General features: G+C 44.6%; 2 protein-coding genes across 13 annotated transcripts; one reads left to right on the top strand and one right to left on the bottom strand.

Annotated features, from left to right (window-relative positions):
• Nucleotides 1-71,108: 71,108 nt before the first annotated feature.
• On the bottom strand, nucleotides 71,109-120,885 carry LOC142761724 (THAP domain-containing protein 11-like). 5 transcript variants are annotated; one of them, XR_012887651.1, is made up of 5 exons: nucleotides 120,571-120,853; nucleotides 120,220-120,313; nucleotides 107,055-107,320; nucleotides 77,074-77,280; nucleotides 71,109-75,488 (listed from the first exon to the last, which is right to left on the bottom strand). XR_012887651.1 is itself a non-coding variant. In XM_075880496.1 (3 exons), the coding sequence occupies exons 1-2, from the start codon at nucleotides 120,721-120,723 to the stop codon at nucleotides 120,266-120,268; spliced, it is 201 nt and encodes a 66-aa protein (XP_075736611.1). In that variant the 5' UTR covers nucleotides 120,724-120,855; the 3' UTR covers nucleotides 116,646-119,485; nucleotides 120,220-120,265. The 5 variants fall into 5 exon arrangements, 2 of the variants coding, with proteins under 2 accessions (XP_075736611.1, XP_075736610.1); XR_012887653.1 differs by lacking the exon at nucleotides 120,220-120,313 and having other exon boundaries at nucleotides 120,571-120,885; XR_012887652.1 differs by lacking the exons at nucleotides 107,055-107,320; nucleotides 120,220-120,313; nucleotides 120,571-120,853 and adding an exon at nucleotides 93,792-94,471.
• An 84-nt stretch (nucleotides 120,886-120,969) lies between these two features.
• Nucleotides 120,970-248,363, top strand: LOC119186620 (uncharacterized). 8 transcript variants are annotated; one of them, XM_075880490.1, is made up of 10 exons: nucleotides 121,048-121,164; nucleotides 167,626-168,183; nucleotides 181,156-181,248; nucleotides 225,375-225,456; nucleotides 229,664-232,865; nucleotides 243,709-243,774; nucleotides 245,010-245,081; nucleotides 246,322-247,014; nucleotides 247,946-248,049; nucleotides 248,179-248,363. In XM_075880490.1, exons 2-5 carry the CDS (start codon nucleotides 167,872-167,874, stop codon nucleotides 229,681-229,683), a joined length of 507 nt encoding a protein of 168 aa, XP_075736605.1. In that variant the 5' UTR covers nucleotides 121,048-121,164; nucleotides 167,626-167,871; the 3' UTR covers nucleotides 229,684-232,865; nucleotides 243,709-243,774; nucleotides 245,010-245,081; nucleotides 246,322-247,014; nucleotides 247,946-248,049; nucleotides 248,179-248,363. The 8 variants fall into 8 exon arrangements, with proteins under 8 accessions (XP_075736603.1, XP_075736605.1, XP_075736608.1 ...); XM_075880488.1 differs by lacking the exons at nucleotides 167,626-168,183; nucleotides 181,156-181,248; nucleotides 225,375-225,456; ... (4 more) ...; nucleotides 247,946-248,049; nucleotides 248,179-248,363 and adding exons at nucleotides 135,103-135,418; nucleotides 135,580-135,720; nucleotides 153,352-153,700; nucleotides 154,422-155,854 and having other exon boundaries at nucleotides 120,970-121,164; XM_075880487.1 differs by lacking the exons at nucleotides 121,048-121,164; nucleotides 167,626-168,183; nucleotides 181,156-181,248; ... (5 more) ...; nucleotides 247,946-248,049; nucleotides 248,179-248,363 and adding exons at nucleotides 122,213-122,384; nucleotides 135,103-135,418; nucleotides 135,580-135,720; nucleotides 153,352-153,700; nucleotides 154,422-155,854.
• The last annotated feature ends 39,995 nt before the right edge of the window (nucleotides 248,364-288,358 follow it).

Here is a 288,358-nt window from a genome sequence, read left to right as displayed (position 1 = left end):
TCAATCCCAACACGAAAACAACTACAGGTACGTTGTCTATTTCCAGGAATGACTGCAGGATACATACAAGTTGGCCCATAAAGAACTTCTCAAGGCCAAGATCACGCAGTATAGATATTACGGTAGAAAAGCAAGTACTTGTCAGCTATCGCCCGGAGATAAGCTAATCCTACTATTACAATTAGATAAAAACAAGTTGATATTGCCATTAAAAGTACCCTTGACAGTCGTGGAAAAACGCAGTGAAAATTACTATGGGGTAGATTTCTGAGAAGCTTATTTCACATTAACCAATTCAAAAAATACGAGGAAATTGAGCCCCAGAATGGAATACAACACGCTGTTGTTACTGTAGAGTCAGACACTACGGACATCCAAGAGATTCATTTGTTGTTCTGCATCAATCGGAAACATAGAGACCTGTGTTTGCGGCGATAAACTTGAACAGGTTCTACAGACCACTTTAATGAACTTCTGAGAGAGTTCCATCACAAGTTTTCTAATGTACCGAGTAAGAGGGACCTTGTCGACTGCAAGTTACGCCTTACCACTGTAACACCGGTCATACCCTATACCTTTGGCCATCGCTGAAGCTGTCGAAAAAGAAGTGTAGTTTATGCTAACACAAGGCACCATTGATCTCTCAGAGTCAACATATTAGGCTCTAATCGTCGTCGTCAAGAAGAAAGACTGGAACATCCTACTTTGTAATAGCTTTAGACAGTTCGATCAAACCATATATATAGTAACTGGCAATGAAATGATTCCTCGGGGTGACATGATGTTTACCAAACTCGGTCAGTGTCGCTACTTTTCAAAGTTTGATTTCATGAAAGGCTATTGGCAGGTGCCAATGCACGAAGCATCGAAGGCTCTCAGTGCTTTTCAGTTTTAGTTTGGCCTTTACCAATTTATATTCATGCCATTCAGCTTCAAAGCAGCACTTGCTGGGTTTACTTGGGACGTTAAACCCCACATATCTTTCTATCTATTGCTGGGTTTACCCGAGCTATGAGCTAGTGGTAATTGGAATACCGAACACTTATCCCCAATTTAACGATGTGTTTATACGCACTCAAACTTGAGACGAGCGCATCAAGACTCTCTCCGAATTTCGGCAACATGTCAGTGAAGGTCATCTGATGATAGATCTCTCGAAATTTGAAGTGGCTTTTGCTGAAATAAAATTTTGGGACATATTGTTTGACACAAGTTTTGCAGCCGCAAATTGAGACATTGGAGAAGATTCAGGAGCCAAAGAGACCACAGACGAAGAAAGAAGTTCGCTTCTTAGTTTAACCAGATATTACTAGGATTTTGTCCTCAATTACTTCACTGTGGTCGCGCCTCTAAATAAACTCACTAGAGAGCGAGGTCTTCATAAGATTATCTGGAACATTTAAGAAAGCCACGTACAAGCCTTTCTAAAACTAGAGCATCTACTATCATCTGGTCTGGTATTTCGGTCACCGGACTTGCGAGAGCCGTTCATTCTGCGCATTGATGTATCTTCATCCAGTCTTGGAGTCGTTCTAATGCAGTGTCATGACGGGATGTCACATTCAGTCGCCTACGCAAGACATAAACTCTTCAATGGAAAGGCTCGCTACTCAACTACTTGAAAAGAGGCGCTACCTCTTGTGTGGGCCATTCAAAAGCTTTATGTGTACTTCTTTGGGAGCCGGTTCATGTTTAAAACTGACCACCAGCTCCTCGCGTGCATAAAATGCTGCTTACCAAGCACGATTATACAGAGGAGTACATTAAGGCGCCGACAATATAGGTTCCCACTATTTCAGCAGTGTTTAAACCCTTCACTGAGCAGCGTTTAGCAGTAGTATTATTTATTTCTCATGCTAAGCGCTACCTCCTGATCTACTAAAATTAACATCTGTTGCTGCGGACGTTCATAGCCATCATAACAGTTTTTCTGCGTAACGACGACAGCCGCTGTCAGTAGTAAAGTGAATGTACAGAAGCTTTAGCCACATTTGTGTGGCAACATCTTCAGTCATATCATAAAGAACTGTGGAGGCAAAACTACACTAACAACTATGGTCCAAAGTGGCGTTCATTGTGTTACGTGTGCTAATCTAAAAAAGGTAAACAGACAGATACCTGTTTGTAGCACGGAGCCACAAGAAAATCCGTATAGAATTCACAGAAAGAAAAGTTTCATCCCTTTCTTTACCCTTCCGCCACTTTGCAGAATTGCGAAGAACTCATTTGCATTACCTGTGTTAATGTGTTGTGTGTCTGTGGTGATGGTGACCGGCTGACACCGTGTGTCTGTGCATTCTCTTTCTGAGAACTTTAACCTCCATCGTTGTGCAGTGTATGGCATGGTGAATGAGACCTTTAGTCTATAGATTAGCCTTTCCACGGTTCTAACACCATCGTTCATCTGTGAGAGAGGAATTGAATGATCAGCCAGTATAGGCGTCATGTACAAATCGTTTAGTTACATAAATCTAGTTCCAAATAAGACGGGTCCAGGCAGTATATAGATGATGTTCGTAAGCTCTGACATAGGATGTAAGTCAAACACATGGATATAGTTGTTCCATCATCGTTATCAAATTTCTATCAATTTATCGTTATTACTCGGTATTATGCATTTTGATGTCTTTGTCGTCATGACGCCGACACAACATTCTGTCGTCAGACAGTCATCACATGGAGTGTCATTTCCAGTCGTCACTCCATTGTCGTCATTCTATGAACATCATACAGTGTGCGCCACAACGAAGTCCTTATCCAGTATCGCTATCAAGAAAAAACTGAGGAAAGGCCTTAACGTACATCCGCTTTCTTAAATTGTAAATACAATCCGCACAAATAAAAAAGACCATTTTCAATTTAGAGAAGTGACCTGGGAACCATATATTTTTCTTGCACAACCCTTAGCTTATTCTGAAAGACAACCGCCTCTAACTGTACAAACGCCCGCTTTTAGAACTAGCCCTCGAACATCGCCTTAATCTTCCTAGGCGGTCAAAAGACTAGTGGCGAATTATTTTAATAAGGTATGCAACCCTCCCAGGTGTGCGAATTTAGTGCACGTTTCCTTCATGTATCTCTTTTATCAGTTATATGGACACTCTCGGCTGGATTTGGCTGCCGCGTCGGCCGTCGACGTGGGCGTCGATGTCATGCACCGTATACGTATCTATAAACATATGAAAACGCGAGGAAGAAAAATCCAGAAAAAAATCCTCCGGTGTGCAGAATTGAACGTGGGACTTCTGCGTCATGAAAGCGAGGCGTTAACGACTGAGCCACCCCGTAGAACAACCTTGACCGTTCAAACGGAAAGCTACTTGTATCTGCCACTTACCGCTGCTCACTTGTATCTGGGAGGGGGGGGGGTTGTTTTCACCATTACCAAAAAGATAGCACAAAGAGCGCGCAGCGCCCGCTCTGATCTCCTACGCATACTTTGCCCGGCGAGGAGGGAAAGGCCGTACACCTTGGCTGGCTTCGGCCTTTATCTGGAACGATTATGCTGTAGTTATCTGGTGCACAAAGGTCACTGCAATCATTGTGGTCTCCGTTTGAGAAAAGCGCGCGCATTTCAGACACAGCAAAGTAACAAACGAGACCATATTCCTGTGCATCCGTACCTATGAGTACGTTTTGTGCGTCATTCGTGTGTGAGAAACGCGGGGCATGTTTTGATATGGTTTGAATTATGTATGTGACCTCTCACTTATCTGCTATCGCATTCATTTTTCGGCTTTCCGGCAAAGCTGTGACTTTTTTGTTTTCCCTTCCCCTTTGCCTAACGTACGAATACCAACCAGAAGTTTTTCCGCTGAGTTTTCTGCGTTCTTCCTTTCTTCTTGCACTTCCCTTGTGAACATATTTCTTTTCGGAGCATATATCTAACAAACAAATATCCAAACATCATTGCCTTGTAGCCCAACTCGTGGAAGGCTTTCACAGATTATTGTGCGGGAGTTTTACATTCCCCTATCGACAATGGGTTTTCACAGGGAGATGTCAAATAGCCACTTGCCTTCCTCAATCCAGACGAGCACTTGCCCCCCACCGAAGCCTCACCTGTGCTTTCCCTCTCCCCTAATGGCAATGTAACACATGTTTGCAATCCCCAAGACAAAGACAACGTTCGTCCAAGACTCATGAACAAAACTTTCTTTTAACCGTAGAAAGGTGATCTCAAGAACATCGGAGAGCTGATAGATGAATTCCTTGGATTTCTTGAACTCTGCCTCCCCTCGACGTGTACTCAGAAAGCAATCAGGGCCATCAGAGCTGGAGGTACATACTCGTTTAGTAACTTGAAAAACAAAAGACACAAAATTTATAAAGTTGACATATGGTCCTAAGTGAGAATCATTTTCAAAATTGCGTTTCAGAGAATTCGTGTAGTTCAGTTGAGTTTCAGTTGAACAACCTTTATTTGCCCAATGATTGTTGCTGCACCCGGGGCTAGGTTGCCAGGGGCCCGTCATTTCAGGAACACCTTCTGAGATCTTCGGTGACGGCCCTACCCCGCTTAAGCAACATTGCTTACTAGTCACGGCTGGCCTCTAAAAAAGAAAACAAAGAACAGTTAGTACAAAATAAATCAGTTTGAACCACTTTTAACCACGGATAAAAATAGTTGTAAAACAGTAGGATCGAACGATGAGAACCATTTCATTACACCGAGCGGGAACACAGTGTTTCGAGGTTACGTGGCATTAAACAGTGACGAACATCAATGTTATACAGACTCACAGACTCTGCACAGGCTCACAGACTCTGCACATCTTTTACGCAGGCATTGGTGATACCGTGCCCAGCATTCTGGCTGTGGTAGCTGTACTACCGTTTTAACTTGCAACGCCGCGGATGGGAAAGCTGTGTTTCCGAAGCTAGCATCACCTTTCAAGCTACGTAAAGTTCACTGTGACACTGCTCCTCCTGCCCCGTGGGATCGTCATCTGTTCGGACAGTAAAAAAAGCACCGAGCACACCGTCTCCTCCTTCACTTGGTAGCATGGGCGGCAACAGGATTCACGTGTGCTCACAGACTCTGCGCATCTTTTACGCAGGTTGGGAATCAGCCTATTTTTTACTTTTACTGCTCTTGCCGCTGCTGTCATTGATGCCATTTGTATAATTTGTATCATTTCTATTTTTGGCAATGCTGTTTCATTAGAGGATATCGAAGGAGATCAGAGCACTTTTTGATGAGCTGAAAGGTGAACTTAAGACGGAGTTCAAAGATTTCAATGAAACAATAGAGCGAGACTTTCGCAAGGAACTGAGAGATGTTAAAACATTTCTGGCTACGGCAAACACAGGATATGAAGAAATTAGAAATGAAAACCAAGCCCTGAGAGCCTCAAATGCTGAATTAAAGGTAAGTGCTCTGATCTCGCATGGCCGATAAATGACCGTGAGAACAGATTGCTTCGGGCCGAACAGTATTCCCGGAGGGCAAATGTCGAAATTAAGGGCATTCCGTACGAATTCTCTGAAGACCTAGTTGAAATGGTCATGAAAATCAGAAAAAAGGGGGGCGTGCCACTTGTTGCGACTGATATCGGACGAGCACGCAGAGTTCCAAAGGCACAAAACCCAAGCAAAAAAAAAAATGTGGTTGTGCAGCTCGAGCAGAGACGAAGGCGGGATAACTATTTGATGAATGCCCGCGCAGCAAGCCTGAAGTGTTCTGATCTCAGCATTGACTCTCGGTCAGCGGTGTTCGTAAATCAACATCTGTGTCCAGAACTGATTCGACTTCTTAGTCAGGCTACCGCACGCAAGCATGAGACTGGTTGGAAACATGTATGGGTTCGCGATGGAAAAAACTTTGCGTGGCAGACTGCAAACGCACCCAAGATCAAAATCGAAAGCAGTGACGACGTAAACAAAATGAACAGTTCTTCGTGAAAGCTGTGCAGCGAAAAAGGCGGTTTTTGTTGTGGGCACAGATATTGCGGCGCCGCTGTAAACGAGAATTTCGGTTGTTTGATTCACGTTTATTTTTTCTTTCTAAGTGGGTCAAGTACCATGCATGCTCATGAAGTTTGGTTTATGTTTGTTCATGAAATATATGCTTCACGATATCACAAAAAAATTTGGGCGTGTGAGTTGTTATTCGAGAGAATACATTTCACTCCCTCTTATTGCCATGGGATGCGCCAGAGCTCTTGCAGTAGCTCGTTTTCGTTACTATTTTTCATTGATGCTACCTGTCCAGTTTGTGGCTATAAAATTTGTTCGATAAGAATAGTTGTCGCAAATTTCGTCGTTGACCTGTCGTTCCTACGCACGGTTCATGTCGCAATGAATATAAACTTTACAATGCACGATTTCCTGTTGACCCATCAGCATCTGAAATAAACACTTCTAGTGTTACTCTCTCAGAGTTAAAGCATGATACGGTCGAGAAATGCGATTCGCCTCTTACTTTTATTCATTTAAATATGCAGTGAGCACGAGGGAAACAGGATTGATTCTGTGTATTTCTGAGTGATTTCAGCTTCTCGTTTTCTGTAAATATGTTGACAGAAATGTGGTTTTCGGCTGATGATGACATGCACCTAGAAGATTATAATGCAGTTTTCTTGAACAGACCCATTAGAGTAGGTGGAGGCGTAAGTATGTTTATTAAACAAGGTATTAATTATGAGCTGCTTGATGACCTGTCTTTATGTACGTCAGATATTGAGGTAATATGTTGGAAGTGTGGGAAGTTTCTTTTTGCGGTGGTGTACCGTTCACCTGATGGCAATTTAGGTGAGTTCTTCGAGCAGCTCGACGCGATATTCTCTCATGTTAATATAAATCAGTATAAATTAGTCCTAGGTGGCGACCTAAACATTGACAGGCTTTCAAATACATCAAAGCAGTTCGAATTTCGTATGTTTCTTGATTCATATTTGTTATCAAATGTGATACTACAACCAACTCGCATTTTAGCATTTAGCGCAACGTTACTGGACCTTTTTATTACCAACTTACCCCGTGAAGGTCTGTTTTCTGGGACAGCCAACATTACACTTAGTGATCATTTGCCGATATATTTAGTTACTGATGAAAGCCGTGTCGTATCAAACCCAACCTACAAATTCCGGTGCCAGAATATAACTGAAAAGTCTCTTTCGCAGTTTAGAGATGAAATTTCTTGAACAAATTGGGCAGCAGTGCTCTCGTGCTCATCAGGAAACGCAGCATACGACAGTTTAATGGAGATAATTTTTCATATTTACAAGCGATGTTTTCCCTGCAAGGCAATTAAGAAAGTTTAAACGTTCGCGGAAACCATGGGTCACAAAAAACCTGATAAAAGTGATAAATGTGAAAAATAGCATGTATCAACTATTCTTGAAGATTCGCGATCCAGATCCATAGGATTCATTTCGGAAATATAGAAATAGTTTAACTAAAGTTATGAAAAAAGTGAAACGCAGTTAATATTCTTCTATGTTCGAGGGCGTCTCAGGGGTCAAGGAGATGTGGAGATGGTAAATTCAAATACTGCATTACATAAAGGTAATTTTAGTGTAGAAGAGATAACTGAAGGCGATCGAACATACAAGGGCAAAGCATTGGCTGAGAAATTCAATAATCACCTTACTTCCTTAGCAGGCAGTGTCAGTGACACTACCCCACTACATTACGTGTCCGCACAGACAGTAGCTTCGTGGATTTATCTTTCCCCAACAGATGAATACGAGGTTATGGGTATTTTCAAAAAACTAAAGAAAAGAAAATCGGAAAATATTTATGGGTTAAAGATGGCCCCAGTCTATTCTTTCATATATATATATATTGGTCATACTCCTAACATACATTTATAACCTAATTTTAGGCACAGGTATTTTCCCAGAACGTATGAAGCATGCAATAGTTACAGTGCTGTTTAAAGGAGGAGACAAAAATGATTTGAAGAACTACAGGCCCATATCTGTTCTACCATTGTTTTCAAAGCCCATGAAAAAGGTAATATTTATAAGACTGTCCAACTTCTTTGCAAAACAGTCGGTAATTACTCCAGCCCAGTATGGTTTTAGGTCAGGGCTGTCAACAGAGGTAGCATTGTTACGTCAAAAGGACATTATATTAGGTAATATAGAGGACAGGAAAATTATGCTAGCCATATTTGTTGACGTCTACAAAGCCTTTGACTGAATAAATCACAATACCCTCTTACAAAAATTGCCCTAATATGGCATTAGAGGAAATGCGCTAAACAATCACCAGTTATTTGAGCAATAGAATACAGTGTGTTAGCATTAACACAGAACAATCATCTTTGCAAAAACTTGCTTGAGGTGTACCCCAAGGTAGTATATTGGGGCCGTTACTTTTTATCACTTATGTCAACGACATTATAAGCATAAATCACACAATCAAATATGTCATATATGCGGATGACATTTCCTTGTTTTTCACAGGCGTGGATGTAAATGACCTAATTTCAGCAGCAAACATGACACTAGATGACTTGTATGCATGAGCGACTGCTAACTCCCTACTAATCAACTGTTCAAAAACTAAAGCCGTCCTATTTCGTTCAAAAGGAACAACGTACGAAGCTACTTTGAAACTACACCTGCACGATTCTGTAATTGATTTTTCTTCGACCGCTAAAGCATTGGGAATTGTTTTTCGTGAGCATATGTTATGGGATTCACAAACCGAAATGGTAAGAAACAAGTTAAGTAAGGTATAGGCATGCTTAGGAGATGTTAGTCATTTTTACCGACTACTCAGATGCTAATGACATACAACACGCTTTTTTCTTCCCAGTTACGCTACGGTCTTTTGGTGTGGGGTAATGGCACCTTGCACTCTCAGCAGAAATTACTCACACTACAAGAAAAAATGCATTACGGTCTATTGAAAATGGCGAATATAATGCACATACCTTGTCTTTATTCAACAATTTCAGAATCGTAAGATTTGGCAACATGTATGAATATTATTTACTAGCGTCTTTAAAAATTGAAATTAACAAAGGAAGCAACAATCTTATCTCCATAGCATGCTTAGAGCGCAGCACCTTGTCTCGACCTACTAGCCAGAGTGATTCATGGAAGGTTCCTCGATGCCGAAAAAACTATGGTCTACAAATGCTGAAACATTCACTCCGCCACATACTAAATAAATTAAATTTTTCATTAAAGCAATTGCGCCTTCTTTCACGACAAATTATGTCAAATATTTTTTACCGTCATGACGCAAGAGAGATTTAGGCAGTTCCACATATTTGTTTTTATGTTCCGCCTATTTCTATTTTTTCGTATTTCCTCAAAGAGTGCAATCCTATCAACATTTTTTAAAATTTTATGTATGCAATGTTTCTTATTGGTGCCACTTTAAACTATGTATTTGTTTCCGTTTAGTTGTTTCGAGGACTTTATGAATGCTGTCACTTTTTCTGCCTTGTAATGATGGGATGTGGGGCTCGTCAAGCTGCGTTTTTTATCGCATCTTTTTTTCCGCATTTCACACAAAACATTCTATGGTGTAACGCTGTCGTGAAATAAACTTCAAACTTCAAAGTGTGGAGAGAAAGAATAAAGGACTAACACCCATAAACAACATTACAGACCGAGCGCACGTTGCACTCAAGCATATTTTGAAGAATAACACGGCGATAAACACACGCGATACTACGCACGCGCACATGCACGGAATGGCAGATGTCGATTTCTGAATGTTTTTTGGTTGCTGAGTGTGTTATCAAAATGGTATGACGTGGAGATTACTTGAGCGTTATTATGCATATAGCTCAAATCGCCAGCGGGTGTCTGAGCATCACTGTCCTTAGATGTTTCCCGCGTGCTCGTGCCTCAACACTTTCCCTCCAAGTGTGCAAACCCATTAACTACGAAAATGCCTCGGTCCCGGGTTTGAACCCCAGACCATGACAAATATTCGATAACTAAGCCAATTTCCTTATAGAAAAATTCTCACGAATTTTCTTCTGTCCCCGTGCTACAAACGGGTGTTTTTTTCCGTTTTTTAACCTTTTCGCCAGGTTTCCACAGGACTCATTTGCAACGCTAGCTCATAACTAAGTTGAAAATATCTTTCCCGGTTGTTTCATTCTCAATACCATGTATCTCTCTTCTTTTCAGTTATGTTTAACGTTTCGCAACTGGACATGAAAGCACTCGATGTGAAAATGGGCACGGAGTTTGCAGGATGCATAACAAAGGAAAAGCTCCTCTACAATGCTTGCGGCATCGGAAGTTGATTGATTGATATGTGGGGTTTAACGTCCCAAAACCACCATTTGATTATGAGAGACGCCGTAGTGGATGGCTCCGGAAATTTCGACCACCTGGGGTTCTTTAACGTGCACCCAAATCTAAGCACACGGGCCTACAACATTTCCGCCTCCACGGGAAATGCAGCCGCCGCAGCCGGGATTTGAACCCGCGACCTGCGGGTCAGCAGCCGAGTACCATAGCCACTAGACCACCGCGGCGGGGCGCATCGGAAGTTTTGTATGCAGTATAATCCCTCAACTCAATATTAGCGAAGTGAGGTCTTTTTTACACGCTCATTGGTTATAATATGCCACAATACGACATAACTACAAGATGACTCGGAGTATACTTCTCAAAACAAAATTGTTTTACAACTGCTCATCATCTCACAGTGAGCTTTGTACGTGAGTTGGCGCTAAGGACTCGTGCATTCCCATTCTAACAATCGTAAACATATTAAGGCGCGTTTAAGTTAGAGAGACACGAGACTGACATGACCCCGACGAAGATACGAGGCAGACGCAAACCATCAGCCGATGAGTCGCCCACCGACGAAGTCGCCAGACCCCATGATCACACTCGCCCGACGTCGACGAAGACGCCTCAAAAGAGCGCATTCAATCGTAGTTTAACATGATGGCAGACCGAAAACATCAGAAATACGCACCCGCAGACCTGTCATCAGCGTGTCTTCGGAAAATCTGTGGCTCTGCTAAAATTTGCCCCATGTCTTTGCTGCAAATGACCACGAAGCGTGCAATCTTTTTTAGCTCCGCGGCGGTGGTCTAGTGGCTGCTGACCCGCAGGTCGCGGGATCCAATCCCGGCTGCGGCGGCTGCATTTCCGATGGAGTCGGAAATGTTGTAGGCCCGTGTGCTCAGATTTGGGCGCACGTGAAAGAACCCCAGGTGGTCGAAATTTCCGGAGCCCTCCACTTCGGCGTCTCTTATAATCATATGGTGGTTTTGGGACAGTAAACTCCACATATCAATCAATTTTGGGAGTTAACAATGCCCTCTCGAAGGCTTACACGGCGCCTGAGTAGGCAGCTCGAGGACCTAGCAGAAGTATGTTTTTCTTCACTTTCCTATTGTGTCCAGCACCTCGTTCCTGATTACCACGGATTATGCCAAGAGCTGCCTCGCATAGCTGTAGAGGGACAATGGCAGAACAGGAAGCATGGCTGAAAATGAGGTGCAAGTGTGCATGTTTAGTGTGTGTCGCTATGTGGGCCTCCATTGTGACTACATATTTGGCCAACGAAAGGGTGTGAGCACGACAAGGCGCAGGCTGGGTCTCCCAGAGACCACCGGCGGACTTTTTTGTCTTCTCAGTGTACGCTGAGAAAGTGTTGTCTAATTACGCATGTGCGACAAAAAAAAAGTATTGGACGTGTTCTCTGCCAAACTTGTCGCTCTCTGTCTTAACCTGCAAAAAGAACAGGATCCATTTTATTGCAGGAATTCTTAAAGAACACGTCCATTTGGGAGAATAATTTTATTGGAGAACAAAGAACTAAACACGGATGCTTCTCTGACACAAGAGAGGCAAAACGTTAACATTCATTTTAGCAAAAAAACTTTAAAAATTGCATTGCGACACGTTTCACTATATAGTGTTACCGTTAGCAAACCTTCAATGAAAAAAAATAAACATTTCGTCTGGCCGAAGAGAGTGGTTTACACGACAATTTTGGTGCGTTGTGGTTTCTTCATAAACACAGCGATAACTTCGTCTAGACTGACATATCCGGTGAATGGACATTATTGCCAGACCATTAGGCCACTTTTCAACTGTTCGGTTCCTTAAATATGGTTTCACTTTTTTCAGTGTCGAGAAGCTGCCTTCTGCAGTAGCTGTACTTACTGCGATATTCAACCACATTTGGGCGTCTGAACCACGTTGTCAATAACTTGAGGAGTGTGTGAATGTTCAAGAATAGGGCTTTGTCGCATTTAGCTAAAGCGTCCGTTGCAAAGCGGGGAAACTTGTGCTGCTGCATGGCTTGATATTCAGTTCTCTACATTGCCCATTCACCTTGAAGTGTAGGGATACGAGCCGTTGTCATATCTCGCGGGTAAAAATCAGAGGCTGGCTGCACAGATTCAAATTTGCCGTTGAAGTCGTGCTTTAGCAACACAAACTACGAACTTCGCAGTGTTTTGTGGTGGTTCGCAAAGCGACGTTTTAGGAAAGCTTTCAGGTCATCTATGTACGGAATGAACAAGGCTTGCCTGTACTGCTCTTTCACTGAACTACAATCGTGGTTTGCCCGATGTCTTTGAGTTCCTACCACACCTAAAATCTCGCTCTTCACTCTGAAATCCGCTGCTCTGTCTTCACAAAGAAAAATATTTTTAAAAATACTGCCTCTCCGTTAGTTCACATCTCTTACTGCTTTGTGAGCACCAAGTCAACCTGCTCCACGACGACACTCATGTCTACAGATGGGCCCTCCAGATACAGAGACAAGTGTTGTGTGAGACTTAGGATATTATATGCCTCGCTGTCTCAATGACAGCGAGGCATATAATAAAGTTGCGTGAACAAGTTCGCTGATGGAGGCAATGAGCGGTAGATGCTTTTGTTGTGTCACGGAAGATGTCAATGAACTCTTCAGTGAGCGAACAATTTCATAAAGCGCTTTTCCGAACAGTGCAACTGAATCGTAACGTTATATCCACCTTGTTTCACAATTTGGCGCAGCTGGCCGAATTACTTTGTAGACGCTTCTAGATGTTTTTTTTTTCAAGACTGCTGCCATTTTGGTTGACACGCGAAAGAAATTACACACTTAAATAGTTGTGCCAAAGGCCCGTCGAGTGTTTTGAACTACTGAGACACACTGAAAAAAAATGTTGAGGGAGTGCCATGAGCAATGCTTAAGTACGGACGCCATAGGGATGTCGTTCCGGATGAGCGCCTATGCACTGTTGAAAGCCGCACTCATAGCTGCTGCTCCATTGTATCTTTGGCCTCTATTCATGTTCATGTGCAGGCCTAGATTTAGCAGCTTCCTTTTCAGTGAGTCCGAAAGGCTAGACGCACTGACTTCACCAACAGCTACGAAGGAGAAAAAATCTTCCTGAATGCTCGAAGTAGTGGGATTGGCGTAGCGTACGCACAACGAAAATTGCTCGGTTTCGGACACTTCCGTTGTTTCACCAGCCAGCACCGAAAAAAATCTAGCCTCGTTTACCAGTTTGACAATTTCATCTTGTATATGTTTGCAAATTATCAAAATAGTTTTATTTGAAAGAGCGGGCTGCAGTAAGGAGCGTTGCTACCTGTTGTGCGTATGTAAATAGCGAAATTGGTGCCTCCTTCGTTCGCTCTATAACGTAGAAGTGCCGTAAAGTAGCCGTCATTCTGTAAAGGTTCCTCGAGAGAAAGACGCCCCGAATTTTTATTACCTATCAGCGCGAGATTTCGACGGCCACACAGTACAACTGTCTCGACAATCGCACGCAATTTTGCCTTGTTGTCCTCAAGCTCGTCCTTTGCTTGCTGATTAAGCTGTATACGTGAACGCTGCCTGATTTTCTTCTGTTGACACTGAGAAAAAATTGTGCATCAACCGTTGCTGTTTTGTGGAATTCAGTTCGTGCATTATTCTCAAATGTCTCAGTGGCGTCCTTCCCCTACGTGAACGGAACTGTTACGAGGTTCCTACATGACCGGTGCGAGCCTTTACGTGCTTCGCGCTTACAACAGAGAAGTACGCAGGTTTCACAAAAAAACTCTTCTCTGCACGTGAAAAAATGCAAGCCACCCACATCGCTGAAGCCAGCGAAACTGAAACGTGCGCCTTTTACCGTTCTTGGCCGCCGAGACTTCTAACTTGGAGCCCGGTGGTGGTATCTCTACTTCACAGTATACCCGTTCTGTAGTGTCAGTGCCAATATCAGTGTCATTGACAAACATTCCGATATTATAAAGACAAGGAGGGCTGACAGTTTTCAAATTATCTGCAAAGTCATACGTTCTTGTGGCATTCAAATATGCAGGCGTTGTGACGGTTCCGGAGAGAGAGCCACCTTCTGTTTGTACAAGGCTTCCTTCCTAGAAGAAAGATATGAATGAAATGCATAAGTTTTCTAATATTTTGTTACTTCATGTTCTCCCAATATAAGAACACTAAATAAAAATGCACTCTTTGGCCATATAGAACCACATTCATCGGTTCTAAGTGTTGTCTCAGAAAGAGAAATTTATGGCGAAAACAGTTTGTAGTATTGCTCAAAGCTCACAAGCGGGAAATTATGAAGTGCCCTTTTCAGAGCAGACGTAAGAAGCAAAGACAATAGGAAAAATATGACTCACCTTTTGAATTAGTGATGAAGCATGTCAATTTCATCGTCGACACTGGTCGCTATCTGGCTCTTTAGGTTGAAACCTAGCTGGAATAATTTTTCTCCCTGGTGTAGCGACTGAGGGAATTCGCCCTCAAACTGGGATGGCCCCGGTCCGGACAAGGACGAGCTCAAGAGCCGAAGCTGATATAAGAAACAATATTTGACAGTATTTTACGTGTTGAAGGTAGCGGGATTGTGCCGTACATTCATGATGGCAGCATTCTTTCAGCATGTTGGCACTCGTGTTTTAAAGGCTGGGTCTTCCTAAGATCCTCTGCAGGGGAAAATATTGAGTCCAAGGCAGCCCAGTGAAAAAAGTAGTCTTATCTCCACTCCCAAATAGGAAGGTCAAACACCCCTCATTCCTAACCCGGAAAAAAAGAAGAGGTGCTCCTAGTTCATCCAATGGCCAGGGAAAAGCGCAACACCAGGCACAAAGTGAATATACGGCACGACAAAGTACCGTGAAATGACTTAGTATGTTGTCTCACGTGCAGTGCTTACTCATCAATGTATCTGTGGTGACGAGCAGGATGCGGTGTAAGGAAATCGAGGACATGATGGCGCCATGAAAGATGAAAAACGTCCCTGAATACACGTTCCAGACGCTCGGCTCAAATGCTCAAATGGTCGGCTCAAATGCTTTCTGGACATAAGAAAGCGCCCGATGAGGTCGTTCCTTCCAGCCTTGAAGTCAGAATGCCTCATCTAAAACAGTTTCCGTCGGCTAGAACTTCTCAATTGCTAAATGATAATGTGCGATAAGAGTTGTCTGCCCGTGTGTTGATGACTGTGGCAGAACATCCAAATTCCGATAATTTCGGGCTCAATGCTTTCAATGAAATCCTCTAATTTTCCAGCTAGAACTTCGCTTCACTACACTATATCATGCTGGCATGCAACGTAAGTTAAAATTGTAAGTCTTGCTTATTCGGATTGTGGTAATATATTAGTGGTTAGGAATTAGCCTCTCAGAACCACCATATAATTATGAGATACGCCATAGTGGAGGGCTTCGCAATTTTCGACCACTTCGGAATCTTGAATGTGCGTCTATATCTAAGCACACGTTCCTCCAGTATTTTTGCTTCCATTGAAAACGCGATTGCCTCGGCCGTGATTCAATCCCGCGACCTGCGAGTCAACAGCCGAGTGCCATGGCTACTAGACCACCACGGCGGGCCATTTATCTAAACACTCGGACGATCACTGCAAAATATGATTCTTTGAATTCTACAAGCTTCAGACTTAGGTTATTAAAAATTATACAACCCAATGTTATGATTACAGTGTTATAAATACAAATATTGTTAAAGAATATTTGTAATGGCTATTATTGCACTTATTCTGGTATTCAGTAACTTTGTGACGCTACGTTAGTGACCATTACCTTGTTCTAGCATTACAGTCTTAAGAGTCCGCTTCGCGGAAATTGCTGTGTTGGCGTCATTGCATCTGAGTTAAAAATTGAGATAGAAAATATAAACAAATCAAGTATAAAAAATTTTGATTCAAGTTCAATCAGACCCACTCCTCGCACATACGTCGCTCTGAAATGTTTCAGCCCATAGCCATGCCAGTGCTCGAAACTGCCCAACAGAGGCCAGGTGAGCAGGCAAAGTTTTTTCTATGGGAGGGGGGCACATTTTAAAATTTTGGTGGGTTAGGACAGGCAGATGTGGCCGAGTGCCATTTTGTGCTGTACATGCCAAAACAAAGAAATCAAACATATGTGGCAAAAAGAGTGCCTTTAACACATGTTGGGTGGCACAAGCGCAAATTCGCACGAGGCACCATGCCATGTGAATTGCGCAAAGAGCGTTATAGGCCCACTCACTACAAAAAGCTAAGACATCAATAATAATCAGCAGCACGAACACCAATATAAAATTGTGCAGCTAAGCATATGACCTTCTGTCGTCTGGTAGATGCTTTGGTGATTCGTAATATGGCGTAGTAAGTCATAGTGCGCAGTTTCACTTGCAGTATGCATGTAGTTTCACATGTTGTATGCACATAGTTTCAAGCGGCGAATGCGATGCGCGAACAGGTTCCGTTACTCGCAGCACGGTTGAGGTTCTCACTGAGAAGAGAATTCTCGTAACCGAATGCTAAGTTGATAAGACAGGGGCTTAATCTTTTTATTTACTTGCACCTAATTACAAATTGCGCATATCTACTAGTACAATTACTTCGTTTCCAAAATCATGGTCTCTCGAAAACATTCACTGTGGTACATGTGGGTTGGTAAGTGGCATGTATAACGAATAAATAATTATAATTGATGGTAATAATTTTCTTTCTATTTTTCTATAATATTTCTAATATATACCCTATTTTTACTGTTGACTGACAATACTCACCTCAAAATTTTGGTTATGTTGAATTGATCGTAGCCATTCATAGTAATACTCTGTATGCCAGGTCAAAATGTAATAAAGAATACTGAGTGAACTCTGCTTCACATTAAGAAGCAACGTTCACCGTAAGAATAAGTATTCTCGCTGTGAACTTTGATAGGATACTACAATTTAAAAAATGTAACTAGTTTGCACTAATGGGGTAAGGCTTGAGCAAAAAGTGCAGCTTGTGATCCTCCGGCTAAAACGAAACTGTTACTAGATTTTAGCAATTAAGAGGAGAGGCTACTCCAAGACACTTTTTTTAATATGCACCCCAGAGAAATGAAACTTGAGCTGTTTATGGAACTTTTTATGCTGATTTCAAATGCATAAATAGTTTTCTTACAAGTTGCGTACTTTTAGCTCTGGAACATGACGAAGTGAAAACCTTAAACTTTTTGCCCCCCTCCCCTCTTTCATTCCTGAACTTCCGTATTTTTTCCCCTCATAGTTCATAATGTTTGAAATAATGTGTGGAATGCAAATAACTAATTAGGAAGCACAAACAACATGTGTATAGGTTTGAAAAATAATAGACGTAAAAAGTCCATATTTCACCTACCCTAGTGAAGGTTTACACACAATTCTGTATTACAAAACCTAATATTGAAATTTAAACTAGATAATTGCATTTCTCATACTTCAGAAAAAATTTGGGCAAGCTTTCATGCAGATCCGAGCACTGGAAGTGCCCGAAAAACGAGGAGCGCATTGAAAAAAAAGGCAGAATTCGTGTTTTGAGAAAAACGTGTTTTAAAGTTAAAATTGAGTTTTATTTATGAAAGATATCATTGAATCTCATAAAATTTGACAAACAAAAAGAACAATCTTTCTTGGAGTGGCCACTGCTACTAAAATACGACAGCACCATAAATTTGTCCCTCTCGGCTTTTTCGAGCCGAATCCTCACAGACATTTTGCTCACATGCAGGGCCATGAAATTTTTGCCAAACTTCCGCTCCATCTGGCAGAGCCATGTGCCAGCTGTAAGCTAGGAAGAAGTTTGACAGGACTGCGAAATCTAAACTAAGTCCAGTGTCATGCCACTTTATTGCCATGTCTGTGCCACATACTGTCGTACATAATGGCAATGTCGTCCCTGCTAAGTTCTCTCACTGCGAGCTCTTTCGACCTCACAAGATTGGCGCTGACGTCATCCATTGCCGCATCACGAACCTTCCGGCTGAGGGGTGTGAATGACTTTTGAGGCATTGGCTTTTGCAAGCCAACAACTGCCGCGAATTGGACCAGCTGCTCGTAGCCTATTTCTACAGAACGCGCCACACAACTGCTTTCACTTGTGAGCAATGACTTTTTTTCATTTAAAACGGGGATAATAACACAGGAAGAACATCGGTCAGCTGCGCTTCTTGACAAGACATGAACGCCGCAAATAGGCTTCCCAGCACATACAGGCGCGAAGCGGCCAATGGTGGCCCCCGATCCGTGCCACGTGATAAGCCAGTCGAGGCGCTCGAAAAACCCGCAGACGCCTGCTTTTTTTTAATATCTCTTGCGCTGCATCAGCGAGCTAAACTGTGGTTATTTGAAGAGTTAAGCTCGACTCTTTGGCTCATGCGATCAACAATGGCGAGTGGTGGCGCATAATCAGTGGCAAGATGCTCGAAGACTGCACACTCGGGACTTTTAACAGGCAACTTGTGCTCTTTAGATGCAACTCTAAAGCATTTCTAGTTAAGTCTTGACCTGTATTTTTTTCATAACAGTAGAGTTACTAATCTTATCAAAACAGGCAAAAATAAAAAATCGGTAATTTTGAAAAAAAGAACTCGCGTTTTTGGACCCGCATCTCCCCTTAATTCATCAACGAGGTACCGCGCGACAAGTTAAGGGGCATGCTTAGGGCTCTTGGACAGTGTTCAGGCTTTGTTATAATCAGAATCGGCAGAAATTTAGCCCAGCTTACTAGGGCAAGGTGTAATTAGTTATTGACTATGATTTATTTGCTTGATATGTGGGGTTAACGTCCCCAAAACACCATATGATTATGACAGACGTGTCATAATCACTCCGTGTTGGAGGGCTTCGGAAAGGTTCAAGAGATGAATGTGGTAGCAACAATATTGTACTAATAAAAGAAGTGAGGCTATCGACGAACTTTATGGAATATGATCTCACGCAACTCTAAAGAACGCCGGCGTAAAATAATATGGCTACTACAGGGACACGTTTTGCAGACTACTCGCGTCATCAATAATTGCTGGTCAAAGGGTTTAACATCCCAAAACAATGATGTCGTGGAGAAACGCTGTAGTGGAGGGCTCTGGGAATTTCCACCACTTGAAATTTTAAACCTGCGCCTAAACCTAAGCACACGGGCCTAAAATATTTTAGCCTACATTGAAAATACGGCCGCCATCGCCGGGATTCGATCCTGGCATTTTCAAGTCAGTGGTCGAGCGCCATCACCATTAGACCACCGTGGTTGGGTCAGCCTCTTCCCATTGAGAGTGCAGCACGTGGAAGAGTACTGAGCGCCACGCTGAAGGCTGCTGAGATAGCGACCACGTGCATAAATTATAAGTTTACCGTTCCTTCACATGTATGAAGCTCCTCGAACACTGAGGCGCGATTTGCATCGAGTATTGCACACAGACTTCGTGCGTTTAAAACCGAGTCCATCAAAATAACACGCGTGACAATATTGCATCTGAGAAAAACATGTTATGTCCAATTCCTTGGCCAACACTTAGAAAGACGGCATCTGACCGGTTTCCCAGATGAGCTGCCAAACGATTTCCGCGTAACCCTTGACTCTTGCTCTGTGCGTGGCGGAGTAGGTCTCTAACCACTCTCTCTACGTTGTCTTCGAGAATATTTTGCTGCCTTTTGAAGGAGGTGATGATACCAAATAGCATGAATTAGCATGAAGATACAAACAGCACGAATGAAAGCAAGGTCGGTAATATCTCTGCGTTTTATTCTCCTTGCATCTGACACCTTCAATAGCGTTTTGAACCAACTTTCCTGTCCTACACATAACCATAACCGTCTGTGCAGATAACGTCAGTATCAATGTGACAGCGTAAAGAGCTCGTTTTGGTGAAATCCCAGTGTCACCGGCGGTGTCGGCATCGTTGGTAGTGGCGAAAAAACATAATTTTGTGCGTGATTGAAAATCTAGAGATTGCCGGCAAGTGTTCTACCACAGAGCCGCGCAACTGCCCGACAATACAGTAAAATTAACATTCTCTGCTTAGAAAATGCAGTGAAAGTAATTTACTTGCTTTACTAAGACACGCGTCGTGTATACATGGTCTGCAATGCAGCACGGAATGTCACAGTGACAATGCGTGGTACAGGCGTACGTTGCAATTGGGCGCCAGAACCTTCTATTGCGGTGAATTTATGGTTTAAAGCGGGCCATTTACTACAAAAGACGCAACTTAACACGCCTCCTCTCTATAACCTCGTATACTGGGTGCATACCAACTTCGAAAAAATTTCACGCGCACAATTGCCCGTCGTTTAAAGCATACTGCCCTTTGCTCAGAATGCAGCCGTATGCAAAAGCTTCTCTGACAAGCCATTTTGAGCTCAGTACGCACTAGGGACGAAACATCGCTATCGTCTTGAACTGTTATAGCTTAAGAATCCCTATACTTTTTCCCTTCTGGGAGCACACCACACTGAGTCCTCGCCATTTTTATCCTGAAAAGATAACATTATTTTGGTTTTGAACGTAATTCAAGTGGTTTTTAATGTTTTGTCCGTAGGGGATTTTGATTTTTTGGCCTTTGTTTTTTAGGCAGTTCAATTCTGTGGCATTTCAATTTGTCGCCATTTTGAAGTACGGCTGTTCCGTAATGCCGCCCCTTACTTTTCGGCGTTTGGATAGGAACCCACCAAAAATAGAGAGAATAAAAAAGTTTTCAGCAATTTTTAAAACGGTGAGAGCCAGGAGTATACATGTTTACCCATCAGCTCTGCTGTCTCTTTTGCATTGCGCCGTGGAGTCTGTGTTCCTGAATGCTCCGGCCCTTGTAGATCCCTGCATGTGCGTCACGCTGAGTGGCGATGTTGCCTTGGTGGCCGTCTTGCTCGACTCTGTCGCCTAAAACGGCTGCAGGTGCACACGGCTCGCTGGCCTCTTAAGCGCGAGACAGACGTGCGATTTTCCGTGCAATGTGGTGTGCGGTGTCGCATAGTGCGGCGTGCCGCATGCGACGTTTTGGGACACACGGGGGCGAAGGAGCTATCGGCGGCTGGCTGCTCCGCCCCCATGCGGTGCTTCGGCATACGTGGTCGAACAACTTTGTATCTTCCTAATGAAGCTCAAAACAAACAACATTGCACAGCCATGCTTAGTTACCTAAAAAATAGTGAATTAAAAGCACGTTGCAACAGCGGAAAGAGCTTGTAGCGCCTCAATGGTCGACCTTCATCCAGGTTCCAGATACACAGTCGCTCCTCGACGCCCCCCTTTTCTCCGGAACTTCGGCCACCCGACGCGCCGCGGGACGTTTCATCCTCGACCGTGTGCTGGTACCACCGCCGATTCGGTGCCTCGGCTCGCAAGTGCACTCGCCCGTGCTCCTGGTCGGAAAATGCGACGACCGGCCACTGACGGCGGCAAGTGGTACTGGTCGAAAGTCATACCGCATTTCTATGTTTCTGATAAGATCACTGGCGCTTGCTTCCTAGTCGACACAGGAGCGCAGGTTAGCGTCATCCCGACCTCGTGTGCAGGTTGCCGTCGCAACGAACAGACCTGCCCACTCCAAGCGATCAACAATGCCGCCATTCGCACATACGGCCAATGCTCTCTTACACTTGACCTTGGACTACGCCGTATGTTCCGCTGGATTTTCATCCTTCCTGACGTCTCGCAAGCTGTTCTTGGAGCTGACTTCCTCAGTTTTTCAACCTTGCTGTGGACATGCATGCTCATCGCCTCATTGATCTCAACACCCGCCTCTCCATCAACGGTGTACTCTGTACTTCCTCGCCAACGGGACTGCGAGCTCTCACACCTGCTTCGCCGTATGGAAAAATACTTGACGACTTTCCCAGCATCACGAAGCCGCACACCAGAGAGTCACCGGTGAAGCATTCTATCACTCACCACATTGTGACCACTGGACCTCCCGTTTTTACACGACCCCGTCGACTATCTGGAGAACGCCTCGCCATTGCCCGCCGTGAGTTTGAACACATGCTTGAACTCGGCATTGTGCGGCCTTCCTCCAGAAACTGGGCGTCGCCACTCCACATGGTGCCGAAGAAAGATCCTGGCGACTGGAGACCATGTGGGGATTAACGCGCTCTCAATGCCCACACCTTACCAGACCGCTATCCACTTCCTCACGTACAGGATTTCACATCAAATTTGGCTGGGTGCACAATCTTTTCTAAGATTGACTAAGTGAAGGCTATTCAAGACTTTCCACCCCCGACTTCACTGAAGAGACACCGAGAATTTCTGGGCCTACTAAACTTTCATCACCGCTTTCTTCCAAAGTGCGCCACATTCCTAAAGCCCTTGAACGACCTATTGGCTAAAAAGAAAGACCCGGCTGCGCCACTGGAGTGGCCCAAGGACGCTGCATCTGCCTTTGGCACTGCCAAGAAGGCTCTGGCAGACGCTACCATGCTCATACATCCCGTCCCTGATGCCCCAATTCGTCTCATCACCGATGCATCAAGCGTGGCAGTTGGCACCGTTCTCGAGCAGCACGTATCTGGTTGGCAGCCCCTTGGGTTTTTCTCGCAAAAACTGAAGCCTCCAGAGACAAAATACAGTACATTTGCCCGAGAACTTCTCGCGGTATACCTCGCCATCAAACATTTTCGTCATTTATTGGAGGGCCAGGACTTCTACGTCGTTACAGACCACAAGCCCCGGACGTTTGCCCTCCATCGCAATCACAGCAATTATACTGCACGGGAGAACCGTCAACTATGCTTTATTTCCGAGTTCACTGTGGATCTCAGACACGTACATGGGCCGGAAAATGCTGCTGCTGATGAACTATCCCGCATCGATGCCTTGTCGACCCAGCCACCACTAGACATGGAAGAGCTAGCAGCTGCCCAAAGCAACGATACTGAGCTGCATCATCTTCGCTCTTCATCCACGTCTCTATCGTTCACGGAGTGCCCGCTTCCATTTTCTACCTCATTAATAACGTGCGAAACGTCTACTGGTGTCCCTTGGCCCTTCGTGCCTTCAGCTTTTCGTCGTGCAATTTTTGATCAATTGCACAGCATGAGCCATCCTGGTATTCGTGCGACCCAGAAACTAGTCACATCTCGTTTCCTTTCGCCAAGCATCAATGGTGATGTCCGACGCTGGGCGCGGACCTGCCTTGATTGACAGCGCGTTAAAGTTGACCGTCACACTGTCTCGGCAACATCCCTGTTTCGGCCTCCCGACGCAAGGTTTTCTCACGTCCATCTCGACATCGTCGGTCCTCTTCCGTCATCGCAAGGAGCCTGTTACCTGCTGACATGTGTGGATCGCTTCACCAGATGGCCGGAAGCGTTTCATATTTCCGACAATACAGCACCAACAGTTGCCAAGGCTTTCACAAACGGCTGGGTGTCGCGCTTTGGATGCCCTTCTGTCGTCACCACTGATCGCGGTCGTCAGTTTCAATCAGCCCTTTTCACCGCACTTGCCAATATCCTGGGCATTCAACACACCCACACATGCCTACCATCCTTCCGCCAATGGCATGGTCGAACGGCTTCATCGACAACTGAAAGCTGCCCTCACTGCTCACCAGTCAAAGAAACGTTGGCTCGACCACCTCCCTTTCGTACTTCTGGGCATCCGATCAGCATTGAAAGTGGATCTCGGCTGCTCATCAGCCGAACCAGTCTATGGCGTTTCCCTGCGTCTGCAAGGAGAATTCTTCGAGCCATCATCGCTAACTTCCACTCAAGATGCCTCCGCGTACATTCGAGAGCTGCGCACCACGTTTCGGGACCTTTCTCCTGTGATTCCTGCCGACCGACACCCCAGTCTGTCTTCGTCAGTCAGGATCTGCATGACTGCAGTTACGTCCTCGTTCGGCGTGACCAAATACGGCCACCATTAACACCAGCCTATGATGGCCCATTCCGCGTACTCCATCGTACACCTAAGACGTTCACGCTGGACATCAATGGCCGTGAAGACGTCGTGGCTGCTGATTGACTGAAACCTGCGTATATTGCCGCTCTCGCGGCCACGGGGTTTCAATCTGAAGTATGGATGCCAAGATCCAAGCATGTCCACTGGGCGACTCCTCTGGTGATTCCTACGGCTCTCGCTCTACGGGGGGGGGGGGAGCCCTGTAGCGCCTCAATGCGCCACTCGTCAAGGAAGAAGAAGTTGGCATTTGGGCCGCGTGGCGGGTGCAGAGCGAAATAAAAAAATCAGTTCGAAAACTGAACGTTGTCAGGGCTGGATCTTTCCCATGTTAGCTCCGACAAGCTGATTATTGACGACTCCGACAGGTAGGCCTAGCATGGTGGGCGCCGGTAGTCACCTGCGCCATTCACACGCAAGCTCGTCATCAAGCGCCTATTTTTACAACACTTTTAAGCTTAGTTACAACACTATTACTCGTATGTAATGCGTTCGCATACGCTATAACTTTCTCGATGCCATCAATGTGAAGAGCAAAGGTGGAAGCAAAGCGGGCCAGCACAAAAACGCTGGTAGCTGTGTTTACCTGCCAAATAATGACCTTGCATCGCTGATCACAATCTCCGCTCTCGATAACAGTTTCAAAACGGGCGTGGTCGTGCAGAAATGGCACGCTTCAAACATCAATTTATTGAATCTGGAATAATATGACGTCCCCGAGGAAATGTACTCGATGTTTGTTACTTCACAGTCGGCAATGTCAGCAAATCCACATTCGCACTGCTCCATCGACTCGCTTTAACTGGCCTAGATCACGGTTAATGAGAGCGACTACGGGGAGATGGCGCCACTAGTGGCGTGACGTCAATCATCTGCTCGCGTTCTGATTGGCTGCTACAATACAGCGGCGCGATGTGGCGACGAAAATATCTGGCAGGTTTGATGCTCGCCGCACTGGCTATGCGGTGGTGCGACGCGATGATACGTCTAGAAACGTCACCACTCCGGTTGTCGGATCGTTGCACCACACGCCTAATCACATTGAAAATCGCACGTCTGTCTCGGGCTCTATTCTGATTACGCGGGACCATCCTGTATACCGCTCCACCACCGGTGGCACCTATGGCGACAGCCGCTGCGGCTGCCGTGGCCAACTGCTCACAGCTCCCTGAACCGCCTTCTGACCTATCCGGAGGTAGCAGTCCCGGCGTCCACAGCGGCTTTGGGGCTCTCGTGGGTAAGACTTGCTACTGCTTCCTTCGGTGGCTCGGGGGTGTGACGTCCCCTGGCACCACTCGAATGTCGGTCTGGCAACGAGGTCGTATGGGTGGCGGACCTGGGGTCAAGTGGGTGCCGATGACTCCCTTCGTCCTTGCGTGTATGTACCGGTAGAATGTGCAGCCATCACACTTGCACCGCATGATTTTTGCCTAGCAATTCTTCGCGGTCTTTGCGCACGGTTGCAGGCATGCACCCATTACCTCAGGCGGACTGCCTCCAAGGAAAGGCACAAAGCAAGGTGAGCATAAAGGCGTATATCTGGGTGGCCACATGCAGCAGGCCCTCCGGCGTCAATTTTATAGGCGACAAGGATAAATTGTGGCTAGGACCTGGCCATTGATGTCGCCTCAAAGGCCAACAGTGGCATTTCTTGGCTGTGGCACTGTGCCAAAAGGGATGAGCAGCGTCAGGGACTGACCGTCTGCGGTTGTGTCGTGCATAAATATGTTTGTATGCTTGTTTCCTTTGATAAATGGCACGTACCCACATTGAGGATTTGGCGAAGAATGCGACGTCAAGATTGGTAAATGTATTCGACGTAAGATACGTGAAATAAAATAAAAATATATAACTGAGATGACAATGAACGTAAAAATTCAATTTCAACTACAAGGAATATGCTCTTGAGTTTGTATTTCAGACTGCCGTATTAAACTGATGTGAACAATTTCAATAACTTCGGTTTTACATTATTGAAATGACAAAGAATTTTAAATACGAGAATAAAATTGCACTCGTTGAGTAGTTATAATGAAATTACACACGGCATCGAAGGAATCCCTGTGGCAGTATCCCAAGCCGGAGGCACCGAAGCACAAAATATTTTCCTCCGGCAAGGTGAACCCTACTTTTGCAGGAGGAGTAATGAAAAGTCGAGTTCTAATACGAGAATATGTTGAACATGACAAAAGGTAATATGCAATACTTTCCAGTTCTCTGCAGAATTGGCAGAGGGGTGATATTGTGACACCAGCCCTGTACAAGAAAAAAATTTAATGGGGGGGCACGACGTCGAAATCTCGTGATCGTCACTTCTGATTGTCGAGATGGGCTCCACTGCGACTTCCATGAATATTTTAGGTGATTTTGTACCGTCTACATGGTTATTGCTTCCATCCTATCAATGTGAATGGCTAATCTTATATAACTGATTACGGTGAAGTATTATACCACCGAGAAAACCTGTCAGCCATTTCACTTAATGTTAACCCACGGTGACCTGGGACCCATACTAACTAAGGGACTTCAGCCGAGACAGAGCAAATGAGCGTAACGTCGTGATGGCGCAGTGGGTATGAGAAGCTGTAAGAGCTGTGCATACCGAAATCAAATCAGAAAATATTACTGCTCTGTTCTCACCAATCAGAGGTTTCCGCAGTGTCAAGATGACTGCCAAGAGCTCCGCTTCAAAACCCGGAGTGAAATCGGTTAGTCTCACGGCAAATGACCCGCCAAAAGATTGGGAGACTATTCCTACACCTGCCGTTTTCTCATTCACAGAAGCATTTGTAGCTATTATGTTACGTGTCTGTGTATGCATGAGGTAATCTGCTAACCTGTTCTCTACAAATTTGCGGTATTGCAATCTAGATTGTGGAAAAACAATCTCATCAGATTCTATGATAAGAACCTTGTTTGAGTTATCAGATGGAATTACCTCTCTAATGTTTACATTTACACTTGCAAGTTTTTTGTGCATAGATTACCTGTGGTGTATGAAAACATAGCCAATGAGCTGGAAACAAGAATTCTTGGTGACTGATGAAAACATATTCAGCTCTTCCAACTGGCAAGCTGTAAAGCTTTAGAAATGTTGGTACTATTAACAAACGGAATCGACATTAAAGGTTATTCTTCATCTTCTCCTCTACTTATGGCACACACCCATTGGAGTGGATTGGCCCGAGTAAAAGATGGATTCTCTCAATTTTTATAGTATTATTTCATTGTTAGGTCACCTAGTTATAATTGTAATTAGTTGGTGATCTGAAGGGACAATTACTAGAACTGAAAAATTTTATAGCTGCCGAATTCAGCAGAAGAATATTTTAGCAGAAGTGATATAGTCGTGGGGTTATTGTGAATTTCGGACTTCCGCCATTTGTCCTCCAACTAAAAAATTATTTACGAATGACCGCACAATGCTCAGCGGACGATAGCTCCTGCAGGCCTAGCCCGGGCCAGTGATTTCTTGTTGGATCCTAATAAAGTTTATTACTTACCTACCTGGATAATCTATCACAATGCATTTTCTTTAGGTAAGAAACGGTTAGCGTAAAAGTGTGGCGGAACGCTGGCCTTCATTAGGCAAGGCGACGCCAGGAAGAGGGAGCCGGGAGACACATCCAGGAAATGCTTTTAAAGGCGTGAATGGATTACTGAATGTTCATGATGATGACGATAGTTCAGCACGCACTCTTTGGCGCTAGCTGCGGATACAGCAGCCCATCATCACTTTTTCTTCATTGTCTTCTGATCTCCGACATCCTCCGGGATCTCAGATACGGTGACATCCAGTTCTAGATGATGTAGCTTCTGCACGAGCCGTTCGCAGATCTCGCCTCCCTGCATACGAAGTGAGCAAGCACGTACAGCTCCGTCATAGCCTAGGTACACCTTATTTGCAAGGTGTTTCAGCGCGCGAACAAAGGAAAAAAGGACAGCGCTCTTTCTGTCTACGCTGTCCTTTTTTCCTTTGTTCGCGCGCTGAAACACCTTGCAAATATGAATACGCACCAACTAGCCCAAGCTTCCACTCTTGCTAGGTACACCTCTTGAACCTGGGCTAGTAGCCATAATAACTTCGGTGTTTTAGGAAAGCCTGTAATCATGGTGTGACCAACCTTTAAATTGCTTGATTGATGCGTAGGTCAGTGATGAGCAGCTGGTAGTTGTCGCTAATATTCATGCTTCCATCGCTTCCAAAAGTCATTGACCTTTTTTTTGTCGATGTAGCAAACCGCACTGGTAGTCTTTTGCAGTGTGGCTTGTAACTCAGTGAAGTTTTCTACTCTTTGCAATCTTTTTCTGGAAAACTGGCAAGGTGCATTCGGGGCCGTGCGTTCTTTTATTCGGTTTAATTTCCTCGACATACAACATCGAAAATTACTCTAGTCTATCTTGGTCTAAACCTTTGGCTTCTTTAGTTTGCAATTGCAGGACGCAGGTCATCACCCCGCATGTTTAACTTGTGACGCAGATTAAGCAGTTCGCCTGAATGACGCCACATAGCGTATCAACCTTAAAAAATTCAAAAGTCCTACCATGACGCATGCAGTGATGTAGCACTAAATAAAATTTAACCTAAATAAACGGTGCAAGCACCCTTGAATCTTGACTTCACCTCAGTGCTCAGATAAGAGCATGGTGTGTTGTTACCTTGACAGAGAGGAATGGCAATGGATTGGTTTTTCTAGACAACCCGTGCCAGACAATTCGCCGAATTTCGCACGAAATGTGTGGCCTTCGTAGACACACCCTTAGTGTATCAAAAGAAGCGTGTTTGTTTTTTGTTTGTTTGTTTCTGCATTGCCGTATCGGTGTGGATATTCAGACATGTGCGCAACTTGAACAGGGCCGACGATACAAGCATAAGTGATTACTTGTCGTTTTCTTTGGATGCGTTCAATGAGGAAAGTGACGTCAATAAGATGTGGATAAGGTTTAAAGAAATTGTCACGCTATGTATAAACAAATTTGTGCCCTTGCAAAAAAAAGAAAGAAAATAAACAGAATCCTTGAATTAATAGGAAGAAAATACATTTGAAGTGCACCATTAACCGCTAGAGGCAAAAAGTAAACAAAGATCAATTCAAGATACGCAATTTATCAAGGCTTCTGCGTGCTGAAATCAAAGAAACAAAAACAAAGTATTAGGAAGAAATATTGCTGACATTAATGAAATCTTCCTCCCATCGTTTTTGGCGTCGCCTGTCTCAGAAGGAAGACCACTCAAGACGCGTGCATTCTCTTGTTGTCAATGATGAATTGGTGACCGACTGCTGTTCCATCGCTTAGCTACACAACAGATTTTCCAGTAAGTGTTTACTGCTTGTCTTTATGACGGTGATGCATCCACGACACTTCCTTCTCATTCGTCAGTAATGTCTGACGTTCAGATCACTTATGAAGGCATCGCGTCATTAATACTGGACATTAACGTGAAACAGTTGATCGGACCAGATGGCATACCAAATGATTTACTGCGAAGGTATGCGGAATGGGTTGCGCACTATTTATACATAATATATAATGCCTCAATAGAACAAAAGCGAGTCCCAGACGACTGGCTTGTGGCGAAGGTTGTGCCAACGCATAAGGCTGGAGACCAACAAAAGATGGATAATTACCGTCTAATTTCTCTTACCTCTGTATGCTGCAAGCTTTTAGAGCATATTATATTCAAAGCTATGTATACGTATCTTGAGGGCAGAAAAACATTTTTTCCTAATCAGTATGGTTTCCGGCAGAATTTATCCACTGTAACCCAACTAATGGAAACTGTTGATGACCTCACGCGTGCCTTAAATAATAGTGTTCATATTGACGCTATATGCCTCGACTTCTCCAAAGCTTTTGACAAGGTTTCTTACAGGGAGTTAATAAGTTAGCGCACCTAGGCATAAATTATAACATAATACAGTGGATAAGTGCGTACCTAACAGGCAGAACATGATATGTAGAAATAAACGGCTTCAACTATGAGTGATTAATTGTTACCTCCTGGGTACCACAAAGTTCAGTCTTAGGACCAATATTACTCTTAACTTACATAAATGACATATCATGCGGCACAGATAGAAGTACTACAGTGCGAACTTTTGCAGACGAGTGCCTAATTTATAAAGAAATACGCAGTGGAGCTGACCAAAAAACGCTTGATGATATTCTCGATGCTGTCAGTAATTAGTGCAATGAATCTAAAATGGAAATAAATCAAACTAAAACAGCTGCTTTGCACGTCACGAACAAAAGTAAGTGTGTCTTTCATTTCAATTACATTCTATGTTCTACCCGCCTGTCTACCGTCAATGAAATAAAATATTTAGATGTAACAATATCCAGTCTTCTAAATTGGGCGGCCCATTTGAAAAACATTTGTGCGGTGGCGGAGAGAAAACTATGGTACTTGCGAAGAAAATTAGGACTTGCTATGACTCCTGTTAAGCTAGCAGAAACTCTTACGTATATTCGGCCAACATTGGAATATTCCAGCATTGCGTGGGATCTCTCAAAAATTGGCCTCATTATTATGCTATAAAGAGTACAAAGGCGAGCTGCCAGGTTTATTCTTTCAAAGTACTCCCCGCCTGAGTAACAGAAATGCTACGCTCTCTTCAACTGCCCACGCTGCCCACTTAAGCCGAACGACGGCAGTTTGGCAAGGATGAAGTTCTTGTTTTTATTGTCAAAAATAAATTAAACATAAACACAACAAAATACTTAACGCCACGCCGTGGAAGAAACCTAATAAGTGTAAACGATTACACATACGAAGTGCCACAACAGCGTGTGAATGTAAATGGGAATTCGTTTTTCCAAAAACAATTCGTCGGCCCCGCCGCGGTGGTCTAGTGGCTAAGGTACTCGGCTGCTGACCCGCAGGTCACGGGCCCGAATCCCGGCGGCGGCGGCTGCATTTCCGATGGAGGCGGAAATGTTGTAGGCCCGTGTGCTCAGATTTGGGTGCACGTTGAAGAACCGCAGGTGGTCGAAATTTCCGGAACCCTCCACTACGGCGTCCCTCATAATCATATGGTGGTTTTTGGACGTTATACCCCACATATCAATCAATCAAAAACATTTCGTCAGTGTAATGCTTTACAATTAGCACTGGTTCATTGTGATTCACTGGAAAAATTTGAGGAAGGGCTGAAAAATATTTTTTGTAAGCATGGTCTATTATGGTATATATTGCAATTTATTTGTAGGCTTACTACGAATTCACTGTTTTTACTTTAGCCTCAATGGTGGCGTTTCCAATGTATGTCATGTAACATTTTCAAGTTCAAATGTTGCTGTTTAAATTGCTGCATGATTTGAATATATTGATGTTTGTCATTCTTAGTATGTCCCACCACTGTAACAGCCGAAAGGCTAACAGTATTTGGAAAATAAATAAATAAATAAATATTAAAAAGCGTGCTGTTTCTCAGGCTTCATGTTTACTGAGCGTCAAGAATTATGATTGGGTACAAACAGGAGATTGTGGTTGTATAATAACCAATTTTTAGGGGTGAAGCTCTTTAAAGCGGCACCCGTTCATCTCTCGTCGTAGTACGTAACATAACTTAGGCTTTCATCTGCAAGGCGGTGCCGGCGGGAGATTTCTCCTGTGCGTAGTTGAACAACGAAAAAATTCGCAGCGTGCACGTTAACTAAAAGCCGAATTCTTCTTTCTATGATTCCCCACTAGCAGCCATTGGTATGTACATTGAGCACTATCTGACAACAGAGGATTGCTCCATTATACTCACTGGGTGTAGCCTCCTTGGTTTTAGAAAAGTTTAGCGAGCGTTGGGCCGCAGTACCATGAATGTAGTGAACTAGTATATACCATAAACTCGATGTGGTTAGAGGTGGGAAATAGACACGAAGCGCAAGCCGTAAGAAAGTGTGCATGTGCCACCTCTCGTTTAGTCCTTGAAATGTCCACTAAATGGCGGTGCTTCGATATGTGGAATATATGAGGAAAAGATGCGAGATGGTGGTACTTGGAGTGTTGATAGATGAATGAACGGACACACAGAGAGATGCATGAACGGACGCACGGATGGCTGCACGGACGGATGGACGCATGGACGGACGCAGGGGCAGATGCATGGACTGACGCATGGATGGACGAGCGCACGCATGAACAGACGCACGCACAAACGGGCAGATGGACGCATGGATGGTCACACAGACATGTGCTTAGATGGACGGATGCTTCGCCCCACTCTCCATCATTCACCCCGTGGATATGCTGCCATTTTTTTTTGTGTGTGTCTACGCTACTAAGGAGAAGCTTGCTTGCTTCTTGCGTTACGTTGAAGTAAAATTGAATAACTTTGAGAACGCTGAAAATGAGAGTATGAAAAGGAATGTAAGAATATGTTTTTTTTTTGTTTTCATACAGTTGTAGAATGTGGCTGCCACTTACAGCTTGGTGCCGTCGAAGCGGCGGTGGCTCGAACCTGCGCACGCAGTCACGCTTGATTTCACACTGCACCATGCATAATCTCGGTGTCGCGTGGACAATTTTGCTCGGGATCAAGGCCGGCAAGGTTCGATTTGGTACTCAAGGCTGGTACGGTTCGAGGCTAGACACTTCTTTCTTAATAACATTTCGGCGTGCACACAGTTCATTGTGTGTGAGCCGAAATGTTACCATGATGTCAAACCAACTGGCCCAGTTTTCCACATCTGTTAATGCCACATTTATAGGCACATTAAAATACCCCCGGTGATTTCCGAAGCCCTGCGCATACAGAACCGTTATAACCATGCTGTTATTTCGAGGCGTTAAACCCCAAGTGTTAATATTACTGTACGGGCAGCCACAGCACGTGGCAGGGTCAATCGACACTGTCACGTGAGAGTGAAATGGGCGTTTTAATGACGTTTTGGCTGTGGGGTTAGCCCTCGTGAGCGTGGATGTACAACATGCTACCGCCTCTATATATGGGTAAGTAGGTGTACACTAAGCGCACCGCACCTCAATCGGAACATATGAGCATCAAGAACAAATTAGCGGCGCATGGTGCACAGAACACTCCAGGGGGAATCCAAACAGTAATAAGCATATAGCGTTAAACCAGAAACCTTGTACTCGCGCATAGTGCATCCGCGCCCAATGTCAGCAATTCTGGAGAAACATTTGTAGTGGGGATTTCGCAAGGCACTGACTAGTGGGACCTTCTCTGAGTGCGAAGCGCGAGCGTGGGCACCAGCTGTAGACGCTGCCTGCTCGTGCATTTCTGTCCGTACCGGCTGCCTGCCTACTACCTGACGTCGCTATTTAACTCCTTTGCAAAGGAGTTTAATAGTGACGTCAGGTAGTACGCATGCAGCCGGTACGGACAGAAATGCTCGAGCAGGCAGCGTCTACAGCTTGTGCCCACACTCGTGCTTCGCACTGTGAGATGGTCCCACTAAAGTCAGTGTCTTGCAAATTCCCCACTACACATTACATGTGTACGTAAAGCGAACGTTCAAAAAAGTTTTTTCAGAGCCACTCCGTGCCATCTGTGGGCGTTCTATGTGTTTGCAGGTCACTTTTACTTCCTCCAAAGTTCATACTAATAATTATATTTCATCCGCTGGTTGCCATTATTGTTGCAATCTTTAACACAAGGCATGCAATCAGATGACTACCACTGTGGCTAAAAGCACTGCCCATGACATCAGCTTGAAAATTCGTTGTGGGTTTTCTGGTGAGATTTGTCCTCTACGTTTTATGCTTGAGTGCTCCATTTGCATGTTTCTGCAGATAAGTGAAACTAACAATACGTTTTCATACCGGCTCAGTAATCACAACGCGCACGCACACTCTATGCTTCAGCCACTATCTATAACCATCATGGGCATACCTTCGAATCATTTAGGGAGACAATATTGAAACTGGAATTCAATTCTAAAGCAGGAACTGCGCGAGTAACTTTTTTTCAGCAGTTCAAAGTGGCTTCTAGGAGCCCTAACGAAAACGTTAGTAAATTGTCCAGCTGGATTGCACAATATAGCAACCATTTTTATAGATTCTGTCACAAAAGTGTTCTTTTTTGTTGACGTTAATTGTGTAATTTTGTTCACAGAGTGCAATCTTTTGCTATGTACGTTGGCACGGTCTCGATAAATCTCATGAGTGCAATGTCTCAAAATATCTCATTGCACAACGGTATGGTTTCTGTGTGTCCAATACGTACCTACAACTTCTTTTAGATGCGCATAGAGTCTAATTGCGGTGCACTGCGCCCTATAGTTTACATCTTCCCACATCTATGGGTTCTTGACCTGAAATCGCCAAGTGATGAAAAAAAATATACATGAGGACAACACGTTTTCAATTAGCCCAGTATGCTTCTGAACCATATAGAGCAGGTCAGAATATTTCTGCAGTCTTCCAAGCTACGCAATTAAAAAAATACCTAAGGAACATTGTAAGAGTGACTCTAGAGAAAAATCTGCAATCCAAAATTTGTGGTGCTGAAACAGAAATAACGAAATTTCCGTTCTGAGGTAAGACAACTGCACTGCCTAATTTTTGCCAGTCTCGGTTTAAGTTCACGAAATCGAAACATTATCATATTACTGCCTACAAACGCGCCGCGTTTTTAGTGTCTTCAAATGTAGGTTCAACGCATCATCAAAGACTGTTCACGAAAGCAGGTCGCTTGAGCAGGCAATCGCTGACTATTAGTGACGTGTAGCAAATGGATAATTGTTTTATATAAAACAACATGGACGAAAAGCTGCCGCCCCGAGCGAATGTGATGTGAAACCGCATGCAGTGTTCGACGCAGCACCGACATTTTTTTTTTCATTTTTTCCCAACGATCTGCGAGCATCGAAACATTGGTTGAAAACTTGCGGCAAACAAGCGATCCGTGCTTTATTTGATCATTAGTTTCATGAACCATCATTGAGATTGGCTCACAAACACTGTGCGCAAGACAGTCTATACAGTGAGCTTAGAACAGTCGGCTCATTGAAAGTATAGGCAAAACTTTATAGCAAAGAGCGCTTGTTGATTTTGAAGTTTTTTCTCGTCTTTTTTCATTCACTTTGTTGTATAGTGCTGACAAGGTTACCTAATCCGGGTAAGTTCGCAGTAAAGACAACTTGCATGTGTTCGTGCCTGAACTTAGCCTCTTAGGTATTGCTCTATGAACGGCGTTAAGTGGCATTGCGGTAACGAAGATAGTGTGTCATTGGTTAATATTCCCGATAAAAATATGCTGATCAGGAGATTGCCGCAGTGAAGAAGTGGTTATAGATGTCGGCTGCTGACCCAAAGGTTGCGGGTTTGATCCCGGCTGGGGCAGTCGCATTTCGAAGAAGGGAGAAATGTTAGCGGGCCGTTAACTGTGCGGTGTCAGCGCAGGTTAATAAACACGATATGGTCAAACCTTCCGGAGCCCGCCACTGTGACATTTATCATAATCAACTCATGATTTTGGACCCTTAAAACCCAGATGTCATGCTTATAAGGAAAGCAGATTATACTGAATAAAGAACGTGTTCAAAAGGTGTCGTTTTGCTTCACAAAAATAGTCCTGAAAACTCGCATGTCTCTCGATTGTATTAACAACGCGCTCCCGCCACTTCCACTCAAGAATGGCAAGAATGTTATCAGCCTAAGATATCCTTTTGATTGCTTCGTAGGAAAGTGGCGAGCACCGAGATTTCAAAGACCGAAAAGCAAGCCAGCAGCAAAGTAGCCGATGAAAAATATCTCTGTCGTTGCTACGGCAACTACGTGCCGCCGCGCTTTGTCGTGTTTCCGCGTCTGCTTGGCTGTATACCGTTTCGCCGTCTGTTCCGCGCACATCGGTCCGCGCCGCCGTCACGGGGGACCTTCGCCGCAGTCACCGAGCGAAAGGGCGAGGGTATTCATACATATCCTATGTATGCTTGTGCGTTCATTTTCATATGTGCATGTATATACATACAAAGCTTAAAAATTATCAAACAAGTTCAAACACCCCTGCTCCGCCTACGCGATTCCTGGCTAGGGAGTACATCACAGCAGCGCACCATTTCTGACGCCTCAAAGCGGCAAATCTACGTTTGTGTGAACCTTTACTGACACTGTTTCTTAGCAGTAAACATCGCCATAATTCGTTCACTTTTGTCACTAAATTTATCAAGTGTTCTCAGTCATACGTTCGCATATGCAACTGCCTTCTTTGGTACTTTCGCCCTGCACAGGGAAGGTGGAAGTGAAGTGAGCCTGTTCGCCGAGGGAGCTGGTATCGCAGTGAACCTATGAAATACCCCAGCTTCACATCCCTTATTGTAGCGAATTGGTTTTAACTAGGCTCTACTTAGCAGAAATGGTGCTTTTATAACTCCGGGTAATCTTTTTCATTCCATCATAGGCGTGCTTACAGGGAAATAAAAGTATTAGTTTAACTCCCTCCAGAGAAATCACAGGGGTGATGAATTTTGACAATGCTTCAGTGGTGCTCGCTTTTTTTCCCGCTTGTGCAACGGTGTGACAGGATATGTTGACACTGGCGCGACCACATATCCAATCACACAACAGAGAGGCACGGAGTAGATCTTTATTAAAAGTAATTTTTTGTAGTGCGCATTTGAGCAGGAATACTGAGGACAACAAGAGCGTTCGGCTTTGATGTGTCCTATGTTATAAGTAGGGCTCCGTGCCTCTGGATGAATAAAAAAATCGTTAAACTCTCTCCTGTAATATGTCTCACCATTATAGTTTATCCATCAACTCTCATTTTAACGCGATAGCGTTAAAGCACTCCTTTCGCTGAAATTCTGGCGTGGGCCTCGGCTCCGACAACGTTGGTTGGGAGCGAAAAATCATCACCTTATGTCGCACTAAAAAATTGAGAAAGGCGCAAATAAAAAAATAACAAAAAACTGGCTTAGAGTGGAGATGGCAAGCGGATGTTCTACCACACGACTAAGCGTCTGCTTAGGAATACATTGAGAATAACTTTCTCTGTTTGGAAATTCAGTGAAAATGACATGCTTCAGAAACATTCACGTCCTGTGTACATGCCTGCTTCACCATGCAACATGAAATATTGCAGTACTAATTTGTGGTACAGTGTGGTGCAATGTTAAAGGGAACACTCAAATGCACACCATCAATAGTCCTGGCCCTCTAAGAGCAAGTGGACTAAGAAAAAATTTCATGCAATGCAGTGTTCTGTGAAAAGAAGTCAAAACTTTTAACCACCTGTAGTCTTATTCATATCTAATCCGCTACTATTCCGTAAGATAGCGAAATCTAAACGTGCTGGTGACGCAGGTCTTCCCTTTAACAGTGGACCCATCTGTACAAGCACCCATGGCAATCGGGCTTCAAAACTTGGGATTATTTCAATTTTTTCGCGGTTTAAAGCCGGTAATCTGCTACAAAATGCACACACGCTATGGCGCTGTTTTCTTCAAACGGTTTATAGGGTGCACAGCTGATTCGAAAAGCTTTCATGCCATAACTGTTTGAAGTACGCACTAAAAAAGATCAATGCCGCGTTGAACTCCTAAAGGCGAAGCTTAAGGGTCCCCCAATTTTTTAACGACCAATATGACGTTGATGCAATTTTATCAAATGAGCATGCTCTAAGCCATCATTCACACATCAGTAGAAAGGGCGTAGGTAGATTAAACCAGCGAGATCAAACGTTTTAAAGAAGCTATAGTCGTTCTGCTATTCTGTGGCAACGAATCATTCGATGCACAAAAAAAAAATGCTGTCCGACTGCACCAGACAATCTGAAAAGGCAGCCAAACGTAAACTTTTTTCCTTCTTGTGAATGCCAGCAGTTTCTCGTGACGTATAGAAGAAACCATGATTATGCTGGCACGCCAATTTCGTCAAGCAAAATTAAAAGCCGCTGTGCCTGTCTAAAGCAATGTAACCATAGTTAGGCTAATGAAGCATAGTTCTCTTAAAAACCGGTTAGCTACGCATTACTAAGCTAATAAAGCTATACTGTAATAAACCCTAATTAGGCCGAGCTGAGATTCTTGTATGCCAATAGTCATGCTCAGCAAAATAAGGTAAAATGTGTGGAGCTTATTCTTACACTAATTAGGAGTCAGTCTAACTAACACTAACTTGGTTAGCTAGCGCATTGCTTAGGTTAACTTAAAGTGCAACGTAATCTAGACCAAGCTTTTATGGAGATTAGGCCAGTTGCTTATTTACAAAAAAAGGGTACTTGGTGTTGCGATTTTGAAGTGATTCTCAATAGAACCAGATCGATGCCTCGCTAGTCCTGGTGAATTGCAATGTGATCACGTGAAAATTTTGTGCATGAGCGTGTGAGTGAAGGTGTGCTAGATCGAGCCTGCAGACAAGCCAGTGTTGACTACCCTTGCTAGGCTCCAGCCTTGAATGACTCGGTGAAACCTTAGCAAATTTTTTACCATGTTGAAAGGCTCAACCGATGGCAGATCTTGAAACATTTATGATTGAACAGGTCAATGGTAGCATTTTCGCAATTTTCAGATCTAGGTTACTTTCAACTTTTAGCATAGGCTAACTTGTGACCCTCGTGGTTTACGAGATTTTTCTACTACTTGGCCTTTTCTGGCTCCACAGAAAGCGTTTATACTTCTAATATTAATTATCGGGGGTTTGCCATCCAAAAAACCTATATGAATATGAGAAATACCGTAGTGGAGGGCTTGAAAGTTTGACGCTGCAAGGTTAACGTGCTCCTAAATCTGAGCACACGGGATTCTAGCAGATTGCGTCAGTCGAATGTGGCCGCCGCGTCTGCGAAGCGGTCCCGCGAACTATTTTGGTGGTTTTTTAACATGTGGCTCAATGTATAAAGTACGGCTGCAGCGGTCACATTTTCGATCAACGTGAGAACGCTTGAGGCTCGTTTGCTTAGTTTTAGGTGCACGTTCAAGAACCTCAGGTGGTTAAATAATCCAAGCACTTCACTACGGTCTCTCGCATAATCATATTGTTGTTTTGCGACGTTACACTCCTCCTATATTATTATTATTATTATTATTATTATTATTATTATTATTATTATTATTATATGTTCTCTCTCATTTCACACGAGGTCATCCTACAGTTTAGCGCACTACGCGAGGTGCTCATCGACGGAACGAGGTGTATTTCTGTCGGAGGTGGTCAAGCAATTCAAGTGAAATCCTAGATCCTTCACCGGGCCAGCACATCTTGACATCATGAAATGAATGGTTTCACAGAAATGTTTATTCGAACATCAGGGGATTTGCTGCAAACTACGTCATTTCCAATTACTAAGACTGGTCGTGTGATTCTGTTCGTGATGTATTCTGCCAAAGTACCACTACGCATACCAGGAGTAGACTCTCCCCTGTCTTCTACCGATAAATACTTGAGGCCTCCAGTACGTAACGCTTAATGCATCCTTTTCACGCTATTGTGAGTGAGTCGACAGCAATTTCCCAAGCTGATAAGCGTTCAAGAAGGTCGCCAGAGAGCAAGTTATTACACAACAACTGCTAGCAGCTTCAACAAAACCATCTATAGGTGTCTCGAAGCTTTTTAGCGTTGTATGGCCTTGACTGGGTTTTCATAAGCTTTCAGGTTTTCGTTTGTGAACTGGTTTTTTTTTTGCTGTGGCCCTCATGCTGTAGATTACTTTGGATTACAGACTAGTCAAGTCGCTTCTCAGCAGCTTTTTTTTGTTGTCCTCCCTGTGTATATTGTGCATAGTAGAAATAAAATTTGATTTGATTTGATTTCAGTTCGACTTTGTAGCTCCGTGAGCTTTAGGCCCGGTCGTCAAGCCACTTTGAGCTTTCTTCTAATGTCTTGTTGAACAAAGTCGACGCATAAAACTGCGCATATGGAACTTCTAAACTCTTGCTATCACTGTACTGTGGTGTTTTGTCCACGATTCACAAGGATGGCTCTACTTCTGAAGAGAAGTAGAGAGATCGCCTGCTATTTTGATCACTCACTAGAGGTTATCGTACGATGCATGTGCAGTGGCGAGCAGCGCTAACTCAAAGGTTTGCACACGTTATCCCAATACTGCCTATTGTAACGACCAAAAGCCCCACTGCTTTTCGAAGCAGAAAACAATGTCCATGAAGAAAAAAAACAAATGAAAAGAAAACGTCGAGTTGGCAACACAAGTTTGGGGCTGGTTCTGTCATTGGTCGTGAGATTGTAAAAATATAGTGCGTATTGAACACGCTAAATAAACTGCTAATAGCTTCCCTGATGCCTTCTTTGAATTCAAAACAAACTGCCATTATGGTGCTTCAGTTGACTGAAATAAACCCCTGGTTCTCCTTGTGTTGTGAGAAAAATGTGTTTCGTAGTAAGCAATAATAAAATATCTGAAGATTACTTCGTTCATTTCCAGAAGAGAAAGCAGCGCTGCAGCGAAGATTCTAGGTGCACCGCTTTATTCAAAAAACAAGCAACTAAATCTTCAGCAATGAACAAAATATTGACTACGCACTCCACATAGACGGAACAAAAACTGACTTTATTGGGAAAAAAACTCCTTTTTATATGCGTGTGTGCGCAGTTAGAAATGTGCAGGACATGACGCACTAGTAAAAATAATTGCTGGGAATTTACGTGCCGAAACTACAATACGTTAAATAGGTGCGCCGTTTAGAAGGACTGGAGTGAAAAAACTTTGCCCCTTAGGCAAGTGCTGAAGCCTGTGGGGATTATGTTGAATTCCAATGGCGGAGTCGGTGCAGCCGACCGACTTCGCGAGCGAGCACTCGACTCTGGCGTAGAGCAAATCCTCCAAATCCACCATCGGAACACAACCCGCCCTGCTGGAGCAAGGCGGAAGCTGCCGCGTTACCCAGGATACCTTGCGCGTGGTCTTTTCCGCTGTCTGTTTCCCACGTGGTTTACCAGCATCGCCGCATCGTTCGTTTGCTTGTTCAGCGCTATTCACCTGTGTGGAATGGATATCACGCCAAGCGTGCAACAGGCATTGTCCACGATGTCTGCTGTCGCTATCGAGTAGCAGAAGCATTTCCGCACGCTTTGCCGAGGTAGTCGAGCCATCCATGCGGTCTGCCATTATCAACACAACTCGCGCCGCGCCAGCCGCGCCCCCAAGCAGGCAAACGTGTTAAAGGAAATACGTCACGCTGAGTTCCGGTCCACTCCATCGATTTCGTCGGAGCAGTGTTTCCTGCTCCTCTGAGGGACTCCCGCTCTGAATACCCTCCAGCTCTCTCATTGGAACCTTTGACTCTCGCTCTCGCTCTGTCATTGAAACACACTTGCTCTGAAAGGAGCAGAAAAACTTGCTCCGACTCCGCCATTGGAATTCAACATTAGTTTTTCGCTCTGTTCCGGCAGAAGAGGGTGCCTGTACTTTCGATCTTCTCGGGTTATTTCTCGTCAATGTACACCTATGTACACTCAGTGGCGTAACTAGATGGGCTGGCACCCGTGGCTAATATATTTCCACGTCACTTATGATTGTAATGACAGTTATTCTTTTTCTTGTCATTATTGTTGCTTTATTTGCAAAAAACCATCTGGCTCTTCTGGGCTAGCGAATGAGCGATGTCTTAATTGATTGATTGATTGATTGTTCACTACAGTAGACTAAAGCCGCCTTCAACGTCCACGCATCGTACGACACACCAAAAGTCCACTATGCTAGAAAAATGTGTTAGAAGAAATGAACGTAGTCAGCCACTTGTCGTCTCCCTTTACACGAAACATGCCGAGTTTGTAAATTACACGCATCCACATGAAAGAGAACGATGAAGTAGGCAAGTAAACGGCTCTTATTGTTTTTGGATACATCGCCAGAAAAAGTATTTTTAAATTATTTATTACAAAAACTTCACCTGCATACTATGGTTACTAATTTTCATTTTATGTTAACAATGCATCCACAAGTTCATTCCGGCCAATCCTGTTGTCGCATATATTATGCATTTTGCGACACCAGTGCGAATTTTGGCAGAGAAGAATGATTGTAAAGAAAACACGTTCTTTATATTTGACATATAGGATGGCACAGGTGCACTACGAAAGGAGCTGTCCTCTCGGGTCACGCATTTCTGAACTCGGCTGCCCTGTATAGACCAGGGGTCTCAAACACGTCGCCCGCATCCTCTCGGCGATGAACCGCGGCTCGCACATGCCTGCCTTTATCAGTTTTCATCTTCGTTTTTTTTCTTATTAGGTGTGGTCATGAGCTACACAGCTATGACTCGCCTAGAGCAGTTTTTTGTTTTTGATTGGACGGCTGCAGTCAGCATGTGTTGATAAATAAGCACAAAACAAAACTCTAATTCAAGGACACATCGTCCAGATATTAGACATTTATACTTTACCGGGCTTAGCGGGATTGCGGGCTTACCGGGATTGCAGCATCGAAATTCGCATGTGCAGTAACATACGTGACTTCTTCCCCTCACCGTTTGCACGCTGTCTTTCAGATTTACCGTGTTAGCGTTGTGTACGTAGTGTACTTAGAACATGGTGGCGGTTTTGTACGCATGCTTCGAAATTATTTGGCGTAGTTGTGTAACGATCCACTTCATTTGCACCAAACGACTGTTTCAAATGGCTTAGCTTGAATTCCGTTATATTCGAAGACCGAGTATTACAAATGAGATAGCGTGAGTTTTTCGGCAGCTTCCCATTTCGAATGTTTCTATGCCTAACTAGAAGATCGATGTAAACAAATTGGCAACACCAATGTTTTCAAGTTTTGAGTGTGGTTCATATTTATTTATTTTTATTATTACAAAGAATTGTAACACTGCTTCGTGCAGTGACACAGGCACACATTTTTTTTTATTTTCACAGTTCTTCAAGTTATTCACAGGTAGCAACATCGTCAAAGCTGAAGCACGTAAACCCTATCCCGCTAAACTACAATGTGCTCTCCGCAACGAACTTTTGCGGCACGATAAGGCTATTCTTTAAACCCCCTCTCTCACACTAACGGTGAACTATACCTGTATAGATTCGTTATTTTGGAGGTATGTATATTTATATGATGCCTATATTGGACATTCGCAGAAGATGCGTGCAACAATTTGCTTTCGTAAAAGCCGCCACACAAGTAGCAAGAAAGCCACGCCATGGAACGCCGTCCTGCACGCACCACGATGCTACGCCATGGGACCCGCACGAGACTCGAGGGGTGAAGAATAAGAGACCAACAAAGTTGGAGCAGCGAGCAAGGGACCTTTTGGCTGACCAATTAGTTTTCAGTTTACGGGCACAGGTTTGCCCTGAATGAATGATTTTTATAGTACCAGTTGTTATATTTATTGGCACCATTCTGGAAATTTTCAACCGCAGTGATCTAATTCGGGTCTGGGCAGACACTGTGAAAACTGACAATGTGCCTGAGGAACCAAGCCTCACGGAATCCAAAATGGCACTTTTCGGGTTTGATCGTAAATGGAGCCACGCGAATGGCGTCCATTGCAATTCTCAATCTCTGTACGTGTGGCTCGAACGTAGTGAAATTACGACGTCATCAAGATGGACGAGGTATGACTGCTATTTGAGCGTGAAGAGCACAGTGTCAATCTTTCTCTGGAAGGTAGAGGGAGCAGAACACAAACCAAATGGGAGTGCTTTGAACTCATCTAGTCCATCAGGTGCCACAAATTCGGTCTTCTCACGATCGCGTTCGTCGACTTCTATATGTCAGTACCCGCTCTTTAAGTATAACGACAAAAAAACTGAGCATTGCGCAATTTATCTAATGTGTCTACGAGTCGTGAGAGAGGGTACACGTCTCGCTTCGTGACGAGGTTCAGTTTTCTGTAGTCTACACAGAACCGCATGGTGTTGTGCTTTTTCTTCACAACTACTACCGGCGATGCCCACGGGCTTTTGGATCGCTGTATGACATCGTCGTCGAGCATCTCCTGTACTTGCTTTTTTTACCGCCTCCCTTTCTTGGGGAGCTGCACGGTATGAATGCTAACATACTGGTCTAACATGTCCTTCGATTACAATGCGATGCTTTGCTACGGGAGTACGTCCGACTTTCGATGAAGAGGAAAAACACTCCGCGAATGCTTTGATCAACTCCACAATCTGGTCTCTCTGCAGAGATGAAAGCTCTCGGTCAATATCAATTTTTCGGAGGACACTGTCCACTGTTGAGGAGGAAGTTGTTGGTGCTTTTCCTATGGTACAAAGATCTGACACTTGTACGTAGTCATGTAGTGATGCTATGGCTGTTCTCTTTGCCACATGCTGTACCTCGTTGGTAAAGTTGGTCAATAGCACATCAGTATATCCGTGCCGCCGGTTCACTAGACCTCTCGCCATGCATGTCTCCTTTTCGAGTAGCAGTCCGATATTTCCATCAGCTAGTCTGGCACATTTATCGCTAAACATCGCTTTTCACAGCAACTGTCACGCTGCTGCGGGGCTGCACTGTCACACCTTCATCCACAATACGAAGAGGCGAAACGATTGGTTGTTCCGCATGACACAAAGCGACAGCGTTCTCTGTAGAGAAAGAAACTTGGGATTTCTGCAAGGCGATTACGGAGCTGTTTGCATGCAAGATATCCATACCCAGAATTGCCTCACGGGAACCTTCGGGGAGATCCATAAAACTGCTGATGTACACATGGCCTTCTATTCCCACTCTCGCTGTGCACAATTCTAAGTGCCACCCGGCGGTGCGTATTTGCATCCGGTCCAATGAGTGAGCACTTCCTTCGGCTTCTTTACGAGCATGCTACTTCTTGCTGAGTAGTCTGCATCAATGTCTATTAACGCTATAGTCTCGACGTCGTCCATACTGACTTGTAGTTTGGATTTAACGTCCCCATTACTGAACTTGTCTGTCTTATTTGTTATTGTGTCAGTGACGTCATCTGATATGGTTAACGATGGAGGGTTTTCAGTTTTCCGTAAATCAGCGGCACTGCCTCTGCAGGTAACTGGTTTATAGTATTCCCGTCCTGGGCTAGGTGAATGACGCCTCGGGAAAATAGATGACGGGCGTGGACTCGGCGACCTATTGCGCCTTGGTGCAATCGACCGCGATTCACGTAGCTGAGTGTTTGGAGAGGCGTAGCCTGAAGATAAGAATTCTTCGATCTCCTAAGGGCACTCGCCGTTACGAGCACAGGGTGCATTTACTGGGAAGCCACGGGGCCCAACCCGACGATATTAGCATGTGCGATAAAGATGACCTGCTTCCCCACAGTAGTAGCAGAGGGTCCGCCGGTCTGCAATGCCCCATACATCACTTTTATGAAGTCTTGCTTCTGGCATTGGTGCTGGCATACTGCACGGAAACGTCAGTGGCATAACGGCAGCTTGTGCAAAGTTCGTGCGTCTCAGGTCCTGTCGTACGACTTGCGCGTACGGCAGCTCTGGCGGAGGTTCCCGTTGTGCGTGGTGGGGCACGTGGGGCTGTGGTTGAAGAATTTCTTGCCGCACTTCTTCGCGTACAACGTCCACAATCGAGGGCATCACTGGGGGACTTTGGGAGAGTTGTAGTTTCTGGAGCTTCTTTTTAACGATAGCCCTCACCATTTTCCTGAAGACATCAACGTTGGCGGGGAGGGTTGTTGACACCGCCCTAACTGAAGAGACGCCGAAGTCTTTGTTGTACAGTCATGCACGTTGCTGCAGTGTCCTTTACATGGTCGCTGCCTCGGACCGAAACTTCGCCAAAGTTCGCAATGAATTATACACCAGACCTGCAAAAATCTCGTCTTTTACTCCGCGCAATACGTGTTGCAACTTTTTCTCCGCCATGTTTCGGTCAGATCAGCGGAAAAGCGGTGACATGTCTTCTATATACATGGCCACGTTCTCGTTATTCCGTTGGTTCCTCGCCTGAAGAGCAGCCTCTACCTTTTCTTTGCTGTCCGTGTTCAGATAGATAGCGATGAGGTCTTGTTGGAAGTCGTCCACGACAGCAGGGACGCATCATGGTTCTCAAACCACGTACGTGCCGAATCTTGCAGGGCTGCGTAAACGTAACGAAGTTTCCGGGCTTCGTCCCAACAGACGGGCAACGCGCTCGAAACCTTCGAGCCAGCCCTCGGCATCTTCAAAGGTGTCACTGTGGAAGACCTCTGGTGTACGTTGTGAATCCACGATGAGGAGGGATGGAGATGGAATCGACTGTGTGGCCATCGCAGTGACGCTTGTGCATGAGGTCTCGACAAGTCTTGATGGATCGATTGAGCGGCCAAACTCAGGCTGCCCACTACGTAGTTGGCGACTCTTGCGTTGGAGGACAGACGTTAACTCTGCTGAATCCAATCTTCGGAGATCTGGGCTTCTGTCCACAGCCTGTGGTGGGCTTTGAATCATACCCCGCACCCCCATCAAAATGTGACGATTAAACATAACACCTGGTACTATAAAAACGATTTATGTAGGGCGAACGTATGACCGTAAACTCCAATTTAAATGGTCAGCCAAAATTTCCCTTGCACACTGTTTTCGACTTCATAAGTTTCTTCTTTTTCACCCCTCGAGCCTCGTGCCACTCCCGTGGCGTAGCATCGTGGCGCGTGCATGACGACATTCCTTGGCGCGGCTTTCTTGCTACTTGTGTGGCGGCTTTTACGAACGCAAATTGTTGCACGCGTCTTTTGCGAATGTCGAACTGTGGCAATGTATATATATATATATATATATATATATATATATATATATATATATATATATATATATATATATATATATATATATATACCAAAAACAATAGTGATGCTGGGTCCAGGTAAGATTATCCGTATAGAGGAGAAGACGCACGTACGAAGTGATCTTATTGACGTTTCGGCCCCGGGTCCGGCCTTCCGATGAAGGCCGGACCCGCGGTCGAAACGTCAATAAAATCACTTCGTACGTGCGCCTTCTTCCCTATACGGATATATATATATATATATATATATATATATATATAGGCGAGAGATAAATCCAATGGTTCCGGTAGGAAATGCAGTCGAAAAAAGGAAGACGACAAACGTACGAAACGCAGTTTTTACTAACGTTTCGGCAGGTGGGCCTGCCTTCGTCGGAGTAAATGATGAGAGGCCGCGCAGGGCCTATTTGGGCGGCTGGCTCCAGTATCACGAGCATGCGTAATTTTTCGATTTTCATGCTAAGTTGCAGATCAAGAATACAAGTGAATCGATAGATGTGATTGTATGAAATACACGTGACATTTCACAATAGTCATATGGCATATCTTACATACATGGTAAATTGTGTGCATCGAAGCAGGTTTATAAGACAGCACTAAAAAATAAAAAATAAAATAAAATTGGATGAATAGAAACACGCGCTGCGCAGATTCATACAGGGTACCAAAGGACACATAATTCTTACATGAGAACACAAATCTCTAAGGATAATCTATGAAATGAGCAAAATAAGAAGTGAATAAACAGAAAATTGAAAAGGCAAAGTTGATAAAAAATATATATAATAACTCAATACAAGAATTTTCAAAGGTATGCATGACATAGAAAGGAGACAATGTGTACGCAATAATACGAAAATAGCTGAACAAGCACGGCAGACATCCACCAGTCATTGTTAAGTGTATTAACGAACTAAGGCAACATGCTAGTAAGTGTTCCCGGGCTTTCGTTCATTCCGTTTGAGAGAGTTTGGAATTTATGAATAAGGAATGACTCTCTAATTTCGCGATCATGGTGTGTCTTGAAACCAGATTCAATTATTGTGGCTTGGATGTTACTGAAGGAATGACCTGTGTCGGTGACATGTCTTGAAATTGGTAAGTGAGGAAGGGCATGTACATGAGCTCTATGATTGTTGAATCGGTACCTAAAAGCAGTTTCAGTCTGACCGAGATACTGTAGATGACAAATTGAGCACTCCAGCAGATAAATGGCGTTCTGTGTGTCACAATCGAAATTGCCTCTGATATTTATTTTGAAATCAGTCGCTGTGCTGGTGACACAGGTTGTCGTAGTCATGTGAGCGCACACTTTGCAGCGAGGTTTTTTACAAGGATGGCAACCAACCAGTTGAGTGTTGTCATCACATTTGGTTTTAGACGAAGTTAACAAATCGCGTAGATTTTTGCCTCGTCTGTATACAACTCGTGGTGGTTGTGGAAAGGCTCTTGTAAGGCGTTCACTCTGCTGAAGGATGTTGTGGTGTTTTCGGAGAATACTTGTGACATTAGGCGCCGATGCATTGTGTGTTAAAACTAGGTTTACTTCTGAATGACTATTAAGATTTTTCTTGGTTTTGCAGAGCGCTGTGCGTTCTAATGCGTCGGCCCGCCTCACCGCATCATCGATTAACATAGCTGGATATTTCTGTTTAAGTAGAGCACTGCGTAGTTCTGTACAGTTGGCGTTAAAGTCGGACTGTTCGGAGCAAATTCGCTTAAAGCGTAACGCCTGGCTATATGGTATGCTCAATTTGCAATCCCTCTTGTGGCTACTTTCAAAATGTAAGTACCGGTGCCTGTCAGTGGGCTTGCGGTACAGTTTTGTGGTCAATTGCGTACCATGGATACATACTGTAACATCGAGGAAGTCAATGGTGCTTGGTGAGTATGAGTGTGAAAAGGATATGGAGGGATGAACATTGTTAAAAGCGGAAATAAAAGACAAAAGTGTCGCTTCTCCGTGTGGCCAAATTATGAAAATGTCGTCAATGAATCTCTTGTAGTAAAAGGGCTTCAACGAACGACTCGACAGGAAGTTGTTCTCGAGGATTCCCATGAAAATATTTGCGTAATTGGGCCCTATTTTTGTACCCATAGACGTACCGCTGACTTGGACATAATGCACTCCATTAAACTCAAAGTTATTGTATTGTAAAATCATTTGCAACAGTATAGCCAAAGTGGAGCTATCAATTGGCTTATCAAGAGTGGAGTGATCATAAGCCTCAGTCACGGCGCGTATCCCATCCAGGTGAGGTATGTTCGTGTAAAGAGATGCAACATCAAGAGTAACAAGAAGAGCGTTGATAGGTACAGTAAGGTTGTTGATGTCTGACAGAAAGTGGGTCGTATCACGTAAAAATGACTGGAACGTGGGAGGTATCTGGCTGATCAGGCTATCAACGTAACGCGATAAGCTTTCTGTTACGGTGCCTATGCCGGAAACAATTGGGCGACCAGGGTTATTTTGTTTATGAATTTTTGGTAACAGGTAGAATCTACCCGCGACTGGATCAAGAGGAATCAGGGAAGTTGCCTTATCACTTATTCTTTTATCCTTTATCAGTGCTTTGATTGTGCTACCTAACGTTTCTTTATATTGCGCAGTCGGATCAGCATCGAGTCGTTTGTAAAACGAACTGTTATTTAACTGGTTGTCAGCTTCAGCGATATATTTAATTGTGTCCATAACCACGACGGCGCCACCCTTGTCCGCAGGTTTGATTGTGATATCAATCCGTTCACATAGATCTGCCATAGCTTTCAGTTCTAGATTCGATAGGTTTTTCCGAAAAGAACGTCGCTTGTTATAAGCTTCAATGATATCTCGCGTGACCGCTTTAATAAATATGTCAAGGTGTTTGTCTCGTTGAGACGCAGGTGTCCAGCGTTTAAGCGACGGTAAAGCTGTTGGATCATCGGCCGGAGTCACTTGATCGAAGAAGTATTCATGCAATCTCATATTCCGTGCGAAGTTATCTAAATCTTTATACAACTGGAATTCATTGTAGCTGCCACTTGCAGGACAGAAACTTAAACCACGAGATAAAAGGCTTACTTGTTCTTTGGATAAAGTGGCGCTTGAAATATTGACAATGACATATTGACAATATTGACAATATTCATTGTCAATATTTCAAGCGCCACTTTATCCAAAGAACAAGTAAGCCTTTTATCTCGTGGTTTAAGTTTCTGTCCTGCAAGTGGCAGCTACAATGAATTCCAGTTGTATAAAGATTTAGATAACTTCGCACGGAATATGAGATTGCATGAATACTTCTTCGATCAAGTGACTCCGGCCGATGATCCAACAGCTTTACCGTCGCTTAAACGCTGGACACCTGCGTCTCAACGAGACAAACACCTTGACATATTTATTAAAGCGGTCACGCGAGATATCATTGAAGCTTATAACAAGCGACGTTCTTTTCGGAAAAACCTATCGAATCTAGAACTGAAAGCTATGGCAGATCTATGTGAACGGATTGATATCACAATCAAACCTGCGGACAAGGGTGGCGCCGTCGTGGTTATGGACACAATTAAATATATCGCTGAAGCTGACAACCAGTTAAATAACAGTTCGTTTTACAAACGACTCGATGCTGATCCGACTGCGCAATATAAAGAAACGTTAGGTAGCACAATCAAAGCACTGATAAAGGATAAAAGAATAAGTGATAAGGCAACTTCCCTGATTCCTCTTGATCCAGTCGCGGGTAGATTCTACCTGTTACCAAAAATTCATAAACAAAATAACCCTGGTCGCCCAATTGTTTCCGGCATAGGCACCGTAACAGAAAGCTTATCGCGTTACGTTGATAGCCTGATCAGCCAGATACCTCCCACGTTCCAGTCATTTTTACGTGATACGACCCACTTTCTGTCAGACATCAACAACCTTACTGTACCTATCAACGCTCTTCTTGTTACTCTTGATGTTGCATCTCTTTACACGAACATACCTCACCTGGATGGGATACGCGCCGTGACTGAGGCTTATGATCACTCCACTCTTGATAAGCCAATTGATAGCTCCACTTTGGCTATACTGTTGCAAATGATTTTACAATACAATAACTTTGAGTTTAATGGAGTGCATTATGTCCAAGTCAGCGGTACGTCTATGGGTACAAAAATAGGGCCCAATTACGCAAATATTTTCATGGGAATCCTCGAGAACAACTTCCTGTCGAGTCGTTCGTTGAAGCCCTTTTACTACAAGAGATTCATTGACGACATTTTCATAATTTGGCCACACGGAGAAGCGACACTTTTGTCTTTTATTTCCGCTTTTAACAATGTTCATCCCTCCATATCCTTTTCACACTCATACTCACCAAGCACCATTGACTTCCTCGATGTTACAGTATGTATCCATGGTACGCAATTGACCACAAAACTGTACCGCAAGCCCACTGACAGGCACCGGTACTTACATTTTGAAAGTAGCCACAAGAGGGATTGCAAATTGAGCATACCATATAGCCAGGCGTTACGCTTTAAGCGAATTTGCTCCGAACAGTCCGACTTTAACGCCAACTGTACAGAACTACGCAGTGCTCTACTTAAACAGAAATATCCAGCTATGTTAATCGATGATGCGGTGAGGCGGGCCGACGCATTAGAACGCACAGCGCTCTGCAAAACCAAGAAAAATCTTAATAGTCATTCAGAAGTAAACCTAGTTTTAACACACAATGCATCGGCGCCTAATGTCACAAGTATTCTCCGAAAACACCACAACATCCTTCAGCAGAGTGAACGCCTTACAAGAGCCTTTCCACAACCACCACGAGTTGTATACAGACGAGGCAAAAATCTACGCGATTTGTTAACTTCGTCTAAAACCAAATGTGATGACAACACTCAACTGGTTGGTTGCCATCCTTGTAAAAAACCTCGCTGCAAAGTGTGCGCTCACATGACTACGACAACCTGTGTCACCAGCACAGCGACTGATTTCAAAATAAATATCAGAGGCAATTTCGATTGTGACACACAGAACGCCATTTATCTGCTGGAGTGCTCAATTTGTCATCTACAGTATCTCGGTCAGACTGAAACTGCTTTTAGGTACCGATTCAACAATCATAGAGCTCATGTACATGCCCTTCCTCACTTACCAATTTCAAGACATGTCACCGACACAGGTCATTCCTTCAGTAACATCCAAGCCACAATAATTGAATCTGGTTTCAAGACACACCATGATCGCGAAATTAGAGAGTCATTCCTTATTCATAAATTCCAAACTCTCTCAAACGGAATGAACGAAAGCCCGGGAACACTTACTAGCATGTTGCCTTAGTTCGTTAATACACTTAACAATGACTGGTGGATGTCTGCCGTGCTTGTTCAGCTATTTTCGTATTATTGCGTACACATTGTCTCCTTTCTATGTCATGCATACCTTTGAAAATTCTTGTATTGAGTTATTATATATATTTTTTATCAACTTTGCCTTTTCAATTTTCTGTTTATTCACTTCTTATTTTGCTCATTTCATAGATTATCCTTAGAGATTTGTGTTCTCATGTAAGAATTATGTGTCCTTTGGTACCCTGTATGAATCTGCGCAGCGCGTGTTTCTATTCATCCAATTTTATTTTATTTTTTATTTTTTAGTGCTGTCTTATAAACCTGCTTCGATGCACACAATTTACCATGTATGTAAGATATGCCATATGACTATTGTGAAATGTCACGTGTATTTCATACAATCACATCTATCGATTCACTTGTATTCTTGATCTGCAACTTAGCATGAAAATCGAAAAATTACGCATGCTCGTGATACTGGAGCCAGCCGCCCAAATAGGCCCTGCGCGGCCTCTCATCATTTACTCCGACGAAGGCAGGCCCACCTGCCGAAACGTTAGTAAAAACTGCGTTTCGTACGTTTGTCGTCTTCCTTTTTTCGACTGCATTTCCTACCGGAACCATTGGATTTATCTCTCGCCTATTTCCCTGCTATGGAAATCCGGCAGACAACGTCGAAACGCACTATCTGGAAATATCCGAAGGTCCCAATATCTACAACGGTGTTGGGCGATTCACAGACCAAGTACTTGTTCCAGTACTTCGACCCTCTGCTGCAAGGAACTCCGGCATTCGTAACACAGCCGGGTGCATTTATAAGTGATGTTGAGTCTCTGCTCGACCTAGTTCCTTCCTCGACAAGAACTCTGGTTCTTCATGTCGGGAGCAACGACCTGACAAGAAAAAGTGGGCTAGCAACGTTCCGTTGTTATCGACACCTCCTTGACGTAATTCACGAAGAGCGTCCAGAAATAAGCCATGTATACGCCACGCTTGTCCTGCCACGAGCCACGAATCGACGTCGAAGAAACAACAACACAGTGTTCGTTCACTGTTTCAACCGAGAGGCAAGCCACTTCAACAGCCTATTGCGGAGTTTCTGCAAAGGCTTTAGTCATTTGTCTATTTTGGACCACATGTTCGAGTGGCTACCACCCGGGCGTGTACTGGCCGCTGATGGACTGCACGTGAGCTTTGAGGGCGTCGCGTTGATGTCAAGTCACATCAGGCAGCTGTGCTTCGACTCCCCGGGTGAGGCGAGCTCAACGAGTTGGAGTGACTGTGTTTCTTCGCCCGAGTGCGTTCATGGGCAGACTACGCGAATCAGCCACCAGACCACATCAAAGGCCGTGAATACACGAAAAACGCAACGTGACACAAGGCAATCAAAGAATAACAATCTGAGTACCAATACTCGCTCTTCTGGCATCAAGCCGTCTATGGCAGAGTCAAGAACCAGCACCATGCTCGCCGATTTGAAGTCTACAACTTCTACCAAGCAGCAAGCTTCTGGTCGTGCTTGCGCGTCCCGCAACAAGAAAGACCACTCCTCCGCTGCCCAAAAAAACACGGCGCCAGCTGAGTCTACCCTGCAAGCCCCAGGAAAAGCGGCCACTCCTTCTACGGGATTCAGGTACCCTCTTCGAAAGCAATACTCGGACGTTTTAAAGAGAAAACCTAATAATTGACTACAGCGCTCGTTGTCCAACGATGCGCCTTGGAAGTGTTCTAAAGAATTTCAAAAAATTAGAAAATCTGTAGAAAAACGTATACGTTATGAGCTACATGTGTCCACTCTAGAAGCGTATTTAGTGGCGTCTATTCCACCTAGGGGTTTAAGTCTCTGTCTGCAGCCTGCCACATCAGAGTTATCTGAGTGCAATGCAAAGAAGTGGCGTGAAACACTAAAGAATGCTTCACTTCAGCTAGTAGGCATTGTGCTAAACCACTACCGGTCTTCACTGAAATCCTTGATAAACAGGGAGCAACAATTGCTCAATCAGTATAGCCTATCTCCCGAGGAATCATCGTCTTTAAACACGTATGAACAAAAGAAACGCTGCGTACTCGATACACATAAAAGCAAGAAGTTGCTTAGAGACGGTGTAATACGCCCCATTTCAACGCCCCTACCCCCAATCCGGGAAATCACGCGCACCCCTGTTCCCGATAACATTGTCAATATTTCAAGCGCCACTTTATCCAAAGAACAAGTAAGCCTTTTATCTCGTGGTTTAAGTTTCTGTCCTGCAAGTGGCAGCTACAATGAATTCCAGTTGTATAAAGATTTAGATAACTTCGCACGGAATATGAGATTGCATGAATACTTCTTCGATCAAGTGACTCCGGCCGATGATCCAACAGCTTTACCGTCGCTTAAACGCTGGACACCTGCGTCTCAACGAGACAAACACCTTGACATATTTATTAAAGCGGTCACGCGAGATATCATTGAAGCTTATAACAAGCGACGTTCTTTTCGGAAAAACCTATCGAATCTAGAACTGAAAGCTATGGCAGATCTATGTGAACGGATTGATATCACAATCAAACCTGCGGACAAGGGTGGCGCCGTCGTGGTTATGGACACAATTAAATATATCGCTGAAGCTGACAACCAGTTAAATAACAGTTCGTTTTACAAACGACTCGATGCTGATCCGACTGCGCAATATAAAGAAACGTTAGGTAGCACAATCAAAGCACTGATAAAGGATAAAAGAATAAGTGATAAGGCAACTTCCCTGATTCCTCTTGATCCAGTCGCGGGTAGATTCTACCTGTTACCAAAAATTCATAAACAAAATAACCCTGGTCGCCCAATTGTTTCCGGCATAGGCACCGTAACAGAAAGCTTATCGCGTTACGTTGATAGCCTGATCAGCCAGATACCTCCCACGTTCCAGTCATTTTTACGTGATACGACCCACTTTCTGTCAGACATCAACAACCTTACTGTACCTATCAACGCTCTTCTTGTTACTCTTGATGTTGCATCTCTTTACACGAACATACCTCACCTGGATGGGATACGCGCCGTGACTGAGGCTTATGATCACTCCACTCTTGATAAGCCAATTGATAGCTCCACTTTGGCTATACTGTTGCAAATGATTTTACAATACAATAACTTTGAGTTTAATGGAGTGCATTATGTCCAAGTCAGCGGTACGTCTATGGGTACAAAAATAGGGCCCAATTACGCAAATATTTTCATGGGAATCCTCGAGAACAACTTCCTGTCGAGTCGTTCGTTGAAGCCCTTTTACTACAAGAGATTCATTGACGACATTTTCATAATTTGGCCACACGGAGAAGCGACACTTTTGTCTTTTATTTCCGCTTTTAACAATGTTCATCCCTCCATATCCTTTTCACACTCATACTCACCAAGCACCATTGACTTCCTCGATGTTACAGTATGTATCCATGGTACGCAATTGACCACAAAACTGTACCGCAAGCCCACTGACAGGCACCGGTACTTACATTTTGAAAGTAGCCACAAGAGGGATTGCAAATTGAGCATACCATATAGCCAGGCGTTACGCTTTAAGCGAATTTGCTCCGAACAGTCCGACTTTAACGCCAACTGTACAGAACTACGCAGTGCTCTACTTAAACAGAAATATCCAGCTATGTTAATCGATGATGCGGTGAGGCGGGCCGACGCATTAGAACGCACAGCGCTCTGCAAAACCAAGAAAAATCTTAATAGTCATTCAGAAGTAAACCTAGTTTTAACACACAATGCATCGGCGCCTAATGTCACAAGTATTCTCCGAAAACACCACAACATCCTTCAGCAGAGTGAACGCCTTACAAGAGCCTTTCCACAACCACCACGAGTTGTATACAGACGAGGCAAAAATCTACGCGATTTGTTAACTTCGTCTAAAACCAAATGTGATGACAACACTCAACTGGTTGGTTGCCATCCTTGTAAAAAACCTCGCTGCAAAGTGTGCGCTCACATGACTACGACAACCTGTGTCACCAGCACAGCGACTGATTTCAAAATAAATATCAGAGGCAATTTCGATTGTGACACACAGAACGCCATTTATCTGCTGGAGTGCTCAATTTGTCATCTACAGTATCTCGGTCAGACTGAAACTGCTTTTAGGTACCGATTCAACAATCATAGAGCTCATGTACATGCCCTTCCTCACTTACCAATTTCAAGACATGTCACCGACACAGGTCATTCCTTCAGTAACATCCAAGCCACAATAATTGAATCTGGTTTCAAGACACACCATGATCGCGAAATTAGAGAGTCATTCCTTATTCATAAATTCCAAACTCTCTCAAACGGAATGAACGAAAGCCCGGGAACACTTACTAGCATGTTGCCTTAGTTCGTTAATACACTTAACAATGACTGGTGGATGTCTGCCGTGCTTGTTCAGCTATTTTCGTATTATTGCGTACACATTGTCTCCTTTCTATGTCATGCATACCTTTGAAAATTCTTGTATTGAGTTATTATATATATTTTTTATCAACTTTGCCTTTTCAATTTTCTGTTTATTCACTTCTTATTTTGCTCATTTCATAGATTATCCTTAGAGATTTGTGTTCTCATGTAAGAATTATGTGTCCTTTGGTACCCTGTATGAATCTGCGCAGCGCGTGTTTCTATTCATCCAATTTTATTTTATTTTTTATTTTTTAGTGCTGTCTTATAAACCTGCTTCGATGCACACAATTTACCATGTATGTAAGATATGCCATATGACTATTGTGAAATGTCACGTGTATTTCATACAATCACATCTATCGATTCACTTGTATTCTTGATCTGCAACTTAGCATGAAAATCGAAAAATTACGCATGCTCGTGATACTGGAGCCAGCCGCCCAAATAGGCCCTGCGCGGCCTCTCATCATTTACTCCGACGAAGGCAGGCCCACCTGCCGAAACGTTAGTAAAAACTGCGTTTCGTACGTTTGTCGTCTTCCTTTTTTCGACTGTATATATATATATATATATATATAAATATATATATATATATATATATATATATATATATATATATATATATATATATATATTGTTAGAAACCTGGTGCTCAATTGCCTTCAGAATCGACTCTTATTTGAGATAGGGAAATGTAGTTCACATGGCAATGTTAGTAATTGAAAACGTTGCCTTTTATGTGCCCTTTATGTGTGTGTTTTCTGCCCTGTGCAGACTGAATATCGATCATATGAAGCCCATGCCATATCACGTAACCAACCACCATAACCATATTCAGTGGGACATCACACAGAAAACATTGAGCTGCATTAGCAGTAAATAAAATGTCATTGTAGCTTGCCGCTTCACTGAAACCGCTAGTGAAGTCCACGTTCGAGGCTGCGTTGTTTCGCGAGTTAGTGGGTAAAACATGAGCGTATAGATCTTCTCTAGTGTAACTCTCCTGGTAAGGTATTCGACACGCCCAGTCAGGGATCTTAAAGTACACTAACGAGAAACGCCAAGTTTGCTTGAAATGAGCAGGAGCATTGGAATGAGCAGGGGCATACGCGAGGTGTCCGATGGCCGAATACTGTTTATGTTCACGCGTATTTAAATTTTCGTTTTGATCAATGCCGTTTTCGTTTTATAGAACTCGAGCAGAGACGCCTTGTTGTGAAAAGAATCGTGGCCGAGCAGTGAGAGCAGAGCCATGCGGAACTGTTCAATCTGCCCCTGAATTGCAGCGCACATCCGAAAAGCAGGTGGGAGAGTACCCTCTAAGGCAAAAGGGTGTTAAACGAGTGTGTGGTTTGTTCTTTTGGGGACTAATGGGGCTCCCACAACCATTTATCCCTGCAAGGACTGACAGCACCTGGTTAAACAGTGAGTTCCTACAGAGGAGGTCAAGGGACTAACATTTAGTCCTGCCCCACCATGGTGGTCTAGTGGCTAAGAAACTCGGCTGCTGACCCGCAGGTCGCGGGTTGGAATCGAGGCTGCGGCGGCTGTATTTCCGATGGAGACCCGCAGGTGGCAGGTTGGATTCCCGGCTGCGGCGGCTGCATTTCCGATGCAGGTGGAAATGTTGCAGGCCCGTGTGCTCAGATTTGGGTGCACGTTAAAGAACCCCAGGTGGTCGAAATTTCCGGAGCCATCCACTACGGCGTCTCTCATAATCATATGGTGGTTTTGGGACGTTAAACCCCATATAACAATTAATCAACATTAAGTCCTCACATTTACATTTTAGTGAGTAACTGTTAGTCCCACAATTCACCTCAAAGGAGTAAAATTTAGTCCTCATATTTGCCCCTTATAGGGCAACTGTTAATCCCCACATTTAAACCTTACCGGGCAACCATTAGTCCTCACAGTTGCACCTTGCCGGACAAATGGTTGATCCACTCAAGTACTCCAATCGAATGAACTTTTTTCCCCAGTTCAAACATCGTTTTTTTTATTTTCCGCGGGCCTAATACTTTTTTCGCCCGTTTTTCTGCGCAGTGAGCAAAAATTGCGCAGAAAAAAACACGCGAAAAAATAGTTAGCCAGCTATGTGCAACTGCTTTCGCAGTCACGGCAACAACAAAAGACAAAAGTGAGACATTGAAATCTTTTAGTTTTCTACACACAAATGAAGATTCTCCATTCTTTTAAGTGAATTCATGGTGAAATGTACAAGTCCGGTCTCGTTGTCAAATCTGGTTCACTCCTTGGGGAGCTCCTCCGACAGAAGCGATAGATAACAGGCATTGCAGACGCCAGCGCACACAGCCTTCTGCCCGTGGTGTTCTCACGGGCAGACGTCAACGCCGTAGGGATGTAGAGTGATGCAAAATACGACTGATTCGCACCCATTTATGTTGGTGACTGGAGGGCTTGCTGTATACGAACTTTAATACCGCTGTTCACACTTATTTTGACGTCAATAATGCATATTCTTTAATTCATCGCAATTCGCTCTTTCGTTAAGGCCAAGTTCGCTGCAATAATGTAATGGATGTGATCCCAACAGGGTAATTTGCCACTGCAGTTCCACTTCGTGTGTTTCTTTAGTGCTGTAATGTGCGAGGCCGACCACTGGAGACATGATGCGGCAGTCGACGTATGCCCCGACATAATGATCACGTGCTGCAAGCATTTCAGGGAAGGCAACTCTGCCAGTGGACTAGGAACGCAAATAATAATTTGGGGAGCGACAATCAGTTCACACGTTACACCTCTTAATTTAAATTATTATGCAAACACCTCAAAGCTTTCTCAAAAACTACTCGGGTACGTCATTTCCCATAGTCAACCCCCATCTATGCATGCTGATCGGGATTAGTGCCTAGTAAAAGTACTAGTAAACAGAGGAAAATGAGGAGAGGTGACACAGTTTGATGAAAAAAGCAGTATGCGAAAGCCTCGCCGCAGTGATGCACTGGTTATGGCACTCGACTGCTCACCCGCAGGTTGCGGGATCAAATCCTGACTGCGGTGGTCGCATTTTCGATGGAGACAAATTGTTTGAAACACGTGTACTATGATTCAGGTGCTCGTTAAAGAAATCCAGGTGGCCTGAATTTCCGGAGCCCTCCACTACGGCATCTCTCATAATCATATCTTGATTTTGGGATGTTAAACCACAGTCAGTATTATTAGTATGTGAAGAAGTTTCTGGTTTCAGAAAAAATAAACAATGAAAGTTTGAAGAAAAGTCTATACTGATCTTTTTCATTTCATCCTTTCCTCCCCACGCTGGTCCACGAAAGCTAACCAAGCATAGAGACTCATGTGTCTGATGAGTTGGTAAAGAACTTCTCGATCGCAACTACTCAGCAACAAGACCGTGGACAGCGCTTTTGCTTTTCAATTTTCACTAAAGTTATATACGTATTTAGGAACTGAAGTGGTTTGTGCCGAACCAGAAGAAAACGAACATTTTAAGGGGTAAGTTCAGTGGAGGACCTAGAAGAATAGGCTAGGGAGGTTCAATCTTTCACAGCGCCGTTGTCATTACATTTGTGCATGTGTATATATGCGCACACAAACAGATGCTGGACCACAAATAAAGCGAAGACAGAACCCAACAAGGAAGATTTTGTCCACGATCCTGGACGCGTATGCGTTCATGATAAAATCATGCCTAGGTGGCAACAGGCTTACATCTACCTAGTTATCTTATTATTTTCATGGGCCCAAATTTGAGCAAGGAGCTACAGGCTCTTTGCTTGTATGAGCCACAGGTTTCTAGGAGCCTGTAAAGAATGACAAGATGAAGAAAAGAAAAAAAAGAAGGAAGTTGTCTTGAATAGGTAATTCAAAATGCTCGAATGAGGGAGAAGAAGAGGAAAAGGAAGAGGGCGCGGGGCGAGTGAGGAACGTAGGAGCCGGGACATGGCGTTCGAGGGGCCAAGAGCTGCGGAAGTTCGGACTGGGTCTCGCCCCAGGCTCCCGCCTGAACACCTGACTCGGCGAGCAGCGCACAGAGCGACCGCTGATACTGGGCTGCAGTTTCTCGCCCGAGTACCGACCTCAGCGAGCAGCCCCGGAACCACCGCTGACCCTGGTCTGCAGTGTATCCCGCCCGAGCTTCTGCCGCGGCGAGAAACCACTGGAGCTACCGCTGTAGTGGTTCTTCAACATCGTCGCCACGGTCGAGCATCGATATGGCGTGTCATCACGCTTGAGAGAGACTCCCAGTGGACCGTAAGCCACGCCACAACTGTAAGCGCGAGTACTAGAGAACGCAAACGGAATCGGACGTTGAAACGCGCGTCATTAATACATCTCCTTATCTATGTTTTTCAACGTGTGCGTGTTTTTGTTGTTTCGTTTTGTGAGTTTCATGGTAATGAAGTGATAGTTTTCGTTTTCTACCACCAGTCTCTATGGTTCAATTCGCAACGCCCGACGAGCGAACCAGGTCTCAGCACATATACACGTGACAATGGCGAGCCTGCCAGGATCTATGTAACTTGATCACACGCCTAGGTCTGTTGGGAGCCGCGAAATGGATCTGGAACACTTGATTGCAGCCGGTAGTGCTGTGGGATTATTGGCTGACCCGATAACGACGCTCTATCATGAGGAACAGAAAAGATTACATGAAGAGCGTGCAGAGGCACGAGAAGTCGCGAAAGAAGATGAAGAGCGAGCGAAAGCCGCTGAAGAGAAAGCGAAAGCCGCAGACGAGCGAACCTATAAAAACTTATAGCTGGAAAAGGAGCTCAGTGAAAAAAAAAATTGCAGTTGCGCGCAACCACTAGTGTGGAAGTACCATATACGTCAGAGGTGGTACCCCAGCCACCAAAAGTGAGCCCGCGTAAGTTAATCGCACCTTTTGACGAAAGGCGAGATGACTTCGACGCTTATATACAGCGGTTCGAGAGAATAGCAATAGGACAAGGCTGGCAGAGGAGTGATTGGGCGACTGGATTGAGCATGTGCCTTGCGGGAGAGGCATTGGCTGTTTTTAGGCGGATTCCAGCAGCGGATGCGCTAGATTAGCACAAGGTCAAAAGTGTTCTGCTCCAACGCTTCAGATTAACTGCCAAGGGCTTCCGAGAGAAATTCCGGAGCTCGAAACCAGAAGAAAATGAGACAGGCCAGCAGTTCGCTGCTCGAATCTTCTGTTACTTCGACCGGTGGTTGGAGATGGCTAACATAGAGAGATCATTCGAGGATCTAAGAGATAGCTTGATTGCGGAACAATTCCTCGCATCGCGTCACAAGGGAGTGGCAATATTCTTGAAGGAGCGGAACTTGAAGACGGTGGCTGAGCTGTCCGAACACGTCGATCGTTATTTGGAAGCTCAAGGTGAAAGGAAGCTAGGGAAAGCCCAAGATGAGAAAGGTTTGGAGACGAAAGAGCGAACCCGGAGTGCAATCAAATGCTACCTCTGTGACAAGATTCGGAAGAGCAGCAAATTGTGTCGTGGGTCGCACTCATAGTTCATCGTCGAAATGCGATCGGTGCGGAAAGCGTGGGCACACAACAGAAACCTGTCGTGATCGGTCAGGAAATAAAACGGCTTGCATGGTTGCAGATGAAAGCTCTGCTGATGCTGACAGAGAAAAACAACGGGAGGAGGAGGACAAGGATAAGACAAGTGCTGTTACGACTTCTGTCAAGGCGGGAGAAGCCGAAGATGCTATGCCAGTGGTCGTGGGGATGTTGCACGGACGTAAAGTTTTGGTACACCGAGACACGGGCTCCAACATTGTACTTGTAAGAGAATCCATGGTGCCAGAAACGGATATCACGGGTACAGAAAAGCCGGTTCGGTTGGCTGATGGAATAGTACGGTGGATGCCAGTTGCTAGGGTACTGATTTTGTCGCCGTAATACTGCGGTTTGATTGAAGCTCGATGTGTCAAAGACCCTCTTTATGACGTAATTCTCGGTAATATGCCAGGGGTTAAAAGAGTTGACGATCCAGATCCCCTCTGGAGATTGCCTACTGCAACGCGTGCTGAGGGTGCGGAGTTCCAACGTCATAAGGTTATGAATGAAGGTGAAGAGAGATGTGATCAACATACCAGGGAAAATTCCGCCTATGCCGTGGAGAAAGTTACGAGTAACAAGAGTGAAAAGGAAAAGGAGGGCATCAAAGAGAACAACTCAGTAGCAGCCATGGACATAACTGCAGCAGAAATGGGTAGATTGCAGGAAGCGGACTGTATGCTGCGACGGTGTTTTGAGATTCAGGGCAAATAGATCTATTGTAAGAGGAGTCGGGTCATGCATAAGTTTGAGAAGCTTTCAGGGCTGCTGTAAAGAATGGTCAAGACCTATGAGGGAGGGAAAAACAGACAGGTAGCAGTGCCGGTGAGTTTCCGAAGGGCTGTTCTAGACTTGGCACATGAAACTATTATGGCTGGCCATCAGGGGGTAAGAAAGACAACTAAGAGAGTCGCTGAAGAGTTTTTTGGCCGTGCATGCAAAGCGACAATAAAAGATTTGTGCGATCTTGTGACACATGTCAGAAAACCACACCAAAAGGTTTGGTCACGAAGGTATCTTTGACAACTATGCTTAATATTGAGCAACCTTTTCGAAGAGTCGCAGTGGACATTGTAGGACCTATAAAACCAGTATCCAGCAGAGGAAACAAGTACATACTCACAATGGTGGATGTGGCTACTCGTTACACGGATGCGGTTCCAATGGAAAACACTGATACGGTAACAATAGCGGAGGCCTTGGTGGAAACGTTTACGAGGTATGGGGTTCTGAGAGAGATACTAACAGGTAGAGGAACCTATTTCACCTCGGAATTGATGAGGGAGGTTTGTAGACTGCTGTCTATGCGACACCTCTTGACGACACCATATCACCCCATGTGCACGGGCTTGGTTGAAAGGTTCAATGGCACACTCAAGAATATGTTGCGCAAGGTTTGCCAGAAGAAACCCAAAGAATGGGATCGATACCTACCGGCACTCTTGTTTCCACATAGGGAAATGCCGCAGGCAAGCACTGGCTTTTCGCCGTTCGAGTTGTTTTATGGAAAAGCGATTAGAGGACCACTATTGGTTCTGAGGGAAGTCTGGTCGAACATTGATTTGAAAGAAGAGCAAAAGTCTTCGTATGTGTATTTATTAGAAATTCGGGACAAGCTTGAAGAAACTTGTCGCATCGCACGGGAAAGCCTCACCGAGGACCAGACATCATACAAGAAGTATTATGATAGAAGAAGCCGAAAAAGTGTCTTGCAGGTTGGGGAAAAGGCATTGGTACTCCTACCAAGTGACAACAACAAGCTCACAATGACTTAGTTGGAAGCGACCATTTCAGGTGAAGAAGAAAATGCCCGATGTCGACTATGAGCTTGAAATTGGAGAAAGGCGAAAGGTACTGCATGTGAACACGCTGAAAAGATACGAGGACAGGCAACCCAACAAAGCAGAGGACGTCGCAGGCATGGTTGTTACGGAGACGGAGTTGGGAGATCCATACGAGGAAGAAATACCCACATACAGCATAACCAAAACAATGGGTCGAGAGAAGGTGGTTGTAAACCCTGATCTCAATGAATTGCAGAGGAAAGAAGTGGCAAATGTGTTACAAGAGTTCGACGAAATCTTCTCAGACCTCCCAGGCAAGACGACGTTGCTCAAGTGCAGTATGCGATCAACCACGGAGAGGCCAGTTCATGTGAAACAGTATCATCTGCCACTAGCTGTACAGAAAGACATAGATATGGAAATCAAACAGATGTTGGACCTGGGGAATATTGAGCGTTCCACATCTGCGTACAACTCACCTCTTTTGGTGGTAAAGAAGTCTGACGGGTCTAACAGAGTCTGTGTAGATTTTCGGCATCTAAATAAGGTACTGGTTGATGACGCAGAGACCATATTACGAGTTGACGCAGTATTTGCGAAGGTCGCGGGAAGAAAGTATTTTTCAAAGCTGGATCTAACTAAAGGGTACTGGCAGATACCCTTGGATGAATCATCAAAGGCAAAAATGGCCTTCTCATGTGCACGAGGGTTATTTCAATTCAGATTCATGCCCTTCGGACCGAAAACTGCGGCGCAGACTTTCACTAAACTTATGGATATAGTGCTGCATGGACTCCAATACGTAGAGCATTATATCGATGATATCCTAGTGGCGACAAATTCTTGGCCGGAACATGTGAAGAAATTACAGGAAGTGTTTCGTAGGCTCCAAGGTGCGGCAATCACAGTGAAACCGACAAAATGCCAAATTGGGTTTCGATTGATTACCTTCCTTGGACACACCCTGAGAATGGGACAGATCGCATCTCATCCTGACACAATTGAGAAGATACAGTTGGCCCCGAGGCCATTGAAGAAGAAGCAGTTGAGATCATTCTTGGGCCTTACAGGCTACTATAGAGTATTTATCCCTCATTACGTGCATATAGTGAGTCTCCTTACCGATCTCACCAAACAGAACGCGCCTAACAGATTGCCTTGGTCGGAATATCATGAGCAGGCATTTTAGCAACTCAAGAGGTGTATGGCCGAACCCCCGGTAATTATGGCACCAAATCTCAGTAGGACGTTTGTTTTGCGAACGGATTCACCAGAAAGGGGTGTAGGAGCGGTACTGTTGCAGGAATCTGATGGTATCTTGCATCCAGTCTTTTACGCAAGTCGGAAGCTGAATGACCGGGAAAGAAACTACGCTATAGTGGAGAAGGAATGTTATGCTTTAATATGGGCTGTTAAACGATTTCACATTTATTTGTATAGAACCCAGTTTGTGGTGCAAACGGATCACCAGCCGCTGGAGTACCTCAACCGGGTGAAGCATAATAACGCTAAAGTCACGCAGTGGAGCCTTATCTTACTGGAGTACAGTTTCTCGGTTCAGTACATAAAAGGAAGAGACAATGTTGGCGCAGATTTTGTCAGTATAATGATGAAGTAGAAAACTTCGTGCGGACAAATACCTAGTATCGTTGTTTCATTGCTGACGTGGGATGACATTGAAGTGTGACTGTGACCCACGAAGATGGATGTGCGTGTTAGTGTAGGCAAGTCTAGTGGTGCCACAGTGGATTTAAGTATGCCGTGCAGTGACGTGATGTGCCGTGAAGTGAAGTGTTGTGCGGTGAAGGGAAGGGCCGATATGTGCCATGAAGTGAAGTGCTGTGTTGTGCAGGGAAGTGTTGTGTGGGACAGTGAAGTGTATGGTGCTAGTGGAGACGGCAGTTTTCGTGGAGCGAAAGCTCAAAAAATTGGGGGCCATTATCAAGAATGACAAGATGAAGAAATAAAGAAGAGAAATAAGTTGTCTTGAATAGGTAATTTAAAATGCTCGAACGAGGAAGAAGAAGAGGAAAAAAAAAGAGGGCGCGGGGCGAGTGAGGAACATGAGAGCCGGGACATGGCGTTCGAGGGGCCAAGAGCTGCAGAAGTTCAGAGTGGGTCTCGCCCCGGGCTCCCGCCTGAGCTCCTGACTCGACAAGTAGCGTACAGAGCAACCACTGATCCTGGGCTGCAGTTTCCCGCTCGAGCAACGACCTCGGCGAGCAGCCCCGGAACCACCGCCGACCCTGGTCTGGAGTGTTTCCCGCCCGAGCACCTGCCTCAGCGAGAAACCACTGGAGCTACCGCTGTAGTGGTTCTTCAACATCGTCGCCAATGTTGAGCATCGATATGGCGTGTCATCACGCCTGAGAGGGACTCCCAGTGGACCGGAGGCCACGCCACAACTGTAAGCGCGAGAACTAGAGAACGCAAACGGATTCGGACGTTAAAACGGGCGTCATTAAGACATCTCCTTTTCTGTGTTTTTCAATGTGTGCGTGTTTTTGTTGTTTCGTTTTATGAGTTTCATGGTAATGAAGTGGTAGTTTTCGTTTGCTACCATCAGCCTCTATGGTTCCTTTCGCAACGCTTGACGAGCGAACCAGGCCTCAGCACACATACATATGACAGAGCCCCAGGCTATCAGAAGATTGTTGTATTAGCTGAAGGAAAGCATGAGTATTTAATCAGTAAAAGGACTATCTAGCCTCACGGATCCTACTAGGGGAGAAACAAAGTGAAGAAAGGAGTGTTGAAAAAGTGTGGTGGCATGCCTCCACTGCTTTCGTACCTGTAAGCACAGGCTTTTCTCTGAACGTGGGGCACTATATTATTCCGCTTGTGTCCTCAGGAAGCCCCCGAGCACATGTTGGGTGGGCTCAGCTCGGCGCCCCCGCCCAAGCTGCACCTGGGGCACTTAGTTCCCAACTGACCCACCCTTGTTATGCCACTGTATACACGCATCGAAATCTCAGTGGTCCGAAATTCTTGCCTACTTCGAATCGCTAGAGCCGCTGTCATGATCAAACCCGTTTCGTTCAGATCGGCAGCCTAGCACAGTAACCACTGACAAATTCTGTAAAAAAAGGAAATTGAAAAAAATAAGTAGAATTACTTTTTCAAGGATTCGAACACACACCGCGCCGAATCGCCCGCGCACGATCTACCAGCTTGTTCACTCAACCAATGCAGCCATAACACCAGTCGGGTGGGTGGCTATAAGATTTGTCTTATAAATATACTATGGTCCTGGACTCGAGTAAGTTATGCGACTGTGTTGTGGAAAACTGAATTTTAGAACAAATTTTTCGTCACGCATGAACATGATTGTGGGCTCAAATCAAAGCTTATTCTTCGTGCTACTTATATCTCCGAGGAATTTGCAGGTTTCTGCCTAGTTTTTATACGGCATTTTTGGCCCAAAAACAAGCTGTGATTTTGGTGGCTTCCCTATGGCCCCATTGTGTAAACTTCATTCGTTGTGAGAACAGAATTCGAAGCTCCGGCGTTAACAATGCTGCACTTGTGAAGTGCAGTACAGCTCCTAAAACTTGTCCCTTTAAGAACTTTTGGATCTTCCGCCTCAATGATTTTTTATCATCGAAAAATGACCCTAATCTATTGAAAATGCGTGAGCTTCCAGCCGTGGCCGCAAGAAGCACATCGATCAGTGTCCCTGAAAACTGTATATGCCTTGCAGTGTCCATCCGAGAGCGGTCTTGACCGCAACTGATATTTGTACTTCCCTGCTTCGTGTGATGTTGCTGTTTACAACCTTCTACATTTGGTCAGACCCGGTGGTAGGCTAATGCCTTTCTCTCCGCACTGTCGAGGCGCGGTTTGATCGTCTGCCAGCCGGTAATGTTGCTTGTGTAAGTGGGGTGCAAAGGAGCATTTTGTATCCGTAACTGGGATGTCATGGTGAATTACCGGCATAACTATGGCTTCAATGAGGCGCTCATCGTCATCGAACTGGCTCCGCAAGCGAACCTTCACGATATTGCAAGTTTTCACACATGTAGGGGTGTCAGAACCAAATGGGTTTACCGATAGACAAGTCTGTCTAATGATATTCAGCCCCATGCACCTCACGAAATCTTTAATGTCCATGTGTTGACTGCCTCCATCGATGATACCTTTGATGTGAGATGCCTCATCGGAACCGACATTCCAATAACGGAAGGCCTGCAAGCTGACGGCTTCATCCAGTTGACAACTTGTCACGGCAGCCACCCGTGGACCATCCACGTCCTGAGCCTTGGTGGCATTAGAGACGTCGTAGGGTGACTTGTCACCTCTTTTCTCGCAATAATTGGAATTGCACATTGTTGAATCATACCTATTTTTGCATGTTGCCCACACCAACCTCCGCCTGCACTCGTTCGCACAGTGGCTCTTTTTAGTGCACCGATAGCACCGTATAAATTTAGCCAGGTGGTTCTTTTTCTCTGATATGGGCACATTACCACTGCATGCTTCGGTTTCGTGTTCTGCAGACTTGCAAAGGAAGCATTCGTGGCGTACTTGCTTCAATTCTCCCGATGCGTGTAGGACCAATGCCGATGGCACATGTTTCACGTGGTTGTCGCCTGGTTTGATAGAGGGCGTCGATGGAGCCCACTGCGCTCTTGTTCCGAGCTCTATCTGTGTGTACCACACAAGCTGTTCTAATTTCTTGCTAGGTGTCGTGGTTGCCTCCCCTGATGAAGATGTTTCCAAGCCTTGTGATTCATCCTCGGGACGTCTATGATGCTTGAACGTGACGACGATTTCTTGTGGCAGGGATTGCAGCATCACGCGTAGAGCATCGCCGAAAGACTAGTAGTTGGGACATCTATCGGGAGTTGGTGCATTGGACGTTCAGTTGTAATGTGTCGTAGAGCATGCGCCCATCCCTAGTATCTCATGGAGATGTCACGTGCTTTATTTCACGAAGAGCTCTGAAGTGCCGGTGTATAATCGTGCTTTTGTCCCCGAACCTCTGCCTCAGCAGATGGATGGCACTCTTATAGCATCTTTCAGTCCTGGGTAGTCCGGCGATTGCAGCTGCTGCGTCCGCTACCAAATATGCGGAGGTAGTGAAATCTGTCCGTGGTGCCATAGCCGGATTCGTGTAGACGGCTCCATCAAATTGCTCTCAGATTGACGTCAACTGGTGCACGTCCCTATGGAACGACTTGATGGCTAGTGTTGGGAGACGAGGCCCGAGGCTCTGGGATGTCGCTGTCATTTGAGCAGGTAGCATGTGTGGCGTCATGGAAACAGAAGTTTGTCTCGTGTTATCGACGATGTAGGCACGTCAGGGTTTCAAGTGCCTGGTGGTCGTAATACGCCACAGACTTGTACTCAGTCCCAAGTTCCTAAACAAGAATCCCGTCCTCGAGCTCGGCATTAATCTTCCAAAGGTCGTTTTGGCTTGCCACGAGCTTTTCAATAACCATGTTAATTGTGGTTCGGTCGTTGCAATCATTTTGCGACATTGTCATCCCCTCGTTTACCCTCGTTCACCACTCTCGTTAATCGGGCATGTCTAGCAGCAGGCTTGGCCTAAAGGCGATCCATGCTCGTTAATCGGGCATGTCTAGCAGCAGGCTTGGCATAAAGGCGATCCATGTTTCGTTAAGATAATGGCTTACTTGCTCGTAATGTAGCCGATTCCACCCGCTGCTTCCCTAGGTGCGGTTCCAATGAGGACCAGGTTGCGTGGGTTGCTGTGTCTAGTAGAAATTCAACTCTGCCGTCGCTTGTTGTCCACGTCGTGTGGAGCCACTCCTTGTTCTTTGGGTTTAGGTACCAATTAGTCGCAGAACACCAGCCTTCGATAAGTATATGGCATCACAAGAAAGAAGGAGCCGCGAGACACACCCAACCAATGCTTTCAATGACTAGAATGGATTACTAAACGTTCTCCATCATGATGCTAGTCCAGCACGCACTTCTGGGCGCTAGCTGCGGAGACAGCAGGCCACTAAAGCTTCTTCTTCGTTGTCTGCTGGTGTCCAACAAACGAGTTCTAAAACGGAAAAGTTTGCGCCTTTTAAGCGCAACTAGTCCCTCAGAAATACCTTTCTTGCATGTGCAAAAAGGTGATTGGTTTTAAGAAGCACACGCAATCATGTGAAATCATGCACTGTATCCCTACGTGTCATGCTTGGAAGAAGAGCTGATCTCCAAGATACCTTTGACCTGTAACCAGGTCTACATTGGTAAACCTGGTAGGCGCCTAAACACACTATTAACAGAACACAACCATAACGTGTCGGCTAAAGAAGCTCGACACTTGGTTTTCCATTTTCGGGATTGGGGCCGTGCTCCCATTTTAAAGAAGTTTGTACTGTTGCGCGCAGGAAACCCAACAAAGAGAGAAAGAATCAAAGTAATTGAAATTGACAAGTGCAAAAAGATGATTGTGTGAGTTGCCCTTCGATCTCATACTCTAAATATCCCCACCAATATATCATATATACCCATATATAATTTCTTTTGCAACATCTTATCACAAAACGTGTTTTTGTGGCTCTTATTTGAGTGTGTTTCGTTGTTTTTGTAGTCTTAATAGTTGTCACTGCTGTCAATGCGCATATATGTGTTCTCGTATATAAAACAGGTCATTTGCGAATAAATCTTCTGTTGCAGTACGGCGCTTTTGTTTGCGTCTTTGTAGTAGTAGTAGTCTTAGTAGTCTTAGTAGTCTTAGTTGTAGTAGACGTAGCAACAGTACTCTGGTAGTAGTTGAAAAAAAAAGAAAGATAACAGAAGCAAGAGACATCTCATATACGCCTGCCAAAATCCTCTCTGCATCTGTAGTTTGTCACAGATACACTATTTAACGTGATAGGGTTTAAGAGCTTGTTTCGCATAAATGTCGAAGTCTTTCGTCGTGGGCAAAAAATAACATTCGCGTGACTGAAAAATTTAGATAATGCAAATAAATTAAATAAATTATTCTTTATCTAAGTGAAGCATCAAACCCACGTCGTTTTCATTGCAAGCGGGTGTTCTACCACACAGCCACGTGTTTCTTGCAAATACAGTGAAAGTAATTTGATGTAAAATAAATGCAGCGAAAGTAAATTTCATGCTTTAGAAACGCACGCGACCAGTGTACATGCTTCAAAATGCATGAAAAATTGCCCTAATAATGCGTGGTAGAAGCGTACATTGCTATTCAGGATCAGAATCTAGGATTACCGTAAGGTCTTCATAGTTTGAAGCCAGTCACCCACTAAAAAGGCACACACGTTACTGCGCCCTTAAGGCCACGTAGTGGGTATTTAGCAAGTTTGAAGAAATTTCATACACTTGGTGTTTGAAATACGCAGTAAGAACAGACTACCGCTATCACTTACAGCTTTTATTTGTGAAGCTTAATGGTCCCTCAAAGTTTTTTTCAGATACAACAAGTGACGCAATTTTGACAAGTCATGTACCGCATGCGGACTAAGAAAGGAATACTCTAATTGAAAGCAAGCATTGTGTGACCTTCGAATGATGAGTCCAATCCTCTACCACAGAGCTATGGCATTTGTCATCTCTTCTATCACTTTGTACGGTAGGGGTGGGAGCATCATTCAGCGCCCCAGATGCCATTATGGCAAAGGAACACTTGTTTTTCGTCTGTTGGCATCACGTAGTAAGTGCAAGCTGGCAGCTGAACAAAAAGCAAGTGGAAAGTTATTTTTCAAGATAGCCTGGTGTGCGCTGATGGAAGATAATGACACAGAAAATATTGGACAGGGACAAGCGCGATCTTTCAAATGAATTTTGATATGTGGCGTTTAAGGTCTAAAAACCACCTTACGGTTATTATTGACGGCGAAGTGGAGGGCTTCGGAAATTATGACCACCTAGAATTCTTTAACGTCCACCCCAATCTGAGTGCAAAGGCCTAAAACAGTTTCGTCTCAATCGAAAATGCAGCCGCCGCAACCGGGATTCAATCCCACGACCTGCGTGTCATGCCGAGTACCTTAGCCACTAGACCATTGCGGCGGGGCCTTTGAATTGAGCTTTATTATTCGTTAACTTTCAAATATATACTTCCGAAAAAACGTAGTCACATGCACATGGTCACAGAGTCAATTATCAAACAGCTTACAAAAACCACGGAGAAACTTACGCTCACTTGATAAGAAAATCAAAGGGCCGCTAACACAAGCATTGCCTCTTGCAGAAAATTAAAAAGTTTCAACCAGTTCACGTGCTCCTACCAGTAATCTTAATCTCCTTGAAAGTCGGGGAGCACGTGCAAGCTTGACAATGCACCGGCAAGTGTGTATTCCCGTTATTTCTATGCGGAAGCTCATGTTTCATTGCTTGGTCATTCACTGAACGGCCCGTATGGGCTACATGAGAATTCCATCAAGACAGCAATATTTTATAGAGGCCGCCACGTGTTCTTCATAGACTCCATGACCTGGTCTGTGTAATCCTGGCTCTGGCGGCAGTCTGGTGGTAAAGTATTCCATAGACAATGACCTTTGATTGCCTTCTCCAAGCAGATAAATTGGGAGTGTTTGTTGTTTTAGGCACGAGGGAATATGCTGAGAAGGCAGAAAAGGCAATTTCTTATATTTTTACTTCTGAAAAAAGCAGTGCCGTTCACTTGAAAACTAAAGCGGGTAACACGTGCAAAAACCTTGAACTGCTTCGGTTGGCAATATATATTAGTACATGCAAAGGTAATCACGCAAACCATTTCTCACAGCAAAGACACACAAGCCTGAAGTTTCTTTGAGAACAATAGTTAATGAGCAGGGTTCTCGGCAGCATTCAGTTAGCCAGTTTTTTCTCAAAGAACTGAATGGGCTGTCAGTATTGGATCTCTTTTCAACCAAGAGTTTGGAAGATTTTGTGCGTATTTTGGTGATAGAAAATTCTAGAGAGTTCCTCATGCACAATATTTTGCTACTCTTTGCGACTGAAGTGAAACTAATTTAGTCATCGTTTTTCAGAATGTTGTTGGCTTGTCGGTTGATAATTATATGGTTTTAGTGAAACATTATTTTTTCCACCTTTTACAGCGAAAGCTGCTACGAGATCACAAGGACACAGTTGGGCTCAAACCCGGGTCCACTGCACGCCAGCCCAGTATTCCACCACTGAGCCACGCCGGTGCTTAGGACTTGTTCGCAGACTTGCCTTAAGCAGGCTTAATATTGGAAAAAGAATCACGTCAGTACGAGTCATAAAGCTTTTTATAATTCAACAAAAAAAACAGCCAGGCGTCACACAATGCGAATAGCGTAACGTGTGGGTTGTCCGACTCCCCAACTCATTACAAAAGCTTGTTTTAAGCGCCTAATTACCCTGGTCGCAACAATGCCTAATGTTAGACAGTTGTGCACTACTCTGTTCCTAACATACTGTTATGTGCGGAGAGAAGGGATGACACAGGAGCTGATCTCACCAAGGTCAATGATGAAGAAGATGCCTTAAAGCGAAGCACAGCAGCCAATAAAGGCTACCGTAGCCATTGGTGTCTAGCGGCTCGAGTATTTGTCATATCAGGCCACCTCTCAGAGATCAGGCTATAGGAACCAGCACCGCACCCGCGCAAGTGTGAATAGGCGTTCAGTGGTTAATATACACATACTCAGCAGCCACGCTTCGTTCAGGAACTCAGGGGCTGACACTATACTGTATTTACCACATGTACGCACATGTTCTCGCACCAGTAAAAATATAGAAATCTTATATAAGAGTTCAGCAGAAAGCTATCATCGATAGATTTCGTGCACGACAGTGCTACAACAAAAGCCTGAATAATGAGACAAGCATATTTTTTTCAGACAAAAACTACCACTGCCTACAGTCAGTCACTAACAATGCCACATAAACGCTGAAGACAATGTAACAAAGATAAAATTTTTAGTTAAGCTACACGGCTATATATATTAGGCATGTCGTCTGCATTGTTTCCAAGGTCTGGCTTCCTTAAAGCGTTCCTAAACTTAAGCACACGGTTGCACGCGGTAACTCTGTTTTTATTACAGTTTAAGTACCGATGTGTCATTGTTTATGTGGTAGTACTATTCCTATGTAGCGGTACCACGGCCAGATAAACACAACTAAAGGTCCTAGCACGATCAATAAACTACAGTGCTGTAGCTGTACACCTACCAACTGCCCCCAAAAGTATGGCCTAGAGCCTGTTTTTTTTTTTTGCTACCGAGTCTGTAGAGAACGCTGTACATATACACTATTTAATAGTCCTCATGTTTGGGAGGATGCCCAGACCATTTTGCAATATGCTTGAAATAGAAAGCGAAACCCACTCTGAAAGTATTCTGGTGATTGGAGGCTACAACGACAATAAACGGCACTTTGGAAAGTTGCAATCGCTGATCTTATTACAACGCATTAGCATCCGAAAGACCAAATGCTCTCGTACGTCATTATAGGCGTATGTACAAACAGTTACACTCCCGCTGACATGACTGGAAAAACCACACTTTGGAAATGTGCAAGACGTACGCGCACATAGAAGCATGACGTGTCTAGCAGACGACGCACGGAGCAATCCACCAGGCGACGACTTTGCTCGATCTCATGGCTAATAGGTTTCTGTTGGAATTCAGCAGAATCTTAGCTCTGGCACAGAGCCCGACTGCTTACACTTGTCCAAGGGTACATGAACATTTTTTCAGCAGCAGCCGCACACCAGCAACCCACAGCCAAGAACAACAGGTGCTCAGGTCTCTGGTAGACTGCGATAGACGCCTTGGCTCATGTCAGAAAACCCAATAACTGAGACGCATGGCCTGTCTATCTTGCTGCTTCCCTACCTCAAGTTCTTCTTTTTTCAGTTTAATTTGTTTGTTCTCTTCTCATGCTTCAGAACTATAGCCATGGTTTTCTCCAGGTAGATTTCATTTATTAATTCTTTTTGCTTCTACACGCAAGTGCCAGTTTTTCCTTCACTGTCCTCCACTGTCATATCACGCCCCGCCGTGGTGGTCTAGTGACTAAGGTACTCGACTGCTGAGCCGCAAATCGTGGATCGAGACCCGGCCACGGCGGCTGCATTTCCGATGAAGGCGGAAATGTTGTAGGCCCGAGTGCTTAGATTTGGTTGCTCGTTAAAGAATCCCAGGTGGTCGAAATTTCCGGATCCCTCCACTACGGCGTCTCTCATATTTATATGGTGGTTTTGGGACGTGAAACCCGACATATCAATATATCATTGTCATATCACGGCACACACTTGAATACAAAACCATAACATCATTTGACACTAGACTTTCTGCATAAATCAAATGTTCTTGTAAATAAAGAAAATATTAATACAGTAAATTAAAAGAAATAAAAAGAAAGCATAAGATTGCTTCATATAAATGAAAATAGATAGTCATTTAGTGAGGATGGCTCAAGGCCGAAGTACTTAGACACCTGGCTGTCGTACCGGCAGCTGCGGCAGTTGGTGAGAAGTGTAGCAACCTTATACATCCTTCCCACTCTCTTATACGTCTCTTTCAAGTTCTTGTGAAAGTCTACAATGCGAAGTCTGCAGCCACTTTGCCAATGCCCAACTCAACAGCCTGCCGTACAGTGCTCATGCACTTGTTGAAGTGTGTCTGGTGGAGCTGCAAGCGGGCGCCTCCATAAGGCTTCAGGAGCAGAGGCTTTAATGGGTAAACCGGGTCTCCATGAATCACATATTTGTTACCTCTGGCAACCTTGACAATATTTTCGTAGAACCTGGTGTCTTTCAGGATGCCTGCAACAAAACAAAAGGTGTCACACGTTTTCTCATGCCAGAACTGGGCGATGCATGAGTGTCAGTGCACAGCATTAGCACAAGGTTCAGTGTCAACAGTAGTTTTTGTGGCCATTTGTTGCAACATGGTTATAAAGAATGGCAGAGAATGCCATGCCGGCTCTACACCGTGTCTTCTTCCCAGACATGCTGCATACCTGCAATTGACACTCTATGCCATTTAAGCTAATCTGACAACTTTCTTGCAAAACAATTAATATTTCAGCTAAAAACGTGAAAAGTTGGGAAGTTCATTACACATGGCTGCAAGTGACAAAGTTTGCTAGAAGCCAGCTCTAAGAAAGGAGAAAAGTTTTCACATTGTAGGATCTTGAAGCAATTTGGGAAGTTGAATTTACCAGATCGAAATTATTGTGTTTAACTTGCATTTAAGAAACAGTATACACTGCAATTGATTAGATTATTGTGTGGCAGGAGTGAAATTACTACGTGGGACTATTTGCATGGCATGTAACAAAGAAATGTTTAGCTTGCACTGTAATCATCAGAATATTTAACTGCACTACCGTAAACCGTATAAGAAAATAATGCGAAAGAACTTTTTGAGTGCCAAACAGTGGTTTCACAGTATTAAGCGCAAGTGGAGTGAACAATGTTGATGCTAACATAGTACCTGTATGTGGCCTGTTTTGTTGAGTTAATGTTGAAATCACAACATTCACCTCCCGACTGTATTCCACATTGGAGAAGTCTGTTTTCACACTATTGCTAAATTTGGTGTACGGTGAAACAAAAACTTTGGTGACCGGAATGACATCCTCGCTTATATTGTTGGTAGTCACTGTATTTAAAGATCAATAGGTTGAAAAAGATCTTGGTATTCACTATATATACAGATTATTTGGTTGAAAAAGATTATGCAAGATTAAGTAGCTTTCCTTCTCAGCAAGTTTTACTTCATGCAACTGTGTGCATGAACACTCTTTGGAATGTCACTGACCAATCGGCATCACGTGTTTTTGCATGAATGCAATTATTTTAAGGTGACTGTGAAGCAGTGGTCACACACGTACACTAAGAAATTACGGAGTTGCACTCAGCCTTACGGTCAAACATTAAGATGGCTTTTAGATGAGGCGACTTATTTATCGATATTGTTGAAAAAGATTTCTCAGAACTAAGTCAAGTGAGTGGTATATTATTAGTAATTTATTCTCAATGCATGGGGAGTGGTGGCAATCGCAACTACCTACCTACTGCGGTTGCTTCCTTCAGCGACTGTCCTAAAACTGAAACTGTGTTCTATGTGCTTGTGGACAGAGGCTTCCTTATGCACTAACAGTGATCTTAGCAATATCTATTCACAGGATAGCTGCCTGCACTCTGCAAGTCAAAAATATGATCTCACTATGCTGACATTATACTGCCCTGGACAAATAACAATAACACTACACCAAAAGCTCACTGTTCAGCTAGGATCTTAGCACGTGAGCTGTGACCTAGGTAAGTTTGTGACACGACAATTTGCCATTTACCAGCTACAAGCAGAGTTTCTGTAAAGGCAAATCTTACTCGCAGCACTTACCAGCATCATGACGCCGTTCCCTGATTGGGCTATCTAGCTAGCAAATAATGTTATTGGCGCACATAACAGCCTGATCTTCTGGCAATGGAAGCGCTTGTGCCCAGAGTAGTGCTCCTGCTGGAGCTTAGATGGCCGACAAATTTGTCGTCTCGCGTCTTCTATGAAGCCCCAGCGATTCTTCAGTGGAGCACCTTTGTAGTGCATGGCCTAAAAAATAACAAAAGAACAGATGAAGCAGCTGTTAATGGCATTTATGCGTAAGTACAGTTTTCAGATATGATCTTAGTAAAAAACATTGTGCTTTCTCTTTTCTTTGGCATGGACAGCCGAGACACATGAATAAACAACAAGCGTGACAAAAAGAAACATTCTCACTTGCCTTCTAGCTGTTCTGGCACTGGATTACGCTACTGTCTGCATCACCCGCAGTGGAGGGCACTTTGCTTTTTACTCGTACCATAACAGGAAGCAGAGTTACTCACTGTGTCTTTCAAAACTCTAAAAAAGTTGAATCATTTTATGCCAGGCGGGGAATAAGCTAACTCAAAATAACAAATGACGTTCTTAGCAGTCTAGGAGTGCACGTCACAGTGGCAGTTACAGTGACGAGTGATTGATACATAAACATGGACATTTCTCTTTCTGGACCAGGCTCTATTCCAAAACGGTGAACAGTGCCAAATATAACAAAGAGGTATTCATATTTTAGCAGTAACCATAAGTGAGAAAGCAGTAGCCATTCTTTTTTACGATGCTTGCTGCTTTTGCGAGGCACACTTATGAGTTTACTAGAAGTATTCATGTTCATAGCTTACTTAATGATAAAAGCAGACACAGCATAAGGCAACAGCCAGCTCGGTGCTGAAGAACAAGCTGTACCCAGTGCGTCATTGTTGAATTCATTACTGACAAATATTTTTACTTAACATTTCACAAATACGCACTGCAATATGCAATATAATTGAAGGGTGAATTATGCTTGCCTCTCTTAACCTACAGTTAGACTTGTGCTCCTTGAAATAAAAGGACACTAAATGCAAAAAATGTTTCATGTCACATTAGAAGGTCAACGTTTAGGAGTACTTAAAGCATAAACAAAATGCACAGCAGCAATTTAGCAACAAATATACAGATAAACGTAGAATGAGAAGCCAGCCAGAGTATTGGAGCTTGCTTAGACTCGCTCGAAAGATATATTTTGCTCTGGGCACTTGCTCCGATTCAGACTCGCCAAAAATTTTTCCTCGAACTTGAAGTGACAACGTTTTTTTCTCCAGGGCATTCACTTGAAATCAAACTCGCCAACTTATTGCTGAGACCAACCAACACAGATGCACAGCTTGACCAGAGTCTCGATGAGCCTCAGTGTGTTGCCACATGTGTCTGCTAGCATAATATTACCTTTCTCAGTCATGGTGTCACAGCTGTTTGATGCCAATATCTCACATATTGGGTGCTCTACTTTCAATCTTGTTCTTGAAACACGTGTTACCAGTGCCTTTAACCCGGTAATATCTGCATGACATACATGACTCACACGAAATAGCGTTATGGATGGATCCGAACAACTTTATCAAGGATTTCCGGTGAAAGAATTCGCACGAGAGGTCATTGCACCGCATTCTTGTTGTCTCATTGACCTGTTTTTTTTGTTGTTTTTTCATGCGTAATTTTCTTCTTGCACAGTAGAAACGGAGTTCTAAAAGAATAAACAGGCTGCAAAAACAACACAAGCTGGCACATTTACATGTAATGTAATCGCTGGAGTGTGCCCATGTTTGTCTGAGCTTAAACATGAAGTACACATGTATTCTCTCAGCGTGTGCGAATATGTCTTTGAACTCGCTTCAACGTGAACTGAACATTTTAAACGTCGAGGAACGAACACACGCATTCCAATGCATTTAACCAGCCTGAACCAAGGATTTTACTACAGTGTCCGGCTGCGCTGCTATGCCGTAAAATCGCCAATTTAGTAGACTCGAAATGAAACGAAATCGAAATGAGTAATTGAATGAAACGTGGCGTATATTGCCATTTCATCTCTCACACCTGCTACTACTAAGAGAGTATGAAACGCTAAAAGAAATAGTCAAAATTAATAACGATATGTTTTACAAATATAAAAAGGACAAGTAGTGCTCAAGAGAATTAGTTGGATGAAATTCACTTATGAAGCACGTTAAAATGGTCATCCATCGGTCAATTTCGTTGTCGGGAGGGGTCAATGATGCACCAGATGGTCCAGCACTTCAACCATTGAAGGAGGAATCAGACGATGACAACAGTCCTACGCCTTATTCGGGTTGTTGGTAGATTGGACCCTGAGGGCCCACCTCTTTGATCACAGACCCAAGCTGTCACCTTACAAATAAGCGGGGTTGATGGTCAATCTGGGACTTTCAGTCCACATAGTGGATCCCAGCCCTACGCAATATCGAAATAAAGGTTAACACCTACCAGAAAAACGCCATAACAAGGCAAGTTCTGAAACATGTACGTCAATCCACAACCGATGCTACCAGAAGAATGGCCCGGCGAGACGGAGTTTTCTCCTGTGTCAACGCATTCCTGATTCCTACTTAAGCCTAGAATATCCACCTTGCTACCATTGGGTAGCAGTGCGCAGTCACCCCCCGGTGGCATAATTTAAGAACGGATCAAGGAAGTCCTATAGATTGGATTGAGGGAGAGTGGAGGAAAAGCAAACCCCCTCCCCCTCCGACCATCTTTTTTTTTCTTTTTTTTTTCACTCAATACCCCTCTCGCATATCTTCTCTAAGAGCACCATATTTCAAAGTCCACACTATTTGATCTCTCATGCAGAAGCGGGAACGAGGAAACTGAAAATTTGAAATAGGTTCCTTAACCATTTCATATTATAAAGAAAACAAAAGACCCAGGAAAGTCTCTGCAGTTTGATAACATTGCCTTGACTCTTGCCGCCTAAAATCCGCAGTTTGGGTGTACATATGAGGAATAATCAATTTAATTCAAGGAAATAAACCCGAGCAATAGGAGGATACCCAACCATGTTCCTAAAAGTTTCAACACACAGTTATATCCTTTGAACATCAATAAGAAAACGAATACATTAAGACAGAAGCAAGGATATCTGGGAAAAGTATCATGGCAAAACAATGAGAACCCAACAACAAGAGGGGGGCAAGAAAGGGAGGGAAAAAGACGAGGGGAGAGAGAAAAGAGAAACTCGAGGAGGGGGGCCGGAGGCGATTTTCTACCGCCTCTGCTCGAGAGTTTAATGCATTCTTTTAGTCAACAGGGCCACTTAGCAGACCAGTAAGAGAGATCGAATTGGCATGAAGACTCCGCAGCAAGGAGCGAGAAAAGAGAAAATCAAGCTGCAGTAGCCAGGACTGCCAAACCACGACAGAACCAGTTCCTGGAGCACTGATGAAGAGCAAAAGGGCATGGAGCGCCCTTGGTGGAGCAAGAACTACAAAAAAATCAACCTGTGTCAGTCAAGAGCGTCGTAAATGCTTGTAACAGTTCAAGGAATAAATCCGCGCTGGCTGGCTCCGTTTCCGTGGCTGGGGTGGCGCTAGTCAGTAAGATTTTTTTCCACTTTTTTCACATCAACAAAATTGTTTATTGGCCTACAATATATTCATTTCCTTTTAATTCTTGTAGGCCTGTTATACTTCGATAGTAGAAGCAGAGGCACTTAATTCATTTTTTATGTTGCCTCACCATGATGTTTGTCTCTAACACAAGGTTAAGAATGTGGTGCATTTAAACAATACCGTGTAAGAAGCTTTTTGTGCACTTTACTGAAGCTTTTAGGCTACGTTGCCTGCTTGCGATCAATCTCTGAGAGGCCAATTGAAGGTAAAATCCTTTAATGCAAACAAAGGTGACTGAACTATTGAGCGTAAAAATGCCTGCCTTTGCATTCGACCGTTGTCCAAAGCAAGAATAATCCTCATTAGGCAAGACACGTCAATAACAATGTAGTAACCAATAGTAGAGGAATACTGTTAACAGGTATATAGTATGCTTGCAAAACAGCTTAGCAACATTTATTTATCCTTCTTTGAGCGTCTCTTGAACGCTAATAAAAAGATTTCTTTTGATTATCGGTGATGCATAGTCGACAGACTGTTGGGTAAATGGTTTGTGGATGGTCCAAACAGCGGTGGGAAACCTTATTTTATGGTGTCTTAGTTACGTTCATTTATTGTATATTGAACGCTATTAAGGAAATCTTTAGTGGTTATTGGTGCGCGATGGTCGATAGATTGTTGGCCAATCTGTTCGAAGATGGCCGATACAGCGCTAGAAAGCCTTTCTTATACCGTCTTCAGCAAGTTGATTCAATGTCTATGGAGCATTATTTTTGAAATCTCTAAAGGTTATCGGTAGCCATTATTCGATAATATTGTTGGTAAACAGTATAAACGAAGGTCCAACGTCTTTCAATACACCGTTGGTCAGTTCCATGGAGTATTTCTAATAACACGTTTATTGATGGTTGCTACAATATCTTGTAAGCGGTGGCTGCAGGTCGCCACTTGGGCGCTGTCAACGCATTGGCGCAGTAGACCGTTGCACCACCTGTAGATACCACTCGTTTTCATACCTTGCATTCCCTAACACGCGAAAGTGAAAAGTGCCCTCTTCACGATAAAATGTGATGCCCACCCATTGACTTTTAACAGAGGAGCTGTTTAAGCGACGCGTTACTACTTTGAAAAGGGAAAACTATCATCGTCATGAGCCGGCATGTGCTCTTTTCACATTAATTTTGTCGTATCCGTCTGCTTCGCTCCTGGAACCCGTACGCTGAATTTTCTAGCGCAGAATGGAGAAAAATTGATGGGTGAGACATCGATTGCCGAGACAGAGTAAGAAAAACTAGAAGTAGAGGGCGACATGAATTCCAGAGGGAAAAGATTTTGCGAGACGGTATTCGATTCCGCGTAGCCCTTATCTGAAGGCGATTATTTCAACCACTCGGCTATACAGGCACGTCGCATAGCCTAGCATATGGATTCTTCGGTGGCGGTACCGGAGGCACTTTTTTGCACTCTTCCGGGGTCGTACGTTTGTGAGGCCGCAGCCGTACGGTGCCGCACGTTTGGCTTGGGCCGACCACAACACCAGTACACGCCACCGCGACGTCTTGGAGATTGGCTATGGAGCATGGTGCTGTCCCATGGTTCCGCGTGTGCTAGCAGACGACGTGGCCACTTTCCATCAGGGCAGAAGTAAATGACAGCTGTCGCTGTCGCAACACGGCCGGACAGTAAGGAAAACGTGCATTAGCTGTACATCGTCCAGCTGTGCTCGCACAAGGCTACGTTTGCTACCGGGATTTTATTTCGCATCGAAGGAAATTCAAAAAGTACCGCAACTCTCATGGAGTTCGGCCAGAGCTGACGCATCACGACTGTTTGAAGACCTAACGCACACACATCGGACACGTAGCGCCTCGCAAGCGTCTCTCATTGTCTGGTTTTCCTTCGTTTGCGCTCTCATTCTCAGTACAGATTGTCTTTGAAATGTGTCGCCTGCAAAATGACGTATCTGGCATACGGTGCTGCTCTCGCGAATTCAGGTTCGGTGCTTCACACGTTCTTCTGTCTCAAAGCGCAGCCACGATTTGACGTAACTTCCCTTTCACAACCATGGTGCCAGTGTGGCTAAGCCTTAGCCACACTGGCACCATGGTTGTGAGATGTCTATGCTCGTAGCATAGACATCCATAGAATATTGTGACAAAACGGTGATCATAAAGGAAAAAAGCAAAAGCTTCACATAGAAAGGCGGAATGAAAACCACAGAATGAGAGGCTGAAAACAGGAGAAAAAAGGCAAAACAAAAAAGAGAGAAAGAAGAAGATATGTAGTAAGGGCAGTAGATAGGAAGAGAAAAAAAGAAGCGAAAAGTACGAAGGAAGAGAGAAGGAAATGAAATATACACAAACAAATACAAGAACCGATAAAGAGAAATGTATAGAGAGCGAGAAACAAACAAAAATGAACAGAAACGAGAAAGATATGCATCCGAAACGGGGGCATTGATGATTGATTGATATGTGGGGTTTAACCTTCCAGAACCACCATATGTATATGAGAGACGCCGTAGTGGAGGGCTCCGGAAACTTCGACCACCAGGGGTTCTTTAGCGTACACCCAAATCTGAGCACATGGGTCTAACACATTTCCGCCTCCATAATGGGGGCAATAAACACGCTCAAAATAAAAATGCTGAGCTATAATAATGCCGAAATTTCAAGCTTCGAGAATTCAGAAGGCTGAAATGACAAAAAATATTTTGAATGCCGGAGATGAAAACAATGAAACATCGAAATACCGAAACACCAAAATGCTTGAATTGGCATAGCTATAGTGGAGAAGATAGTCTTGATGAGATGAATGTTCCTCCGGTCTTGGACAATTAGCACATACTTTAGCCTGTTTCACATGCGAGCGACCGAGCGGCGGTGGTCGCGGCGATGATGATGATGATGATGATAAAAAACATTTATTATAAAAGAGAGAAGAGAGAGGTACGGGGCCAAAGCATGACCCTGCTACATGGTCGGCGTCCTTAGTCCGGGACACAGCATGACGAGGCCCCTACTCGCGCCCGTCTCACTAGAGCCCGTTGAGGCTCTAGTGATGAGCAGTTGAGGAGGGCAGTCTCCCATGCCTCTCAGGAAGGGGTAGGGGAAGGGGGTAGGTGGGGATTTTTCGGACATGCCCATACCATGTGGAAGATATCACACGTCTCCCCACAGTATGGGCACCGCCCGTCTGTGTTCACATCGAAATGCTTTAGGATTGCAGGACAGAGTAGAGTACCTGTCTGCAGGCGCCTTAGAGTTCGCTCTTCCGCCTTGCTCAACCCCTTTGCAGGAGCCGGGTAAAGGCGGTGAGTGTCATGATAATAGGTCAGAATTTCTTTGAACCGCAGCAGCGGTGTATCGGCCTCCGAGTCATAAGAGCCAAGGTGAGGAGCCCGGTGGGTAAGCGCTCGGGCGGCCGCGTCAGCGGCCTCATTACCTCGTAAGCCCTGATGGCCAGGAGTCCATACGATGCGTTTCGGGGCTGGATCAGCGAGAGCCCGTTTTAGAATTTGGCTGGCTAGGGGGGATATCTCTCCTACCAAGTAATGAGCACATGCTTTCCGGGAGTCCGTGATGATAACTTTCGAGTTGGGGTCCGCAGCAGCAAGCGCTATCGCGACTTCCTCAGCACGCTCTGGATTTTGTGCTCGGAACGAGAGCCCATTGACATGCTTTTCCCGGTGAACTACAGAGGCCGTGTAAAATCCCGTGGGCGAAGGCCCTGCTATATCTACGTAGAATACACCAGGTCGGGAGCCGTGTTGCCTCTCAAGCGTGCGAGCCCGCGCCTGTCTTCTGCTTTCGTGCGTGTGCTTAGGCGATGAGCGGCGGGAGGACGCGCGTTCGTTTCGCATGCGCCGCTGCTACTGCTGCTGTTGCGCAACGCCCGCTGCTCTGGTTGGCAGTGTTGTTAACGGAAGGCACCGGTTAACCGCTGTATTCAGTAGTATTTATAAGCCGCGCTATCCTCCAAGGGTCCTTCCTTTCGCACCCGTGTGCTGCGACGTTCATCATCAATAGCCGCTCAAATTTTCCGCGTCTGTATACCGATTGAACTAAGCCTAACATGAATCCTATAACAAATAAGCAACGTATGCAGTTGCTTTTTTGTTTTGTCCTGGCTTTTTAACGTGTGGTTTTTGTTGCGCGCTCATATAACTGACCATGGAGAAGCAAACGAAAGAGTTTGCTGGTATGGCTTTATTAGACAGCTGTTCCAGCTAGGTGACTGCTGAAGAACTGGAAGCGTTTTTTGCGCAGCATTTTCTATGTTTCTCCGATTCATTGCTCTTGCTTTCAGCGATTTAACTTTGGGACGCCGAACGAGGTTTCTCTAAGCCCAGTACCAGTTCGCTTGAGTCAAAATAAAATTTTATATAGAAACTCTCAGTGGTAAGCTTCGGCCGTGTTTGTGGTCACCCTGTGGCACATGTGAACACCCTCTTTGTATGGATTTTCCGAATGGTCTACATTTTTTCGGTCGCCCGAATTTGCATGCTTCAACCATAAATAGTAAGCCTCTTAGGTTTTTCAACGATTCAGTAAAGCACCCCGGGATGAGTTTCATCAACGGCAGGTAGCATGGCATACGTGATACGCTCGTTGTCCCGCTTTTGGCTGCTGTATATACACTTAAGCGCGGCCCAGGTCAGGGACTGCGCAGCTAGAATTGCTTTAGCGGAAATTTGCGTCCATTAATGCTGTGGTGGTGAGGAGGAAAGCCAAAGTGTCACGTCATTTCACGCAACACACTTTTGCTTCGCGCCCCCTCTTTGTTGAGTCACATCACGAAATTCCTTTTCAGTGACCTGTGTGAAATGCTACTTCTAAAGTCGACTGTCGTAGCACCCGCCCTTGCTCTCTCATTCATGTGGATCCTTTCATATAAGCACCATCACCAAAATTCATCGTTCGTTAAACCAGCAACATTTACTGCGACACGGAAGTACGGCGTGTCATGCGGCTCCTCTACGTAGGGTAACATTCGATGAATATGCAAAACAAAAAAAAGAAAGTAGCAATTATAATATTCAAAGAAAAAAAGTACCGCACCCAATTGTCACTCCATTGGAAGCATCGTCAAGAGCAACAAAATGAAAACTCTCCAGTGAACACTTTTACTTTACACAAATATGCAAATTCCTAAAGAGTTCGGCAATTTTTTTCCAAAGAATGCTCTTCTTATGCTTTTTGCAGAAATCTTACATCTTGACGTCGCAAAGAAGAGGTTGTTTCACAAGTTATGCAATGAGCAACTCGTTGAAAGCAGCACGAGACATTTGTGAGCCGGGGAGAGGACGGATGTCGTAGCTAGTCAGTCGGGGCGAGTTTAGTGAAGCAAGTTCCCCGCAGCGCGCGCGTTCACTCCTCGACTCGGCCACTGGCATCACGTGTCAAACGACGTCACTAGTCGCTCTGCCTCTTGTTCGAGCGAATTTTCGCAACTCTGGCGAATTTCAGTAGAGCGAACAGTAGTCGCGGTAGAAACCTGTTTTGGCCTCGCGCGGCCGCTGCCGCTCCGCTCTTGGAGAAAAATCGCTTGCATGTGAAACAGGCTTTCCGCCTTTTTTCACCAACAGCCTTTTTGACGTCGCATAAAGTTCATGACTTGAAAAAAAAAAGTTACAGCTTTGCGCCAAGGCGAAGCAATGAACGCCATAGCAACAATTTGGAAGGTCATTCACAGAATGAAAAGCAGATTAAAACGTGCCAAGAGTTTAGCACGCACAAATGACACAACAAACGTACCCACAGGTACAGATCACCGTAAATAGGCGTCTCAGTTGTTACTTCACTGTGTCTGATAAGTGCGCCCTTTTCGCAAATGGAGACTGTGCAACGATTGCACTGACCTTTGTGCACCCGGTAGCTAGAGCAAATCGTTCCGGCGAAACCGCTAGGCTAGTCAAAACGTACGATCCTCCCCATTGCAAGACAAGGGCGCATGATCGAGCGTACACCCCCTTATTCTCTACGCGAGCCAAAGTATGCGTGAGAGAAAAGAGCCGCCGCCCGTTCAATGTGCCATCTTTCTGATAATGCTGAAAATGTGATGGTCCCCCCCCCCCCCAGCTGCCTGCCGACAACGTCAAGTGGTAGATATAAATTGCTTGCCGTTTAAACGTTCAAGAAAGAAACCTTTGGTGGCTCAGTGGTTAACACCTCGCATTCACGAGGCGGAGGTCACACGTTTGGTTCTGCACGCCGCAGTCTTTTTGGCTGGATTTTTTTTTCTTTTTCCTGCGTTTTCATGAATATAGATACGTTGTGATGGGGTCCCCCGACGCCTGTAAGACTACAACGGAGTGTCGGCAAAACGCACCATCTCGTGCGTCCATCTTCAGCGTTGATGATGATGATGATGATGAACCTTCAGCTTTGCTGGCATTCGCCCCCAAAGGGGGATCCCTCACTGCACATGTCCGCGTGGCACGCGAAAAAGAAAAGAACTGGCCACATAAGCATTCCTTAGCTAAGTCGTCAATCAGCGAACCAATTCTACCGCTCTGTTCATTATCCGCTTATGTAACTGCTGCTCGATTCCGCAGACGTACGCTTATGCAAGTATTTAAAGGTTTAGCACTAACAAACTCAACAGAATATCACCATTTATTATATCTCTGGCGAAGAGTCTTTTGCCGCACTCGAAAACAAGATGTAGCTATGACAAGGCTGCGTTGCCGGGTGCCAAATATTGTTTTCTATAAACACAGGTCTTCTCAGGCACCTTCGCCACTGTGCGCATTCTTTGATGAACTGGAACAATAGACCATTTCTTTTTGACCTGTAGGCAGTTTAATACGTTACGAAAATTGCTATTAGAAATACTTTTACGTGGTATTGGTATGGACTAATTTCTGCCTGTCATTTTGTCTTTTGGAGCTTCCATTTTGGTTTCTCTAATGCGACAGTATGCGCGGCCGTCCAGGACTATATTGATTAAATAATAGGTTGACTAATCAACCAGTTTCATTATCCTAACATGTCCACATAATCATATACGTATAAAATCAGATTATATCTCTATTCTAAGAATAAATTCGTTTATGTAAATATTTGTATGCATTACATTAAGCACCACGCTTTCCTAGGCTATCCGTAATCTTTCTGTTATACCTCCATCATTCCAAATCTGAACAGCAAATTTTAAAACCACTGGATTCTTGGCCAATCCCCCACAGTGGGTATGCGCCACTAACAATAGGAGAACAACAACAACAACAACAACATAAGCCGATCAGACGGAGCCAGAAGCTCGAGAAAAGAAGGCACGTTGTCCTGGCTGGACGTCAACGTTGGTAAGGGCAACGTTTCTGGAGGTACCTTGTCGGACGTGAACGCCCTAAGGACTCCGCACATGGCACGTCGTCTCCTCCAGCGCCCAGCGGACGCAGCACCTGTGACAACCTACCTGGCCCATCTCGCCTCACAGTGTCCACAATCAGTGATGCAGCCACGACCATGAAGTCTAGGCTCATAGCGTGAGCGTGGCAATTCTTTGAGCAGTCTTCAAAGACGCTTCTCGTGTTCATTGTAGTACGGTGCTTTTGCATATGTCTCATGTGTGCTCCTTTGTGTTAAAATATATGTTTGTTTGCCGTGCCACTTGTGTCCTCTTTCTTGCTGCCCTAGCCAATGCATCTCGCACGAGTTTCAAAGCCTGCTCCCTGAACCTTTATTATATAACAATGGCGTCCGCGACGGAGGCTTTTGTTGTTGTCTACTAAACACCACAAGGTCGGAGCAGCGCAGTCAGAGAGCCTAGCTGATGGCTGCACGGAAAATAGACATAATATAACTGATCGAGGCAAGCCAAACACTCGGCTTACAAGGCACCCAGCTTAAGGTATGGGCAGAACCGCTAGCGGAAAGAGCACATCAATATCGATGCAATGGATGACATACAACTTTACCGCTGAGCCCAACCATATCATTGTCAAGTTGTGCACGCTCTCGCTCATCTATGACCCAAGGCATTTTTCAAACAACCTGAATCATTGAAGCAGTGTACGGTACAATGAAAAAAATTAATAATGAACATTTGCTTTTTAGCCGACCGCTGTGTAGGCATGTGCGCATTCTTGCCACTTCTTTGTTCTTGTCATTTTTTCCTCTGTGGTCGTTACAGGTTTTACGTGACGTTGTTTTCTTTGTGATCGGCGTATGTTATTGACGGTAGTGTCACCTGCAGTACCTTGTGTGTTTTCTATATTCTATTAGCTCCGAGATGTTGGAGGGGCACCACTTGCCGGGAGGCATCGGCGACGTCACGGCAAGGAATCAACGCCCGCCGTTGCGCGCCTATATAACAAAGCTCACTCGTTGCTCGGCTCTGTTCTTTGCACTTGATTTTAGCCTAAGCAGTATCGATAATAACCCTGGTAAAACAATAAAATCTACGTTTGCTTCAGCCAACAGTGCTTGGTCGTACAAAAATTGAATAAAATTTCTTTCCTGCTGCACAGAATAGGTTTCATTCCCGGCCTCGGAAGCCTTTGGGGGCGGAAAGCAAGAACGTGCTTTTGCGTAGACACAGCAAAATTACTGTCGAATAATCCCGTCATGGTTTTTACTGGCAATACACCATATCTGAATTATTAGGTGAAGTGTTTCAGGAATAGTATTAAGAGATAGGAAGATTTTGCCAGCAGTGGGGTTATTTCTATCAGACGCATCCGCGTATCTCTGGGCAGCGTTATTGGCAGTGTGCTCATGCTGCGCACGCGCGCAATATAAATTCTCGCATAATATCGAATGCACTCACCCTAGTATACCACCGCAGCTTTTGTGCCAGTTTTTCTCGCGTATTTGCGGAGTCACCACGTTGATTATTTTCATGCTCTTCTCCCCACCTTGGTGCTTCGTTTTCCTTAAATAATTGAGTTTAGGTGAGCTTGAATAAAGTGCGGAAACTCTTATTGCTGTCAGATTGTGTCATCGTGCAGCATCGTTGTTGCTGTACACTCGTGAGCACCGCTTTAGATAGCCACATTGTAAATGGGGTTTTCTTTCAGTTGATTAGCCTTGAGTAATAACCTAAATATAGTTAGGACGTGCGAGATCAGTCGGCGCCTAATTGAGGTGAATTATATTTGTTTATTACGTGGGCCACGTCGGTAGCTGACTGCACCATTAAATAGTTCATTAGGAGCGTGGGGCTTGTTTTGCAAACGTTCATATCTGCGGACTCGGCACTCTTGGTTAACATTGCCCATTGTGACGGGGCAGTAGATCAAAGCAGCATAACGCGAAGTAAAGTTTACGACTACACAATGCCCGGTGGCTGTTGAGCAGAAATCTTTGCATAGGTTACGAGCAAACGGAAATCAGCAATTCCGGAAGTTGGTTTGTGCAGTGGTATTATTTTATCTAATTTTCCTGAAATTTGAAGTCATTGTTTATGACAGTTAGATTCAAGTGAATGCTCCTGCCTTAAAAAGCGTCATTCTTTATATCACGTAAATTTGTACAGTGGCAAACATAGCTTGTATGGTGAACAAGCTATGTTCACCATACAAGCTATGGTGAACATAGCTTGTATGTTTTTAGCCATGCATATAATGGCTAAAAACATCCTAATTTCGTTTGGGATACTTAAGCACACATGTTTTGTTCCCACAGCATATGCGTAGTTCTATTTTAGTTAAAACTTCTTGGCGTATTTTTATAGCACCAATTTTTTAGAGTACTTGGTGAAAGCAGCAAATCTGCTGCTGTCCAGCATCGCGATATACTCAGCGAATCTCCCGTTCGGGTGGGAGTGGGCCTCTCCAAGGCTACAATAACAATGCTTTCCAGAGCTTAACGAACTTTTTCTAGTCATGGAATCATCCACGTGGTACCTTAAAAGGTATGCATTGCGAAATTGAGGAGTAAGCACCACGGCATCGCTCAAGAGCAGACAGGCAACGGGGGCAGAAAAGGGTGGCAAGCGGTGGCAGAACAAATGAATCCTCCGTGACCTCACATTGTCGCGACAGCAGCAACGCCAGGCTTTCTTTTTGGGGCTAATGGTTTCTAGTGTTTCACATTTTATGCGAGCTGATTACACGAATTTATTATTTGTTCAACATTTAAAAAATTTTTTTTTGAAGTGCATTCGCAGTTTATTTCAACATGCCTCGTTTCTGCAATCCACTCCTGCTTATTGCTTGTGAAGCAAGCTGGCAGTATGAAATGGATGAATAAATAAATAATAACAGTAGGCTATAGTCCACACGTTTCATTCGCCAGCAATCTGCTCACACCGCTAACAAAAGAATCGTTGCTGCATAAAAATGTATGCACACCGCCGGCTCGATATAAACACTATATAGCGGGGTGACGGGGCTACCACCTATAGCCCGATATCGGGGCGAACACTTGTTCCTAAGACGCAGCGCTCACTCATGCTTGCTTTATAATAACCCTACTACTATAAGAAAGCCGGCTGCTTAACAATTGCAGCGATGGAGAGAATGAAACATTGTCAATTGATATGGGGGGTTCAACGTCCCAAAAACATCATATGATCATGAGAGACGCCGTAGTGGAGAGCTCCCGAAATTTCGATCACCTGGGGTTCTTTAACGTGCACCCAAATCTGAGCACACGGGCCTACAACATTTCCGCCTCCATTGGAAATGCAGCCGCCACAGCCGGGATTGGAACCCGCAACCTGAGGGTCAGCAGCCGAGTACCTAAGCCACTATACCACCACATCGGGGCGAGAATGAAACATATTAAATAAAAACATGTAATGTACAAATAAATGAACTTTATATGAAAACGTTTGTTTCGGTGTAAAGACAATCCTGATGTTAGTCAATCTTTTCGCAAACAGATACGCACTATATTTGCGTGAATAAATGAATTTATACATATAAAGAGGTAACCCTTATAACGTTACACTTGCATTTAGCTTTTTTCCTAATCCTTCCTTACACTCTCTTCAATGGAGTATTTTATAAAAAATATAACAATACGGAAATTGCGTGGTGCGAGGACAGCCTATAGCTGTTTGTCCGGAGGTTTTGTACCTTGTCTTGCGAAATTATTAAAACACAATTGCACTCTGAGATACACGGAAGAAGCAAAATTATATGCTGCGATAAGAAAAAAAATTCGCAAGCGTAGCTCACCTTCTGCGTCTCAATTACCGTAACAATAGTAGAAGATCACGCTGCTTCAAAATCTGAAACACAGATACTAGAACTGTGGTATGTTATTTTAGTGCACGTTAAAGAACGACAGATGGTCAACAATTCCGAAGCCCTCCGCTACGACAACTCATGTCGTAGTTTTGAGGCGTAAAACCATCCAAAATATTATTATGTGATACGTGATTTCGCTTTTTCGTGACAGTGTGCACGTGGCTTTTGATGCATTCTCAGAGTTAATCTGTCACATGATTGCTTTTTAGGCGTACCACGTAGCAGTCTTTCTAGGAACATATTTAGTTTTAATCGTGCACTGAAGAAGCCTTGCCTCCTGCACGAGTGTCTAATACAGCCTGGGAGCCAGGGAACGCAGTGGAACACGGTGGTTTTAGAGCAGCTTCCAGTACGCTCGTAGGAAGGTCCGAAAATTATCAGGCAAGTGTATACACCGATTATCCCATGCTTTCCAATCGACGTCGAATAGAGTGTTCTTTTGACTCAGCATTCCCATCGCTATTCTGTGAATCTCCTGCATGATTTTCATTATTCTTACTTGGGCTGTTGTTATTGTTATCATTTCGTTTTAAGTTAACCTTACATCGAAGCGAACAATAAAAATAGCTTTCCTTTGCCCAGCACGCCCGTGAGGCGACGTCGAGGCAGGCTCTTGACGTCCCCTCATGGAAGGCCTAGGCCCAGTCACCTAACCCTGCGGGTTTCTTAAAGTAAAGATTATTCCTCCTCCACCTCGTTTGCGTTCATCGTCAAACGACTAAAGAATATAGGCCCTATATTGGTGTTAGGCCAATACGGCTTGACAAACATGTATGCTATCAGAGCAGACTTTTCAGCCACACCACTTGCGTAATTTGTAGCAAGGCTTTCCAAGTCGCCTAGTCAAAATGAAATGTCGGATAAGGTGGCAATGAGCGTAGTGTATTTTGCAGCACGCACAAGGAATACATGTGAGTTGTTTTTCTGTGCTTATTTGGACACATAAGTTTAAATAAATTGTTTAAATAAATCGTTCCTCGAAAGTGTTGACCTACCATAACTTGACGCATTAAACTTACATCTGGGGCATCTACACTGACAGGCATACATGCATAGTTACGAGACAGTTATGTTGCTTTGCGGCGTCAGTGATAACATGCAAGCGCTAGATTGCACTCCGTCTCCAAGGACGGTATCCCAGACCTTCTTCACGACTGATTGACACGAGAGCTGAATAGACCCATTCCATGTTTGTAAACACAGGTAAGCCGATGTCGACATTGGGGGTAAAATTATAGTGACATCTGCACGAAACTTCCACCATAAGCGCTGAGGGCTGCGATGTGCGCAAACTAAACGACGTTGTGAGGCGCCATAAGCGTTGTGAAAGCCATAAGCGCTGAGGGGTGCGATGTGCGCCAACAAATAAATGTTGTGAGACTCGACTCACATCCAATGGCGGCGCAGCTCATCGGCATACCTTTTTTTCTTCTCGTTGCTTGACCGAAAACACCACATGCACCACTAAAAACGCAGCAGAAACTGCCGTAGGCAGAACGTCTTTTGCCTACCAAGACAGCGCCACCACATATTCGTGACGTAACCCCGCAGGGGCGCCTGTGAAACCAGGCGTTTGGTGTGTAGCGACACCACGGACCCGAGCTAACGGGGGAGTTTCTACTCCCTCCCACGCCTAGCCGTGCGTGGCTTTGCCGTGTCCGGGGAAAAGGGGATCCTGGGGGTTGAGCTGACGCTGGGTGATTGGACCTTTAAGGCCCCCCGGAAGAGGCAACACACCCCTTTGGCCCCGGCTTCACGTAGACGGCACCCCTGGGCTGACCCACCCAGGGAAAATCGGCAGTCGCCTTTTCCTATCTCTCTCTCCCTACATCTTCGTCTTTATCTCTCACTATTTATCTGTCCTGTCTTCTACTCTCTTCCGTTTACTTCCAAACTTCCTGGCGGCTAGGGTTAACCCTGTGCAAATAGCCTACCTTGGTCTAGGCGCATTGGGTTATAGTGGCGTTGTACGGCTGGCGTCTGCAGTTTTCAGCATCTGTAAACTTGTAGCGTCCCCTCGTTGGGCTCCGTGGTGGGTGGCCGCCAACGCTGCTGAACAAAAATAAGAAAGGCATGCATGGAGCATTCCCCCTAATGTCTGATCGTACCGGCTTAAAGCGGGTACGCACCGATGCTATAAATTTTTTCAACCAGCCAAAAGAAACATATCCTCACTTTCATGTTATCCACTGTGAAAAAACTGAAAAGCAAGCCAGGACCGTCTCTCCTTTCCTAGTTTCTAGATGTCTCACTGAAACTCTTGGCACAGGATACAAGGTGACCAAAATGGCTAGTGGAGACCTTCTCCTCGAAATCCGCGACAAAGAGCAATTTGAAAAGCTAGACCGTCTTTCAGATTTCGGTGGCATACCAATAACCATTACACCACATAGGTCAATGAACACAACTCGCGGAGTGGTATCTGACATGGACTTAATTGACTTGACTGAGACTGAACTTTTGGAGGGGTGGAAGAGCCAAAATGTCACTAATGTACAGAGAATAATCATCAGAAGAGATAATAAGGAAACACCGACAAAACACTTAATACTCACGTTTGCATCCAGTAAACTACCGGAATCTATTCAAACCGGGTACACGAAGACATCTATCAGGCCGTACATACCAAACCCTCGTCGTTGCTTCCAATGCCAGAGGTATGGCCATGGCTCTAAAACCTGTCGTGGTCGCCAGACTTGTGCACAATGTGGAGTCCTCGGCCACGTGTCTGAGAACTGCAAACAACCGCCACACTGTGTAAACTGCGAAGGAAACCATGCCGCATATTCACGCTCCTGCACATACTGGAAAAAAGAAAAGAAATAATTACGTTGAAGGTGAAGGAGAATATTACATTTAAGGAAGCGCGGCGAAGAGTCGCTCCATTCTATGGACCTACATACGCTGATGCGGCGCGTCAGGGGGCACCACCGCACCAGCCCCCGCCACCCCTCCGGCCCGCGCATTCCGAGCCGGCGGTTGTGGCACCTGCCCCCAAGGCGGCTGTAGCCCAGGCTACACCGCCTACTCCCACACAGAGACCGGAGACTCCAGAGTCTTCGGGTCTCAAGGCCTCCCCTCACCAGGCGAGGCCCAAAATTCGAACTAACAGCCCGCATGTGCGGGCATCCAGTGCCTCCGAGGAGGCAATGGATACATCGGCACCCTTGGTGCCGAAAGAGCGGCGTGGCTTCTTGGAGCGCGCCAAGAAAACAAAAAAGCAAATAACAGGGCCTAGTGATGGCCCTGTTAAGTGAACTCAAACTCCCCGTCTAAGCAGCCACTCGCTTTTCGTACACACAGCACTATTTCACATTCACCATGAACACTCAAATTATACAATGGAACGTCAGGGGCCTTCTCAGAAACCTTGACGACATCCAAGAACTCTTACATGAACACTCGCCAAAAGTGCTGTGCGTACAAGAAACACACCTTAATTTAAAACACACAAGTTTTCTTCGTAAATATGTTATTTTCCGAAAAGACCGTGTTGATGCTATGACATCATCCGGAGGTGTTGCCATCATAGTGAATCAAGGAATAGCATGCACACACTTACAACTCCAAACACCCCTTGAGGCAGTGGCTGTTCGAGCGGTTCTTTTTGATAAACTGATCACAATCTGCAGTATTTACATTCCTCCTAGCTATCAGCTCCAAAAACGCGATTTACACTCTCTAATTGATGAACTTCCGGAGCCTTATGTTCTCCTTGGAGACTTTAATGCGCATAGCAGGTTATGGGGTGACTCTCGGTATGACGCGCGAGGTCGACTGATCGAACAGTTCCTTATCTCGTCGAGCGCGTGTCTCCTAAATCGAAAAGAACCAACCTATTATAACCTTGCTAATAACACCTACTCCTCCATAGACCTGAGCATAGTATCTCCATCTCTTGTGCCTCTACTCCAGTGGAAAGTCGTCAGTAATCTGTACGGAAGTGACCACTTCCCCGTAGTTTTGAGCACAACGACAGTAACTGAGTGTCCACCACGTGTTCCCAAGTGGCTCATAAACAGAGCCGACTGAGAACAGTTTCATACTATCGCTTGTCTAGGTTGGAATGACATCTGTACTTTGAACATTGATGTTGCTGTGAACTACTTCACAACGTTTTTGATTGATGCTGCAACAAAATGCATCCCACAAACAAATGGACACCTTGGAAAACGATGTGTGCCATGGTGGAATTCTGAATGCCGAAACGCGCGCAAACAGCAAAACAGAGCTTGGAGGCTGCTTCGGAACTCACCGACAGCCGAAAATCTTGAAACCTTCAAGAAAATAAAGTCTCAAGGCAGGAGAACGCGTCGGCAGGCCAGAAGAGAAAGCTGGCAGAAGTTTTTATCAGGGGTTAATTCATACACACAGGAGGCTAAAGTCTGGAACATGGTCGGTAGGATAGCAGGAAAACAAGTATACACACTTCCACTCGTAAACACTCAGGGTGATACCTTGGAAGATCAGGCAAACTTCCTCGGTGCACACTTCCAACAGGTATCCAGCTCGTCCCACTATACTGACACTTTCAAAAAATACAGAACAAGAATAGAAAAGCAGAAACTCGAACACAAATTCACTAGATACGAGGCATATAACCAAGCTTTCAATCTAGCTGAGCTCCAAACATCTCTAAACTCCTGCAGTACTTCTGCCCCAGGTTCTGACCGTGTGATGTATGAAATGTTAAAAAACCTACCAAACGAAACCCGAAAAACCTTACTTTGTTTGTACAATGCTATTTGGTCTTCTGGCACTATTCCTACTTCCTGGAAGAGGCTATTGTTATTCCCATTTTGAAAGAGGGCAAGGACCCTTCTTTACCCTCGAGTTATAGGCCTATAGCACTTACAAGCTGCTTGTGCAAAGTCTTCGAAAAAATGATAAACTGCCGACTTGTACATTTTCTTGAAACAAATAATTTGCTCGACCTATTTCAGTGCGGGTTTCGAGAAAGTAGATCTACCACAGACCACCTTATTCGTATCGAGGCACAGATCAGAGACGCGTTCGTCCATAAACAATATTTCCTCTCTGTGTTCCTCGATATCGAAAAGGCTTATGATACTACATGGCGTTACGGAATTCTAAGAGACCTGTCCCACGTTGGTGTGCGCGGAAGAATGTTTCATATAATCGAAAGTTACCTGTCAAACCGGACATTCCGTGTCCGTCTGGGCAGTGTGCTCTCCCAAACATTTGTCCAGGAAACAGGCGTGCCACAGGGTGGTGTGCTTAGTTGCACACTTTTTATTATTAAAATGAATTCTTTGCACTTGTCCATTCCCCGCAATATGTTCTATTGTACATATGTCGACGACGTTCAGCTTGGCTTCAAGTCATGCAACTTGGCCATGTGTGAGCGACAGGTTCAGTTAGGTTTAAACAAGGTCTCCAAATGGGCAGAGGAAAACGGATTCCGACTGAACCCACTAAAGAGCACGTGTGTCTTGTTCTCCCGAAAGAGAGGCATGCACTCAGAACCTGACATTGAATTGAACAGTCAACGTCTGTCTGTCAATGTGGAGCATAAATTCTTAGGATTAATCTTGGACAACAAGTTGACCTTTGTACCGCACATCAAGTATCTAAAAACAAAATGTTTAAAAACCATGAATGTTTTAAAAGTGTTGTCACGTACTACGTGGGGTAGTGACAGGCAATGTCTCATGAATCTGTATCGAAGCCTCATTCGCACCCGCTTAGATTATGGGGCCATTGTTTATCAGTCTGCAACACAAAGTGCTTTGAAGATGCTGGACCCCGTGCACCATTTGGGCATCCGCCTTTCTACGGGTGCTTTTCGCACCAGCCCCGTGGAGAGCCTTTATGTTGAGTCGAATGAGTGGTCGCTTCATCTGCAGAGAACTTACATGTCCTTTGTTTATTTCCTTAAGGTGAAAGCAGATAAGAAGCATCCCTCATACTCCACTATTATTGATTTGTCGAGCTCCATTCTGTTTCAAAACAGGCCTTCGATGAGGCAGCCCTTCTCAGTTCGCCTGAAAAGTCTAGCTGAGGAAACTGGAGTCTTACTTGAACATAGTTTAATGACTCCTGTAGCATATCTGCCACCGTGGCAGTGGCAGACTGTAGACTGTGATGTGTCCTTTCTTGAAGTTACAAAACATGCGCCTATTGCCCATATCCGAACATACTTCCTGGAACTTCAACACAAATACACACGTCCTGAGTTCTTTACAGATGCCTCCAAGTCAAACTCCTCTGTGTCCTACGCTGCTGTCGGCCCATCCTTTTCGGATGCTGGCCCTCTACATCCAGACACAAGTATCTTCACAGCGGAAGCCTACGCGATACTTGTGGCGGCTAAACACATCAAGCAATTACAACTACAAAAAGCAGTAATTTATACAGACTCCCTCAGTGTAGTAACGGCTCTGCACACTCTTAAAAAACACAAAAACCCAGTCCTTGTCTCACTTTACTCCATTTTATGCACACTATACACACTCAAACAACATGTTGTAGTGTGCTGGGTGCCAGGGCACCGTGAGATTCAAGGCAACGTGAGGGCGGATCAGCTTGCTGCATCCGCCCACGAAAGCACCGCCATTACACCTTTATCGATCCCGGCCCTTGATCTAAAGCCGTCTCTCAAACGAAATCTCAGGGACTACTGGCAGAGCAAGTGGGATACACACACACAAAACAAACTACACATTGTTAAGCCACACCTTGGTCATTGGCTGCCTGTATCGAAATCGCGTCATACAGAGGTAATACTTACAAGACTCAGGATAGGACACACATACACGACACACACACATCTTCTGTCGGGTGGGGATCCACCATTGTGTGACAGATGTGGTGAAGGATTAACAGTCCTTCACATTTTAATTCAGTGCAAACAATTGGACGCTCTAAGAAAACAACACTTTCCATTACCCTACCGACAACATATACCTTTACACCCTGCAATGTTCGTCGGTAGGGAACCACTTTTTAGTCATAAGTCATTATTCGCGTTTTTAAGAGAAATTCATAGTTTTCATATCATATTCCCCGGCATTCCGTAGCACGACCTCTCCTGGGAGGTTTTCGCTGCGGTGGCTACACAAGAAAGCACTTGCCTCACGGCCCTTGGACGCAAGGGTATGAACGAGTGAGGCACTTGTGCTAATGCCATACACATCCATCAACGTCTTTTATTATCACCAACTTTCATCACCTATTCGCACCACACACCTTTCACGGCATGGTCATGATTTTACTACTTGTACGTTTTTACCCGCCTTACCGCGAGGAATTTTATGGCCCTTATACAGCCGCTAATCACAATCATCGTCCACATTCCTTGTCCTATGAACTGGCGCTCTTTGGCCATCAAATGGCCCTTGCGCCAAAAAAACGCCATATATCATATTCGTGACGTAAGACCGGTGGAAGTTGTCTATAGATTGGGAGCTCCGCTTGTGCAGCAGCGCGTTTGCAGTCTCTTTAATATGCCTTCAAGAAAAGAGTAAGTGCCATGGCAAACTCTGCCTTATACTCCACCACTAAGTTACGGAACTTCGTCGAGAATAATACAGTTGGCTCTGCTCTTGCAGTACCCTCTCTACTTCTGTGAGTCTCAAAACGCCGCATTGGCGGCCTGCATTGTCGATAACCTACTTAGCGTGGTCGTGAGACACGGACTATACTCAGGACAGAGGCGTGGGATAATGTTTGTTATATCGCGCAATTATTACGTTGAAGGAAAACTTCACATCAGTTTTTGATTTCTCTGTGTGCAGCCAACTCTGACTACTGTTTAATGGAGAGGGTTATGCCCTCACTTTTATCAGCTCAGAGCTAGCACTCCCCTTCGGCCCCTTTTCCCGGTGGATACGACTAGGCCTGAACAACCGGCAACGCCAGCAACGCCTGCGCTGCTATGATTGTGTGGTACTACAGCTCGGTCCCGTAGAAAACTGTTTTATTGTACGAGTTGTAAACGCCCCGAGGTATCAGAATTTGTACGTGGCATCACCCACTGGTATGGAGGATGGATGGATGGATGGGGCCGCATCGTTGCGATCAGGTGGCGGCTCACGCTGCTTAGTAGTATACTGATGAGGCAGTACTAACTGTACGAGGTCAAGCAAGGAATCACTCCTTTTCTTATTTTAGCCACCAATCACATCAACTTCTCTGGATTATTTCTAACATCTTGACTTCTATTTTGCCTCCACTGTGTCTAAACACAAATGTTTTGAAAAATATCTGCACTACGCCATCTAGGCCTTGACCTGTACTTGGCGCACAGAAGTACTTGGCGCGCAAAATGGTTGTGTTAGACACTGAGCCACGAGCACAAGCAAACGTCCATCACCGCTTAAACGGCAAGCTATTTTTACACGCCACCTTCCACTGGCCATTCTGACCTCACAAAAAATATCAGCCTGTTTTCAGCATTACCAGCGAGATAGAGCAAATAGAACGCTGGGCGTCAGGTGCGTCGAAGTGCGCGTCCCTCCACTTCTAGAGTGGAGCCACCTTTTGAAATACTCTGCTCCGCCTGGCAGCCATATTGGTTCAAAAGTGTCGGGTAGCGCGCAGAGACTAGCGCGAGAACGGTACGTAAACACGTTGCTCTTGACGTATTAGGATGTGTTCTTTGGCCGCCATGACAGGCTGTTGTGTGCTACTGTGTACTAGTAGTCAAGCGAAAGGCTACTGGAGGTTTCGCTTTCCTCGTAACAGCGACCTATGGAAAAAATAGGAAGCACAATTGAAACGTCACCGCTGGCACCCGACCGAGAGCACCAAGATAGAGGATGTTGTTTGCTAGCTTTTTAATCGCTGGCAGTGAGCTTGTTCTGAAATAAATCCTTGCTTGTCTCGCTATAGCTGCATCACTTGATCACCACGTAAAGCTGGTTTCGCAAAGATGCTAAGCTTTGCCTTAAGCCGTGCAGAGTGAGTAGATGCCTCGGCTTTTTTGCGAATAAGCTTGAATAAGCTTCCTCCAGGCAAGTTAATCAAACCCCATACTCAATAAGCATAGCCAAAGTGGCTCTTGAAGAGCAATCAATACAAAGCAGTACTGAATGATACTCATTGATACCAATTAGGACGCCGGAATACAGCAGAGTATGCGCAGAAAAAGCCTCGTTAGGCCAGTACATCGCAACTTAATTGAGTTAGTACAAGGAAATATAACGCTACTCGATACCAACCTTTACTGTCAGGTACCTCTAAAGTGGGACCAGGCAAGCCTAGTAAAGATTTTGTTAGATTTTGCTATTACTGTCCAAGATGAGATAGCGTAGCCATACGGTAGACTGGACCCGACTAGTCCATGTTCTTTCGGATGAAGCATGACAAATAAATCTGGATTAAGCTAATCATGAACAAGACAATGTCTAGTGAACTGAGAAAGACTAGCCATTTGGGTGACTGCATGTGGTCACAAGAAGCCAATCAGATAAAATTCGATCGAGCTGTAATAGTGTCATCAGACGTTCGAACCGTGCGGTTTTTGGAAAGTTGAGATTGCCTAACCAGTTATATGACAGAGTATAGCTACAATAGGGCATCGTGGTTTAAACAGGATTAAGGTGAATAACAATAAGCCAATCTAGAGCAAGTAAATTTGAAGCGAATCGAGTTCGTTTCGCTTGTTTGATTATGGAGCATGCTCACTTCAAGCCCATCTGGATTAGGCCAGATAAACTAATACGACTTAAGCTAATCATGATAAAGTCTTTTATCAGTAACTTAAAATTGCTTAACTCTTTTGATGACTGAGTATGAACACACTAAGACAATGGAGATTAGGCAGCACTAATATAGCCTTGGTTAAGCTGGATTAGGTTACACCAGACTAATGTAATCTTTAGCAAGCCATTTTCACTAAATTCAGTTTGTCGAGTCAGTTGGATGATAGAGCATGGCCACATAACAGCGTGGATCAGGCCGGGTTAAGCTAATCCACATGGGATGATCACAAGCAAGTGAATTTGGAGTGACATTGTTTTTCCTGTTGAATGTCTGAGAATGGCCACGTTAAGCCAGCTCGGATAAAAGCGAATAAAGGTAATTTGAATTAGATTGACCTCAAGGAAATCTATTTTCAGTAAGTTGCCCGACCATGTCATGTATGTCATAACATACATGACCTGCATAACATGTTTTTGGTGTGATGAACAATATTTTTTATCATGCCCTGTAGCCCCGCCGCGGTGGTCTAGTGGCTAAGGTACTCGGCTGCTGACCCGCAGGGCGCGGGTTCGAATCCCGGCTGCGGCGGCTGCATTTCCGATGGAGGCGGAAATGTTGTAGGCCCGTGTGCTCAGATTTGGGTGCACGTTAAAGAACCCCAGGTGGTCTAAATTTCCGGAGCCCTCCACTACGGCGTCTCTCATAATCATATAGTGGTTTTGGGACGTTAAACCCCACATATCAATCAATCAATCAATCATGCCCTGTAAATATTTGTATACATAAAGCTAATAAGATTTCCGTTAGAACATTATGACAGCGCAATGTGCGTCATGGCACACATGCATAAAATGATTTTCGTTCATCATTTATATCGGTATAACAGACCACGACAAGGAGACAAAAATACACACACACACACAGCGCTAACTTGAAGCTAATGTTTTATTTTGCGATCGCACATGCTATTTAAACAATAACAGTAGACCGATAAAACCTGCAAAAGATCATGTTAAAATACAGCACAGCTTACGGACGTGTCATCACTAATTACGACAAATTAAGCTCACCAACGTCGAAGTGAAGATTCTAAATACTTTTTTTTCTTTAGCTGACAAAGCTATGGAAGCCACACTCACACATATTTCTTTCATTTTTTCGATTTCATAGGCTTGCACAAATTCACGCGTAGTTCTGTCACGCGCCCTATACAAAATACGGGTGTTTTGAAACGTAGGGACGCAACCACACCTCGGATAGTGAAGGGCCGATTGACCAGATACATCATTTTTTACGTTGTACATATGTTCCCAACGTTTTTCATTTACACACCTTCCGGATTGGTTTGTGTACACGTAATCACAAGTCAAAGGAGTTCATTAGACAACCACACCTCGGACAGTGAAGGGCCGATTGACCAGATACATCATTTTTTACGTTGTACATATGTTCCCAACGTTTTTCGTTTACACACCTTCCGGATTGGTTTATGTACACGTAATCACAAGTCAAAGGAGTTCATTAGACAACACCAAGACAACAATTCACGAATTTTCCCCTGTGCTTGGTTCTAAAATCCCGTTTCTTGCTACTGTCTGCATTAACCTTTTTGCACATTCCTTGCAATCGTTCGGAAGGAGAAAGGGTGTTCGCCCTCACCCGCGTAGTCGGTAGCCGGTAGCACAATGGTCTCGAATTTTTTTTTATTTGTTGAATCATACAACACAAAAGATCATCATACTGCTTGGACCCGTAGCCAAAGGCTAATCCAAAGGTAAAATTTTCATGTCGTTAAACAGTGCTTTACTCGGTTGATCATGCTTAGAGTATGTTATTGTTTTTAGAGATCGTTTCTGTAATATTCGAATAGGTTCTAGGTAAGTCTTATAAGTCCATCCCCAAGATTTAATGCAGTATGTAATGTGAGAGTGGATGAATGCGAAGTATAATGTTCGTAAAATGTCGCTATCGAAGTAGTTACGGGCCTGCAGTAAAGCATAACATCCGGACGCCAACCTAGTGCAAACTTCTGTTATGTGGTTTTGCCAGTTTAAGTGGTTATCGAAGTAAACGTCAAGGTACTTGTAAGAGGTTGCATGAAGAAGAGAGTGGTTGTCGATAGCTATATTGATGGAGTTAACATTTACGGTCTTGTTACGAGAATGAAAAATTGTATATTTAGTTTTCTCGGTATTAATCGTTAATTTGTTGGCACAAAACCATTTGAAAATTCTTGATAACTTCGAGTTTGTTTTAGAGTCAACTTCCTCGATATTGTTACTTGTAATTATTATAGCTGTGTCATCAGCATACATCAGAACGTCGGAGCAATGTAAGGATAATGGCAGATCGTTTATATACATGGACAAAAATGAGGGCCCAAGGACGGATTCCTGTGGAACACCAGTTTCTATACGTTGAGGCAAAAAACATATATTGTTAATGCAAACTATCTGGTACCGGTCACGAAAATAACTTGAGCATAGGTCGAACGATGTACCTCTTAAACTGTAGTGCTTTAATTTGCCTAAGAGTATAGAGTGATCTACGGTGTCGAATGTATTTTTTAGGTCTAAGTACACGACAGCCACCAGTTTGTTATTGTTTACGGCGGAGTTAATTGCTTGTGTTAGAGACAGCACCGTGGTTGATGTTTAGTGCTCGGAAGGAAAACCGTGCTGTTGTAGGCGAAGTATGTGGCATTTATCTAGGAATTTATGTGTTCGGGCTGCAAGAAGTTTCTCATATAGATTGTTAAGGACGCTTAGCACGGATATTGGCTGATAACTAGATGGGTCAGTGGGCTCTCCGTCTTTGTATATTGGTGCGACCCTAGCTTTTTTTACAGAACATGAGTACGTAGAGGCATGCAGAGATTGATTGAAAATATTACATAAGATAGGGCACAGGATATTCATGTTTTCCTTAAGAAACCGCACCGTGATTTGGTGTAGTCCGGCAGCCTTATTCGTAGACATGTTTAATAGTACAGCTTCAATATCCTAGGATTCAATATCATACATACAGAAAGTGTTGGGTAAAGAGTGTTCATAAAAGCGGTACTCGGTCGAACAGTCAAATTTAGCTGCTAAGGCAGGGCCGACGCTCGTGAAATATAGATTAAACCTGTCAACACTACTTGCGTCTATACAGTCGGGAAGAAGCTGCTGTTTTGGGTTGTTGCCGGTAACTTGTTTTACTATTTCTCATATTTTTTAGTATTACCGTTTGCGTGCTGTATAAGACGGCTATAATATTCTTTTTTGCGTATTCTAATATCCGACACTGATTTACGACGCATCATTTTGTAATTAAGCAGGTAATACTCATTGTGTTTATTCTTCTTCCATTTGTGATATAGTAGTCTTTTTGTTTTAGGGTGGAGAGTATGTAATCAGTCATCCTTGGGCACAGTGACTCCTGGTAAGACCTAGTAGATATGGTTTTGCTACTGTTGACTATGATGCTAGTAAGATTGCCAATCAAATTACAGAATTTTACGTTAACGTCGTCGTTGTATATTAAATTGGTGTCTAGTGACAAAAGCTTGTTCCGTGCTAAAGCATAGCCGATTCTAGTTGAAGGTACTGTTTTCTGTGGCTTTGGTTGGATCAGATCTCTTATACTCACGGAGATATGAAGGTGATCAGAAATGGGCACATCATACACGTCAGCCTTGGTATGTGAGGGTACATTTGTTAAAATATGGTCTATTAAGGTTCCAGATTTAGCCGTTTGTCGCGTAGGAGTGGTAATTAGGTTCAAGTAATTATAGGACTCTAGCAGATATGTGTATTTGTTATTAGTTGTACTAAGGGTATTAATAATGGTATCCCCAACGATAACTACTTGGTAATTGTGATTCGCTAAGTAAAGAAAGATAACTTCAAGCTTGTCTAAGAAGGCGGCTGAGGGTGAGTTGGGAGGCCGATAAAGTACGCCAACAACAAGAGAACAGCCGAGTTTAATAAATAAAGATTCAATTTCAGGGAAACTGAACGTGATCGGCGATAGCTGTGAGTACGCATGACGATTTTGAACAAAGAGGGCTACTGCCGCTCCCCTTGATCTGGAAAGACGTGGATTTGACACTGCAGCGTATCCGGGGATCGTAATGTTCTCGCCTTTTTTTAACCAGGTTAACCAGCTTTCAGATGTAGCAATAACATCGAAGGAAGTAGGGTGCTGCGACAGATAGGCGATAAGCAAGTTGACGTTTTTATTTAAGCTAAGAGTGTTGCTGTGAAAAATCTATATACTATCGTTTGGCTTGTAGTTGTCATGCGTAGTTTTTCGAACCTCCATATGGCCGAGGTACTTTTTTAGGGGTTGTTAAGTGCCGACGATCACACAATTTTGGACAGGTCATCTTCGCATGTAACATGCAGGACTTTCGAGTTTACCGATTTCCACATTAATACTTTGTCGTCTGCAAACCAGGCGAATTTCCAGTTCTTTTCTTTTTTTGGTCTGAATGCTCTTGCCGAGCAGGAACTTGTTTTCGGGGCATAGGTGGGCATTCAGATAGACTGGCTCACTTCCTTGGAACCGAAGGGATCCTACATTCAGCCTGTTTTTCTTGGCCGCAGTCAGAATGCTGTCCCGTACAAGCCTCGCAACAACCTTTACTACTATGTTGGGCGGCCCGGATCCCTTGGTCGGCACCCTATGTGCGGCATCAACGTCTTGCCCGGAAAGTTTGACTTTGAGAAAACTGCCCACTTCCAGAACAATATCGGCAACGTCCTCTCCCTCGGTCAATGGTACTCCCTTCAGTTCAATGTTGTTCCGTCTCCTGTATTGCTTGAACGCTATGATTTCTCGCTTGGTTGCCCTCAACTCTCTTTCTAGCCTTTGGCACTCTTTCTGGCTTCCCAGGCTACGGTTAGTAGCCTCGGGGACTTCCTGCCGGAGGGTCTTGATTTCAGCTTTGAAACCTTGAAACCCCTCATTTATGCCCCGCCGCGGTGGTCTAGTGGCTAAGGTACTCGGCTGCTGACCCGCAGGGCGCGGGTTCAAATCCCGGCTGCGGCGGCTGCATTTCCGATGGAGGCGGAAATGTTGTAGGCCCGTGTGCTCAGATTTGGGTGCACGTTAAAGAACCCCAGGTGGTCTAAATTTCCGAAGCCCTCCACTACGGCGTCTCTCGTAATCATATAGTGGTTTTGGGACGTTAAACCCACATATCAATCAACCCCTCATTTATAAATCCTATAGACTCTATAACAGTGGCAAGCTCGTCAGCTATTGTACTCTTTGAGGCAGCAATTTTTTTTTTATATCTGCCCTCAGGCTTGCCACTGCGTCGAAAATCTTTGCTGTCATTTCCCCGAACATCTTAGCTACCTCCTTAACGGAACGCGGTGCTTTTTCACTCAAAGCCTTGGAGAAGTTCGCCAACTCGTTCATTGCACCGGGGCAATGGCACAAAGACAAGGGAAAAAAAAGACACTAGTACATATACGTACGAAACGTTCAGAGCGGACTGGCAGTAAGAGAATGATTTAACAAACTGTAGAAAAGTAACCCACCTGCGATACAGAAGCAGCGTGTTTAGCAGGCGATACGAGTGCCAGCCCACTCTGAAGTGGCAAGCGTAGATGCCGTTCGATTTTATAGGTGTAGGGAACGCCTCCGGATGCTCGGGCGATAATCGTCGTCACGTGCTGCCGAAAGGATCCACGGCAGTTCCAAGCAATGAGGGTGCGAGTGTCAGTGCGCCTGCGCCTCGTGTAGGATCCGCCGCTTTTAGCCACCGGAGTCAAATTGTTCCCGAAGCCGTGCATTCTTGAAATTCCTGCGATATAGAAGCAGCGGGTTTAGCAGGCGATACGGCTGCCAATCCGTTCTGAAGTCATCTTCAGAGCGGACTGACAGGTATCATGTTTGCCATGGTATCATGTTTGGTGCCGTAAAACTTAGGCACTGCGTCTCGCAGCTCGTCATAAGGGCGAGGGCTCCAGGAGAAAATGTGAGAAAAGAAGTATCCGCACCAGCCTTTCTCGCTATCTTTCGCAAGTTATCAGAAATGACTTGCATGTAGGGCATTACAGCAACCTTGGCTGCCTCAGTGTCAGCTGCCTCGTCTCAGACGTTTACCCTTTCTTTCCTGCTTATAATTTCGGGGACGGTGGTTAACAGGGGCAAGGGATAACCAGAGTCCAACAAACGCTTAGTTTGAACCCGCAAGCCTATATCAAGCTTGTGGAGGCACGGCTTCGTCAGTGAATTTTGAAAACATGAATTTATCGCCACACGCTTGGGTGGACGCGAACGGAAGAACCGGTTTTTTTCCTCGTGGTTCATAGCTCCAGCATACCCCTGCTGGCGAAAAATACAACCCGATGTAGGAATCTTATCAAAAAGTTATTTGGTATTTTATGCGCTAGCACCAGGCGACATACCACTGTCGTGAACATGGTTCGAGTTTCTGTAACAACCGCATTGAAATTGTGGTGACCATTAATTGCAACGATCAGATAGTCGTCTACGATTCCGAAAGCAGTAATATCATCAGCGCGCGTTTCACGCTCGTCAAAAACCTTATTACGTTTTGCTTAAAACAGGTCGCTCAAGTACGGGGATATGCAGGACCCTATACATATTCCGTTCTTTTGTTTCACAGCGTTCCCAATCTACGTCGCATAGGTCTAGTTAAGGTAAATTTGAATGAGCTCTCGTATTTACTCACTCGACAGACCAGCAGTATTTTGAAATTGAACCACTCCTGCTCTGTTGATACCTTCCGGCACGTGCGCCATCAATTTGGCCTGAGAGAGAGTGTAATAAATATTTACCATCAATCAAAAAATGCTAAAAAGTCTCGCTGTTTCAATGCCTGCGAAAAAACTGGCACTTGTTCTGACTTTTCCACCAAAAATGCGTCGTCAAGATACATCCACCTAAAATTGTTTTGTAGAAAGAAGTCAATGCACTTTTGCCAGAATTCATTCTCCGAGATGATCACCCTGAAAGGGCAGTCAACTTCATGCGTTATGGCCATGAAAAATATATCGAGATCCAATTTTTGTGTCTTCCCATGGACACGTGGACAAGCGACCAGCGCTGCACAACTACTAACGAGTTTTGCGACCTTGTTACAGCCAGCGCAAGCCTGACAGCCCCAGTTTGACCCGCAACTGCTATCATTTCGAACTTCTCGCCCATAGTCATGGTTCGAGTAATTTGCTGTGGCATTGGAATGGCATCTGTATCCAAGAGTTCATGTACGAGGTATTGGAATATTATCTTCCACATGACCTCAAACGCCACCTCACATACTTCTTCTGTAGCCCTCGCCCTTACGACGAGCTGCGAGACGCAGTGCTAAGTTTTACGGCACCAAACGTAATACCATGGCAGTTCGAGACGATTGTGCTGACGGCTACTGGCTACGTGGGTGAGGGCGACTACCCTCCCACTTCAGTCAAGCCGTTGATCGAGAGACCCACGACCCCGGATTTCATGAATCCTGCCTTCAATGTGCCGGTTCTGCCAAATGAGGCATTGCCACTTCTCTCCATCCAGATTCGACACCGACCACTGCCCCATGTGCCTTCGGATTCACTGCAGAGGCCTGGTCGGCTGCACTGTCTGCACCGGGTGATTTCACGAACTCGCCCGGGCTGGATCATCTGCCTGCAGACTCCACGCCTGTCCAGGAACATGTGGAGGCCCGCGGCACCAATCCCACTATGGACCCAGAGCCCACTTTCATCAGTTTTCTTGAAACACTGGTGCCTGCTGCCAATACCTTCGCGTACTGACAGTCCAAATACGACTTCTCCAACGTTTCACATTTCAGCTAAAACTTTACAGACATGCCGACGAGGATTTCGTTCCAACTTTCTCACGAGCCACTTCAACTTACCTCAACATCTCCCTCAGCTGAAGTTCCTGCCTGTGACGCGCTATGGCCGAATTCAAGTTCCGGGATGCTGCTACAATGACTGACGACCACGTGGCAGCTGCTTCAACAGCTGAACAAACCACACCTTTTGTATTAACCACACGGGTGGGCAATCACATGATGGTACCGAAGAGCACGGGCACGCCATTCAACTCTTGGGCATAGACGATACTTTCTGGGCTCGCCAGCCATGCTCCTGAGTCCTTGAAGGGTGACAAGACGTCTGCAGTGTCCAGTGCACCTCCTATAGTGCCCAACATTCACCCCCAAGCAGTTGCATGCAGAGAGAAGGACTGGAGCACAACACCTGGAACATGCTCCACAGTTTCAAAGTCACCAAAAGCCCCCGAAAACTGCAACACCAACCACCAGCCGGATCTCGAGGCACACGTGGTTGGCTCGCCAGCCGGCCCACGTGAACGCACCAATTGATGTCCGGCGAGACCACCTGGTCTTCGCACGTCTACACGACAGATGACGCAGCAGCAACAGCCGGTGACGTATCACCGCCTCCGTCGTTATCGGCCCCATGGAAACGACACCTGCGTCGCCCTCCCAGACCGGCGAGGTTCCGTCCACAAGCCCCAACTATGCCCGTCAAAAGCTCCAGGCCCGGCTGTACTACGCCAACGCAACCACTGGAACCACGGTACCCACTGTAGGTTCAGGCTTCGACGTGCTGCGCTGCGAAATTGCTCGACTGCCTACCGCTTTTCATGTTATCGGTTTAGCCCCCTCCTTACAGCCGCGTGCCTACGTCACCATCCTCACCCACTGCACGGTTCCCAGTGCCGTTCACCGCAACTGTCGGACTCCTCCGTACGCATTCGACCCTAACGACATTCTTACTTCCCAGTGGACACTTTGGGAACTGCTGTACATGTACACAGTGTTTATATGTTCTTCTTACATCTCTTACACTTTTTTTATCACGCAACACGCTAGGTGGAGAACCCTTGTAACGTAGCGCTAGTGGCAGCCTGCCGGCTAGAGGAAAAGATGACCAGCGCTGGCGGCTCGTGACGCGAGGCACCTAGAACTTTCGATGCCTCTGGCTGGCTGGACGCCACGTCCGCTGCTCTACTTCGGCAGCTCGCTTTCTCCTGTACGTCTAGTCTGCTCATTTAACCTGCGACAACGGCACGTCTACGTCAGACGCCCTCCCGTCGCTACAAGTCTATAGCTAGGCGCCTCGCTCGTCACGACCAACGTTACTAGAGTCAGGTCTGTATTACAGCTTACCTTAGGTGCTTGCTCTCCCAAGTTGTCACGGTGACCGAGACGAGAACTAGCGAGGCTGCTGTGCCATTTTGCGTGAAGCCGTGCTTGTTGTCTGCCGCAGCACGATTGATCAGCTTTGTTGTTGCAGCTCTTGCCAATTGTGCGAGCCGAGATTCGCCATTTGAACTTGCGCAGTAAGCTCAACAGCCTCAAAAACCAAGATTTGCGAAACATGTCTTTTATAATCACCGCTGAAATTTAGGGGCCTTTCATAATCGGTGAACCTATTTTATTTATTTATTTATTTATAATTTATTTATTGACAGTTCCAACAACACTTTTTTCGGATGGTATTAGCTGGGCCTGAGAAGCTTGTGTTGGGCGCTAGTTCACTAAGACAAGTTTAGAAAAATTAACTGCGCTAGAGACAGACACACCAGAATAGTGATTCACAAGAAGAATTGTTACTCAGCGATCGTCCTTCTATTCTGGTGGATCGTCTTATGCGCAGTTTGTTTTTATAATCGGCTGAGATTTTCTCGCGTTCTTTCCGGTGTTCGTCAGCCAGGAATATTTCCCAACTAAATTGTCACTGTGCTATCATGGAAACACTGCTTATAAATCCAATTTGCTCGTAGTCGCATTTTTTGGAATACGTAGTTATTAGTAATCTACCTCGTAATAAAATAATATTGCGATAGTAAATCTAAAACAATGTTAACAGCCGTTTCTCGCGAGAAAGATGGCTAAAACATTATCCATCTCGCTCGCATACTTTCGCTGGGTTATTACCGAGCACTCGCTACTTCAGCGATGTCATAAATGGTAGCCTTTGCAAAGGAGGAAGCTCATTAAGGGCATCTTTGATTTTTAATCCGAAACTTTGGAAAGTTTTCGCTTAAGAGCCAGGATTCCCTCATTTTTCTTCCTTTTTGCGGCAGTTGCACGAGCAAACCTCTTTGAGAGGCTGCGAGCGTTTTCTATTCTGGTTTTAAGCACTTTTTCAGGCTTTCTGGCTCGCAATGGTCTCCTTAGGAGGAAGCAGAGAAAACAAGTGGGCTACTTTGTAAACACTGTGCCGTGTTTATCATGAATGCTTACGGTTGTGGGCACATTATTGACTGGTAATATGCCTCCTCAGGTCGAACATCCACAGATGTCAGACCTGTGTACCCACTTTAAACACTTTCTGAATGGGCAGCAGTGAACAGAGTGGGAAACACCAACTTCTGAACTTTGTTGGAGCCGTTAATAGTGCAGCAGCCACCTCGTTCAACAATAGGTTTTTTTTGGTACTAGCTGTTCTCTTGACACAAGATTTCTGCAGTAGAAAACACCGCACATCAACCCTCACATGACGTCAACAATTATTTCTTGGCACCGAGACGGGGAAGGCAACGAGACATTCATCGCTTCATTGAGTGCGAATGGTGTAGCTGAGGTGACGTCCGGAGATGCGCCGTCTCAAGAATAACTCGACCGACTCCATGACAGCCCGGTTTATTTTCTCGCATGAGGTCATCCCTGTCAGTTTTTTATTGACCTCCTTGTCGTTGTCGTCACTTGTGGCATCGTGATGGGCTCTGTTAAACCGAGTAAAAATCCAGGTAAAGCCCCTGGCGCTAGAGCCCATATTCCTCGAGGTAGAAGTACTCCATTTCAATTTATATTGTGCTTATATTATTCGACAATATCGTCCACCTAAAAATGTCGCTGACATAAATTGAATTTGTGAGTGAGCCACCTATCATTGAGGCGCAGCATTCGTTCCCACTTCTAACGCGATAGCGTTAAAGAGCTTGTTTCGCAGACATCTGGGCGTCTGTGTCGTCTGTTGTGCGCGAAAAATAATCTTGGGCGTTACAGAAAAGTCGAGAAAGATTGCAATAAAAATTAAAAAATCGGGGTCTGAGTGGGAATTGAACTCGAGGCGTTCGCGTGGCAAGCGGGCGCTCTCCCACACAGCCATGCGTCTGTTTTTTATTACCTACTTATTAAGAAATAAAAAAAACACATGAGTATCAAATCCATATTAGTGTACTTGACCATTAAATGCCTAAAACACTTCATTTTCACCAATAGATTACACCTCCATAGAATCTGGAGGTTCATTTGTCGTTCAATATATCTCGAGCACTTATATTACACATTCAAAAAAATATTTCGTGCCCATTTGGCTTAGGATTTATATGCCTCACGGCCATGCATGTTTCGCAGAGACTGCAAAGGCCCAATAAGAATATCATATCTTGTGGAACACCACCCTCATTTTGTATTGCAAAATAACGTATTCCATGAGGTGTTATCGGCAAATCTTCAGGGTTCTTTGAAACACATTGCAAAATATTATTGGATCTCCGCAGTCAATGAATGCGTTTTCGACCGTTTCTGGTTTGTTACCCAATGTGAAGTTTGCGTTCATGGTCTAAATATGCTTTTATCTTTAACTCATGTTTTCACAGGTCATTTTTTTGTGTGTAACTTGAAGCAAAACGGTTTTATAAATCCCCAACTTCCCGTCTCTTCACTCCTATTAGCACGTCTTCGTGGGGTGCGTTACTGTTTAGTTATCTCTATATGGTTGCGGCTATCATTACAGCAATGAAGTCTTTGTGCAGTCTTTTTTTTAATACAAGGTACACTCTGCGTGTGAATACAGTGCAAATAATTTACTCTGCTTGGAAATGCAGCGAAAGTAACTTTCACTGTTTACAAGCACGCAGCCTGCATAGGTGCTTCACAATACAATATGAAATATTGCAGTAATAACGCGTGGTACAAAGGTACTTTGCTATCGGGCTTCCGAACTTGGGATTATCATGATGATTTGATGGTTTAAAGACGGCTACCTACTACAAAAGGCATGCACGTTACTGCGCATATTAAGCTCATGCATAGTGGATGCTTAAGAAGTTCGAAAATTTTGGGACGTTAAACCCCACATATCAATCAAGAAGTTCGAAAAGATTTATGCAGTGAGTGTTTACAGCACACACTAGCCACACGATATTACTTACGGCGATATCATGTACCTCATCGTGATCTTGGGGTTGTTCGAAGAAATGGCGATCGATGTCATTTCATTGAGAAACATCCAGAAATATAGGCTCTTAGCAACCGCTAGATGCCGTGCCCATGCTCGCTTTTACTCTTCGGTCCCGACATTTAATAGCCGTCTCCGTAAGTCAATGAAAACCTGAGTATGGCATCAACTTTTTGCAAAAAAAAAAACTTTATTGATTTGTGCAATTTTTCACATCCGCTCTACAACGTGTCCCGCTGGGGACGTTTGATGCTTTACCACAAAAAATTTGTAAAATCTGACAAGAACGTGTTTTTGTTTGCATTTACTTCGCACAAAGGATACACATTCATGTGGTTTAAATGTGCTGTAGATGTAGTCCTTTCGTAAAAGCATATGTGTGTAGCATTATGGTAAAGCCACTCGCTTTCGGAGTATGAGGGTACGGGTTCAAATCCCGGCCTCGGTAAGAAAGATTTGTTATTTTATATATGCAAATGACATTATCGGGTTTGACTAGCAACTTGTTGTGCTGAAAGCAGGGAAGTATACCTAGGCTGCATGGTTCTACGGGAGTCTCCGCTCTTTATGTATGCTTATTTAGGGTTATTTCTGCACACTCTTAAAAAATTTTAGCAATAAAGGTAGCAACTGCACTCAAATGCGTAGTAACTACAGCGGTTCCTACCTTTCTTCAACCGTTACTACCCTTTTGCTACTTGTTTACTACCTACATTAGTAAACAATGACAAGCTGCAACCGTTGCTTACTTTTTGTGACCTGTTTACTGCCTACATTCGTAATCAGTTATTAACTGGTGAAATGAAATATGTAGTAACTGCAGCCCTTACTACCTTGCCCCATCACTACCTTTTTTCTACCCAGCGGTTGACTATCTGATGCAAAATAGTGTGTGAATCTGATTCAGATAATTTATGAGAGAAATCGTCTGGACGTATTAACAATAAACGGAAAAATGACACAGAAGATATCCATAGATAAGGAAAATACATTTTGTTTTAAATTACACAACCGAGATATGTAAACGTCATTCTGAAAGTGTCGAAACGGAGAATCACAAGTTAACGAACCTAAAGCAAGTGCTACAAGCGGTGTAATAGACTATTACAACAACCTAATAAATCACACCACATATTAACAAGGCAAATCAAAATAACCAGACGGTCACAAAAACCCCGAGGACGGTCACAATTATTTCGCTGTGGTGTGTCTCGAAATATCATCGTTGTTTTGGCGCACCAAACCACAGAAAGATTACCTTTTAAATGCTGATATATTAGACATGTGATGCATTCAAATGCACTAAAAAAGAGTTCCGAACCTTGTTTCGGCAACGGAACTTATTGGCTCTTTTTGTGGACCTTTTATGAAAATTAAGTATGACATATAATTTTTTATAAGTAAGGCTGTTTAAAGGTCTTGTGCTGCGTCCCCAAATACACGTAAATAGGTAGTGTAACATAGTGCTCTAGGTTCAGAATTGTTATAGTTCATCCTGAAACACAAGTGCTCCCCTGGGCCAAACATTTCTCTGCAAATAAGCATCTCTAAACACCTCACTTTTTTATGTACGTAAAAAATTGTGAACTTGTTAGGTCTGTCTGTTCGAGTTCAAGGCAGACCACGCTTCATTACCTGAAGTTTTCTAGTAATAAGACATTGACCAACTATAGAAGCGGAGAATATTATGCCTAAATGAATAAACCAGGTAGTATCAGTTACTACTTTTTTTTCTTGAAACCTTTAAAAGTTACTAGCCATGGGTGGGAACGCCTAGGTTAGTAACAGTTACTACATGCTGGTGGTAACAGCAAAGTTAGTAACTCTTAGCACCCTCGACGTCACTGACTGCACTTACTACCAGGGTTGTTACATATGTAACATATGACAAACCATTACTACGCCCCAGCGCGGTGGTCTAGTGGCTAAAGTACTCGGCTGATGACCCACAGGTCGCGGTTTCAAATCCAGGCAGCGGCGGCTGCATTTCCGATGCAGACGGAAGTGTTGTAGTCCCATGTGCTCAGATTTGGGTTCACGTTAAAGAACCCCAGGTGGTCGAAATTTCCGGAGCCCTCCACTATGGCGCCTCTCGTAATCATAAGGTGATTTTGGGGCGTTAAATTACACATATCAACCAATAAAATCAACAAGCCATTACTACCCCAAAGATAGCAACTACTACCCCTTTTTTCTAAAAGTGTAGCCGCATTTGTGGCCTGGCGCAACACTCTTTCGTAAGAGACGACAGTTCACTAAACCATGGCCTGAAGGAGCAAGCGAGTGCTGAAAACAGGCTGTTGTGTCTGACCGGCAACACGCACGTCGCGACGCGCGGCGCGGCATGAGAAGCAAAACTAGGGTGACTTGATGCCCGGGCGCTCCGCTGAGGACAGGCGCGTCGTCTGCTACGACGGCCCCCATTGCGCCTCCCGCCGCAGCTAGACAGCACACGAAAGGCGTATACAAGGCACTTGCGGTTCGCGGAAACGTCCAGAAATAAGCGCGCACTGTGAGTTTTTTCTTCTTCTTTTCTTTTTGAACCTTGGACCACTTTTAGTGCTGTTGTTATCTAAATGTATATTAAGGGAACGATGTACTTCATATAAACTGACGGCCTGTGCATGTGTTTCGCACTATAGGCTGACGTATAGACTTGGTTATATTAAACGAATCCTCTTCCTTCGGCCGCAAACGAGAGTTCTGGCAAGTATAAACACTTAGTTATTTGCCTTGTAAATTCTGCATTCCAAATACGCAAATAATTGTTTAAAGCAGTCATATGCGTGCCAGCAGCAGCAGTAGATATATCGCAAAACTCGAATTTTAGTGTTGCGAAGCTACCAAAGCGCGGTTATGACGGCTTCTTTTGCTAAGTTTATACTTTGCTCGTTCATCATAAATTGCGTTAAATGTATTGTACACATGATTAAGTGCCGAGGGGCAGTATTCAGATTCAGATCCTTTATTTTTTTTAAATACACCAAGAAAGGTCCAGAAGCTAAAGGTATAACAATACCTTACAAAAGGCCTCTGTACCGGTTTTACATAAATATTAAACAACAAATACACAGCATATTGTTCACAACATACAAAAAAAGTTCAAATCTAGGACGTAAAGATTCACAAAAAGCTCGATAAGTTCATAACTCAATGAGAATTTGAAAGAGTACCAAGGAATATAACTAGAAAAGTTTCATTTGCACAGAAGTAACAAAGAATGTGTAACACAAGGGAATACATACTAAGTACACTTTGTTTAACAAAACATTTGGGTCAGAAAAAAATAAAATAAAGAAATAAAATAAGTAACTAAAATAGGTAATAGTAAAGCAAAAACGTAAGAGCACAAGTGCTTCTAAACGAATGCACGGCAGGTCATTATCCACAAGTAAAAATGCATATATTAAGCTATAATGAAATTGAAGCTTTCATACCATTATTATACTTTCTCAAAGAGTTGAAATTACATGACATTCGAGAATTAGTGTACAGGTCATTTATTTGTATGCATAAATGCTATGCTGACAGAGGCAATTACGCAAATAAAGCACTCCATAACAGAATTTTCGCAGGACTGTCACTGGTTGCTTCGCAGTGATCGTGCAGGAGTAAAAAAAAACGACCTACGTAATAAGTTAGGAATAGACGGAAAGGCAGCCTTGAAACAAAAAAACAGTGAAGGATGAAAACAAGTATTTAACAACTGCAAACGCATATATATTGGCATCAGATCAGCACAGAAGGCATACTTTTCAGTTAATTTGGGGCATGCAGCTGATCTAAGTGTGTCGATATCTTACGAGAGGTTGACGCCGGCACTAGTTTTGCTAGAATTCCAATTCAAACTATCGGCTGGCAACTGTCGAAGGTGGATGCGCAGCTTTATTCGTGCGTACCTCTCAGTGAGCATTCTCACAGGCATCGGTGGTGTGCCTTGATTAGGTATGCTGTAAGTGAACGAAGCGGTGAATTCATCGTGATTATTTTATCCGTGCACCAAGAGTTTATGCATAAAGTGCTCTTCATAGTCTTTCAGGGCTTTAATCGCTCCACTGCTCGGATATATAAGGTTGTCTCAGTCCGAAACATACTCTTTCAGTGATGCAAGTGAAGCATACTCGTGGCACGCAGTTCCCATGAAAGCATCTTTGCATTTTGCGCACTACACGGACTTCAATATTCCCTTCAAAATGAATCCTCCGAGGTAAAACAGAATAAGCAATTCTGTTGCCGACAATTCTTCAGTGAACATAATCTCAGAATCGTCAATCTCTTCAAGTTCGTTCTCGACACAGGCCTATTTACCCTGGGATAGCAGGTCTACAAGGTATTCTCGGTCATCAAGTTCGTGACTTCCCGTCCGCGGCGTATGCGAAAATTGGCTTACGCTCACGAGTCTCAGAGCACACTTCATGACATAGGCACTGGGAACCGGCTTCATAAGCCTCACGACAGAAAAATGATTTTCTAAGCAGTCTTGCAGCAGCCTACTTGTAAGAAAGAACTCATATCCTTCGTCACTTAGTAGCACTCCTTGGAGGCGAACAACAACCGTAGTTGATATGAGCAGGCCAGCTTGCGACGGTTTCCAATTTGATGTGTTGCCCATTTTCGTAGTTCTCACTGTATTCATTGCCATGTGCAATGTATCTAGGGCTTCAGAGTACTTGGCCTTGTTTCTGTGACCTAACGCCATTGCTGGATGCCGCGAGGACATCAGTGCATACCACTTTGAAATAAGCTCCATAAACCATGCTGCTGTTTCCGCTTCCCGTTTTAGTAGGCCTTCCTTTATAAGGAAGCGGATAGCTGGAGGAGCTTCCTGAGAAAGCTGTACAGTGACACCAACTTTCATTTTGGTGATGTGGCCTGTGCTGGTGTGAACGTCGGACAAGTTTGGCGCTACCTTCAGTTCTCTTTCAGAATTGTGTTCAAGTACCGCCTCAACATATTCCACGTTAACCTCTGTAGAAGGTAGGCTATTTTTGGCCACTGTGGCCTCACTCAGTGTGAAAACTTTAGAGTTCCAAGAGTTGGCCCCTGAGGTTTTTCAGCACGTGAGCCGGATGAGTCATGAAAAACACTTCCTTGCCATCCATGCACGGATGACGTATGGAACATACTGTCGAAGAATCTCTGTGACTTGAAAAGCCTGATGGCACCACATTGCGCGGTTCGCGGAGCCCATGTAAGATGTGACTATGCGAGCATTCAGTGATATTTGACTGCACAGCTGTACTAGCTCCAATACATAGTTTTCAGCAAACAACCATCGACGGTTCTTTCAGTAAATTCCTTAAGCGATAATTTGCTTCCAGCTTTGGTGAAGGCCGCCTAACATATATACAAGAGCGTGGTTCGCAGGCTCTTGAAGCTTCGGGGGAAGCATTACTCCTCCAAGAAATGTGTCTTTCAGCACGGTCTAGCTTGAACCCCGGCACTATCTTCACTTCGTCAAAAAAAAAAGGACGCAGTACTTTTCGACATTCTCCATAGTCTCAGCTTTGCATTTCATAACATCGATCACTTCGTAAAGAATGCCTGGGAGGAATGGTGATGTGAATCACTAGAGTTTGCTGACAGTTTCACTGCGGCGTCGCTGAGTTCCATGGCGTCGTGTCCGTAACGCGACATTCCTTCCAGTAAAAACTCATAAATTGCAGGGCTTTGTGAGCCTCTCACGGTATCTCAACTGTAGCTGGAGATGGACGTAGCCTCAGAGCAGATTTGCTGGTCTCTCCACCGGAGGGTGTGGGCACAGTTCTTTCCTTTGGTGGTCTTCGTTCCTTGGGCAGCGGTGCAAGCAGAAACATATGTATTTTTAAATGTTTTCATGTAATTCCAATTTATGTCAAGCCTGTGGTTAGTTCATAACGTAACCAATGCTGCTGGTATCTGAATGGTCATTAAACCTAGGAAGGTCATTCTTAAAGCTGGGAAGGTTGTTCCCCCAACCTTTTCCCTTATTATAGGAAAAAGCTTGTTTCACCCTATTAAAATTCATTGAACCGTTGACTTCATTGTACACTTTGCTGACTAATTTTTGCCTAATGCATATATTACGGAGTTTCCACAGTATCATAACCAAATTGTACCAAAAATTTGTCCCTACAAAAAAAAGCCTCTAATTCGAATCGGAGCTCCATGTGCCCCAAGCTAGATGTGGGCTGTGAGAGGGCGTTAGTGGAGGACTTAAAATAAAGTATTCCACCAGGTATCTTTTCACGTACATTGTGGTCTCGTGTACATGAGTGTTTTTGTTTGAGTAAAATAGTCACTACACGTGAGATTATAACAAGTGCACAGCCTCGTGCCTGATAGCGGAAAGCTGCTGCCAGTGTGGCTGGTCAGTGCCTTGAGACAGTGAAATACACTCAGACGTTTACAATGTATGAAGTAATTTGGACACAGCATAAACGTTCCTCTTTGGTTTTAACCGTATTGAAGTTGCAGCTGCATGCACACAATGCCTGTAATTTATACTTCATAATGTAATGCCACAGTAAACTTAAAAACATACGTCTGAAGGAGAACAAAGTTGGGACTGCATTCGGTTTCAGCTTTTTTCAACCATCCACTCGGTTTTGCTCGTAGTTGTTCGGTTCAAAGTGAGCCTGCAAATAAAATTAGAATTGGGTGTTGATGGGTGCTTTTATATTTGATATAATACACCAGCCTTCTACCTCACGCATTTTCTTACAGCGGGGTCGCTACCCCGAATGGCTCGCGTACTGTCCAAATGCCGCGGACAATATGCTGTCCGACGTTTGACTACTTGACGTTGCCTACGCTCTCAACAAAGAAATAATGGTGCGCCAAGTAATGCTGGCTAATCAAATTACCACGCATTCAAAAAGAAATATTTACTTACGCTGCAAATGTGTGATGCATTCATGGGACGCCACTTGTCAAGCTTGACTTTTACCGTCCAAAAAAGCCGTCTTTTTGGGTCTCTTGGAAATCGGTACAGCTTCCAGTCGTTCCTAGAATGATTGCTGCACTGCGGCACACAGCACCCGGGCATGGTGACGCAAGCGAGCGCAGAGACACGAGCGAACGCAGAAACGCGAGCACCGACCAAAAAACAACACGCACGCCACGCACAAGTGACCAGGCGGGGGATCCAGAATGGCAGCCACGCTGCCGCCAAGGCCGAGGAGGCGGCAGCTGCCCTTTCAAAACTGACTCCACTCAAAGCGGGGGCGCGCGCATCGAGACAATCTAAGCAAAACGGAATGGCAGCGCCATTAGTTCATGCGTCAGCCACTTGTGTCGGCGTGCGCGCAGCTGTGAAATTTGACTTGGTCCTAGCAGGAAAGAAAAACTAAGCAGAGGGCATGATGTCATATTGGTGAAGCCACCGCATCGAAAAGCTCCTCGCGGAGAAGCAGATAAACACTTCGTGATTTCCGGCGAGCAGCGCCGCAGCCATCTCAGAGGCCTTGGAAGCAGCGCCGGCGGAGTGGTAGGTGGTCTCTGCCAGCGGCGAGTCAATTCACGTGTGCTGCTTCTTTTGCGCGTTTTTAGGAAAGCTGTGCATTTCCCAGATGTAGTGTATACTCGGTGCGAACTACGTGCACTGCCGGATGTACCTGATGGCGCTTTTCACGTATGTTCGCTTCACTGTTCATCAATAATGCCATGGTATTTCAATTCATTGCTCTCAGCTGTACGGGCCGTGGTACTTACTCAATGTGTCAACTGAGAACACATTCTGACTTTCGTTTTTAGTGCTGTAGGCATCGTGGCGCGTTTTTAGAAGTTGTGCCGTTCATACAAACGGACAAACTTTTCGTGTTATCGAACTAAGTGTGTATGCATTGTACAGTGGGCGCTCACTGTGTGTTGTGTGCGCACTGGAATTGCACACTTTACGTGCACGATCGCGTCTACAATACAGTGGTGCCTTCTTATAGACATGAAGTACGTCAAGTACTAGGCTGGCGTCGCACGGAATAGCTACGAAGCAAGCTCTCAAAATCGTGCATTGCCACACTCACGCTACATACGAGCAAAGAACTGCTAATCGGCCCGTAGATCGGAAATCTGGCTAAGAGAGAAAAAAAGGCATTACGGCGAGCAGAACACATAAGTCACTGCTGGGTGAGTTCAAATGCGATAATTCAGGGGCTGAATGATTTTGATTGCGCCTCGTACCGGTGCTTTCTGCGCTGTTGCACAAAAACACTCCACGAAGTATTTCAGCGTGCCGCACTTGGGCGTGCCACGCACAAATATTCTTGGAAAGGTGTACTCGCAACATTTTACTGCATGCAAACCATACAATACGCGTTAAGTTTACGCCGGGACTGTAGGTCCACGCAGAAGCGAACCAGCGCTGAGAGCACGCCGCGGAGCGTCTGCTGTTTTGTTTGCCCCATACCGGTTTGTTTGCCCCATAACTTTGACGTCACTTTGACGTCGCGACTACGATGCGCGCTCATCTCCGTACGAGTACATTGCCCCGAGGCGTTGGGGAAAAGCGCTCACACGTGCGAGCGCTTATCTTGCGGTGGAGGAGTGTCGTATGCCTTCGGTTTACTTGGGCTTTCAGCGGAAGAATAACGCCGTAGTTATCGGGTGCATAAAGGTCACTTTGCTGGCTGCTCAGCTCCCGTTAGCGAAAAGAGCGCGCATTTAACACACAGCGAAGTGACACTTGTTAGTTCGCGTTCATCTGTGCTTGTGAGTATGTTTCGTGTGTTGTTTTTATTTGACCGGCGCTCAAGTGTCGAGCTGTGAAGGTGTTTTCGTGCTTCATATATGCGTTAGCAGCGCGCTGCAAGTTTCTATCTGCTTGCTAACCTTCACGTGAAGTTCACATTTGTTTCTATCGAACCTATTGTTCAAGGGCGAAACTGTGACTTTTTAGTTATATGAACATCGTATAACCCCCTTTGGCTTGCTCTCACCTTCAAGGTTGTCATTTGCTAAGCTGATATAAACGCAGAGCAAAATGAGGGCGAGTGTGACAACAAGTTGAATGGATGGACACCTGCAAAAACAAACAAACCGTCCCGCGATAACTTAAAACCACATCAAGATCAGCGCCGCTGTATAAGCTTAAAGAGCGCTTTGCTAAGCTGTTACTGTGTAGCTCATACTGAGCACGTTAGTATTGAGCTAGGGGCGTCTTCATTCATCATACTTTCGCCTTGGCTTCAGACAAGGCCTACTCCCACGGTTATCGTAGATTTTTTTTTCTTTGGCATTATCCTCTTAACACTTCTGCACTTGTACAGCGCTAGTTTTGTGAAAACTCCTATTTTATACAGGCCCCTCACTTCGTTTACCTTTTTTCTGAGCGAATATTTTTTGTCTGAGTCTCCCGTGGTTCTCCTAGTATATATTTCACTTTTTTTTGTTCGCTTCATCCTTTTTGTAGTGACATTTCTCAGTGCTGATTTCGTAAACGCTCTAATTCCTTCGGGCCCCTTATTTTCTTTACTGTTTTCTGAACCAATGAATATTTTCTTTGTTTCTTGCTGTTGTGTAAGCATTTACTTGACAAGTTTATGCTTGGCTTTTTTTACATTGTGCCGCTTTCCTCCTGTTTTTAGCCCTCCACTTCTCCCCCATTTCTGCTCATTGCTCCTCAAATTATCTCTTGCTGCAAGCTTCCTTAGCTGCTCTGAAATGACGTCCATCCAATGCCACCTTCCGCCCCCCATCCGCATTCGGTGCAATTTCCTGAGCTCCCAGCCAAGGCTATACATACGCAGTGGCGCGATATTTTGCAACCTTTCCTGTACCACTTATGTCATGCATAATGTTGCTTGATGTGCGGGGTTTAACGTCCTAAAACCACCATATCATTATAAGAGACGCCGTAGTGGAAGGCTCCGGAAATTTTGACCACATGGGGTGCTATAACATGCACCCAAATCTTAGCCCACGGGCCTACAACATTGCCGCCTCCATCGAAAATGCAGCCGCCGCAGCCGGGATTCGGAGCTGCGGGTCAGCAGCTGAGTACCTTAGCCACTAGACCACTGCGGCGGTGCATGCATACCGTTTCGTTGCTCTACAGGAGACTAGCAACAATCCTTATTATATAAATTCCTCTCACCACCTGGTGCCTATTAGGTTCTGAGCACCTTTGCTCTACTTGTCGGCATCTGAGGTCGTCATGGTGTGTCATGTAGTCATGGTTCACCATGAACGGGTGTGTGCCACAAAAATAGTGAATCCCACAACTTTACACCGTTTCACTATAAATAAAGGCAATGGTTACTCAACAAATCCTGCACCGCGTTATTGGATGCCAAAAGCAGCATACACACTGTAACACGGAAAACATGCAGCAAGCTAAGCGTCGGGCTTTCATAAGCTGGTCGTCCCTGGAACTCTCCGTTTTCATGCAATGCACATCGAGTACATAATTAACAAAATGGGCTCAGTATGTGTTAGCATGCCTCGGTAGCATTCTTTCAAAAATAATTTAGTAGCCTAGAGCCCTATTTTGATCATGCTGCTTTATCACGTGACTTTGTTTTCTGTTCATTATTTTTCTTGTAGTTTTATAGTCTTGTTGATAGTTACGTGCACACATTTTTTACAAATCGCTTTTCGGTGGTTGTTGCCTTTCGGAGTCCGGTTTTACCTACAGTTATGCCATGGTACTTTTCGCCCTTTTGTGCTCGTGTATTTGATTACATGTTTTAAACGCTTATTCATACTGACGATTATGCCGGCCACCTGAGGCACATGGTAGCATTTGTGTTTTCGCTTTTTATTTTTTTGTTTTTCGCCTGCCTCGATGATCCTTGCCTTTCCACTTAAGAAAGTAGTTGATAGTCAGCGCTCACTCCTTTGTGTTCTTCTTCCCTTTTTCTGCGGTGTTCTGCCGGTAAATTCGGGAGCCAACTAGGCCACCTAAGCAACCTTGTGAGTTTCTAAGCTTGTATAGTCGCAGAGTACCGAGCGACTTCGCCCGGACGTGGTGGTCTAGTGACTAAAGTACTCGGCTGCTGACCCGCAGGTCGCGGGTTCGAATATCGGCGGCGGCGGCTGCATTTCCGATTGAGACGGAAGTGGTGTGGGCCCGTGTGCTCATGTGGTCGAAATTTCCGGAGCCCTCCAGTACGGTGTCTCTCATAATCATGTGGTGGTTTTGGGACGTTAAACCCCACATATCATTATCATCGTACCGATCGCCTTCGACTGTTTTACATGGAGTACACTGCAATCTATTATGTTAAAAAATGCTTGCAAGGACTTGCTACAAAGTACCCAGAACTTCCAGTGCACTTCAAGCTGGAAGGGTTGTCAATACGGTCGGGAGTGTGCGCAAATTTGCCGTATAGGGCATGCGCGCAACACGCGCTTCTGTGCGCGCTATCGTATTAGTTTGCCTTTCTTTTCTTCTCTATTCCTTTCCTCCCATTTACTCCTTCCTCGGTGCAGAGTAGCAAAACTGTTGGAGCCTGGTTAACTTCCCTACCTATTCTTTGCCAATCTTTCTCTTCTGAACTTGTGACTGAAGTATTCTTTAAAAACTCGGGACATGCAGGTGTCCTTGAGCTAATCGCTCCACCATCCGCCATTAAACTCCAAGATGACATGAATGAAAAAAAAGGCAGATCTCACGCCCTTCGGAAATCGATATTTTATGCTAATCATGCAGATGTGCAAGGCAATATGAAGTGACGCTAAACGTATGCAGAAATCCACGCACGCGCACAGGTTAAAGAGCCGCATATGTTTCATATTAGCAGTAGTCTACAGTTACGTAATGATGCCAACAGCAATGTGGATATTAGCAACACCAGGTGCGGTATACTGATATGAAGCGCTGCTGTTTGCTCTGGTGCGTGCTAACATGGTAGCCCTCAACACTATTACATAAATCGACTTCAGTGGATGGCGCCTGACTAGAATTTATGTTAACCCGACATAACAGCTGTATCATGGGAGTACATATGTAGTGTTAATAAAATCGCATATCCACTACTGCAACCACGATTGAAGTTACACGAATCATACGGTCAATATGAAAAAAAAGAGCTAGGCCTGGCGTGGCTCCGTTGTAAAATGCTTAATTGCCACACAAAAGGCTTTTGTTCGATTGCTGATGAACATTGGCATTTATTGTTTCCACTTGTATGGCAAACGCTGCTTATGACAGCTTTTTCTTAACGCTCAAGCAATATAGTTGTCTATGTGTGTTCACGCCGTTTCTGGATACACAGTAAAAATTTTTACACCAGAAGGGTGTAAATGAGCTTGTCCCGTGAACGACACTCTAAGGGTGCCAATTCAGCACCTTCCAAAAAGGGTGCTTTTTCATGCACCCTTAGAATAGGGTGTACATGTAAAAAAACTGTAGGGTGTTACAAAAACACCCTTAAGGAAGGGTGCCTTCGATGTCCATCACTTTTTTAGCACCCTCTGAGGAGGTTGCGAGAAGGATGCACAAGGGTGTTGAGTGCCCATGGCAGGGGTGCCAGTATTCTTTTAGACTGCACTAATAGATATAAGCATGCACTGATTACACACTACTTGAAGACAGTGGTCGTGATTATCAATGGTGCGCCACCTGTCGAGCTCCATTCATTGCGTCTGGGCAAAAATATAAACGCGTACTATCGTGTATGAACTTGTGCTGTATCTATATATACTTCACAGTATATGCATAATGCGCGTTAGAGAAAATGAAGCCTTGCTGCCCTTGCATATTGCGTTTATTTAATAGGCAATTAAAACATAAACTTTACTTCTGCCACACAACTTTTTCACCAGATATACGTTCACCCATACGTACACTACACATGCAACACCTCAAATGTTTATTATATTTATTCAGTTTCACTTCATTGACAATTCTTTGCAACATACAATTACATTGGTTTCAGTTTAGTATACTGCTTCAAGTACACAGAGACTACAAATGAAATATACGCTAATATATCCCTATAATTCTTTCAAGTATCTACAATCCTAGTGGTTTCCAATTTAATACTCCTTCATGTACACAATCGGTTAATAGGAATGAAATACAGGCAAATATATACTTATGATTCTTTCAAATATATACAATCACCATGATTTCACTATATACGCCTTCATGTACACAATCGTTCCCAAGAAGTGATGCACACAAAAATATATATGGATAGTGTTTTCAAATGTATACAATCACAGTGGATTAAGCTTTGTTTTCCTGGATGTATAACAATTGGTTATGAGAAATGATGTACATGCAAACATATACGAGTTTTCGCACATATAACTTTAGCGAATACTTAAGAAACCAATACAATGATCAGAAACACAATAAGCTAAAAACGAACACAAAACTGAGTCAAAACACACAAAAAACAAAAGAGGTAATGCATAATTATGGCTAATGACACAGCTGAGTCACTTTATGCCAAATGTCCCAGCCATTTTGGCAACCATCTCAAATGTATTCGAAAAACTCGTGCTGCATTGAAAATAGTGAACTTCTGGAGTATTTAAAAGAGGAAAAATATTTGGTCACGTGGCTGCCCTCTGAACTTCCTGGAATGCCGTCTAGGTGTTGTATGTGAAAAATTTTATTTTAAAAGCACCGCTCCTTCTTTCCATACGAAACTCGGTCTACGTGTTACGTAACAAGAGCTTAATTTGGGAGAGTTGGTTCATATCGTGGTTGTGTGCTAGTCACAGCGCGACAACTTTAGGAAGAGACAGAAAGGACAGGAAAGAGCACCGACTGTCAACTGAATTTAAAAAATGTGCTACGAGCGCTTTTCTACGGAGTACAAGAACCGTGTTCCTGCGCGACGACACGTGTGAGCACTACAAAATAATCTTAACTGTGAAAAGAATACTCCCTCTCGGAAAGGATAAGTGAACGTGTAGTGATGCACTAATCATTGGTTTACGTGATAAAAAATACTTCTGCAAACGTTAAATTGGCATTAAGTAAACCTATTCTCGTGACTAATGGGGCAAGATTGACTATTCCTGTTGCTGTTTAGTACACATACTTTTGAAAGCTTGCAAGGGGTGGAAAACAACACGCTAATATCATATCTGCTGGCTATTTTTTTAATTGTGAGACACATGATGTGGTATAACATGCAAAGGTTTTGATCATTGTTTTTTGTTGGTCCTGTCTTCTTTAACATTACGTTCTGCAGGAGGGTTTTGCAAACGGGTGTGATGATTCTGTTGGGATACCCAGCATCTTTTAGTCTTTTAATCTGGTTTTTAAACCTGACCTCACCCTTGTGCTAACATGACTTCTGAAGGGTGGCCTGAGTACATGTGGTATCAATTCCTCTTTCTACTAATTTTGAATGCCCCCTATGAAAAGGCAGAACATTCTTAGCACTCCTGGGCTGATAGCACCAGCCAATACCCCAAGAGCATCATCACACTTGTTCTTGTTTGGGAAACCCTCCTGCAGAAAGTAAAGTTAAAGGAAACAGGACCAAAAGAAAAAGAGAATGACCAGTCACCTTTGCATATCACACGGTACTACGTACATAAGGTGTCTCACAATTTTAGGAAAAGAGCCAGCAGATATGACATTGTTGTTTTCCACCCCTTGCAAGCTTTCAAAAGTGCATGTACTTACAGCAACAGGAATAGTCAATCTTGCACCATTCGTCACTAGAATAGGTTTACTGATTGCCAATCTAATGTGTATAAGATGCCGCTAACACGTGGAAAAGTAAACATAGGACAAACTGGGCAATGCTTCAATGATCAAGCAAGACAGCATGCTTTAAATGTTAAGACGGGCTATTGTAGTAGTGTAGTCCTGATTGATTGATTTGTGGGGTTTAACGTCCCAAAACCACCATATGATTGAGAGACGCCGTAGTGGAGGGGTCCGGAAATTTTGACCACCTGGGGTTCTTTAACGTGCGCCCAAATCTGAGCACACGGGCCTACAACATTTCCGCCTCCATCGGAAATGCGGCCGCCGCAGTCGGGAATCGAACCCGCGACCTGTGGGTCAGCAGCCGAGTACCTTAGCCACTAGACCACCGCGGCGGGGCGTAAGTGTAGTCCTAGGTTTCATAAAACACGGTTTTTGAAAAAAAAGCAAGCAGAAAAATGAGATATTGTAGAACTCTTTATCAGGAAGGCCAAGGATCAATGCATCAGTACACCTTCACTTATCTTTTCCGAAAAAGAGTATTCTTTCCTCGGTTAAAATTATTTTGTCATGGTCAGACATGCGTTGTTGCAGATGAGCCCTGGTCTTGGGCTTAGTATAAAAACGCTCGTAGCACCTTCAATAAAATTCAGTTGACAGCGCTCTTTCCTGTCCTTTTTGCGATAAGATTTTTATTACAGAAATAATTTAATTTTCTTACAATTTAGGTATAATGATGAGTTTTCATTGTATCACAACATGGAGCAAATTGCATCTCAATACGAACAAAAATCACAATTTTGTGAAATTCGTGATATTTTCTCGAATATTTCAGCAGCTTGGGAGGTCTAAAGATATTTTTTCCTCAAAATATACCTTCTGTGGATTAAGTATTCACTGCTCAGATATTCATACAAAGTGCAATATTGCAATAAAAAATGCAAACATAACACATTTTGGCTTTATTCTTGGAAGCGAATGTGGCGAAAAAATTGCACTAGTATTATTGAGCTTCAAATACCTTACAGAAGCACATTTACTTAACAGGTAGACCGAATTTGCTTTAGAAAAAATAAGCGGTAGTTTTAAAACAAAATTTTTCACAAACAGCACACAGACGGCATTATGCCAGGAAGTTATAAGCCAGCCACATGAACAAAATTTTTTTTCTCGCTGAAATATTCGAGCAGTTCACTGTTTTCAATGCAGTAAGTCAGCACTTTTTTTTTCAAATACAATTCAGGTGGTCGCCAAAGTGGCTGGGACGTTTGGCATGGAATGGTCCGGCTATATTTAAGCAAAATAACTTACACAAATAACAATGTTAGTTCATCTACCATGACAACACTGGAAAAAGTTGTTCAGGCATTGTGACACTAAAATTTTCAGCGTCGTACTGCCTGAACAACTTCTTTGATAAACTCCAAACTCACGCCGAGAAAAAGCCGCTCAATCACGGTGGATGTTAAAGGCCATGCGGCCGTAGACAATGTTGAAAATAAAAAAAAATCAACTCATCAGTGCTGTCACTCCTTCTTCGTCATTACTGACACGGAAGATTTTTCGGTTATCCATGTGGAGGTTCAGGAAGTAGGCTTGCTCTAGGCTGGGGCCGGGGGCAGACTACGCAGGACGTCAGCGGCACCCTCTCATCCTGTAATAAGAGCAAATATGACTTCTCATAAAAGGATGTTCGTGCTGTTCTGGCAGCACCATATACAAAGAATGTGTAGTGTGTATCCTTCGAAATGGCGTGTAATTGACATTACACTGAACTCGAAGCATACAAACCATACATTCCAATAATTTCGTAAGATAAAGATAAGAGTTTTCCAGCATACAGCAAATTCCCGAATTGAGGTGAAGTGTAAGAATACAGCTCAAAAATGTCACTTACGAAAGCCTGAACTCACCTAAGAATCAAATTCCTTTAGGGTAGTGAGCCAGTGTGAAAAACAATTCCTAAAGTACAATGTTCAGAACATGTAACATTAATCAAAATGCACGAGAAACTTACCTCTTCATGTACAAACAGTGAAGACATCTCTGCTTTCTCTTTTACATGAGAACAAATGATCTTGGGCGTGGCACTAGCGAAGAGGTCTGCAAAAAAAAGTGAGAGATTTACTGACTTTAATCACGCCTCTAACAATCTGAGGAATTCTTACAAGTCACCAATCAGTGCAATTCTGACTGCCTCTATAAGGACATCAAAAATGAACAATTTTCTCGTTCTTTCTACTCTCACAAGACGCTCCGTCAATGGAATCTAATCCAAATTTGACGCTGTGCTTCCTATTTGCCTGCTTTCTAGACGTAGGGCTGCGAACATGTGTTTTATGCACCTAATCTAGCACAGAAGTTCGTCATCTATAATTCAATCTTCGTAATTCATTGTAATTTGATAAAAGATGTGATAGCTCGTCCAGTTTAAAGAGTTGCGGGCCTGCAATAGGCACTGCCTTGCACGTATGACAGTGCAAAAAACAATTCAAAGCTTGCTTTCAGATAAAGCGTCTGGCATATTTCGACAACCAAGCCCATCCTCTGATGGCAATTAGGGGCACGCTATTAGCGATTATTGACTACGAAATTCACAAACGTAACCCGTGCCTAAATACTCAGTTAAACACAATCACGCAAGTAAGAGCGCTCGAACGACACCAACGCGCGCGGAGGCCGACTACGTTGCAGCAGCCATGGCTTATGCTAGAGCTACCGCACATAGCTCCCGCAGTCACGTATACTCTCTCGATTATGTTATAACGCCGAACGTTATCGCAGATGAAGGCAAAGCACGAAAACAGCAAACAGAAACGAGGGAAAACAACGCACGGCGATGGCCACAACAACGCGCCTTTGGAAGTCTGCTAGATCTTTCCCTGTTGCAGGTGACACTTGTACTAAATAGCTTAAAAGACCGAGGCGCACGTGCTGGGAGCATTGCGGCATATCAGCAACTAAAACTATACCGTCTTTAAGCAAAAAAAGCCATTTCGTACAGTGCGCCTCTGTACATAATTTTTTTTCTTTTTCTTTCTTTTTTTACGCTTACACCTACAGAAGCACGTTTCACATTTGAGTATTAATAAAAATGTTATTACGATGTAGCCCAAAGCACATTTTAAAACAATATCAATCACTTTGTGCAGTGTAGAGACAATGTGCGATCAGCAACTAATCCCGCCCTTGTTAAGTGATCACATCACCCACTGTATGAGTGATGCAGGCACTTACACAACATCGCGCATAGCAGTGTGAACTCGTTAAGTCACACGTTTAATCGGGCATCTGCAAGAGGCTCGCGAACGCATGCTGTTGTAAGTGGCTGGCAGCCTACTTCGCCAGAGCTGCTGCAGGCGCCCAGCTAGCGCTGTATGATTACTACCTACGAAAACAGTACACTCACCGTTCACAGGCCCACGTTGTCCGTGTCCGCCACTCCATGAATATTCCTTAATCCGAGCGTCACTTCGAACACGGTGTCATGCGTGACCACCATTGAATATGCGCCTGTTCTCTGGAACACACACAACGACCAAGACCCCAGACCAACGCAACGCATTTGAAAGACGATGAGACAGAGAGAGCGACGTTGAGAGAGAAAAGGAGGAGGCACTGGTGGCGGCGCCGCAGCTGTCGACGCAGGTGTTCGGTGACGCAACTATTTGCTTATCTACGCCGCCGTTGTGGGAGCAACGCTGGCTGGGGTGAGTGGGGGGGGAGGAGCGGGAAACCCGCCAGGACGGCGCCGAAAGGCAAACGCTATGGCGCATACGGCGGACGGCCGTTCATCGCGGAATGACTCCTTGTAAATGGCAACTCTCCTTCCAGCCAGTCGCACAGCGACGCAGGTTATTTACCAGCCTCGGGTTCTTTGAGTATTTTGACGGAATGCAATTGCAGTGGGCGAAAAATAGTGAAGCAACACTTGCGGAAAACAAAGTGAACCATAGAATGACCATAAACAATAATTATTTCGTCCTCGGTGGCATTAGCGGGAGAGCATCGCTACACCTTTTTCCAGAGAAATTTCTTTTTGCATTGTCTGTGTCTGGCACATCCGCGTATGGTGCCGCAAACAATGAATGCGTAGTCGAAGCTCGAACAAATTAATTCACAGTCGCGGATGTTTAGAAGGCTTGTCATGCACCACGAAACGTGCCGAGGTTGTTATAACAAACTTTTTGCTGACCACATAATCAGCACATAATTCCGTATGGTTACCCAATGAGCTAGCTAAGCACCTGTAGCAAAGGCAGGGCACGTTCTTGTTAAACGTTGTTAATATAAACGATGGTTGTGCATGAATGCAGTGACAGCTTTCCGTGGGAATTGGTCATAACCCACGTTTTCGAGCGTAGAAGCACCTCAGTGGACCGTATCAGCTACCACAGCAAGTTCGTAAGCAACGATCAGGTACGAAAATGTGCAGCTGTTTTCCATGTACTGAATAGTCCGTGTACAGTGCGTTGACCACCGCCATTTCTTAAGCCACCTCCCATATAGACTCCCAGTCTGAACAGGTGTGGGACCTTAAACAATAAAAAGCAGTGCCTCCCTCCCCCCCGCACACACACACACACGAAATTCGAGGGCGCACGGGCTGATACACACGCATACTTATTCACAGGCGCGCACACACACACACACACGTATACACACATACGGCCACACACACACGCGACCGTAAACGCACGCATGCATGGGCGTACACATGTGCACAGGCACGCTTAACAAAAGCATGGACTCGTACATACACGCGCACGCACACATGCACGGGTGTACACACAATCGCGCTAACACGCACACACACCCATACTCGGGCGAACATTTTTTGTGTGTGTATAATCCATAGCAAACATGCAGCTTATAACCAACGCTAAGGAAAGCTTTCGTAACATGGATTGCAGTTGATTGATTTGTGGGGTTTAACGTCCCGAAACCACCATTTGATTATGAGAGACGCCGTAGTGGAGGGCTCCGGAAATTTTGACCACCTGGGGTTCTTTAACGTGCACCCAAATCTGAGTACACGGGCCTACAACATTTCCGCCTCCATCGGAAATGCAGCCGCCGCAGCCGGGAATCGAACCCGCGACCTGCGGGTCAGCAGCCGAGTACCTTAGCCACTAGACCACCGCGGCGGGGCGACATGGATTGCAGTTAATTGCCATTATAGATGAAACGCGATTTTCTTCTGCTGACATTCTGCTGTATTCGGAGAGCACCTTCACACATTCTAAGTCAATTAGGCCACCATTTAACGCAAGGTCCACATATTCGTGCAGTAGCTGCGCTGCTCGGCCGCCAATCCGAAGGTCGCGGGTTTGATTCCGGCCGTGGCTGTCGAATTGAGGTGGAGGCGAAAAGGTAGAAGCCTTTGCACTGTGCGATATGAGCGCTCATTAAAAAACACCAAATGGTGAAAATCTCTGCACCTTTCCACTACGACGACCCTCATAATCATATCGAAGTTTTTGAGACGTAAAATCCCAAATATTATAATTATGTGTTCTTCTTATGCTGCATATTCCATCTGATGAATCGGCCCCTACACCCTTCTCAGACAAAAAAGCACCCTTAGAGCCTATTTTAGGGTGCTATTGAGGCAAGCACCCAAACAAAGGGGTGCTTTTTTTCAATCGACCATTTATGGGTGTTAAAGGGTGTTGCAAAGGGTGCTTTCTCGTAAAAGCACCATTTTTACACCTTTTTGGGTGCAAAAATTTTTACTGTGTAGGTATAACATGTCTATCACCTGTGGCACATACCCGCCTTTGGGTACGTGCCACTGTTTTTGAGAAGTGTTTGACGACGTATGCCATGAGATCGTGACATTATTCTTGTCATGACCAGTGAGTCAAATTTGATGAAGCATCTTATTCTCTCGTACTATTTTTTATGTACCCCATCCTAAAGGGCCTTCCAAAACTTTTCAAGTACCTTTTTTGTATGTTTTGCGTAGACTGATGGCCAGAGATAATTTTAGCATAGGTCCACACACCGATATCAAATCATTTATTATTTTAATCGTGCAATAAAATCACCTCATCGCTGCCGACCATGTCGGCGCACAGTGGCAGGTGCTAGAACTACACGGGCGGAAATGACGACGATGAGCGCAGCCTTTCATAGGACGCGTAAAGCCTCGCTGTGAAGCGACAGGACCTGATCGAGTTCTGACAAGTCGGGGAGGCTCATTTCTTCTAGCTCCACCCAGCTGGTCGAACGCGTAAACAAAACGGTGTGGTCAGGCACCACGTTGACTGTTGCTATAGCAACAGCGTCATAAACATCGTTGACTGAAGAGGCAACAATGGTGTACGAGCTTCCTCTACGTAAGAGCTTTCAGCCCATGTCATTGGAGGCCCTCTGCAACGTCACAGCAGAGAGTTAAATGTGGTCATGTAACCCCGCGAAATTCCAGCTGAGAGTAGGCATTGTTTTTTCTTGTGTTTTGAATTTCTTAAATTGATAACGTCGTACTGCATGCCGCTATCGCGTCAGTCTATGCGGTCCACGAGTAAAAAATGGGTGGTTGAAAAGTGTTGGAAGGCCCCTTTAAGGGAGTGATCATAAGAGCACCCAGATATAGGCGGCTAGATAAATAGGTAGATGGATAGATAGGTACGCAGACAGATGCCAAAAGTGCTTGCAGTACGCTACGAAATGCTTCCCATATATTGCCAATGTTGAAAGACAATGTGGATCTGTCTACAAACACTGTTAACTAGGTTCTCCTCACTGTTCTGAGTGCCATTTACTATTCCGGTAAAAGAAAATATATGAAACACATTGCTTCTCTAGGGCGCAGATTGTGTGCAGGCAGTGGGCTCCGGTAGATCTTCCGGAATATCCAGCCGGGAGGATTTGGCCCCGGGGACACCAAAAGGCGACACTCATGTTGTCTGTGAGAAGATGCGTACATATACGGGAGGTGATGCTTTGCCATCCGTGGTTGCATTGCGTGCACGAAAGATGGGAATTGACTACAGAGAGCTATCAACCGAAACTGTGCACATTCCTCGGGACATCAAAGTATTTAAAAATGGCTGCAACATCGAGCTGGCGCTTGCCAAAAATCAAGGCGCCATTGCTTTGCCGGGTACCGCCGAAGACTCACGTAGGTACTTTAATCTATAAGTATTGTTTTAGACGCATGGCAGATGTTACTCAAAATAACGCCTGCCGTTAATGATGTTTGCACGATTGCATCGAGAGCAAGACTGCAGCAGCGTGATACAGCTTCACGGTGTGAAATGCTGCGCATAAACCGACACGCAGGAGCACGACAAGCGCTTGTCTCGAGTTCTTTTGTGTGTCGTCTTGATGCGCTGAAGTTCACACCACGACAGCAAGATGTTTGTGTCACTGTGGGGAATATTTCTAAGTGCGGAACATCTCTAAGTGAATTCCTTCAACTTCGTGAGTATCCATCTCTATCTATCTATATCTATATATCAATCTCTATTTCTATCTTACTATCTATGACTATCTATCTATATCTATCTATCTATCTATCTATCTCTGACTTTTTATTTGCTGTTTGTTTCTTTAATGACATGCATACGAAATCGGTGTAGCATAACATGGCAATAAAAACATGACTGAGAGACCGTGACATGAAAATAATAGAAAGCAAGTCTGAAATAAATGATTTAGATGCCACTACCCGTTTGCTGAGATTTGGGTGCGCGTTAAAGGACCCCGGGTGGTCGAAATTTATGGAGCCCACAACAACGGCGTCTCTTATAGTCATATGTTGGTTTGGGACGTTTAACCCCACATACAAATCAATCAATTAGATGCCACTATCTTCGTGGTATTTCAGCTGCTTCGTTAAGTACATATATACGACTCTGAAGGCATTGTATTATGCATTCATACACAGTCATCTCAGTTATTGCATTACATCATGGGGTAATTCATATTCGGCGCACATTTGGCCGTTAAAGGTATTGCAAAAACAAGCAATTAGACTCATAACTTTCGCTTCACGTCAAGCGCCATCACATGAGATTTTTCCCCAGCTTGACGTATTACCGATCTCCCAAATGTACGTTAACAATGTGTGTGTTTTGTTTTTCAAAATTTTCCACCCTACCCTCACTATCGACATCTTTCCTATTTCCTTGTTGGATAATTCCAATAATACTAGATTCGCGGTCGCCCTTAAGCTGTTATTACCTAAAGTTCGCACTAATTATGGAAAAAAGATCAGTGTTTCTTCATCAATTTCAATATGGAATTCTTTATCACATGATGTGAAAGACCTAATGCACAATCATGTTTTTAAAAGGAAATTGAAAAAGTCTCTATTAAACGTATAACTGCTAGATTTTTTCAAGTTTTGATATCTTGCTATGTTTGTAGACAAAAAGTTCGAAATGTTCCGTTACTTGCTCTTTCGTTATTCATATTTTAGCTTTTTTATTGTAATAACATAGCAGGTCCCGCCTGCGGTTTACTACCTTGGGACCTCCTCCTGCATACTTACTCACAATGTACACTTCTGATGCTAATAAAGAAACATTGATTGATTGACTATAGAGGATATAGAAACCAGTTGGGGCCCTGGAAACACTAAGACGAACGTCATGTTCATTTGGGTACGTTTCCGCAAAGATGCGTCACAGAGAGGTAGAACCGTTCTCATTGGTGAGCTTACGGAACGAGCAAAGCACAGTTTTCTATTTCGTTATCCAGTGCGAAATGGTCAGAACCTTGCTGTGCTGCCACTAGTTTACGAGAACGCAATATTGGGGCTCTGCATGCTTTAGGAATCATCCAGACAGCAGCTGCATGAGGCGTATCGTTTCTCAAAGCCGAACAGCTTTTCCCCAAGAGCATATGTGCCTATGATCTGAAGTAGGCGTTCCAGAAAAGTCTTTAATGCAGAAAAAATGCAGTTCCTAAATTTCTCATAAGACCCTGTGAAACCCAACATCTGCATTGTAAATCAGCACTACGAATATAACACCAGGCTTCAGATACCTAAAGTATGTTCTTTAAGCGCGACATGTGAAACGCTGTGCTGCATTCCTCGACTCATTTCTTTATCCACAGGTGCCTCTGAACCCTCCGCATAAGCGCGGGTCGTATTTTTTCGAAATAAACATGACATAAACACGTGCAATAACGGGGTGTCGCAAACCAAAAGAAAATATTCATTGAGCGTATCAAATATATGAGGATAAAGCGTCTCGTGTAACGCGGTTTCAATACACACATTTTTCCTGGACGTCGTATGTATTCCGTGAATTGAGTGCTGTCGAACTGGTTTTCTTGAACGCTATACGTGTGCGTTCATTGACCTATTTTTCTAAAATTGCTATGGACCATCTTCCTGAAAGAAACCTTGATGAGATTTGAAGCAGCAGTGGGGCGCACGGAGTTCACTCGGTTAGAATGGGCACCGATGCTGGTGCTGGAAGAACGGTTTGAAGCGAAACTTGGTGTATATCGTTTAGTCGATGAACGTTTCTTTGAAACGAAAAGGCACGGGAGACAGGACGCGTTAGAGACGCTTGCGTTCGGCTTTCTTGGCTCACGTCTCGTCGGTGTTACCCGCGCGTCATCTGTATTCTTGAATGCGATCGGCGTTCTTGACTCGCACCTCTTTCGTGTCGCTTCTCGTCCTCTGCTGGCGCTTGTCTTTGGCTTCCCTGGCTCGCGCATCACTGGTGTTGACATCGCCATTCGCGAACACGACTGGCTTCGCTGACCCCCGCCATGCCGGCGACAGCCAGGAAAGGTACGCGCACACTAGTGGGAAGCATGCCACAATATCGTCTCGCCCGTCGGCGTAATTGCTCGGTAAGCAGATGGAGAGAGGTGGAACGAGTGAGATGATGGCCACGCGAAGAGTGCATGGGCTGGAGCGTTGTGTGTGGTGGAGAGGGTGAAGCGAGAGAGGTGACACGCGGCGGGTATGTGGCAGGCGAGGAAGAGGGACGTGACCACGCGCTGCTAGGAGGGCGTGACATACCTGGCACCGCTCCAAAACCTGCGGAGAGTGGAGTGGTGCAGAAAGATCCACAGCGTTACATAGGGTAGTCGAAGAGCTGCTTGGCATCCTAAATGTGAAGGACCATCTTCCAGAAGGGAACCTTGATGGAATGAATATGCATGCGAAGAAGCAGTGGTGTGAATGGTGTTGACAAGGTTGAAGCGGGGGTCGACGCGGGTGCTGGAAGTACGGTTTGAAGGGAAACTTGGTGTCGCGTTTACTCAAATAAACGTTTGTTTGAAACGCAAACACAGGGGAGGCGGGCTGAGTTTCCTGAAGTTTCATGGCAGGAAGTTGGTTTGCTTGATGTGCGCTCGAACAATGTGAGCGGTGGAGAAAGTGAAGCGTGCGAAATGACACGTGGTGAGCGGTGACAGGCTAGAGAGAGTGTGACGTCAGCGCGCGCGCAAGGCGAGGGAAGGCATGAGCTACTTCGCTCTGCCCAAACACCTGCGGCCATGGGGGAGCCCGGTGTGGTCGGTGGACAGCGTTACAAAGGCTACTCAAAGTGCTGCTTCGCATCTAATATCGTGCTCTTTGCTTTTGCATGCCACGTAAGCATTATTCATCACGCTCCGCGCGCTATCGAGAACAGAATAAAAACATGAAAGTGTCGGTGATACGCGGAAAGATGAGTACAACGTTCTACTGTACAAATGAGTTCTTTCATAGAACGACCAAAATAAGCTTGTACGGCTCCGTAACTGTGCGCTCTGTGTCCGCAGCACATGCTGACCAAAGGAAGCAGAAGGAAAACTAGCAGTTAAATGTGCGAATATAACCGATGAGCGAACCTCCTTAGAAACGGGACGCAAGCTGCTATGCATCTGATCACACTGCCAGCCTTCATGAAGGTGGTAGGGTGGGGAGTGGAGTGGAGTGCGTAGGGAGCGTCTGCTGGACTTGGTCCCGAATGAGTGAGCGAGTGACACGGATGGGTTAGGCTGCACCTGCGCGCGCTTTTTTCTTATGGCCTTTTCACTCGTCGTGAACACAATGGGAGAATTTCTGAATATCTTTCGCCACCCGTCGGTGGTAGGAGCGCAGCGACCCTGACCTTGCGTCTTCTGCGCAACGCACACGGCACAAGGGATGTTTGTCGATTTGAAACCATGGAATGTGGATTCTCGACGAAGGGGGGGAGGGGTAATAATAAATAAACCAGTAATAGAGGAAGGATCGTCTACCTAAAAAACAAATTATATCAGATGGCGTTCCGCTGAATGTAGGTATGGAAGTGGTTGTGGATAATACAAGCCTAAACTGAGTGAAAATGCAGAATAATCGGCTAATACGAGGCATAATTCAAGAGGCATAATGCACTGGCAGTGATCAGAGGGATAGATAAAGGATGATGCACCTGTTTTGCTAGCAGAGAGCACCAAATACCTTCGGCCCTAGGTCTCGTTGGGCAAAGCCATCGCAATTAAGAAAAGTAGCTCACAGAATGGCGAGCGCGCCTTCACTTTGCTGGCTGTTTTCTATTTTCTTTTATTTTTAAAATATAAGTGGAGTGGTTTTCATGGCTAAAAATTGTGGTCTGCCGCCTGACAGCTCTTTAAAACGCGTATTTGTGTTGTATATCTAATAACTAAAAAATTGCGTACAGGGAGAAAGAGAGTAAAAAAAAAGAGATGACCCTTGCTGCAGAATAACCCCTTTGTACGGCATGCGCAGAAAGTGGTTGTGAGCATTGTCAAGGTGTTAACACCACCTGAAAATATTGATCCTGGAGAACCGAAGCCCTTTTCATTACTTTGTATTGCAAGCCACGTCCATGAAAAATGCGAACGAAGAACACAGCTGTTTACGCTTGCAAGGCGCTGAAACTTTAGTGCAAATCAGTTCAGCTCTATCCGTCGAGTTCTTAAAAAAACGTGTTTAAAAATAGAAACTTACAAAAATAAAACTTTTTGGCAAGTAATTCAGCTCTTTTTTCTAAAACATCTGTATGAATTCTTTTGTGGCTTAGTGATACAAGCAGGTTGTTGTCAATTTTCTTTTACCCCTCGCAAGCTTAAAGCAAGCTTGTGGCTTGCTTTATTGCAGGATTTGCGCATCACGGCTGCATTTCATTCGGTTATTTGTCAGTGTTCAGTCTACAATGATTTCTCGAGTTTAGAAGGAAATCGTACAACCTTCAGTACGCGCATTACGCACATGAACCATTATTAGCTGTGTGAAGGTGTATTGCCATGTTGCGTCACGGCCACTCGATTGCCGTGGTTACGTATTGCAAGTCCCATTTCGAGAAAACGCCCGGTGTTCCTTCTCACCAATTCCCAAACAATACTGAGCTGTGCGGCAAGTGACAAAAGAATATTGCTTTAGACAACCTCATAGTCAACGACAAGTGTGCAAAGACAGTCGTATGCATCAGACACTTGCGCGATGAAGAATATGTGCGTGCGTTACGCATCAGAAAAGTTATTCCAGACTCCGCGCCTACTATTTCCGAGCACTATTCTTCCTACGTAATTTCAAGTGCATAGAAGCGTGGCGAAAATACTGCTTGACGAGCTTCGCTTCTGCGTCAAACATCAAGCAAGCGAAAAGCAGACCAACAATAAACAGCGACGCTCATCGCACGGGTCGATAAAAGACTACGATAGGACGATTGCGTTGCCAACTGTCGCACTATCCTTCAATATTCGAGAAGTTGCAGCAGTTGCTGAATGAAGAGAAAAAGGCGTCCCAATAATATCACGAAAGCAAGCACTACGCACGTGTTAAGATCAGAACAGATGCACAGAAAGGAGAGAAAAAGGCCGTGTTTCTTTTGCATCAAATAGAATATGACGGGAGAAAGCATTTAGCGTACCCAGATGAACTTGCAAGGGGTGTGTGAATGCGCTTTCTGTCACAAAAGGCTACGATTATACGCGCACTTCGGGGCTTGTGGCACTGCCAGCAAATTGCACTTTTCAGAGGTATATAGGTCCAAGCCCAGCAACATCAGGTATGAGCAATGCCATAAACCATTTGTGCGCCTTCAACATATAAGCAACTTGTTTTTTTTACTAATTATTTATTATTCATATGATAAATATACTTAGTTTTCTGTACTTGAAATATTACCAGTATTTTATTTTTTCCCTGCTGTGCTAGGATATCTCAATAGGTAATCTTTTATAAGACCTTCAACTAACCTTTAGCTATAGGTCGGACAAGTGTTTGTTACCTGCAAATAGATTATGCAATAAACAACATTTATTCACTAGTTCATTCATTCATTCAATTTTCAATGCGCAGTGAGTGGAGAACGCGGCTGAACTCATGTGTCAGGGTTGCGTGTGCTGCATAGAGCGGTGGAAGATGCATGGATGGATGGATATGGCTGTACCCTTTAGATCGGGCGGTGGCTAGCGCCACCAATACGTAATTAAAAAAACTAATATATTTTTTCCCTTTAAATAGTGAGGTTGAGTGTTCGTACTTTGCAGTGAAGGGGTTATTTTCACTCGTGCCTTGACTTTAACCACCAATCAGATAACCTCCTTCTAGTTATTTCTACCCGCTTAAAGTCTATTTTGCCCTCCCTGTCCCTGAACACCAGTGCTTTGAAAACTCTGTGCCATCATCCTGAACTATAGGGTGAAGCCCTTTACAGAACATTATCAAGTGTTCGGCACTTTCTTATTCCTTTCCACAATCACTGCCTACCACGTCTACCTTTTCGTATTTGGCCCGATATGTCTTGAAACGCGATACTCCCGTTCTGGCCTCAAACAGTAGAGAACTACCCTGAGTATTATCATAGATCCTTTCCATGACAATTTCGTGCTTAAATGTTCGATAGATCTCTAGTGCGGACTTCTTAATCATGTCGATTCTCCACATATCTGTCTCAGCTTCCTTCACATTCTTCCTAACTGATAATTCTTTTTGGTTTGGCCCCCTGCTGTTTTCTATGTATTTACCAATCAATTTTCTGGTTCGCTTCTTCCATTTTGTATCGACATTCTTCATGTAGAAGTAGCCGAATACCTTCATAGCCCAACGCTCCTTCCCCATTTCTCTCAATCCCTTCTCACAATTTATATTGCTGCTAGCTTCCCTGCCCTCAAATGATGTCTATCCCATATCACCTTGTACTCCATGATTTGGTGTATTCCCGTGGGCTGCTGAGGCAAGCCTACCCATTTCACGTTGCTTAATTTCTAATCTTGCTTGAGCTTCTGATCTCATGCACAAGACCGCATTGTCGATCGTAAGACTAGGAACCATGACCCATTTCCATATTACTCTCACAACGTCATACTTATTGTAATTCCACCGTGCCCTGTTTTTCATTACCGCTGCATTCCTGTTACCTTTAGTCGTCACGTATATTTCGTGTTCCCTTAGGTACTCGGCCCCATTGCTTCTCCATACGCCCAGATATTTGTATTTATCTGTTATCTCTAGCGTGACCTCCTGTATTCTAAGCTCATTACCTTCATTGTCATTAAAAATTATGACTGCTGATTTTTCATTACGGTATCTGAAATCTAACCTATCTCCTTCATTACCGCCGATGTCCACCAATCTCTGCAAATCTTCCTTGTTGTTGGCCATTAGCCCTATATCATCTGCATACATCAATGCTGGTGGTGTCTGTTCAATGAGTTTTCCTTGTTTGACGAAAGAGAGGTTGAAGCCCAGTTCGCTTCCCTCTAATTTGGCCTCTAATCCTTGTAGGTACATCATCAATAAGAAGGGTGCCAAGGGAGACCCCTGCCTAAGCCCCCGTTTTACCTCTACAGGCTTGGATACCTGTTTTTTCCCACTTTATAACTACCTTGTTACCTTTATAAATATCATTTAAAGATTAGTGACTACATCTTCCACGCCTAGTGTGTCGAGCATTTCCCACAATTCCTCTTGAACCACGCTATCGTACACTCTCTTGATACGCGAAAATGCTAGCCACAGGGGCCTGTCTTCCTTTTCTGCTATTTCGATGCACTACGTCCGTGAAAACACATTGTCTTCCTACCTCATGTGTTTTTGAAACCCATTCTGCAGTTCCCCCAGCGCTTCCTCATCCTCTATCCATGCCTGCAGTCTTTCCTTTATAATCTGCATCGCCAGCCTGTAAACCACCAATATCACTGTTATAGGACGGTAGTTGTTTATGTCAGCTTTGTCCCCCTTTCCTTTATAGATCATGCTCATCCTGCTAAGTTTCCGTCGATCGGGAACTTCACCATCGATTATTATTTTGCTCACTGTCTTTCTCAAAGCGTGCTTAGACTTCGAACCTAATGTCTTTATCAGCATAATTGGAATGACATCTGGGCCTGTTGATGTACTACTACGAACCCTTTTCTCAGCCCTTTCCCACTCTTGGTGTGAATATGGAGTCATGGAGTCACTTTATTCATCCTTGTCTATTGTGGTGCATAAAGCACTTCTTTGTTGAAATTTTTCTGTCACCGTTGTTCTTATATATTCGATAGCTTCGTCCCCTTCTAGCCTAGCACCTTGGGCTGTAGTTATAAAACTCTGCTCTAGGCTCGTCTCATTTCTTCGGAAGTTTAGATGGTTCCAAATTTTCGCAGCTGTCTTTCTATCTTTTTTATGTAATTCTGCCAGCCACTGAGCTCCCTTTTTTTCAATATTTTCATTGATCAGAAGAAATGCATCTCTTCTACAGCTTAGAAAGATTTCCCATTTTCTTTCAACATCATCTGTCGGTTCACCCCACTGCTTAGCATGTCGGTGTTCCCTAGAGGCTTCCTGATGTTTTGCTATGGCTCTCTTAACTTCCTCATTCCACCAACTTTTGGGTTTGTCTTATTTTTCGCGGTGACTTGCCACGTGCCTTAGCAAGCTCTAGCTCAAACAGTCTAGCTCAAGAAGGTGAGAGTTGCAGCGTTCTCTCGAAACGACACGGAGAGAGAGGCACGTACTACACCCAACGTGAACGCCGTAAACAACGAGCGCGCAGGTGCAGTCTAGCCCGGTCTTGCGAGTGAGTGTGCGGCGCGCCTGGCACAGCCATCTGCCGTTTCGCATGCGCTCCCACTGCACCGGTAGCGCGCGCTTGTTTTAGTCGGCGAGCTCTGCCGGCGCCCCGGGGCATAGAGCTTCGATGGGGGCAAGGGGTATGGCGGAGGGTAGGCTTCAGGAGAACTGCTCCTAAAGAAGACTAGCACTTGTTCCGTGTCCAAACACAAGCGATGAGTGGAAATCGTTAGAAATGAGATGCTAATCTCTATGCGCCTGATCCTAAGGAAGTAGGAATGGCAAAGCATCTGCTGCGCTTCGTGGTAGCAATGACTGAGTGAGTCAGTGAGCGGTGCAGTGGTGCAGTACGTACCGTCTGCGCACCAGCTGCGCCGGCAGCGTGCACCTGTTGTTTTGGTAGGCACGTATCACCAGCGCTGGAAGCTTCGAGAGCGACGGCAGAGTGCGGACCTCAGGCGCTTCGCTCCTAAAAAATATCGAAGTGGAAGGTGTAAGGCGAAGGGCAGATGTGGTGTGTTGACTATTCATTTCGGTGCACGGAAAGTGAATGCACACTGCCTTGCGAAGCTTGTGGAGAATTGGTTGTGTGATTTTTGCGATCTCGTCTCGTTTGGCGGCTCCGATTTACAGCGAACGCTAGCGGCAGCGACTATTAAACTGCTTATGCACGTGTAAATAGGTCCTTGCTTCCGCCGATCTGCAACACCGATGAGCTATGTTGATTAACCAAGCTGTTTGCGTGGGTGCAATGTGGGCTGTCTATTTTAAAATGAATATGTTGTAATATATTGTTCTGTAGGTGTAGTCGAGTAATTAAATTGCACGGAGAAATAAGACATACGGTTGTAGAGTGCTTTAGCGCGAGCTGGTCTCTTCCGAAGGTGCCGAGGGTGTTGACAAAATAAGTGCGCGTTGGTATGTTTTCCGTTGTGTATGTTGCTCCTAATTACTAAAAAAATTATTCCTACCTTTTTTCCGGTGTTTTCGAGGCTTTCTCGTTGCCTAAACAGTGTAAGAAGTGATGCGAAGTCATTGGTGAACGAAGATGAAGCAAGTTGCACCGCAAGTGCTGGTATATGCGACTGGTTTCGTTTTCGTTACTAACAGGACATGGCGGATCGAGCTTACGGGATCATTGACAGATAGTGCTGTACATTTTTAACATTTTCCATTACTATGGCAAAAGAAGTGTACATTGAAAGTAAGTTAAAAGTTGTTACGCCAAACTCATGACACGCGTGTCATGCGCAGCACAGTTTAAAAGACATGGTTCCGGCGCGCTCATGACCTTTTACCTAAATGAGGTACCGAAACTTGCATAGCACAAGATATTCTTAGATGGCTTACCTCCATTCCCGACAATATATGGCTTCGACACACCTTCATGTACATTTGGTCACTTCTTTATCACAAGTCTGGTTCCATTCTTATGTAAGACTGTGGACGCAATCACTTCGACTGTAGCTCTTAAAATTTGATTATGGGTATCGATAACTGCATGTAAATTACGTAAAAAACCTATCGCCTTAAAAGTAAGTTTAGTTGTAGCCCTTGATTATCTACTCTTTCACATATTGCCCGAAGTCATCAGACCACTTGAACCGCAGGTGCAAAGAACTGAGCTCATGTATTCCCCAACTAGCTTTCAAATATTCAGTAAGCTCCTTCAGCTCACAAGTTTCCTGAATTGTATTGCCTGAAGCTCCATGGTACCCGAATCAGCCAGCACAGCGGGTGCAGTTCTCTATTATAATGATGCCTAACATTCACAGCCGGAGAGCTTTTTTTGTCAATCTGAAGCTTCCCAATGGCTTGCTCAACCAACTTCAGTAGAAGGACGTTGGTTATGTGTTTCAGTGTAAAACGTTTCTTCTTTGAAGAATGTACAATGGCTACGGAGGTCATGTTTAAATGAGGGCGAGAGGCTACACGTCCATGTACTGTGGGATGTCGGTGAACTTTAAAGGATGCCAGGTGGTCAGAAGTTGTAGAACCTCCACTATGGCGTGCTTCATGGCCACATAACACATTGAGCTTGTCAAACTCTGGAAATATTAGAGACAGCACCTCTTAAATTTTTTCTCAACAGAAACAACAGACTTTCTCGTTAAGATTGCTAATTGCTCATCTCAGAATATCCGCTTCAAAACAATCTTTTATTGTCAAACTTTATTGAAAATAGAGGATGCTAAACCATCGTCGGAATGAACCGCCTTCTTGTTGATCCATTTAAATTAACAGCCTGACCCATCACGTTTCAGCTACCAATGTGGTGGGACGAACGCTTGTGGCTATTGTTTCCTTATTTGCCATCCTCAATCGAAAATCGTGATTACTTGCAACACGACGGAGGCCATCTTCTCGATTGTTGTGCCCCCTATGTTACGGTGACCAATATTCATAATGCTGCACAGGTCATGACAGAGTGATTGACCAGTGCGCAACACTGCATTACATCGCGGACCGCTTCGTTAGACGAGTGCTGTGAACTAGAAGGTGACCTGTCATTGCGTAAAATTACCGAAAACCCGTGTGAAGTGGTGTCATTGATAACAGTGACTGGGTGGGTCCTCTTTTCACCGTGCATAATGTTCACATATGTGTTCACGTCTGTCGGCCAATACTCAATATGCACTGAAGCAAACTCTTCGCAAGCCAGCACTGCTGAATTCGGTTCGGCAGCAATTATTTCTTGTTGTTTTTACCGATGTTTCACAACGTTGCCTTTAAGCAGCTGGAAGCAAAAGTTCCTGTTTGCCACCTTTATTTACAGGGTTCCTAAACCGGCACGTGCTGTCTAAAAAAATGGGGATACCAGACCAGAAAATGTTGCGCACTGTCATTGCTGCAGTCCAAGCCGGCCTTCCCTGCCGTGGGTGCACAGTTAACGGAGCCCAGCAACAATTTTTGTGCATGGACAGAAAACACGACTGATAAATAGTTGAAGCTCCCGAGAACATATGATAGTGCACCACACGGCCTCAAATTTCAAATAAATTTTCAGTCAACTAAAGTTTCCTTTTCCTCTCATGACAAATTATGTTACACACCCAGAAATTATTGCGTCATAGACTCGAGTTCTACGTAAATGCTAATTTGAGCATGCTGCGCTTGGTAGTCTCTGCAGCCGCCTCGGGAGGCTGTCACGGGCCCGTGCGTGCTATAGAGTGCCTAGGCGAATGAGCACATCAAGGCACTCTAGTGCGCACGTGCGCGTCATTGCACTGAAAAAACGTGTATTTGAGAAAAAAGTTCTTGAGGTCATGAGGTACGTGCGACTTGCCTTCACCTGCGCCTTGCTTCTCTGCCTACCTTACAATGCTATCGTAGGGACGAGAGAGGAGAAAGAATTTACAGCATACCACGCATCAGTGTTAACTCCGCTCGTACTTGATGGATTCTAAAAAATGCTGTGGTTAATTCATCAGGCATTAATTTCCTTCAGTGAAACCAATAAATTGTTACGGGAAAAGCGTTGCAGGGCTCCTCACGAGGTGACATAACGAGTTCTGTTTAGGCACGGCAATTTGCTGTGCTCCCCATAAAAAACGTTATGCCAGAAGAATATTTTCTATATGATCCATTAGAAGCTGCGGCAAGAAATGCTTTGAAACTGCGCGACACAATGATTCCAGGAGGCGTGCTGGGAGCCGTTGCCGTTTGCCCCATGTAGCCTGCGCAAGCCGAATTCATTCCCTACGCTTTTCGGCATGCCAGCGACATGATCACATGCCGCACACGCATAAGTGTGTCATGCTACACAAAGTCAGCGTTTCGGCTGCTGACCCGCAGGGCGCGGGTTCGAATCCCGGCTGCGGCGGCTGCATTTCCGATGGAGGCGGAAATGTTGTAGGCCCGTGTGCTCAGATTTGGGTGCACGTTAAAGAACCCCAGGTGGTCGAAATTTCCGGAGCCCTCCACTACGGCGTCTCTCATAATCATATAGTGGTTTTGGGACGTTAAACCCCACATATCAAATCATCAAGTCAGCGTTACATAATGCGCCTGAAGCTGCACGAGCCCCCGATATGTTAGCGGTGGTGTGTCGGCGTTCTCGGTCCTTCATCGGTGCCAGTTATTTCGAATGGGCCCCGGCCGAGCTTTTTCTTCAATTTGATTCCGAGCATAAAAGCAGTGACATTAGTACGGACTCGATACTATAACGGTATCACCAATCAGTGCCACATGAATATTTAGTTAGACGCTGGTGCATAATTGGGCTGAATGAGCTCTAAAAGGTTGCAATAAATTGCTTTCGCTGTAAGGAGCGTTGTCTGCACGATGAGCGAATTGCGATAGTAGGAACGCTTGCGATACGCACGAAAATGTGTTGCAAACAGCTGCGCGTTGCCAAAAAAATCAAATTGAAGCAGGCAGACGTTGCGCTTCTTTAATTATTGCTCTCAACATTTATTCGTCTGTTCAAGCAATGACAACACCTAACCAACATTGTAATGGTAAGGATGGGGGATGTCAATGGTGTAAGTGTGAAAAAAAAAAGAAGTGGATGAAAAGATGACTTGCCGGGGGCAGAGACGAAACCTGCAATATTTGAATAACGCGTCCGATGCTCTACTAAGTGACCTATCACGGCGGTTACTCACCCGGCCACTTTATGGGGTATGTACGTGCATTTGAACGTGGGAGCGTAAGTCAGCGTGACTGGTTTTCATGACGGTTATTGTGAAATACATTTTATGCCTTTGAACTGCACGTATTTCATTTCATTTCTTTTTATTACCTTAAAAGCCCAACATGGGCATTACATAAGGGGTGGGTTTACATATGTTCATTATACAATAGTTGGAAGTAACATGTTTATAAGCATTATTAAACACGGTATGAGTAATATGGGTACATGATTCTGCAATGTATACAAGCGATCGGAAAGATGAAAATGACATCCAGTAGTTTTTATTCTGCAAAATGGTCGGATATTTTTTGTGTGAATGTGGGTGCGTTGGTTAGGGCGGCAATTTCGTGGGGCAGGCTGTTCCAATCTGTGGCTGTGCGGAAAAAGAAAGAAGCTGAAAAAGGTGCAGTACGAGTACGGGGGTGGCCCATTTGGTTCATGTGCTGAGTTCGATGTGACGTTCGGCCAGCGGGAATAAAGTGCGGTGGTGTATTGAGCGAACAATGATAGAACTTATGAAAAAGAGATAGGGATGATACACGGCGACGATTAGCAAGTGTTGGTAGTCCTAATTCATTTCGCAAAGACGACACGCTCACACGATATGAATATAGAATGTATGAACCTTGTAGCACGGCTTTGTACAGATTCGAGAGCGTTGATTAAATATGTTTGGTGGGGGCTCCATACTGCGCATGCGTATTTGAGCTTAGGGCGGATTATGGTTTGGTAGGCTAGTTATTTTACATGATTAGGAGCTTGTTTTAGGTGGCGTTTAAAGAAACCGAGTGTCTTATTAGAAGATGAGATGACGTTAGTAATATGTGCGTTCCAAGGCAAATCATTAGTTATGGTAACATAAAGGTATTTGTAAGAGGACGCAGCTTCTAATGGCATGTTATTGATTGCGTATAAATAAGCCACAGGGTTACGTCGGCAGGAGAAGGTCACAACTTTGCATTTATTTGGGTTTAGTGTCATTAGCCAGCTATCACGCCATTGTTGCAGACGGTTAATATTTTCCTGAAGAGAATTTTGGTCAGATGTATTATTATTTGTTTTGTATATGACACAATCATCCGCAAACATGCGAATATAACAGGTTACATGAGCAGGCAGATCGGTAATATATATTAAGAAGAGAAGAGGCCAGAGAACAGATCCTTGTGGAACTCTGGAAGTTACTTTCAGGGATTCAGATGAGCGGTTGTTAATAAAAACAAACTGTGAGCGGTTATGAAGGAATGCTTCGATCCATCGTAAGATGTTGGGGTGTACATTAGCCAAAGACAGTTATAGTAGCAATTGTTGATGTGGTACCTTACCGAATTCTTTCGCCAAGTCTAAAAGTATACCATGGGATTGCTGAGCATGCCAATGCTTGTGCAATACTGCAAGCCCGAGGTGTTGAAACTTGCAAAAGGGGCATCAAGTCGTTCATGCAAGAAGCCCTGCTGTAAGCTATCAAACAATGACCCGCAAACCCCGAAGCGTTCCAAAATTTATCGCCTAATTGCAAGTACTTATTTATTACTGATTGATTGATTGATTTGTGGGGTTTAACGTCCCAAAACCACCATATGATTATGAGAGACGCCGTAGTGGAGGGCTCCGGAAATTTCGACCACCTGGGGTTCTTTAACGTGCACCCAAATCTGAGCACACGGGCCTACAACATTTCCGCCTCCATCGGAAATGCACCCGCCGCAGCCGGGATTCGAACCCGCGACCTGCGGGTCAGCAGCCGAGTACCTTAGCCACTAGACCACCGCGACGGGGCTATTCATTACTGAGAGTTGAGCCTTTAAAGTTTGTGGTAAGACGTGGGGTCTGGAGAAAACTTCCTGCATGCGCCGTTGCTTATCACACAATGTTGCTGATCAGCGCCGTCCTTCGACAGAGCCCGCGCTTCTACCAGATGTAAAATAACCAGTAGAACATTAGTTCGCCAGCTGTGGTTGTGGCGCTGAAATTCGGACATTCTTGCATAATCTTTGACAGGCTGAGGCTCACTCTTTTTCTACGCCAACAAAAGACTTAGTACAGCCAAAAGGTCATGTTAAAGGCCAACGCAGGTACTTTTTCGACCAAGACATGGTAATGATGCTTGTTCCTTAGACACTCTTGATACAAGCTCGATAGCTTACATGCGCAGCAAATTCTAAAATTTTTTAGTCTGCAAAAAACACAATACTGAAACACAACCAAGAATACTGCCTGCGTAAGACAAACTAATTGCAAGTCCAGAAAACGCTGCGTGTGCAGGCAACACTGATCAAAAAAACAAAGATGGCTGCGCTGAACGGGCTCAAGGCGGCATTTTCACTCGGTGTTGTTAGTCGATTTTTGCGTCGGATCACGTTGCTTCGTCGAAGGCGAAAGGATGCTGGCCGCAGACCACCTCGTTTTCATTAGCATAAAGAATTTCACTTGGTGAAACAGCGGAAATAGTTGTGCTGTGCGCCTAAACATCAAGTTTTCTCGGCGAACCACATTAATTTTTTGAAAGTTGAAGAACCTTTCTTGTGAGCTCGCGGTTGAAGAAGGCAAATGCTCATGTGTAGCAGACCTCCTTGAAAGGTAACACTTTGGCTCTGCGTTGCTGCACTGCTACAGTGAACGTCTTGACAGTTTTCGAGGTAACTATGCGCTGTAATTCGAGCTGTCGATTGTTGTATGCCAGTGAGTTCCGTTGTCCTGACAAAAGCTGAATACGCAGGTCATTCCCTTCAATACAGAACGGTGCTATGTTTGGGCCAGCGTATTTTGAGATAGGTCAAATCGTAGTTTCTATTGTACTAGGCGGGCTCTTTTCTGTTATTTCGCCGATCCCTATGATATGTTAGTATATTTCTAATGAATAAGGTCATGTGCTTCCGAACATCCTTGTTCGTGTTGGCCACAGTTGATATTCAAAGTAGACGTATGCACACGCACTATGCACCCTAAAAATGCACGGAAGTGATTATACAGGCACGAACATAGATGTACTCACGCGTGTTGGTGTCTAAGTGTGGCCTTTTGTGTGCGTCAATTGATTGATTGATATGTGGGGCTTAACGTTCCAAAATGACCATATGATTATGAGAGATGCCGTAGTAGAGATCTCAAGAAATTTTGACCACCTGGGCTTCTTACACATGCACCCGAATCTGTTCGTGTAAGTGTTCACATGCGAAACGAAAAAAAAAAATACATGCTTGGGGGTGGGAGGAATCTACCGCAGCCTGATTTGAGAACGCATTCGACTTGCACAGGAAGCGAGAATATGCGATAAAAACTCGCACACGTAACGCAACAACTTTTCCTATGCGCTGGTTTATATAAACGAAACTATACTCCACGCTTTGAGACGCCCGAATATATATAATAAGGCACATAGGCGTAATAAAGGTGTACTCACCGAAGAGAGTGAAGCCGTCGCATGCGAATTAGAACAAAATACCTTAGTGTCAGTCACACTTTTTCGAATGCGTTAGTTTCTGATTTGGGCCGTTCACCGTCGCGCGTCTTCGGCATCAGTCGGAAAGTGATTGAATGATACGGCGCCATCATTCCACCACAATGCCACGCACTGTGATGGTCTTTGGAAATCACTTGCTTTTTTTGGGGATCGCGCGTGTGACCTAAAAAAAAACTAAGCGGCCGCTTCTCAACACGCACGACCTGGTAACATATCTCTTTCAAAGTTGAGCCAGTCAGCACTTCTTTCAGGCGCGGCCGCTAGGTGGCGAGCGCTCAGCTGGAGTCACAAATTTGGTGAAAACCGGAAGTCGTGTTTTTGTAACCCCGATGTGGTGTATGAAAGTTGTAAAAGCTGGGACGAGTGGGCACTCGGGGCAGAGGCGAGCGCACCGAGCGTAGCCGGTCAAACACCGCAGACAAAGGAAGAAGCTTTTCCGTGCCCAACACCACCGCCCTCGCGTTGTGCTCAGAGCAGGAAGCGCTGCAGCGGCCAAAGTCGGCGATGCCATCGGCTGTGTCACTTACATTGACGTTCCAAACGTGACGTCACAGACAGCGTCAATAATTCTGGCATGCCAGGTGAACGTTTTGAGCCAAACTTTAACATTTATTTGCAAACAATCAGTGCATCTCTCAGAATGTATTTTGGCAAAAATGACGGAAATGTGCAAAGGAACTCACCCAGCGAACTTATTTGAGAATCATTGATCTAAAAAATTGCCGGAGCTCGCCTTTAGGCACCTGGATCAATAAGACATTTTCAACTGTTTCCTTAGCTTTCCTTAGAATTTGTGACTGCATACAGCAAAGTGACACAGAGGCAAGGTTAAGTGCTCCTGAATCAGATAACTTTTTCTAATGCGAAAATATAGGGGTCTTCAATTGCCATTAAGCCAAAGCTGTCTTAGAGTTTGCGAGAGCATGAAATATACACGTGAATGTAGAAAAAAAATCACTGTGGTTGGGATAAATACCGATGCTTCACTGTTGCTTGCAGATCATCTCACGGAATGGGAGACTTTCACGAGGGCGCTTCTGATCTTTCATTCTTGCATTTCTGACCTGACTCTTCGCATATCGGCGGTCAGACGGTCACCTGGGCTCTTCTACCAGAGCGTCACTTTGCGAAGTGGGAAAGCACGGATCGATGTTGAAGTGTCCGCATATACAGCACCGTACAGAGATTTTATGCTTCCCTTCGTGTGTCACCTGTTTAGCTGGAGGAATCCCAATGAGACGGAAATACAGACTTATAATCTCCCTGATTACGATGATATGGACCTTCGTGAGCACATTTGCCCAGAACATCTCATACAGAATGATTCACCACGACTCAACGATAGCAGGTACCTTCTCTTTTGTTCTTTCTTTGTGACCAAGTGGAAAAGAGCATGATTATATAATTAAACAACGAGTTTAGTGAAAAATTCCAAGTATAGACGCGTGTTTCCATCAGTGATTAATGTAACTATCATCCGCTGAAAACGCGGCACTTTAGTGGATGAAGCTGTGCCTGGAAAATGAAATTCTAGCAATGCTGATAGTGTGGAGACCGTTAGCCAGTTGACCATAACCAGACGTGTGGGCAAAACCACTGGAACATGTACACGCATCAACTAATCTATCGGTATTATGCCCGCTCCTCACATTAGTCAAATCCTAAACTCAACCACAGACACTCTGCGAACTACCTGTTCACAACATTCCAATACACTCACGATTGTTCCATCTGGTTCAGGCGTGTATTTTTTGGTGACGCGTGCAAGAACTTCAGCCACGGAAACTTTTTCACGACAAAGAGCGTGTGACATTAGGAATTTGTCTTGTGGATACAAGTGCTTAGCTCTGCTCATGCGAATCATAGTTTACGAAGTTTGGTTTCATTCATCTTCCTTTTTCATAGGTCGAGTATCATACAAGGACCACGTTATTTTGACATGCACATTTGGTGCCCTGCCTATGAATTCTTTACACTATTCAAATGATTTCAGGGAATTAATTTACAAATTTGTGTATTACAAGACAGGAATCAGTGTTTCTATAACTCAGGAAATTTTTTTCTTCCAGGATCGTCCGAATAATTGAAGTCGCCATAAGTATACCCTCTCTATTTGAGTTCTGAGTAGCAGTCGACAACACCATTAGTGTACCTGATGACTTACCCGATATTGGAGCTTTTGTGACTTCTAGTGGTTCCAGTGAACTTCGGAGGCTGAGATACGACGTGGACGTGGACTGCGCACCTTTGCTACAATGCGCTTATCTGCAAGGAACTACTTGTGGTCAACATCTTGACACATCCTTGTTGCCTAAGTTATGCGCTCGTGGTGAATTAACTGGTTCTAAGCGTGACTTGATGCCATTTTCAGTTGAAATTGGAAATTCAAATTACATTAGTAGTTCATTATACATTTCCCTCAGGCGAGATGGCGATCCCAGTGACTGACGTGGCCCAAAAAAGATGAATATCAGCAATATGCATTGCAGTATAGTACATCATCTCTATATAATACTTCATATTCCCAGACCGGTACGACACAAAGCTACAAAAGTTCCAAAATATGTGATTTTTCTGGGCACGTATGTTTTTAGGGTGCGTTTTTTAGTCTTTCAAGGGACGTTTTACGAACAGAATTAAGCCGACGTTTACGTTTGTTTTTTATTAACATATGTAGTTGATGATTATGTTTTTTGTAGACAAATTTTGTATTCTTCAATTACATATGTTGTCAATGATAAAGAAACGTAAGTGCCGGGATGACTGTGTTCCTAAAACGTGCCTCTAAAGACAAGAACGCGCCCTAAACAGAGGCATGCCCAGAAAAGTCACATATTTTGCAACTTTTGCAGCTTCTTGTCGCATCAGTCTCGAATTATGAAGTATTTTATAGAGATGAGGAACTATATATACTGCAATGCATATTACTAATATTCATAAAAGTGCCGTCGTTACTGTTTGTGCTGCAAGTGCGTGCTTTAAAAACTACACTTGAATCGCAAAGTATAGGGCTGAATTTATCGCTTCATAGCTTTGGGTGCCGTATACTGTTACCGAACACAATACTCGCCTGCCATTCTGTGTCTTGTTTGTGTGTTTTACCCTAAAACTATTGAAAACTTTCAAGGCACCTAGTCATTTTTCTTTGTTAATCTTGGTTATTAAATGTTATTCATTCTCAGTTATAAAGACACTTTTCACGTTATAAAGTCTGTTGTAAGTAATTTGCTCTGCTTACGTTTTAGGTGAAATAATTGTCAGTTTACTAGCCAAAACACAAATCACAGTGGAGGGACTTCTTATTGCAGCAAGCATAACCACTGGACAGATGCAGTTGTCAGTCCAGCCGTAGTTTGGTGCACTTATCTCCTCTTTGCATAGCTTCTTGGATGGTTGCTGCCCTTAAGGATGTGTACAAACTCACCCAGATCACATCTTCACTGTAGTTTATCCGAGTTGTCACAGTGATGTTTCATAATAAACATTTGCCTTTGCCACGAAATCTATGGTGTTTTGTCGGCTGCTCTTTTTCTGTCCGATATTTATTGGTAATTATATGAAGTGTTGTTCAATAGAGTGGTGCATAGTTTTCATACGCAATGCTCTTTCTTTCATGCTTATTGTTTGATTGACTCGCCCCTACAATGGAGCAGTACAACGCTTCAGGTCGCGTGTCCAATCCCAGCCGCGGCGGTACCATTTTGATGGCTCCAAAAAACTGGACACCTGTTTACTTTGTGATTTCGCTGCACTAAAAAAAAAACATTGGATGGTCCGAATTTCGGGAGGCCTTCACTACACAGCGTCTCTCACAATCATGGGAGGCCTTCACTACACAGCGTCTCTCACAATCATACTGCCAAACGTATTAGTTTCATTTTTACGTATTGGGACTGCACGCACAAAAAAAAACCCTATAAAGGCTCAGCAAACATTGCGTCACAACGCTGGAAAAACTTCGTGGTTTGAGATTATTTTGTTAATACTACTCGTAGAACGCGAAGAGTGAAGTGTATACCGAAGCTCGCGTGAGCCCCAGTGATAACATGGTCGATTTTTAATTATGTAACAAGTACAAAATGCGGTGCGTTCGAGCGATGATTAGATTATCGACGGCCGAAGCTCTGTTCAACAATATAAGTGAACAGCAAGCCTTGCTTGCTGTTCACTTATGTTTTTTACTCCCAGCCATGATTTCAGCCAAACAGAGCTTTTCTCACAATTCACAACCCCTTGACAAATAGTGTAGGCTTACCGTAAGATAAAAGGTTAAGAGATGACTTTTCCATAGATCCCTGCGGCTGATTTGGGTTCGCTGCGCACCAAACGGCTGTGGGAAAACATTCCAGCTTCAGAGATGGCAGACCACAAAAAAGGCTGTCTCGAAGGTCATTTTGAAATGACTAGAAATATTATACAGCCTCCGACCCCACATTTACGTGCGAGCTCGACTCTGAGGCCATACTTCATTCTTTAACGCGTCGTTTGCATGCATCGATGAGCTTGGTGTAAGCTGCACCGCTAGAGCGACAAGCACACGATGCGAGTGTGTGTCTATGCACACATTTCAATTAAAACACGAGAATCATTGAATGTGCATAAACTTTATTTTAAAGTGATAATCTTGATGAGCAGATACCCACTTTGTAATGTTCAATAAATGTAGGCACAAAGACGTCCACTGCAGTATGAGACGCGCAATTACCACTGCCATATCATGAATATAAGTTACACACAAGAAATAAAGATATAGGCAACAAATAAGAAACGCATCAGAGTAACACTGCAATAATCACACTCACACAACTACACTTACACAGCACAACGCGACACGGCAGTAGCTGCCTCAGCACTTGACTCCGGATTAACCGTAAAAAAAAGAGACGTTGGCTGCGTTTTCTTTCTCATCTTCGCACTTAATTTCTCCTGCACACTTTACATTGCTCTTTCGCGAAAAACAGTCACAAGCAGTAGCCGCAGCAAAAGAAAACAATTATTGGGTGTCACGCCAGCTGTTAACAAGGTAGTGTTTACTCATTGTGTACGTCCTAGCTTAAGCTAGCAAAAATTTTTCTAGATTCACCACTTCTTTCTTATTGCGCTCGTTAGAGCTTCAACAATTTGACAACGGCACAGAAGACAATACTGAGCATGCTTGCACTTTTCACAGAATGTCACTCATACAGTGAATTCGAATACCAGTAGCGGCACAAAGAAAAGCTGACAACCCGCAGGTCACAGCATTGATTCCCGGCTGCGGTAGCTGCATTTCCAATGGAGGTGGAAATGTTGTAGGTTCGTGTGCTCAAATTCGGGTGCAGGTTAAAGAACCCCAAATGGTTGACATTTCCTCAACCCTCCACTACGGCGTCTCCCATATTCATATGGTGGTTTTCGGACGATAAACCCTACATGCCTATCTATCTAGAAAACCTGACAACGCGATAGGCGACTCAATTTCTTGAGCCAAGAAAGAATTTTCACGCAAACTTTCTGCGGAACATTCCAGATAGATAGATATGTGGGTTTCCCAAAACAAGAAAGATCTCTGCCGAAAAGCGCAATGCCACAAACGTTAGGTTAGGAATTCAATGACAAATTCATTACGCACTTAAAGTATTGATGGCGTTCGTACCTAGAAGCAGCCAAGTTGAAAGGCAAACGGAACAAGGGAAACCCACGACGCACGCCGGGCGCCTTATCGTACATCTTTTATGGCATCTCCCTACTGCTGGCTGTACTTTTTCATTGTCGTAAATGCCCACGAACACGGAGCATGACAACGTTGCCATCGCGTCGACGCCATGGGCACTTCTCTCGCATCCGATTCAGGCCTTATCCCTGCCCGACATTATCGCATCGTACACTCACAGATGATAAAGAAAAATTCAGGCCGTTGTCAGATACGCAAACACACGTAGTCGTATAATGCACTAGAAAAGGTACTTTAGTAAGTAACTTGCACACGTATTTCCTTCAAGAAAAAAGCAATGCGTTGTTGTCTTACGCCTGGGGTGAAGCTGCGTAGCTCAGTCGCTTTTTGGCCCGAGTGACCACTCTTGTCATTATTATGTTACTCAGTGGGGAAGGTGCTGTTTGTTCATGATCCCGACGCTCCCGTAAAGCTGTGATTCCAGCAAAAGTCACGAATAAGCATCCGACACCATCAAGGAGATTCGAGCTAGCCGCAGAAAACAAGAACTGCCACAATTCGGACTCTTGCATGACAAAGTAAGCGCGTCGACGAAGAAGACGACAGGCACCATGTTGGTCTCTGTGTCACCTTAATGAGTCGTCATGCATCAACCCAAGGAGCCACTGACTTTCCGCTGGGCACCTTGCGAAGACCCCGGGAGCTGGTCGAAAAATTGCCGTGACCGTATACTTCGCCCTTATCCTTATCCGCCCTCCTTATCTAGAATAACTGTTTATGCAACAATAGTTTACGATAAAGACACTAGAGGGAATTCGGATTCGCGTGGTCTAGAGCTGGTTTGTCTTCTAACAACAATATGCAAATCTTCAGGTGTTGCACTTCGGTCACCTGAACCTTTTAGGCTCACCAATTTAAATCAGGTCACAAACTTCACAACAATCCGTTTTTTTATTAAAAACAAAACCAAAACACAGTAAACATATCCACAAGTGTGCTTGAAGCCAGCAAGCATGAAAGCTACACTGTGACAAAAGAGTCAAAAGAGGATTCTGACAGGCCATTTCTCTTTGGATGCTCACTTGACCCTCTTTTGGGATGTACAAGCAAAATAGGAGAGTTGACATTTAGAACGGCTTGGGTTGTAAAAACAGCGCACAAAATATAGAAAAGGAGAGAGGAGGAGACGACACCGTGCTGAACTCGCTACTAAAGTTTATTTGAAGACACACGCACATATATCATGCAGTCGACCTGGTCACGTGGCAAACAAAAAGCGTCTGCGCAGCATATCAAACAAGGTGCGAAACATACCTAATCTTAGTGAGCAGCAACACGTGTGCAATGCACCTTCATACTTGCCAAAAACATACGCAACAGTCCATAACATGGCAGCAAATAACCCAGGTACCAAACCTCTTTTTCACCAAGGGCCACAGACGGCTTACTCACACATTTTTCCCCTTCCCTTTCAATGAAAAAAGCCTCCATCACTTACCTAGTGCACTTGTCCTGGTGACCAAACAAGCATGTGGCTTTATCTGCCATTGGTTGGCAACCACACTTCCTACAATGAGCTGGCAAGTGTAACCTGCCAGCAGCCGTTAAAAAGGTTAAATGTTCCCTTAGTCTCTCGTTTAGGCACCGCCCGGTTTTTCCTGTAAATCCCACCCCTCCCCTCCCCCCGCATGACAATGGCCACATATATACAACACGCGATTTACACTGAACATATCTATTTTTTTTCTCTTCTCCGGACAGAACGCTCAGGTATTTCGTAAACCGGAACTTCTTTTATGCATCGGGACAAGTGCTCTATAGGCAAGTGATGGAGGCTTATTTCATTGAAAAGGAGGGGGAAAGGTGTGTGAGTAAGCCGTCTTTGGCCCTCGGTGAAAAGGACGTTTGTTACCTGGGTTATTCGCTGCCATGTTATGGACTGTTGCGTATGTTTTTGGAAAGTATGAAGATGTATTACACACGTGTTGCTGCTCTCTAAAATTAGGTATGTTTCGCACCTTGTTTGATATGCTGCACAGACGCTTTTTGTTTGCCACGTGACCGGGTCGACTGCATGATATATGTGCGTGTGTCTTCAAATAAACTTTAGTAGCGAGTTCAGCACGGTGTCGTCTCTTCCTCTCTTCTTGTATATATTTTTTGCGCTGTTTTTACATCCCAAGCATGAACCACCAACTAGTGCAACTTTCGCTATTATTGCAGTTAAGAACGGTGTCGTAGAATTCTCGCGAAGCGCCTTTTAATTGTCTTCCGTGTCGTAGATGTCGCCGTATGCGCCGTACACATTGCGCGTTCGCTCTTCGGTTTCGTCGTGGCGGGTTCCTTTCTCGTCCAGGCGACGTGTTGTCGCGTATTGTCTATGCCTTCTCTCTCTCTCTCTCTGTGTTGGAATGTATCGATTTTATGAGCGTCTCCTTTATAACGGCGTGGCGACATAAGTGCTACGAGGCTCGCAAGGAAGAAATGAAAAAAATATATTTTCTTTTATGTTGGGCTAATACCTTATCTACTCCGATTAAATTGATCTTATTACAGCGAAAGCTGTTGTGAGATCACAACTTGGGTCACGCGCCACCGTAGTATTCCGCTATTGGTGTCAGTAACCACATCGCACGAAATCAGAAGAAAAAAACCTAGCACCAATGACACAGTGGGGCACGAACTTGGGTTCGCTGCGTGCCAGCCCAGTATTCCACCACTGAAATACACCGGTGCTTGGACGTGCTGGCAAACTTGCCTTAGGCAGGCTTGATGTCGGAGAAGCTATCATCTTATTACGACTTATAAAGCAGTTTAAATCGGTGAAACACAACCTGTCGTCAAATTGCGTAACGAGTGGGTCGTCCAATGCTCTAACCCATTACGAAAGCTTCTTGTTCATCTATTAACTGTGATGCATGCGCAATTAAGGCATAATTCTTCATCTTCAGAGCCACTGCATGAAAAATTGACACAAAATTCCTTGCAGGTATTTTGCGGATACCACGCTTCTCAGGAAAATGACAAAAAATAGCATAACGAATTTTGGCCTTCTACAGAAAAAAATTATAATAATGTCACAGTGGGTATCAAGCAAGTCTACTTGCAGCAGTTACCCAATGAGTGTTTAGAAAAGGTTTTCAGAGCCCGCTCTTCTAGCTTTCGCTGTGACGGCGCTGCACTTTACGCGCAGGCATGGTGTTTTTATAATGTAAAATTATGTTCCATCCCTCTACCTCTTCAGGCAGAATGAGCTCATTTTCCCACTATTCCTGTCCTTGATCTCTAATTTTCTGGCACTAATACTCTAACTGTATCTTACTTAACTTTATCGTGGGCATGCTCAGCTTTTCATGTTTGTCCCTGAAACCCAAAGCCGCATGGCGGCTTCTACCCAATTGTATACGGGGGAAAATCGCCACCTTAGTTCAGAACATGTTCAATCCTTTACTTTGTTCCCCTACAGCATGTACATTGTTCGTCTTCTTTATTGAATCCCGCTTTATGACTACGCGTACTAAGGCAACCTGATCTTGCTTCGTACGGTAAAGTGCTTCCCCTTGAATCATCATAAAACTTCTTGCACCTTGTTCCGTTCTTGCCTTTTCTGTATTTAATGAGTGCCGGCTTCTTTCCACCACGGGCATCCAATAAATCCTTTCTCACTTTTTGCCTTATGATCTTTGTTGCTATGTCGCCCACATTTTCAGCCCCGCCGCGGTGGTCTACTGGCTAAGGTACTCGGCTGCTGACCCGAAGGTCGCGGGATCGAATCCCGGCTGCGGCGGCTGCATTTCTGATGGAGGCGAAAATGTTGTAGGCCCGTGTGCTCAGATTTGGGTGCCCGTTAAAGAACCAAAGGTGGTAGAAATTTCCGGAGCCCTCCACTACGGCGTCCCTCATAATCATATAGTGGTTTCGGGACGTTAAACCCCACAAATCAATCAAATCAATTAATCAAATTACCCACATTTTCAGCCGTATATTTACATGGCGAGCTTTATAGTTCTTTTTCTCTACTTTGTGTCCACGCTCTTCCGAATACAAATACCCAAAGATTCGCTGATTTTCGTTTCGTGACACAACAGCTTCAAACCACACGGACACACAGGTAGTCAAAAGTGTGAGGATTAGACAAATTCGTGTACTGCCCATCATTCTAATGCTCGCTGAAGCGCCAAGCACTGCAGCTATAAAAACTAGCGCCAGAGTTCTCTGTAGTGCATATATTGGAAATTCTATGGGTATAACATGCCGGTGGGCTGTATGCGATCACCTGACAATTTCGTCACCCTCGTCCAGTTGAGAACGTGCCCCGCTTTCGCAAGTGAGCGTGGTTGGAATATATTTTTAGAGCGAAGTTATTTACAATGCCACGCGCATCACATCACCGATCTCGATAGTCCTCTTTTCCCCCAATGAGAGAATGAGGGGACAAGAAGTAGATTTATGTGCGGGAGATCGCCCTTATAATGAATGCAGTTGCTTGTACAACATGGTGTAGAAGTAGAAGATCAAGTATCTCTTCTAGAAGCTTTTAATCTTGCTTTGCATCGGCTAGCCACCTAAACTTAACTGTACGTCTTGTTAAGACGCGTAATTAAAGTCTACCATGTAGACATCGGAACATGAACTCAGCTTAGCTCAACCAGCACCTCTTGTGTTCTTTTCAGTGCCTGGGCGAACTTTCTTCAGGCCGTCAAACGGGCGCTCTGCCTCCACTCGCCGTGGCCGCGTGCCGGTGCTGCATGAGTAGGCTACGGAAGACTGGCGCTGAACAGCCACGCGTATTCAGAAGCTCGCGAATTCGTGTTTTTATGCGAGTTAATTTGCATTCATGCTTCTCGCTGGCTTTAACGCGTACAGGTGCGATGAAGAGTAACGAGAACATAGCGGCGCACTGTTTTCACCGTGCTTTGACCGTGGTGGCAATAAAAATATTATTTATAGTCTTTGTAACAAACATGACTCTGTATTTTTATCATTAATCCAGGTTGCAATCGCTTATAAATAAATGCAAAACAAAAAATAAGGTAGATAGAGCATGTCCGCGTTTCTTTCCATGCCACTGTACGTATATAGTGAGCAGAATCTCCGGCCGTGCTACCGGTCCGATACTTCCATTCGAGTTTTACTGTATTTTTCATTTTATTTTTCTTTCAGGCTTTTGCAACATCATTTGCATGCCACCGTATACATTACTTTTGTGTACTACTCTGCATATGTGACAAAAAGAAATCACGTTATCTTCTTTAGTTCTCATTAGTGATAGAAAAAAAAACTCAGAAGTTACCTGGTATAACAATCTGAAGCGACCGAAAGGCAAAAACTATCTTCTTCGTTTTCTTCCCATTCGTTGCACTAAAGGTTTCCTGCTTTCTTGCGGGATGTTTCTGCACCCAACGTGGTTTTCTTACTACCTGAAGGGTCGGATAGAAAGCTTTGTGCGCCGTGCGGGCTATGAACTGCCCCCGTGATCAGCCCATTTCGACCATGCGAAGATGTTACACGATGCCATCAGGTTACTTGACCCTCCGATATGTAAGAAAATTGAATGATTTGGGACGTCGTATTATATCTTCACGTGATGATTTCTTGCATCATTTGTGCTGATGCCGCTGAAGCTAGACGACACCGGACGACGCCGGCTACCAATTTTTGCTTTTGATGGGGCATTTAAAGTTTTCGTCCTAATACTCTATGGCGTTCGTGCCATGAACTTGCAGCGGCCGCTGGAGTTTGGGGAGGGTACCTACAGTAATCAAGCCGGATAATTGGTCTCCTAAAACTTAATATATATTTACACTACACTCGAATATGTAGCCGGCGTTTACAACCCAAATATTTTATACAAATTATAGGAAGTCATGTCTCAAGACTACGCTTCGTGTTTGCAAGCAAGACGATAAGTATCAATAAAGGTGACCACGCTGCGTCCGAACCGCGAAAGAATGAGTTCATCAGTAGCAGCGCTGCCTCCCGATCACTGCCTCGTGCAACGCTAATATTACGCCCCGAAGCTGAATTGGAGCCTATGGGCACTATAAAAGTTGTCAGCGAAACAAGCTACAGTTATCATGTGCAGTTTCCAAATAAATGCGTGCTTCTTTGGCTGATCAGCGTGCCCCATGTGAGCAAAGCGACAATGCAGGTTGTCTGCCATCCGGCTCGCTACTGAAGATTGATTGATTGATATATGGGGTTTAACGTCCCAAAACCACCATGTGATTTTGACAGACGCTGTAGCGGAGGGCTCTAGAAATTCTGATCACCTGCGGTTCTTTAACGATCGCTCAAATCTGAGCACACTGGCCTACATTTCCGCCTCCATCGGAAATGCAACCGCCGCCGCCGGGTCGCTACTGAAGAGGCCAGAGTGAAAAAAAAAAAGAAATGGAGCTGAGTAGCAAATATTGAGGCTACACGAATCCGTCCACAAACACACAGACAAGCTCAAGTAAGTAACGAAAGGCAGCATTTTCATGGCTGTCAGCTCCGCTCAAGTTGAGAGTCAGCCTTAGACCTTATAACAACAGCGCCTGTTCAAAGCATCGGCCATGGTTGCTTTGATCGCACCACGTGTGAATGTTTTTGTTTGTTTTTCGTACCATCACGATTTCGTTGTTTAAGCTCTCGCATGGTAAAACCACCTGGCATAGCTCTTTATTTTCTGGCACTCTGTGGCAAACTCTGTGGCAATCTCCACTGCATTGCTGGGCTTTCTGCCTTTCAGGTCCAGTGAGGGGTAGGCATTTTGTATTAAAAAGCAAATAAGCAAATGATGAACATCAAAAGAATAAATATTCAATTCTGCTATGTTTACTCCTAAACACTAAATAAATTCGGTGAATTTATGATTATAAAGCGCACCATTGTGGACTCTCGAGCCTAATTTTGACCAATGTTTATCAACATGCAACTAAATCTAGGTAGACAGCTGCTCTTGTGTTTCACCCACATCAAGAGACTGCTGCTGTGCCAATGAATGCACCTGGTGTTTGCCTTTTCGTGCCTCCTTTGTTGTCAACCTGCCTATTTCATATTTACCTAAATGATTGGACCCTTTACAAAACACTTTCTTTCTTGATCTTCTTTGACTTGACAATAAAAAATAATTGTGAGGTGATAAAATGTGCCAGGCACAGGTCTAGGCCTTTGCTGCACTGTTTGAATCAGTTTAGGAGGCAGACAAAATGATTTTCTGTTCAGAAGAAAGATACAGGAAGAAATAAGTGGAACACACTGCTCGACAACATATTGAATATGTGATCAAGGACTGTCAAGCATACTGTGTAGGAAATTTGGCGTGGATAAATGGTTATGTAGGTTTCCTTGGTATTCCACAAATACATTTTCCAAAAAGAAACACTTTGTTGGCATCACCGTAATGCATGAATGAGATGATGCAAAATTTCCCCAACATGAGTTTATACAGGACATCTGTAGACAGTTGTTTAGCTCACAATATTACCATGCAGAAAAAAAATGACTGGGAAAGAAATTGAATGTTAGGCACAGTACAAGTCAACTTGGGGAGATTAGATAGGAATCTGTTATTAAACTACAAACTCTCATAGTAGTTTTAACGTATAACGAAACTGCAGCTGTTTAAAATGAAATGTACAGCAAATGAAACTGCCTTAGACTCGTTCATTTCAATAGCGTACAATATGAACAGGCTCACGCGCCCTAGGCATGATCAGCGCCTAAAGCTAACGAACGCCCCAGAAATGTTAAACAAAATAGTAGTCACTAGCGAGCAGGGCCCTCCTCCCACGCCACAGCTCACAAAAGACAGTGCTGCCAAAACGCCGCTCAAATCTGGCACCGAATTACCGCTGTGCGTTCATGCGCTCCCTGCTTCACACTCCCCACACAAGAAAAAAAAAACTCGTCCGCGCTTGGTTTTGCCTTTACCCTGATAAAATGCTAGAGAAAAATGGGCTTGCCACATAGAGAAAAGCTCACTTATTTTGCACATGGTACAAAAAACGTGGTGAACGTAGTGATAACAAAGCGCCGACAGCTTCAATGTTGTACATACCTGGCGAGTGCTCCCCAGTACGAAGGTACATGTCCTCGCTTCACTGTAGTGCATCTTCGTGTTCAGCGGAACTGGCAGAACAAAAACACGAACCCAGTGCGAAATGCACTTAAAACACAAGATAAATCGACTCCAACCCGACACATTAAGACACGGTTAAAAACACCTGGTTGAGCGGCGGGTAGCACGTCCAATAGAGCTTCTTAGAGTTAAATAGAAGAGACTCTGTGCTGCCATTGCTCCACGGCCATGCGACTGATGCGGGAATGATGGGTAGTACATGGATTCGCCTTGTCTTTGTGCTTGCGAGTACTGAACTGTACTTGTTGTTTCGTTTGATTTTGTGTTTCAGTTTTGTTTCCAAAAAAAGGATGAACCATATTGAGCTTCATGACCCGATTTGAAAAGGTAAGCCTAAAATAACGAGGTGGTGAAGCACAACCGCTGAACAATTGTAGGTATTTGTTTTGTGAGAAAACAGCTCCAAGCCACACGAACCCACACGTGTACTACCCATCATTCCCATGCTCGCTGAAGCGCCATGTTCTGCAGCTCCCACGGACACTAGCGCCAGAGTTCCTTCTAGTAAGTATTGTAGGAAACTCGAAAGCACATTCAAACAAAATGGTTCCTGCCACGCAGACGCACGCCGCATTTCGCATTTTAATTTGTTAAAATAGAAGTTCGCTGCCAACCGAGAAGGGTCTGCACTCGAGCTTCTTTCATTGGTGCTCTCTGTTGCTGGCGGCGCCTTACCAGAGGATTCAGACAGATGCATCTCAGAAGGCGTCGATGTGCTCCTACGGTGTAAGCCTCCCAGCACCATCTTTCTACTGCTGAAGACAGCCAAGTTTCTGAGGGACAATGAACTTTGTGCCGTGCCATCAAATATGGAGGATGGTTTCGCTGTTGTTCCTAAATATTTGTACCTAGAAAAGGTGGCCACAGCTATTATCCCTGTTTTGAAACGTTGCACTCACATTCCTCTAGATAAATTAAAACGCAAACCAAGAAAATTTGTCGTAAACTAGAGTTGAAACAGTTAACACAGGACATTAGTGCTTGCGACAAAAATGGGCTCAGCGTGTTTTTTTTTTTGCCGATACATATAAAGTTGACATGCCCTTCTGAGTCATTGTGACAGAAGAAGGAACGTTGCAAAAGCAACTGGGCTTGTTTATTCAGTCCTATCCAAAGTGTCTAACGATCGATGACCCATTTTCGATCAAAAACTCGCAGGCACTGGTGGAAGTTTTCAAACAGTCCAATCTAACTAATGTGTTCGGTTTTCCCATTGACATAAAGGACCATTACTACTCACTGCCTCAAGATGAGGTATTAGAAAGTATAAGAGATAACATAGATGCCTTCGGGCGATTGAACTTCCAAATAAAAACTGACATCAGTGCGTGAGAGTTCCTTGATATTGTTTTGCTGTACCTTACCTCTACGTTTGTTCAAAGGAATGATTTCATTTATCTGCACAAAAAAATTGTTTCAATCGGCTCATTCGAGTGGGTGTGGAGGCAGCACAACTGTGGCAATGGCTTACGAGCTTCGCTTTCACGTTATACAGGTTGTCTTGGTCTGGCTGCCGTTTGTGGTTCACTCCGGAAGGCCGGTTAACACCCCTGCCAAACAGCTGCAGTTTCCAGAAGACTGCGGCTTTTCTACGGATCCGAGTGCCTGCGCTGACACACCTGAGTTTTCCAGGCCATTCGGGACATCGTCATCGTCAGAGACATTGTTCTTATCAAGCAACAAAAGTGGCAGCAGCAAACGTCAGTGGTTCAGTGGGCGTGGAGGCAGCACAACTGTGGCAATGGCTTACGAGCTTCGCTTTCACGTTATACAGGTCGTTTTGGTCTGGCTGCCGCTTGTGGTTCACTCCGGAAGGCCGGTTGACACCCCTGCCAAACAGCTGCAGTTTCCAGAAGACTGCGGCTTCTCTACGGATCCGAGTGCCTGCGCTGACACACCTGAGCTTTCCAGGCCATTCGGGACATCGTCATCGTCAGAGACATTATTCTTATCAAGCAACAAAAGCGGCAACAGCGAACGTCAGTGGTTTAGTGGGCGTGGACGCAGCACCACTGTGGCAATGGCTTATGAGCTTCGCTTTCACGTTATACAGGTTGGTGAAACCGATTCATTATATGCTAAGAAGACAAGTAACCGTTGTTTACTGCTGCTTCCACGTCCACAGGTGTTATACGTCTTGTCGCGAGAGTGTACTAACGCCCTTTGCTCGCTACTCTTGTGTTGCGGTGACGTTGAAGCAAACCCAGGGCCTCCAAAAAAGACCCCTGGGCCATTAGATGATGTCGAGAACAACACAGCTTCTTCTGACGCGCGTCATAAAGAAGTTATGGCAATGCTTTCTAAGATAAGTGGCCGCTGTGACTCATCTGCCGTTGAGCAGTCCAATTTGGCAAAGGCGATCAACGAGGTGAAAGCCAACCAGCAACTTGTGGCGAGCACATTATGCGAGATTGAAAGGCGACTTTCGACGGTTGAACTGAGGACTAACTCGGTTGCGGACATTGAGAAGGAATTGCAGGTCACGAATGAAGCTATCGGCAGCATCACTCAAACAAATGACGCATTGGTGTCCCGTCTAAACGACCTCGAGTACAGAGCCTGAAGGTGCAACTTAGTGTTTTTCGGTATGGCCGATAAGAATTAGATCTGGCAAGCTACTGAAGAGGCACTTACCAACTTGCTCTCTAGTAGCCTAGGCGCCGAGTTCGACCCGAATGCAGTAGAAAAGGCCCATCGTTTATGTGGTCCATATATACGCGAGAAAACTCGACCAGTGATAGTAAAATTTGCAAGCCTTAAAGCAAAAGAACTTGTGCTGGCACGTCGATCTAAGTTGAGAAGTCATATAACGTCTCTGTATCGGAGGACTACTGTCAGGCTACAAGAACAGCGAGAAAGATGCTGCACAATTATGCAAAATCATTGCCTGGCCGACCCGCTTTTCAGCTTCGCTACGACAAGCTTGTTGTTAACCACAGAAACTATTGTTATGATGGTGGTGGTAGTGGGTAGAATGAAGAGGAAAAAGGCACCTAATTTCTGTCTGCCTTCAGGCGACACGGCGCAGTGCCTTATAGGGGTGGGGAGAAGGAGGGATAAAAAGAATAGAACGAAAATAGACGGAGAAGAAGACAGCCAAGCGAGCGAGAGAAAAAAAAAGGAGATAGGAAAGTGGGGATCTGGTCGAAGCAGTCCAAGGGCGGGGCGCCACAATGCGAGAGCTGCACGGCTTCAGGAGACCGCGGAGGGCGAACCAGTCGTCGGCGAGAGCTATGCTGAAGTCGGAGATCGCGAGGGCACAACCGTCCAGCTTGAAATCCTGCGAGCGAAATCCTGCGAGCGAATGCTTCCGCGGGCATTGTTCGCGAGACTACTGCGCATTCTCGCAGTAATGGCAGCGAATCCAGCATCGAAAATGGGGCGCACTCAACTTCCGATCACAGCCATGACCTTCACGCACGTTTATTGCCTGATGCCGCACTTTTGTCACGTGCGCGGACATTTAATGCCTCCTCATAACAATCAGCAAGGGGAAATGGCAGTATCGTATCACGTCCTATTTCGGTGCTCTACACGAACATCCGTAGTATAATGGGAAAGTGGGACGCTTTTGACGCTATTATCAATTCTTGGGAAGCCGACGTGATTAACGTGACCGAGACTTGGTTGAATGCTCATGTTTGCGATAACGAAATTTTTACTACTTCCAAATCGTTGAACATTTACCGCCGCGATAGAGATGGAAGTCAAGGTGGTGGTACCTTGCTTGCCATTTCGAAGCGTTTCAAGTCCTTTCTTATAAACGTGACGTCTACATTGGAAGTGGTATGGTGCGGGTTGGTTGTGAATATTAAAACGCTTGTTCTTGGCGTCTGTTACCGCCCTCCAGATACAGACATCAGCTTTGTTCAGGAGTTTCACGATAACATTAATGAAATTACAATGCGGTACCCATCTTCTTCGATAACTATTCTCGGCGACTTCAACTATCCTACCATAATGTGGGCGTCATCGTTACCAGACGTCGTATCATTTTCTTCAAATGGCCAATATTTTCTCGATACTTGCAACCTGTTTAATTTTACGCAGATGGTGAATAACCCAACTCGCGTCACCAATTCTTCATCGCACATTCTTGACTTTATTCTTACAACAATGCCCGACAACATTCATGCACTAAACTGACTTCCTGGTCTCAGCGATCACTATCTGCTACATTTTTACATACGCAACAGCATGCCAACTGCTACTAAGAAACACAAGGTTATCTATACCTACAATGCTGCAAACTTTGAGGCAATAAACAACAAAATCTCTCTATTTTTCGACACTTATCTACATGACTTTGATAATAGAACCGTGCAGGAAAACTGGGATCTGTTTGTTAACAAAATCTACGAACTTATTCGTACCTTTGTTCCCTTAAAGTCTATACCTGTGAGCTCTTGCTCACCCTGGGACAATACATACCTAAAGCGACTTTCTAACAAAAAGAAACGGTTGTTTCGTGCTGCAAAACTCCAGAGTACGGAGAAACGCTGGCGCTCCTACGAGAGTGCTGTGCGAGTTTACTCGTCAGCAGTTTCGGATGCTAAGGCTAACTTTCTATCTAACACTCTGCCATCAATGCTTGTCAGCAACCCTAGAAAGTTTTGGAAAACTATTACAAATACCAACGACAGTGAAATTGTACTTGTTGACTCGGACGGCTTTCCCGTATCTTCCGAGATGTGTGCACCACGTCTGAACAGAAATTTTTTCCGGAACCTTTCAGTGTCGTCCACTTCTGCTACCGTCTCTTTACCAGCGCTCAACTATCCATGAACGTCTGTTATAGTGACTGAGGCCCATGGAATCGTAAAACTAATTGAATCACTCAGAATATCCTCTGCTTGTGGGGTTGACAACATAAACGCATGAATTCTTAAAGAAACTAAGCATGCCTCATCTATGTTCCTGTGTAAAATATTCCAACACTCTTTGAATGAAGGTGTGGTGCCACGCGTTTGGAAAGAGGCAAAGGTGGTTCCGCTACACAAATCAGGAAACGAGCATTCTGTTACTAGTTACCGGCCTATTTCACTTACTTCTATACCATGCAAACTTTTGGAGCACATAATCTTCTCTAACTTGGTCACCTTTCTAGAATCAAAATCGTTCTTTAGCACCTCATAGCATGAATTTAGGAAGTCATTCTCATGTGAAACACAGTTGCTTTGTTTTACCCATTCGTTACATATCATTCTTGATTGGAGTTCACTGGTCGACTGCATTTTTTTAGACTTTTCGAAGGCTTTTGACAAGATTATTCATCACCTACTACTATATAATCTTAGGACCCTTAATATTGATGGCGGTATTCTTGCTTGGATTGAGTTTTTCTTAATTAATCGCTCACAATTCGTTGTTGCTAACAACTACAGCTCACCCTCTTCTCCCGTTACTTCTGGTGTGCCCCAGGGTTCTGTGTTGGGCCCTTTACTATTCCTTATTTATATTAACGATTTACCCGATGTTGTAACTTATTCGATTCACCTTTTCGCCGACGACTGCGTTGCTACCGAGAAATTTCATCAAACTTTGACGCTAGTTCTTTGCAAAGTGACAATAATAATATTGCCAGCTGGTGTAGAACTTGGCACTAGGACCTCAACACTAACAAATGTAAAGTTTTACGTATCTCACGAACTACTGGACCCCCTGCTAACTACACCTTAAATGACGTTAATCTAGAGTCTCTAACTTCGTATAAATACTTGGGGATTCATATAACATCTGACTTGAACTGGAAACATCATATTACCTATGTTATTAACAATAGCTACCGCAAGCTAGGGTACCTATGACGCAACTTTAGCCGTGCCCCTCAAGCCATGAAACTAACCATGTATAAAACACTAGTTCGTCCAAAACTCGAATATGCATGCTCCATTTGGGATCCTTTTCAACTGAACTTGACTCACTCGCTTGAAATGGTACAGAATAACGCAGCACGCTTCATTCTATCTAACTACCATCGCACTAGCAGTGTTACGTCAATGAAACACAGCCTTTCACTACAGTCACTCGAATCACGTCGCAAAGCATCTTGTCTCATACTTTTTCACAAGATATTCAATCATCCACTTTTGAAAGCTCAGTTCATTGCCACTCTTGCCTATTACTCAGCTCGTTTAGATCATCAACATAAGGTACACGTCAGTAGCTGCCGCACTAACACTTTTCATCATTCCTTCGTCCCACGCACATCCAATGACTGGAACCACCTTCCCTCGGACATGGGTTCCATGTCAAATCATGACTTGTTTTCTTCCACAATACAGGAGTAGTTACGTGATGACGCGTGAAGTGTATATTGTACATTTATATTATTGTATTCAGTTTCCCCCATAATTCTGATGGTACTTACACATACATCCAGTGTATTGCCTAACATCAAATTCACATGCCTTGTAATCTTTATCATTTTGATGTCACTATGTTTCTCTTGTTCTTAGTCTATTATTTTCTTGTACCCCACTCCCCTCTGTAAAGCTTTGTGCGATTGAGGGTGAAATAAATGAAATGAAATGAAATGAAATAAAATCCACAGCACCTCTACTTAGTCATCTACTGTTGGCAAAACGGACAATAAACTGCAGAAAATGCTAGAATGCACGCATGTGGTCAAAGTTTTCAGATACGTGGATAATTTCTTGAATGTTAATAAGTTGTAACCCTTCAATATTCCACTCAATTGCGGCTCAAGCGATAGGCGTGTTTAAAGATTGTTTAAAGCCTCTTGTGTTGACACATAAAATGCTCGAGAATGACAGGTTACGCTTTTTGGATTAAAGACTGCTTCTTAGCACACAACATATTTGTTGGAGCCACGTGCGCAGAAACTTTCACTTCTTTTTTCTTTCGTTGACTGCGAGCTAGTAAAGTGAAGCATACCGCCGACCTGCCTTGAGAATGCCTTGAACAGGTCGTGTTTTCCCAACATATCTGCGAGATTCAAAGCTCAAGTGTCTCGGCTATGGCTTCGGGTTTTGCTGAGGCGTTTATCGCATCTGTCACCGAGTTTATCCTGCGGACCAATAGGGAAGAGCAGAGGCAGAGACAGGATCCAACCAACACGGGTACAGAGCGTTAAAGGATAGCTGTTCTTCGGTACAAACGCCAGATATCACACAGGCTCGAGAAAATCAGAAAACGGGTGGGAGTTCGTGTGCTGTTCTCTGCATCGTTCAAAGTAATCATTCTCACCAAATCTGCAAGCCCCCTGAAAAGGCGGTAGAACTGAATGTAAAGATAAACATACGAAAATGTGTGGCATGTTCCTGGGGAGCTGTCTATAGGACTCCCTTTCCTCTGGGGCTTTGTATGTCGCAATGACCAAAAGCTGTCTCAACGATCAACTGAGAAAACAGGCTAGCACTTTTAGAAACGGGAAAATGGTTATCTTGGTCAGCACTGCACAGAGTGCCACTGTGTGCCCCTTTTCAAGGACATAGTGACACCGTATAAGCACAAGGATGAGCGCACTCGAGTTATCATCGAGGCCGTGCAGATGGCACGCAAACAGGTGTCATGCATTCGCAAGCACTCCGTGTCTCTGTCTGAGAAGGAATTAAGGTTTCTCGAAGGTATCGGTGCGCGCATGTAGTTATAGTACTTTTACTTTTACTTTTCTGATTCGTATCCTTATAGTTTTTCATTTGCCTTTTCTTTGCTTTGGTTTTTTTCATACACTTGCAAAGCTCTTTGTGTCACATGGTTTTTGTCTCATGGTTTTTGTCACATGGTTTACACTCTTCTTTATATGTTTTCGTGCTCTGTGAAATAAACTCAGAAGTTAGCACTCGTCTCCTTCTCGTTCCTTTGTCGCCATTCTCTTCTCGCGCTATAACTATCGCCTTGTCATACCAACTAATCAAAGCCGTCACAGTTATAAGCCGTCATGAAGTTTTAAAAGAGCTTAACGTAGCGGCGAACACTTCCGATCAACGAAAATGGCTTACGGCGTGAACAGGGCGGTTTGCAACTTATGGCGTGGACAGGTTTTGCAATTCGTAAAGCGAGTTGCAAGACACCATAACAAACGCAAAAGAGTGCGGTGGTGTGGTAACGTTTTTGGCGATAAAAGTTTGTACCCTGTTTCAGAAGCGTCAAATAATGGAGCATCGCCAAAGACTTTCAATGCCACCTCAGCGCGAGAACTGTCGATGATGGCCCAATTAGCTGAGAGAAAGTCCTAACCCAAAATCATGTCATGAGAGCAGGAAGCCAACACTAGCAAGTCGACGACGTAGAAGATGTCATTAATCGCAATGCGAGCAGTGCAAGCAGTAGCCGGCGTGACGTGTTCTACGCTGGCTGCATGAAGCGATATATTTGCTAGTGGCATCGTAACTTTTTTATCAAGTGGGAGAGTCTGACACTGACCACTGAAACTACGGCACCAGTGCCAACGGAGCGAGTGCAGCGATGCCGTCTACAAAGACCTCAAGAAAGATTGTCGGTGAAGCCGTTCCTGCCTTTAGAACTGTGGCACTTAGTTTTGTTGGTGTGGCGATGACGGATGATGACGCATCGACGAAGGTGAGCGGCGTTGAAACGATGGTGACCAGCGGTTAACAGGAGGGTGGTTGACGGCGTATGATGACATCTGGTTGGGATGTTGAGGGACTGCTAACGAACGGCGCGGGGACACATAAGGGGCAGGTTGGAAGCTCTGGTGGTTGCTCTGGTGACAGACAGGTACGCGCTGGTGGCAGTACCACGCTACATGGCCAAGCAGGCCACATGCAAAACATATTGGCTGAGTGTCGAGAGTATGCCCTTGTCCACTAGTCTGAAGGTACCTTAATTGATCGAACCGAGGAATGGGTCTCTGTGCCCGGCTGATGGTAGCGACGCAAAAGAGGAGGTGATCCTGGGGCAGATTCAGCATAGCTCATAGGTGCACCGCAGGCGTGGTCTCGTGGTAAAGTGCCCGCTTCGGCTGCGGGAGGTTTTGGGTTTGAATCCCGTTACCACCGGGTACTAACCAGTATCTGCAAACTGGGCAAAAGTGCTCGCCTGGTCTTGCACTTTAGCTATTCAGGGGTGACGCCACTTGCGAAAGTATCTCCTTGAAAGCCCGTGAAAACACTCGTGAGCACAAATCGTTAGACCCACTTGCGGGTGGGGTCGAGTGGCTGTGAATCAGTCTGGCTGTGGTTGCGGGCCATGTCGACGAAGATGCTGTGGCGTCGTGGTAGACAAACGTGTGGGTGTAGCTGTTTGCGGGAGCAGCTCCCACACAGTACATGGTACACGACGTATACTGTGCGTATTTCACCGAGAGCAGCGTGTCAATGGGGCTGCAGCAGTGGGCATTCCTCTTCACTACAAATAAATCCAGCGGTCTACACGCCAATCACATTCGCAGCGGCCATTTGTAGCAGATAGCGAGAGTCATTCATAAACGTAGAATACTTCAGTTTGAGCATAACGATGTTTGCTCTACTGTTTGCAACTCTTCGGAAGCTCTTCTATATTGACAGAAAAACAAACAACAATATTGAAGGGGCACGGAAACAAAATTTATCGGAGGAGATAGCCGGTGCAATTCATTACCAGGAACATTCGTATATCGTGTGCTAAATATCAACAGCGAATATAGCTGAGAAGGTACTTTAAAGGAATTTAGAAGTTTGCGCGAACACCCAACTCTATCGTGCCATTGACACTATGGAAGGGGACCCTTTGAGGACCCCGTACTTCCCTCACGTCACCACGCTAGAGTCAAAAAACAAGTTATGTTGACTTCATAATCGCCATTTTTCTTTTGCCGCGTTTGATCCCGCAGTATATATTTCTCGGCGGCTGGTTGCGTGGGTATAGAGCACTCTTAGAAAGTTCTGTGTTTTGCTGCATTACAGTCCAGCTTTCTATGTGAAAGTAATTCTTGATCCGGACCATGCGGAAGTCTGTCATAGTTCTGTGTGCTGACGAGGTTAATAGCTGCACACGCTGGGTGGCGACAGTTGCACCCAGTTTTTGGAGCTCTCTTAAACCGAAACTGAAACTAAGCGGCAACGAGCGGCCTGTAAGCATTTATCTGTTGCGTGCTGCAGCAAATGATGTGTCATGTCATGACTAACAAGCCGCACGCAACACAATGCAGCAGAAAAATTGAGGCCATTGTTTTTGTGTCAGTACCCTTCTAACAGACAAAGGCCTTTGCAGGCGGGCAAGAATTCTATGTCAAGAAAACCGGGTGACCTTATCATATAACCGGTCTGGTTGATCAAGTTGCGGTAAAAGCTTGAAATATGGGCTAATAAATGTGCGTAAGAAAATCTTCATATTTATCTCTCTGTTACAAGTGGCCGCCATCACTGTCTGCAACCTCATGACAAGCACAGTGGAACAGGAGGCTCATCCGGAAAGCTTTTATAATTCTCCTAATTTTACCAATCTGCCAAAATCAACACTTCTGCCCTTTCATCTACTCACAGCACTTTGAATATGATGCAGAGGTAATGCTATTCATTTTAGAAGGCGTAAGTTGAACTTCCTGTGACGAGAGCAGTGGTTGATCGGTTCATAATATGATTACTGGTACTCGCCCGTATTCGTGTCTCCGATTATGTTAATTTCATGTCAGACAGAGCAACAGTAAATCATGAGAGTGCTCTATAGCATTAGAGCCTCTGCTCAGCAGTACCCTGCTATTCAATGCTAGAGCGCGAGTGCGAGAGTGTCGCAGATGCAACCCGCTGATTGGGCAACCTGTAGTGCGTAGACACGAAGGACAATTTTGATGGCAGGATTTTAGGGTAAATATTATTGTCGCAGTTCGTCATTTCTGTGTTTAAAAACTGCGCCTGAGTTTTTCGTGTCTGCAGTGTGTAGTAGAGGAAAATCACTGTCGACATTGAAGTGGAGGGTGGGCCTTTATTTCCTTAACTTTTCCTGATTGGAAGCAGAGGACTTGAACCCCCTCCCCCTCGTAGGCACGCCTATGAAAGCGCTTCATATCAATGACCCTGTCGCGACCCCAGCCTCTGGTGGGAGGCTGTGGTCGCGATAGTGTTATTGCACATCCTCTTGTGAGCACAGCCTTAGCACAGCCTCTTATCAGAGGCTGTGCTAAGCGTTTCATTATAGCACCTCAATTCTGCATACATCTTTCGGGGAGAATAATGGATTTCATACCAGACATGTATGAAATCCTTGTGCAAAAGATGGGATAAAAAGCACACTTTTATCGTTCTAGCTTATATTTTGACAAAGATGTCGATGTCGGTCAATGCCTGTTTGTATTTGCAGAAAAATGTAAGATCACGCCTTGTGAATGAAAGCGGTTAGTGGGTGAAAAAAAAATCAACGTCCCAACGTAGTACAGACTGTGGAGAAACGTTGTAGTCAAGGAAGCGTGATATACGAAAAAAAATAGAGAGAAAGATAGATCTAAAGAAATCCACCTAAGAAAAATATAAATATATAGAAAAAGAAATGGAGAAGAAAAATGCTTTGCATTACAAATACACGCAACAGTTCAAGAATTTCAAAAACGTATTGAAATGTAACTAAAAAGTCTCAGTTCGCTGATTAGCACTTAATTTATTCACTAGACTGCAGGCGCATAATTTATAAATGATGGAACAGTGTTCAGTTTACCAGTTCTGTCCATATACCACCACAAAGACAAAAGCTAGAGTGCTTCAAAATAGTAGATGTCCTAAAAATCCCCCCACCTCAGTCGCAACAGGCATTTTATAGCTCCTAGTGGCACACTTGAAAACTCTGCGCTGCACATCCAGACGCAAGGGATTGTAAAACCGATGAACGATTTATCGACTAACCTATGAAAAGCGGGCAGCAAAATAAACCGTCGTCCTTGATGTCTATGTATTAGTTAATCGAATAAATAACTTGCGGCCTCCCCTGCCTCTTAAACTCCACCATAAAGCTGGTCCAGGGCGTGATTTACAGTGAAGTGATGGTGTCAAAGAATGGCACTTTCTGCTTTTTTATCACATCGTATGCTTTACAATAGCTGCAGCAGTAGAAAGAACTGGAGTCTGTCCTACGCCATGAAGGTAAAAATACACTTGCGCTCCTAGATCCGCACAACTGTAAGGCTACCACGCAAACGCCCTTTTCCACTCTTTTTATATTTGTGGAGATTAATCGTTCGCAATTTACACGAGTTGTTTGCGTGCTATACAGCGTTGTTGTTGCATTGTATAGTGCATGTGAAATTATTCTGTTCATGCCATATATCCACGCTACACTCCTACCCCTCCCCCCCCCAAAAAAAGCCCGATGTGGACCTTTTAGGAGCCAAGCTTCAATAGCCTAACCTTGTCACTAGTCACGCGTTACCGAGAGAAGAGACGAGAAAGAGAAATGTACTACTATTTCTCGTCTCGTTATCTATATGACGTTACTCTGTCGCTACTTTCCATTTGGCTGCTGCACGGCTTTTGCCTACTGCGCGATCGTCGCTGTTACCCATGCGCCATCTGCATAGTGCGGGAACTAGCGCCTCTCTCAGTCTCCTAAAAAGTCACAGTACGTGGGTGTTTGTTGGTGGGAAATGGACCAAGCAAAGCAGCGGGCGCTTTGAAGATGCTTGCGCCCGGATTCTTTGGCTCGCGTCTCGTCGGTGTTACCTGCGCACCATCTGCATAGTGCGCGAACGAGTGCTTCTTTCAGTCTCCTGGATAGGCACCGTACGTGGTGGATCGTTGGTGGGGCATGGACGATACAGAGCGGCGGAGGCGTTGAACACGCTTGCGCTCTGCTTTTTTTTTTGCTTGCGTCTCGTCAGTGTTACCAGCGCACCGTCTTCATTCTCGAACGCGATCGGACGCATGGATGTATGCACGAACAGAGAGACACACGGACGCATAGGCGGACTTAGGCTTCGCCCCAACTCATAATAATTTACTCATTGATTATGCTCTGATTTTTGGGCATATGCTGCGAATAATTGTTGTCGTGTGTCATGAATGTGGTAAGCAGTATTTCAAGGTTGTGGTAAAGCCTTTTCCTCATTCACAATTTATTAGGGGCTATGAATTCATCCTCCAAAAAATGACAGCTTATTCATGGGGTAAATGATCATGGGTGGGCGAAGCTCCAGAAGGAATCATTGATAAACCGTGAATCTTGCGTGTAACTCGTCGAGTCTGTCTAGATTTGGAGACGTGAGAATCGCTCTGTGTGTAGGCGGTGTCGCTGTGGCCTCCCGCTCTCGTACGGCAGGATCTTGGCAGTGGCGTGGCGCAGCTTTACGGCGCGCTTCTGCTTCGGCCTTGCGCGCTCAACGCTCTGTAGCCTTGTTCATTCGGCGACTTCGAGCACGCGTCGACAGCGAAGGAAATTGATTGGAACACTCCTCTTAGCGTACGTCGCCGCACTAAATCAAACAATTGCCTTCTACCAATGACACGCGCCATATGTGACATCATTCCTATTTTAACAACTTGCATCTTTCATCATCAACTACAAGTATGGCCATCTAGTTTGATAACATCTCGAATCTTTTCATCAACGACAAGTACCGCTATCTAGTGAACACATTAAGTACCGCCATCTAGTGTTATCTAGACTCACGCTTTGAGGAGCTTCGCCCCAAAAAGACGATCATCACCTTGAAGACCCCGTTCTTGCCAAAGGAACGTATTCGCCTGCTTATATGAGCTATTATGAGAGATATAATTATGTCTAAAATAAAGTCAATCCCCAAGATAATCGCCTGCTTAGATGAGTTATCCATCTCTCGCTATTTAACCAACAACCCTTGAGTAGATTATCTCTAAAATAAAGTCAATCCCCAAAGAATTCTATTGTTTCTTGTAATTGCATGCCTTTATTTACATTATCAATGCTCAGAAATATATTCCTATGATATCTACAGAAGAGAAAACTCGCAGAGTCTCCAGTATATTGGCCCGGGTGTTGGAAGAATCGCAGTCTTAAATGAGACTATTCAACAGCGTCAGCAAGCTGTCAATGGCTCTTTTAATTAGGAGCTACAGTTCTTACAAGCAGAGGGCATAACCAAGGAGCCTAACATTCTTCCTTGCTCATCAGGTGTACAAAATTTTATTATTTCTTTTATAAGTTTACTTTTTTCTGCTAAAATCGTATATATGCGATATGTAAAATATAAACCCTCAATTGATATTCTGCGCGTGTTCCTGTTCGCTTGTCATTCTTGTTTTCCACCGCATGGTCGTGCATGTAAAAGCTACCTAAATTGGAGATTTCGGACAATAAATCCACCAAATAATGGCCGTAGCCTTCCGCTCTAGTGGCTCACATAGCTAGATTGTAACGCTAACAGGTTACAATATGCGGAAATGAGAGAAAAGAGAAAAAGAGGAGGTTAGATGGTATAACAATCATGGTATCAAAATGAAAGTACACATGGCGTAGCAAAGGGTTGGAGAAAAAAGTGAACGTGATGATGAGGGATATGAGGGCTTTGTGGAAGGAACGGAGGAGGGCAGTGTGAAAAGAAAAAAAAGGTAAAAAAAGAAATCAATAAAGTTAGACAGCGAGACAGACAGGCAGGCAGACAGACAGACAGACAGACAGACAGAGACAGACAGACAGACAGACAGACAGACAGACAGACAGACAGACAGACAGACAGACAGACAGACAGACAGACAGACACAGAGAGACAGACAGACAGACGGACAGACAGACAGACAGCAGACAGACAGACAGAATGAAAGGGTGAGGAAAGCACTCATTCTGCGTTTGCTATATGCGGTGGCCCTTGTTCGGCAGCCGCACTTTTTAATAAGATTTGATGGGCGTAGATGTGCCATATCACATGGTAGCTCCCCATTAGGCTCTGAAGATTGCCTACGTGAATGTAGTTGCATTGAATTGGCAGATGATCCGACTAGCCAGATGCCGACGAGACAATTCAGCGTATACTGCAGCAAAACCAGTCGCACCAATCACAAGGTATACTTGGAACGTGGCGCAGAATGAACGCTGGTTTCATTAGAGTGCATTGTGATTCCTGCAACTTCATCGGCATGTGCGCGTCTTTTCTCTTATGCAGATTGTGGGGCGACACAAAGATGGTGTCGGTTGTCACCCGGATACCTCGTCTGACTGCCGTTGCTTAGCTGGTGGAAAAAAACGTACTAATCAGGTCAGTGACATTATGAAACAGAACAAAAGGTTATCACAAAAAAAGAAAGCAGCACAGTATGCGTGAACTCTCAAAAATACAGTTTCTTTTTTTAAACTTCAAATGTGTCAGTGCAACACTTTTTTTGCTTATTTTGATTGTGCTGATTTTGGCGCCCCTTCATCGCGTGATCACACCAAGTAACATCTCCTTACCTAGAATAAACTGGTGGTGTTTTTCGCCTTCATAGCCTATTTCATCTTAGACTTTCCGCAACTGTTATCACTTACTTTAACTTGTGTTTTTGTAGCGTCCTGGGGTGCTATTCAGGATTGGCCGAGTTTCGCGAAACTCAGGAACCTGCCCAGCTCTGGTGATGCTTCTTTATGAACGAGCCAACAGTCAAATGCACCCCTAAGCGTTTCGTATCATTGGTTGGGATGCAACCAGTCATCGCGTCAAGGGTGGTGTACCATGTTGGGCAGTGTTTTCAAACAATAGGCATTTTGTTTTAATTTTTTGTCATTCCACTGAGTGCAGAGGTGCACCTATTCAATTGTCAGAAACGTTTCGTAATGACATTTTTAGTGGAACGGGGTGTTTATATTTATTTTGAAGCTTCTAATGCTTGCACCGAGTTTGTTTTAGAATAATCAGTACGGTGGCCTCCGAGATTAGTACCGATCGAGCGTCTTGGTCAGTCTACATACTCTATCTAGCGCGTTGCTCGGCCGGTTCACGTCCTTTTTTTGTCATCGTCCGCCAGCGCCCGAGCACGTGTGGCCGGGTAATTAGCTACTTGGCTGGATGGTATATCGGCTAGTTATGCCAGCACGTGCTATGAACAAGCTAGCGCCCCCCCCCCTCTCTATTCCATTTTTTTCGTCATGGCATTGAGAGCAAAGAAAATTACCAATTAAAGGAAGAGGCTTTCCCGAAATAAAAAATAGGCCTCCCCCGTCCCCCCCGCCCCCCGAAAAGAATTTCTGTCTACGCGTGTGGGCCGATGTAATTACACTACAACTTAGATGAACATGCTAGTGACGCCATGTAAAGCTAGGACCGGGCCAACTAAAGCATGACAGTTGATGAGCTAGCTAAACATTCCTAATTAACGCGAAGTTAATTATGAGCACTCTATCTAAAACCTTGCTAATTGGCCCTTAATAATATGAAAATTAGTATTGTGTTAATGAGCATTACGTCTAATAGCTCCATACTCATCATGGCCTTGCTGATTGAGCCCCACATAATTGCCCTTTATTGAAACCTTAGCAATGAAGACAATACGTACTGCTCCGTGTGATGGCTGGTAGACTTCAGTCAATCAGTACAATCAAAATTTGGTCAGAGCTGATACTCATTTCGAAGCCGACCAAGCACCTGAGTAGACGACCAGACTAAGAAGCTGCAAGAATTGAGCCAAGTTATACTGAGGTCGTCTCTCTCCAGCCTCGCACAAGTTTTGCAATCTCACCAAGGTATTTTACATGCAAAGAAGCACCCACTTAGCGTTCACGGCATCAAACGCTTGACAGTCACACCGGTACCATGACAGTCACGAGTTCAGCTGAGGCCATCTCAGAATCAACGAGGTTGTATCCGAGTTCAGGCGTCAATCACTTTAATTGACAGACACCCGCGGGATAGATAAGGTACGCCCACCACGTTTGCTCTCGCCGAGAAGCAGTACTCACGTAGAGTGGCACGATTAATCTATAGGCTTTATTGCGCAGACTACGCGCACGCTCACGCAGAAGTGAAACATGCATGATATCACCACGCGGCTACGATGTCTCGCATTCAATTTCACCGTACTCGACTTATACAATCACACCTGCGTTGCCGCCATGATGCGATCGATCATGCCTAGAGACAACCTGTTTCTATATTTATCTGCAATATTTGATAGAATTGAAAGGAGCAGCACGAGAGTGCTGCGTGTGCACACTTGCCGCCTCTGAGGGTGGAACTTTCTATGCTGCAGATGGAACGAAAGAACCTGTGCGAAGAGGACATACGCCCAAAACCGCCTGTAGGAGGCGCGTGTTGAGTTGGTAAAAAGATTGCACTAGAATCACGCTGACGTCGCTACACCATAGAGTAACATAAAAATGATAAGTGGTCATTCGGGCCAAAACGCAGCTTAGCTATGCAGCTTCACCCCAACCGTAAGATGGAAATACATCACTCATTGCTTCAAGAAAACACGCGTGCTGGTTATTTACTACAGAACATTTTCTGGACCATTAAACGTGTACGTGCTTAGAGTATGTGATAGCGGCATCATTCCATCTATCGTCTGCGATTGTGCGGTGCAATAACGTCGGACTGGAATCAGGCATGAATAGAAGGCGAGAGAAGCGCACATGGCATCGACGCGATGGCAACGTTGTCACGCTTCTTGTTCATGAGCATTTACGGCAATGAAAAAGCAGCAGCAGAGAGATGCCATAAATAGAGTGTGATAACGTACCGGGCGCGCGGCATTGCTTTCGCTTGTTTTGTCTTCCTCTTAGCTTGCCTGCTGCTAAAAAGAACGCCATCAATACTATGTTATGTGCGTGTTGCATTTGTCATTGAAGTCTTAAGCTAACGTTTCTGGCATTGTGCTGTTCGGCGCAGAGATCTTTTTTCGTGCTCTTCACTTCACGTGGTATGCTCACACGAAATAAAACTGTTTCAAATGCTGTGCAGCACGTTTGCGAGAAAATTCCTTCTTGGCTGAAGAAACTCAGTTGCCACTCGCGTTGTTAGGTTTTATTTGTACCGCTAAATGAATTTGAGTTTCCTACATCAGTGAGACTTTTTGAAAAGTGCAGCTATGCTTAATATCGTTATCTGTGCCGTTCGCAAAGTGCTTGAAGCCCCAACGAGCGCAATAAGAGACAAGTGGTGAATCTAGACAGATGTTTGCATGCTAAAGCTAGGACGGAATCTTTTGGTAAACACGTCTGCCTCATTCACGGCTTGCATGACACATGAAATTGTCTTGTTTTACAGCAAGATCTGTCATAGTGACTATAAGTCATAGCGAGTTTAAATATGCTTAGTAATGCGCAGCACAAAGTTTGAACAAGAGACTATGATCAATGTGGGATGAGTACAGTCAATCATCTGAAACATGTATTGTGCAAATTGTTTCCTAAATAAGAGATCTACTCTTGTTGGCAAACACTGTGATGTTGGAAAACACCGTGATGTTTGTAACAACATGATTAAGAAACTTAAATTTGAAGAGAACCACTCGGCGCGTCGTGATGAGAGTAGAAAATGCAGAAGAATAGCAGTGATTCCTTAAATTCATAAGACATCGCATGAAATTAAGCAACTCACTAATATATATAAAGTCGATGTGCTTTTCTCAGCCAAAAGCAAACTTCAGTCTATTTGTTCACGCATGCGCAGAGAGTTTCCGCAATGTCGCATGAAACACAGCAAAAAGTTCGTGGACTGCGCAATGGGCGTGTTTTACATGACTCCTTTTAGCTGTGGTAAAGTGTACATTGGTCAGTCGGGAAGGTGTGTAAATGTTCGTCTCAGAGAGCACGATTCTTTTTTGAAATCCTTGGGTGCATCGCATCTCGCGGCTCATTGCAAAAAGTCCGGTTGTTATCCTCTTTTACACGATACTGAAGTGGTTTTTCGATCTAACAATCAATTAACTCGTGAGTTGACAGAAGCTTTTTATATAAAAAAAAGGGGAACAATGCGTCAGCCAGCCTTCAGTTTTGCTGCATAATAAAGAGTTTGCTTTTCTAGATTATGTTCCGAGATAATCTTATACCCTGTGTTCTCGATGTGCCACGGGTGTACATTTTTGCCTGCACACGCATGCGTTGTTTTTTGATTGCCTGTTTATATATTCTTCCCTTTCTAATAAAGAGTTTAGTTGGGAGAAAGCGCTTGTCCTCTTTTCCTTTCTGTTTATTTGTGCGCTAGAACTGACTGGTATACCATGCATATCCAACTAGCCCAACTTTCGATTCTAGTTCTGTGAAGTCACTTCGAGCACCGCGCCCACCTTTCCCTATCTCGATGCAGGGGCTGGTTGGCAAGAACGTTCCGCCGGCAGGATCTTTCTGCATAGCAGGGCTGCGTGTATCTGCATTCCTCAGACTGAAATTTTGGTGAATTGTTCTTTTTCTAAAGCCACTAAAAGGAAGGGTGCCTGGCTATGATGCAGTATTCTGTTAGGTTAAGATGCGGTAATTCGCTCGTCGTAGGTGACGGCCATTACAAACAAAAAAAAAATGTTCCACCTCGAAAGCGAACGTTCTGTGTGTTGACGGTGGCAGATGGTTTGAGAAATATTGACATGGTATGGATTTAAACGTACTCAATTTTCATGGCGAAATGTGCACTGTTTTTTGAATGAGGCACAGCATTCGCTGCACCAAGGTTTTAATGCTGCTGTGCGATAGGTTACGGGCAAGATTACTACTCACATCGCAAAATTCTAAACGAAGATGAATGAGAAAAAGAAAGAAAAAAACAAAACCCTTTTTGTCAAGCGTTAGGCTGAAGTGAACAATTTCTTGTGAAAATCCAAACGAAGTTGTGGGTGACGTTTCTTATAGCGCACTGAAATTTATGCGATTTTAAACTCTATAGCTTACTTATATGCATAATCGTTTGCGCAGCGACATCGATGCATCTAACACCTACAACGTATTTGCATTTTTACATTGCTTTCTAAGACCTAACACACAAACTTGTAGGGTGCATCGTCACTTCAGGAATATCGAGCGGTAAAGGCACTAAGTATATGTAAAACAAGAATCTCTGCTTATTATATGAAGACTTATGATGCCTCCGACAAAACGAGTTTACCTTTATTGGGTTTACGTACTCGTCAGGGCGAGACATGCATGCAGCTTCAGCAATGGTGTCTTTCAACCTGGTGATCATGCAATTTTTTTCTGCACACAGCGCTAACACTGACATGTACCCACTTAAAGATGATCGCATCAAGTATATATTTACCTTGACTAAAATGTCGAATCAAGTTTTTTTGGCAACCGGTCGCTGCCCCGAGTGCTAATGTCTTCGCAAACAAGACACATTGTTATTCACACTGCACACATCACGCAAAATATTCTCAGTTGGTGAACCAATAATCTCGATGCCTTTCATGCACACTGCATGCCGCAATCAAAAGTGCAAAATTTTTAAGACAATGCCGGTGTTCCTCGCATAGGCCGTCACGTGTGTTCACTTCTTCAAGATAGACAGCCAGTGTGGCAAATAGTTTATCATCACACTGCTGGATCTTTCCTGACATACTATAGTTAATATCTCCATGGCAACGGGAAGTGTAAACTTTGAAAAAGAAAAAAAACTTGCCCCAAACAGAGCATGACAACCGCGCTGAGCCACCAGTGGGAGAGCTTTGCCAACCACGCCTTTCACGTGCGCCAGTGACACCACGCTGTGATGTACTCCGGTAGAGGCCTATCACTGCATACCTCACGTGAATGATGGTCCAGTTAGAAAAAGCAAGCATTGTTATTAACATACCTTGTTCATTTCTAACTAGACCTACATTTGCATGAGTTATCTGCCTGATATTTCTCAGGCGAACTTTTGTGCAAATAATTATACAGCTGGCAGTCTGTGCTTATCCCACCTTGTTCTTATTGATGTCTTTAGTTGTTACTTTGCACTGTTCACTACTGCTCCTCCATAAAAACTAGCCCAGCTTGCCGCTGTTTTAAACAAAATGCAGTTGGCAAGTGCAATAGTGTTCATAATACCAAATGCTTTCTCTTTCAAATTCGGTTAGTTGCCTTCATATCAGTTCATTACAAGTAATCATTGAATAAACATGAACCGTGTTATTTCACCTAATGCTCACAACTCAAAGTAGCTTCCGCTTTTTTAGGATCTTCACAGTATTTGGTGGTCAAAGAAGTATCAATGCCATATCCTTCATTTGTCGGCCTACTCATCACTTTATTATTGAGAACTAACGGACGACATTACCCAGGAAAATATAAGGGATGGTAAAAGAAGTAATTTTAGCACAATTGTCAAAAAAGTGGACATCATAATAACTTGTTGCCAGCTGGGACTTGCCGGCGACAAGTTATCTTTTCGTTTGCTTTTTTTGACAATTACATTACAACTACTTTTGATAAACTCTCCTGTAGTTAGATTGGCATCATTGCCCGTTAGTTCTCATTATGATGTGTTCAGCAAAGACAACAAGCCTGTAAACTTAGACTTATTCTCTTTACTCAATAATCTGAAACAGTGAATCCCATTCATCTAAACAGTGTGGCTCTTTCCCTTTTTAATCAGTTGTGCGTGTGTGTTCGAGGACGTGTGTCAAGGTGGAAAGGCACACCATTTCCACCTCATGTTACCTGCAGATTTGCTCAGAACTAACAGACAATGCTGGCAAGAAAGTATAGGGGATAATATTAGAAATTATTATAATGTAATTGTCAAGAAAAAAAAGTCGAAGAAAAGATAACTTGCCGTGGGCAGGGAAAGAACCTGCGAGCAACGAATAAAGCATCCGGTGCTCAACCAATTGAGCTACCATGTCAGCTATTCCTCCTTCTACTTTGTACATTATACAGTGTGTTTAAGCTAAAAAGCAACAAGCATCAAAAAATTAAAAATGAGTGCTACGCATCTCCCGCTAGCGCTATGTTGTTCTTAGCTGTATGTAGCATGACAGAATATTTTTGACCCGCCAAGCAAGGTAAATAACAAACATTGCCCAACGAAGATTTTTAAATACTGACTCTAGAGAAAAAATTCAATACAAGACTTGTCACTCTTATTCAGTAATAACAAAGTTTTCACGTTACAGTAAGATAACACTGCCGGTTATTTTTCTTCCGGGTTTGTTTAAAGTGAAAAAAATGAAAAAAATATCACGTGATTGTCGCCTAACACAGGGCGCTTCGAGAGCCCTCAAGTGTAAGTTGAACAAATTAGTGAAGGCTTCTCATGCACAAAGTTCACTTGAATAGGCTATCGGTGACTACGATGGACATTATTCAATGGTTGGATGGTACCAATAAAAATGGAGGGGGGAGTTGAAAGAAAAAAAACGAAGACAATAAACTTTAACGAAAAAGCGGCTGCCGCGTGCGTTGCGATACGAGAACGGAAGGAGCGTTCGGCACAGTCCAGACGTTTTTTTTTTCGGGCCAATGATAAACATGTTGGTGAGGAAGAAGGCCCGATAAGAAATCATTGTCGACCCAGCGGCAAGATAGCCACTACCTACCCTTCAAGGCAATTGCATGAGAGGCTGGGTGTAATTGCCTTGAAGGGGGTGGAGCTGCTATCTTTCCCCAGTTCCATATCACCAACGACTAGTTGTTTTGGTCGCCACTAGAGGACGAGAATAGAGGCTGTCGTTGCTATCACTCCCACTTAATTGTGCTACAAGCAGCCGCCAAAGCGCTCGGGACATGCGTTCGCGTGTCCCCTTTCAAGAAAATTGCGCGCAATGGGAAAACCCAGCAAGCGCAGTCCGTCTGAGTGACCAGTGTTTTACTCTGTACTAGGGCGGCCAACGGCGCTGCGCAAACTTGAGCCTGATTGATATGTGGGGGTTTAACGTCCCAAAACCACACTATGATTATGAGAAACGCCGTAGTGGAGGGCTCCGGAAATTTCGACCACCTGGGGTTCTTTAACGTGCCCCCAAATCTGAGCACACGGGCCTAGAACATTTCCGCCTCCATCGGAAGTGCAGCCGTCGCAGCCGGGATTTGAACCCGCGACGTGCGGGTCAGCAGCCGAGTACCTTAGCCACTAGACCACCGCGGCGGGGCGCAAACTTGAGCCTGTCTTCCTTATAGTCTCAACGCCCACACCAAGGTTGCTGATCTCGGTAATCAAAGTTTTCTTTTACAGCCTTTGTGGGTTTTTCCTTTTGTGTGCCCTGAAAAATGTTACCTCTTGTATAAAAGAATTATGTTATATAGTATAAACATTATGGGGGTGGTGACCGCGAGTGCGCCGGTCAGAAAAAAAAGAGGAGGACGAGGACCATGGGTGCGCTCATGGCACGTGGCAGCCGCTGGCAGCGAGCAGTAGCGGCCCGGGATCCGATCAGTAAGCATGGTTTCTGTCGGTCTCCGCCTCTTCCATGAGGGGTTCTTGGGCTAAACTCAGCCTCTAACCCCTACAATATAAAAAACATTGTGACAATATTCCTTTAAATATATTGTTACATTGGAATCGACGGACTTAAATTGCAGCACATGATACTTGCTTTGCCTGCACGGGTCAGCTTAGCAGCTTTTCGCAACGTTGTTTGGCAAGGAGTGTTACATACCATGTTCTGTTTCACCGTGTATTGTTTGTGATTAAGGCGTTCTCCGCCCCAGCACTTATTGATACCTCACTCAGGCACACGCGTATGAAAATGCGGCTCTTTGTTCTCTCGGTGGCACACTTGGGTGGCCCCTCGCATTCATGGCCAACTTAATCTCATCGGTATCGCCGTCAGAGAACGATGCCTAAATGAGTGTATAGGCATCTACCATACTCGGAAAGAATGAAAGACGCACTGATGTCTCAAATCACGTGCGGAAAATAGGCTTGGATTAATGCTGAATGTTCAGGAAATTGCTGCATTTAGTATACATATAATACTATCTTTAGAACTTTGATAATCCTAATTACAGGCTGCTCTACTGAGAGAAATCAAAAATTCGCACCACATGTATACGTACACAAGGACCAAGTTTGCGTACACGGAGGCAGCAAGGAAGTAATATTTCATCTGAAGGAACTGTACAGTGAGCATGCCGTCGCCATATGCTTTCTCATATACTACCATGTACTGTCTGCTTTTTCGCAGACCCTGAATATGGTTCAACAAGTTTTGATACCTTAAGAATCTAACCAACGTGGGCTTATTTCAAATAGATTGAAGTGGCCATTAACGCTTTGAAGAAAAAAAAGTTTGATCACTACATATCAAATTGGTTTGCCAAACTTTGTTGACAGAGATTATTTGGGTAAATGTTTGGAAGTTCTCATATAAATCTTTTTCCAGAAAAAGCCTTTCAGTTACGTATAGCTGAATTACTGTACAATATTGCAATTTGAACAAAGTACTTGATGCTTTTTATTTCTCTGACAAGTTCTTTTATTTTGCTTTGCATCCGGGTGAATTTCAGAACCTATGCTCCTGCATGAATTGTTCGGATTTGTGTTTGCCGAACAATTTCACATATTTCTCACAGAAATATCATGCACACGCAGGCTTTATGAACGTTTATTGATTTGAAAGTTTGTTTACCACTGAGCTAAAAAGCATGGCTAGCCGATGCAGTTGTCTTTCTTTCTTTGCACTTTGGTTTTCCAGGTGAATGAAAGGAAAATGCAGTTAGCTAAATGGAAGAAGTGGGAACCCACAACTTCTGCGTGTCCCGTGTGATATACTTTTTATAAAGGAATAGTTTCGTACGAGGCATGCAGACGTTTTTTGAGGTCAATTTCATGCAGTGGTCTGTTCAATGTGTCATAAAAGTTAAATTTAAAGTGTAGAGTATAACTTTTTAGTTTAGAAGTTTTTTTGAATACTATACGGAAAAAACACGTTGTCCCTTTAATAAAAGTTACAATTGCTAGATACCTTTGCATTGAAGGTTTCTCTGTGACTTAAAAAATACCGAGACCTATATGGTGGCGTGTCACTGCATTCAAAGGCAACGCATAGCCTTCAACATAGAGAGATACGAATCCTAAAAACGTATACCTCTACTAAAGGTTACGCGGTTAAGAGTGCACTTCGCTTTCAAAGGTAGAACGTGAAAGCGCTCTACTTTAGAGGGCAAAAGAGTTTTGAACTACCGCCAACTATAAGGAGTTCCTCATAATCACATGGTGTTTTTCGAACATAACACACGAACTGCTTGTATAATAGAATATAATTATTTTTAGAGACGAGTTTGTCGCTGTGAAAGTCTAATCTATTGACGCAATGATCGCATCTTGGCAGCATAGCACGTAAATAGTCAATTACGACTCTCTTTCGGTCTCCAGAATTTTTTTTATTTCACTGTTGGTGACTGCTTACCCCAAGTCATGCGCTTTTCAAGACACACGCTTTGGCAGGCCTCCATGGAGTCGTACTGATTGTTTCCGACAAGGCAGCGACGGTCAAACAGAGTTACGCTCGAGGCATTCACGCACCTAGCCTCCCCTTGCGCCTGCATATCCGCGAAAAATGGATACAGCAGCAGTGCCAGGCTGCACTTTCCCGACAGCGGAACTTTACACTGAGCCGAGGTGGACGTGCTGTTATGCTCCACACAATGGCGTGAGCACTGATCGAACGTCTCGTAGACTCCGTGCTCGCCAGCTGGACAGTGCCCGCTGTGGTAGCTCCACCTTGTGCACGAAGTGCCGTTGAAGTACCATTGCGCATCCACGAAGTCTTGCCTGCGACAGCGAAAGTTGTGACAGTGCGCGACTAGTGTCGTCTCTCCGCGCATATGCCCACGCGTGTCCGGCCGTGTCTCAACGATTTGCCCATGCTTAGGTATGCTCATTTCTATAGCCAGGCTGTACTGCACGCGCGCGCTCGCTTCTTACGGTGCTCTCATCTGTCGCGGAAGCAATGAGAGTGTTTCTAAGTATGTTTCGCCACCCGTCGGCGGAAGGGGCGCTGCGACCCGGACCTTGCATCTCTTGCGCCACGCACACGGCATGAGAATGTTGCTTGATGTGACATCGCGGAAGGGGCGGTTCTCGACGGCAAGGGAGGAGAAAGATTGTTCAAGACGGGCGTAGAGAAAGGATCGTCTCCTTAAAAAACTAAAGTTATCTGATGGCTCGCCGCATAATGTAGGTATGCATGTGCTCGAGGATAATACAAACTAAAGCTCAGAACACAATAGGCCGAATCGGCTGACGAGGCGTAATGCAAGAATAATAAATCACTGGCCACAATGGAGACAGAGAGATAAAAAATGCTGTACCTGTTCTGCAAGCAGAGACCACTGAATACTTTTCGCCCTTAATTTCATTTGACAACGAGACTGCAATTAAGAAAGTTCGCTTTCAGAAGAGACGAGCATGCCTTCTTTTTGCTAGCTATTTCCTATTTGTTTGTTTTTCCAAATACAATAGAAATGGTTTTCAGGGCTAAAAGCTGCGGTTTGCAGCTTGACAGCTCTTTGAAATACGTACTTATGTTGAGTCTTTATAGTAAAAAAATGGCTGCGTGTAAAAAAAAATGAAAGGAAGAGATGATACTTGCTGTTGAATAACCCCTTGAGACGGCACGTTCTGGGGGTGGTATTGTGCATTCTCAAGGTGCTAATACTGCCTGGAAACATTTCCGGGGACCCCAAGTTCTATTGAATTCCTTTGCACTGCAAGCCACTTTCATGAAGAATGCGAAGAACGCAGCGGCTCGCAAGCCACTTGGCCTGGAACTAAAACTGTCAGTGCAAATAACTTCTGCGCTATTTTTCAAGTTCGTCGCAGAACATGTTTAGACAGAGAATCGAACAAAAATCGAACTTTTCGGCAAGTAAGCAGCGTTTTTCTTGAAAAAAACAAATGTATGAATTTTGTTGTGGCTTAGTGCTACAATCAGGTTACTTTCAATTTTTCTTTCTCTCTAGTGTCGCTTCCGTTATTCTAGGATTTATTCACTGCGGCTTTATTGAGTGCGTTGCTTTCCCAATGTTCAGTCTGCAGTGGTTTGTCGACTCGAGAAAGCGGCCGTACAATATTGAGTACGCGCTGTACACGCAGTACGTATATATATATATATATATATATATATATATATATATATATATATATATATATATATATATATAATACTTGTGGGATGGTGTATTTCTGTGTTCTGTATTTCAAGTGTCGTTCGCGGAAAACACACGGTGTTTTTTAACCAATTTCCGAGCGAGAAATATCTAGCTATGCGCTAAATGGCAAATTAATATTGCTAGAGACAACCTCATCAGCAGTGACAAGTGCGCATCGGCAATTGTAAGCAGCAGACACTTCCGTGATCAAGACTATGCGCCTGCATGCCGCATCAGAAAACTTCTTCCTAACTCCGTGCGTACTTTTTTAAAGGACTATCCTTCCTAAATGATTCCAAGTGCATTTGAAGTCTCGCAACAATCTTGGTTCACGAGCTTCACCTCTACGTCAAACGTGGAGTAAGCAAAAAGTGGAGACCAACAAACCAGATCTTAAAGTTGCGACTTCACAAGATGCTTTCACTAAACAGGAAGCAGTAAGTGTTGGCACGCAAACAATGAATAGTGACGCTCATTGCGGGTCGATACCCCACTATAAGAAGATTGCACTCGCAAGTGTCATACCATTGCTCAAAATGTGAGAAGGTGCTGTAATTATTCAAAGACGAGAAAAAAAGGCGTCCAAATATTGTCGCGAAAGCAAGCAGCACGCATATGTTGAGATAACCGCAACAGATGCACAGAAAAGAGTTGAAAAGTTCGTGTTTTTTTTTTCAATCGCATGGAATGTGATGCAAAAAATTCAGATCCGACATACAGTGGAAATCGATGATATATGAAGGACGAATGAGGAGGGTTAATATGTCAAATTAAAATCAGCGCAACGTTACGAGGCAGACAAACACTATGCCGTGCATGACTTCCATGGGTGATTATCATGTTTGTACTTTCGTAGTCTACCCACGTCACGCGATGCCATATTTGGTATATGTGGAGCTAGCAAAACGGCTGCAAGCTCTCTTTGAGTGTAGCATGTAGTCATGTTTCCCATAAAACGCATTTCACGATTATCATGTTTGAACGTTTCATTTACCTTCGTCGTCCATTAGCCTCATGTAATACCTCATTTGGTACTTGCGAAGCTAGCGAAACGGCCGCGAGCGCATCATGAGCATGGCATGTAGCCATGTTGTCACATGACACGCATTTCATGGTGATCATGTTTGCACCAGTCATAAACCTTCGTTATTCATTCACGTCCCGTAATACCCGATTTGGTATATATGAAGCTAGCGAAACTGCCGAGAGCGCATCATGAGCATGGCGTGTAGTCATGACTTGCATAATATGCATGTCATATTTTCCACGTTAGCGTCTGTCACTTATGATCACCATGGAATCATGTCGTACCATAACAGTTTTGTAATATGCAATGTGAACAAACCACCACAAGAGCAGCAAGAACAAGAAATGTAAGTCTTGAAATTCATGACGTGTTTGTCTCAATTTTCATGTTGTGACTAGTCAGTTATGCTCGTCATACAGTCAAGTTATGCTATGCGATGATTGGTATCGACACCATTATCGAAACGGCCGGGAGAGCAAAAAGTCGTTGGGGCGGCTCGATAGATAGATAGATAGATAGATAGATAGATAGATAGATAGATAGATAGATAGATAGATAGATAGATAGATAGATAGATAGATAGATAGATAGATAGATAGATAGATAGATAGATAGATAGATAGATAGATAGATAGATAGATAGATAAAAGCATTGAGCGTAACCAGACGAAGTTGTGATAGGAAGTGTGTTATATAGCGCTTTCTGTCCCCATGAGGCTACGATCATGCTCGCATTTCGGGGCTTCTGACACTGACAGCAAATTTCACTCTTCAGGGTTTTATATGTCCAAGCCCAACATCATCAGGTATGAGCAATTAGATGAACAATTCTAGTGTCTTCAACAATTAGGCAATTTGTTTTTCACCGTGCAGTGAGTGATGAAGCGCGCCCTAAACTCATGTGCCGGCGTTGGGGGCGCTGCATGGAGCAGCGGAGGAGGGTCAAGAGGGTCCGACTCGGAGCACCCTCCTTAAAGCAGCGGCGAGAGGCATGTACTACACCTAATGCGAAGGCCGTAAGAAGCGAGCGCGCACGTGCAGTCTAGCCCGACGTAGATGCTATGTCCTTTTGCGACGAAGGCTTCTTAGGCACCATCACTAACCCCCTTAAGCTGTTGTAAATGTTCATGATCCACCCACCCTCCTCCCCAAAAGAAGCGCTGCCATGGCAGTGTCGTCATATTTTGTACTATCCTGCAACATCACATAAAGTATAGTCTCCCTATCGCTTATGGAAAGATCCTAGAATACACGTAGTCATCCAATGCGCCCAGCGCCACAGCTCTATCGGACGGTGCTCAGGGTCCCGTTAGCAATGATGGGATCCGTGTTGGTCATGAATATATACATTAAGTCCAAACTGTAAAATATGTATGACTGATTACCGACATGAGCGGTGATAATATGCGTTTTCACAAGCATTATTTCTTAAAAAACTTTGAAAGGCTCCAGTCATTTTGGCACACAAACGTCACGTCGGAGTGGAAATACTTCGCCGCAGCTGAACAGACACTGTCGCTACTAATTGAAGAAAAGACGGTTTGTTAAAGGTTTTATTTCTTAACCTGAGAGGAGACGTTTTTATTAGAAAGTTATAGAGCTTGTCAGTCTAAGGCATACCCTTTTCTTTAGACCCGCAGGTCGTGGGATCGATTCTCGGCCATGGTGCCCGCATTTTTTATGGATACGAAAGTGTTTGAGGCCCGCATGCTTAGATTGAGGTGCACGTTAAAAACCCCAGGTGATCAAAATTGCTGGAGCCCTCCAAAACGGTGTCTCTCACATTCATATGGTGGTTTCGGTACATTAAATCGAAGCTAATATTATTAAAACTTCTTAAGAAATCAGAAAAGTTGAGCATAAGTTGATAGATCCATCATAGAACTTCCAGGGCAACATTAATATATCGTATACACGGCGCGCGCGAAACGTTACCCTCTTATTTCAGAGTGGAACTGCCCATGGCAAGGAAATGGTGATATTTGAAAGAAGGCACACCATTGTTGTGTCTGTTCATGAAAAGTGGTAAGTCAGTTGCAGTGGGCCAGAAAGACAGCCATGGTATCAACCTTTCAATTCTCTGTGCAGCAGAAAACGTGAGGACCACCACTGTGGCGCTTTTTTCGGCAAAACAAAATAGCCTCTCGCTCCTGGTTATCTCACACAAAGAACAAGATGTATACTTATGTATTCGAGAACGCTTGCCAATTTTTGCGACCAGGTCCTTATTTGGTGTGCCTTGATTCAAATTTCCTCAGTTCGTTTTAGCATGTAGTTTTAAACTTATGCGTCAGGTAGATGACGTTCAGAGCGCGCCGGGTGACGTAAGCTCCAATATTTGCTTATGAATATCTCGAATCATCTGGAACTTTATGATTTAAAAAAATCTTATTATACCTCAAACTGAAAGCGCAACAGATTACTAATGTAAGGGCTGCCCTCCTGTGAATAATTAAAAATTTGCCGAACGAGCTTTAATGAAGTAGTCGCACCAGTGTCGTCTTAGTCGCAGCAAAGTATTTTCACCTTCCATAGAGTTCTTATGCGCAAAAAAAACGGTGCCTCATTCACATGGGTTTTCATTTTACAGAGCAGCTTTTTCTAAAGAGCCAGTAGGATGAATCATTTGGGCGAGCTCCTCTTGTAACTACGATAAGCTATAAAGGTACTTTCTGACCAGTTATGCGCATTGCGGAAATTGAAGCCGGGCTCTTGTATCACGCCGCAACGTTTGTATAACAAATGAAAATTCTGAAGAACCTCTTCCAGCTCTTGTATCTATCCATTTGTATCTATCTATCTATCTATCTATCTATCTATCTATCTATCTATCTATCTATCTATCTATCTATCTATCTATCTATTTAGCTATATACCTATCAAAACTTTCGTTCACTCACTTGGAACATGGTATGAAGAGTGTATTCTGAAAGCAAACTTCGGTGGCGTGGTCAGGCAGAAGACAGTTTTCTCGGCACTGCTCCCAGCTTCTGAACCGATTGGGGCCGTGGTTTCAGAGCTGAGTGTCCCTTCTAGAGTTGGGGAAGCATTCCATCGCATTTGGATCGTAGTGGAACACGTTTGCCGTCGGGTTCACGCAGTACGTGTAGTAGTACTGGTCACAGCGGCCCGGGCTTACCTGCAAGGTAAAAAGAAGGCGAGGTTAGTTCTTGCTTTCAAAACGGCCGCTGATGTGGTGTTTGTGTCCCGAAAACTACCCCTTCTGCTCTTGCAAGGCGCCCTTCAGCTGCCCACCATGGAGCCACAAGAAACATTGTACGAGGAAGAATAGAAATATTTTGCATCTGATAGACGTTTTCGAAAGCTATGTTATGTCTGATAGACTCTGCTGTGAATAACCCTAACCAAAAATTACTCTGCAATCAGGCTGCAGAAAAAGAGCAGAATACTCTGATACTTACACTGAAATTTCGCGATTCATATCTGCTTTCTACATCACCCGAATTTCGCGTCATTTGCTTTTGGCAGCGTTGTCATAGTGAGCTTGAAAAAGTTTTAAGCTAGCACTATCAGTTACGTTTTTGAATTCAGCCTTGGTGCAATCAAAACATTCAATCGTGGACAAGAAAAATTTATTGCTAAAGCTTTACAGTCGTATATTTACGATGCGATCTACCCAGGTACATTTATAGTTAAAAGGTATATAGCACTTGGAGTTTATACCACACTGTATCATACCTATTATTTTATTTTCTGCACGAGCAAAAACGCGAAAAGATATTTCAATTGCAGCGAAAGTAGACCTAAAGGCACTGATAAAAGTTTAATTAGTACATTTTTATTATACCGAGCAATTGAGAATATAAGAAGCAAGAAAAAAGAGAAACGTGAGGTGGAAAGAGTTTAATGAAGTTCCTCCACAAGCCTCCTGTGAGGAAGCAAGATTTCAACATTGTTTGGAACTTAATCACAGTTTCTCGATAGACTGCGTTCTGTACTAGCGTATAGATTGCAAAAACGACAAAGACTGTAACGCAGTGAAGAAAGATCGAACCTAGTCAGCTTTAACTCTTTTTCAGCAAAAGGGTGTAATCGTCCTCAGAAGCGTTTCATCGGCCACATCGTAAATACCAACATAACTAAGCACTTCAAACTAAAAACAAAAAGGGGCTCCCCATTTACGAAAAACGCAATGCACGAACGTCCACGCCCGCATACGTTCGCAGAAATATGTGCAAGATAGCCTATACTACTAGGAAATGTAGTTTCTAGCAACGTTTTTCCCTTCTGTTCTCTAGCAAGCTATAACGTGAACATGCCAAATACTTTTTTATTTTGCTTGGACAACAGCTACGGCCTAAAAATAGGCGCCACAGCAAAGCACGCGCACTTACGCGTCCTTCGGCTCCCATTGTGCCGGCCTCAAGGGCGAGGGGCGCGAAGTCGAAATCGGCAGTGACCTTCGTGTCTACCGAGTTTCCTGGTTTTGCGAAGGAACCGAAGACGTCGACGCCCAGGTCAACAGGAGCATTCTGCCAGTCGGTGATGACCACCACTCCGCTACCGTTGGCCAGCTGGGGAGGATCAGGGCTGAGCATCCGTGACCGCCTTTCCGGGTGCAGCAGGTCCTCCTCTGACCGAAACGGGGTCGTGCGTTTTGCTATTGGCGCATAGACCACCACTAGTGCCGCGGCGGCACACAGGCCCGCAAAGAGGAGGCCAATCATGCAGTACTGCATGGGGTTTACGGTGCCGTCCTGAAGCGGTACAGTGTAAGCGTCAGTCATGAGAAGCGGCTGCCGATCTCGAGTCGCCTCCAAGGCCGCAGCCGCTTCGAGCGCAATCCGGTTGGCGGGAAGCCGTCTTTTGGCCACTCGCGGAGCGTAGTATTCTGGAGGAGTGAACGGCGAAGCCACGATCACGTTTGGGTACCGCTCGACGAAACTGGTCGGCAACACTTGGTGTCCTGATGGCTCGCTCATCAGAAGACGGCCCGAGTGTACGATCACAATCGGGGTCGATGGCGTGGGTCGGAAGTCGCCGGCGGCCGATGGGGGTGGGGTCGTGCTCCTCTGAGGCACCGTGGTGGGTCTGAGTTCGTCATTGGAATCGGTGGCCATAGCTGGTGGGGTCTGCCTACCACTCTCTGTGGTCGTCGCGAGAACTGTCGGCCGTTGGCGCTCTCGGATGAAATGACACAAACCTGAATGATGAATGGGCGTTCACAAGCGCGTGACTACAAGGATAAGATAAATGTAAAAGAACTTCATTTAAAATATTATAAAGGTGATATAAAAACACTTAATGATGGGAACGAGTGGCATTACAGCGAAAGCAGTAGACGCATACAGCAATAAATAAGGGGGACGTGTGTCAGTAAAAACACGCTGAAGGCATGTTTAGAAAGATACCGTAGTGCAAGGACAGTGCCACCTAAACGAGAAATAAGCAGATGTCCTCGGAGGTCAGTTGTTGAAAAGTAACTTGGAATTTATGTAATCTTTAGGATAAGAATATATTAGTGTGGACTTAAAAGTATATTGAAAAACTTGTTGTTCCTGAATATATATATTAACTGATGAACCAATTGTACGAAAATGAAGCAGCCATATTTGGCTGCCACCAGTTTAACTCTTGTTCAATTTCGTTCTGGGGTTAATAGGCAAAAACCTTTGTGAGTTTCGGTGGATCTCTGCCATGGAGCGAAATTTTAAACATGTCTGGTGGAAAGGGTATGTGAAGGAGTCCTCCTTTCAGGATGCCTTAGACCTGCCTCCTTGTACAGTCCTCAGCACCAGGTGGCGCTGACCATTGAGGCAAGATGAGAGCAAATACGTGCAAAAAAGGTGAAGTACCTGAGTATTAGGTAACAAAATATAGAGAATATACTTAAATATTAAAATTCATTGTAGACACATCGGTCGAGGCAAAAATGATGGCGAAAGTGAACACTGCGTAAGAAGGATTCATGAAGAAAATAGGCTCTTTCCCTGAGGTATTTTGAAGCTCAGTTCATTTCTGGTCCGGTGATATCTCTGGTTTCTTGTACTGTTGAAAGCCTGAAAGCCTTGGTCATTTTTTTACTTACTTAAAACGTTTGACAAGCCACAGAAAACTACATTTAGAAAATTTATTTCGAAATTTGGGAATTACTCTTGATTCTGAAAACATTATTTTCTTTTGGCCTTCTTCTATAGGCATAAATATCAGTGCCGTACTTAATATATACGTGAGTGGCATTAAAATTCTTCTAATTGTCCTTTGTATTCAAATACTTCATTTTCTTTCATTAAATATTAATTTTTTAAATCAGCATCATTATAACCACCAATTTAATGGCCCATCACCCGTAGTGGGTACGAGCAAAACATTGGCACAAACGAGCAAGCAATCAAGCAAAGATAGGCTGTGTTCCAATACTCACCGTAGACGGCTAAATAGAGAGCTAAATGGACGGCGGCCATCTTAAATCTTATCCAATTCTCACGTACGTAGTCGGCAAAATAGACAGCTCCGAGAAGACCGCATCATACACAAATATGATGCAGTCTTCTTTGCGGTCTGAACGAGATGGCGGCTCAGCGAATCGCTCAGATATATCGGATATCGCCTGAATGGTCGTCTGCACACAAGCTGACGCTTTTCGAGGCGCTCAGTGTGAGTAACGTTTACTTCTTTTTGATTTCATTACGAAATAAGCCAGAAAATATAACTGTTACGTTTGTTTAGTTTAGACTTTTCTTCTCGACGCAAGGTGGCGCATTGTCGCGTAAAAGCCGTCTAAATGTGTTACATATCTCGGACAGCATCGGCTTGATGCTGTCTTCTAAGCAGTCTTTGTAGACTGTCTACGTGCTGACTAAGAAGTGGATCTCAGCAATAAAAGTGCTAGGGACGAAGCCTGACACTATCATACTTGTACCCGTTACAGAAAATAAGGAACTGAGTATAAAAATATTTAATTTTTGAATGTAATTGATAACAATAGACAATGACGGCCCTCGAAAAAATAGCTGTGCAATGAAAGAAACGCAGTTCCTTTTTAATGCATTACTTTCTTTCAAAATATCATTGCCACAACGCGATTATTGAAGTTTACCTGAACTACTATGAGATACTGTCGCTTTCTTGGTAGAGAGAAGGCTGGAAGCCTTAATTTCAACAAGAGTTCTTCTTCAAAGTTGTTCTTCATTCATCATTCCTTTTTCATCTTATGCAGGCAGCTGCTACACTGAACAATGTCAATGCATGTGCGAGAGGTGAGGGTGCTAATACAACGAAGGAACAACTCACGCACCCGCTCGTAGCCGGCGCTCGGTTAAGAGGTCGCTGGTAAGGTGGGGTAAAGGGGAAAAATGGGATTTGTAGTGAGCACTCTTCCGACAAGACGAAAGATTTCTACAGATTGTTTACATATTGTAGCACATTATGTTGGTCACTACACTGTCGCCGCCGGAGAGAGAATAGACACGTACACACGGCAGATTCATAGACTTTCTCTTAAACTAAAATATTTGGCTAAACACTCCTGACTGACGCTGTACACACTTGTACGCTACATAACTCGGACAACTCTGCGCAGCCCACGCCAAAACCTCCTCTCGTGGAATACGCTGTGCGATTTTCCCCGGCTCCCCTGGCAACATCCCGAGAGCCCACTAGGAGACCAAACCGGAAAGCACCACACAAACGTTTCCTTTGACAACTCAAATTGGGTGGAACAAATTCGAATAGGTACATCCAAGCGCGGGGGTTTCCACGGAGTTTCACCTCGGGGACTGCTGGCAACCTGAAGAATAATCACTTAAACTAAAGTAAACACACACAGGAAACTACCAGCCCATCTTTTTAGTCTTTCACAGTACAACTCCCCCGCAGACTGTCTGGCGCGGCGAAAAGCCATTGGCGACCCCTCTCCATAAGAAACAACCCCTCGTAGGAAGGAAGCTAACGCTCACACAAGAGAGCTGGGGCGACCACCACAACCATACTCTGGGGCGACCCAGCTACAGTGGAATGATCCAAAAGTTAAGAAAAAAATAGCTACATCAACGTTTACGCGACACCTCCCCAGTACGAACAAAAAGTGTGCCCACTCTTGATAAGTCACACACAAGGACATAATGTGCTTTGCGCTTTCTCAAAAGTAAAATACGTAAATTAAATGTCACATACTTATAACATGCGAAAAAGGCGACCCCCGACCTAATAAATGTACAAAACATATTACATCCGCAAGACATTGAAGTACTAATACAAGATGGTGAAATGCGCATGCTCAAAATGAAACTTGATTTAAAACAGTGAAACGTAGAAAAATCTGCTGCTATCTGGAGTTTTGACACACACATCTCAGTACAGAAGCACTCAAGGCAACACACGGAGATCAAAAAAAGTCCTACAACACGCTCACTCAACACCACGGGCTGTATAGTATATCTCGGTGTCACTGTCACAGGTCTATAGTCTTTTCGGTTTCGTGTCTGCTGAATGATCCCAATATTGTTCCCACGGATCAAAGTAGACCTCGGTGTCACTAGTCCAGTGTTCACTTTGACCACGGTCACTGGCGGATATAACTGCTGCACCACCCTGCGGTACCGTAGTGTCAACACACTGAACACTCGTGTTCACTCTTACTCTCGTCATCCGCATCGTCGTCGAGATATGAACGGGGGTGACGCAGTTTCATACACGCTGCGTTCACAATGTCGCTTTTCCTTCCACAGTGGTCTACAACATCCCAGTTGTTCTCCGCGACTTGTTGAAGGAGGAGAACTGGTCTATGGTAGCGGTGGAGGAGCTTTGTTGTTATGCCCCTCGCTCGTGAGGGCGTCCAAACGTATACGAATTGCCCCGGTCAATACAGCGCCCCGTCGTCGGTGCACTGCGTTTCGACCGGGGCTATTGTGTTTCGCCCTTTCTAGTTTTTTTTCTTTGTTTGCTGGTTCCTCTCGTGAGGAGCCACGACCTCCCTAGCTTGGTGAAGCCTGGGCGCCACTGCATATGCGTCGAAAATGTCCTCTTGTCACGTTGGTTGTTGAGGCACGCGTCAATGAGCGATGTCAGTTTGCAACGATGCAGCAAGAAAAATGGGGTGAAGCTGGTTGTCTCTTGTTGTGAAAGTTGTAATCAAAGACAACATAAGAAAGGAATTCATCCCAATCCCGGTGATTTGTAGAGACATACATCCTGAGTATGTCTGCAAGCGTACGGTTGAACCTTTCGCAGAGACCATTCGTTTGCGGGTGGTAGGTGGTGGTTGTGACGTGGTTGCTCTCCATTACTCGGAATATCTCTTCAGTTACTAACAAAATGTTTTTCCCGGTCAGTGATTATTCGCCGGAGCTCCATGTGGTAGAACCACTTGCTCGACAAAAGCCTGGGCTGCCTCAGCAGTCGTCGCAGAGGGACAGGTGACCGCTTCTACCCACTTTTTGTGGTAGCCAGTCATGACAAACACGCAGCGATTGCCGCGTTTTCTTTTCACGAAGGATCCAATTAAATTCATCTCGGTTGCCTAGAATGGCCGCCCTGCTGAAGGTATAGGTTGGAGAAATCTGATCGGTTTGCCTGGTAGTGGCTTTCTCCTCTGGCAGTCTGGGCTGGTGAGGACATACTTGCTCACATATTCCATCTTTGACCAGAAATACCGGCAGTGTATTTTTTCCCATGTGTGCTTGACACCAAGGTGGCCCGCCGTGGTGTCGACATGGCAGTGCTTTAGGATGTCTGGTCTCAATCACCTGTGGAGAACAAGTGCCACGCGGTCTTCCGAAACGCTTTTGCCCAGCGATACAGAACACCATCAATCAACCGAAAGCTCCATGCCGTTCTTTTAGTTTTCCTGAGAACGAGCACGTTAGGCCTCTCGAGGTGCGTGATAATCTCGCTCACCCATGGATATGCTCTCTGCCGTTCTCCAACATCCACTCGTTCCCGAGCCAGAACGGGAATTTTTTTTTCTTCGATCGCTAGAGCGGGGTCATGAGGAAGACGAGGAGGCTTATCGGCATTTCCGTTCTTCCGGCCTGGGTGGTGTCTCAGAGTTATCTTAAATTCTTGCAGCTACAAAGACCACCGCATGAGACGGTCATTCGGTTTGCAGATATTCATAAGCCAAGCAAGGCTAGCTTGGTCGGTAACAACTATGAAATTAGCCCCAAAAACGTACGGCCGAAACTGTGCACAGGCGTGCACGACGGCGAGACATTCCTTCTCAGTTGTGCTGCAATTTTTCTCAGTTTTATTAATGTGCCAGCTAGCATATGCAAGGACTCTTTTCTGAGCTGCAATTTTCTGAACGAACACAGCTCCAATGCCGTAATCGCAAGCATCCGTGTGCACCTCTATTGGCCGTCCCGGCTCAAACTGAGTAAGAACGGGGGCAGTGATGGGCTTGTCCAGAGGGATTGCATCGCTAGTTCGCATGTCGCATCCCCGACAAAAGCGGCATTTTTTTGGTCAGGTTGGTCGGAGGGCGAGAAATACTTAAAAAATCCTTATTGAATTGCTGATAGTAATTGCATATTACAAGAAAGCTCTGAACACCTTTCTTGTTTGACGGTTTGGGGAATGTTTTGATCGCTGCCATTTTGTTGGGATCTGGTCGGATGTTTTCGCACGTAAGAATGTATCCGAGATACTTGGTCTTCGTTCGGGCGAAACTGCATTTTTCAGGCTTCATTCGTAAGTTCGCTGAGTTCAAAGCCGTACGTACGCTTTCCAAGTCTTTCAAATGGGCTGCCGTGGTCTCAGAGAAAACCACAATGTCGTCCAAGTAGGCCGAACACACGCTCCAGAGCAGGTCACTGAGACCTTTGTTGATCATTCTCTAAAATGTGGTGGGTGCGTTACACAGACCGAATAAGAGAACGTTGAATTCGAAGAGTCCCCATCCACTTGTAAATGCTGTCTTGGGCTTATCCTTTTCTCAAATTCTGATTTGCAAGTTGCCTGATGTCGAATCTAATGTTGTGGAGTAACGGGATCTCTGCAGCACATCAAGAATGTCGTCGATTATCAACAAAGGGTGCACGTCTCTCTTTGTGACAGCATGGAATCTTTGAAATTCACACAGAAGTGCCAGCCGCCGTTGAGCTTGTTTACCAGAACCACAGGAACGACCACGGGCAGTTGAACTTTCCAATCACTTCGTCATAAAGCATCTCTTCAATATGCTGGCCAATAACCTTCCTTTCGAAGATGGAATGTCGGTAAGGATGTTGATAAATGGGAGCCGAATCACCGATGTCTATGACAAGCTCCGCAACGTGACTTTTCTAAATTCGATTCTGTTCTCCAGTAAAGAAATGGCGGAACTTATTCATAAGGGAGAGCAGCTCAGCTCTTTCGGTAGGTTGCAAATGATCCCTAGTGTTCACATCGAAGTAACCATTACTAGCTGTGCAGTGTAGAGTGGCAACGCCGAGCTGCGCATCATAAATAGGCGTAGCTTAGCCAAGATTTGTGCCGCAATGCACCGTTACGGGCGGCATAGTAGGGTTCGCCACACGGACAATGCTGACACCGCTCAACACATTCGTTACAGTTCGTGCCCCACTCAACCCGTTTGTCAAATTGCATTTGGCTAGATAATGTGGACACCATTTATGGGAATCTGAACAGGCACAACCACCTCGGTCTATGGATCTACCCGTATCTCCTCTTGGCACCTCGCTAGACAGCAACGTGTGTGATATTCTTCAGCCCTATTCCCCTAATCTGCAATCTCTCCCCGAAAAAAATTGACAACTAACCGAGGTGCTCGGTGAAATAGGAGCCCACCCAGCAGCTCGTGAGGGCATGCTTTGACATTAAGAAAATTCTGACTTATTTGGTGTATAAATCAAGAAGTATATTTGCTTCCCTCATGGGCGATAGGATATTTTCTAATTCCGCTAATCGAAATTCCTTGCTCTCTCAATTCTCAAACTGAAGTGATCATCTGCGCTAAATCAAGAGAGACAAAATTTGAAGAAGAGGCAGTGTCGACCATTAGCCTGTCACTTCTTGCATTCGCCTTGACTGGTAGATAGATTATTTAGTTTACCGCCAATGTACAGACTTAACGACCAGGCTGTCTCTCTAAGCCTAGCCATTCCCGTTTCACGAGTAAAAATGCCGCTCACCATTGCCGCGTTGTTCGTCGCTTCTCTGTCGCTGCTGGTCCTCGTATATACTGCCGGTGACATTGTCGCGCGATATGCCCAAGGTGATGGCAGTAGTAGCACCGGGGGTGCCCGTTGCCGATGCGGGATGTTCTAGGAGGCCACTGGGCAGGTGGCCAGAACACCTCTTTCTCTACAGTTTTCAGCCTATCGGCAAGTGTATTAATTGACTCGGCGATGGCCTTCAATTGCACGTTTGATATCAGCGTCGCGTCGGGGATGTTGGGCACCCGAAATGCACCTTTGCAAGGCGTTCTGGCACGGCTCGCGAACGGGAGCACTCACCAGACTAGGCAGTGTCATGATTTATTCCCCAGGAATGGCCACCGACCACGGCTGCGTAACGTTGGTTGGGAGGTAGCTGTTCAAAGCAGTCAAATGGGCATGGACCATCAACGCGGCATAGTTTATTCGCTGCAAAATTTGGAGAAGTTCTCCAGAACTTGTCGGGTTCGCAGGGACCGTTTTTTCGAAAGCATCGGCACAGAGTCCACGCAAAAGGTGTCGTACGCTGTCTTTTTCTTTTATTACTGGGTCTATGTGGGCGTGAAGCTGCAGTACGTCGCTGTAATACTGCTCCGGGCTCTCAGACGGCAGTTGCACTCGATTTCCAAGTCTCAGGCGGGTTGTCTCTGCTGCGTGGTGGCCATTGAAGCTTGACTTAAGCGGCGTGATCCACTCTTTCCACGTATTAGGAGATCCGGTCAAAATTTATGTAGTGTACCATTTTTTGCGTCTTCCCCTAAAGGCAAACAAAGAAATGTCACCATTGTATTGTCATCCCATGAGTTTAGTGAAGATACATGTTCGTAGCAGGTCACCCACTCCAATATGGATTCCTCAGGTGTACCTTTGAAAATCAAGGGCCCGATGAAGGGTTACGAGGTTGCCGCAATTGTAGGGTGAGCCATCCTAGCAGCCTTCTCCACACCGTTCGGGCTTCTCAACGTGGGCGACATTGTACGGGGGTTGTTTGCTACCGCGCAGCCTCCACCACTTTGTAGCGTAGAGTTCTGGTCACTAATTAGTCGCCGCTTGAAAGAGGATCAACCAGTACACACAACAGATTCGTAGACGTTATGCTAAACTGATTTATTTGGCTAAACACTCCTGATTGACGCTTTACACGCTTGTAGGCTGCATAACTGGGACAACTCTGCGATGCACTAACTGAAACCTGCCCTCGTGGCTTCAACCATGCGACTCTCCCTGGCTCTGCATGGCCATAGTTATGGGTATAACACGAAAGTGAAATGTGCTTTTACGGAATTAGCACAGCGTTTTTTTTTTGTGCATCGTTTCGCTACAAGAGTGAATGGATAAATGCTATAGCAAAACACGATAATGACACTGGAAGAACGGCAAGTAATTTCAAACGTGTAACGCTCTGGTCACTCAGAAAGTGCAAATAGAAGGAAGATGCACTGGATGAGCGCGAAATAACAATTGTCAAAGCTCGACACTTGAAGCACACTGCTCAAAATAAATTAGGACACTCGAAACGAATGCCCAAGTATACACAGAACGAGTGCGAACAGTCCCAGGTGTAACTTTTTATGGGTGAGTGACATGCCCTTTTGAAGAAGCAGCTGCTCCAGTGAGTCAAGTGACCTTCGCCTTTTCTCTAACTTGAATGAGAGTCCAAGGCGGACAAACCACTCCCATCGCGAGATATGCACGCGCGTATCGCAACGCGTTGGGCGACTATCTTTGAAGCGCTTCCGTCAAACTCCATGAAGCCATATCGCAAGGAATGAGATTATGAAAACACGTTGAAGCCATCAAGCTCCAAGTACCGCCTACGGCTAGTGCTGTGTATAAATCAGTGTTGAGGAGTTGCCACTTCAGAATCAGATTGAATCCGGAGTCATTCCATATTTTTGCGACACCAGGATTAAATGGGGACAATGCTTCAAGGAATGAAATTGGAATGGAATTAGGCTCCTTTTTGCACGGAATCGAATTGGAATGGAATTACGTATTTTTCTAAAAATAGAGCTCATTTTTGTCAACATGCTGTTTTTTAAACTTCAAACGTTAGTAAGTGAGACTCTCAAATTTAACATTAAAGCAGTCATTTAAAAAGGCTTGGCTGGTCACAAGCACGTCACATTTAAAAGCAACGCACCGACTTTATATTGAGTGTGTTTCCCTGAACTCTTTCCTTCTTTTTTGGCGTAACTACTTGACATCAGTGTGATGTTTGTGCTTACCGCAAACTTTCGTACATCAGTTTGCGCGCAGTATCGCCAAATAGTACTTTCCCCCTCTTTTTTGCAATACTGTCCCCCTTGCTTACACACACGGGTGCCTTGGCCTCGAACACTATCGCAAAGGCCTGTAGATCAGCGCAGCATGCATTCGTATACAACGAACTGTGTGTGCGATGAACTGTCGCACAGCGTGAACCATACACAGAGAGAAAGGCTTTGGAAAGCATTGGTTCGAGTTGTCAGCCAAAGCAGGTGATCTTACCTAACTAAGGTGGTACCTCTCCGAATCCCTGCGCGACCATTTTCTAATTCGTCAATTTTGCATTAGGGGACCCTAAAACGGTTTTGCTGACTTTTTACTAACACGTTGGGCCAGTACACCAAATCCCAAGGGTAATTTAGAGACCGCTTTGAGCTCCCTGCGTAAACTGTGTAATTTATTACAACGCTTTAAAGCTGCGAATCGCTTGAAATTGCTGCAGATCACTGCGACTCAGCCAAACGCGTTTTCAACTACTTATACACCAAGGACACGATTTGCCCTATTGACGTCATCGTTTTCAGCTGATCTGATTGACTGTGGAACGCGCAGCACAGGCATTTCTTTCTAATAAACAGAGAACAAATGTTGTTCGTAATTTGTAAAACAACTTACAATTTATTTCGCTAAAACTTTTCACAAAGAAACAGAACACCATCGTAGTTTACAACTAAGCTCTGGGGCTTCTGGCATACGGTGAACGTTGTCTGTTTAGATTTCAAACGCTCCACTTTTTACGTGAGCCGACCAGTGGGTATCACGCTGTTGTTATGACACCATGAACCAACCTTGGTGCGCAATCTGCGTTGTGGACTGCAAGTCCAGTGATTGGTGACAAGTGAAGGTACGACACCGTGTGCCTGGGAAAGGCCGCAAACGCACCGAGTGGCTGCAGCCAACACATAGCCCGTATCAGATCGGCGGCGATATTTACGCGTAGGTGGTCGCCACTTAAGCTGGAAGACTACTAACGCAATTACTTCCTTGTACAGTGATTCGGCATTGATATGAAGAGGCATCCCCTCAAAGCCGGCGCACTGTCATCTTTGTTCCTTCCCGGTGAAAGGGTAGATCACGGTCGATTCAGGTCGTGAGACACGCACTCAAAGCGCGGTTCGCACGCGTCCGTTCAGAAATTCCACCTAAACTTGTTAATTATAACTATATTGACTGTGTCTTTTCAATGGAATGTGGTGAACTTCGCAATAACTTTATATGCGCTGAAAGACTTTCACCGGTTTGCGATTTCCAGAACCGGTTATGAAATGACAGGCTGCCTTTTTGCACAAGTGTATACGTCATATGGGCAGCTGAAAAATGCAGATTCACTTGTACGGAATGCATTTTACCTACACGATGAGATCAAAAAAAAGCCCCGCAATACTGCAGCTCGTTTTCAACGGCGTGGATAGGGTACGGCAAGATTGCTCGTGTCGTATCCACGCCGAATACCAATAGCGCGGCGCGCTAGAAAATTGTCTCGCAGTGCCGGCGTCTGAGTGCGTTGAAGCTTATGCTTCAACTGTAGCACACGTGTTTTTGTATTTTATTTGTTTATTTATTTGCCGGTGTAAATGCACTTTTATGTACTTGCACGCAAAGGCAGCCTTGCAAGAGAAAGAATGCCGATTGACGGTTAGTTTATTTCATCGACTATGCTTAGGAAATTTCATTCAAAAAGCTTATGGCTGCTTACGGGGCCGATTATGAGCGTGCTGTTTACGTTGTGGATTATCATGCGGGAAAATAAAGCCAAGATATATTTGTACCACAGTGTCTCTTAATTAATAAACAATTTTATAACTGGAATACTCCATTTGTTTACGTTATAATGCATGATCACCAAATCACAGCAGTGCAATAAAATGTTGACTTCACATCTAACAAGAACTTAGCAGCTAATAAAGAAAGAGCTACTGATTCGTAGAACTGCACGCAGATATAATGTGCTTATTCCATTCAATATGTGAAAAAACCCTAAGAGCCGAAGTAGTTTTTATACTAACACAGTCAACTCTCCTGCCTATTTTACGCTTATACAAGATTACTATGATTGACTGATGGATTTTTGGAGTTTAACGTCTAAAAACCACGATTCGATTATGAGAAATGCAGTAGTGGAGGGCTCCGGAAATTTTGATCATCTGGGGTTCTTTAACGTGGATCCAAATCTGAGCACACGGGCCTACAACATCTCCGCTTCCATCGGAAGCGCAGCCGCCGCAGCCGGGATTCGATTCTGTGACGTGCGGGTCTGCAGCCGAGTACCTTAGCCACTAGACCAGCGTGGCGGGGCATACAGGATTTCTAGGTAGCACGTTTTGTCACACACGTACATGCATAAAGAATGCATGCTATGTATATATGAATAATGGGCATAAAATTTGTGAATTAAAATGCAAAGACAACACCTAAAATAATTGTCATTCATTGTGTTTGTGGTAAAAATTATTGCAGTTTCCTTCATCACCATACAGTGCCTGAGGGAAGTGTCACAGAGTGTGACACAGTCTTCGAATCTTCTGCCAGCCAGGTTAGTCCTGCTCCGTTTGTGTACATTGGCACTGCACATAAGTTAGAAAGGAATATATATGTTTTACATAATTTTGCTGTCTATTATGGAAAATAACTCTGCAACAACTTTGTTATGCAGTCACACACTGTGAAACTTGTTGATGCTGGATAAGGCAGCTCAATTTTCACTGCTCTCAGCTCCCAGATGGGAAAATATTTTGTGTTCATTGAAACATAACTTGGCACTAGAGAAGTTATCGTAAAAACCAGAAGCATTTTATTATTCCTAAGCGTGTTGTTGTTTTAAACAAACCCAAGCTACTTTATAAAAAGTGATATCAATACCGCATGACTACAAAGACAGCGCGATGTATAGAATATACAGTTTAGCAAAAGTGCAGGTGTAACATATTATGTTTATTATCACCACCTAGTATCCAGACAACCACGCAAAAACTGTGCGGCAGGCAACCACGAGAACAGTGGCAATTCAGAACACAGTGAAATGATGGTCCACTGGTAAGTTGACCTAAAGGTTCAAAAATGCACGTATGAGGCATAAAATGTACAGTAGTAGTTTGCTTACAGAATGCGCATCTAACTCTTAAACAAAAAAAACTAGCAGAAAATAATGCATGACGATGATCAATTGGGCATGACACCAATCTAAGAAGTTTCGTTTATTTGAGTGTATCATAACCATCTCGGCTACGCAGGTGAACATGACCCTAAAAGTGCTAGTTTAGGCCAATACAGAGACAGCAGATGCCTTCACCACAGAAGCTGCAGTTCAGACATAGTGTGGTGCTTCGTCATATGAGGCAGCAGTAGCAGCTTCAGCCGATGTTGCTTTAGTAGCACAGCTTCCAACAGGTTTCAGGGCTCTCAACGCATACATATTTACACCAATAGCTCCACTAATTCCAACAGCTCTACAGGAGCAGTGGTTGTTCCATCTGATAATGTTTTGCTTCAATAAAAGTTTTCTCACACCACGACGTCGACAACAGCAGAGCCCGCAGCGCTTCAAGGTGGAGTCAAGTACATTCTTCGGCACCACCCTAACCAATGGGCCATCTGTTGCGACTTGAGGTCAGCCTTACAGACACTACGGTTTGTAATGCAGCACTGGTTACACGAACTATCAGTACATGAGATAAGGCACGACTACCACGAAGCGCTCAAGGAAGGTCAAGATATTCTATTTCAGTGGTTGCTGAGTCATTGCGGAATTGTCAGCAATGACCACGCAGATGAAGCTGCTCGATCGGCTCATGACCAAAACCTGCGTACGCCCATGCCACTCTTGTGAACGGATGCTCCAAGGCGACTACAATCATTTTCTCGCCATATAACTCTCCTACAGTGGAATACGCCGGGTTTCTCCAACACGCAATTTGTATTCGATCGATCCAAACTTGCAACTTTGTTTGCCATCCGAGCTCCCACGATGCGCTAAAACTTTACTGTGTCACATGAGGTTGGGCGCGGCATTTACGAATGCGTACTCTCGTCTTCTCGTAATGGCGAGCACTTCGGCACCCTATTGAAAAAGCGTTCATTATAGGAATGGTGGATTCCACCATCCACCAATATGGTGGATTATGGTGCTGGAAATGTTGGTGCCAAAGGGAGTATGGTGGCGTATGGTGAATGGCGCGCTCCAGCCGACAATGCCGGAGCACGAAGCAGCGTCTGAACCACCGTGACGAGCTGCCCCTAAAGAAATAATAAAATAATTTTATAAAATCCATAAAGAAAGCTCTCATAAAGAAAGGTGTGAAAGCGCAGAATCGAACCTGCCCCCTTCGGACACCCAATTGAGGACACTAACCACTGCGCCGCGCCAACAAATCACGAAGGTAGTGTTAAAGAACTAGTCAGCTCACATACTCCCTGTTTAACTTCAGTTCTGTTTGTCGTTTACTCGAGATGGACGGGATCATTACCTGCTACTAAACTTTGAACATTTGATAAACACGAATAACTGCTGCTTGTAACGATTGCCACTGCAATATTGGCTACAGCGCTATGTTTTTGTTAAAATTTACAACCGCGAAAAAAAAACAACTCAGTGGACTGATGAGCAGGCAGGGGTTATCGGCGGTTACTGCTAAGTTTAATATCCACTTCTCTCTCCTTCTAAAGGGCAATATCTGTTCAGGCATTATGACGCTTCTATGCTCATTCGAGAGATACGCCCACACAATTCACTGTGATGTTTTTTGCGCAACGCATAGCGCAGTCGTGCCAGCGCACCACTGTTGCTCTGTCGTTAGGGGCAACTACATAACGGCTTGGCCGAAACAAATGCAGTGTGTCAAAAACGTTATGCTATCGTATTGGTTCAGTAAGCATGCGGATTGACAAGTTTGCGTTCTCACATAAGAGCCAGTGAAGTGCCGGCGCCTGGTGGCTGTCGGTGAGGGGAGGTATAGAATTGGTACAAGTGCTGCAAGCGCGTCGCGTTGATGTTTGTCGCTTCTTGTGCGGAAATTGTACACAATAAAAAAGACTTCATTTAGGCTAAATGATGCCACGGCTCTGCTGTATTGTCATTTTTGCTCGTCAAGATTGTGTATTCTGAAATCCAGAAGCACCGATAACACTTGTACGGGCTCGGTCGGTAGGACTAACTTTTGGTGGAAATCATAGTGGTAGAACAGAAGTGTGAAAGTCAAATTCGCTAGGGCTCATCTTGACACATGTCAAAATGAAAGTTTATGCATACTCGAACGCACTTTGTCAACTTAAAAGAACGACCCAAGAAATAGAATGGGCAAGAATTGTGAGAGTTGCGTTTCTAGCGTCGCGACATCATGTGACCTCTGTGTTCTGCTCTAACCGTGACAGAGGCAATTGCAAACTGGAGCTCATTTATTTTTCGACAACTACCTATTGCAAAAACTGTGTTTACCCAGTAAGCTTCTCGTACAGGGAGCACTGCAAGTGCGCTGGAAGCGCTGCCTTTTCACTGAAACGCGCAAGCTGGGACACTGGGGACGCTGGCGGGCGCTGGTACTGCACTAGAGGACACGACCGGCACGCTGGGGGAAGCTGGCATAGCTGCGATACCGCTGGTCCTAGCGCAAGGCTTACTGGAATACGTAAAGCGCTGGGACGCTGAGCGCTGGTACCAGTGCTAAAAACGCTGGCAGCACCACACGGACACAGTGCTCGCTGGTAAGCTGGGACGCTGTGCGCTGGTGCCAGTGTTGAGCGCGCCTGAAAGTTCACCGGGTATCAGTCAAGCTGGTAATGGTTTGCGCTGGGCTGCGCTTCAGTATAGACAGCTACAGAATGTTTTAATGCATGACGTACGGGTGGGCTTATGCATTTAAAGTATTGACGAAAGACGACGCCGAAATAACCGTGTGCGCGTATTGGCTGCAGCGAAAGAAAAAAAAGTGTGTCACTATATATACCATGTTTTTAAATGTTTCTGACCGGTCGAGTCTGCTCGATCGCTCTACGTCAATCCTATACGCGGTGTAGATTATTCGAACTCGCATATCTTAATGGGGAAATCTCTTCTATTGACACGTTATCACACAGTGCACGATTGGCGTTTGTATTATCGGAACACGGACACAGGTTTCGTGTTCGTTGAGCAGCCGCGATGCATCTTCTTCACTCCAGCCTCATGTTGTCGTTCAGCGCTCTGTCTTGTCTATTCTCCTGTTCCCTCCTGCCCTGTCGTTTGCGCTGGTAAGCACCCTTTATGATGTTATACCAACACGCCCAAACCCACTGTCTCTTGCATCTCATGCAGCTGTTGCATTGTGGCCGTCACGGACTCCCGTGACGGTCTGAAAGCAACATGTTAAAAAGACAGATTTCTGAGACATAAGCACTTATACGGGTTGTGCAAATAAGCACGATGACGTCGTGTTTTAATCGTCGATGCTACTGACTGTACGCTCAGCCTACAGCCGCGGTATGCTGTCTTCTGTATTGACGCGCTCTGGTGGTTCTTTTGCGTATGTTAGTTCGTAGCAATATGTATAGCGAATGCTCAGCATTGTAAGATTTCGAGATTTGTCGCCGTCAAGAAAGTATAGGTTCAGCATATAACCTCTGTAGTGGAGCTCCTCGGTAAGCGAGCAGCTAGGTGGGTGCCGCGCAAGGACAATAATTAGTGAAACTGTGCATTGAAATTAGCATATGGGTATATTGCAAGACGCCCAAAGCAGAAATGTTACGGCTGATACGTTTACGCACAAAACATAGTGTCACCTTACAGTCTGGTGACCTCAGAAAACAAGCATACATTTGAGAAAAATACTGACGATTCATGCAATTCAATTGCTCTCATTAATAAAATTCTGCTGAAAGCAGTTTTGCGATGCTGAATCAACTGATTTGTGAGCAAGCTCAGTAGATGCCTGGCCGAATGAACATATAAGTGTAGAAAAATATTTCGCGAGAGCTGTCTCAGTACTTGATGTGCATTACGCACATAGCACAAATAAGGGATCTTGTGTCTGCTGGCGCCGTCCGTGTGTCACTGCTGGAATAAGACAGCTGGTGTTGTAGGCTATGTGCCATATTTGCCTTTAATTAACACAAGTGTTTACAAAGGCTACCTTCAAAGTATGTCTTGCTCATATTAAATTGCTTGATTAAAAATGGAATTAAAAAACTCTCTAATACCTCTGATCTTGCATGTTCTATACTTCCTTGAGATAAAGCAGTGCCTTTACTCTAAAACCGCACATTTAATGCCATAGTCATGAAATCATTACAGTCTGCCACGTAGATAGGAAATAACTTTGTGGTACCATCTGGCCACAATCTTGAAGTCAGTATAGCCATAACTCGATCCAATGAAATCTGGTGTTACGTATGCCCAACGTCATGAAGTTTCCATTTGTTGGCAAATACCTATAAGGTACAGTGTTGCTGTCAGCCTAAATTAATAAATCAGTTCAGCCACCAAATCTCATTTTAAAAAGTATTTGTTGAAATAATGAAGCATAAAGAAGGTAATTGCTGTTTAATTTTAGTTAGACACAGGTCTTTTTTCGAGCATGCCCCATAATCCAGATTCAAGGTCGTTCTGCAAGGCTACATGACACGTTTGAAACGAGAGGCATTTATTAGTGAATATCATGTCAATTTATCTAGACGCCTACGTTTTGGTGCTCTCGTGATTGCCTCCTAAACTTGGAGTCGGCCAAAATTAGTTTGAGGGGGTAAGATGTTTTGACGAGTGTGTCTGGCTGACGATAGCGTGAAAATTCTCTAGTGCATGTTGTCAAACCCCTTCTTCCAGACACGTGTGGCACAACCTGTATATCATAGGCTGGGTATGCATTGCATGTGATAAACAGCTTATATCTGCACAGTATCGGTAAGAGCACATATTTGTAATTAAAGTTTGAGAGCATTAGGACAAACTGAAACTGGCAGCATTGACCCAATGAGTCAAGGAATAAATATTAGGGTCTCGGTAAAAATAGCATCCCAGCATTCTGCGTGACAAAGCCATGCCAGCTCTCAAAACTGCTATGTAAAAAGACCTTTTGCTGGCGTAATGTTCGTCAGACATAAATTGTGTTTGTAGGGCTGTTTCTTCAATTGTATAAATGTTTCATGTGCACTCCTATAATACACACATCGCTTCATTTCCACGTCAATTGTTGTGGTGTGTAAGTGTGCATTTGAAATTGGTGCGACAGAAACTGCCAAAAATGACAACTCGTGACTGTAGCAAGTGTGAGCTCGACCACATTTGCCCTATAAGAGCCATAAGGGAATTTGAAGGAAAAGCCAAGGGTACCTAACGGCAAAGTAGTCGAGACATGGCTGAGTTGAGACCGAGTGAAGGGGTGGCCAAGGTGCACAAGTGGTCGCCGGTAGAGCTTACCAAGACCACTGTGAGTTCCCATCTGGACACAGACGGAGCTTTTCATCGTCTGGCAATGGCCAGGAACACTCACATCCCCAGTTCCATGTCCAAGCATTGGATGATGAACCCCGAAAGGTTACTGACCCTGACTTGTCAATGTACTCTTCCCTCTACACAAGTGAGCATCTGTACCGCGTCTCAGCCATTGCCATGTGCATGAGTACATTTATGCCTTGCCTCCAAAGCCTCCGCTGCATCTTCGTGTACTGTGTATGGTGAAACTGTCTTCTTGTTCTGAACATTTTTCTATGCACTGTTTGCGTCTTTGGACCTTTTACGATTCCTCTTGGTTTCCTTGTCGTCTATATCCTTTGCCTTTTTTGTACGTCATTCGTTATCTTCCTGTCTTGTTTGACTAAATTGATTATTGTGAGATTTTATGAACGCAAACGATGTGGCCTGCTTGTCAATGAATTTTACGTTATTTCTCATTACACAAACAGACATGAGAGTGTATTTAATAAATAGCCTTGTGACACTTGTATACTTTAGCGTCCTCCACCGAAATCCATCTACGAAGCACTAGCCAGGGCTTGCTTCCTCTCAAGCACAAACGCTACATATCAGCCTACCACTCCTGGTGTTGGTAACACTCATATTGCTGTTAACATCATTGTGTAACTGGGAAAAACTAGTTATATTAAACACATGTGACTGTTCAACATATGTTTGTGCATAAAACATTGGTACATATATTTAGTGTCATTGCATAACATTTTGCACCATGCCATGAAAAAATTACACCACATGGGAATCAATGCATGCTTGACACAACAGATTCCCATGGCATTTGGGGTTGGCGAAATTTCTAAAACATTTAAATGCTGTTCGCAAATATCAAAGATTTAGATACTATATAGATCACATAAGGCAGACTGAAAGTGTTATTATTCGTGCTATTTTCATTTCCGCCAGGATCTAATCGCATGTTCTGGCCAGTTGTCAGTTTTTTATAAGAGAAAAATAGACCATAGTTACCTGACAGCACTACCATAAAATCCTTAGCCAGCGCCCCTCCTCGAGCATGTGCCCCCCTTCCTTCTTTCGGAAGATTTCAAATATGCACCAACTGCTCCCCTCCCCCCATTTTCACTGTTTCATCCACTGTTTTATTCGCCTTATGAAGGCAAACGAAAGCAGTGAATGCATGCATATTCAATAAAGCAATGCGTTAAAAGCACAGGCGTTCTTTATTTTTAGCGGCTCCTCTGCTGTCGTGACCCAAGAAGGGCACCTTGTTGAATTTTATGTATTAATTTATTTATTCAGAAATTTTCTGCTTTGCCAAGAGGCGTGTAAGCAGGTAGGTTACAGCTTGAAAAAATAAGAATTTTCGTTATTACAGCACACTTGGTCCCAAGACAAATGATTCCACTCTGCTACAGTGTGAACAAAAAAGGAATCAGCATATATGTTCTTTCTGGTCTGGTAGTCTTGAATTTTAAGTGATGATCGCATCTTTTACAGATGATGCGGTGGCTTAAGATACTTGTCCTTGTTGAGGCGAAGTTTTTGTGGAATATCTGAAATAACAGTTTCAAGTGTGATTTTCTCCTGCGAGAAGACAGCATTTCCCATCCCAGCATATTTTTATTTTAGTACAGCTGTCCCCTCGCCTATAATGCCTTAGATCAAACCTTGCCGCTCAGTTCTGTATTCTATCAATGACATCAATCAAAGACTTTTATTGGGGATCCCACACACAGCACGCATCTTCGAAAATCAGCCCGACAAATGAAATATAAGTAGTATTTTTAAAGCAGCAGGTGAGGATCTCAGATTACGCTGAATGAAATTTAGTGCTTTGGCAGCTTTCGCAACCACGGCATGCACATGTACATTCCAAGAGCAGTCACTCGCAAATGTTACCCTGAGCTACTTATACATTGGTTGCTGATAAAGGACGTTGCTGTTCAGAAAATAATGCGTTTCATCTATTTTATTTTTAGTAAAAACAAATGAACACATTTTTTAACATTATGTTGCCTTTTCCACTTCTCACATCATTTCGAAATTTTGGTAAGGTCAGGTTGCCATTCAGTGTAGTGCTGTTCATTTTTGTTTTCTGTATATGATAGTGGCATCGGCAAATAATCCTACTCGAGAGGATATCCCACCAGAAATGTCATTATTGCAAACTATAGTAGAAGCCCTAAAAGGGACCCCTGAAAGACACCTGATGTTACTTTTACCGTGGAGGAAGTGATATTATTCAGAACAACACGTTGCCGATGCTGTGATAGATAACTGGCAATATATCTTAGCACTTTCTCATCAATATTTGCCCTTTGAAAATTGCGAAGAAGCAAGGGGTGGCACACGGTATCAAACGCTTTTCTGAAATCTAAAAAAATGCAGTCAGTTTTTCCATTCGCATCCACCTCACGCATAAGTCATGGTTGAATTCAATCAGTTGTGTTGTGCAAGATAGGCTCTTGTGGGAGCCATACTGAAAATCGACTAATATTTGTGTTCAAGTAAGTCTTTCCTTATGTCTTTGTACAATATATGCTCCAATGTCTTGCAGGGAATCGATGTTAAGGAAATGGGCCTCTAAGTTCAGGCCTCTTTCTTAGGACCACTTCTATGAATGCGAATCTTATTGGTCTTTTTTCAGGCTTAAGACTGAATTCCAGTAACCATAAATTTTTGAACATCAGATAAATACAAGATGCAATTAGCTAGGCACCATGCTTCAATACGTGGGTAAAATACTAACTAGACCAGGGGCCTTAGTTTCATCTATAGTTTTTAAAGGAATTTGATACCATTGAGAGAATGTTCAGCCGGTAGCATAAATAATGTTTGCCAGCGTGCTTCACCAGCACAGTTAATTTCACAGTATTCTCCTCAGGTAAAAATATGGAATGACAAAATCATTGAGACACGTCGCCTTATCAATATCGCGAGATAAGATCTTACTGTCATGAACAATTTAACAATTTCGTCCACTCCAGTTGAAATCAGCCCCGAAGTTCCTAACGTATCTCCAAAAAAGCTTGTGATTTGTTTTCATGTTTTCATTAAGTCGACTGAAGTACTGAGTCTTTGCACTACGTACTCAAATTGAATAGTTACTTCCATCAATGCATCCTTTATTTCTTTCAATGACAGTGAACACGTGCACCTCCCAACGGGAGCCGTGAGTCCGCCTTGGTTCAGGGAGCAGTTGGGATGCAGCGCTATACGAGGGGTCACCCTGCTCACGTCACACGTGCTTCCAAGCGCTTTCTCTTGGAGATGTAATGGACGTGTTTACCGTCATAGCACTAAGAACGGTGACACGCAAACTCAAAACACCGTATTTTTTACAGAGTCACTGTGACAGCCAACATTATGAACATGAGTAATGCAAAACGCAACCCCGTGAATCTGTACTCAACTGAACAAAAAATTACTTCACATGATTTCTGTCGTGAGGCACTACAAGTTGGGCTCTCTCCCCATGACTGCAAAGCACTCGCGAAGGCTAGGCGACGGACGAGAGTAGAAAAAAGATAGAGGAGAGGGTGTTGAAAGGCTGAATCAGATGCATCTAACTGGCTTCGATAAAATAGACGAGGCCTGGTCTCCACCGAACCAGTTGTACTAATAATTACTTTGGGTTCTTTTAAATGTCTTGTATACTTTTCTTATTATTATTCTAAATATCGCTGGCGACACCCATGGTTTCTTGCACTTGTTGAATTTAGCCGCATTTCTACTTTGCACATACTTCTTTGTTAGTTCCCTAATTTTCGCTTTAAAGAAAGACCATAGTTAAAAAAAAACATCAGTATTCTTGCTGTGACAATCAAAAAACAGACATAAGCAAATAATTTATGCAAAATAGCAGAGTAACCACACTTTTTATAAAAAGAAATTTCTCTCGATTTGAGAGGAAAGGGCCCCCTTTTGTATCTTGTCAGGTTATCCTTTCCCATTGTCACACACTTCGGGTGAGGCGCCCCGCCGATCCAACACCGACGTGCGGCAGACTCGCAGGCTTCCACTTTACGCTTCGGCCTGCGACGCCTAAAAGGCCTCGAAGTGGCACATTTCAAATTTATTTTCGGGTTGGTCGACCCGTGCGGGGTTGCACGTGTGGTGATGTGTGGGCCTGACCGACGCACTCATTGAGCAGACACGGAGTTTGATTACACATAAACAAGCATTTAATTAAAACAAGGGCAAAGGGAGGAGTTAACAAAAATAACAGAGAGGATTAACACTGAGGCGCGATGGAAAGAACAGCTATATAACAAAATGTGCTAAAACACTACAAAAGATACAGGCTAAAGAAAAATACGCGGAATGTTAACAACTGATGACATGAATCAAAGGAGATGCAAGGAAATAATTACAGAATGATCATGGTAGCGCTTTCAAATTTCAACGTGCGGCGCAGCGCACACTACAAATATTAAAAAAAAAGGGCTGGTTAAAACAATTTAACAGTTTAAAAAAAAAGTCACAATAAAAAGTTCCATACGGACCAGGCCAGCTCTTGGTGCACGTAGGAGAGTTGATGGGTGCCGCTGAAGGTCTCGCCGGCTTGGTAGACGACGAGGGTGCCCGGAATTGCAGCCGTCTCGATACGTTGCGCGGGTCACTCCGTGCTCGCCGCCTACGCGAGACTCGCGACACCGACGACTGCACTTGTTGCTGGCTGTACGTCAACTGCCTATTCCGATGCAGTCCAAACCTCTTCAGGGGCGTACACGTGTTCCCGTCTCATCTGGGAGTAATTCTCCTTGTTGAGACCGCCGGTTCCCCTTCCGGTCAGGGGCAGGGAAGACGAGCCGGCGCCACGCTGGGTCGTTATAGTCACCGGATGTCGTCTCCCAACACAAAAACGCCCTTCATTGGAAGATGGGGCCCGCGGATGCTCCGAAAATTGGAGTCGTTTGTGACACCCATGTAAGTCTTCTTGCTAAGAATTAAATGATAATAGTGGTCAGCTTGTGTTGGGTTTGCTTGCTGCAGGCACTGAAGTGGCATAATCCTACTCAGGAGGCACCCCACACTATTGAACAGGGGCAGTGTTCGAGGAGGTTGGCTTGTTGCAGATAGCCGAATCACATCAAACTCCCACCTAGATATATCTCCTTCATGTATGCAGTCAGCACAATAAATGCACGATCAACTGCTGCATAAACTCCAGATGGCAGAACTTTTGTAGTTGCACATATGTGATATTTACTTCAGTGTGTCAAGAACATGCATTTATTAGTGGAAACAACTAGTTCCAAGGGAGTATGTAAGCTTGCACCTAGGAAAAGTGATGAGAGTCTGAGAACGAATTGAAAGACTCAGTCAGTCTTCGAAATGTCAAAGATATTAAATATTAAACTTTTCCTTTCCACTCACTGAGTTGCCCCAGTGAGGCACTTGTGTGCCTTGTGTTCAGCTGTAACCAGGAGCATAGCCAGAATTTTTTAAGAGGGGGGATACCCCGCTTCTCTCTATCTTTGTTTGTATCTATGCACATATATTACAAATACAAAGTTTGAAAGCCTGTGCCAGGGGGGGGGGGGGTGATTCCGTCTTCCTCAAACCAATCCCTTTTGTTGTGCCACTGCCTATAACCTTAATTTCAATGGTTCAAGAAAGAGAACATACTGCAATTGACGAGGGTTTGTTGAAGTGAACCAAACAATTATTTTCTGCGACAGAATCTGTATCAATGTTATATGTCTTGAAAGGAAAGAGGGCTGCATTGCGCAGAAATTCTCCAACATGATTACAGCATATTTAACTCCCAGGCCTGCTAGGTGGCTGGCACCATGAGCTAATTTTCCATGTTGTGTAGCTGGTGGAGGCCATGGAGCCATGGTAAAATTTACAACATACTGGCTAAGTGTAGACGTCAGCAAGCATCTGCAGTATTCCTAATTCTGATAACATTTATGGTGGCTTAATTATGGTGTGGCATGTTGGCTAGGAGATGGTTATCATGAAACATCAGTGGATATTATTGCTTTGCGTTATTCATAGATGAGAATTAGGAGTAGCTTACGTCATTTAGAAAGCATATTTGGCACTACAAAACCATACAGCAAAAGCCTCCATGACTTTCAAAAAAAAACTTGAATCCTTGCTGTCATATTATGAACCACAGCACATAATTGTACTGTAAACACAATCAATGTAAGCACAATGAATAATTGTCTCTGTAAGTACAATGAACCGACAGTTTCGATATGGCTACCTCAATAGAAATCAAGTTAGCATAATTTTTATTAGCAAGTCTTTTGATTCTCACGTCAATAATGGTGAGAATGTTTCTGCATTGTTTACACACTGTCTTATGGAGTGCCTAGTTATCAAACCTGCAAGCTCATGCATAGCCTCTTAATGCAGTGGGAATACACAATGACAATGCTGTTATAGTGAACCAAAGTTTGTGCAAAGTAATTCTTGTTCTAACATATAGATTTGTTTAGCTTTTGTGTAAAGGGACGAAGCTTTTAAAAGCCGTTAAAGGGCTATGCACCCCTTTACCATGTTTGCATGAAATGATCTTAGGGTCATAGTTTATAGCCCCACTAATTTCTAGCATCCGTCAGAAATGAAATCTTAAATGTCTTGCCAGACACTATAAAAGCTTTCTCTCCTCTCATACCAATGGGTACACTGTAAGCTGCACACAGAGAGATGGCATGGGCAGGAAGAAGTTACACTAGTGGCAAGTATGAGGTGTATGAAATAAAACTCCACTAAAATGTGTGTCAGCTTCCCTTATTTTTATTGAATAAATAAGTTGCTTACTTAACTGCTAATCACACTTAGTCAACTTTCATGTTATGCGAGTTTCTTCATCGCTTTTTTTCCTTTCTTGCCGTAGAATTTTGTCTATTTAGTATACTCTTTGACACAATGAGCCCCAGTAGTAAATAGAACTTTGTAGCTTTTTCTTGCCTGTTCCTGTTTTTTTTTTTGCGGTAACCAAGAAGATACAAAAACTTGGGCAGCTTTATGTGGTCGTACTGAGCTCTGTTCATGTTCCTTGTTTTTAGGTGCTACTCTTCAATACAGTCTAATATAATACACTACACCTGGCTTTAATGCATCTATGTATATATAAATATTGGCTAATATTAGACATCCGAAGAATTGAGAAGCTTGTAAATTTAATAAATAAATACTGCTTTGCATTACTTGTGGCTCCATATTTTTGTGTGGGTGTAACGATGATAAATTGTCAAAGCATATTAACTAGAAACTGTGTGTGAAGCACCGTGGTTTCTTTATAAAAGTGTTACTTTGTGAGACTAGTCACCAAGTAACACTTTTGTAAACTTGCTGAGACTAGCCAAACAATAAATGCAAACAAAATAATTAAAGCTCATTGCTTGTTTCATTTCACGACTAAATTACTGACCACTGAGTGAAGAAAAGGGCACTTTAAGGGCTGGTTTCTTTTTGTTACAAACAATATAATTAAGAACTAACACACAATAATGCCAAAGAAAGCATTTGGAATGATATTAGTAGCAATTTTAATGCGAACGTCAAGAAAGTAGTTTGTATGAACAGTTAACTTACCGTAAGCAGGAACCGTACCTGCGACATTCAAAGGCAATGGTCACAGGTAGTGTTCCTTCCAGCGGCAAGTTTCAAGCCACAGGTTTGGCTCCTGCCGGAGGAAAGTTATTGTTTTGTGCATAATACTTTCTTCACATTCACAACAATTTACTACTATTAACAACCCCAATGCTTTCTCTGGCATTGTCTGTTAGTTCTCTGTAATAATACTGATCACTGGTTGTGTGTGGCATGTTCTGGAACAGTTTCCACTGTGCTGGAACTGCAGCTCTACTGCAGCAAATTCATTCAGAAGAGCCTTCAAATGCTAAGTCTCCCGAGTGACTGTACGTGTTGCTATTTATTTTAAAATTGACAAGAACAAAAAATCAAGCAACAGTGAACACTAATTTCTCGAGCCTAATGTCAATCCAATACCTTGGAGCATTGTACTTCCGAACAAAATGCCCAGTATTTGTATGCTACTGTATTCTTGGGGTCACTAGCATCAGGATATCACTGCAAATAAGTCACCGTTAGCTGTGTTATCAGAACGGCATTACAAATGATGGAGAGTACAAAGTTCAATACGCATATTGGCTGAACTTGCACAGTTTTAGATAAGTACATGGATTCAAGTTACAATTTCGCATTTTTTTATACTTAGGTTCATGGTGCCAAGAATTCATTCTACTGAAGTATGTAAGCCGTCATCACTGGCCTTTGCTGAAAAGACTAGGCCCGGTAAATTATGCAATGGCTAGATATATGCACAAATAATTTCAGGATGCTGCTTACAACAGGTCTGAAAAACATCAGGCAACATAGCAGCTTCGTACAATGCTGGTGATACAGATTTGAATGAAAAACATAAGTACAACGAAAAATAAATCATAGGCACCACCGTACATAAGTACATCTACATAACGAAATTAATCAGTGAATCAATCATTGAATCAGTTTTATTGTGTATCATACATATAATGGCTGGTTCTTATTTACAGGTAGGACCCCAGAGCCCAGTCAAGGCAATTGCAGGGGTCCGTTCTTTAACAGTTGTAGGTACTGCTGAGCTGCCAACAGATGGTAAGTACATACAAGTGCAACAAAAAACAATAAATACATATAATTGATACATGGCAATACAAAAGTACATATAACTACAAAGAAATCAGAATAATATTCTGATTTCCTGTTTTACTGTTGTGAGTTTGGCAGGTGATCGTGAACACGTTGTTTGTACAAAGGAAATGATAATGATGCTGCGATGGTACAAGGTGAAGTGTTCCAGAGTATGGATGCAATATAGGAAAATGAATGTGCTCCTTAGTTAGTCCTTATGTGAGGTATGCATAACGGTTTACTTAAAGTAAAACGTAAGAAATACGGGGGCATTCGATATGGTAATGCTATAGATGGGCATCGAACAACATTATGCACAAGTTTGTAGACAAGTAGTAAAACACGATAATTGACACAAACTGTGATGGGTTGTGTGTTTAGTAGTCTATAAGCATAGGAAGCTGAGTCTGTTTTCGGTATGGAGAGAAGGGCATGCACAGCCGTGTTCTCTGCTACTTTTAGGGGTTTCAGTGTTGTCAGGTAGATCAATCCATAAATTACTATGGCATATGCGATGTGTGAATGTATGAAAGAGTGATATAATGTTAACATTATCTTTATTAGGGAAATGTAGCGTAGCCTGTGAAGATCAGGTATTTTTCTGTATATCTTCAGTGTTGTCTCATGTACATGTGTGTGCCATAAAAGTTGTGCGTCCAAGTATACACCGAGAAATTTGGTATTACTAACCCTTTCAAGCACTGTGTTATTCATTTCAAGCCAATTACTTAATGTAAGGTGGGTGTTTTTGGGGGCGAAGGTAATGTAATTACTGTTATAGCTGTTGGCAAGCAGTTTGTTTCCGTTAAGCCAAGATGATAATGTTTGTAAGGCCATTCTTGCTTTATGATGTAGGATATTTTCGTTTTTTGCTGTTATAAATATGTTAGTGTCATCAGCGTAAAGAATACAGTCTTCCGATGTTATGGATGGCAAATGATTATTATAAGCTAAGAAGAAGATTAACCGTAGAATTGAACCTTGCGGAACACCTCTATTAGTTATACATCGACATGACGACACGCTGTTGATTGATTGATATGTGGGGTTTAACGTCCCAAAACCACTATATGATTATGAGAGACGCCGTAGTGGAGGGCTCCGGAAATTTAGACCACCTGGGGTTCTTTAACGTGCACCCAAATCTGAGCACACGGGCCTACAACATTTCCGCCTCCATCGGAAATGCAGCCGCCGCAGCCGGGAATCGAACCCGCGCCCTGCGGGTCAGCAGCCGAGTACCTTAGCCACTAGACCACCACGGCGGGGCGACGACACGCTGTTCACATACACATATTGCTCTCTATTAATCATATAGTTCAACAAACGCGTTTGCGCTGTCCCGTGTATTCCGTAGAGATCTAGTTTAGTTAGTAATATGTCATAATCAAGCATGTCAAACGTTTTCGTGAGGTCAAAGGAAATACCCAGTAGATCAGTCAATCATTTTATTTTCCACTTCACCAAGTAGAGGGCATGGGAAGAAAAAGATCTGTTAAGCTTGACTATGCCTCCCAGCCGGTTAGAGTTCATCAGACAGTGATAACACATAGAAACTGGCATACGCAAATAAAAGCACAAAAAACATCCATTACTCTTATGCATAGTCACCAAAGGACAGTACGTGTACATGCAATTTATGAAAAAAGCAGTAAATATAAAAAAGCACGAAACAAGCACTTCAGTTATCTCATGAAGAAAACATGCAGTGCAGGCCTGGAAGATGAAATACAATGACCATTTTGCGATAAAAGGTTTATTACTGAGGGCGAACGTTTTGTAGCATCTGGCCCCCGTAGTTTGTGCATGGTGCCCTTGTTTCAAAATTTGTCATGAACTGTAATAGATACAAAGAATATTCAGCTAACTCTGCTAAGTAGGCCAGCATTGAAATAGTGTTTTTTTATTTCATACTGATAGCGAAGAACAAGGCGCAAGTTGTATATTTTGAAAGCCATTGGAATATCAACCGCTTGGAAGAGTTGTGCAGAAGTATGATCACTGGCTGAGTTGTACACGCTGCGTAAAGCCTTTTTCTGTAGAAATCGGAGATTTTTTAAGACTGTATGCGTACAATGTACAAGGTGCCAGAAAAAAAAGCATAGGTGACGTTTGTAGAAAAGAAGCCGTTTCCTCTTTCTGAACAATATTTTTTCACTGAATTGTGTAATAAATGCAGATACGCAACAAGAGGACACTCTGGTCTATGCCACAATTAGCTTCTAGTCCAAGTTTTTGTTTTCAATGCAATTCATACAACAGAGTGAAAGTAAGATGTAGTGTAAGTATATATTGTGGCCTGCAGTCTACTTATTTATCTATTTAAATACTCTTAACACCATTGTAGACGCTCCAGCTTGCTAAAAGTGCCATCTGGGCCCAAGGCTTTGATGCCATCTAGTCATAAACTTAGTATTGTAAATAGCTGCACACTAATTAAGGTTATTTCCTCCTCATTCTACAACCACAAAGCAAATCACCCTTACATATGCAAGAATAAACCTAAAAATGCTTAGTGGATGACTCATCTGGTCGAAGTGTAGCCATGTGACAATGGGCCATGCAAGAGAAAAAATGCTACAGACTCTCATGTTTGGACGACGGTAAACTAATAAGATGACCTGTTGCCACTGTTACTTGCCGCCTCTGTCAATAAGCATCCTCCCACTAGAGAGCTAAAGAGAAAGAAATCATTCACCAAGCTTGCATTATTCATTAGCACCTTCTGAGTCCTGTGTCTCACATCTATATTTTGTTTAATTAAGCATAGAGTACTTTTCAATCAGTCACAGCTTGGAAATCTTAAGCCTAGAACGACTGAGAGTGTCAACATGTTTCATGAAACTATGTTTTAAAACAGTCTACCATACAGGCTTTAGCTGGTTTGATTACTTAAAAAAAATTAACTTCATCCAGGCAAACTAAAAAAGTGCTTAAAACGGCACTGAACTCTTGAGTACAGATACAAAACAAAAGATGGACACCACGCACACATTTTCTTATCATCAGTACCAAGAATACCAACGTACAACACATAATGATTTAGTTAATGAAACCTTCTGTGAATTTAAATTTGAAAATTTAGGGAAACTATCTGGCTTCCCGAAATTGAGCCATATTCTAAGTAGTATAAAAATTGGGCAAGTTGGTAACAATTCATTTTTTAAGGTAAACATCGCAAAAAAAGGAGATAGAGAAGTACGTGCTTGTCCTGTGTCTTTCTACTTTTCTATGCATCTCTGCAGTGTTACCCTTGCATATTTAGGTTATGTTAGTAGGTGTTGTACACAAGCCCAGAGAAACAAGAAGCATGTGCATTCTACAATAGCAGAGCATTTGACAAATTCATTGCTCAGTGAAACATTTAATCCAATCTCCTCAATTTTTTTTTATTTATGTTTTACCCAGCCAGAGCCTCATGCCCCTACAGGGAGGGGGAAGCAAAGACAAACTCAAAGCCTACAGTGTGGTAGCAAGCTCTAGCAGCATCAAGGAAACATAGGAATATAAATACATATTTTCGAACATCAATAATGTAACACTAATGTGCACCTTAGTAATTCATTGAAGCATACTTGTGTAAACAATAAAATACAAAATTACAAGTAGACAAGCATACATGATTGATAGGTGGGGTTTAACGTCTCAAAACCACCATATGATTATGAGAGACGCAGTAGACAAGCATACATTTAATCAATTAGGCAAGAGATGTATTGAAGTATTCAGCATAATTACATGAACAATAATAAATAATGTGCTCCAAGCAAGTTCAGTACGCTCGTTTTGAAATATATCAAGCGTGTTAAACAATGACACATCTAAGAATGCCTCTATCACAAAAGCTCAAGTTTGGGCCATGACATGCATACATTCAAGGTTAAGATATTTTAGAGTTGGCAGATATGCGCTTTCTCATTTCCCAAAAAATGAGAAATGCTTGCAAAGATAGATATCTTTTGATGTGACACACTCAGGTATAAGTATGAGGTCATTTAAAAGTAACAGTACAGCACTTGCCTTCTCGTGACTAGGGCTCGATGTTTTCGAAAAAATTGAATAATATCTTAAAAATATTTGCCAAAAATTATACAACCAATTATTAGTATATTATCATAAATCAGATTTATCTTGAAAACTCTGATCTTAAAAGGGCATTTTCACCTTTCAGAGAGCATCTTCAGAGCTTGAAGCATCACCCAAGAAGTGCACATTCATCAGTGGCAGCCCCATCTCTCAAAGTCTGCTTGTATTACAGCCAACTTTAGGGCTGTAATACAAAAAAAAAACATAGAAGTTATTTATTCAAGTATCTGTACTTGTATATTATGTGTATGTGCGTTCAAACCTTCCACATATCTAAAGTACAGTTGCCATTGCACGTTTTTGTCTGCTCAGATATGTCGTATATTATTCCGTAGTATTGAGAATAACACTAATATTAGGTCATCTGTTTTGTGAAGATAAGGGAGCCTAGGAGAAAATGTTGAGATGCAGGTTTACTAACTTCTGTTCTCCCCCCCCCCCCAAACTAACACTTCATTGAGCTTCCAGCAAATTCACATCACTGGCCTTATGAAGGGGGTAAAGAAATGGTAAGTGAGAAAATAAGAAGTAAAGAGATGAAGAAACATGATTACTAGCAACAGTACAAGACATTTTTCCTGGGAAAATTATTAATAAGAATCTTTTGCAGTAACTGATAATGCAAAACGAAATGCCAAATTTAACAGAATGGGAGATTTGCAAAAAAGAAACACTAAATGCCGAATTCTTTTCCAAATAATAAATTAAAAAAACACCCTCTGAATTTCATAAAAAATAAAATCCGAAAACACTGAGCCCTACGTACAACTCAACATTGTCCAATTCCGCCAATCATTCACAGTTGTGGTGCTTCAGGGCATTCTTTAGTCCCTTTCAATCATGTTCGGCATAGGGCACAAACAGTCGTTTCGTATGTTGCTCAGTGCTATGTAGACACAACTTTTAAGGATGTCCGTTGGTCTCAGAACTTTTGGTGCAGCCTTTGCTGACAAAAAGCATGGCTTGATGTGCTGAGGAAAGCGATGATTGTCCGAAAAAAATCACATCTCGGCACAGCAGCAAGCAAACTTGGCCGGCTTCCAAGAACACACGGACCACCTTCTCTAAACGGAAGAAGCCTTGTGATGCCTCCACAAATGTACTGTCGCTTTTAGCTGGCCTTGTGTAGAGTGTGCTGTGGTACACCTGCTTTTTAAAAATTAGCCTGTCATAGCACTGTACACCAGTGCTATTAAACCCTGCGTCACTCAGTGCTCGCACTTCTGAAGCATTCAGAATAGCATGCTGATTTAGCCAAAGCAGTGTTGCACCGCCGTCTTCAGCTGCATTGTTGACAGGTAGGTGCCCGAAAAGGTATTGAAAAACTGCTCTGTCCTTTTCCGAGATGCCAGAAGTGGTGATGAAGTGTCCAATATGTTATGTCATGACTACTCTCTCAACAATTTAATGGGGCAAGCCACGGGCAGCTGTGACAGATTCGACGAGTCGCCCATTCCCACATTCGACTGCAAATGCCGAGTGTGCCCACAGTGGCCCCAAATGCCGAACATTGTCTGCCAGGTGATGAATTTGGTGTACGTTAAAAGTGGCTGCTGTCACACCATAGAGTGATTTACATCGTGTAACAAATTTTGACAGAAGGCGCTGTGAAAATCAGAAAATATAGTAATCAGACTTGCAAATTTTTCATATATAAAAGTTTGAAACTGCAGCCACATGTGGTTGTTAGGTCGTATTCTGAATGTGTGTTTGTTGATACCACATTAGTAAGTATTAACATGGATCCTTACTGAAAGGACAATTCTTCAAAGATGTTATATGGATGCCTATATTTACGCAGTACTTTACCTGTATAGTCAATCTGCCTGGCTGATATTTCTTCCGTGAGCAATATGTTCACAGCCTGCGACAGCTTTGCCAGGTGTCGCCAGTATTCTTGTAGGATTAGGTCATCTAGGCATGGCCGGGCATAGAACAGAAGCCAATGCTTCCATTCCGAAGCTTTCTAATGAGCCATGTCATTAATGCGACGTGGCAAGCGTGTGATGCAGTGCGAAGGTTGAATACCTAACAGACGGCTATTCACTTCCCTCACAGAAGACGGACTGCCTGCATACATAAAATCACAAAGGCATTTTGATGGGAAGTGTTCAAACAAAAAGACATGTGTCTTCACTTCCGTACATGTAAACCACTAGATTACCTCATATACTGTATATTCATTTTTATTATAATATATATTTCAATCAGTCTGGTTTCTGTAAATGACAAGAACATTTGCATTCATTATTCCGGTTCCACCTGAGGATACCACCAGTTCCACACATTTGTATAGAGGTGAGCATGATGTCATTTCTGTCATGGTATTGAATTTTTTGTATCAAATAAATGAAACATGGTAGCATATCGTCACGAGAACAGCACGCCCTTGAAAGTTTGCGACAGACAATGGCGATGGCAGCCAGCATTGTTTTTACATGTGGAGTTTATATAGTGCTAAAACAATCAGATATTTTACTGTAGAGGACGCTGCTCATTACGTTAATTTATTGCATGCCACATAATATTCCTTGCAATTACTACTAAAGTAGACTGCTTTACTAGTGAGCTTTCTCTTTTCATAAATGAAATATATTCAGTTGTATTTTGTCTTACTCATTTGTTTTTTTGCTTGTCTTGATGTCCAACTAAAAATTGTTGCTGTTTTCTTTTTCATCAAATAACTGCTTTTATTACATATTTATTACAGCTAATATTATATTTGCAACCGTGGGATTATCCACTGAACTTTTTTCATTAAAAATTTTAAATTCACAGAATAGACTTCTATGGTTATTCGCTGTAATTTATGTTGTGCTTAAAAATCACATGTGTATGAGGGATACAACAAAATCTAAACAGTACATACCTACGTAAAATCTTTCTAAACAACTAGTAGTGCTGAACAAGACCTCGGTGATCTGTCTTGTCAGCACCAGCAAAACGCCGTGCATAAATTCTGCACTGATCCTTTTTAAAACGTTGAAACCTGTATAGATTATATGAAACATACATATTAGGTATGAAAAACTACTGATAATGATGCTCTTACCAAAAGCCACCTGACATTCATAACAGGCCTGAAAAAGGCCCTGAGACACTTTTTTAAGTAACCATGAAATGAATTCACTGGAAGAGCTTATTGCCTCATCAATTCAACGCCTCATTTTTTTAGAATCGATACAGTGCGAGTGGAGTTCCTGAGAATTGGCGTAAGCTGAAATTGCATTCTCTCTTGGCTCATCCCGACGAAAGAGCTGGAAGCTAAGCAAGAAGGATTGACAATGGTAAAAAACGAATTTTGGGCGCCTCGTGACTGTGACAATTTTTTTCTCGTTTTTTCTTAGAATGCGGGGATTTTTCAGTGATGGTGCGTGCACGCGTGGACAAGTCACGGCCTCCCGCGGCGATCTCTGTAACGACCGAGCGTGCCATGTTCAATTTAGCCAATGCCTGATAGATGGGCTTTGAGTGATTTTTGAGCGTCTTCTGTCATTTGTCAAGAGAAAGCAATTTTCGGCAGACTGATAATTTATTGTGAATTTCTGTCCACGTGTTGCGCTATATTTGTCTCGCGTGTTGTCAGGAGCCTCTACTACCGATCGGCAGTGTTTTCTGACTATTCTCAAAAAGTGTTGCAGTGCCCCTTTAGGCTGGTTTGCCTGACTGCATACATCTGATTGGTTCTACATCACTGTAGCTTGCGCTAATCTAGATTTTGTGACGTAGTCCCATCATTGGCAGCAGTATAAGAGTGTGTTTTTGTTTGATCAGCTAACTTTTGCATGGGGATACATTTGTAGTATTTGTAGTAGGGTAACACACACTGCATCAACAACCAAGTAGCCTCATTTATCATAAATTAACTTTTCCAACACTTCACATATTTGTATACTTTATTTGATAGGGTACCTTAAGGGGTGTTGTATTTTGCCGTAGTTGCTGCTGTTTGTAATGCTGGAGTGCTGCGTGTGCTCTCTTTCGCCTGTGTCCTTATGTGTTTTTGTGCTATTCCACTACACTCATTTCAACTAGCTCAGCTTTCCTTTGAGGTAAAGCGATTGTTATTGTCCTATATTGAAGATGCATTTACTGACGGGGGATACATATAAATTGTGTTCAATACCATCTGTAGTAGTGTCGGTGCTAGGACAAATATTTTACTATATGTATCATGCTGCGCTTGAAGGTTATCTAGTAAATGAAATTTTTTTGTTTAGGATAGATTATCGGCAGTGTAAGCAGCCATGTTCTGTTTGCTATACATTCTAATTAAATGGTCATCAGGGAAGGGAAGGTGTGCCAATAGAGACATAAAGAACTAGACTGAAAATGCCAGTTCTTTCTACTTCTGTCTGTGTTCACTTACCCTGCCATGTTTGAAAATATATCCTCACGCACTCTTTGATTGATAGGGGGGAGGGAGTTTAACGTCCCAAAACCACCATATAATTACGAGAGACGCCGTAGTAGAGGGCTACGGAAATTTCGACCATCTGGGGTTCTTTAACGTGCACCCAAATCTGAGTACACGGGCCTAAACATTTCCGCCTCCATTGGAAATGCCTTACGCACTCTGAACATTCTGTTGTTGTGAAGCAATTTTACTAAGCGTACAGGTGATCGTATTAGTATGGTATAACTTAGTAGACCTACACGTTTTGTGCAGACCTGCGTTACACCCTAATAGACCATGATGCGTGCAGGACACCAGGTTTAACTGAAACTGAACATTGATCAGTATTATTGGGGGGTTAGAGGCAGAACATGTGATATCAAAAATACTCCAGCCCAAATAATAATATGGTCAGTGTTTACAATACTTAGCTTATCAAAAAGCAACGCCTGGTTCAAGCTGTCAAATGGTTCTAAAACAAACACTGTAACTTGTTTCTTAATGCAGCCAAAACTGGCATGTAGGCTCTTAGTGAAGAGGATGATGTGACTCATAAGAAAACTGGCTATATATGAGCTGCATAACTATTAAGTTATTCAAAAATGTCCCTCAAAAAATCGTAGCTACAAAAAGCATCTCTTGTGCTAATTTTATTTCCCAAAGCAATGTTCCTCAAGCAATATTGAATTTAAAACTGATAGGTGTGTTTTACATGGCTCCTCTGTATTAACAGATATGTCTAAATAAATACCCTCAGTGGAAATTTTTATTTGAGTGCAACCCAAAAAGCAAATAAATTGGACTTCACATCACAGTACCTAGTGATAACATCAACATAACTTACATCTTAATGCTCTTCCTATGGCTTCTGCTACGACAACTGATATTACCTACTGAGGCACTCTTTTACACTCTGCAACAAAAAATTAGTTATTCTGTACTAATATGCTCGTCTGCACTTACCGTTAAGGCTTATCAAAGCCGATGGCCCCTTTATGCAATTCACTGTACTTTAGGAAGCCCGTGCAATGTGCATATCTCTTACAACTTGGCTATTTGTCCTTGCCTCTGCTGGTGGACCAATGTAGCGCATGCTACGTAAAAATGAAAAAAAAAGTGATAACTTCTTTCACATTTGCAAAGCCACTGCCATAGCAAATATATATAGGGACAACCAAAGCATTCAGAACTAATTCTGCTTATAAAATCATATTGCCTTCATTTTTCTATCTGTATGGAAGCGAAAACATTTATGAAAGTTGCCATTACACTTGCCCCTTACATATTCATACTATTTCAAAAAGCATCAGTGCAACTTTCAAGAGTTGCTACATATTGCAGCTTGCCTTTAAAGACTACATGAAGCCGCAGCCCTTTGAAACGTATCTGCACAAATGCAGCTCAATCAAGGAATCAAGAGCGAAGCCTTACAACGTGGGACGTCTTTCGCGCCAGGTTCCTCACCACTTTCGTAAGTGTGCGCAAGGAGAAGGCCGCAGCTCTTCTTAAAACCCGCATGTAGATGCCAAACGAAAATGTGGCGCTAGTCACTGAAGATATGAATGAACTTTTCCGCCATGCTGACTCCGACATGTCCGAGGAGAAGAAGGTCCGTCTGCTCATGCGACGAGTAAAGCAGGAAATCTTTGCTGGGCTGATAAGAAACCCGACAAAGATGGTCGCCGAATCCATTTCAGAAGCATCTACAATAGATAAGACGCTCGAGATGCGCACGCGGCAATATAACCGTAGCTTCTCGTCTACAAGCTACGAAGGCATTCAAGCGCTAAGAACCACTGACTTGCGTGAGACGATCCGAGCGATCGTGCAAGAGGAGCTGCGAAAATTACTTCCTTTAGCGCAGCCTCACCTGGAATCCATCGCGGACATCGTACGCCAGGAGATCCAGCAATCGCTGGGCGTTCCTCAGCCTCAAGAGCCTCAGCTGCAAGCCATGAGCTATGCTGCTGCAGCCCGCCATCACTCCCCTCTTCCACGCGCTCGCCAAAATGCTGCCCCATCGCACTTCCGTTGCCAGACGCCACCGCCGCCTCCATTCCCACCGACGTCCTACCGTTCGCCAGCGGCCCAGCGCAATGCGCCGAGGAAGACTGATGTCTGGCGCACCGTTGACCCCGCCCGCTCTGCTACTACTGCGGTGAGGCCGAACACACATACCGCCGTTGCCAGTACCGACAAATGGGAATGCGTGGCTTCGCCGTCAATGCACCGCGTCCACAGCCAGGAGAACGGCCACGTGACATCGCCGGCTACCTGACAGGAACTCAGTGGACACCACGAAGCCCTTCCCGTTCGCCGTCACCCAGTCGCCGCACGTCACCGCACCACCGGCAGTACTCTGGCCCAACGCGGGGCCGGTCTCTTAGCCTGTATACGGAAAACTAAGGGCAGCAATTGATGGAGGTGCGGTTGCTGTGCGACGAACTACCAGAGATCCTCCGACGAAGATGACGCCGTGACGGAGCTTTACGAACACAACGCCAACTAGGCAAAGCCCAGACGGCGAAACCTCACTTACCCAAGGTGACCTGACAACGCAACATGGAAGCAGCGGAAAAAGCCGACGCAGCCATGACCCGACGCCACGCCCTAACTGTAATGCGAGACGGCGAACTAGTGACCTCGACGTTCTTATCGACGGCCACAGTGTGACCACTCTCGTCGATGCTGGAGCCGACTACTCCGCCATCAGTGGGTAGTTCGCCGCGAAGGTAAAGAAAGTTAGGACAGCTTGGGAAGGCCCTGATAACCGCACAGCCGCAGGTCATCTTGTAACGCCTGCAGAAATCTGCACAGCGAGAGTCACCATCAACGGCAGTATTTATCCTACAGACTTTGTAGTTTTACAGCGCTTCTCGAGAGATGTTATCCTTGGCATGAACTTCTTATGCCTCCATGGTGCTGTCATCAACCTAAAAACAAAGTCGCTAACGTTATCCACAAAAGAAGCACTACCACCGCGCACGCCTTCAGGAAACCATGCCTTGAATGTGCTGGAAGAACAAGTCACCATTCCGCCTGTCTCGCTCAAGTGTCATTATTTCAGTCGGCACTCCTAAATCACCTTACTTGAAAGGCGTCGTTGAAGGCAGTCAGCATCTGTTGGTCACCCTAAATGATTGCGTCGCAAGAAGAATTGCAGAGCTGCGGGAAGGCAAAGCAACGGTTATGCTCACGAATTTTAGCAATGAGTACAAACTTGTGAACAAAGAAACAGCGGTCTCATACATCGAAGAATTTGTCGAAGCCACCAGTGCTTTCGCCCTCGTCGATTCTGCGGAACCTGCTCAGATGAACCAAGCCCCTCCCATAGCTTTCGATGTCAATCCCACACTTCCGAACCATTAGCAGGAACAGCTCAAGGCCCTGCTCCTTCAATACGAAAATTTATTTTCGTCGTCATCGAAAATTCGGCAGATCCCAATCATGAAACATCGCATCATAACCGAAGAAAATTCCAGACCACTCTGTCAGAGTCCGTACAGGGTTTCGACGCGAGAACGTGAGGCCATGAAGAGACAAGTTGATGAAATGCTGCGGGATGACATTATCCAGCCGTCCAAGAGTCCATGGGCACCCCCCGTGGTGTTAGTGAAGAAAAAGGATGCGACCCTACGTTTCTGAGTCGATTATTGCCGCCTGAACAAAACCACAAGAATGGACAACGCACTTGATCGGCTCCATAACACCAAGTACTTTTCGTCAATAGACCTCAAGACTGGCTATAAATTGAAGTCGGCGAAAGAGACCGAGAGAAGACGGCGTTTATAACACCAGACGGCCTCTTCGAGTTTAAGGTGATGCCCTTCGGTCTTTTCACAGCACCTGCAACTTTGCAACGCGTTATGGATACAGTACTGGCAGGATTGAAGTGGCAGACATGCCTTGTGTACTTGGACGACGTCGTCGTGTTTTCCTCGAGTTTCGACGAGCATCTTCGGCACCTTGAAGCTGTACTTCAAGGCATCAAGACGTCCGGACTCACACTGAAGCCAGAAAAGTGGAGATTTGCGTACGAGGAGCTCTTGTTTCTGGGGCACGTTATTAGCAAGTCTGGAGTTCGTCCCGATTCCCGGGAAACAGCCACCGTCGCCGACTTCCCGCCGCCCACTGACAAGAAGGCGGTGCTCCAATTTCTGGTCCTGTGTGTCTATTATAGGCGGTTCATGAAAAACTTCCCCCGTATCGCCGATCCTCTCACTAACCTTACCAAGGCCGACGTGGAGTTCAAGTGGGAAACGCCGCAGGAACACGCTTTCCAGGAGCTTAAACATCGCCTCCAGACGCCTCCGTTACTTGCCCATTTCGACAAATTGCGGGCCTTGCAATTCCTGCAGACCCTGCACGACGATCCGGCTTCAGGACACCTCGGTGTTTCTCGCACGCTCGCGAGGATACAAGAAAGGTACTATTCGCCATGTCTTACCACCAACGTCACTCGTTATGTGAGGACACGCCGGGACTGTCTACGACGCAAGACACCACCAACAAGGCCGGCGGGACTTCTGCAGTTAATTGAAACACCTCGCTGACCTTTCCAGCAGATTGGTATGGACCTACTGGGGCCGTTCCCGACGTCGGTTTTCGGAAACAAATGGATCGTGGTAGCTACCGACTACCTCAACCGCTACGCCGAGACAAAAGCCCTTACCAAAGGCAGTGCATTCGAGGTAGCTAAGTTCTTCGTCGAAAATATCGTCCTACGTCACGGCGCCCCGAAGGTCCTTATCACCGACAGAGAAACGGCATTTACTGCCGACTAAACTCAAGCGATCTTGGCATACAGCCAGACAAACCACCGCCGGACAACAGCGTACCACCGACAGACCAACGGCCTCACCAAGCGGCTTAACAAGACGATCGCCGACATGCTGGCAATGTACGTCGATGTCGAACACAAGACGTGGGACGCCATTCTTCCGTATGTGACCTTCGCATACAAGACGGCGGTGCAGGAGACGACGCAGATATCTCCATACAAATCGGTCTACGGAAGGAGCCCGGCAATGACGCTTGATGTCATGTTACCCAACGTCACCGACGAAGAAAACCTCGATGTGAGTGAGTACCTTCAACGCGCCGAAGAAGCCCGACAACTCGCTCGTCTCCGTATCAAGAATCAACAGACGACCGACAGCCGCCGTTACAATCTTCGACGACGCTTCGTGGAATACCAGCCCGGTGAACGTGTTTGGTTGTGGACGCCGATACGCCGACGTGGACTAAGTGAAAAGCTTCTGCGACGGTACTTCGGACCGTACACGGTGGTTCGACGTCTTAGCCCACTTGATTACGAGGTGTTCCCCGACGGCATCACGAACTCACAACGACGCCGATCGCGACCTGAAGTCGTCCATGTCGCGCGCCGCAAGCCGTTTCGTGCGCGTTAACAAACTGAAACAGTGTTTTTGTGTTATTGTATCGTAATTTATTCATTGTACTTTCTTGCATTATTGTACCTTCATCTAGAGTTAAATCATCGGGACGATGCCTTTTTGAGAGGGGGGCGATGCCACGTTCTATTTCCTAAGTTTTGTTATCGTCCGAAAACACTACACAATTATCAGCGCTAACCGTGCCTGCAGTTTTCGAGAAGCTTCCGGACTGTAGTAGATCATTTCGATAAGATCACGCCTACTGTGCGAACTGTACAGATTATTCTGGAACCTATGCCACCGCCAGCGATAGCGCTAGAACATTCGACGGCAACAGTATAAATGCCGACGCGCTTCGCCGCTTGTCAGTTGTTGATCAACGGCTGACGCTCCGTTCGCCGCTATCAGTCCAAGACTGCTATCTGTGCAAGACTGCTGCTAAAAGTGAACTTTCCCTTTATCGGGCACAGATTCGTCCAAATAAACAGTTAAATCCCAACACGAAGTCTCCTTTCTTCGGCCACGTCACGACCCCGTGACAATAAGCTATGAGCAATCAATTGGAGCAATGTATGACATTTCTGCTTCCCTAAAAAACTAATTGTGGGCCAGTTTTCTTTTCCACCACCCCTTCTTCTTTGCTTTACGAATCTCCCAAACTGCAAGGTCGTGAGCTTGGAAGATTCATAGTCAAAATCGCAGAGTCCGTCAAGTGATTTTATAGGCACAGCAAATGTTGATGTAGACTTTATCATTGTTAGCTCAGTGGGGTTGTTCAAAATGCCACTTTCATTGAAATAGCCGTGCTTATGCTCACATCTCCAGATTTAGGCCATATCGAATGCTTTATACATTTTTTTAAATGTAACACTTTTTATACTGCTCCAAATATTGTATTTTATTATAAAAATTTATGTTTTTCCCTGTAACCTGCTTCAAATTTCGCTTTTGGGCTCCAAAAGTTACATTTTGCTGCAACAGAAATTTTTCCGAATTGCATTTCGGCTGTTGCATTCATGATTGCACCCTATGTAGTGGTTCTTACAATAATGACGTGCAGTGATGTAAATGGTGACCACTGCCTCTAATACACTTATGACTTACATGTGTTAGCTTCCTGTAAAAAACTACAAATTTATTCATGAAGTGCTGACATACGTAGTGTTCCTAATGATTTATACATATAATACTTCTTGTAGCAGACTGCACTTTCAAATTCACTCAGTGGCAAGAATGTGATCTCAATAACACTTTTTAAGCTTTACTGAGTCTTGAGGCATCAGTGTCTTTCCAATACTACTCTGTGACAGCCTTTTTACATGAAAGCACGCGCGTGTAAGCTTAGACTTTTTATGCTGTCAAGTTTAGTGTGCAGTGAACACCCAGCTGTAATCACACTCCTTGCTTCATTTGGGCATATGTCAGTGGGGTAGCTATACCCGGCGAGATTGGGCTACAGGTTGCAGCGCCCTCTTCGCGTAAGTATGGATGGGCGGTCAGCGGGGCGTATACAAATACACGCAGCGGTGCTTCGTTGCGTGCGGTCTGAGCCGATTGTTGGGAGATAAAATGCGTTGACTACAGTTTACTGTGATTATCTTCGCTCTTCTTTACTGTATAAGTGCACGATGCCTATGCAACACTAACATTACCCTCGAGTAAAACGCATTCTGCCTTTCACAGGGATGCTCGTGATGGGTGACCCTCTTCACGCTTTTGCACTAAATCACGCCTTTGCTGTGTTGTTTGTACTTGGTTAGCTTGTGTTTCGGCTGCTACGCTCTGCTGTAGCATGACTGAACTATTTATTTACATCTTTGTTAAGTGCATACTACAATAAAGCCAGAAAGATATTACAATGCCGACATATTAGTGCGATTAGGTCAATATGACCATTCGGACCTTATTCTGTTCACCATGGAATGTGGGACAGTCAATAAGTCTAGTCAAAAAAGCTTAACGGCTAACGGCACTTTGAGCTACACTACGTTTAGCACGTGTTCTTGCACCACTAAACGTATGAGAATTTTGTATAAGAGTGTAGCATAAATCGTTCATTGATAGATTACGTGCATGAGAATGCTACAATGAAGGCCCGATTATTGGGACAATACTGTTTTTCTTCAGCCAGAAAAACGGCTACAACATTCTGTCGGTCACTAAAAATGTCACACAAACGCTGAAGACACTGGAAAAACGACTAAATTTTCATTGAAATGATGCAAACTTTTATATATAAGGCATACCGTCTGAATTAATTTTCAATGTCTGGGCTCTATTCGAAGCGTTCTTAAATCTAAGTACATGGTTGCGCATTGTAACTCTGTTAAGTACAATGCACTGAAGTGTGACAGTTTATGTGATACCACTACTACATATTTCTGTGTGGTAGTACCCGCATGATCGATAAACTACAGTGCCGTAGTTGTGCGCTTTCCAACAGCGTGCAAGTGCATGGCCGAGAGCCTTTATTTTTATCACCTGAGTCGTAATAAAATGACGAATTCACACAGCATTTAATAATCTTCATGTTTGTGAGGATGCCAAGAGCATTTTGCAATGTGCTTGAAACAGAAAGTGGCACCCACTCTGAAATAATTCTGGCGAATGGAGGGTATGATGACAATAAACAGCACTCTGGAAAGTTGTGCTTGCCGATCTTATTACAATGCATTAGCAACCGAGCTAGACCAAATGCTTTCGTAGGTCATTTCAGGCATACGTAGAAACATTTGCACTTACGCTGACATGACCGCACAAACCACACTTTGAGAGCGCGCACGACGTACGCACACATAGAAACACGACATGGCTAGCAGACGAAGCACGGTGCAATCTACACTTGGACTCTTTGGCCATTTCTCACCAGGCAGCGACTCTGCTTGATGTCGCAGTCAATATTAACTCGGATAAATGTGCAGTGTTCAAGTGATTCTATGGTTGCTGAATTCGGGCCAACGAATTACTGAGCTATGTAACAAGGCACATGGTCCATGCAAATTGCATACAGCTTTAGAGGTTGTGACCTCCTCCAATTCAATTTGTCACTCATTTCGCGCCAGAGGAGCCCCGCCGCGGTGGTCTGGTGGCTAAAGTACTCAGCGGCTGACCCGCAGATCGCGAGATCAAATCCAGGCTGCAGAGGCTGAATTTTCGAAGGAGGCGAAAATGCTGTGTGCCCTTGGGCTCAGATTTGGGTTCATGTTAAAGAAACCCAGTTGGTCGAAATTTTCTGAGCCTTTCACTACGGCATCTCTCATAATTATATGGTGATGTTGGGAGGTTAAACGCGACATATCTATCTTGAGTGGCAGAGGAGCTATATACCAAACAGCGTAGTGACAGTTATGTTCTTTGGCACATTAGTTTGAAAACTTTTATAGTACAGTACATTCAGTGTGATGTGGTGCATAATGGCATTCCGTCATGCAAGAATCTCTTACTTTTTTGTTATGAATGTCGCATTATATGGTATGCTATACTCTGCATACAATAATTTTGATATGAAAATGGCATGCACTACTGTAAGAGCAGCTGAAGCCTCCCAAAAAGTTGCAGATCTGCTCGTTTCAGCAGAGGCTTAAGGTATGAGTTTGCATGGGTTCCCTGATTGTGAAATATTGCTTGTTAAAGGGGCCCTACAGCACTGTTGTTGTTCTTTGTGGTTCACCACATCAACCCTCATTTGTGCTAAATGAACTCGGATAGAAGTTAGCGCTGGCCCTACTTCGTCTCTGTGTAGTTGTCTTCAGTTCGCGCTATAGCAGTCGTCATGGAACTTGAGGTGTCTCACGCAGATTTTGAACAAACAATTTTTCTACACAGTTTTGACTTCGTCATGCAAATAGAAATCATGAAGGATCAAGGCACCACTGAGTGTTTTTCATATTGTAATGCTGGATTCTTGTGTCGCACATCTACTGCAGCCATAAGAGTTCCTAGCACAGAGTTTTGAGCAAGGCAGGTTTACCCAACTTATTGACCACTTTTGTGATTGTTTGCTGCCATTTAATTGGCATATGTATGGAGGGGTAGTGCCAGGCCACGCTTTTATAGGAATACATGAGATAGTGGCCTGGGAAGTTTTGACCGCCCCCTCTACACCAAAGATGTTTCATGTGTGGCAGTGTGCAAGAGGCATAATGACAAGTACTTCAAGCTGTAGTGTGCTACATTCCTAAAGTAGTTATGACAACGAAATGGCCCTTTCGAGATATGTTGTTGGAGTTTCCTGTATGGGCAAACGTGACCAATTATTACAGGCAAACGTTCCCTTTAATAAATTTATTTGCTTCACTCATGAGAGCTTGTATGAAGATGAACTATTACAATTTTCAGGAGACGAAGTTTGCAGCCATGATCTTTCAGATCTTTTAACTGACAATGGAGGCCAAGTTTGTAAGGGTATGTCGTTCGACTTTCTCAAGGTGAAGGGTGATGGAAAAAAAACTACCTTGTTATGGCTATCAAATTGCTATTTCTGACTTTGTGCAACTTGAGTTCTTCTGTAAATATATCGTAAGCTTCTTGATAGCTACTATGGCTCAAGTTTGTGCCAAATAAAACACTCATTTTACTGCAATAGCAATTTTAGAGAGTGCCCTTTAGAAAATTTTCCAGTAATGTTCATGCAGTGGTCTGTTAAAAGTTTGTAAGTGATAAGGTCTTATGCTATATTGGTGAGAAAGGTTCTTCTAGTGTTCTGAGCTAGCCGGCTAGGTAGAAAAAGTTTACAAAGCGGCATTTACAAAGTGCTGCTGTTTGCTGGTGCACTGCCATCGTGCGTGTTCCCGCGCTCTGAAAAGTGTCTCTAAAGCAAGCTTTTTGGTAGCAATATAAGCTTCGAGTGTTCGCCACTTTTCATGCTGATAAGTGGCTTGTCTGTGGGAGGAACCGTTCACACTTCGCCTCGAAAGGAGCGATCGCAGCAAAACTCACCGGAATTTTTTTCGCTTTGCTGCCCATGTGGACGGAAAACTACGCCATCAAAAAATCGGTCTGATACCTATTTTACTGCCACGTGACACCATCGCCTTTCCCTTCAAATTTGGCTCTGCTAGTTCAAACTACGTTGCGAAACCAACATGGTGGCAAAGACATGAATGGTGGCTGGCATCGAAGCAATTGCGAACTACCCATGCAGTACGACAAAGCTTACGACTTTGACAAGGATGCATTCATCCAGAGCCTGATTTGGATTGCGAACACTGAGAAGTAAAATAAGGTGCAGCAGCAGAAAGTCAGCTTGATCTGGTGTGTCTCGCTTTACATAGCAGGCTAAATCCGCTGTTTCAAGTGTCCTCTGCGTCTTTTTCGTTCTCCTTTCTCTCAAAGCAACCTGTCAAAAAATCAAACTTTATTGTGAATGATTTGTCAGCATAGAAAGAACGTGCTATGACTTTCAATGCTCGAGAAATGGATAAAATGGAATTAATTTTCAAAGTGGCAAAATGGTCGCATGTATGACGGGCGGAATGAAAATAAATGTTTTCAGTGTGTGCTGACGTGGTTTTTTGGTTGCGCTGGCATTTTTTTTTTCGCTATGCTTTCCAATAGAATAGAAAGTTAAGCTAGTTGGTTGTTCATGCTTGAAATTTAAAAAGAGTGCAAAAAAGTATCCCCAACTTTGAATGTTCCAGGACAAGATTTTTGTGTCGACATTGTAACGTGCTTTCTCGGCAACTTAGGTCAGCAAAGTGAGCGAATTTTGGGTAAGTTTAAGCGTTTTCATTCCCTTTAACGTCAAGTGTGAATGAGCCTTCAGCGCAAGCAGCACGAGTGAAGAAATTTTGGCACGGTTTTATCTCTTTCAACAGCTTTTGACAGATAGTGAAGGCAGGAAAGTTCAAAAGGACACCAAACTCTTGGTCATCTTCCTGATGATGATGATGATGATGATGATGATGTTGATGATGATGATGATAAGTGGTTTTTATTGGCGCAAAGGCAAATTGATGGCCAAAGATTTCAAATTGATGGCAAATTGATTTCAAAAGACTAGATAGGTGAACAATCATATGATGCGTGGCTCTAAAGGGGCCTTAAATGTCTTCGCTCTAACGCGGGTGAAAACATGGAAGTAATAAAATCATGACAGTGGCGTGGGATATTTCCATTCATAGTGGATGGAAAAATGACATGATAATAAAACCATGATAGAGATGTAGTCACCGCAGCCACGACCATGGTAGAGAAATTGTGCTACGGAGAACCTCGAAATATAGGGTGAAAGCTATGAACATCTTTTAAAACGTGAAAAGTTATTGCAGTTTAAACAGCGGATCCCTACCGATAAGTATCTCAGGGTGTAGTGAGAGCTGCTGCCGGTAGGGCAGTAAAAAGTGTTTTTTTTTTCTAAGAGCATGTAGCTCACTGCACTGGACGAGAAAAATGGTTCTCCACATCTCTCACAATATGGTGTATTGCCGGTAGATAAAAGAAATAAATGTGTATAGTGTGTGTGTCCTGTTCTAAGCCTTATTAGTGTTACTTCTGCGAGTCGTGATATTGATAGTGGCGGCCAATAACCTTGTTGCGGCTTAATCGCATGGAGTTTATAATCTCTGTGTTTATCCCACGTGCTCTGCCAACACCCCCCGAGCTTTCGTTTTAAAAATGGTGTCAAGTCAAGAGCAGGGATTGGTATTGATGCATTGGAAGTATTGTCGTTGGCGGAAGCAGCCAGCTTGTCGGCCAAAACGTTCCCTTGTATCTCACGGTGCCCTGGAACCCTGTAGACAACAACATGTTGTTTTGATGAGTACATGTAGTGTCTACAGAAGTGAGTAAAGTGACACCAGCAAGGAGTTCTTGTGTTTTTAAGAGTTTTCAGGGCTCTCGCCACGCGTAGAGAATCTGTGTATATTACTGACTTTTGTAATTTTATCTGTTTGAAGTGTTTTACGACTGCCAGTATTGCGTAAGCTTCTCCTGTGAAAATGCTTGCATCAGGATGAAGAACGCTGGCCTCGGAAAAAGGTTTGGCCTACCGCTGCATATGACACAGAACTGTTGGACCTTGACGCATCGTAAAGAACTCCGGGCATGTGTATTTATGTTGTAGTTCTAGGAAGTACACCCTAAGGCAAAATTACCCGAAAAAGGAGTAACGGAGACCAATAGGCACGCGTGATGAATGGATAGACCGTTGAGGAGAACCACAGAGGGAACCATGCGACGCGAAACCACTTAGTCTCCACTGGGATGAACCGCCCGAGCATTGCATACATCGCGAAAAGCGTTGCCAAGGTGACCAGCCCTCCTTCTCCACAGAACACATGTCCTTCTCCTCTTCTGCTGGCTCAGTCTTTCACCGTATTTTGCTGGCGGCGGTCGCGTAGCGTCGCACTCGGAGTGCTCGACCACGGCCGCCTGGATTCGACGATTTAAGAATTACGACGTGGTGCTTGTTTGTACACCTGGATGAACGTGGGCTGCTGCTTTAGGGTTTCGCTGCACCAATGATGTCTGGAGCAAGCCTCGACAGGTCACCACGCCGCGCTGTATATCTCTGGATTCAAAATAGTCACGACCAACGCATGACAGCAACAGTTGGGAAAGCTACTATGGTGGCCAAGAAGAGGTCTATCGGATATATCCTTCAGTCCGACTCAGGGCAGAAAACAGTGCTGGATTCTAAGGCAAGTAGGTTATCATTCTTTTTTATATTCTACTTGTCGCGTGTTCGATACGGATCACGCTTGCCGGCAACGGGCTCGGTCGTGTTGTATATCGCACGCACGAAATGCATTGCGAAGGTCAGCTTCGGCGTCTTCGGCGCCTGTGCTTTGCAACGGCCTTGAAATTGGTCGCTATTTCCGTCGGCCTCCCGTACGCTTGCTCATCGAGTGCTCGCCTGTCTTCGCCGCCGCGATGAGCTCCGTGCTGACAATATTGCGCTGAGACCTCGTCGCCGTGTTGGAAGTCGTCGAAAACATGTTGAGGGTTCTCGTGAAGAGCTTGGTTGTAGTATGTCGCACGCTGTAAGGGCACCACCACGGGCTGGCGGGGCTTCCGCTAGCGTCAGAACTCTCTGAAAATTGGTCGCCATCACAGTTGGCTTCTCCGTCAGTCGGTGGCAAGCAGCTCAGCGCAGTCCGTTGGCCGCGGCGGCAGACTCACGTTTGCGCGCTGCACTCGCTCGAGTTTGTGGAAAAGGGCCGCACTACCGTCGATTTCTTCGGCGCTAGCTCCAAACTAGCTCGGCGCTGTTCGTGGCGGCGGCCCAGCGTACGCTCGCTCTCCTGTTCGAAGTACGCTGGCGGCAGACGCTCCGCGTTCAGTGCCGAGTTTAGTCTCACGTTTGCTTGCTCGAGCTGAACGACGTCGCTCGCTTAGGACTCGCCGACTTGTTAGCGGCACGATGGTTCACGGAGTTGTGACTGCAGCCGCCGCTTTTAAGCTGTTGCACTACGGAGATCGAAATGAGTCTTTGATGATGTGTGACATCACGGTGAAATCATTAGCATGTCATATATCTTATATTTTTTCATTTCACCTTGCACGTATTTCTCATATGCATTTGTATTCATCCTCTGTCACTTGTGACTCACTATTTTACATAATTACTGTGCAGCCGTGGGCCCACACCGTGCTGAAGATTGTGCGCTGGTGTCTGCGATGCCCGTCATCCATCTCTTTCGTAAGAGCAGCTTTTAAAGGACTGTGCGAGATGTGAAGGTAAAGTTATTTGTGTGTCATATTTTAACGCTTGTTATTATAATAACGTGCACGTACTTGTCTTATGCATGCATCTTCATCTTTTGTGACGTCTGCCCAACTATTTTTACTATATTATTGTGCGTGCAGCCGTGGGAACACAACAGACAGGAAGCTGCGTGCGCTTGCGTCTGCAATGCCTGTCATCCATCGCTTCCTTTGGAGGAGCTCCCCAAGGAGTGAACAAGATTTGAGAAAGAGACTGGACTTGTACACTTCACCAAGAATTCGCTTAAAAGAATGGGGAAACTTCATGTGTATGTAGAAAAATAAAAGATTTCGATGTCTCACTTTTGTCTTTCGTTGTTGCCGTGACTGTGAAAGCAGTTACACATGGGTGGCTAACTATTTTTTCGCGTGTTCTTTTATGCGAAATTTGTTGCTCACTGCGCACAAAAAACAGGCGAACAAATATTAGGCCTGGTGGAAAATAAACAACAAACAATGTTTGAACTGGGGACAAAAAGTTCATCTGATTGGAGTATTTAAGTGGATCAACCGTTTGTCCGGCAAGGTGCAACTGTGAAGACTAACAATTGTCCGGTAAGGTGTAACTGTAGGATTAACAGTTGCTCTATAAGGTGCAAGTGTGAGGACTAAGTGTTAGTCCTTTGGGGTGAACTGTGGGACTAACGGTTACTCACTAAGGTGTGAATGTGTGGACTAAATATTAGTCCCTTGAGGGAACTAACTGTTAGACTTGGTGCCATTAGTCCTTAAAGAGAGTAAAGGTTGTGGCAGCCCCATTACTCCCCAAAAGGACGAATCACACACCCTTTAACACCCTTTTGCCTTAGAGTGTATGTATGTATGTCTGCAAGTGGTGTGTGCGTTATGACTCCAACAAAAGAGACATCACAGTCTATAAGCTACCACTGCCACGGTGGCAGATATGTTGCAGGAACCATCAAACTGCGTTCAAAAAGAGGCACACCTGTTTCTTCGGCCAGGCCCCTTACACGGAGCGCGTAGAGCTGCCTAAACGAAGGACGGTTTTCGAACAAGCCAGAACAAGACAAATTATTATATGCAAAATGGGAAGGGTGTTTCTTGTCTGCCTTCACCTTCAAGAAGTACAAAAAGGACAGGAAACATCTTTGTAGGTGGAGCGACCAATCATTCGAATCCACGTACAGGTTCTCCACAGGGCTAGTTTAGAAAGCACCCGTAAAGAGGTGAATGCCTAGATGGTGGGCAGGATCGAGACTCTTCAAGGCTGATGGTGTTGCCGACTGATAGATTATAGCACCATAATCTAGGCGTGTGCGTACGACGCTTTTATATAAACCCATTAGTCATTGCGTGTCACTACCCTTAGTAGTGCGTGACAACACTTTCAAAATTTTCATCATTTTTAAGCACCTGTCCTTTAAATACTTCATGTGTGCGATGAAGGTTAGTCTATTGTCTAATATGAGACCAAGAAATTTGTGCTCGGTCGTCACTGACAGAGGTGGACCATACATATCAATGTCGGGGTCAGGATGGAAGCCCCTCTTTCGGCTGAACAAGACACAACTGCTTTTTTGAGCGTTAAGTATAAAACCATTCTCATCTGCCAACTGAGATCCTTTGTTCAACCCGAGTTGATCCTGACGTTCGTACACTGAGATGTTGCATGATTTGAAATCAATCTATTCATATCGACATATATGCAATAAAAATATTACGTGGGAGAGACAGGTGTGAGGAATTCATTTTAAATATGAAAAGTGTGCAGCTCAAAACACCTCCTTGTGGCACTCCTGTTTCTTGAACGAACATTCGATATAAGACAGTGCCAACTCGGACACGGAATGTTCCGTTGGACAAGTAGCTTTCGATGATTGACAGCATTCTACACCGCACACCTAAATGTGACAGGTCTCGCAATATGCCAAAGTGCCATGTAGTGTCATATGCCTTTTCCATATCGAGGAACACAGAAAGAAAAAATTGCTTATTAACAAAAGCGTCGCGAATTCATGCCTCAATACGAACAAGGTGGTCAGTGGTGGACCGAGCCTCTCGAAACCCACACTGGTATGGGTCAAGTAGGCCGTTAATTTCAAGGATGTGCATCAGGCGCCTGTTAATAAATTTCTCAAAGACCTTGCAAAGAAAGCTGGTTAACACTATTGGTCTGTAGCTGAAAACTGAGGCCAGGTCCTTGCCTTGTTTACGAATTAGGATAATGGTAGCTTCCTTCCAGGCTGAGGGTAGGTCGCCGGAAGATCATATCGCATTATACAGGAGAGGAAAGCTTATTGGGTTTTAGCGGGCAGGTGTCTTAACATTTCATATGCCACACGGTACGGGCCTGGGGTACATTTATTGCAGCAGGTAAGTGAGGCTTGTAGTTCAGCGAAACAGAAAGCTCCTTTGTATACCTCATGTGTTGTGAGTTTTCGCTTTAATCTCTGTTTTTCTATTGTGGCTTTGTATGTTCGGAAAGCTTCACTGTAGTGTGACGAGCTGGAGACCTGTTTGAAGTGCGCTCCGAGAGTGTTTGCCTGGTCTCCAAACTCTTCCCTTGTGTGTTCATAGAGGAAGTGAATGTGCTTTTCGCCCTGCCACCCTACCAACCATGTTCCAGACTCTCGACTCATGTGTGTATGGGTGAATGCCTGATGAAAATTTGTGCCAACTTTCCCTTTCTGCCTGTCGGCGCGTCGTTCTTGCTTGCGACATGACGTTCTTAAAATTTACAAGGTTCTCGGTTGTGGGTGAGTCTCTAAGCGACTTCCATGACTTATTTTGTTTTTTTTTTGAGCATCACGGCGCTCATTATTCCACCATGTTATGCTGAGGTCTATTGTTGAGTACGTATTGTTAGCGATGTTATAATATGTTAGCTCTTTCTGATTCAGCAGGCACGCACCGAAAGAAAAAAAGGAAATGTTCAATCAGTCGACTTCGAGAGCCGCAGCGAGAGTCACCCCATAGATTGCTATGTGCATTGAGATCTCGAAGGAGAATATAAAGTTCTGGAAAATCATCTATTTATGCTTTTCAAGACGGTGTTGTGGAGGTATGTAGAGAGAGCAGATGGTGACGAGCCTATTTAAAAGAACTGCTCGAACAGCCACCGCCTCAAGGAATGTTTGTAGTGATAGGCGTGTGCATGCAATCTCTTGATTGACTTTAATGGCAACATCCCTCTAGATGGCCCATTGGCATCATTCCGGTCGTGCTGAAAAGTGACGTAATGATGTAAAAAGTTGGTGTGTTTAAGTTTCAGGTTTGTGCCCCGCCGCGGTGGTCTAGTGGCTAAGGTACTCGGCTGCTGACCCGCAGGTCGCGGGTTCAAATCCCGGCTGCGGCGGCTGCATTTCCGATGGAGGCGGAAATGTCGAGACCCGTGTGCTCAGATTTGGGTGCACGTTAAAGAACCCCAGGTGGTCGAAATTTCCGGAGCCCTCCACTACGGCTCTCTCATATTCATATGGTGGTTTTGGGACGTTAAACCCCACAAATCAATCAAGTTTCAGGTGTGTCTTCTGTGCGCATGGCACCTTAGGTGTGTGTTTGTGTAGAAGTTCCTGGATATCGTCGAGGTTTCTCAGCATTGATTGATATGTGGGGTTTAACGTCCCAAAACCACCATATGATTATGAGAGACGCCGTAGTGGAGGGCTCCGGAAATTTAGACCACCTGAGGTTCTTTAACGTGCACCCAAATCTGAGCACACGGGCCTACAACATTTCCGCCTCCATCGGAAATGCAGAGGTTTCTCAGCAGTCATTTGATGTTTCACTGTAGTATTTGTGTCATTTTATAGTTTTGTGACGCTGTGTGTACAGAAGTGTTGCGTTAGGTTACAGTGTCTTTGGGGGGCCCTGTGATTCGAGGTTTTTCTACTTTGGCGCGCTCCAAGGAGTTGCGCCTATCCTTCGGCGTCTGAGGCACCGGAGAAGTGGAAGTTGTATCCATCACCTCTTGTGAGGTGGTGGATGCTGCCTGCTCGGCAGGCACGTTCACAGAACTTTCGGACCAAACTTCACTTGCAGTGGTCCGAGGTCCGGCCGACACAAGGGTCTGCCGATTCTGTTTGTCAGATGGCGGAGCAGTACAGGCTGCTCCAGCCGGGGGCGCTGGTGGCACTGCTGCGGCCACACTGTGTGTGACATTCGTGGGTGCCGAAACGTGTGGCATGGCGCCCCGGCGCGTCACTTCAGCGAAGGAGGGAAAAGACTGGTTGTGTAGTGCGAACCGTTGACGTGGTTCTTGTAATGACAGATTAAATTTGACCTTAAGTTCTACTATTTGTTTCTCTTTTTTCCATGTGGGACATGATCGCGATTAGGCAGCGTGATCTCCTTCAAACTTCGAACAATGAGTTGTTTTCGAGGTGCAGTTGTCGAATATGTGTTGCATGAATGCACACATTGTGCAAGTGGTGCGCCCTCTGCAACTCTGCGATCCATGCCGGACACGTTGACATTTGAAACACTGACGAAGATTGGGAATGCATTGTCTACGCAAAGATTACAATAGCCTGTTTTAATTGATGCTGGTAGGTCACTGGTTCCGAAGGTAATTAGTACGTGTTTTGTAGGGGTCTGTTTGTTGTCACGCTTGATTATTATTCTCTGTACCTTCACAACGTTTTGGCCTTGCCATTCTTCTAGCAAGTCGCTTTCACTCAGATTGATAAGATCATTATCAGAAATTACCCCACGGACTGTGTTCATACACCTGTGTGGGCCCACTGAAACAGGAGTCTCCCTAAATGTTAGAGTTCTGGATAGTTTGTCGTATTAACTTTTGTCGCGAACGTCCAGAAGGAGATTGCCACTTCCCATCTCTGTCACTTTCTAATCTGAGCCTATTGCTTCGGCGAGAGTTTTCGACACGAGCATAGCAGAAATCACACGTACTGTCTTCTTTTCGTTTTGACTATGAATAACATAGCATTTTGGGAAGGTTGGTTTTGGTGTATGGAGCATGAACATGTCTTCGGGGCCCCACCTTTTCAGGGAGCGATCAGGAAGAGGTGGGGAAGCATTTGCCATAAATAAACTATAAATTTCGACAGCGGTGCCAGCCGCCCACTACCAAGCCCAACCAGGGGACGTGGCAGGAGATGCTAAGCAAGTTCTGTCGACGCCAGCTGTACAGCGCTGCTATAACCTAATATGGAATAGCCAATACTGGGCATCCGCAAAAGTTCAACCCTTGCCGCCAAGAAATTTGGAAGCAAACGAACTATGTAGAAGGCAGGGCAGATAGAAAGTGAGAGATAAAGACGTAGATGTAGAAGAGTGAGATAGGAAAAGGCGATTGCAGATTTCCCCTGGTTGGGTCAGCCAAGGGGTGCCGTCTACGTGAAGCCGGGGCCAAAGGGGTGTGTTGCCTCTGCTGGGGGTCTTAAATGTCCAATCACTCAGCGTCGGCTCAATCACCGCGATCCCCTTTTCCCCAGACATGGCAGAGCCATTCACAGCTAGCCATGGGATGGAGTCGGAACTCCCCTGTTAGCTCGGGTCCATGGAGTCGCTAGGCACCAAACGCCTACCTACGCAGACGCCCCTGCGGGGTGGGTCATCTTCATGATCAGCTTGTAACCTGTTATGGTTATTACGAATTTGGGATGACACGAATATTTTGCGTGCTCCCTGGGAATTCAGATGAACAAAATTCTACGGTATAGGAGAGTTATAGTAGTGAATTATACCTTCAAATAACATGTCCATGGTGCTCCACCAGCTCAGCTTCAGTGGCAACAAGTTAGTAAAGCATCATATGCGTTATTCGAGGGTCACAGGTTCTCCCGCCAGTGGTAAGTTATCTTTCTGTCAAATTTTCAAATTCACATTTATATAACATATACTACCAATAATATCCTCTATACTTTTCTTGCCATCACTGTTTCTTGGCATCAATGGGAATTTCTATTATTTCTCACTTCCCATTCACATAGATTTTATTTGTAAATAATTTTCCTTTTTGCTGCATTAATAGGATGTTCAGTGTTGAGTACAGCGATCTACACAAAAAATAAATCTTTCCAAAAAGTATTCTTCGAAGTATTAATTCCCGCTTCCTCGGCTAGCCTCTACAATAGGTAAAGTGGGAAGCTGTTTTAGGCCCCTTGATGACTCTAGTGCTCAGTGGCAGCGTGAACGAAGAGCTGTTGTCCGGTGAAGGGACGCTTTATTGCAGCACACGGGCATCTGCCGAGGTACAAGCCCGAACCACCGCTCTAGTTTCGCGTCCAGACACCCTCTTTTTAATCCTTGGTCAAACAACACGCAAGGGGCTGGTTCTCTGTGCAACACATGTCGTCACACTCTCTCTCATGTGCTTGTGTATCAGCTGAAATTCGCTGGTAGCCTTTCCCAAGCTTGAGCTCCGTCAGCTCGCACACTAAACGTCGTTTTGTAGAAGCCACCCTAATTACGGTGAGAACATTGTCAAGCCTTGTGCGCTGAGAATGTGTGCATTCAATAGCGAGGCACCCCTCCATCCCATGAACCACTTGGTAATGATGTAAAGTGGGGGGTGAGGGACAAGCTTGCTTGCACGCTCTGAAAGCTGTGTTGTCACCAAAGGTAAATATGCGTACTGCAACGAAGTCTGGGTCGGCCCTGCGGCCAAAAAGCTCCTCCTGCGTGCTTACGGCACAGATGAATGCTGAACAATCGACTTGAAACCTAGACGACTGCGCGTTGCTTCGTTCTTGCGAGACATGCGTTCTGTTCGTATCTTCCCTTTGTCCGCAACGGGGGGCGGCTTTGATCGCTCTTTCCATCAAGTGTGTGAACGACGCCCGTCGCCCTTCTTTCACCTGCGCAGGTCTTCGAAGTCCTTCTTTACTGAACTTACCTGTCAAAAAGGTGGAACGGGAGTTCGCTATGAGCGTTTCAGCACCCGTATAGACTGCGCGCCCACAACAACACACTGCTCTGCATACTTCATGCGAACTGTGTTCCTCTTTCAAAGTGCACTTGTTTAAATGATCGTTTTACTTATCAAATGTATTCCTTCCATATTTTTGAGGTGAGTCCGTTACTTTGGGCCTGGCAGACCACGTTGACTTTGGTATGTAGACGAATTTGTCGGAGGTCAATCTCATCGGAAACTTAACATGTTCCCTCCAAAGGCTGAACTTTCTTAACTGCATGAAAAGACGAACACATAAGGACGAAAAGATCTAAAAAAGAATGCGCTCGTGGCGTTCTGAAGGTTTTCTTACTTGTGTCTTCTTCTTGTGCAGTTTAAAAAGTTTTTACCAATGAAGCAGCTGTTAGCATAGAGCAAAGAAAAGTAATTTTTTTTGTATTAGCTGAGCCAAGGTTCGGTAAAATATTCTCGCTGGACAAGCAGAGTTAAAGGACCCCTGAAATTATTGATTTTCTTTAAAATTCTTCTGAGCACTTAGGCTACTACATCATCGAATGATTTGTATCATAATTTAAGTGAAGCTTCCTTATCAAAAAGTCTACGGGCAGTGAACTGTTAACCTTCTTAGCACTACTTTAGAACCTTTTTACTCACAAGTTGGGTCAACTGATCTAGTTGTCAGAACTAACCTCCTTGTTGCACAACAATGGCCAAGTGCACTACTGAGCTCTAGGCTGCAAATATTTTGGTTGATACCTCCTCGTTTTTCTTCGGTAAGCCAACATTCTTCATTAGCTGCAAGGATCTTCACTGGAGAAGACGGCACTCCGATTGTCTTATTGTCGCAGATAGGGTGCTTCTGCTCACCCTGCTGTGTAGCTGCTCCAGGGAGTGACGTTCGGGTGTAAATGCGGTGCATGGCATTGCGTTCTTGGTAAATGAAGTTCAATTTGTTCAGCTAGAGATACTACCGTTGTGTAAGCTTGCTAGGTTGTGTGCAAGCAGCTACTGACAGAACTATAACAGTGAGGATTTTGCGCCCTAAAACTACGATATAATTGAGGCACGCCGTAGCGGAGAGCTTATCAAATTTTAATCATTTGGTGTTGCTTAACGTGCACTGACATCGCACAGTACATGAGCTTCGAGCATTTCGCCTCCATGGAAACTTGAGTGCGTGGCCAGGATCAACCTTGCAAACTTCAGATGAGCATCCGAGTACTAAAACTGCGGCACCACCGCATAGGACAGCAAGCAGGTTAACTTTTCTGGTGTACTGTTTGATGCCGCAATGCCGGACATATGCAACAGAACAAGTTGTAAGGTTTCATCATTATTCCAAATGCAAATATGTTTGACTGTTGGATAGTAATGCCAAAAATGGAGAAACACTCCAACGCCAACTTGCGGGTCTAACGAAAGTACTTTCGAGACGTGGGTTTTCTGTATGTTGAAACTGCTAAAATGTTCAGTAACAGCTGACGTAGGCTCACAAGCGCCAAATGATTATACAGAAGAGCACTTATGTCTTGAATATTTCTCATGGCGAGGTCTGCACGAAACAAACATATTTGTCATTCTTATGATCTCATTGAAAGTGCTAAACGTGAACATTGTTAAGCTGTCTACAAGTAATAGCCAAGGCGAAAAGTAAACTTACAATGAAAAAAAAAGTCGAAACTGTAACGATCATCGCTCTGGTCAGATCCCATTGAAGATGAGCACAGGCGGGAAAATTGCCTCTTTGTTTTGAAAATTCGACCACCATCTCCTAATCATATATTGCGATTCACACCACTCACCTCTCCTGGATGTTCGTTGACACTCCATTGCCACTGCACTGCGCGGGGGGTACTTTTGTTCAGTGGCACGATTTTTTCGTTGGTGCAAGTCCGCTCACTTGTTTCATACAAAGTCTAAGAATTCTCTTGAATGAAATATGTAATTATGTATGAGCGATTTACTTCCAACACACCACTTACATCAACCTGTACGGTGTCAGCTGCAGCAGCTTTGGGTGACGGTTGTAGCATGCTACACATGTGTACCACGTGGCGTGCTTACTCGTGGTTTGCGTACTTGGTCATACCGCTTCTCAAGAAATCAGCTTCATAGAATTTGGCGAGGACGCACGGTGCCCAAAGCAAAAATGCGTGGGGACAATACCGGCCGACTCTTCTGCTTTTCTGTAAAATGTACCAATTTTTACCGCCTTTTATTTTACTAATCTTGCCTGAAATTTTACAAAAAATATTTTATTTTTGAGAAAAAATAAAAATAAAATAGTAAAGTAGCATGGCCTCTGCGATTGGCTACATTGCATTGCGGTAGCTGGTCACCGAGGCTACAAAAATGACGTTGTGCTATATTCTGCGACCGGGACAGAACATTATGAATTGGTGTTGTCATCGCATACCTGCCAGTTAGGTCTCCCGCATTGTCTGGGAGACTCCTGTATTTCAACCATTTCTTCCGTTTGTACGATGCAACAGAAACCTCCCGGATATGGAAATTTGTTCGCGAGATCTAGCCGCATTGACAAAAATGCAGGTCAGTTCGTTCCAGGCTTTTTGCAAGCCCACCGCATTTTGTTATAAACAAGTCTCAGAGGCGTTCATCTAAACGTAGAGTCTCGGTGGTGCAAAACCACAGCAGATACGAGTTTGTGAAATTCCCCAGTCAAATGAATGTGTCGATTGGGCCAAAATTCAAATGTTTCGAACACTTTCCTAATTGCAACGTCTGATATGCACTTTAGCGCCAAAACCGTCGACCGAAGGCTGATCAAGAGCAGCATCCTCGAAGCATCGGAAGTACGCGTGTGACCATTGCACCCACTGTTTTCTACAGTGCTTGTGGGTTCGTAGCCACAACCACTGTGGACGAAACATCGGTTGTTCTACACGATCAACTATGGCGACGACGTTACTGACAGAATTCCGAAAGCGTGCGCGCATGCCCAATGCTCGACCAGTCAAATCAACGCAGCTTTCGGCAAACTCTGTGGACAAAACCACGGCAGTTATGATCATAGATGCCATAAAACGACTTTGTTTTGAAAGCACGTAGATTGTAAACAAAACTACCAATTGCCGCAACCGCTTCGCAGAAAACCCCGGTCATGGTGATGCAATAGCAGTCTACGAGCTCTGAGGACATGTGGCTGATGCAACGGTAGGTTAAATGCAGTAAAGACATAAAAAAGGCTAGAAGCGTTTTGCGTTCCTGCGCAAAGATTCTAGTAGCGAGAAAAGCCGAAGCTTTGACCTGCGCTTTCGCAGCAGCAAGCTTTTCCGTCGCGTTCGTTCATGTGTGAAGACATACACGAGTTGTTTCGACGGAAATCAAGTTTTTGCTAGCTGTTTTGATGACCCAAAATCTGAGGAGAATATGCCGCCGTTTGAGACTCTCACCTTAGTGGTAAATTTAACCCTCGTGTGTTCAGCCACTCCAAGCCAATCTGAGACCGCTACGCTGATGTGGGCGCTTGCGTTTGGGACCCCCCTTACCCCTTCCTCTTGTGTTTTGGGATGTTATTTTTCTTCTGGTGACAAAATTGGTCGAAATAATTTAGCATGTCGATTTGACTTATGGCAGCAAACATGATTACGCTTGTCACTAACGGCAAATTCATCTCAGCTAAAAATTGGAAAAAAAGTTGGTAGACCCTCCTGTGCCCTTCCTTTCCCGTTGAGGGGTGCTACGGTTTCTCTTTTTCCAGGTTGGCAGGTATGGCAAACTAAAGTGCAGCAAATGGGTTGCTCTAGTTGATCACATACACTGGCGTCATATGATTGATGTCGTGATGCAGGTGGTGCCATGCTGTGTTTTCGAGGCCAATATGCCGCAAATGCAGCGAAAAGCTAAAGCTCTTTGACAAACCACATAATCAGGAATGAAAATCGAAATTGAAGTAGTAGTCGTCACGGTTGAAGTGACAGTCATGTGTGACTTAAAATACTGTTTACTTGAGACAACACGCCTACAAGTAATGGAGAACCTCAGTTTAGATTTCGCAAGGCTCTATGTCCGCAACGTGCTGCGTATGCTACAGTTTTTGAGGCTGCGTCATACATCATTAGTCTACCGTGTGCAGTATCTTAGACGTGTACTGCACCTGAACGGCCGAAAGCCTTGAGTGTTGCTGCACGCCATCTCGTGAAGAAGCACGAAGCTATAAGAACGAATATTCGTAGACAAAACACACAATTCAGGTCATGAGGCAAGACGATCCTTTCCCAGGATGAGTAGTGGTTTGGGGTGTTGAGGCAAGGTGAACTATCAGCATGAGGGAAAGAGATCGGGAAGACGATCACTTCCCGTTTATTTACTAATTGCTTGCCACAGATATTCTTCGATATCACGAGATAATAAAAAAATGGGGGTTGCTCAACGCCGAATCTAAAAATGCCTCCATTGGTGCCGGTGTTTTCACGTGTCATTCTTCATGTCGTGATAGCTGCTTTCGCATTGATGAGGGCACCGTCTGAGAGAACATTCACTTGAGGGTTGAAAACACGGACGTGCATCCACATGCGCGCTCAATACATGACCAGGACTAACCTTTACTTTCTAAGACTTAGAATGCTTTTGCAGGCGATCATTCATACATTTTCTGGTTAGACACGCAGCAACCACCGCAGTTCAAAGGAATCGACGCCCCGTACACAACCAACAAATCGGTCATGAAGCTTCACGTCGGCATTGGGATCCTGCTTCTTCGTAAATTACGTGCAGTCGTCCAACTTTTTGCTCCAGCTTAGCAGCGATCCCTATCTACAGCACCTGTTCACCTATTGGCTTTAAATTAATTAAGTTACAAATGCACCATAATTCACATGGACTTCATTTGCTGCCATGACCTTTGTTGTTTTGTCCGTTGCAACCCTTTTGTCTGTTTTGGTCTTGGCTGTTCGAGATCTGGCGAGAGTCATTGGTAAGGTACGCAACGGTCCTAGCATGTGCAATGTAAGTGCCGAGATCTAGTGTGAACACCCCTTGCGTGCGCAAATGCACGCACCTCTTTTAAGTTCAGCAAATGGCTCTCATCCTCCTTGTCACGTGTTGCATGCGCTAGGCTGTTCAAGCTAAACTAAAGCTCTATAATGAGAGGCTAGGGAATCTGCGTAAATGAAAAAAAAATGAAAACAAGCAACGCAGTGGCAAGTGTCTGCCATTGACCCAGAGATGTTGGAATAACATGAGCAGTCGGTACATATGCACTCATATGTGAGATATTTCTGGTCATAAGCACTCTGCACTCATTTCTTGCATGTACTAGGAAGGCATAGTTGTTTTCAGAGTGGTAATTACCTGGCAAGGGAGACTTGAACCCGCCAATATGGCTCAAGTAGGTGATGCCTGTGCAATCTTGCCTTTGAAATTTATTTGAAAGCGAAATACAAGTGATAAATTGCTTGTCTTGAATACATATACAGAAGCAGGTCTCAAAGTCACAAGGCTGAGTCTTTCCTCTAAAGAACATAATTTTTTAGACAATAGACTTTCTTGGGGACCTTCGATGTAAATATTTTAGTCTGCTTATCTGTCTGTCTGTACATTTGTCTGTTTGTCCACCCTTAACGGAATCGGATACTCTAAACGGCATTAGCCGATATTCCAAACGGTTGACCCTATCGGCAGCGCCCACCCATGTTGTTGAAGATTCAGCGTTTATACTTTTGCGATTGTCAAATAAAAAGTAATTATTGCGCACATTTGAGGCACCAAAACAACATGTATATACTATGCATGTGCGTCTTTACAAGAAAAGATATATATAAGTAATAATAAGGACCGTAGCGTTTGTCACGCTGCGATGACCATGCAACGCTTGCACGAAAAGGCGAGTGTTTTCAACGCTTTGCTAAGACGACACGGTGGTGGAACCTACCTGACGCCTTGCGTTCTACACCTTATCACCTCTGAGACGGGCGTGCCCGCTTTGTTTTCTGAGATAAGTGCCAGATGGCGCTCATGTCTCACGTGTGACGTGACTTGATGATCTCGTTCGCCTCCGCTGCATGCTCGAAGCACTCTAGTGCAGCGCCTACAGACTAAGAAATACCAATTTTATTGTGCAGAACATCAAATAAATGTTTTGTTCACTCTCTCCATATACAAGACTATTGTCCTTCGACGACATTTGCAGATTAACATGCAGATACGGGGCCAATTTTTTTTAATTTCTATCCTTCGGATAATATCTTATTTTTCGAATTTTATTGGTGTTTTTAGTAGTAGTGCAAGTTCAATTGCACGTACGTGTACCAATGTGTGTTTTCCTAAACATTTTAGTGTGATGTTGGCGTTTTTTTCTGTCTCCTCAATTAATATTTAGCATATGTTTTCACGCTGAAATGACATGTGTAGTAATGCACCAACTCGCCCAGACTTTCATGTTGCTGATAATCAGGCAAACTTACTTTTGGCTGATTGCATGTGTATAGAATATTGACAAAGCAATTTCAAGGCACCTTTCATTCGCGTAATTTATATAGGAAAATGTTCATTGTGTACTACACATGTCCTGCTATAGTGCTTGTTTTTTTTTTCTTGTGGGATGTTCAATAAAATCGTAACCTTTTCGGATGGGAGTTGCCTTACTAGCAGCACGTCCGCTACCAAAGAACTCAACCTATTCGAAGCGGTCAATGGCAATGCAGATTTCATTTGAATATTGACACGCGTTTGTACCAGTGGTGAGGACAATGAAGCAGCGCGAGTGTCCTTGGCCGAGGGCAAAAGTCGAAGAAGTCGTTGCAGTCTGTTTCCTGCCATCGATAAATCGTATTTGTTTGAGGCGCTTTGTGTGCTCGTCAATCTCACGTCGTCACACTGGTGGAGGTGCTGGGTACGTCTTCATGCTTGGCACTCCTTCGCGGACCCGACATTCGAGCCCGGAATCACTACCACCCGTCGACACACCAGTCCACCGTTCCAGCCACCGTCTGCGAGGCCTAACTCCCGAGCTCAATCCCTTGCCAGAAACTGCCAGCAATCGCTTGCCTCCTTCAACCACTATGGCCACTGCAGCTACATCGCACATGATACTTCAGAATCCCATGATTCCTGACTGCTTTCATGGTGAGACCTATGAATACGCACAAGACTGGCTGGACCAGTTCGAACGCTGCCCAAAGTACAACCAGTTGGCCACCCCAGAAGACAAGTTCGCGAATATGTACTTCTACCTGAAAGACAACGCCCAGACGTAGCACATCAACAAGGAAAGAAGTATGTTTACGTGGGACGACTTCCGCAACCAGCTGATCGACACCTTTAGTAGTCTTGACAGAAAGGAGAATGCGCAACGTCTCTCGGAAGCTCGAATTCAAAAACCAAATGAGAGTGTCGCTATGTTCGCCTAGGACATGACCAGTTTTTTCGGCAGGGCAGATCCCGAGAAGCCGGAAGACAGGAAGCAGCGGTACCTAATTCGAGGCGTGCAGGAGCTACTGTTTGCTGGGCTTGTGAAAAATCCGCCAACAACAGTAGCTGTGTTCACGAAAGAAGCCACAGCTATTGAATGGGCCCTACAGCAACGGTACTGCCAGCAGAACCCGGTCAACGTTCGAGTGAGTAGCCCTGTTACGACTGCTGCGAGCCTCTGCGACAACGACAAGCCTCTGCGGGGAGTCATCCGGGATATTTTGAGGGAGGAGCTTCGGCAGCTTAGTTTAATTCCAGGAACTGAACCGATGCCGGCATTGTCTTTTGTCGCTGATGTTGTCCGAGATGAGGTCCGCCAGGCTCTCTCTTCATCCGGCTATAATGGTGTGCGATGACATTTTACTTATGCTGATGCAGTCCGATGCCCCGTCGTCGCGCCTTCAGCACAGCAGACTCCAATGACTGAACCACCACCAACCCTGCAAACACAGCCGCTGTCACTACCGACGACTTTCCCAACCGAACCAATCTCACCAACAAGACGAATGCCATTGAGCTAAAATGTGACGCCCACAACGTGGTGCAATAGTGAGTCCCCATTTACCTATCAGCGTCGGAAAACCGACTTGTGGCGTACCGCTAACCGTCAACCGGTATGCTTTCATTGTGGCGAAGCCAGGCACGCTTACAGCGTTTGCCGTTATCGCGACGCTCAGTACTTGATATTTCCTCTCTACTATGATTACGCTACGTACGAAGATCGACGCACGAACAATGTCACTCCTATGAACACACCACCGCAGAATCCAATGAGGCCCGGGTCACGTTCTCCATCTCCTGCGCGAGGCATTTCACCTAATCGTCGCAGTTTTGCCGACGTCACCAGGGGCAGGTCCCCTAGCCCGTGACAGTGAAACTAGACGTAACAACCTCGGGGGGTGGGGTTGCCATTAATCGAACTTCCGAACAGCCCCCAATGCAGACATATAACAGCTTGAAGCCACTGATGCCGAAGATGACGACAGCAACGACTAATCCGACGAATGGAACAACTGCTGACGTAACCGATGTTATCAGCGCTGACCTCGTCGTTCACATTGACGGCCACCAAGTGAAGGCTCTTGTGGACACCGGCTCCCACTTTTCTATAATAAGCCTGCAGCTAGCCGACAGACTAAGGAAGGTCAAGATTCCAAGGCAGGGACACAATATAAGAACTGCAGAAGGTCAGTTGATTACACCGGTTGAAAAGTGCACGGCCCGACTTTTCATCGCTGGTTCCACCTTTGTCACCACCCTCGTCATTCTTCACGAGTGCTGTAAACAGCTCATATTGGGAATGGATTTCTTGCTCGAATACGGGGCTGTGATTGACATCCGTGACAGAAGCGTAACGTTCACTGTAAGCTCGGAGACTGCTACACATGAGGAACACCAGCCACATCGCTTTCGTATTGCCAATGACGGCGTCATACTGCCGCAACGAAGTTGTTCCCTCGTATCCGTGCACTGTGACAAGTTACAAAAGGGTACTGGCATCGCTGAACACATCAAGGAGCTCACATTCACTAGCGGCATTTCTGTCCCCGGGGCTGTCATCACTGTTATTGACGGATGCGCTGAACTACTATTGACCAATTTCAGCAGAGAACGCCGACACATAGTTAAAGGCACGGCTATTGCCTATTTTGACGAACTCTCGCAAACAGAAGGTTGTCATTTAGTGGAGGAAGCAGCAGCGTCTACTATCACTGCACCGACACCTGTCGACGTTGATCCAATGTTATCTCCCATTGAACGAGACCGCCTTCTCACGCTGATCAACAAGTTCCATGGCTGCTTATCATCCACATCAAGAGTTGGTCAAACGGCACTGACGAAACACCACATCATCACCGATTCCGACACCAGACCCATCCGGCAAAATCCTTATCGAGTCGCCCCAAAGGAGCGTGAGGCAATTCAAAAACAGGTGAAAACGATGCTAGAAGATGGTGTTATTCGGCCATCTAATAGTCCTTGGGCATCACCTGTAGTACTCGTCAAAAAAAAGACGGTAGCTTGCGTTTCTGCGTCGACTACCGTAAGCTTAATCAGATTACAAAGAAGGACGTCTACCCTCTGCCGCATATTGATGATTCATTGGATAGACTACGAAAGGCACGCTACTTTTCGTCTATGGACTTAAAAAGCGGCTACTGGCGAATTGAAGTGGATGAGAGAGATCGTGAGAAGGCCGCCTTTGTTACGCCCGATGGACTTTATGAATTTCAGGTTCTTCCTTTCGGTTTGTGTTCAGCACCAGCAACATTCCAGCGCCTCATGGACACGGTTCTGTTGAAACTTAAGTGGCAAACCTGCTTGGTGTACCTCGACGACATGATTGTCTTTTCGGTGACTTTTGAGGGACACTTACGAAGGCTCGAAGCAGTTTTTAAAGCAATACGCTTGGCTGGTCTTACTCTAAAACCTAAAAAGTGCCACTTCGGCTTCCACGAACTTCAATTCCTCGGTCACGTCGTGAGCACCCAAGGGATCCGACCCGACCCGGATAAAATTGCCGCTGTGGCAAACTTCCCGACGCCATCAGACAAAAAATCAGTGCGACGTTTTTTAGGACTTTGTGCCTATTACCGGCGGTTTATTGCTAAGTTTTCGCGCATCGCATGGCCATTGACACAGCTTACTCGGGAAGATACCCTCTTCAGATGGGGCGAAGACCGACAGCAGGTGTTTCACGAGCTTCGTCAGCGCATGCAAACACCCCCCGTGCTGGCCCACTTCGATGAAGACGCGCCAACAATACTTCATACAGACGCTAGTAATATGGGTCTTCGAGTAGTGCTCGTACAGTCGAAGGACAACAACGAAAACGTAATCGCCTACGCCAGAAGGACGCTGTCCCGAACTGAAGCTAATTACACTACGACGGGAAAAGAATGTTTTGCAATGGTATGGGCAGTCCTGAAGTTTCGTTTTTATTTGTACGGCCGCCCATTCACCGTTATCAGCGATCACCACTCTCTCTGTTCGTTACTCAACTTGAAAGATCCATCTGGCCGCCTTGCAAGATGGAGTCTTCGGCTCCAAGAATTTCACTTCACTGTTGCCTGCAAGTCGGGAAAACTACACACCGATGCCGACTGCCTTTCTCGGTCTCCTGTTGAGACGGTATTCCCGGACAACGACGATGACGACACGGCCTTTCTCGGAATTGTGGACACTGCCGCCTTTTCTCAGCAGCGTGGCGATGCTGAGCTGCTACCACTTATAGATTACCTACGAGGGCGAACGAATAGCGTTCTGAAGTTATTTGTGAGAGGGCTGCCGTCGTACTGCTTGCGAAATGACGTTCTTTATAAGAGGAACATTTCACCCACCAGCAGCAGCTACTTGCTCGTCGTGCCTTCTTCGCTTCGCCGTGAGGTACTGCAAGCCTGTCACGACGAACCTACCGCTGGTCACTTGGGTTACGCAAGAACGTTGGTGAGGATAAGGCAGAAATATTACTGGCCAAGACTTTCCGAAGTTGTCAAAACTTACGTGCAGGCATGTCTAGATTGCCAGTGCCGCAAGCCACCATCTATCAAACCAGCTGGCCTGCTGCAGCCTGTCCGAATTCCGGCAACACCATTTGCACAAATTGGCATGGATTTTCTGGGCCCCTTCCCAAAGCCTGCCACTGGAGACAGGTGGATAATCGTCGCCATGGATTACCTGACCCGATACGCGGAGACAGGTGCTCTGCCACGGGCAAGGACAGCTGAAGCAGCACAATTTTTCATCGAAGCCATCGTCTTAAGACATGGTGCTCCCGCAATAGTCATCACCGACAGAGGTACTGCGTTCATGGCCGAGATTTTGGACACCATTTTTCGACCAAGTGGTACAGCTCACAGGAGTACAACGGCGTATCATCCCCAGACCAACGGGCTCACCGAACGCCTCCACAAGACACTGGCTGACATGATAAGCATGTATTTAGATGTAGAGCACAAGAACTGAGACATCATTTTGCCCTACGTCACGTTCGCGTACAACACGGCTCGTCATGAGACCACTCGGAAGCCACCCTTTACTCTCTTTTACGGACGCGAGGTTACGACAACGTTAGACGCAATGCTCCCTCATGAAAATGATGGCAATGAGACGGACACAGAAGAGTTAACCCAGCTAGCAGAACACGCCAGACAACTTGCCACGTTGCGAATCACCAAACAGCAAGACGACGATGCCAAAGATTACAACCTCAGGCACAGACCCGCCATATACAACGTGGACGATAAAGTATGGGTCTGGACACCTATTCATCAGCGTGGGCTCTCCGAAAAGCTGTTGCAAAGATACTTCGGACCCTACAAGGTTCTGCGACGCATCAGTGACGTCAACTAAGAGGTTGTTCCGGACGGCGTGCAGTGTTCAAAGCGGTGCAGACATTTACCAGAAATTGTCCACGTGCTTCGGATGAAGCCTTACTTTCAGTGACTAACTGTGCAGTTTTGGTTTCGCCTTGCTTCTCAAACGTTTACCATTGGGACGATGTTTTTTAAAGGGGGAATAATGTCGCGCGTATGTGCCAGTGGTGAGGACAATGAAGCAGCGCGAGTGTTCTTGGCCGATGGCAAAAGACAAAGAAGTCGTTGCAGTCTGTTTCCTGCGATCAATAAATTGTATTTGTTTGAGGCGCTTTGTGTGCTCGTCAATCTGGCGTCGTCACAATATTTAAGGTTATAACTGTTGTGCTTATTAAATAGCCTTTTTGTGTTACATGCTTGCAGGTGCACCTTGGACAAGGAATGTCCATTCCGGAAAGCAAGTTTACCTTTATATTGAAATTTGGCCACGTAATGAAAGTGGCCAGAGACATGGCCAGATGCTTCTGGACCACGCCAGAACTGAAAGGTGCTTCACTGGACAGCCCAATAGGAAGGCACCTGATAGTGTGCCAAAAAAGCAGGCAATGCCAGCAAAAGCTGCAGCTATAATGAGTAAGTCATTAGGCACACTGATATATGTGGCTTGAAACTATTTTTGTGATTTTAGGTGCTTCACCGTAGAACCTACAGCTTTCAGACACTGTGAAAAAGTCATTGCAGAGAGTGCAAGTGACGTGGTTGAGTCCAAGTGGCGGGGCAACGCGAGGAAAGCACTGCAAGACATATTCGCCGAAATGGCTAGACCGGGCAAGCGGTCAAAGTGTCCTTCGTGACTTTGAAGCGGGCAAACCTAGTTTTCCAAAATACATTTGTTCTGTTTCAATTCTTCTTATTTCTCGCGGTTAAAAGTGGTTGCCAGCCATGTTCCGTACGTCAGATCAAATTGTTCTATAGAATCGCAACGTACTATATGCATGGGTTGCACTGGATATCGTATCTTGCTGTGTAATATTTTTTTCAGATACCACGGAAAGCATTATGACAATTTTAAAAAGTACCCAAGCTACTGCAGGTAAACTGTTGAGATACACAAAAAAATCACTCAGACATTTCTCCGCAGGTCGACACAGAGAAAGCGGGATAATTCCAAACGCTTTTTGCGGGACCATCAAGTCTGCATTACTTGAATAAATGTTTCTGGTCGGCAATTTTGGTCATTTTTCACACAAAATAGTGGGCGCGAGCCGTCTTCCTTTGCTGAAAACTAGCCTCCCGGTATGCCAACGTCCCAGTATGCTAGTGTCCCAGTATGCCAGTATACTATCGTTTCAGTATACCAGCGTCTCAGTGTACCAGTGTGCCAGTGTTACACTAGGCCCATAATCAGGCATGGCACTGGAGGCTGGTACCCAGTGGCGCTGGTTTTTGCAATAGGGTGTACGTGACGTACGATTGCGTCGACGTCTGCTCACGAGTCGCCACTTGATTCCGCGCTGTGATCTGCCACCCAAAAGTGTCACCAAAAAGGTCGCCGATCTTCTTTTTAAAGGAGTCCCACCTCGTAAACTCCGCTTGGTGCGTCTCGAACCACACCCGCGGTGGGTCATCGAGGTAAAAAAGCACATTAGGGCTCTTTAATTTTCAACTTCTGGCTACCCGCAGGCTGCCAGAGCTAGCCAGAGCACACTCGTTTTTCTCGACTGCTCCGTCGCCCTCGCGGCGCACTTCCGGTTGGCGTTCGTTCTTCTCGGCTTTGACGTTCTGGCGACCCGCGGGGAGCCTCAGGGTCGAAGACGCTTCCAGGACAATTTAGTCGTGGAAGCTTTCTGGAAGGATTTGGGCAGGTTTCGGGCTAGCAGATGCCGAAAAGGTACGATACGTGCTCGGTGCCACTTTTGTGAGGACTCCATGGATTGTAATGCGGGCGCTTGGGGACTGCGCCTTCGCTTGTAATTACGCGTGGCGTTATCTTCTAAAGCCTGTTCCGCCTTGAGAAATGAGGCGATTACGACTGGCGGCGAGTGTTTAAAACTACTGTTCATCGCATTTGATATGTTTCTCGCGAAGCTTCCTTCAGTGAAAACCCCCGCAGGGGCGTCTGCGCAAGCAGCTGTTTGGTGTGTAGCGACACCACGGACCCGAGCTAACGGGGAGGTTTCGACTTCCTCCCACTCCTAGCCATGCGTATCTTTGCCATGTCCGGAAAAAGGGGATCCTGGGGGTTGAGCGAATGCTGGGGGATTGTACCTGGAAGGCCCCCCTAGCGGCAGCAACACACCCCTTTGGCCCTGGCTTCTCCTAGACAGCACCCCCGGATTTACCCGCCCGCGGGGAATCGGCAGTCGCCTTTTCCTGTCTCCCCCTCGCATGTTCGTCTTTTCTCTTACTTTAAATATTTCCTGTTCTCTACTCTCTTCCATTGACTTCCGCGTTTCCTGGCGGCAAGGGTTAACCCTGTGTGGCTATCCTACTTTAGATACACCATATTCGGTTAAATTGATCGCGTACAGCTGGCGTCTGCAGGGCGTGTACTTACAGACCATGCAGCATCCCCTTGTAGGACTCCATGGTGGGTAGCTGGCGCCACTGCCAAAAATAAACATTTACATGGCTAGTTCCTCCCCCCCTCCTTGATCGCCCTCAGAAAAGAGGGCAAACCGATGAAGCTTTCCAGTTTTTTGGTCACCAGAGAGTATTGTTTCTCCGATTCCATGTTATCCACGCTGACACACCCGGCAAACCAGTGCGAACGCTTTCACCTTTCCTAGTTTCAAAGTCTTTGACGGAAATCTTCGGCCCAGGATATAAAGCATCGAGAATGGCAAGTGGTGACCTCCTGTTGGAGCTCTGTTACCAGAAACAATATGAGACACTGCCTAATCTAGTGAAATTCGGAGAAACCAAATTAATAGTAACCATACACCGAACCATGAACACCACTAGTGGCGTTGTTTCAGATGATGACCTGTTAGGGCTGATGGAGGTTGAACTCCTGGAGGGTTTGAGCGAACAGAATGTCATCAACGTGAAACAAATTAGGATGAGGCGTGATGGCAAAGAAGTCCAGACTAAGCACCTGATACTTACTTTCACTTCAAGTGTACTGCCCGACTCTGTTGAGGCTGGTTACATCAAGCTTCGAATGAGGCCATATATACCAAAACCTCTCCGATGTTTCAAATGCCAGCGGTTCGGCCACAATTCACAGAACTGCCGAGGCCACCTAACTTGCGCGAAATGCAGTGCTGAAGAACACACATCTGATGTCTATGAAAACTCTCTTCACTGTGTGAACTGTAATGGGGAGCATGCCACATACTCACCGTCTTGCCCATGCTGAAAGAAAAAAAAAGAAAATTGTCACAATAAAGTAAAACAAAACATTTCGTTTAGGGAGGCACAAATGCACGTGTCCTACCTACCAGAAACCAGCTTTGCCGAAGTGGCGCGTCAGGAGGCAGCGCCACGACAGCCCCCGGCGACTGTCTGGCATACGCCTAGTGAGCCAGCGGTGACGCCATCCGCCCCTTCGGCGGTTGCAGCCAGTGCTGCTCCGCCATCCAAGAATGACCCACCAACCTCCATGCTGGGGGCCGCGAAGGTCCCTTCTTATGAGGCGAGACCCTCAAAACAAACGCAGCGCTCGCAAGATCGCGTGTCCAGCGCCTCGCAAGAGGCAATGGACACAACACCGAGCGTGAGGACGCAGCCAGCGCCGAAAGATTGGCGCGACTCCGTCGACCAATTCAAAAAAGAAAAATCTCGTGTCACGGCCCCTGGAATCGGTCCGTGAGCTAACTTTCCATCCTAGAGCACACAGCACAAAACACATCTAAAATGGACACATAGATCTTTCAGTGAAAGGACGTCTCCATAGCCTCGATGATATTAGAGAACTTCTTTATAAACATACTCCAAAGGTGCTGTGTGTTCAGGAAACACATCTCAAGTCCACACAAACAAACTTTCTAAAGCAATACGCCATCTTCCACAAAGACCGTGACGACGCTGCCGCTTCGTCGGGCGGTGTCACTGTAATAGTTGATAAAGTGTTGCCTGTAAGCAATTAAACCTCCGAACTTCTCTTGAGGAAGTTGCTGTCTGAGCAGTGCTGTTCGGGAAGCTACTAACAATTACCTCTTTTTAGATTCCCTCGTGCTATCAACTTTCGGAGACACCATTTCAAAGCTTCATTGTTGAACTTCCTCCGCCATATATAGTCGTTGGTGATCTAAATGCACTTATTCCCCTATGGGGCGGCCCCCGTTTAGATGCGTGAGGACGCCTAATAGAACACTTCGTGTTTTCCTCAGGTGCATGTCTCCTAAACGAAAACAAACCAACACATTATAGCACTACACACAACACATACTCTTCTACAGACCTGAGTATTGTCTTGCGTACATTATTTACATAGTGGGAGTGGTTCGCCTTTAAGAACCCCTTTAGGAGTGACCACTTCCCGATTACGCTGAAGCTAACAAAGAACATACATGCACGCCTGACTTTCCTCGTTGGAACACCAAGTCAGCCAACTAGGAACTGTTCCGAGAAATTACATTTGTAGACGGAGATGATATTGCTGATTTTAATATAGACAATGCTGTAGCATACCTAACAGGTTTTAATATTGACGCTGCGGTGAAATGTATTATGCAAACTAATAAAATGGCTAATAAGCTTCGCAGTCCATGGTGAAACGACGATTGTCGGAAAGCGCGCAACATTTAAAATAAAGCTTAGAGATTACTCCGAAATTACCCAACGTCTGACAACCTCGTCAATTTCAAACAGGTCAAGTCCCAAGCCAGAAGAACGCGTCGTCTTGCAAAGAAAGAAAGTTGGAATAGGTACATCTCCGGTATAAATTCTTACACCGACGAAACGAAGGTTTGGAATAGGGTAAACAAGTTAATGGGTCGGGATTCACACCCCCTACCCTTTGTAAGTAGCCGAGGAGAGAGCCCGGAGGAGCAGGCGGACTGCCTAGGCGAACACTTTGCTGATGTGTCAAGTGCATCACACTATACAGAAACGTTCTTAAGATTCAAAGAACGCGAAGAGTGGCAACTCCCTAAACGTAAACATCCATCCAGTCAGACTTACAACTGCCCATTTACATTAGCTGAACTTAAGGCATCTCTCGCGTACTGCAACAACTCGGCACCAGGTGGCGATCGTATAATGTACGAAATTATCAAGTATCTTCACTCCGAAGCACTAAAAACACTCCTAACCCTCTTTAATGCCATGTGGGAAGCTGGGTATATTTCATTGTCATGGAAAGAAGCGATAGCCATCCCGGTACTTAAACAACGCAAAGACCCGTCGTTGGCCGCCAGCTACAGGCCAATAGCGTTAAAGGGCTGCCTATGCAAACTATATGAGAAAATGTTAAGCCAGTGCTTAACCCACTTTCTAAAAAGTAACAGTATACTAGACACCCTTCAGTGTGGTTTCAGAGAGGGGAGGTCGACAATAGACCACCTTGTTCGCGTAGAGACATACATCAGAGATGCATTTATCTATAGCCAGTTTGTACTTTCGGTATTCCTATGCTTAGAGAAAGCGCACGATACCACATGGCGATTCGAGATCGTATGCTATCTTGCCGCCATGGGCATTCATGAGAACATGTTAAACACAATTGAAAGCTATCTGTCTAACTGAACCTGTTGCGTAAAGTGGGAAATTTTCTTTCTAGATCATTTACCAAAGAGATTGGTGTTCCACAAGGGGGCGCGCTTAGTTGCACACTCTACCTTGTAAGAATGAACTCCCTGCAGTCAGTAATCGCAAGCGCGATGTTTTATTCCGTGTATGTTGAACATGTGCAGATGAGTTTCAAATCCTGCATTATGTCTATCTGCGAACGACAAGTGCAGCTTGGAATGAATAAATTCTCTAAATGGGCGGATGAGAATTGTTTTAACATAAACACCCATAAAAGTACTGGCCTACTCTTCTCCAACAAACGAGGGGTATTGCCACTACCAAATGTTGCGATCAAGGGAGACCAACTCTCTGTGAGCAGAGAGCATAAATTCCAGGGAACCACTGTAGATTCTAAGCTCGCGTTTGTTCCCCATATTAAATATGTAAAAATGAAATGTGTGAAAGCGAGGAACGTACAACATGGGGTAGTTAACGGAAGTGTCTCTTGAATTTGTACAAAAGCCTGGTTTGGTCGCGCCTTGATTATGCCTCTATAATTTATCATTCCGCAACGCCAAGTGCTTTAAAAATCCTAGACCCTGTTCACCATCTGGGTATCCGACTTGCAACCAGTGCTTTCAGGACAAGTCAGATCCAGAGTTTCTATGTAGAGTCGAATCAATGGTCACTTCACCTGCAGCGATCCTATAGCAGTTTCACATATTTTATAAAGGTGCGCGCAAACATCAAGCATCCTTCTTATTCAACTATAAACGATATGACCGCTGTCACCCTCTTTCATAATCGACCCGCTGCGACAAAGCCGTTCTCTTTGCGTGTGAGAAACAAGTGAGCAAATGGGTGTTCCACTGCTAGAACTGTCCTATGCCCACAGCGAAACTTTTACCGCCGTGGCAGTGGCACGTTATACATTGTGACACCTAATTTGTCGAGATCACTAAACACGCACCAGAAGCACATATTAAAATGCATTTCCGACAACTGCAGTCCAACTACTCATGCGTAGAGTTTTATAACGACGCTTCTAAGTCACATGCAGGAGTGGCTTATGCAGCCCTCTGACCATACTTCTCGGAATCCGGTGTACTGCACCCGGAAACAAGTATATTTACAGCTGAGGGTTATGCACTATGGTCGGCTGTGAAGGATATACGGAAATCAAACAAAAAATCAATTATAATTACAGACTTGTTAATCATCGTAAATGCATTCGGATCACGTTTAAGATTCAGAAATCCTGTAATCACTGAGCTGCATTCTGTTCTGTGTACTGCGTTTATGTCCAACCAGCATGTTACTATTTGTGGGTACCTGGCCATAGAAGCATCGAGGGCAATGTGTTAGCTGACCAAATGGCCACGTCAATTATATTGCGAGCTATTAACCCTACCACTACTGTCCCTGCAACAGATCTAAAACGCTTCCTACGTAAGAAACTACGAAGCCACTGGCCACGCTTGTGGGACACAGAAATAAATATTAAGTTTCACTTCATTGCGCCGCAGTTGGGTTACTGGCCTTCCACTACAAGAACACGGCGAACTGATGTCCTATTCTGTCACCTCAGAATAGGACACACATATGGTACCCATAGCTTTCTTCTGACTGGCGATGAACCTCCTAATTTTGGTAGATGTGGCGAGAGGCTAACCGTTCTACACGTCCTCCTGGAGTGTCTGGAAGCTGAAAGAGAAAGAAAGAAATATTTTCCTTTAGCATACCGCTATCATCTTCTATTACATCCTATTATGAATCACAGCGAAGAGCTGCTTTTTGACGCAAAATCAGTTCGAAGCTTTCTAAAACATGTGGTATTGAATGTTTTAGCCCAACAAGCTCATAGCGCAGCCTCTCTCCAGAAGATACCACTGTGATAGCAGTTTTCAATAAGCCCAGGCCTCCATACCATTGTTTTAAGGGCTCTGCCAAGGCACTAGTGCTCCACGCCAAGTTTTTATTTCATATACGTATCAATTTTAAAGAATTTTACGCCTCTGTAGCTCACATCATTTGTCATTGCCATAATTTTACTCAATGACATTTTACGCACCTACAGCGACTGTTTTAGGCCCATCTAAAGCCACGTCCCATCTGTTTTATCTACACTGCGTAACGCACAGTTCATTATCATCGCTCTGCGCTCTTTGGCCACATCTCGCCCTTGCGCCAATAAACTCTATTATTCATCATCATCCTAAGAAAAACGCAGTGAACTGTTGCCTGTTGACTGCGTCGTGCACATGCCTCAAAAGGTATGTACGTAGTACACATTCGTACGCAGGCATGGAGACAACTGTGGAGTAAATTTTCTTTTCGTAGTAGTCGCTCGCGAAGCTGTGCCTGCTTTCTATGAACTTAGCGAAGACGATTGGGATCGAACTAGCTCGCTCCGTCGTATGTTTGCGTACGTGAACCTCTTAGAACCTCCGACCTGACTACTCGATTGATCTTCGACGATGATAGAAGGCCCTAGATCACGACTGTTGGTGATGCTCGCTGGTCGCGAACGGTGTTCGAACCCATTTCCATCTATGGGCCAGCATATGTGGTATAATATTATATGATACGGCGCGAGAAAAAGAAACGGAGAATGGAATCAGAAATATATACATCCTTTCGTGGCCCACTTCATTGTTGGCTTTGTCTTTTTTTTCACCTATTCGTAATAATGCCGCGCTGTACGTACTGTGACCTAGTAGGTCGAATCAAAGCTGATATACATGACATTCATTAGGTGCTACTTAGTACTGAAAAACAGGCCAAGGCAAGTTGTAAAAATTGGGCCGATAACGTGTCATGCAAATATTTTTTTTTTATATACGACGGGCACTCGTGGTACCGATACCGGCGCATATCATAAACTACAGACAAAAAAGTAAGTTGGTCAATGTGTGTTTGCAACGTATGACACGCGATAGCGGAGCAGGTATATATCTTCAAGCTCTTTTGGGGGCACGATCACTTTCGTGTGACTTCGCGTCGTGTTGTGCAGTGACTGATAAATGTACTAAAGGACGTGAGCTTGTCAAGCCGTCACCGTCGGAGCAGCTCACCTTGCATCGTTCTCAAAGCAGCGTGCGCCAGCTGGCTGTTTCGTTCGCGGACGCGGCGAGTGATCGTGTGAGCGTACGAAGTCGTACCCCAAATGCGTACGCTCGAGGATAGTATTTCAGCTTTTTGACGAGCTTGGCTACGCACTTCCAAGCGGAAAATTCAGAAAAAACCAACATACACGCGGCGCATTGTTTTGTTTGCTGCTATGACGGTAGAGTTTGTTTACGATTACGCTGGCTTTCCTGCTTTATTTTTCCGACCTTCAGGCTGCAGCCAGGCGTGCGCGTAGCCAGCCTACGTCATTTTCTATCAGAACCGGATGCAGCGGTAGCTTTCGAGAGCCCGCGGGACTCCCGCGGATCCCGAGAACCAACCCAGGAATCCGAAAATTGAAGATACCCTTTGGCAAGCATAAGATTCGGGTCCCACTTATAGCTTGCGCTGACCCGTTCGTACCAATTGATTCATTTGTCGACGTCAACGTCATCCTAACCAGAAAATACACTCAGATCACAAGCAGGAGGTAGAACGACGTACGTAGAAGTCACGGGAAGAGGCAGGTGGGGAAGACGATGGTTGTTAAACCTGTGACATCATTGGACCTATGACGATGCGGCCATTTCGGAGCTTCGTGATGAAGAGAGGCAAGTAACCAGCGCTTCCACCACAAATATGTTACGTAAACATGACAAGAGGCGTGTCTATTTAGAATCTATGTTGAACCTGATGCGTATAGCACCGACTAAAATGAAGGACAGCACGCACAACCCACAGACCACTTCCTCGTTGTCGTCTTTTTACAGCTGATAGGACCGCTACGTAGCAATAATAATGGAATCTTACAGACAATAATAACAAGCAATTTATCGGGGAAGTTATAAGAACCAATGTGATGTAAATAACAAGAAAGAAAAGTGGATGAAAAAATAACTTGCCGTGAACAAGAATCAAACCTACGACCTTTGAATGGCGCGCTCGATGCTCTACCACCGAGCTATCATGGCTGCTATCCCACCAGCCACTTTGTTGTGTTTATATGTGAATTTAAGCTTGTGAGTGTCAGTCAGCGCCAGCTGTAGCCATGGCGGCGAGTGTGGCACACTCTTTTTATAAGCTTGTATAGCGTCACGAAGCACGTGACCGTAAGACGAGCTGGCAGCTGACCAATAGTCACTCGTATACAACCTACCGGCACCAAGTCTGTCAGTACGAGACCCTCGTTAAGAGAAAGTGTATACTTAAGGGCTTGTTTTTCCGTGTTGGGCACAATAATATTGAGATCTAACAGACAATAATGCCGAATATTGAATAGAGAAAATTATTATAACCTATGTAATGTATATAGGAATAAAGAAAGTGGGTAAAAAGGTAACTTGCCGTGGGCAGGAACCGAACCTGAAGGCTCGGTTCCTGCCCAAGGCCACTTTTCTTTTTTCCGATTTACATTACAATTCGGTTTATTAACTTCCCCACATACTTTCCTTGGCATTATTGTCTGTTAGATCTCAATAAATTATGTCAAAACCTTGGGAAAACGAACCTTTAAGTATACACTTCTTTCCCATATTCATTAACGAGGGTCTCTTACTGGCATATTTGGTGGTTTCAGGGCGTATACGAGGGACTATTGGTTAGCTGCTCACTCGTAATAAGTTTGAGTGCTACGTGACGCCAAAGAGGCTCATAAAGAGTGTGCCGCACTCGCCGCCATGGCTACAGGTGGCACTGACTGACCATGTCACGTTTAAATTAACTTATATATACCCAATAAATTGTCTGGCAGGAAAGCCACTGTGTCTAGCTCAATGGTAGTGCATCGAACGCGTTATTCGATGGTCGCAGGTTTGATTCTTGCCCACGGCAAGTTATCTTTCCACTCACTTCTCTTTCATTACATTTACATTACAATTTGGTTTATTAACTACCTCTATACTTTCCATGGCATCATTGTGTGTTAGATCTCATTATATTGTGTCAAAAACACAAAAAAATTTGAGCTCTTAAGTATACACTTGTTTTCCTGATATATATATATATATATATATATATATATATATATATATATATATATATTGTTACGCATGCCTTAGAAGAAAACGAAGATGGGTGAACATGCTGACTGCCCCAAGCTGGAGGAAGAAAGAAGACGATGAGACTGCGATCATCAACCTGTTGGCCGCTCCGGCGCTTCTCTTGGCGACCAAAATAAACGGCCCCCTTCAGCCGTATACGTCCTGGTCCTCCTTGTGCGTAACAGATTGGTGGAGGTGCTGGGTAAGACAAGCCCAATGACGGCAGCTTCACTACCTGGACTACGCCACAGCCGCCGCCTTGCCGGACTCCCGCCTGCGCCGATCGTAATGACCCAAGATCAGCCATCTAACGCTTCAAGGCCAACTCCAATGGGTTCCGTGCCCTACTACCGAGCCCCGCCAACCTTTGGAGGAAAATCGGGAGAGGATGTCGACGCGTGGCTCGTCCAGTACAAGCGAGTCAGAAAGTCCAACGGCTGGGATGCCGCCGCTCAGCTCAGCAATGCGGTCTTTTGCCTTACGGATACTGCGCTCGTGTGGTACGAAAACCACGAGGACACACTGACGACGTGGGACGTTTTTGTTGCAGACCTGAAAGCGTGTTTCGGCGACTCGAGCGTCAAAAGGAAGCGGGCAGAGCAGACATTGTCTCAACGCGCGCAGCTTCCAGGTGAGACATGTACCACGTATATAGAGGATGTGCTGAAGCTCTGCAAGGTGGTCAATGATCAGATGTCAGAAGACGACAAAGTAGGGCATTTGCTGAAAGGCATAGCCGAAGATATATATAATTTTCTAATCGGAAAAGAGCACCCGAGCTCGGTGTCCAGCGTGATTTGGCATTGCCGAACTTTCAAACAGCTGAAAATGCGCAGGATTTCTCCAAAGTTCGGCCGGCTCACAAATGTTACAATGGTTGCCAGCATCGACACGAGCACCTGCGCAGACCTGTCCTCGACGATTCGAGAGATTGTTCGCGAAGAACTTTTTCGCTATAGAGAACAGACGCATTCAGCAGTTCATCACCATTCTGTAAACGACCAACATTCGGTATATGTGCCACGTGAGGCTGTGACTGCGCCGCCGCCTTCTACGACCCCTTGACAATCGATGGTTAATGCAGCAGCTGTTGAGTACAGCGCACCCCCACAGCCAAGGAGAGCACCACGGTTGCCGGCTCCTCGCCATGACCGACGCCCCCAGCGTCCGCCTTCTTCGCGACGCCCAGTCTATCCCTATGATATACGGAACGAACCGACCCACTCCGCCAGAGAAGACGATGTTAGATTCATCGACGAACAAAGAGAGTTTCGACCTCTCCCAGTTTGCTGCTCCTGTGGTGTACCAGGACATATTTCGCGGTTTTGCAACCGTCGACGTGTAGCCCCACGGTATGGCTACCCACCACACTTTGCACGGCCTTTCGAACGACTTCGCGATGACCCGCGAGCAACGTACTATGGCCCACCACAACACTTCACACGATCGTCTGATCGACCGTACGATGACCCTAATGCAACACACCTGCTGCCTCACGATGACTACTGGACACGCAGCTTCCGGAACCACTCCACTACATCTGACAGGAGCTTGACGCCTCCACCACCTCGTGTTCCCCGTTCTCCTTCACCACGGCGCCGCAACACGTCTCCTTTGCCACAGGAAAACTAGCAAGCGCGACCGATGGAGGTGAGGTCGCCGGAGACGTGCTAATATCAGAAATATCTCCTGTGTTGATGCTCAAGAACAAAGTACGTGTTTTTGTTGACGGTGTGCCTGTGATGGCTTTGGTGGATACGGGGGCAACCATTTCGGTCATGAGTGCGTGTTTTAAAGATACCTTGGGGCGGAAGGTATTATTTAGGTGGAATCAAGCTGCGAAGTTTTGCGGAGTGAGTGGTGAGGCACTGCATCCTGTTGGTGTGTGTCAAGCTAACGTATTTCTCGGAGGCCGTGTTATCCCAACGGAGTTCGTGATTATTCCGCAGGCAACACATGATGTTATTTTGGGTATCGATTTTTGAGGGAGTGTGGTGCGACTGTCAACTGCCGCACAGGGACAATAGTCTTGAGTGATCACGTTTCGCCAGCACTCTTGGAAAACCCTGTGGATGGTGAGACGGCATTGTGTGTCTGTGGCGACACTATCATACCACCGTTATCAACCGTTCGTGTACCTGTTGGTTGCAGCGACAGCTATTCCGCCAGCTTTGATGCCAACGTAGAACCAGTGTACACCAACTGCATGAAAAAGAATGTGTTGATCCCACATTGTGTGGTGTCGATCAGACGTGGACGCGCTGGTTTATGGACTGTCAATTGCTCTACAGAACCCGTGATGTTACCAGATGGTCTAAAGTTAGCTGTAGTGAGTGGACAACACGAGGCCTTACTGGTGACCGAGCTTAGAGATGCGCCGGAAGAGCATCGTAGTCACAGTTTCGAAACGGCTCTTCTGTCAATGGTGAATAAGTCGCTGAGCACAAGTGAACGCCGAACATTGGTCAATGTACTTTCGAAGCACGTCTCTGCATTCGACTTTGCGCAGAAAGACAAAGCGCCCCTAATCCCTGCTTCTCGGACATGTCACACTATCAACACGGGTTTGGCCAATCCGATTAGACAAAAGCCATACCGTGTATCGCCATCCAAGCGGCGGATTATTAATGAGCAGGTGAACGAAATGATTGAAAACGGTATCATTCAAGAGTCGGTAAGTCCATGGGCAGCTCCAGTAATTCTCCTTAAAAAGAAAGACGGATCCTGGAGATTTTGCGTCCATTATCGCCGATTGAATGCTGTAACAAAAAAAGACGTGTACCCACTTCCACGTATTGATGATGCCATAGACTGTCTGCATTCGGCCTTTTACTTTTCCTCTGTAGACTTAAGATCGGGCTACTGGCAAATTCCCATGCATCCTGAAGATAAAGAAAAGACAGCCTTTGTAACACCTGACGGCCTTTTTGAATTCAACGTGATGCCATTTGGACTGTGCAACGCGCCGGCGACGTTCGAGCGATTTATGGACACTGTTCTTCGTGGCTTGAAGTGGAGCATTTGCATGTGCTATCTCGACGACGTCGTCATCTTTGGCCGCACCTTCAGCGAACACAATTCACGTCTGGATACTGTACTGACTTGCATAAGAAACGCTGGCCTTGTTCTTAACTCAAAGAAATGCCACTTCGGAGACCGACAAACCCTTGTTCTCGGGCACCTAGTCGATCAGGAGGGCATCCGTCCAGGTCGCCAGAAGACAGCAGCCGTTGAAGCATTCGATGTGCCGCGCTCTGTGAAGGAGCTCCGCAGTTTTTTGGGGCTTTGCTCCTATTTTCGCCGCTTTATACCCAAATTTGCCGATGCCGCGTATCCGGTGACATGTTTGCTACGGAAAAATACTCCCTTCGAGTGGACTCCGGAGTGCGACTACTCTTTTCGTCAACTGAAGTTCCTCCTGACGGCGCGGCCTGTTCTTCAACACTTCAACCCATCAGCTCCAACCGAACTGCACACAGATGCCAGCGACATAGGAATTGGTGCCGTCCTAGTTCAACGCTATGGTAACCGCGAGCACGTGATTGCATACGAAAGTCGCTCCTTGAGTAAGCCCGAAAAGAATTACACTGTCACAGAACAAGAATGCCTCGCGGTAGTATTTGCGATTCAGCGGTTTCGGTCTTACTTATACGGACGCCCTTTTACAGTTGTCACCGACCACCACTTATTGTGTTGGCTCGTCAACCTTCGGGATCCTTGCGGCCGTCTAGCGCGCTGGGCACTTCGGCTGCAAGAGTATAACTTCATAGTCTCGTACAAAAGTGGTCGACGATACGCCGACGCAGATTGCCTTTCGTGCATGCCACTGAGCACTACAGAGTGTGACGCCGATGACCTCGTTCACCTCGTAGCTTCTGTGTCACCTAAGTTTCCCGACCTCAGTACTTTCAAAGATGAACAGCGAAAGGACACCAGGCTATCATCGCTTTGCACAGCTCCTACGGCATGCCATTTCTGTGTACGCAACGGACTCCTATATAAGAAGAACTTTTCCAGCACCGGTGCACGTTTCCTCCTGGTAGTGCCAGAAACCCTTCGGACAGCGATTTTAGGTGTGATGCACGATGATCCTACGTCCGGACATTTAGGTTCTGCGCGGACGCTTTACCGTGCTAAGGAACGCTTTTATTGGCCAGGAATGCCACAGTCAGTCGAGGCGTATGTGGCCAGCTGCACACAGTGTCAACGCCACAAACGCCCGTCTACTGCTCCGGCTGGTTTTCTACAGCCCTTGCCACCTCCAAGCACACCTTTCCAACAGGTGGGCATTGACCTCATGGGCCCTTTTCTAAAGTCGGCTAAGGGCAATCGCTGGATAATTGTATGTGTCGATTACCTCACGCGCTACTGCGAGACGGCGGCCATACCAACCGCAACTGCCAGCGACGTCTCTGTGTTCCTGCTGCAGCACGTTATCCTCCGACATGGCCCACCTCAGGTGATCATCAGTGATCGTGGGCGACAATTTACGGCAGACATAATAGAAGAGCTGCTTCGATTGAGTGAGTCCCGCCTTCGTCACTCGTCGCCATACCATCCGCAAACAAATGGGCTCACGGAGCGTACCAACCGAACAATTGTAAACATGCTCTCTATGTATGTGGCATCCGACCACAAGAACTGGGATGACGTGCTACCATTTATAACGTACGCGTTCAATACCGCTAAGCACGAGACAACAGGCTATAGCCCCTTTTTCTTGATGTACGCACGACCGCCACGGCAAGCACTCGACACAGTTTTGCCATTCTCTGCGCACGAGAACCTGTCAGTCACCGAAATCCTCTGCCTTGCAGAAGAAGCGCGTCGTATTGCTCGTCTACGCACTTTGGCATCACAGGAAAAATCGAAGGTACGCTATGACGTCCGCCACCGGCCTGTAACTTACCACCCAGGCGACTTAGTGTGGCTGTGGACTCCGGTACGAAGACGCGGGTTATGCCAAAAGTTCTTGGCCACATACGACAGACCGTTTGTCGTTCTCGACAAAATCGCGGAAGTCACATACACAATAGCTCGCCTCACGAGAAGTGGTAGAAGAGCCACTAAAACCCAAGCAGTCCATGTCGCTCGACTGAAGTTGTACACACCAAGGTGAATCGGTTACCTCGCCCGGCGGGCTTCGTCTGCGAGGGGAGGAATGTTACGCCTGCCTTGGAAGAAAACGAAGATGGGTGAACATGCTGACTGCCCCAAGCTGGAGGAAGAAAGAAGACGACGAGACTGCGATCATCAACCTGTTGGCCACTCCGGCGCTTCTCTTCGCGACCAAAATAAACGGCCCCCTTCAGCCGTATACGTCCTGGTCCTCCTTGTGCGTAACACATGTGCGTAACACATACATTGTGCGTAACAGATATGTGCGTAACAGATATGTGCGTAACAATATTATGACGTCTGGGTTGAGACAGCGTTGATTCAGCCCAAGGGCTGAGCAACGAACGGGCATCTCAGACATCAAGCGCGCACACAACCGATGATGATTGTGGTGACACCCAGAAAAGATGAGGACAGAGGCCCAGACGGATGATGGTGATTATAATAATGCATATACGAGAGAAAGCACATGACGAATATCCACAATTATTCTCCCCACATCGAAGTGGCCAACTTGACCGTAGCAAGTCAATGTGACAGAGAACGTCGCCTGAAAGGCTCCATGCGAGACACGTGCCTGATCTCTGTGGTGCGATGACGGCGGTGTGTAGGGACAACAAGTGGGGTCACACGATAATTAACAGGCGAAGTCCGCTCGATAACTATGTAAGGCCCAATGAAGAGTGGCTGAAACTTTTCAAACAGGCCAGGTGTACGAATAGGCGTGAGCAGGAGCACCGCGTCACCAGGTCGGAAGAGTAAAAGGTGATGGGAAGCGTCATAAATGACTTTTCAATTTTGCTGCCGCGCTTCCGTGTTGATGCGAGCACGATCGCGACACTGGCCTAATCTTCAAATGTGTTCCTCGCTATAAGACGAAGACGAGTTGACCTTACTGTTGAAAAAGGAAAAGTCGAGGAAGAAAGTAGGGGAACATACATAAACAAGGTAGAGTGGTGAATATCCGGTGGTGCGCTGAACTGCCGTGTTGTTGGCAAAGGTGAGAAACGGAAGAAGAGTATCCCAGTTTTTGTGTTCCGGACTGATGTAGACGGCTATCATATCAGCAAGAGTGCGGTGAAACCTCTCGGTGAGACCGTTGGTCTGAGGGTGGTAGCGTGAAGCTGTCTTGTGTGTTATTCCAGAGGTGCGCAATACTTCATTTAGCACTTCTGAGAGGAGCACCCTTCCACTGTCACTCAGCAATATATGTGGGGCGCCATGGCGCAGAATGATGGCGTGCAGAATGAAGTCGGCAACTTCCGTAGCAGAGGCAGTAGATACAGATGTTGTCTCCACGTAGCGTGTAAAGTTGTCTACGGCGGTCACTATCGATCATTTGCCAATAGATGTGTTGGAAAGAGGGCAGTAAAGGTCAATACCTACAACCTCAAATGGCGTTGCGGAGCAGCAAATTGGCTGCAGAGGCCCGGCCGATGCAGTTGCTGCATTTTACGACGCTGACATGGGACACAGGCACCGACGTAGCGCGTGATGCTAGTAGAAAACCCAGGCCAGTAGAAGCGACTTCGAATGCAGTCGTGAGTTTTTTCAATATCAAGATTTTCGGCAGTCCAGTCGTCATGGAAGGCTTTACGCATGTCAATTCGAAAAGAGCGTGGTAGCATGGGAACCCAGCGTTGACCATCATGGTGGTATATGTGACGTTTAGAACTCCATTCTCCAGCTTAAATCGCAAGAGTTGACGGCGATGCTGCGCTAGGTGGATGGGAAGCTCTTAGAGCTAGTCTATAGTACGCCTACAAAACAGATCAGACAATTGGAAGGAATGAAATGTGCGCTTCTCATCTGAGAAAAGCTTGTCTATTGAAGCGAGCGCGGGCGCTTCAGTAGAAGCGATGGCCGAATTTTGACCGATACTGAGCTGGGTATTTGGTAGCGGGCCGTGCGAAAGGGCGTCGGTGTGTTGGTGTTTTCCACCTGACTTGTAATTTATATCAAAGTCATACTCTTGTAAATGTAGAATCCACCGACCTAAGCGTCCAGACAAGTTCTTCAGCGTGGTAAGCCTGCATAGGGCGTTGTGGTCCGTAACGATCGTTAAATTATGGCCGTGGAGATATCGACGAAACTTTTGCACTCACCAGACCACAGCCAAGCACTCGTGCTCACTTATGGTATAGTTCTTCTCGTACGCGGTTACTACTCTATTGGCATATGTAACTAATCTCTCTTGTGAAGGGGTGTCGCGTTAAAACACAACGGCAGCTATACCACGGGCGCTAGCGTCCGTATGTAGGATGGTCGGTGCAGCCTAATCAAAGTGACGGAGTACAGGTTCGGACGTGAGGGCACACTTTAACAAGTCTAATTCCGTTTGACATTCTTTCGACCACAGAAAGGGCACGTCGGAAGCAAGAAGCTGGTGCAGTGGAGCCGCTATTGATGCAAAGTTCTGTATAAAATGGTGAAAATGGGTGGCGACCCAAGAAAACTTCGCAACTTCTTCGGCCTTTCGGATCGCGGAAAGCGAATTACCGCAGCAATTTTGTCCGGATCCGGCCGAGTTCTGTCATTAGTCACAATGTGGCCCAAAACCTTGAAAGCTTTTGTGGCGAAACAGCATTTTTTTGTGTTGAGTTTGAGACCAGCGGCAGCAAGGCACGTCACAACGTCATCCAAACGTTGTAGATGCTGAGAAAATGTTGACGAAAAATTGACAGTGTCGTCCAAGTAGCAGACGCACACTGAACGGTAAAATTAAGCGAAAATGGAGTAACGGAGCCCAATGGGTGCGCGCGATGAATGGAGAGACCGTTGAGGAGAAACCACAAAGGGGAGCGTGCCATGCGCAAACAATTTAGTCGCCAAACATGCTCCGAAGAGATGAACCGCCCGAGGATTGCAGGCAGTGCGAAAAGCGTTGCCAAGGTGAGTAGCCGTTCTTCTCCTCCTCTGCTGACTCAGTTTTTTCCTGTATTTTGTTGGTGACAGTTCGCGTTGCATCGCGCTCGGAATGTTCGACCACGGCCGCCTGGATTCGACGATCTAGGAATTACCACGTGGTGCTTGTGTGTACGCTTCGATGAGCGTGGGCTGCTGCTTTTAATTTTCGCTGCACCCATGATGTCTGGAGCAAGTCTCGACATGTCACCACGTCACGCTGTATATCTCTGGCTTCGAGATAGTCACGACCAACACACGACTGCAACAGTGGGGAAGGCCAACATGGCGGCCGAGAAGACAGCAGGCTTATCGGATATATGCTTCAATCCGACTCGGGGCAGAAATCAGCGCTGGATTTTTTCGCAAGTAGGTTATCCCAGTCGAGAAATACACTAGCCCGGTTTAGTGTGTTGTAGTGTATTTTAGTGTTAACACTAGACCGGTTTAGTGGGTTGTAGTGTGCACACCAGACTGATTTAGTGGGTTTAGTGTGCAGACCGAATCAGTTTAGTGGGTTTTAGTGTGCAGACTGGACGGGTTTAGTGGGTTGTATAGTGTGCAGACCAGGCCGGTTTAGTGGGTTGTAGTGTTCTGACCGACCGGTCTAGTGAGTTGATTGTGCAGACTGGACCCGTTTAGTGTGCAGAATGGATCGGTTTGGTTGATTCTATTATGCAGAACTCTTTTAGTCGGTTTTAGTGTGCAGAACATACCAGTTCAGGCTCTTTAAGAGTGCACACTGCGCCGCCTTGTCCAAGTTAATGTGTATAATAGTCACGCAACTATTATTTGTGAATTAATTGTATACAACACTTCATTTCATGCAAGTGTGAAAGTTTAGGTTCTAAGCGCAAAAAATATTGATGTTATTGAATGTTAAAGGAATGAATCTTTTTCAACGTCAAATTGACAAAAATTTTGAGTGACGGTGATGACCATCTGTCTCAATAAAGAAGAGCCAACAGAAAATGCCCTGCTCTCATGTACAATGCAGAAAAATAGGTGTTTTGATTTAATATTATTTCCAGTGAAATACAATTTTTCAGAACATGCAGCATTTTATGAAAGCTGCATTGAAGAACAGCTCTGCATGCACCCTAAAATAGCTGGTATACTGCTTCACCACAAAGTAAAAGAAGCACAATTAAGGTACATAGTAATACACGACATGCAGGCAAGTCATAACACACTGCACCTACGATACCAGAGAAGCAGATATGAACTTTTATTTAAAGTAGAAATCAAAATAGCGAAAAACATATGACAATGAATGTTTGTTAAAGCACAATATTCCTGCAGCTATGCACTTTAAGCATGCAGAAATGCTTCAATTTGACAATAATGACACAGTGATGAGTGAACAATTCGCAATCAGTACACAACCACCACACAATCGGATACCTAATCAAAACCGTATGTAGAAAATAACAGATAAAATCAGCCTTTCCGGACAAAATCACTTGTGAACAGTTCACATCACATGGCTTTCGGGTTTAGCAATATGTAGTTGTAAAAGGCCCATTCAACACTTATCCAAGTAATTCATCAAATGACCATGAAATGACACATTTTAAGAAAAGTGATAAAAGTCATTTGTGATTCTTTGCTGGTGTTTCTGGCGCAAAAGAAACCAGTACATATACAGACTTTGCAAACAATGAACACATTAGTAAAAATTAAGTAAATGGAAACAGTTGTTCATAGCAATAGTTGGGCACAGCAATTTGATTTCAAGCTGCTGAACTGACAGACTAAATTTCACCACATAATTTGTTAGAAATTACAGACTACAGGACACAAACCTACCATGAAATACCACTAAACACATTTTATGTTAGTGCCCTACACATTTTAAACATTTTATGTTAGTGCCGGCACTAAATGCGCAGCACAGTCACAGTGCAAGCTGGAAGAGAAGGTTTTTGTATTCCTGGAGTACATTTGCATGGCACATATTACACTATGATGCTTCTCTTTTGTGTCAATTAGGAAAGCACCCACCATGCCAATAATGATATTCTGTGGTGAAGCGAGGTACACACTACACAGCTGTAAGGTGTTATGTTCCTAATGCGGTGGCTGTCGACGATGAAGAATCATTAGTGAATCGTTCAGTAACAAGTTGGGGGCTTTCAACAAACCACTTGTTTCGCAAATCGCTTTATTTGATACCGGGTCATGATTTTATTTATCTAGAACAATCTAGTACTCATCTTCATACGATTCCTTACCCGACATGAAGCCTGCATATGGTATGTTTGCAAAGAAGTTTCGAGCATGGACGTAGCTAGGGGGTAAAACACAGGGCTGACGATGCAGGAGTGCCTGGCTCAAACCCAGTCTGTGAAGGGCAGTTTTAGAAGCTTGCTCAGGAAGGTTTTTATGCTCGCGCCTTCTCTGGCGGCAGCGGCGGCCGCAACCGGCGTGGACTCTTCTCCGGTCGCAAGTCAAAGCGTCTGCTCCAGTAAGTTTTATTTAGTGTTTTTATTTATGTTTTTTTCTTGCTATAGCGGTCACATACACCAGCAGTGGCGGACAATTACGGCGCCTGATACGGTTTCTTCTTGTGATCTCATAACAGCTGCCACTGTAAAAAAAAAAGCACTTGTGGTTTCTTTGACTTCTCGCTTGTGTACGTGTTTCCACACCCAGTATTTTACCATGAATGCCCACCGACAAGCTTAGCTCTTTGCTTCCCTAGGTTGCTACTTCACCTCACTGAAACACAATTATAAAGCTTGCTTTGTTTCTGAAACAAGGAGCTTAATCTCTTGCATACAAATTGGAAATCTTTGCAATGAATGACTTTCCATTTTGCTCCACATAGACGCAAACTAAAGAAAGGCTTT

This window comes from Rhipicephalus microplus, chromosome X, assembly GCF_043290135.1.
Source record: "Rhipicephalus microplus isolate Deutch F79 chromosome X, USDA_Rmic, whole genome shotgun sequence".
Taxonomy (NCBI): domain Eukaryota; kingdom Metazoa; phylum Arthropoda; class Arachnida; order Ixodida; family Ixodidae; genus Rhipicephalus; species Rhipicephalus microplus.
Note: the sequence above shows the minus strand (reverse complement) of the source record. Positions and strands in the feature narration are given on the sequence as shown.

Excerpts from the sequence above, each read along its gene's own strand:
- LOC142761724 (XM_075880496.1), bottom strand. The coding sequence starts at position 120,723 with ATGCCCGGGTGCTGTGTGCCGCAGTGCAGCAATCATTCTAGGAACGAC. Across the intron at positions 120,314-120,570 it reads ATGCATCACACATTTGCAGC|GCTCACTTTGAACCGAACAA; the intron begins GTAAGTAAATAT and ends TTTTATTTGCAG.
- LOC119186620 (XM_075880488.1), top strand. The coding sequence starts at position 135,214 with ATGCGTACATATACGGGAGGTGATGCTTTGCCATCCGTGGTTGCATTG. Across the intron at positions 135,721-153,351 it reads AAGTGAATTCCTTCAACTTC|ATCATCTCACGGAATGGGAG; the intron begins GTGAGTATCCAT and ends TGTTGCTTGCAG. Across the intron at positions 153,701-154,421 it reads CCACGACTCAACGATAGCAG|GATCGTCCGAATAATTGAAG; the intron begins GTACCTTCTCTT and ends TTTTTCTTCCAG.